At 45.7% G+C, this 288,358-nt stretch overlaps 1 protein-coding gene, 1 long non-coding RNA gene and 6 pseudogenes across 9 annotated transcripts; 3 read left to right on the top strand and 5 right to left on the bottom strand.

Moving 5' to 3' along the window:
- The first annotated feature begins 448 nt into the window (after positions 1–448).
- Positions 449–220,830, top strand: CARD11 (caspase recruitment domain family member 11). 8 transcript variants are annotated; one of them, XM_063934192.1, is made up of 24 exons: positions 449–595; positions 68,494–68,700; positions 83,680–83,817; positions 114,405–114,730; positions 116,336–116,515; positions 133,640–133,792; positions 135,510–135,635; positions 141,501–141,698; positions 143,274–143,438; positions 147,239–147,287; positions 150,087–150,202; positions 151,335–151,438; positions 151,542–151,579; positions 152,233–152,365; positions 158,146–158,347; positions 170,171–170,297; positions 178,377–178,617; positions 183,013–183,106; positions 190,629–190,709; positions 193,431–193,548; positions 196,198–196,377; positions 203,582–203,706; positions 216,145–216,260; positions 218,702–219,239. In XM_063934192.1, exons 2-24 carry the CDS (start codon positions 68,505–68,507, stop codon positions 218,721–218,723), a joined length of 3,228 nt encoding a protein of 1,075 aa, XP_063790262.1. In that variant the 5' UTR covers positions 449–595; positions 68,494–68,504; the 3' UTR covers positions 218,724–219,239. The 8 variants fall into 8 exon arrangements, with proteins under 8 accessions (XP_063790262.1, XP_063790263.1, XP_063790260.1 ...); XM_063934190.1 differs by lacking the exon at positions 218,702–219,239 and adding an exon at positions 220,580–220,830 and having other exon boundaries at positions 454–595; XM_063934191.1 differs by lacking the exon at positions 218,702–219,239 and adding an exon at positions 220,580–220,830 and having other exon boundaries at positions 454–595; positions 114,408–114,730.
- On the bottom strand, positions 26,794–97,109 carry LOC134945118 (uncharacterized). Its single transcript, XR_010182046.1, has 3 exons — positions 96,775–97,109; positions 28,174–28,259; positions 26,794–27,136 (listed from the first exon to the last, which is right to left on the bottom strand). It is a non-coding gene; the product is annotated as an uncharacterized LOC134945118 (long non-coding RNA).
- On the bottom strand, positions 78,323–78,441 carry LOC134945955 (5S ribosomal RNA; annotated as a pseudogene).
- LOC134947031 (5S ribosomal RNA) lies at positions 78,637–78,755 on the bottom strand (annotated as a pseudogene).
- On the top strand, positions 79,445–79,563 carry LOC134947033 (5S ribosomal RNA; annotated as a pseudogene).
- LOC134945956 (5S ribosomal RNA) lies at positions 79,759–79,877 on the top strand (annotated as a pseudogene).
- LOC134947222 (5S ribosomal RNA) lies at positions 194,458–194,576 on the bottom strand (annotated as a pseudogene).
- A 40,447-nt stretch (positions 220,831–261,277) lies between the features above and the next one.
- Positions 261,278–261,396, bottom strand: LOC134946093 (5S ribosomal RNA; annotated as a pseudogene).
- Between the last annotated feature and the right edge of the window lie 26,962 nt (positions 261,397–288,358).

Genomic DNA, 288,358 nt, shown 5'->3' on the forward strand with positions numbered 1-288,358 from the left:
CTTTTCATGTGTCGACCTTTCATATATCGACCATTTTCATGTGTCGACCATGTGTCCATGTCGACCATGTCAATGTCGACCAATAGTGGTCGACCTAATGACTGTCGACCATAACATGGTCGACCATGTGAACGGATACCCATCAGATCAGGGGAGTAGAAGTCCATTTTTTTTAATTGTCTTAAAAACCGTGTTTTAGGGTTATGTACAAAAAATAGCTTTAAAATCCCAAACAATTTTCTAAGCTTTGTTGATTAATCAGTTTACAGTAGTACCATCTGTCTGTCAGATCTGTGAAGGAGAAATTGGAAGGCACAGTACAGTAAGTTACATTGGCATCTTTGTGTCTGGTTTCCTGTAGGTTACGGGTTTATGGTTTCCTGTAAGCTTTTCTCATTTCCCTTTTATTGCTCCTCCCACCTCACTAAAGATCTTCTTTAATAAACCTTTGTGTCATGATTACTCATTACACATCTCTCCATGTACAGGTGAAAGCTGGATGCTCAGCATGAGCTCTTCAATGTCTTTATGCCGTCACTTTGCTTTTTATTATGCTGGTTATTAAGCTTGTTTACCTGCTGACGATCTGCTAAAGGTAAGGTCTGTTTTACTGGATCATTAGATATGTAACATAAATGTCAATATATTTATTGTCTTGTTATTTTAAAATAAGATTGTGCAGAAACTGCATTTTCTACTTACTTTTAAAAATTGTTGCTATGTACTAATAGCCAAATGCAGGAGATTAGCCTAATGCAGGATAGTGCGGGGCCATGGCTGACCCCTATGGAGGCTTACTCGCAGGAGAGGGATCTCATCTTCCGATCACTCTTCCGCAGCCTCCAGCCGGCTCCTGAATCTGTGCTCATTCACAGTGTCAGATTTCCTGGAGGAATTTCTTACAAATAGAAAAAGCCTCTTGGAATATGCCAGAAAGGTAACTGGCACGGACGGCGGTTATCACTACCGGTGTCCCTGCAAGTTAGTTTTAGTACAGTGGGGATATTTTCATTCAAAACGAAGATATCTGTTTTGATACAGATGGTTAATAATCGCAGCAGTGCTTTGATTATTAATACATAAGCCCTATAGTCTTGTATAAATCTTTTCAAATATTTTTTCTCCCTTGTTCGTACTTTTGTTTTGTTATGTTTATAAAATATATTTGACACAGTATTACTAAAAGTGCAGTATCCAGTGACAGGTTGAAGTTGGGCATATAGCCACCAGGTGCAGTGCAGTGCAGTCCAAGTAGACCTTGGGCAAATGATCTCTCTGCACAACATAGTTATAGTGTATTTTTTTCATATCTTAAAAATTGCTAAAATGTATATAACCCCTTATTTAACTGTTTTCCAGATACACTCCTTATCAGATTATTTTAGCACCCTCTTTCCCTACACATTCATTATGCTGGGTGTGTGTAAATATGGGCCCTACAGACTCGGCGATGTGCCGCCGAGCTGCCAAACCGCCGATACGGCAGACAGGCGACCCGGCGGTGGGGGCGGTCAGTGACGGGGGGAGTGAAGTTTCTTCACTCCCCCGTCACCCGGCTCCGTAGACGTGCAGGCAAATATGGACAATCTCATCCATATTGGCCTGCATGCACAGCCGACGGGGCATCAGCGATGAACGAGCGCGGGGCCGCGCATCGTTCATCGCGGGTGCCTCCACACTGACAGATATGAACGTTATCTCGTTAATTAATGAACGAGATCGTTCATATCTTGCAGTGTTATCGCCCAGTGTGTAGGGCGCATTATTAAGTCTGCCTATGTTCTACCGAACCGCCACCTAACATACCTGACGTCACTGTGTTTGCGATTACTGAATACACTTTACTTAATTTCTTTTCATTGTTCTTTTCATATAATTAGTACAACTCCTGTTATGTAATCATGCAGTTCTTAAAGTGTATGTATTACAAATGTATGTACCAAAAATATAGTCAGAGAACCTTTATGCAAATATTATGCAACAACTGCATACAGATGGAGCCTCGCTTATCTAGCATTCTCTGCTGCGCCTAGGTGCACCATGGTTTAGTAGCATTAGCCTTTCATCTATTGTTCTCAGCTACAATACAATACAATACAGAGAGAACAATACAGCAGGGGATTAAGTCCGACAGCACTGGCTCAGTTAATCCTATTAAAGGGATAGATGAGCAGAGCTCCATCTGTATAAGTAAAACATATCAATGTGCCCAAATACTTATCTAGTAGAAAGGAACAATATAGCTATTGAGACATTTTGGGTAACATTCATTCAGTGTCACAATTGCACATATTTTACAACTGTGCATAAAACTCATGTAGCACATGTGAGTATTGTCACACTGTTTATTTTTTATCATTCTGGGGAGGGGGTTTGGGAAAGAAATATGTAGTAATTTTTTCAGTAATTTTTTTACTTAGGAAGCAGGGAGGAACAATAACCGTTTGCTTAAGGGTCTTTCTTGGTAACTAACATTGTCTTAGAGATATTCTAATGAAACCCCATTTTGCACATATACTGCTGTGAAGTTACACTGCATAATATTGTGAGCACTAGGGTAGATGTGACCTTGATCTTCTCTGCACTTTATCAGGACTCACAGCACGTAAGGTCTTGTATGATGACATCACTAGCTTTCCAGTATACCGGCCAAGAGAGTGAGGACTCTCTCCACACTGCCACATTCACCACTGGAATAACAATGTGGTCATATCACATTAATACTTTCAGCAGCCATATAGCAGAAATGGCCACAAGCTGCCACATTGCTTGCAATAAAGCTTGGGTACAGGAGCCAAATCAGTACTTGGACCTCTGGTAGGAAAGTTGTACAATACTTAGTTTAGTCACAATTGAATACAAAAAACAATAGAAATCTGTGCATGCTGTTTGCTGTCAATGTATGTCATTTGTTAAGTCTAGAAACACACAATGTGTAGTGTTGAGCATTAGGTCAGCACTATGTTTATTAATATAAAAAAACAACAATAATGTCCTGCCTGAGTTTCTCACCTTGCTTGTCAGCGGAGGCAGCAGTATTTTCTTACAATATAAAGTTCAGTTACTTTCCTTTTATATTGTTTTTCCAATCTGTGCTGGTTAACATGGGCTAGGTGGGGGAGGGGTGTACTAAGTGCAGACAGACTCCACCTCCCGATAGCGACCAAACTCCGCCTCTCAGCATGCTAAGCTCCACCTACACAGGGCAGATAATGTGTCATGCAGTGATGTATGAATGTCACAATCATACAGATAATCAGTGCAAGCTCCTAGTGGCAGCACAGGTCACGTATACTTAGGGCTTCATTTAAGAACTAGCAATAATACCTTTAGCACTCACAAAAGGGGTTATGACCTCAAGCAGCGGTATGCTTAGCGTACCGCTATTTAGGCTGCATTCACCAGTGATGCTGTTTGCCAGTGGAATATTTCATTTTTAATCTTGGGTACGGGATCCCGGTGGTCGGAAACCCGGCAGTCAGAATAGCTGATACTGGGATCCCAACCGCCAGAATGCCGGCAGGGGGTGAGCGCAATGAAGCCCCTTGCAGGCTCACTGTGCTCGCCACAGGTTCTGTTCCCACTCCATGGGTGTCATGGACATCCAGGAGTGGGAATAGCTGTGATGGCGCTGCCGGCATTCTGGCGGTTGGGATCCTCATCCTGGCGATGGTATTCTGACCGCCAGGATCCCGACCGTCAGCATCCTGACTACATCCCTTTCATTTAGTGTTCTAGTGTTACTAAGAAATATCCTGCAGGCACTTAAGAAAACTTTCCTGTCTGGCAAGGTCCTGCGGCAACCTTGTCAGCAGTATCCTCCACTGAACTGCCGGGAACCTAAAGCTGGGTACACACACTACACGATGTGTGTACCCAGCGACATCGCAGGCAACGGTACCCAGGGGGCTGTCATCACCAAGATGTTGGCAGCGTCGGAGTAACGGTGGGGGCCATGCTATATTCGGCAGCATGACCCTCGATAGAGATGTCTTTAGTCAGCCCTATATGCCCCACTTCTGTCGGCCCATCGGTGCGGAAGCATGTATTGTCAGCGACACGGTGCATCCACACTTGGTAATTTGAATGACGTCATTCTGATGCATCAGAATCGGGCCCGTCGGTCACAATATCGCCTAGTGTGTATCCACCATAAACCTGCCAGTGACAGGCTGCTCAGTACTGTGCATGTGACATGGCTGTTTGTGCATTTGCTCCCACCTGATGGGGGACTCAGCAAAGCCTGGAAAGCGTCAATGAAACTGGATAGGATTTTCTGGATTCCCATTTCTGGCTGTGAGGACGGTACCGCAGATGCCATTCTATACATGGTATAAGCGGTACAGTCACAGAGGTGATTCTGTAGCAGCCCTCTGCTGGCTAAATACTGAAAAGAAATCATAGGGGCTAATTCAGACCTGATTGCTGCTGTGCGTTTTCACACAGTGGGCGATCAGTTCTGAACTGCGCATGCGCGAGAGCTGATGGCCATCTCAGCCCTACGATCGCCTCTGCCTACTTGACAGCAGAGGCGGTCACTGAAGGGGAGGGGTGTTTGGCCGCCGTTTTGGGGGCGCAGTCCGGGCAACACAGGCGTGTCCGGGCTGCGACGAGTAGCTCCCTGCCAGCGCGTAGAAGCTGAACTGGTAGGGAGCTACTCCTCAGGTACAAAAGCATTGACGCCATGCGATGCTTTTGTTCCTGTGTGTGTGGGGGGTGGGGGAGGGGGGGGCAGAGCCAGACATGAGGGGCGGACTAGCCCGGTGCTGGGCGTCCCCCCGCATGTCTGTGAAACTGATCATAGCCGTGCAAAATTTTGCACAGCTACGATCAGGTCTGAATTAGGCCCCATAACCCCTTTTGTGAGTACTAAAGGGATTATAACTCATTCTTAAATGAAGTCCTTGGGGATTGTACCGCTTCCACCCTCAAGGCTTTGCTGAGTCCCTTCTGGATGGAAGCATAATGTGTTTGAGAAGACGGACATTTTGCATGTGCATTGACCTGCAGCTGGGAAGGTATGTCATTTTAAATAATTATAGTATTCGTTGATGCCACTGTAATATATTAAACAAAATATGCTGCTGGCAACAAGTATTGATGTTAAATGCAGCCCTTAGAAAGAAGCAGATCTTGAACTCATACAACTATTACACTGATCAACACTCATTTTATAGTTTATTTTACAGCAATGTTGGTGTAATTTTGTTGTGCTGTTTTGCTAGATTGGCTCTAATTGAAATACACGGATGAGAAACTAGAAAAACACAACAGCAGAGCCGGCCCTAACCAATATGATGCCCTAGGCAAGATTTTGGCTGGTGCCCTCTAGCACCACCGCTGGTTCCGCCTCTGACCTTGTACCCCCTATATTTTAAACAGGAACAGTTCGCACATTTGGCGCACAGCCCAAAAAGGGGTGTGTTTTTGCTGGCAAGGGGCATGGCCACACAATAACCCCAATTCCAATTACGCCACACAGTACTGCAACTTTATTCACATATGATCATGCGATAGTGTCCATAATTCATATTACATCCCACAGTAGTATCACTTTACCTTATAAACGTTACTCCTCACAGTAGAGCCCCTTATTCACATTACATCACACTGAATTGCTCCTTATTCACATTACACCACACCCTACTGCTCTTTATTCACATTAGATGACATAGTGGTGCCCTTTCTATACGCAACGCCACATAGTAGAGAACCTTATACACATAATGCCACACATTAGTAATGCATTTACACACATTCTACACAGTAATGCCCCTTACACATATGAGACACCTTATTAATGTCCTTATAAACATAATGCGCCTTACACATTATGACAACCTTTATTAATGCCCTTTTGCACATAATGTCCCTTACACATTTGCCGCACATTATTAATGCCCTTATACACATAATGACACACATAGTGCCCCCTACACACTTGCTGCACATTATTAGTGCCCCTATACACATAATGACACACATACAGTAGTACCCTGTTACACATATGCCGCACATTATTAATGCCCTTATACACATAATGACACACATAGTGCCCCTTACACACATGTTGCACATTATTAATGCATTTTTACATGACACACATAATGCTCCTTACACATATTCTGAACACTACTGCACAACCAACCCACTCACATGCACACAGCACTCACACTGCCTCTAACACTGTGACCTCTGCCTCTGCTTGGATACAGATGTGTCCTCATAAATATTGCCTCAATGCTAATATCGGGCACACCTTTTTTTATGAAAATGCATCTTATTTGCATTGCTATGTGGCTAGTGTGCACAAGCAGCTTCTGCTGATTAAAATGATATGCAGCATGCCTATATACTGTGTGAGACTGTGGCTGTATCTGCATATGAAATGCTACACACAGAATATAGGCATGCCGCATATCATTTTATTCAGCAGAAGCTGCTGATGCCCCTAGGCATATCAAATGCCCTAGGCAATTGCCTAGTTTGCCTATGCCTATGGCCGGCTCTGCACAACAGACAACGTGAATCACTTTTATATGGAGGGGACATATTCTAGAATGATTGCAGAGTGAACACCTAGAATATTCACGTCTCTAACCTTCTAGATCAGTGTTTTTCAACCACTGTGCCATGGCACTCTAGTGTGCCCTGAGCAGTCTCCAGGTGTGCCCCCATAGATGCAGAGCTAGGCCCATCAGTGTTTAACCGCTACTGAGAACCTGGAATGATCAATACTGGTGGGTTTAGTGGTTGCAGAGCCAGTTCTAATTTTGGGCCCGGGCAGTGGGGGTAATTCCAAGTTGATCGCAGCAGGATTTTTGTTAGCAATTGGGCAAAACCATGTGCACTGCAGGGGAGGCAGATATAACATGTGCAGAGAGAGTTAGATTTGGGTGGGCAGTGGCAAACGCAGGATTTTCATGGGGGGGTTTCCAGAACTGGGTGGAGCCAAGCACGGGGGCGGGGACTGAGGTGACCCAGTACATGCTGGGTCCGTAAAACTAGTGTGTCTGTGTTCATATCTATATATGTACACATATATACCGTATATACACCTATATATATATATATATATATATATATATAATATACACATAGCATATTAAACATGCATATATATATCTATTTCAAGCTTCTCACACTCGCTTACAAAGCCCTCACCCACTCCTCTCCCATCTACATCTCTGACCTTATCTCCCTTTACACTCCCACCCGTCCTCTTCGTTCTGCTAATGCACGCCGATTCTCCTGCCTACTGATTACTTCCTCCCACTCCTACCTCCAAGATTTTTCACGTGCTGCTCCAATTCTCTGGAATTCCCTACCTCTCCCCCTCAGACTCTCCAACTCTCTACAAAACTTCAAACAGGCTCTCAAGACCCACTTCTTCACCAAACCCAGCCAAATCTCATCCTAACCCTCTGTTCTACGCTCTCTATGTACCCCACCTGTCTCACCCCTGTCTGTCTACCCCTCCCCTTTAGAATGTAAGCTCTCACGAGCAGGGCCCTCTTCCCTCATGTGCTTATCCTTTGTCTTACTTTAATAATCTTCAACTGCATCAACTCCAGCAGTATTCTGCCACCTGATACTTATTCCAGTGTCATCTGCTGATGTAACTATGTTTATTTACCCTGTACTTGTCCTATACTGTCATCAACTGTAAGTTGCTGTTTTCCTGTTTGATTATTTATGTACTCTGTAATTGGGCGCTGCGGTACCCTTGTGGCGCCATATAAATAAAGGATAATATATATATATATACATACAGTACAAGTATATATATATATCATGTGTGTGTGTTTATATGTATGTATATACATGTGTATATATGTATGCACAAATTGCACATGGATATATATGTACTATAATTAAAATAAAGTAAACTTTTATGAAGCACTTACAAGTGCCACCAGGAAGAGAGCAGGCTGCAGAGGACGCTAGACAGCCATTAACAATACTCATGCAGCATTAAAAAAAAAAAAAAAAAAAAAAAAAATTAGTTTTTTTTTTGGTGGAGGGGGGTTTCTGGGTACTCGGAAACCCCCCCTGGGTGCGCCACTGGTGGGGTGTGTTCAATCTGCAATCTAATTTGCAGTGTAAAAATAAAGCAGCCAGTATTTACCCTGCACAGAAACAAAATAACCCACCCAAATCTAACTCTTTCTGCACATGTTATATCTGCCTCCCCTGCAGTGCACATGGTTTTGCCCAATTGCTAACAAAAATCCTGCTGCGATCAACTTGGAATTACCCCCAGTGTTGGGCTCTTCTGGCTTTCTCAGATATGGATCAGGTGTTACCTATGGAGATGCAAGAATAATTGTTGGATACACAAAAGAACTGCACAGGAACACTTAGGCAGCTCTATGGAATTAATACACCAAATGGGTGCCTCTCCAGAAACACCCCAATAGTAGCTAAAAGAGACTAAAAGGTATGGTGTATATATACCACTAAGCGCCTATGACTACAATAACGTGATAATGAATAAATACAATACGCCCTTTGTTGCTGTTTTCTCATCAAATGATCTCGCACCAATATGCACAGGTCAGCACATGGGGAAAAAGAGCAAAAAAAATAGATCATGTGTGGAAATATCCATTTAATTACACACAATACACATAGACAGGACAAATATCACCAGTTCTCCTCCCAGGTAGGTGGTCTGGGGACTTCTCACAACGGCAAAAATTCAGCAAGGTCAGTCCATAATCATTGTGGAGATACGATATCAGCCAATGCGTTTCGACCCTATTCCTTGGGTCTTTATCAAGGCAATATATTTGAAAACTTGTTTAGAACTGACTTAGGCCGGTTCACACTACCTCTGGTAATTGTTCTGCACTTCAGCACCTATAGAACATTGGGAGCGTAATATTTTGTTTTATTTTGTCCTGTCTGTGTGTTGTGTGTAATTAAATGGATGTTTCCACACATGATCTGTTTTTTTTGCTCTTTACCCCATGTGCTGACCTGTGCATATTGGTGTGAGATCATTTGAGGAGAAAACAGCAACAAAGGGCGTATTGTATTTATTCATTATCACGTTATTGTGGTGATAGGCGCTTAGTGGTATATATACACCATACCTTTTATTCTCTTTTAGTTACCTATGGAGAAGCTGCGACATGACATCCTAGGATACGCAACTGCACCATGCATCACCATTATATTTGAGTGTGCCTTGATAATATTTAAATCTTGTTCAGTGTGCCGCCAGTAGTAAAAGGTTGAAAATCTCTGTTCTAGATTGTTCCTGTACATTCCCATATGCATGCATTATGGCTAAGTTCCCTATTAATTGTGGGTACCCATTGTCTTAGAACTAGAGCCAATTTGAAAAAAAACTCCTTAAATTCTGGAATTCAGCAACCCCATCCTATATATCAACTTGTAATTTAAGCAGGCACCATCCTTCAATTTAGTCACCCTAAATACAAATCCACATGCATGTTTTTTTTCTTACATGTTGGTCAATTGAAAAAAAAAAAGTGCTAAAATGCCTCTAGTCATATACCCCATACCTCCCAACTGTCCCGCATTCAGCAGGACAGTCCCATTTTCCTGGGACTGTCCCGCTCTCCCACCTGCGGCCAGCAGGGGAGTTGGTGGAAGTGCACACATTGCAGGAGAAGAGGAGAATAGATGCTGTGTGCATGCATTTATTCACAGCTTCGGGGAGGAGCCTGGGGGCAGCCCAGCAACTCGGAGAGTGCTGGGCACGCCCCCACAATGACGCAATCAGGGGGATCTTGTGATGCTCCACCCCTCTTTGCTGATGCTACACCCCTTTCCCCAGGCTCCGCCCACTTCCGGGAGCGCTGGCGCCTTTGGCACCCGATGGGTCCCTAGTGGGACTACTACAAAGCTGGGACATATGCTCTAGGTGCTAACAAAATACTATATATACAGAGATTAACATTTGCAAAAACAACAGGGTTAAAACATACTTATGTCTGCTAACAGAGATGAGATTAATATTTTAAACTCTGAAAATGTCCCAGTAGAAACATCATATTAAAGTAGGTATTATTAGTAAACCAGATGTACAGTAAGTGCTGAGGCTAATTACAAAATATATGTAGTTCTTAAACCATACTTGCCTACCTGTGAAGTCTTCTCTCCGGAGAAGCCTGGAGAGGAGACGCTGCTTGACACTTTTGGGGGGTTGGGCCGGGCTGTCAGTCACTAGGCCCCACCCCCAAAATGATCTGTGGCAAGGAGCTAAAAGACATGAATTTGCATAACTTAGCCAAGGGGCGGATTGGGACCGAAAACCAGCCAGAGAAATTTATGGAAGCAGCCCTAACTCCGTGATTGTGGAGTCGGTACTGTGCTCCTCGATACTGGTATGGTACAGCTCCACAAGCGCGAGGGACAAATGCAGGCTCCAAAAGGTGGTCAGAACCACAGAGAATATCATCGGGCCGACCTTCACTCAGTCCAGGACCTGTCCAGAGCTAAAAAGCGGGCAACGAAGATAGTAAAGGACCAGCTACACCCCGGCCACAGCATGTTTAACCTGCTTCCTTCAGGCAGGTATTAGAGGGCCATCCCCACCAGGTCCACCAGAAGCCTCAAAAGTTTCTTTCCCCAAGCGGTCCGCCTGCTGAACTCCTGAACATTGACCGACTAGACATACATGTAACTCACTTGTGTCCCTACGGTATTCCTATCTGTATGACTTTACTTGCCCCCCTTCCCCCCCCCCCCCCCCCTTCCCACCTGCTTATCTGTTACCTATGTGGCTGTTGTATAGCAAACCGAAGACAAATTCCTAGTATACGCAAGACCGGTTCTAGCCATTGTGGCGCCCCGGGCAAAAATAGGGGCATGGCGTGGTCAGGTATGCCCCATGTAGAGTTGTGCCCCCGTTTTTGCCACCTGTAGACTTGTGCCCTCGTTTGTGCCCCCTGTAAAGTTGTGCCCCCTGTAAAGTTGTGCCCCCATTTGTGCCGCTTACAAAAATGTTTTTATTAATTAATACTCACCATCTCCGCTTCTGATTCCCAACCGCTGCTTACCTCCATCTCCGGCCGCTGGCGCCGCTCCTCTGATCTATGGGAGAGATGTCATGACGTCTCTCCCATAGCACAGCATAGACACTAGAGGTCAATTATGACCCCTAGTGTCTATGTGCCGCTCCCACAATGCCGTGCGGTGCATTGCGCACTGCACAGCTGTGACAGCACAGCACCAGGTGGCACCACCAGTAGCGGATCTTGCTACGGCAGCGGCGCCCTCCGGATGGCGGCGACTCCCTCCAGAAGGCGGCGCCCCGGCCAAAAATCCTGCGTGCCAGTAGCAAGATCCGCTACTGCTCCCATGGTGTGGACTCTTTAAAACAGCGAACTGCGGTGACTTACCTTTGGTGAACCTAATATCCGGAGCAGAGGCGGAACTACCACCAGTGCAAGCTATGCCTTGCGTTGGGGCCCGCCACTGTCAAGGGGCCCAAAGCCAGCGCGCATGTACAGTAATGAGTCAAACTGACTCACTACATGCCGCTGTGTGCTGCGGCCACGGAGGGGGGGGAGAAGGAAGAGGAGGGAGCCGCAGCAGCGCTATGTAATTGGTGTAGGCGCCGCTGCTGCTGTCCCTCTCCTTCACCATAAGCTGTCCTCCGCTGCTGTGAATGCTGGGATGCGCTTCCCTCATCACAGCGGCGGAGGACAGCCTATGGTGAAGAAGACGGACAGCAGCAGCGGCGCCTACACCAATTACAGTGTGCTGCTGCGGCTCCCTCCTCCCCCTCCCTCCTTCCCCTCCCTCCTCCTTCTTCTCCCCTGCCCTCTATCTATCTATCTATCTATCTATCTGTCTGCCTTAATGTGAAAAAAAGGGGGATGCTCTCTGCCGTAATGTGTAAAAAGGGGGACGCTGTCTGCCGTAATGTGTAAAAAAAGGGATGCTGTCTGCCATAATTTGTAAAAAAAGGGACGCTGTCTGCCGTAATGTGTAAAAAGGGGGACGCTGTCTGTCGTAGTGTGTAAAAAGGGGACGCTGTCTGCAGTAATGTGTAAAAAGGGGGCGCTGTCTGCCATAATGTGTGAAAAGGGGACTCTGTCTACCTTAATGTGTAAAAAGGGGGACGCTGTCTGCCGTTATGTGTAAAAAGGGGGACACTGTCTGCCGTAATGTGTAAAAAGGGCTCGCTGTCTGCCGTTATGTGTAAAAAAGGGGAATCTGTTTGCCGTAATGTGTAAAAAGGGGACTCTGTCTGCCGTAATGTGTAAAAAAGGGACGCTGTCTGTCGTAATGTGTAAAAAGGGGACACCGTTTGCCGTAATGTGTAAAAAGGGGACGCTGTCTGCTGTAATGTGTAAAAAGGGGGACGCTCTCTGTTGTAATGTGTAAAAAGGGGGACGCTCTCTGCCGTAATGTGTAAAAAGGGGGACGCTGTCTGCCGTAATGTGTAAAAAGGGGATGCTGTCTGCCGTTATGTGCAAAAAAGGAGACGCTGTCTGCCGTTATGTGTAAAAAGTGGGACGCTGTCTGCCTTAATGTGTAAAAAGGGGACGCTGTCCGCCGTTATGTGTAAAAAAAGGGGACGCTGTCTGCCGTTATGTGTAAAAAGGGGACGCTGTCTGCCGTAATGTGTAAAAAGGGGACACTGTCTGCCGTAATGTGTAAAAAGGGGGACGCTCTCTGCCGTAATGTGTAAAAAGGGGGACGCTCTCTGCCGTAATGTGTAAAATAAGAATTTACTTACCGATAATTCTATTTCTCGGAGTCCGTAGTGGATGCTGGGGTTCCTGAAAGGACCATGGGGAATAGCGGCTCCGCAGGAGACAGGGCACAAAAGTAAAGCTTTTACAGGTCAGGTGGTGTGTACTGGCTCCTCCCCCTATGACCCTCCTCCAGACTCCAGTTAGGTACTGTGCCCGGACGAGCGTACACAATAAGGGAGGATTTTGAATCCCGGGTAAGACTCATACCAGCCACACCAATCACACCGTACAACTTGTGATCTAAACCCAGTTAACAGTATGATAACAGAGGAGCCTCTGAAAGATGGCTTCCTAAACAATAACCCGAATTAGTTAACAATAACTATGTACAAGTATTGCAGATAATCCGCACTTGGGATGGGCGCCCAGCATCCACTACGGACTCCGAGAAATAGAATTATCGGTAAGTAAATTCTTATTTTCTCTATCGTCCTAAGTGGATGCTGGGGTTCCTGAAAGGACCATGGGGATTATACCAAAGCTCCCAAACGGGCGGGAGAGTGCGGATGACTCTGCAGCACCGAATGAGAGAACTCCAGGTCCTCCTTTGCCAGGGTATCAAATTTGTAAAAATTTACAAACGTGTTCTCCCCTGACCACGTAGCTGCTCGGCAGAGTTGTAATGCCGAGACCCCTCGGGCAGCCGCCCAAGATGAGCCCACCTTCCTTGCGGAATGGGCCTTAACAGATTTAGGCTGTGGCAGGCCTGCCACAGAATGTACAAGTTGAATTTTGTTACAAATCCAACGAGCAATCGACTGCTTAGAAGCAGGTGCACCCAACTTGTTGGGTGCATACAGTATAAACAGCGAGTCAGATTTTCTGACTCCAGCCGTCCTTTAAATGTATATTTTTAAGGCTCTGACAACGTCCAACAACTTGGAGTCCTTCAAGTCGTCTGTAGCCGCAGGCACTACAATAGGCTGGTTCAGGTGAAACGCTGATACCACCTTAGGGAGAAAATGCGGACGCGTCCGCAGCTCTGCCCTATGTCGAATGGAAAATTAAATAAGGGCTTTTATAAAACAAAGCCGCCAGTTCAGATACTCTCCCGGCCGAAGCCAGGGCCAGTAACATAGTCACTTTCCATGTGAGATATTTCAAATCCACATTCTTTAGTGGTTCAAACCAATTGGATTTGAGGAAATCTAAAACTACATTTAGATCCCACGGTGCCACCTTAGGCACCACAGGAGGCTGTATATGCAGTACTCCTTTGATAAAAATCTGGACCTCAGGGACTGAGGCCAATTCTTTTTGGAAGAATATTGATAGGGCCGAAATTTGAACCTTAATATATCCCAATTTGAGACCCCTAGACAATCCTGATTGCAGGAAATGTAGGAAAACGACCCAGTTGAAATTCCTCCATCGGAGCACTCCGCTGCTCGCACCACGCAACATATTTTCGCCAAATACGGCGATAATGCTTCGCGGTGACTTCCTTCCTTGCCTTTATCAAGGTAGGAATGACTTCTTCTGGAATGCCTTTTCCTTTTAGGATCTGGCATTCAAACGCCATGCCGTCAAACGCAGCCGCGGTAAGTCTTGAAAAAGACAAGGACCCTGCTGAAGCAGGTCCCTTCTCAGAAGTAGAGGCCACGGATCGTCCGTGACCATCTCTTGAAGTTCCGGGTACCAAGTCCTTCTTGGCCAATCCGGAGCCACTAGTCTTACTCCTCTTTGCCGTATAATCCTCAATACCTTTGGTATGAGAGGCAGAGGAGGAAACACATATACCGACTGGTACACCCAAGGTGTTACCAGCGCGTCCACAGCTATTGCCTGCGGATCTCTTGACCTGGCGCAATACCTGTCCAGTGTATTGTTGAGGCGAGACGCCATCCTGTCCACCATTGGTTTTACCCAACGGTTTAATAGCATGTGGAAAACTTCTGGATGAAGTCCCCACTCTCCCGGGTGAAGGTCGTGTCTGCTGAGGAAGTCTGCTTCCCAGTTGTCCACGCCCGGGATGAATACTGCTGACAGTGCTATCACGTGATTCTCCGCCCAGCGAAGGATCCTGGCAGCTTCTGCCATTGCCCTCCTGCTTCTTGTGCCGCCCTGTCTGTTTACATGGGCGACTGCCGTGATGTTGTCCGACTGGATCAACACCGGTCTTCCTTGAAGCAGAGGTTCCGCCTGGCTTAGAGCATTGTAGATTGCTCTTAGTTCCAGAATGCTTATGTGAAGAGACTTTTTCAGGCTCGACCACACTCCCTGGAAATTTCTTCCCTGTGTGACTGCTCCCCAGCCTCTCAGGCTGGCATCCGTGGTCACCAGGATCCAATCCTGCATGCCGAATCTGCGGCCCTCCAATAGATGAGCCTCCTGCAACCACCACAGAAGGGATACCCTTGTCCTCGGCGACAGGGTTATCCGCAGGTGCATCTGAAGATGCGACCCTGACCATTTGTCCAACAGATCCCTTTGCATGGAATCTGCCGAAAGGGATTGCTTCGTAAGAAGCTACCATTTTTTTTCCCCAGGACTCTTGTGCATTGATGTACAGACACCTTTCCTGGTTTTAGGAGGTTCCTGACCAGGTCAGATAACTCCTTGGCTTTTTCTTCGGGAAGAAAAACCTTTTTCTGAACTGTGTCCAGAATCATCCCCAGGAACAGCAGACGAGTTGTCGGCATTAATTGGGATTTTGGAATATTCAGAATCCATCCGTGCTGCTTTAGCACCTCTTGAGATAGTGCTAAACCCATCTCTAGCTGTTCTCTGGACCTTGCCCTTATTAGGAGATCGTCCAAGTATGGGATAATTAATACGCCTTTTCTTCGAAGAAGAAATATTATCTCGGCCATTACCTTTGTAAAGACCCGAGGTGCCGTGGACAAACCAAACGGCAGCGTCTGAAACTGATATTGACAGTTTTGTACAACGAACCTGAGGTACCCCTGGTGTGAGGGGTAATTGGAACGTGGAGATACGCATCCTTGATGTCCAAGGATACCATAAAGTCCCCTTCTTCCAGGTTCGCTATCACTGCTCTGAGTGACTCCATCTTGAACTTGAACTTCTTTATGTACAGGTTCAAGGACTTCAGATTTAGAATAGGCCTTACCGAGCCATCCGGCTTCGGTACCACAAAAAGAGTGGAATAATACCCCTTCCCTTGTTGTAGAAGAGGTACCTTGACTATCACCTGCTGAGAATACAGCTTGTGAATGGCTTCCAAAACCGTCTCCCTTTCTGAGGGGGACGTTGGTAAAGCAGACTTCAGGAAACGGCGAGGTGGCTCTGTCTCTAATTTCAACCTGTACCCCTGAGATATTATCTGCAGGATCCAGGGATTTACCTGCGAGTGAGCCCACTGCGCGCTGTAATTCTTGAGACGACCGCCTACCGCCCCCGAGTCCGCTTGCGAAGCCCCAGCGTCATGCTGAGGCTTTTGTAGAAGCCGGGGAAGGCTTCTGTTCCTGGGAAGGAGCTGCCTGTTGCTGTCTCTTCCCTCGACCTCTGCCTCGTGGCAGATATGAATAGCCCTTTGCTCTCTTATTTTTAAAGGAACGAAAGGGCTGCGGTTGAAAAGTCGGTGCCTTTTTATGTTGGGGAGTGACTTGAGGTAGAAAGGTGGATTTCCCGGCTGTAGCCGTGGCCACCAAATCTGATAGACCGACTCCAAATAACTCCTCCCCTTTATACGGCAAAACTTCCATATGCCGTTTTGAATCCGCATCGCCTGTCCACTGTCGCGTCCATAAAGCTCTTCTGGCCGAAATGGACATAGCACTTACCCGTGATGCCAGTGTGCAGATATCCCTCTGTGCATCACGCATATAAAGAAATGCATCCTTTATTTGTTCTAACGACAGTAAAATATTGTCCCTGTCCAGGGTATCAATATTTTCGATCAGGAACTCTGACCAAACTACCCCAGCACTGCACATCCAGGCAGTCGCAATAGCTGGTCGTAGTATAACACCTGCATGTGTGTATATACCTTTTTGGATATTTTCCATCCTCCTATCTGATGGATCTTTAAGTGCGGCCGTCTCAGGAGAGGGTAACGCCACTTGTTTTGATAAGCGTGTTAGCGCTTTGTCCACCCTAGGAGGTGTTTCCCAGCGCTCCCTAACCTCTGGCGGGAAAGGGTATAAAGCCAATAACTTCTTTGAAATTAGCAGTTTTTTATCGGGGCACCCCACGCTTCATCACACACGTCATTTAATTCTTCTGATTCGGTAAAAACTACTGGTAGTTTTTTCACACCCCACATAATACCCTGTTTAGTGGTACCTGTAGTATCAGCTAAATGTAACATCTCCTTTATTGCCAAAATCATATAACGTGTGGCCCTACTGGAAAATACGGTTGATTCGTCACCTTCACCACCGGAATCAGTGCCTGTGTCTGGGTCTGTGTCGACCGACTGAGGCAAGGGCGTTTTACAGCCCCTGACGGTGTTTGAGGCGCCTGGACAGGCACTAATTGAGTGTCCGGCCGCCTCATGTCGGCAAACGACTGCTTAAGCGAGTTGACGCTATCCCGTAATTCCACAAATAAAAGGCATCCATTCTGGTGTCGACCCCCTAGGAGGTGACATCCTCATATTTGGCAATTGCTCCGCCTCCACACCAATAACGTCCTCATACATGTCGACACACACGTACCGACACACAGCAGACACACAGGGAATGCTCTATACGAAGACAGGACCCACTAGCCCTTTGGGGAGACAGAGGGAGAGTCTGCCAGCACACACCAAAAAGCGCTATATATGACAGGGATAGCCTTATGATTAAGTGCTCCCTTATAGCTGCTTTTATATTAATATATTGCCATTTATTTTGCCCCCCCTCTCTGTTATACCCTATTTCTGTGGTGCAGTGCAGGGGAGAGACCTGGGAGCCTTCCTGACCAGCGGAGCTGTGACAGAAAATGGCGCCGTGTGCTGAGGAGATAGGCCCCGCCCCTTTTTCGGCGGGCTCGTCTCCCGCTATTTAGTACATTTAGGCAGGGGTAAATATCTCCATATAGCCTCTGGGGCTATATGTGAGGTATTTTTAGCCTTTTTAAAGGTTTTCATTTGCCTCCCAGGGCGCCCCCCCCCCAGCGCCCTGCACCCTCAGTGACTGCCGTGTGAAGTGTGCTGAGAGGAAAATGGCGCACAGCTGCAGTGCTGTGCGCTACCTTAAGAAGACTGCAGGAGTCTTCAGCCGCCGATTCTGGACCTCTTCTTGCTTCAGCATCTGTGAGGGGGCCGGCGGCGTGGCTCCGGTGACCATCCAGGCTGTACCTGTGATCGTCCCTCTGGAGCTTCATGTCCAGTAGCCAAGAAGCCAATCCATCCTGCACGCAGGTGAGTTCACTTCTTCTCCCCTCTGTCCCTCGTTGCAGTGATCCTGTTGCCAGCAGGAATCACTGTAAAATAAAAAACCTAAGCTAAACTCTCTAAGCAGCTCTTTATGAGAGCCACCTAGAATTGCACCCTTCTCGGCCGGGCACAAAAATCTAACTGGAGTCTGGAGGAGGGTCATAGGGGGAGGAGCCAGTACACACCACCTGACCTGTAAAAGCTTTACTTTTGTGCCCTGTCTCCTGCGGAGCCGCTATTCCCCATGGTCCTTTCAGGAACCCCAGCATCCACTTAGGACGATAGAGAAAAAGGGGGACGCTCTCTGCCGTAATGTGTAAAAAGTGGGACGCTGTCTGCCGTAATGTGTAAAAAAGGGACGCTGTCTGCCATAATTTGTAAAAAAGGGACGCTGTCTGCCGTAATGTGTAAACAGGGGGACGCTGTCTACCGTAATGTGTAAAAAGGGGGACGCTGTCTGCCGTAATGTGTAAAAAGGGGGACACTGTCTGCCGTAATGTGTAAAAAGGGGAACGCTGTCTTCCGTAATGTGTAAAAAGGGAACGCTGTCTGCCGTAATGTGTAAAAAAGGGGACGCTGTCTGCCGTAATGTGTAAAAAAGGGGACGCTGTCTGCCGTAATGTGTAAAAAAGGGGACTCTGTCTGCCGTAATGTGTAAAAAGGGGAATCTGTCTGCCATAATGTGTAAAAAGGGGACGCTGTCTACCGTAATGTGTAAATAGGGAAATCTGTCCACCGTAAGGTGTAAAAGGGTCTCTACCTGGTGTAGTGTTACTGTGCGGCGTAATTTGAATAATGGAGACTACTGTGCACCGTTATATGAATTGGTATTATTTTGTGGCCACGCCCCTTCCCCATGAAGCCATGCCCCTATATTTTTTGCGCACTGCCTCTGTTTTACATAGAGGGGGGAGGCTCCGATGCTGTTTCTTGCACACACCGCTAAAATGTCTAGTTACGGCACTGTTGCTAGGTATCCATTTCCCTGGCCCTGAGCAGGTCCCCCTCACCTGATCCTCTCCAGGGGTGAGGGGGTGGACTTGGATGGGATGAGAAGGGGGGGGGGGGGGGCAAAGCATTTTGTCGCACCTGGGCCCATCGCTCTCTAGTTCTGCCACTGATCCGGAGTAACGGTTCCACTTACCCTTTGCCATCTGGGACTTCAGAGGTTTTGAGTCACCAAACTAGCTGCTGTTTCTGCCTTGGAGTATTTGTTATACACCTTTTTATATTGTTCAAATTGTAAGTGCATATCTGTTTCATTAAATTTGTTTTTATAAGAAAATCTGCACTACCTCTTTGTGTCTTTTGTGTCCCCTGAACCCGGCTTGTTACAAGTGTATGGGGGAGGGAAGACACTTCTCTTCATAGATACCTCAAGGAGGTTCTCTATCCGTGTATGAAGGGAAGAAAAAGGAAACTGATCCATTGCTTTTAGGACTTTACTTCCTATGGAACATTTGAATGGTGATTACTTTTCATGTGTAAGTTAATTCACCTAAGTAAACATGTTTTGTAGGTGAGCGCCACATTGACTCTGCACAAAATCTCTTTGCATGTAGAAACTTCATATTGTTAAATATATACCTTGTGCATAGTCCCAAAGGCTAAATGCCTCCCCTGTAGGAGCTGCTGTCCCCAGGGCCAACTGCCCAACCCCCCACCCCACAAACACACACACACACACACACACACACACGCACACACACACACACACACACACACACACACACACACACAGTCGTCCCGGGACACTGCAGCCTGCGGGTGGGACAGCCGGAACAGTCCCAAAAAAATGGGACTGTCCTGCGAAAATCAGGACATTTGGGAGGGATGCTTTCAGTGTGTAGCTCAGATAATGGGGCCTTCGATTTCCTGAAAATTGCCCCCATTGTCGGTATGACCAAAAAAAGGAATTGGACAGTGTGTACCTAAGGAAACACTGGGGTAATCCAGGCTGTCCCAGCACTCAAGCTACATGAAAGGGCCAATCAAGAGAAATCACTTTAATGCTAAGAAAATATCAAATTACATTTATCACAGTGACTTAAATCTCACCTAAACATGTCAGTGGATGTCATCTTTATATGTCACTGCTTTCTATGGATGGTACTCCCTGGGGATTCTGAGCTATTTTGTTATGTATATAAAAACTTCCAATTTAATTTCTAAATAAAGTTACATGGAGTATCTGGCTGATGTTCACCAATAACTATTTTGTAACTAACATGAATATGTTACATGTAGGAACTTACTCAGAGATGGATGCAGATCACTGCATACACTGCCAGATCTGCATTCATCTCCTCACATGCTGGGTGTCGCCCATCACAGGGCAAGGCCGCCCAGCATGTGTGATGCGCCACCTCCCGATGCGTCCACAATTACATTGTGGAAGCATCAAATTATGGTTGACCCTGGGCATGCTGACAGGCGGTATGCTGCCATTTTTTAAATTGGAGTGGCTGCGTGTGACATCATGCAACACCTCCGAAAATACTTCTGGCTTGCCTATGTTTGGCCCATCAAGCCTCCCTCCCCCCCCCCCAACGCTGCATCACCGCCCTGCAAACGCTCACCGCTGGCAATCATCAGGCCAGTGAGAGTCCTATCTGAGTGATCCTGCATTGCCAGACTATGGTGTGTTCTCAATTTATCAAGCAGTGGAAAGCTGAGACAGCTTTACATATACCCACTAATGGTGGATACGCAAAGCATTTTACTGGAGCCGCCCTTCCAAAATGCAGACCAGTGCAAAAGAGGGGGGAAGTGAGGAGAAGGAATTGGTGGTGAGTTGGGACTCAAGTAGGAGAGGAAAAAGAGAGGCTCTGTCAGGAGGCATGTATATATAGTGAAATGGCTGGTGTAGGGATGGCCATCGATAGACACCACACATCAATGGCTATCTACCAATGAACTATGGTTTTTGCATAGATGGCAGAGAACCATTGGATCGATAGCAGAGTGGAACTAAATAGCTTTTTTTCCTCCACCAGTCATGGAGCTTAGCCCCTACCATGGTGGCCCACTAAGCCCCACCCCAATTTTTGATTGGTCCGTGTCCTGGCCAGCACTTGTCAGCAGTGGCCATTGATGGTATATGTGCCATCGATGGCTATCTCCAATGGCAACCATCAATGGACAACCCAACGATGGCTATCCCTAGGCAGGAGCAATTCCTTTGCAACACACATTAGGGCACCTCAGCTCAGTTAGTGCGCCCTGTCTGAGATTGCACCCTAACTGCCCTGCTCACCCACTCGCCTTCAACCAAGGAAAATGTCAGAGCTACAGGGACATCCCCTGCTGGCTCTGTGTGTTCCGAAGTGTAATGGATGGTTCCTCTGCTACATAGATCAGGGCTCCAAGTAACTCAGCACTAGATCACCAGACATTCTAATTATTTTGACATTTCATCAGCGTTGACATTATGAAAGGCGACAAATACCACACTCGCTGCTTTACCAGGTGCATCTAACATACTGCTAAACATGATAATCTTGGTATTTTATATGAAATATATAGTATATATAAATGTTACCACCATGAATTGATGAAAAAGAAATGGCCAGTCTGCCCTCATTATGCAACTTTGTCAGTATCACTTCCCTATAGCACACCGCTATTCATAGAACAGTTGTTTCACTAAAAGAGGAAGAAAAAACAAATCATGCATGTCTCCCAAATTAGAAGCATTGCGTGGAACTCAATCTTTTGCTGATTACAGAGTTGGCGAATTTGCAAAACAAACGTGCAGTATATCCAACTATACAAAACACAATCCTTATCTTATCAATGTAACACTGGAACTACAGTTGTAGTTGCACGTACTTCCCTTTATTCATTTAGAATTGATCAACCAACAACTAAAGAAGAAACCTCTAGTAGATTCTCTGAGTTGGGATAAAATGCTCACAGCACTATGAATGGTATATAGGGGGTCATTCCGAGTTGTTCGCTCGGTAAATTTCTTCGCATCACAGCGTTTTTCCGCTTAGTGCGCATGCGCAATGTTCGCACTGCGACTGCGCTAAGTAAATTTGCTATGCAGTTAGGAATTTTACTCACGGCTTTTTCATCGTTCTGGTGATCGTAATGTGATTGACAGGAAGGGGGTGTTTCTGGGCGGAAACTGACCGTTTTATGGGAGTGTGTGAAAAAACGCTACCGTTTCTGGGAAAAACGCGGGAGTGGCCGGAGAAACGGAGGAGTGTCTGGGCGAACGCTGGGTGTGTTTGTGACATCAAACCAGGAACGACAAGCACTGAACTGATCGCAGATGCCGAGTAAGTCTCGAGTTACTCAGAAACTGCACAGAGATGTCTTATCGCAATATTGCGAATCTTTCGTTCGCAATTTTAAGATGCTAAGATTCACTCCCAGTAGGCGGCGGCTTAGCGTGTGCAAAGCTGCTAAAAGCAGCTTGCGAGCGAACAACTCGGAATTAGGGCCATAATTCACTACTACAGTACACATGACACATCCTAGTGATGACTGAGCAGTGTCTGTCACTGTGTGACATGCGAGCAGAAACCACAGAATATAGTAAACAATTGTGTATATCACTGCAACATATGCATGCACTATTTTTAATGCATTCATGAACACTAAACGTGTGAATTAAAAAGTGCATGTGCATGAACAAATCATAAAATACAGACTATAATGAAACAGCAAAGAGTAGGGACACTGGTAAACTTTCTGGGACACATTTGAAAACATATACAATTGTCATGCAAATTAGGGCATTTATTGGGTACTTATTTAAGAGCCTGACTATCACCACTGTGTATCAGTGTACATAAGTAGAGACAAATACAGAACATAAAGGGCCTAATTCAGACCTGATCGCAGCAGCGACATCTTTCTCTAATGGGGAGGCACACAGATATAACATGTGCAGAGAGAGTTAGATTTGGGTGGGTTATTTTGTTTCTGTGCAGAGTAAATATTGTCTGCTTTCTTTTTACACTGCAATTTAGATTACAGTTTGAACACACCCCACCCAAATCTAACTCTCCCTGCACGGGATGCGGTCAACATCCCGTCGGACAGAATCCCGGCAGTCGAAATACCGACGCTGGAATCCCGACCAGCACAATCCCGATATATTCTCCCTCCGTGGGTGTCCACGACACCCATAGAGGGAGAATAAATTAGTGTGCCGAGCGTGGCGAACGAAGCGAGCCCGCAAGCGGCTGCATTCCGCTCACCACTCCTGTCGGGATTGTGTGGTCGGGATTCCGGTGTCGGTATTTTGACCGCCGGGATACTGTCCAGCGGGATTTAGTACTGATCCCCCCTGCACATGTTACATCTACCCCACCTGCACTGCCCAGATCTGATCGCTGTTGTGCATTTTCACACAACGGGCGATCAGATCCGAACTTCACATGCGTATGCACCATACTGCACCGGAGCATCGCACGGCTACAACGGGGATCGCCGGTCAGCGACGGGTTTGTGTGAAGGATCCATTCGCACGGGCGTTCGCAAGGAGATTGACAGGAAGAAGGCATTTGTGGGTGTCAACTGACCGTTTTCAGGGAGTGTCTGGAAAAACCCAGGCGTGTCCAAGCATTTGAAGGGAGGGTTCCTGACGTCAATTCCGGTCCCGAGCAGGCTGATGTGATCGCAGCAGCTGAGCAAGTACTGGGCTGCGCAGAGACTGCACAAAATCAGTTTGTGCAGCTCTGCTACACATGCATTCGCACACTTGCCCAGCGAAAACCCACTCCCCCTGTAGGCGGCGACTATCTGAACGCAGGGCTGCAAATATCAATGCCTAGCGATCAAATCTGAATTACCCCCATGGTTTTTCCTATTAGAAAAAAATGTTGCTGCTGCGATCAGGTCTGAATTAAGCCCAAAGACCCTTAAAGTTTTTCCATTACAAGCCTCATACAGAAGTTCCTGTTTTGCATGGGGTAAACTAAAGTTATTACACTAAGTTGCAGAATATTCAGTAACCGACATCTCCTTAGACATCTCACTAGATTTTTTTTTGCATTCACAGGAAGAGAACATTGTCGACCTATGAGCTTGTGCTATACAAAACCTCATAGTTCCTCTTTTGCAGAGTGCTTGTTACTTTGTGTGCTTATACAGTAGTTTACAGAATTATTATTTTATATCCCTAGTGATGGGCAGAGTATTGCTATGTTCTGATTACATCAAAAGGAATAAGGAATGGTAAATAGTGGTTTGGACTCAGAGTAAAGGCAGCCCCATTAAGATCTTTCTGTGGGGGAGGCTTTATTCCCACCCCTACACCATCTCACCCAGCAATCCTGACATCTGAACATCACGCTCAACTCCCCTAATTTTGTGGCTCTCTGGGAGCTGCCTTAGTGTGCGTACACACTATGCAATATTGCATACGATCCGGCTGATATCGGCTAGTTCGTTGCGATATTGTACGGTGTGTATGCCCGATAGAGGATAAGATGCGTGCTCCCACAGGTCATATCCGGCATTGCGCGTCAAACCTGCATGTGCCAACTCTTATGATACTTGAGGAACATTGTTCCCGTTTTGATACATACTGTAGTCCCAGCACCTGTAATTAGCATTTGTTTGACATCCACCATACAAACCTTCTTGCTCTCTATGAATGTATGTCGGTTTGCCCATGACCAGATACTGCAGTCAGTTGTTAGTGCTGTTTGACCGGTGTCGGGGAAATTGGAGCGCTGCTATTATAAATTGGGGTTGAATTATTTTCTGCAATATTCTCTTGAGGTTGTAGCTCCCCCCCCCCCCCCCCCCTCTTTTTTTTTTTTTATTGTCTGGGCACATTATCGTCCTTACTCCCACACCTTCCCTGTTCTCATAATGGCTATTTGCTCCAGACTCTGTTAACTGTTTGTTTTATTATTATAACTGTAAGACTTATTACCTATTGATCTGATTACTCTGTTGCATTTTTTAATGACTCCTTCGTTTTGGATCTGTTACCTATGCTCCTTCTACTTTACTTTTTCAAGTTATCTTTAGTGTCTCTCTTTCCTCACACTGAGGGGTGCTAGAGTCAATATATTTTCCTTCCTAAAAGCTCTCCCCCCCCCCCCCCCCCACCCCCAGCAACTGACCGTGTCTCATGCTCAGTTAGGTTCATCTTCTAGTTTTGTTTTTTGTATTCACACACAGATTTTATGTTTTTTCTTCTTCTTCGTCTCCAAGCAATGTTTCAGATAACTTTATCTACACCTCTTTGGATGCCTTTGTCCTACGTTCTGTGTAGACTTTGTGTTTTCCGAAGAATTTGGACCCAGATTTCTCCTCCAGCTTCTTTCCTACCTGGTCTACCTTTCCTACCCTTTACTTCCTCCTATGAAGCAAGCCAGGAGGTCCCATAAACCTCTCCCTCTGGATTTTAATACACCCTGCTGATTGCATGATGCCTCTATGAATGTTAAGGGTCTTAACACTCCACAGAATAGATTGTATTTACCTGGAAAAGCATAAGGAAGTGATAAACCAGTGATAAATGCAAGGTGATAAACACGCCAGCCAATCAGCTCCTGTTAATTTACATATTGGAGCTGATTGGCTGGTGCGTTTATCACCTTGCATTTATCACTGGTTTATCACTTCCTTATGCCTTCTCCAGGTTAATACATCTGCCCCATTGTTACTACAGCACAGTGGGGCAGATGTATTAACCTGGAGAAGGCATAAGGAAGTGATAAACCAGTGATATGTGCAAGGTGATAAAAGCACCAGCCAATCAGATCCTAACTGTTAATATACATATTGGAGCTGATTGGCTGGTGCCTTTATCACCTTGCACATATCACTGGTTTATCACTTCCTTATGCTTTTTCCAGGTTAATACATCTGCCCCAGTATTTCATACCAGCCTTAAGGCTGATGTAGTACTACTACAGGAAACTTATTTCCGCTACTTAATGTCACCTCTTGCTACAATCTAAGTACTTCTCCACTGTATTGTATTCCTCTAGTCAGACTAAACATTACATTGTTGCTATCCTGATAAGTGATGCCTCTTGTTCAATGTTCTGATACTACAGTCTCAGGCGGGCGGTATAGAATTCTGATGACTGGTGTGCTGGGACACCTATATTTTACTATTGCTAATGTTGATTCCCCCAACACAGGCCAGCAGCAATTGTTCAATTCATTTATTGCCACCCTGCATAAGCGGAGTGAGTGTTATTTTCTTCAGTGTGGAGACTTGACTTCAATGCCATTCTTTATCATGATATAGATAAATTTAGTCTTTTGGCCCACACCTGCACCTGTCCAATAACTAGGATCCTCAATAAACATATTAAGCAGTCCAGTCTACAGTATTTGATACCTGTTGTGCATGCAATCCTTCATCTGGAGACTAAACCGTCTTTTCTCCTCCGCAATGTACATACTCTAGAATTTATATATTTCTATGCCACCTCCTAGTTTCTAAACACCTGCTGGAATCCTCTATTGTGTCTAACCCCTGGTCTGATCACTTCATTGTTACTTCAACAATCAGCCTTATTGACACACCTGTTTGTCTCCTGCTTGCAGATTAACCCTTAATATACCAAGCTTACCTTGTCAACGTACTTTACCAAGCTGGGGTCTTTAGAGGACCCCATGGTTTTTTGTCTAAATTCTCAACTGTTTGATCCGGTAAATCACTAAAATTATGTTTGTTGGGTCTCCGAATGGATACATTCTAGTAAGGGTACGACAGTTAGCATAAAATATTTTGTTTATTTATTTCAAGAGTAGTTAGCCAATAAAGCAATATATTCTTCATTACAGTGTGTACATTTTTACATCCGATTGGATACTGTATATTCTTGTAAAAAGGTTATATCATTTTAATACAGTAACAATACAGTCATGTGTTGCCATCGCTACAGTCCTTAGCACATGTCACAGTGGTGACGGCGAGTAACCGGGGGCACGGAACATCTCCACACTCTTCCTGATTTTGCAATTAACTCATCATCTTCATCCGAATCCACATCATATGATGCGCTGGCAATGTCACTTTCTTCAGAATCACGTCAAGATTGTCTTCCGATTCTGATGCATCTCCTTTTACAACCTTCAGAATCTGTAAAGAACAAGGAGAACAACGTTCTGCGTTTGTAACGTGGTATACCAAGCGGGGTCCCTGTGGGACCCCAATTGTATTTTTTATTATTTACGTTTTTTTGAAAGAACATTTTATAAGCCTAATTACACAGTATTTATCTTAATCCGATGCGGGACAGATAGAAAAATCAGGAGTAAAAGAGTTGTTATAGATACGGCAGGATGACAAAAAAATAACATTCTGGGGTCCTCAGAAGACACCCCTTGGTATACTAAGGGTTAAACAAAACTCTTTTGAAAATACTGAAATATCTAGAAATATTCAAGGCAGCTATGGCTGTTTTTCTTGTGTGTCCAAGGCTCCTTGTGTTCTTCCCTCGTGTTGGAAGCCCAAAATCTGTTGTCCGAGGACATATCATCAGCTATTTATCCCATAGGAACAGGGAACAAAAACCCCTCTGATAACATTAGTAGACAACTCATACTAGATAAAAATTACCTTATGGCTTAAATAGTGTTTTTACAAAAGGAGCAATATAGCAGTTACATATGATGCTAGCTAATAGACTGCAGGCCCTTAAGGCTGCATCTGTTATTTCTGTACCTCAGGACAAGACCAGAGCCCTCTAGTGCAGTGGTTCCCAAACTTTTTTGAATCATGGCGCCGTAGAGTATCAGATTTTTTTTCACGGCACCCCTAAGCCAATAGTTTCATATTGAAAAATTTAGAAACAAATATTAAATTAGGTAAATTTCTTTATAGGTCATCCTTATGTGGTAAGGGACAAGATTTGCTTCTGATTGTCAATATATTTTATGATTGTCAGCCATAAACACTGGTTTTGCTTTTTACATTGACCATGCAGAATTTGAATTGGTTCTGGACCACCAACCCGAGGCACCCCTGCAAGTGTCCCGAGGCACCCCAGGGTGCCACGGCACACAGTTTGGGAACCACTGCTCTAGTGTAATCTTGAAAGAATATTACGACCAACTGTATAATAGTCAGTACCAGACCTTAACTGATAGTGATCCAATTCCCCAGCTAAAACATACCTTTCCTCATGTGACCTTCCCTGTGTTGCTCCATCCAGTTCTGTTGCCCTGGTGCTTCCCATTACTGAGGAAGAAGTTGCTGATGCCTTTAAGACACACAAAATTTGAAAGTGACAGGATCAAATAAATCACCTATCTCCTATTATAAAATATTTTAATTGTCCTTAATACCGCATCCCACTGTCACAGTTACTCAGGTTCTTGAGGGTAAACATACACACAGAGCTTAAGTTGTCCTGGAGAAGTGGTGGAACTTATTTCCCCCACCACCTACAAATCTCCCCTCTCCCTTCACATTAGGCAGACCAAGAGCCAGTGCTAGGGTGTTTGGTGCCCTCCTGCAAACTATACATTTTTGCCCTACCTCCCATAATTTATAAAGGAGCAGTGTATGCAAAAAAAAAAAAAGGGATATGGTCTCACAAGGATTGGGCGTGGCCACACAATGGTACCTCTAGTTCAAATTATGCCACACAGTAGCACAATCTTATTCATGTTATGTCACACAGTAATGCCCCTTATTCAAATTATGACACACACAGTAGCACAATCTTATTTATGCTACTGTATGCCACACAGTAGTGCCCCTTATTCACATTACACCACACAGTAGCACAATTGTATATATGTTACACCACACAGTAGTGTCCCTTACTCACGTTACGCCACACATTAGTGCCCCTTATTCACATCACGCCACACAGTAACACAATCTTATTCATGTTATGCCACACAATAGTTCCCCTTATTCACGTTACACAACAAAGTAGTGCTCCTTATTCATATTACACCATACAGTAGTGCCCCTTATTCACAATGCCCACAGTAGTGAGAAGTAGTGGGACTGGAAGAGGCAAGGTGGGCCAAGTCAATTTTCTCTCTGTAGCACTGTCCATCCACCACATGTATTGATATGGGTGGCGTACAGCGGCATAGTCATGTGAGTTTGGAAGCCAGCCTGAGCATCCACTTGGAGTCTGAGTCCTAGCGAAGGCGGGAAGCCACTACCTGCAGTGCTGATGAGTCTTTCCTTAACCAGGCAGCCGCAGCTGCCTGTACTTAGTTGCAGACTGTGGCCGGGCAAGGTGGGCGGGCAGAGGCATAACGGGTTTTGCCTGTAATTACAGCTGACGGAACGCAGCTCCACCCCAGTCTGGACCACTTTAACCCCTGCATACACACCTTGTATGTTTGTAAGTATACATATTAAAATAGCTTTTTTATTCACATCATAAGAACAATAGGTTACTAGGTGATATACGATACATTAGTATACCGCTTATATCAGTGTAAGCACACTCTTTGGATCTTTAGAGTGACTGGTGAAAAATGGAACTACATTGCCACATGCACTGGAGGTGAAGCACTTATTTATTGGATTTGTACACCGAAGTGTTTTATATTTGCTTATTTCACTATGGGGGTAATTCCAAGTTGATCGCAGCAGGAATTTTGTTAGCAGTTGGGCAAAACCATGTACACTGCAGGGGAGGCAGATATAACATGTGCAGAAAGAGTTAGATTTGGGTGGGTTATTTTGTTTCTGTGCAGGGTAAATACTGTCTGCTTTATTTTTACACTGCAAATTAGACTGCAGATTGAACACACCCCACCCAAATCTAACTCTCTCTGCAAATGTTATATCTGCCCCCCCCTGCAGTGCACATGGTTTTGCCCAACTGCTAAAAAATTTCCTGCTGCGATCAACTTGGAATTACCCCCATGGTTTTGTCCAACTGCTAACAAAATTCCTGCTGCGATCAACTTGGAATTACTACCTATCTTCAAAGATTTGTGTTTATGTTTTTTTTTCTGTTTTTTTATATTGTCACAGCATTTGTTAATCAATATTCTATATTTTTACATGATCACATTTTTCTAATGCTTTAGACTGTCACTTTTTTGAATATTGTTTAAGCTGCAGTGGCTTTAGGACCTAATTCAGACCTGATAGCAACAACAGACTTTTTCTCTAATGGGCAAAAGCATGTGCACGGCTGCAGCAGGGCTTGATCAACCAGGCTGTAGCCTGGAGCGCAGGATCCGGGAGGGACGCGGCGGGTGCGGACGTCTCGTGCGTCATGATGTCATGAAGCTCCAGTGCACACGCTGATCTCGTCCCCTCCTTCTATCTCCCAGCAGAGCACGCAGGGTATGTGGGTATTATTAAACGTATAAGTGACGCTGATACTGTTGGCATGTGTATAAGTGGCACAGATATGGTGGACATTATTATGTGTATAAGCGGCACTGATACTGTGGGCATTATTGTGCTTATAAGTGGCACTGATACTGTGGGCATTATTATGTGTGTAAGTGACACAGATACTGTGGTCATGTGTATAAGAGGCACAGATATGGTGGACATTATTATGTGTATAAGCGGCACTGACACTGTGGGCATTATTGTGTGTATAAGCGGCACTGATTCTGTGAGCATTATTGTGTGTATAAGAGGCACAGATATGGTAGACATTATTGTGTGTATAAGCGGCAGTGCCGTTTCTAGCGGCGGGCGAGCCGTGCAACCGCACGGGGCACCCGCCACGGCACTTTGCAGGTCCTTTTCCCCCTCCTCCCCCCTCCCGAGTACTCCTGTTTGGGGGGGGCGGAGTTTCGCGCAATGACGCGATTGCGTCGTGACGTCACGACGCAAACGCGTCATTCCACGAAACTCCGCCCCCGAACAGGAGTACCGATGATAAGAGGAGGGGGAGCCAGCTGGAAGAAGGAGGCAGCCGGCGCGGGCCGAAGAGCGGGAAGAGCCTCTTCATACTGTATGTAAGTATTCTCTCTCTTCCCCCCCCCCCTCTCCCCCCACTTGACACTTGCCTGCCGTACTGTGTAAAATGGGGACACTTGCCTGCAATACTGTGTAAAAATGGGGACACTTGCCTGCAATACTGTGTAAAATGGGGACTATTGCCTGCCGTACTGTGTAAAATGGGGACACGTGCCTGCCGCAATGTGTAAAATGGGGACACGTGCCTGCCGTACTGTGTAAAATGGGGACTCTTGCCTGCCGTACTGTGTAAAATGGGGACACGTGCCTGCCGCAATGTGTAAAATGGGGACACGTGCCTGCCGCAATGTGTAAAATGGGGACACGTGCCTGCCGCAATGTGTAAAATGGGGACACGTGCCTGCCGCAATGTGTAAAATGGAGACTTTTTTTTCCTGTGGTGGCCGTGATGATGAGATCAGATGAGGCCACGCCCATTTTAATGAGGCCACACACCCTTGCTGGGAGCGCGCGCGCCTTCGGCGCGTGCTTGCTTTTTCTATCTATGGGGGGGCGCATATATTTTTTTTTTATGTCAATGGGGGGGAGGGGGCGCATTTTGAAATCTTGCACTGGGAGCCAAATTGGCTAGAAACAGCCCTGATAAGCGGCACTGATACTGTGAGCATTATTGTGGGTATAAGCGGCACTGATACTGTGGGCATTATTGTGCGTATAAGCGGCACTGATACTGTGGGCATTATTGTGCGTATAAGTGGCACTGATACTGTGAGCATTATTGTGCGTATAAGCGGCACTGATACTGTGAGCATTATTGTGTGTATAAGCGGCACTGATACTGTGAGCATTATTGTGTGTATAAGCGGCACTGATACTGTGGGCATTATTGTGCGTATAAGCGGCACTGATACTGTGAGCATTATTGGGTGTATAAGCGCCACTGATACTGTGGGCATTATTGTGTTTATAAGCGGCACTGATACTATGGGCATTATTGGGTGTATAAGCGCCACTGATACTGTGGGCATTATTGTGTTTATAAGCGGCACTGATACTATGGGCATTATTGGGTGTATAAGCGGCACTGATACTGTGAGCATTATTGTGTTTATAAGCGCCACTGATACTGTGGGCATTATTGTGTTTATAAGCGGCACTGATACTATGGGCATTATTGTGCGTATAAGCATCACTGATACTATGGGCATTATTGGGTGTATAAGCGCCACTGATACTGTGGGCATTATTGTGTTTATAAGCGGCACTGATACTATGGGCATTATTGGGTGTATAAGCGCCACTGATACTGTGGGCATTATTGTGTTTATAAGCGCCACTGATACTGTGGGCATTATTGTGTTTATAAGCGGCACTGATACTATGGGCATTATTGTGTTTATAAGCGGCACTGATACTATGGGCATTATTGGGTGTATAAGCGCCACTGATACTGTGGGCATTATTGTGTTTATAAGCGGCACTGATACTATGGGCATTATTGGGTGTATAAGCGCCACTGATACTGTGGGCATTATTGTGTTTATAAGCGGCACTGATACTATGGGCATTATTGGGTGTATAAGCGGCACTGATACTGTGAGCATTATTGTGTTTATAAGCGCCACTGATACTGTGGGCATTATTGTGTTTATAAGCGGCACTGATACTATGGGCATTATTGTGCGTATAAGCATCACTGATACTGTGGGCATTATTGTGTTTATAAGCGGCACTGATACTGTGAGCATTATTGTGCGTATAAGCGGCACTGATACTGTGGGCATTATTGTGCGTATAAGCGGCACTGATACTATGGGCATTATTGTGCGTATAAGCATCACTGATACTATGGGCATTATTGGGTGTATAAGCGCCACTGATACTGTGGGCATTATTGTGTTTATAAGCGGCACTGATACTATGGGCATTATTGGGTGTATAAGCGCCACTGATACTGTGGGCATTATTGTGTTTATAAGCGCCACTGATACTGTGGGCATTATTGTGTTTATAAGCGGCACTGATACTATGGGCATTATTGTGCGTATAAGCATCACTGATACTATGGGCATTATTGGGTGTATAAGCGCCACTGATACTGTGGGCATTATTGTGTTTATAAGCGGCACTGATACTATGGGCATTATTGGGTGTATAAGCGGCACTGATACTATGGGCATTATTGTGTTTATAAGCGCCACTGATACTGTGGGCATTATTGTGTTTATAAGCGGCACTGATACTATGGGCATTATTGTGCGTATAAGCATCACTGATACTGTGGGCATTATTATGTGTGTAAGCTAGAGAGGTGTGGCGGGCCACTTTTGCGTGTTTTGGTTTTTGTTCTGGTTCCATGCTCGTGTTTTGGATCTGGATTGGTTTTGCCAAAACCACCCTTTCGTGTTTTGGTTTTGGTTCTGGATGATTTTCGGGGAAAAAACACAAAAACAGCTAAAATCACAGAATTTGTGGGTAATGTTCATCCTACGGTATTATTAACCTCAATAACATTCATTTCCACACATTTCCAGTCTATTCTGAACACCTCACACCTCATAATATTGTTTTTAGGCCAAAAGGTTGCACCAAGGTAGCTGCATGACTGAGCTAAGTGTGCATGACTAAGCAAGTGTGCGGCACAAACACCTGGCCCATCTAGGAGTGGCACTGCAGTGTCAGAAAGGATGGCAGATTTAAAAAATAGGCCCCAAACAGCACATCATGCAAAGAAGTAAAAGAGGTGCAATGAGGTAGCTAAGCTAAGCGAAACAAGTGTGCAGCACACACAACATGGGACATGCTGCAATTTGCCCAGATGTAATACACGCACAATATTGGTGGCGCAGGAGAGCGTACCCCTAAACCACACACACACACACACACACACACACACACACACACACACACACACACACACACACACACACACGACAAAGCCTGTAAAATTAATTTGGATAATAATAACCCTTTTATTTGGAGCTATTATAATAATATGCAGCACAGGCGAGCATACCCCTACACCACACAGGGCAAACCCTGTAAAAATTATTTTGATAATAATATAAGTAATGTATGTAACCCTTTTATTTGGAGTAAATAAAATTCAGCACAGGATACTACCACTGGACTGATGCAGCACAAGACAGCACCACTGGACTGGACTTATACGGCAGTACCCCTGGACTTATCCGGCAGTACCCCTGGAGTTGTACGGCAGTGTCAGACAGGATGGCACTTTAAAAAACTAGTCCCCAAACAGCACATGATGCAAAGAAGAAAAAGAGGTGCAAGATGGAATTGTCCTTGGGCCCTCCCACCCACCCTTATGTTGTATAAACAGGACATGCACACTTTAACAAACCAATCATTTCAGCAACAGGGTCTGCCACACGAATGTGGCTGAAAGGACTGTTTTTTTGGGCCCCCACCAAAAAAGAAGCAATCAATCTCTCCTTGCACATACTGGCTCTACAGAGGCAAGATGTCCACCTCATCCTCATCCTCCGATTCCTCACCCCTTTCAGTGTGTACATCCTCTTCCTCACAGATAATTAATTCGTCCCCACTGGAATCCACCATCACAGGCCCCTGTGTACTTTTTGGAGGCAATTGCTGGTAAAGGTTTTCCCGGAGGAATTTATAATTCATTTTGATGAACATCATCTTCTCCACATTTTGTGGAAGTAACCTCCTACACCGATCACTGACAAGGTTACCGGCTGCACTAAACACTCACTAGAGGGGGGAGGGGGGGGGGCAACTTAGGTAAAATAAAGCCAGTTTGTGCAAGGGCATCCAAATTACCTCTTTTTCCTGCCAGTATATGTACTTGGATGCTGTCACTCATATAATCGTCCACCATTCTTTCAATGGTGACAGAATCATATGCAGTGACAGTAGACATGTCAGTAATTGTTGGCAGGTCCTTCAGTCCGCACCAGATGTCAGCACTCGCTCCTGACTGCCCTGCATCACCACCAGCGGGTGGGCTTGGAAATCTTATCATTTTCCTCGTAGCCCCTGTTGCGGAAGAAAATGAAGGAGGAGCTGTTGATGGGTCACGTTCCGCTTGAGTTGACAATTTTCTCACCAGCAGGTCTTTGAAACTCTGCAGACTTGTGTCTGCCGGAAAGAGAGATACAAAGTAGGCTTGAAACCTAGGATCGAGCACAGTGGCCAAAATGTAGTACTCTGATTTAAACAGATTGACCACCCTTGAATCCTGGCAAAGCGAATGAAAGGCTCCATCCACAAGTCCCACATACTATGCAGAATCGCTCCGTCTTCGCTCCTCCTTCAATTTCTCCAGCTGCTTCTGCAAAAGCCTGATGAGAGGAATGACCTGACTCAAGCTGGCAGTGTCTGAACTGACTTCACGTGTGGCAAGTTCGAAGGGTTGGAGAACCTCGTACAAGATGGAAATCATTCTCCATTGCACTTGAGTCAGGTGCATTCCCCCCCTCCTTTGCCTATATCGTAGGTGGATGTATAGGCTTGAATGGCCTTTTGCTGCTCCTCCATCCTCTGGAGCATATAGGGTGTTGAATTCCACCTCGGTACCACCTCTCGCTTCAGGTGATGGCAGGGCAGGTTCAAGAGTGGTTGTTGGCGCTCCAGTCTTCGGCACGCGGTGGCTGAATGTCGAAATTGGCCCTCAATTTTTCGGGCCAGCGACAGCATCTCCTGCACGCCCCTGTCATTTTTAAAAAAACTCTGCACCACCAAATGAATTGTATGTGCAAAACATGGGACATGCTGGACTTTGCCCAGATGTAATGCACGCACAATATTGGTGGCATTGTCCGATATCACAAATCCCTAGGAGAGTCTAAGTGGGGTAAGCCATTGTGCGATGATGTTAGTCAGTTTCCGTAAGAGGTTGTCAGTGGTGTGCCTCTTACAGAAAGCGGTGATACATACCGTAGCCTGCCTAGGAACAAGTTGGCTTTTGCGAGATGCTGCTACTGGTGCCACTACTGTTGTTGCTGCGGGAGGCAGTACATCTACCCAGTGGGCTGTCACAGTCATATAGTCCTTAGTCTGCTCTGTTCCACTTGTCCACATGTCCGTGGTTAAGTGGACAGTGGGTACAACTGCATTTTTTAGGACACTGAGGACACTTTTTCTGACGTCTCTGTTCATTCTTGGTATCATCTGCTTAGTGAAGTGGAACCTAGATGGGATTTGGTACTGGGGGACACTACCTCCATCAATTCTCTAAGTCCCACTGAACTAATGGTGGATAGCGGAAGCACGTCCAACACCAACATAGCTGTCAAGGCCTCAGTTATCTGCTTTGCAACAGGATGACTGCTGTCATATTTCATCTTCCTCACAAAGGACTGTTGGACAGTCAATTGCATACTTGAAGTAGTACAAGTGGTCTTCCGACTTCCCCTCTGGGATGACGATCGACTCCCAGCAGCAGCAACAGCAGCAGTAGGCGTACCACTCAAGGATCCTCCGGAGGAATCCCGGTTAGGAGAGGACTCCTCAGTGTTGCCAGTGACATGGCCTGCAGGACTACTGACGTTCCTGACTGAGGAGGAAGTTTACATTGAGGGAGTTGGTGGTGTGGCTTGCAGGAGCTTTGGTACAAGAGGAAGAAGGGATTTAGTCAGTGGACTGTTTAGTCTCTTACCCAAAGTTTCACAACTTGACACTGACTTCTGATGAATGCGCAGCAGGTGACGTATAAGGGAGGATGTTCCTAGGTGGTTAACGTCCTTACCCCTACTTATTACAGATTGACAGAGGCAACACATGGCTTGACACACGTTGTCCAGATTTGTGGAGAAATAATTGGCTTTTTTGGTATTTTGCCCAGGCATCACAATGGGCTTATTCATCCCACGGACAACAGGTGTCTCCCCCGGTGCCTGATTTAAACAAACCACATCACCATCAGAATCCTCATCGTCAACTTCCTCCTCAGCGCCAGCAACACCCATATGCTTATCCTGGTGTAATTCAACAGTGACATCTTCAATTTGAATATCAGAAACTGGACTGTGGGTGTTACTTCCAGCACTTGCAGAGGGTGTGCAAATGGTGGAAGGAGCCACCTCTTCCTAGCCAGTGTTGGGAAGGTCAGGCTTCACAACCGCCGACACACTTGGACTCTCCTTGGGGATTTCTGATACCATCTTAGAACACACAGAGGGTGGATGAGGGCTTCCATCGTCATGTGAAGCTGAACCACTAGTCATGAACATAGGCCAGGACATTAGCCGTTCCTTGCCACTCCATGTCGTAAATGGCATATTGGCAAGTTTACGTTTCTCTTCAGACCATTTACACTTTTTTTTTAGGTCTTTTTACTGAACTTTGGCTTTTTGGACTTTACATGCCCTTTACTATCACATTGGGCATTGGCCTTGGCAGACGACGTTGATGGCATTTCATCGTCTATGTCATCACTAGCGGCAGCAGCTTCAGCACTAGGAGGAAGTGGTTCTTGATCTTTCCCTATTTTATACTCCAAATTTTTGTTCTCCATTATTTTTCTGGAGTTATATAACAATATGCGGTACAGGAGAGTGTACCTCTACACCACACAGGGCAAACCCTGTGAAAATTATTTGGATGAAATATTAATAACCCCTTTATTTGGAGTAAATAATATACAGCACAGGACAGTACCACTGAACTTCTATGGCAGCACCAATGGACTGGACCTATACGGCAGTATCACTGGAATTGATTGCACCTGACTGAGGAGGGGGCAGCGGTGCTGGGGGGAAGGATGGTTAGAAGGTTGGAGGAGATTTTAAACTAGGAGCCTGGGGGGAGGGTTTAGCTAGAAACTACGGGTCATGCAGTGAGAATAGTGGGGATGGCGGTAGTAAACGAAATGGGGGAGAAGTTGGGGGGAGGGTAAGAGCAGGCGGTAAGGTTACTAACATGGGTACTAAAAGAGATTTTACCAAAGCACTAACCAATGACGATTACAGGTCATCATTGCTACATAAGGTGAAAGATGTCCCTAACGCAAGGGAAAATACTTATCTTAGTTGTATGTATGTAAATGCCAGAAGCATTACTGGTAAAAAGGGTGAACTAGAAATACTTGCAGCAAGCAAACAGTATGATATTATAGGCATTACTGAAACTTGGTGGGATGAATCTCATGATTGGACAGTCAATCTAGAGGGCTATACACTGTTTAGGAGAGACAGACTAAATAAAAAGGGTGGAGGGGTGTGTCTTTACGTAAAGCCGTTTTTAAAACCTGATATACGGGAAGATATTCAGGAGGGGACTGTAGACACTGTCGAGACATTATGGGTAGAAATTGCATGCGGGGAAAAAGGAATAAAAAAGTTAGTATTGGGTGTATGCTATAGGCCGCCTGGTATCAACGCATCTGATGAGGAATTGTTACTAAAGCAAATTGAAAGAGCAGCAGGAGTAGGAGACATAGTAGTGATGGGAGATTTTAACTATCCAGAGATAAACTGGAAAAACGATTCATGTGATACTGCTAGGGGCAATATGTTTTTAAACACACTTAATGATAACTACTTAGTCCAACTAATTGAGGAACCAACTAGGTACAATGCAATCTTAGACCTGGTATTAACAAACAATGGGGATTTGGTATCAGGTATTATAGTAGGGGAACCCATAGGAAACAGCGACCACAATATGGTCACATTCAATATCAGTTTCCATAAACAGCCCTATACTGGCTCAACTAGGACTCTAAACTTTAGCAAAGCAAATTTTGAAAAGATGAGGGTATTTTTCAGGGATATTGAATTGGAAGGTTTGTTTTTAGGAAAAAATACTACGGAGAAATGGGAGGTACTAAAATTCCTGCTAGCTAAAAATACACTCAAATTTATTCCTATGAGCAGCAAAAAAAGGAATAAAAATCATAAACCAATGTGGCTTAACAAAAAGATTAAGGAACTTATGGGCAAGAAAAGGCGAGCATTTAAAAAATACAAATCTGACGGGGAAGCAGAGTCATTTCAGCACTATAAGGAATGTAACAAAATTTGCAAAAAGGAAATAAGAGCGGCTAAAGTAGAAACTGAAAAACTAGTAGCAAAGGAAAGCAAAGCGAATCCCAAGAAATTCTTAAAATACATTAATAGCAAGAGATTAAAGAAGGAGAGTATAGGCCCTTTAAAAGACAAGTTGGGAGTCTTAAGCAAAAATGATAATGACATAGCGGACACACTAAATGAGTTTTTTTCAACAGTATTCACTAGAGAGGACCCAATTCAGGGACTGACACACAATCTCAATAATGAGAATATCCCTCTGATAGGTACTTATTTAAGCGAGGAAGTAGTCTGTGACCGATTAAAACATTTAAAGATTAATAAATCACCAGGGCCCGATGGTATTCACCCAAGGGTTCTAATGGAGCTTCACTCTGAACTGGCAAAACCGCTATCTTTGATCTTTAAGGATTCAGTTATATCAGGTATGGTTCCCAAAGACTGGCGTATAGCGGAAGTAGTGCCTATATTCAAAAAGGGAAGTAAAGCTGAACCAGGTAATTATAGACCAGTTAGTCTTACATCTATAGTGGGGAAAGTATTGGAAGCTATTCTAAGAGATAGTATTCAGAAGTTCCTTGAAGTAAATAAGGTCATTAAAAGGAATCAACATGGGTTTATGAAGGACAGATCCTGTCAAACCAACTTACTTGGCTTTTATGAAACAGTAAGCGCAAACCTAGATCAGGGTAAAGACGTGGATATAATCTTTTTAGACTTTGCCAAAGCGTTCGATACTGTACCACACATGAGACTTATCTACAAGCTACAAAAATCAGGGCTAGGAAGCACAATATGCACTTGGGTCAAAAACTGGTTAGATAATAGGGAGCAGCACGTTGTGGTTAATGGATTTTTTTCAACTTGGACTGAAGTGCTAAGTGGTGTGCCGCAAGGCTCAGTATTAGGACCACTATTGTTCAATATTTTCATTAACGACCTAACAGAAGGTCTAGAGAGCATGGTGTCAATTTTTGCAGATGATACCAAATTGTGTAAGGCTATAAATACAGAGGAGGAAGCCGAGTCTCTTCAGAACGACTTAGTTAAATTAGAAGCATGGGCAGCCAAATGGAGAATGCGCTTCAACACAGACAAGTGTAAGGTAATGCACTGTGGTAACAAGAACAAAAATTACACCTACCTACTAAATGGGGTAAAATTAGGGGATTCTGTACTGGAAAAGGACTTAGGTGTCCTCATAGATAGCAAACTAAGCAGTAGTTCCCAAAGTAGGACTGCAGCAAAGAAGGCTAATAAGATATTAGCATGCATAAAACGGGGTATTGATGCTAGGGACGAGAGTATTATACTCCCGTTATATAAATCACTAGTGAGGCCACACCTTGAATACTGTGTACAATTCTGGGCACCGTACTACAAAAAGGATATCCTGGAGCTAGAAAAGGTTCAGAGGAGGGCGACCAAACTAATTAAGGGCATGCAGATGATGGAATACAAGGAAAGGCTTGAAAGACTAGGCATGTTTACATTGGAAAAGCGGAGATTAAGAGGGGATATGATCAACATCTACAAATATATAAGGGGACAATACACAGAGCTTGCGTGGGACCTGTTTTTGGTTAGATCAACACAGAGGACTCGTGGACTCTCGCTCAGGTTAGAGGAGAGGAGATTCCGCACAATACGGCGTAAAGGCTTTTTCACGGTAAGGACAATACGTGTTTGGAATTCCCTGCCTGAGGGAGTTGTAATGGCGGAATCTGTCAACACCTTTAAGAATGGGTTAGATAAATTCCTAATGGATAAGGATATCCAGGGGTATGGTGCATAGTCATGCATTATAGTTACTATAAATAGGGATAAAATGCAACGGCTGACAGCAGCATCAGTCAGAAATTTTATTCAAATCATCATGCATAGGACACCACAAATAGGTTGAACTCGATGGACAATTGTCTTTTTTCAACCTCAGATACTATGTTACTATGTTACAGCAGTACCACTGGACTGGATTTATACGCCAGTACCACTGGAATTATACGGCCGTATCACTGGAATTATATGGCAGACCACTGGACTGGAATTATACGGCAGTATCACTGGAATTATAAGGCAGTATCACTGGAATTATACGGCAGTATCACTGGAATTACACGGCAGTACCACTGGACTTATACGGCAGTTCCACTGGACTGGATTTATACAGCAGGATCACTGGATTATACGCCAGTACCACTGGAATTATACGGCAGTATCATTGGAATTATACGGCAGTATCGCTGGATTTATATGCCAGTACCACTGGATTTATACGGCAGTACCACTGGACATATACGGCAGTATCACTGGATTTATACGGCAGTACCACTGGACATATACGGCAGTATTACTGGAATTATATGGCAGTACCGCTGGACATATACGGCAGTATCACTGGATTTATACGGCAGTATTACTGGAATTATATGGCAGTATCACTGGAATTATATGGCAGTACCGCTGGACATATACGGCAGTATCACTGGATTTATATGGCAGTACCACTGGACATATACGACAGTATTACTGGAATAATATGGCAGTATCACTGGAATTATATTGCAGTATCACTGGATTTATACGGCAGTATCACTGGATTTATACAGCAGTATCACAGGACATATACAGCATTATCACTCACTGGACATATACGGCAGTACCACTGGACATATACAGCAGCACAGGGACACCACCATTGGACTGATGCAGGACAACACAGCACCATGGCAATGGACTGGACTTATACAGCAGCACTGGACATATGGCAGCAGAGAACACCACCACTGGACTGATGCAGGACAACACAGCACCACTGCAATGGACTGGACTTGTACAGCAGCACTGGACATATGGCAGCAGAGGACACCACCACTGTGACTGGACTGATGCAGCACAAGACACTACCACTGTACTGGTGCAGGACAATACAGAACCACTGCAATGGACTGGACCTATACAGCAGCACTGGACATATGGCAGCAGAGGACACCACCACTGAGACACGTCCTCTCGCTACACTCTCCAATGCCGGAGTGAAAATGGCGGCAACATGGCTCCTTATATGGAATACAAACCCTGTGAGAATCCGACAGCGGGATGATGACGCTTTGCCTCATTCTGGTTTCCGAGCCTGACTTGGACCCGGGCTCGGGTAAAGAAGTTCCGGGGGGTTTAATTCTCAGGGAACCGAACCCGCTTATCTCTAGTGTAAGTGACACTGATACAGTGGGCATTATTGTGTGTATAAGCGGCACTGATACTGTGGGCATTATTGTGTTTATAAGCTGCACTGATACTGTGGGCATTATTGTGCTTATAAACTGCACTGATACTGTGGGCATTATTTTGCTTATAAACTGCACTGATACTGTGGGCATTATTGTGCTTATAAACTGCACTGATACTGTGGGCATTATTGTGTGTTTATAAGCTGCACTGATACTTTGGACATTATTGTGCATTTAAGCTGCACTGATACTGTGGGCATTATTGTGCTTGTAAGCGGCACTGATACTGTGGGCATTATTGTGTGTATAAGCGGCACTGCTATCTTGGGAATTGTGTATAATGTGAATATGTGGCTGTACTGAGTGACGTAAAATGAAATAGGAAAACTACGTGTGCTGTAATGATGATAATTTTGTGCTACTGTGTGGTGTAATTTTAATTGGGGGTACTATTGTGTGGCCACATCCCTTCCTTGAGACACCTTTTTTGCAGCGTGCGCCAAAGGTGCGCGCCACAAAAAAAAAGGGGGGGGGGGCACTTCTGTATTAGCCTAGGGCGGATGGAACCCTTAATCAGGCCGTGCACGGCAGGTGGGGCAGATATAACATGTGCAGAGAGAGTTAGATTTGGATGTGGTGTGTTCAAACTGAAATCTAGATTGCAGTGTAAAAATAAAGCAGCCAGTATTTACCCTGCACAGAAACAATATAACCCGCCCAGATCAAACTCTCTCTGCATGTTACATCTGCCCCACCGACAGTGCACATGTTTTTGCCCATTAGAGAAAAATGTTGCTGCTGCGATCAGGTCTGAATTAGGCCCTTTTATTGGAGAGTTGATTTTGATAATTCACTATTTACAATTGTACATTTATGCAATTACATTACTGAAAAAAAATCATCCCTCACATTACTGAGCACTGAAAATCATTTGTAATGACACGATTTGTAGTGAATCACAACCCACCCACTTCAATGGAGAAATGGGTAAGATGCTGGTGGGCTGCTTATTCTCCTGGTTGGATTAGGAGAAAGTAAACAACTAGTCTATATCTACAGTATTGTTCTGCCATTTATCTTTTTTAGTGAATATAATGTAATTATAAATAATGATTTAGCACAGTGGCAAAGGCGGAACTACCGCCAGTGCAACCAGTGCGTTGCACTGGGGCCCGCCTCTGTCCAGGGGCCCAAAGCATGTAATGAGTCAAACTGACTCATTACATGCCGCTGTGTGCTGCGGGCAACCGCTGCCCGCAGCACACAGCCGCCCGGACAGAGAGGAGAGGAGTGCAGCGGTACGTGGGAGAAGTAGAGGAGGGAGGTGGAGGAGGGAGCCGCAGCAGCGCTTTGCTACTGGTTGAGGCGCTGCTGCTGCTGTCCCTCTGCTTCACTATAGGCTGTCTTCCGAGAACAGCCTATAGTGAAGCAGAGGGACAGCAGCAGCAGCGCCTCCACCAATAACACAGCACTGCTGCGGCTCCCTCCTCCACCTCCCTCCTCCTTCTCTCCTGCCTGGGACTCGTGATCAGAAGCTGCACCGAGGAGCCTGAGCCAGCGGAGAGGGTAAGTATAATTCTTTCTTTTTCTTTCTTTTTCTCTTTCTTTCTTTCTTTCTTTCTTTCTTTCTTTCTTTCTTTCTTTCTTTCTTTCTTTCTCTCTTTCTGTCTTTCTTTCTTTCCATGTGCAAAAAGGGGGACTGTCTGCCGCAATGTGTAAAAAGGGGGAATCTGCCTGCCGCAATGTGTAAAAAGGGGGAATCTGCCTGCCGCAATGTGTAAAAAGGGGGAATCTGCCTGCCGCAATGTGTAAAAAGGGGGAATCTGCCTGACGTAATGTGTAAAAAGGGGGAATCTGCCTGCCGCAATGTGTAAAAAGGGGGAATCTTTGCCGCAATGTGTAAAAAGGGGGAATCTGCCTGACGTGATGTGTAAAAAGGGGGAATCTGCCTGCCGTAATGTGTAAAAAGGGGGACGCTGTCTGCCGTAATGTGTAAAAAGGGGACGCTGTCTGCCGTAATGTGTAAAAAGGGGACGCTGTCTGCCGTAATGTGTAAAAAGGGGACGCTGTCTGCCGTAATGTGTAAAAAGGGGACGCTGTCTGCCGTTATGTGTAAAAAGGGCACGCTATCTGCCGTTATGTGTAAAAAGGGCACGCTATCTGCCGTTATGTGTAAAAAGTGTAAGCTGTCTGCCGCTATGTTTAACAAGGGCACGCTGTCTGCCGTTATGTGTAAAAAGGGCACGCTGTCTGCCGTTATGTGTAAAAAGGGGACGCTGTCTGCCGTTATGTGTAAAAAGGGCACGCTATCTGCCGTTATGTGTAAAAAGTGTAAGCTGTCTGCCGCTATGTTTAACAAGGGCACGCTGTCTGCCGTTATGTGTAAAAAGGGCACGCTGTCTGCCGTTATGTGTAAAAAGGGGACGCTGTCTGCCGTTATGTGTAAAAAGAGGAATCTGTCCGCCGTAAGGTGTAAAGGGGTCTCTACCTGGTGTAGTGATGCTACTGTGCGGCGTAATTTGAATAATGGAGACTACTGTGCACCGTTTTATGAATTGGTATTATTTTGTGGCCACACCCCTTCCCCACGAAGCCACGCCCCTATGTATTTTTGCACGCGCCTACGGCGTGCACTGCCCCTGTTCTGCATGCAGGGGTGGGGCTCCGATGCCGTTTCTTGCACACAGTGCTAAAATGTCTAGTTATGGCACTGTTGCAAGGTATCCATTTCTCTGGCCCTGAGCAGGTCCCCCTCACCAGATCTTCTCCAGGGGTGAGGGGGTGGACTTGGATGGGATGGGGGGGCCCCAAAGCATTTTGTCACACCTGAGCCCACCGCTCGCTAGTTCCGCCACTGCACAGTGGTATCTAGCAATTTGCAACTAAGACAAATGTATGTGTGAATCCTGAATCAAAATTGCACCCCAGACGACTTCTTTTTTATGTAAACTGTTTTTATTAATTAAGGCAGCAGACAGATCATTACAACAATACATTTCCAAAGGAGGGGACAAAATCATCGCATATCATATATGTCAGTACAATACCTTTGAAGCACCCAAAGTATGGAAATAAGTTGTCTGCATAGCTTACATCAGAACATATAAAGGGAGAACGTTTTAATAAAACAGCTTAGGATAAAAGGAAAGGAGAGAAAGAGAGGGGAGAAAAAGAAAAAGAAAAAAGGGAAGAAGGGGAAAGTTAAGAAAGGTAGAGTCAGGTGAGAGTGTCTGCGCAGGAAGGACGAGTTCTTTGGAAGATAAGGGGGGAACTTTATCAATTAGGGATCTGAGACATATTAGAAAGACACCGTACACGGAATATGAGGGGGGTTATGTCCTTAAAGTCGTACCAGGGGAACCAGATAGCTGTGAAGTTAACGGTTAACGGTTTTCCCAGATGAGAAGGAGATAAGGTCTTCCATGTCTAAAAAGTATTCGATCTTTGCAAACCATAATTTAATCGAGGGTGGTGAGGTGGATCTCCAAAGAGTTGGAATAACCGCTTTTGCTGCGTTGCTAAGATCTCAATAGGGAGTGTTTATAGGAGTGCGCCCCCGTGGAGGTGTGATTGAGGAGCCAGAAACCCAGGTCTTTCGGGATCACGTCCCCCACTATCAGTTCGGAACACTTGAATACCTCTGCCCAAAATGGAATTATAAGAGGGCAATCCCACCAGATATGCACAAAGCTCCCTGGGGCATTTTTACATCTCCAGCACAGATTCGAGAGGGAGGGAAACATTTTATTAAGAACCTGAGGAGTCCTATACCATCTATATATGAGTTTATAGAGGGTCTCTAATGTCGATAAGCATAAAGAGCTCGCTTGGGCGTTACGAAATACGGAATCCCATTTGATCTGTGTAGGTAGCCCTGGCAGTTCCTTCTCCCAGGAAGCCATGAAGGTAGGAGGTTGCGGAAAAAAGTCTTCCATGATAAGCGCATAAATTTGTGAGATAGTATGCGTGGGAGAGCTAGGAGAAACGCATATTTTTTCGAACCCGGTGAGATCCCTAGTTATATCAGAAAGGTTCTTGGAAGATGTTATGAAATGATGAACCTGCAGGAACTTCCAAAACTCAGCACTATGTAAGTTCCAATGAGACTGAACATCTGAAAATGAGCGCACCCTACCCGAACTCACCAGCTGACCGACCCTGAAAATCCCGGCCTCTGCCCATGGAGCAAAAGCTGTCTCGTGGAGACCCGGAACAAATTCGGAGTTATGGAGAAAGGAGGTTAAAGGGGACCATTTGGAGGATATATGGCTCTGAGATCTCAGTGTGGCCCATAATTTAAGCGTGGGGGAAACCGTGGGGTGGGTAACCCTCGGAAGGATAGGAAGCCAAGGTGCAATTTCGATATAATGTGGAAGGCATCCCTCCTCCAGAAGAACCCATTGTTTGCGATCTTTAGCACGCGACCATTCCAGAATCCTATTCAAATGTACTGCATGGTAGTAGTTAGAAATATGTGGGAGTTGTTGCCCCCCTTGATGTTTTCTCCTAAATAAAATGTCGTGTTTAAAAAACCTGGGTGTATTGCATCCCCAAACAAATGCACGAATAAGATTCTGGACGTCACGCAACCAAAGTAGGGGGATATGTATTGGAAGGGTCTGGAGAAAGAATAATATCCTAGGGAGGGCGTTCATTTTGACAACGTTGATCCTGCCGAACCATGATAATCTTAATTTCTTCCATTTCTGGAAGTCTAGGCGAAGCTTCGCCAACAAGGGGCTAAAATTCAGGGAGAATAATTTAGATAAATCGTTGGACAGCAGCACCCCCAGATATTTTAATTTGTGATCATGCCAAGTAAAAGGGAAGGCATGCTTCAGCCCCTCTAGTACATCAGGAGGAGTAGTTAAATTAATGGCAGTAGATTTGAAATAATTTATTTTGAAGTTAGAGAGGGCTCCAAACTTCTCAAATTCTCCTATCAGGTTTGGTAAAGAGGTGACCGGTTTCGAAATTACAGCGAGTAAATCGTCGGCATATAAAGCCAATTTGTATTCAGTCCCTTTTACCAGCAAACCCGAGATATTCGGATTAGCCCTAATGCTTCGAGCTAATGTTTCCATGCAAAGGACAAAAAGCAATGGGGATAGTGGGCAGCCCTGACGTGTGCCATTGGAAATAGAAAAGGAATCAGAAAGGGAACCGTTAATCCTAATTTTGGCGGACGGGGAAGTATAAAGAGATAGGATTCTATGAAGACAGGTATTACCGAGCCCTAGATGCTTCAGTATGCCAGACAAAAAGTCCCAGTCCACCCTGTCAAACGCTTTTTCAGCATCAGTCGACAGTATGATTGATGGGGACGAAAGCTGGCCAGCATAGTGAATCATGTTGAGCACTTTTGAGGTGTTATCTCTGGCTTCTCGGCCTAAAACAAAGCCAGCCTGATCTCCATGTATCAAACTAGGTAATAATAGTTTAAGGCGGTTTGCAATCAGTTTAGCAAAGAGTTTTATATCTATATTCAGTAGTGAAATTGGCCGATAACTGGAGCAAAGACTGGGGTCTTTACCCTCCTTAGGTAAAACTGCAATATGGGCTTCGAGAGATTGCGGGGAGAAGGGCGAGTGTTCTGATATAGTATTAAAGGCTCTCGTGAGTAGAGGTCCCAATTTCTCCTTGAAAGCTTTATAATAAGCAATGGTGTACCCATCAGGGACAGGACTCTTGCCGTTGGGAGAAGATTCAATAACTTTCCTAACCTCCTCAGTAGAGAAAGGGGCATCTAGATCTTCCACTTCTTTTGTGGATAGCGTGGGAAAGTCTAAGTCACGTAAGTATTCAGCTATGGCTATTTGATGGGGCAACTTATCCGCTCTACCGGTCGGACCGGAAAGGTTATACAGAGTGGAGTAATATGCCCTAAAAGCCCTAGCGATGTGAGGTGTCTCATGTTGGGGCTGACCGTGACTATTTTTATTTGTATGAATAAAAGTAAGAGCACGTTGCTCTCTAAGGGCTTTGGCCAGTAACTTCCCGGGTTTGTTACCCCATTGATAGTATCTGCTACAGCACTTCCGATAAGAAAATTTGACTCTGTCAGAGAGTAGCTTATTTAGATCGGCCCTGGCAGCTTCAAGATCAGCATAATGTTGTGGGGTTTGGAATTTCTTGTGTAAAAGCTCGAGAGATTGTATCTTAGACAATAATTCACCCCGGAGTTTCTCCCTCTGCCTTTTGCGGAAAGATCCTATCTGGACACAAACCCCTCTAATGACACATTTATGTGCCTCCCAGACCGAAACTTTAGAAATGTCGTCTAGGTCATTGGTACAGATATAGGAATCTAAGGCGTTGTCGATTCGGGACCGACAGTCCGCGTCCTGCAAAAAAGTGTCGTTAAAACGCCAGGACCATTGGCGATGTGTACTGGGAGGCAAGCGCAATGTGAGGTTAACTGGGGCATGATCTGACCACACAATTTGTCCTATAGAAGCATCAGAAAGGAGATGTAGGTGTCGGTGACTCAGAAACAGGTAATCGATTCTAGAATATGTCTGATGTGGGTGTAAGAAAAAGGAATAATCTATCTCGGCAGAATTTGTCAGTCTCCATGTGTCAATCAGCTGGTGGTCGAGCAGGGTGCGTCTCACCCCCTATGCTCCCTCTCCGGCCTGCAGGAAACCTTTTTAGAATTGTCCTGGAGGGGATCTAATGTCCAATTTAAGTCGCCTCCCATCACCACCACCCCCTCCAAAAGAGGCTCTGCATTATCCAAAATCGAGGACAAAAAGGAAGGTTGTTTAGCATTGGGAGCATATATGTTCAAAAAAGAAAAGCGTTGGCCGTATATGTCGCATTTCACCAGCAACCCTCTACCTTCAGCTATTCTATGGGAGGTAACATTAAGGATAGGCAGGTGGCGAGCCAATAATACAGCCACGCCTAATGTCTTACCGGCAGAATTATTAGACAGGAAAACATGAGGATAGTAGTGACATTTTAGGGACGGCACATGTCCCATCTTAAAATGCGTTTCCTGAATAAAAGCAACGTCAACTCTCTCATCTCTAAGCCATTTGAGGAGTTTAGACCTTTTCTCAGGAACATTCAGCCCTTTAACATTAAGGGTAGTGACATGTAAATCATTCGCCCCCATCGTTACGGCAGACCTAAGGGCTTCACAATAGTCATCCTTCCGACAGACACTGGAGGGGGGAAAGGAAGAGCAGCAAGGGAAGGAAATAGAAAGAGAGGGAGAGCAGAGAGAGGAAAAAAAGAAGATGCAGCGTGGAAAACCACGCTGCAAAGTACCATAATATTAAGCAGAGATGAGAATACTAGAAAAAGGACAGCTGCAGAAAGGACAGGAGCGGAATCCTGCCGACTCCCAGTCCAAAGAAACAGGGGATGCAGCATAGTGGGGGCCCAGGACAGCGACCATCCACAAAATAGAAGCTAAACAAATATAAAATATTACCGAGGAGTGCACACAGGCACAGGTGAAACATATAGAGAAAAATAAAGTAAAAAATAAATAAAATAAAAATATGTAAGTATATATATATATATATATATATATATATATATATATATATATACGTATAATCTTTAAACCATCTAACCAAGTTTCATGAAAGCTGAGCAATTATGTATATGAGTATCGTCGCGGCAATAATGAATGTAGTTTAAACAAAAACAAAATAACATAACGACGATACCCTATCACTCATCTATGAAACCATTACAACTTTACAACGTTACAAAAATTACAAAAACCGATCCCACGTGTGGGCAACACATAGCACTATTTAAGGAAAGGAACCTAATGTATGACATGAGCAACAGGAGAATTCACGTCCACATGGGACATAACCTCTCCAATCACACACGTGAGCAACGCGCTGAAGCGCGACGGAGAAAAACCTAGTATACACTAGCAATAACGGGAGCAACCTCACAAAGACAAGACCAGACCCCCCCCTCCCAGTCATGGAGGTACAGAGGATTGTGAACTAGCAGGATGAGTCCCCCGCATCCGCGGGGATCGCACTTGATGCCACACATCATTTGGAGGGATCACGGCAGGTATGTCGGGCTGTTGATGAAAAGCCACCCAATCAGGTAAGAGCACTGGTGGTATGCCTAGGGTCGTAAAGAAGGCCGGTAAATCCGCAGGTCTGGAGAGAGTGGCTACTTTGCCGTTGATAGTAACCTGAAGAGAAAAAGGGAAGCCCCATCTGTATTTCAGTTCAAGTTTCCGAAGAGAATCAGTAAGGGGCTTTAAGGCTCGGCGCTGTTGTAGGGTCGACCATGCGAGATCCGGAAACAACTGAATCCTATCTCCTTGAAAATCAATACCATCCAGCTGACGGGCCTTTCTCATTATCTCTTCTTTTTGGACATAATAGTGGAGCCTGCAAATCACATCTCGAGGCTTGTCCGATGGTATGCCACGAGGACGGAGAGCACGGTGGGCCCTATCAAAGACTATGTCTTTGTTTGAATCCAAGTCAATAAGCTCTCCAAATATTGCCGTTAAAGCATTCGTCAGATCAGCCTGTTGAACGCTTTCAGGGAGACCCCTGACCCTGATATTATTCCGCCTTCCGCGATTATCCATATCTTCTATACGTGATTTAAGAAAAGATATATCATTCTGCTGATGAGAAAGCACCTCCCGAAATTTGGGTAAAGTGTCGACGCTAGATGTCTCGTGTCGTTCCAAGATATCCACACGGGCCCCAAGTTGAGACATGTCATGTCTGATCGCAGTCACTTCTTGCTTGATGGTAGATGGCAAGCGAGTCTCTAGAGCCGAAAAGTCTTGTTTCGTGGGAAGCGATCTGACATGAGACAGAATCTCGCTGATCTCTGCGGTCGAAGAAGAGGCTAACGGGGGTTGCGTGTTCCTGGGGGACGACATGTCGCCCCCCGGGGTGTGTAAAGACGGGGAGGCCGGAACGGTTAAAGAAGCGGCTGGGTCTGTGGTCGGTGAAGTTAAGAACTGCCGTAGATCTGATGAATGACGGGCCGCAGGTGTTGGGGCCACGTCTGGCTTGGTCTTGGCCTTTTTTTTCTTTATGCCTCTCACCATGAGATAGGTCTGTAATGAAAGTAGTGCAGTATCACCCTGTCACATGGCTTGGTAATATAAAGATGCGTGGATCATCGCCGTGCAGTAGCCCCCACATGGTCCTAGGTTAACATCAGGGAAGCCGACACATATTTAGCGGTCTTTACATCTGGCCGCAGCAGCGCCGCATCAGAACTTAGCCCGGTTGAAGCATATATATGTATATATGCATATGTGGCCCGTAGCACCAGGTGTCCACTAGTCACAGCACGATCCCCAAGAATCACTCTGCTCAGGGGGGGCCAACTGGCTATGATAGACTGCAGAGGCTGAGATTGATGTGACAGCTCCAGGGGAAGCAGGAAATGGGCAGAAAGTAATGGGTTTACACAGTAGTTGCCAGCAGCGGTCAGGCGGACTTGATGACGTCACCCCCAGCCGAGAGCTCAGCTGCACGGCCCTCACCCGCGAGCAGCACCTCCCAGCGTCCACGAGCCCCGGCGCCCGGCAGGAGAGAGACGGCAGGGAGCCGGAGAGCCTCACCTAAGATGGCCGCCGGGCGTCCTGCGGCTCCGTCCAGCCACCGAAGGTCCCAGCGACTCCCAGCAGCGGAGGCAGGTAAATAGCAGCCAGCGGTCACGTCCCACCGCGGCTCTCGGTAATGCAGGTACCGGCGGTCAAGGGGGAGCTCACGGCCCGATCTCGAGGTCCCTGGAACTTCCTCCGGGATCGGGGAATAAATCGAGGCCCCGGCTCATGGACCTCCTGTAGGCCGCAATCCGCGGGAGCTCTAAACACCGCTCCCCGTCTCCGCGACACAGACAGGGGCACCTCAGAAGGATCCATGGGGGACAGGGAAGCAGGTAGAGGCAGAAAGTGAGCTCAGGAATAGGGTTTTTGAGGGATTATAAGCCCCAGAACACAGGAGCTCTCGTGATGTGTGTCTGCCTCCCTCAGCAGCCAGGCCCCCCCCCCCCCCAGACGACTTCTATTTCTCCTCACTGCTTCCCTCCTCACTAGTACAGTATGTATCCATACATTTTGTTTGCTTCACCCAGCTCAGTCTTACATAAGCAAAAACAGAGACCACACTCAAAAATCATCCTGGCATGTCCTCTGTGTAGTCCTGCTCCATATCAACACTGGTCCCCTTGTAAATCTAATCATATGCTTCCTCTACTCATTCCACACCTAAAACTTTCCATTCACCCTTTTACTTCCAATCCATACTACTTAATTCATGTATAGATGTAGCCACGCTCATCCAGCCTGCGGCATGGCCGCTCAGGCACATGCCACATCTGGGCACGCATGCACTTTAGTACGCCAAGCTGTGCCTTAGTATGCCACTCATGTATTCCTATGGGCGCGTGTACTTAGGCGCATGCACACATCCTAGTTGCAGGCACACTTGCCGCACCTGGCTTGCCGCGAACACGGGAAGCTGCAGGCTGTGTGAGCATGGCTACAACTGTATATCTTCTCCCCTCCCACCCCTTTTCCTATGCACTTTAGAATGTAAAATCTTTTAACCTCCTTGCTACACTCCCATACCAATAACAGGCCATGAGGTAGAATAGGCTTCTACATTTCCTTTATTGCACCTTTCGAGTCAAACTCTGGCCTGTAACTCTCCTTCAATTTATATACCTAAAGTGCACACTGTCCTTCTATTTTCTCCTTTACACCTTTATATTATTATCCCCATGTCCAATTATCCAATTTCTTTGAAAACTTTGTTACCTTACACATATTTCCCTTCCTCTTTAACATTTCCATGGACTACCGCTCTTTGGCCCTCATTCCGAGTTGATCGCTAGCTGCCGTTGTTCGCAGCGCAGCGATCAGGCAAAAAATTGGCATTTCTGCGCATGCGTATGGGGCGTACTGCGCACGCGTGACGTACTTTCACAAAAGCCGATGCAGTTTTACACAAGCTCTAGCGACGCTTTTCAGTCGCACTACTGGCCGCAGAGTGATTGACAGAAAGTGGGTGTTTCTGGGTGGTAACTGACCGTTTTCGGGGAGTGTGTGTAAAGACGCAGGCGTGTCAGATAAAAACGCAGTAGTGGCTGGGGAAACGTTGGCGTGGCTGGCCGAACGCAGGGCGTGTTTGTGACGTCAAAACAGGAACTAAATAGTCTGCAGTGATCGCAAGGTAGGAGTAGGTCTCGAGCTACTCAGAAACTGCACAATCTTTTTTTGTAGCAGCGCTGCGATCATTTCGTTCGCACTTCTGCTAAGCTAAGATACACTCCCAGAGGGCGGCGGCTTAGCGTTTGCATGGCTGCTAAAAGCAGCTAGCGAGCGATCAACTCGGAATGAGGGCCTTTTTTTTATGTTTCAAAACTTATCTCGCATACTCAGTGCTTAAAGTGGTCCTTTAGAGGTGGTGGAACTCACCATCCCATGGGTGTAACACCCTTAGCCCCTCCCACCCAGCATATGCCACGCCCATAGCCCCTCCCTTTTCAGTGTGTACATTGATTATGTATTAATGTAGTGGTGAGTGCTCAGTGACAGGGGAGCTATGCGCCCACGCAGAGCCGGCCCTAATCAATATGATGCCCTAGGCTAGATTTTGGCTGGTGCCCCCTAGCACCACCGCTAGTTCCGCCTCTGACCCTGCACCCCTTTCCCAGCACCATCATCCCCCACCCATAGCAGTCCTTTTTTTTGTTTTCCCACCCCTGTAATTTAAATAAGAACAGTGTGCACATTCGGCGCACAGTCCAAAAAGGTATGTGTTTTTGTTGGCAAAGGGCATGGCCAAAAAATAGTACCCCCAATTCAAATTATGCCTCACAGTAGTGCAACTTTATTTACAATTTATCATGCGATAGTGTCCCTTATTCACATTACATCACACAATAGTACCACTTTACCTTATATATGTTACTCCTCACAGTAGTGCCCCTCATTTATTTATTTTATTTTATTAACAGTTTCTTATATAGCGCAGCAAATTCCGTTGCGCTTCACATAACATCATACTGAATTGCTCCTTATTCACATTACACCACAACATATTACTCTTTTTTTTCATTACACCACACCATATTGCTCATTATTCACATTACACCACAATACCATCATAATACCACACATTGGTAATGCATTTAGACACATAATACCACACAGTAATGCCCCTTACACATATGACACACATTATTAATGTCCTTATAAACATAATGCGCCTTACACATTATGCCAACCCTTATTAATGCCCTTATACACATAATTTCCCTGACACATATGCCGCACATTGTTAATGCCCTTATACATATAATGACACATATAATGTCCCTTACACATATGCCGCACATTATTAGATCCCTTATACACATGACACACATAGTGCCCCTTACACATATATTACACATTATTAATGCCCTTATACACATAATGACACATATAGTTCCTGGCGTGAGTCAACTGGAAGCTCTGCTAATGTCGGGTACCTATTTTTTATGAAAATGCATCTTATTTGCATTGCTATATGGCTAGGATGCACAAGCATCTACTGATGATTAAAATGATATGCGGCATGCCTATATACTGTGTGCGACTGTGGCTGTATCTGCATACGAAATCCTACACACAGAATATAGGCATGCTGCATATCATTTTAATCAGCAGAAGCTGCTTGTGCCCCTAGGCATACCAGATGCCCTAGGCAATTGCCTAGTTTGCCTATGCCTAGGGCCGGCTCTGCGCCCACGTCATTATCGGTGCTTCTGTCTTTTAGAAGCGGCACTGACCACCGCTTCTAAAAGTGGAACTGACTGTTTTGCCACATGTATATGTATATATATATATATATATATATATATATATATATATATATACACATATACAGTGGTCGAAGTGTAAATTTTGAAGTGGGGGTATGGAAAAGTGACGGTTGTAATTCTGCGCTCCGGAAAAGGGGCATGGCCACTAAAAGTGGGGTGTGTCCTTCGGTGTAATTTACCATCCCTTATACACATTTTGCACCACAATAGTAGGACCTCTTATACTGTCTACTGTAGTACTGGTGCCCCTTTCACATTATAGCACACGGTATGAGCCGAAATTCACATTATAGCACACGGTATGAGCCAAAATTCACATTATAGCACATGGTAAGAGCCAAAATTCACATTATAGTATGCAGAATGAGCTGAAATTCACATTATAGCACACAGAATGAGCCGAAATTAACATTATAGCACACGGAATGAGCCATAATTTGCATTATTCCACGTGGAATGAGCCGAAATTCACATTATGCCACATGGAATGAGACAACATTCAAATTGTGCCACATGGAGTGAGACAAAATTCAGAAAGAGTGACAGCAGGGACATAAGGACAGGGAGAGTGACATGGAAAGTGACAGAGAAACAGGAGGCTGAGGGTGACGATGGTGTAATGGAGGAGGAGGCTGTGGTCGGCATCCTTTGGTGTGGCACTGGTTCAGCGGTGACGCGGCGGGGGCATCACTTGGAGATCACATAATCTCCAAGCGCCACCCGTACACACACAATGAACGGGAAACGGGCCGCATCGAGCCAGCTCCCATCACACTGCACAGCAAGCCAGGATGAACACGAGTTCAACCCTGCTCGCTACCGGGTTGAAATACCGGGTCGCTCGACCTGGTATTTTTCCCCTGGCACCTTTCAGGCCGGACATGAATACGGGTTATGCACGCTCATGTGCCAATAACCCGTCTTCATAGCTGGCGGTCTGAAAGGGGTATTATCTATCTTTTTACCACCTGGAGGCTGCGAGGCGGGCTAAATTCTCTCTTGCGCCGCCCACCCACCACCGCACATTGATATAAGCAGCCACAGCACCGGTGGATGGGCGAGAGGGCGAGCCGAGCGGTCCAAGTTGGGTGGGCTGGCAGAGTCGGGCCAGCAACTTCCTGCATTGCCGCTCGCGCTTGGGCACTGTAAGAGACTGACACAACCCGTTGCAGAATAGCTGTTGTGGGCGGGCGGCAGATGCGGGGCAGCAGAAGCCTGACAGCAGTGCTCTCTACTTAATGAGACTGCCTGTGTGTAGTAAAGGTGGGCGGGCGGATGCAATTAGAAGTGCCGGAACGCAATTCCGCCCCGTTCTGGCCCACTTTAACCCCTGCACATACTTCTTCCTTTGGTCACTCACAGTGGGGTTCCTCTCGCACCCATTGTAATGGACATTTCCTTGACCTTGTCTCTTTCCACCATCGTTTTCTGTGTATAATGCTAATCGCTTCTTTAGCACCTTTATCTCATCCTTCTTTCAGATGTATTCATTGAAGACAAACACTGCATGTTCCAAGTAGCCATGTTATCCAAACACTGTTATAACAAAAACCACACCCCCATCATGAGTATCTGGACCTTATAAAAGCTTACATAAATTCCACACAGTTAGGGCCGTAGTGTGAAATGAACCCATGACCTCAGTGGCGCACGCAGGGGGGGTTTCCGAGTACCTGGAAACCCCCCCTGATGACCACAAAACATTGTTTGAGACGGAGACACAGCTGTCTCCGTCTCAGCAAAAGCCGCGACCGCGATTGCGGACGCGGAACTTCAGCAAGAGCAGAGAGCTATGCAGCTCTCTGTTTACAGAATGTCCAGGGTGCCGAGGGAGCTGCTGGCTGCACATGCGCAGCCACAGCAGCTCCCTCCGTCCTCACTCTCCCTCATGCTGCCGCTGCTGCCTCTCTGCTCCCAGCCCTGGTGTAATGCAACGCTGTATACTATATGTAAGTTTTTAATCTTTGTTTATGTGTGTATTTGTATGGAATGTATGTATGTGGGTTTGTGTGTGTGCTTGTGTATGTGCAGTATGTATGTATGTATATGTGTGTGTTTGTTTACATGTGTGTGTTTGTGTATTTATATATAAATGCGTGTTATTTATGTATATATTATGGTGACGGACAGCGCCGGGACCGGAAGTGCGGTGACGGAAGCCGACCCTGGCAGTAAGATGCTCATGGAGATTCGCGGGTGATGGCGCCAATCCACTGGGGGTATTTATGTGGGTTCCTTGTCACATTGTGTACCTATTGTATTTTTTGGTCCTGACCACGCGGCTTTAAGCCCCGAAACATTGACTGTCATATTACACAGACTGTTGGATTCGGGCACCTGAGCAGGCTGTGTGTTTTTGTGAGTGCTGGCTGCTGTTGTACTGAGATATATATATATATATATATATATATATATATATATATATATATATACACATACACACACACACATACCAACATGCCCGACTCTCCCAATATTGATTTAAATGCACCGGGTGCCTCACAGGTAAGTCCATGCAACATCGAGGGTGCGGCATTCCTGGCGACTTGGAGAAAAAAATTGTTAAACCTGATGAAAATGACGGAGTAAAAGTCATTGAAACGTTGCTTCTACACGCTGTTTAACAAGTTTTTTCTCCAAGTCGCCAAGAGTGCCGCACCCTCGATGTTGTGTGTGTGTGTGTGTGTATATATATATATATATATATATATCTGCAAATGATGAATGGCATTCCTTACTAGTACCGCACAACATGCTCCGGTGCCCGTCAGAGTTAGATAATATGTACGGAGGCAGGACGGCACTCAGAGACTGATAAACCATAGAAAATCAGCACAGGACGCTGTAGCTGTTTGTCAACGTTTCAGAGTTAGACTCTTTTAAAGGAGTCTAACTCTGAAACGTTGACAAACAGCTTCAGCGTCCTGTGCTGATTTTCTATGGTTTACCAGTCTCTATGAGTGCCGTCCTGCCTCCGTACATATATATGTACTGTATGTATGTGTGTGTGTGTGTGTGTGTGTGTGTGTGTGTGTGTGTGTGTGTATGTATGTATGTATGTATGTATGTATGTATGTATGTATATATATATATATATATATACACACACATATATATACACACATATATTTATTACACATACATGCGCATATACATACACACCCACCCACGGAAACCCCCCTCACTAAATCCTGCGTTTGCCCCTGGACCTCAGTGCTGTGCGGCAGTTTTGCTAACCATAACACGGTCTGTGCTGCCCCAAACATTACACCAACATCTTCTGTTCATTTGCAGTGGCCTCTAATTGTCTCCCTCTTAAGAAGTTGTTCCTTCCTCTCTTCTGGAGTTTGCTCTTCATCTTAGAAACATGTTTTTTACAATCATCCCCCCCAAAAAAATATTTAACCATCTCTACTGTTCCCTTTTGCATCCAAGCTGGACTGTCTGCACTTGTCCTAGTTGTCATCTAAGCTTTTTTTTTCTTCTCTTCCTAACCACTTACAAACTCGTTTCCCTCTTTCTTTTTCATCCACTAGGGGTCACTGGAGTACTCTTGGGATATGGACGGCTTAGCAGAAACAAAGGCACTGAATATTTAAATTTAGAACTCTCCACCCCTCCATATCCCAGAGTACCTCAGTGTACGACCTCAGTGTTTTTTCCGTGCTCACAGCAATAACAAGGCTTGTGGGGACTTCCCACACTTGGTGGAAGATTTTATTAATTTTTCATTTTTACTTTTTACTATAGCACATCCCTTCCCAGTTTCTGAAAAAACATGGGTCCGGGATAGTGCCGCTGCACGGGCAGCGCATGGCGTGTCGGTCCTCACAGAGAGCACCCTTACAGATAGAAGCCCCGTCGCAGCTATGACCGGAGAGCTCTGAGCTTAGAAGCCCGTCGCAGACCTCCTACAAAAGGTATGCTGGGGAAACGGGGCGGTCAGCGCAGGCTGCCGCCCCGCTGTGTGGGGTCCGTTGGCCACTTAGCCCAGCCGCTCCGTCCAGCGCTCCGTCTGCCGCTCCGTCCTCCCGCCCCAGGCGCTCAGTCCTCCCGGCCCAGGTGCTCCGTCCTCCCGCCAGGCGCTCCGTCAGCGCTGTATGGAAAGTGCAGCGCCCAGAGGGGGAGACCCGCCGCAGCTCGGCTAGCGACAGCTACGCGCCCCGGCCAGCCGCCCTCCGCACGCCTCCCTGCAATGAGCTTCCCGGCTCACCGCTAACACAGCGCTACAGGGAGTACAGAGAGGGGGGGGGGGGGGGGACCTGGCTGATTACAGCGCGGCTGCAAGGGGAAATAGCAGGCTGCCATATCTATAGGAATGTTAATACAAAATGATTAACTGGATTGTGACCTGCCTGTGATTATGCAGGGTATAATAGGCTATTGAGCCTATATTAACACTGAAGGCATGTATTGTAACCTGCATGTGTTTATTACTGTTTACTAGACAGTGATTATCACTGTATAATAGGCTATTGAGCCTATATTAACACTGCAGCAGGTATTGTAACCTGTCCTGTGATTTTCAGTGTAAGCATGGCATGGGGGCCATTTTAATCATGTTTCCTGTTTCTTCCAGTTTGTAATTCCAGAACATTCCTGCCATACAGGTGTTAATTTAACTGGTCTTATCATTTAATGCAGTCTGACAAATTCTATGTCAAACCTCACAGCGATAACTACGAGTGAGAAGGGTACATTAGACCAGCAGTCAGATAGTGCGGGGTTTGGGCAACCATACATTGCTAATGACCAGTGAGTCAATGTCTCAAATTTACAGAGACTAAGGAGACTCTAACATCTAATCCGTCGAATTTAATAAACGACAGATCTTCAATGAGTTTCTTATTTAGAATATCTGACTAAGATTTAAGTCTATTTACCCGTTTCCACATCTAAATGGGAGAATCCGCCATTGGTGAATTCGTCTGTGTCAAACATTATAAAGACCCAAGATACATTTGGGTCACTAGGCGCTCTATGTATGGAAACAATGACGATCACATTAGACTTATCGCTAATAAGAAGCTGCAGAGTATCTCTGTAAAGCTTCTGCTGACGCCTGTTACCTCGATTCTCGCTTTTTATCGTCGCTAGTTTCAGCACGACAAGGCCAGAAGTTGTTTGGTACTAAATTTGATATTCAGGCCAAGGCGGAGGGGGGGGGGGTAAAGTCTAGCCATTGCCTCCTCCGGTATCAAAACGGAAATACTTTGGTCCGGCGTTTAAAGTCTTTAGACTTCACTCTTTTCAAGGTTGTGGTACAAAAACAGTCACAACTTGTAACGCCAGGGCGCTAAGGTCAACAAGCCAGTGGCTTGACGGCCTCTTAGGCCATCTCGAATTTCCAATTGTGGAAGCGCGCCTTTACACGTTACATTTGCCGGGTTTCCAGACATCCACTCATGGATGTATCCGCTATTTACATGGGTGGGATGGGTTAAAAGACAAGACTGCCTCTGTCAGACGAAATTAGGCGTTTTGGCAGGTTGCCATTCAGTCTCTGCTGGTTTCAGCTGGTTTTATTTCCAGGCCTGGTACACCAACAGAGTCAGGGTTACTTATTCCCCTCTGTTTGGGGTACCGAAGCCGGAGGGCTCCGTCGCAGTCTCAATCAGCAAGTCACTTACTACAGTTTGAAAATGGATTTCTGCGGTTAGTATTTGCATATTTGGAGCCACAAGATTGCATGATTGCGCTTGATCTTCAGAATGCGTATTTACCCATTCCGGTTTGGTCACCGCATCACAGGTTCTTGCGTTTTGCAATACGCCACAACCATTAACCATTTCAGGTTCCACCGTTTGGCCTCTTGTCAGCGCCTCGGGTATTCACCAAAGTGATTGGTGATGATAGCTCATCTCAGAGCCCTGGCAGTGACAATCGTTCCATACTTAGACGATCTGCTCATAAGAACTCTGTCTCAACAGAGGTTCCTCTTACTTGCGCTACTAACGTACACCACGGTTGCAGTGTCAAGTTCAAAAACAATCGCATCTAATTCCGTCTGAACGACTTCAATTCCTAGGTATGAGTATAGATACGGTAAATCAAAGAGATTTACCTACTACACCAGGAAGAACAGATTATACCATCTAGTACAATTAGTGCAAAAGCCACGCACACTAGCGGTACATTGTTGTATTCGCCTATTAGGAACAATGACGTGTTTTCGAAGCGCTTTAGTTCGCCGGGTTTCACTCGCGTTTCCCACAGGGGGGCGAGGGTGTCTATACTCTGGGCGAGAGTCTCAGAGGTTGAGGAGTTGTAGTTAAAAAGGTCAGCGACAGGGGTTCTAAAACGGATCACGACAGATTGCTGTCTATAAATGTCCTGGAACTCCGTGCAATTTACAATGCACTACATGCTTCGCTTTCAGTCTGTCCAAGTGCAGTCAGACAACGCAACGGGAGTTGCATACACAACATCCAGGGAGGACCGAGTAGCCGCATGGCAATGCGGGAGGTAGCTCGAATCCTCAATTGCCCAGAATACCACAAGGTGATATTGTCGACGGGGTTCATTCCGGGAGTGGACATCTGTTAGACAGATGATCTTAGCCGTCGGGATTTTCATCCAGAAAACTGGGCATTAAATCCAGAGGTGTTTCACATGTGGGTCCACAGGTGGGGTTACCTTCAGGTGTACATGATGGCATCTCGCCACAATTACAAACGCTCAGTATGTGTACAGAACGACAGATCACAAGGGCAGTGGCGGTGGAGGCTTTCACATTCGCGTGGTCGTACAGCCTCGTGTATCTGGGTCCACCGTTTTCCGCTGCTCTCTCCGTTGCTAAAACGGATCATAAGACAGTTCGTCACAGTCATACTAGTGATATCTCATGGGTTTCGGAGAGCTTGCTTCTCGAATCTCCAAGGAATACTCGCACACGATCCTTGCCCGCTCATACTACGTCCAACCTGTTACAACAGGGTCCGTTCTTTTACCCCTATTTACCTATGTACCGCGGCTGTGGTTGACGGGGTGGTGGTTGAGACCGCCCTCTTAAGAAAAGAGATAGGGCATTACAGTATCGGTTATACCAACCATGTTACGAGCTAGGAAGCCGGTTACGGCAGCTCATTATTACAGAATTTGGTGTGCCTATATAGGTTGGTGTGAAGCTCGGAAGTTTCCGACATCATCTTTCAAGTTACCCGTATTCTGTTATTTTACAGACGGGGTGGGATGGAGAACTGCGTTTATCTACACTGAGGGTGCAGGTATCTGTGTTGTCAATTTATTTTCAAAGACGTTTGACTTTATTGCGTCGGTACACACCTTTCTATAAGGTGTCATCAGAGTGCAGCCTCCATTTATCCCACCTACAGAGCCATGCGACTTGAAGCTGGGTTCAAATTTCTTACAGTTTTCATATTTTGAACCCTTACAACAAATGGGGATTAAGTTTCTCACTTGGAAAACGTTTTTTCTTCTAGCCTTAGCTTCGGCAAGGGTTTTGTTTTCAAATTTGGGTGCCTTGTATTCCAAGCCACCGTATTTGGGTTTCCTCATGACAGAGCGGAACTTCGGACGAATTCCGATTTTCTTATTTTTCACATCAATAAACCAATAGTGTTTCCTGTGTTGACAGCACATTCTAGAATTCTGAATGTGGTACGCGCATTACGCGTTTATATGTCCCGAACGTCTACAGTTCGTAATACGGATACGTTGTTTGTTCTCTATGATGCTGCCAACTGGGGTTAGCCAGTTTCTCAGCAGACATTATCCAGTTGGATAAAACTGACTACACGTCAGGCTTACCTTAAGGCTAAGTTACAGTCGCCTACGTCAGTAATAGCTCATCCCACAGGTTCTGTGGGAATGTCATGACCAGCTGGTCGTGGAGCTTCTACGACGCGGCTACATAGTCTTCAGTGCACACGTTTGTGCGCGTTTACAAGTTTTGAAACGTTTGCGGCATCAGCATCTAGCTTTGGCCGCCTACTGTTACAGGTGTCAAACAGCTCTCCCGCCCACGAGGGAAGCTTTGGTACGTCCCAAGAGTACTCCAGTGACCCCTAGTGGATGAAAAAGAAAATAGGATTTTGGTACTTACCAGGTAAATCCTTTTCTTTGAATCCATAGGGGGCACTGGACGCCCACCCAGAGCAGTTTTACCTGGGTTGTATTAAGCTCAGAGGAGCTTATGGTACCACATTTTCACCGATTGGTTCAAATTATAAAGGTCTATCGGTTATGGTGTCAACTGTTTAGTTGACAGTAACGTTATGTGTCAACTTTGTTGTTGTCCGTTATGTTATAGGAATTCTCCATTGTCAACCTCTCTATAGTTCCTGTTCGCTCAGTAAAAAACACTGAGGTCGTACACTGAGGTACTCTGGGATATGGAGGGGTGGAGAGTTCTAAATTTAAATATTCAGTGCCTTTGTTTCTGCTAAGCCGTCCATATCCCAAGAGTACTCCAGTGCCCCCTATGGATTCAAAGAAAAGGATTTACCTGGTAAGTACCAAAATCCTATTTTGTTTCATACTGAAGCCATGCTAGCAAGCTCTCCATTAGTAATCTAGCTGCCAAAGCTAAAGGTCATTATATTTTCTAATTTACTTTTTTTGTTATCAGCCTGTAATCATTCCTAACCCATTCATCAGGGGTGTATCTACCCATTGGCCAGGATGGCACTCGCCAGGGGCGCCAGCCGAGGAGGGGGCGCCGCCTGGCAGTGCCACCCTTGGCCAATGGGTGGAATCACTTAGTAGTGGCATCGCCTGGGCTGGAGGATCTCACAGTAGGCAGGAACAGGCGCCGGTGTTCGGCACCTCAATGCAATAGTGAAGTACGTGAAAGTAATTTACAGTTCCCAGCAGCCCTTGCTGTCGGGATCTCCTGGCAGTAGGGGTTGCTGGAAGCTGTAGTTTACTTTCACTTTCTTCACAAAGTGTGGTGCAGTGCCGAAGTGTGGTGTTCCTGCCTACTGTGCAATCCTCCAGCCCAGGCGATGCCCAGCTCATCACACTAGGTACTGCAACCCTATTAAGTGAGATGTGCTTTGAGAGGGAATGACTATATGCATGGAGGGGAAAGGACTATATGCAGGGAGGGGGGAGACTGTGCTGGGAGGGGAGAGGACTATATGCAGGGAGGGGGGAGACTATGTACTGGGAGGGGATAGGACTATATGCAGGGGGGACTCTGTGCTGGGAGGGGAAAGGACTATATACAGGGGGAGAGACTCTGTGCTGGGAGGGGAGAGAATTATATGCAGGGGGGGAGACTGCTGGGAAGGAAGAGGACTATATGCAGGGGGTAGACTCTGTGCTGGGAGGGAAGAGGACTATATGTAGGAAGGAGGGGAGACTCTGCTGGGAGGGGAGAGGACTATATGCAGGGTGGAGACTCTGCTGGGAAGGAAGAGGACTATATGCAGGAGGGTGGGACTCTGTGCTGGGAGGGGAGAGGACTATATGCAGGGGGGACTCTGTGCTGGGAGGGGAAAGGACTATATACAGGGGGGGGAGACTGTGCTGGGAGGGGAGAGAATTATATGCAGGGGGGGAGACTCTGCTGGGAAGGAAGAGGACTATATGCAGGGGGTAGACTCTGTGCTGGGAGGGGAGAGGACTATATGCAGGGTGGAGACTCTGCTGGGAAGGAAGAGGACTATATGCAGGAGGGTGGGACTCTGTGCTGGGAGGGAAGAGGACTATATGCAGGGGGGGAGACTCTGCTGGAAGGGGAGAAGACTCTATGCAGGGAGGAGGGGAGACTCTGTGCTGTGAGGGGAGAGGACTATATGCTGGGAGGGGGGAGACCATGGCCATGTGCAGGGAGGGGGGAGACCATGGCCATGTGCAGGGAGGAGGGAGACCATGGCTCTGTGCTGGGAAGGGAGTGGAGATTACGGCTATGTGCTGGGAGGAGGAGGGGGACTACGGCTATGTGCTGGGAGCGGGATGGAGACTACTTCTATGTGCTGGGAGGGGGTGGGGACTACGGCTATGTGCTGGGAGTGGAATGGAGACTACTTCTATGTGCTGGGAGGGGGTGGGGACTACGGCTATGTGCTGGGAGTGGAATGGAGACTACTTCTATGTGCTGGGAGGGGGTGGGGACTACGGCTATGTGCTGGGAGTGGAATGGAGACTACTTCTATGTGCTGGGAGGGGGTGGGGACTACTTCTATGTGCTGGGACAGGAGGTTATCTACCCATTGGCCAGGATGGCACTTGCCAGGTGTATTGGCCGAGGAGGGTCGCTGCCTAGTGGTGACACCCTTGGCCAGGGAGTGGAATCACTTAGTAGTGGCAGTGCTTGGGCTGGTGGGTCACACAGCAGCCAAGAGCTGGCGTCGGTGTTCGACACCACAATGCACCATAGTGAAAAAACTCAAAATAAACTACTAGAATGCTTTTCTTAATATATCACTACATCACCACTACTAGGTAGTGCCAATAATATTTGATTATACCCCCTGACTGCGTATGGCATCGCTGGGCAGTGCCCCTCCATGGCCGCGCCAGGCACTGCTGATTTCTCCACAGTGTGACAAGGATTACTGTGTGGGCATGATGTGTAAGGTGCACTAGTGTGTGACATAATGTGTATAAGGGGTACTACTGTGTAACGTGATTTGAATTGGGAGTACTATTGTGTGGTCATGCCCTTTTCCCACATGCCCCTTTTTTGCACATGCACCTTCCCTATTTCAAATATGTGGGGGGTGGGGGGGTGGGAGCCAGTACCTTACTTTGCCAGGGGCGCCTGGTTTCCTAGATACACCTCTGCCATTCATTAATGTGACCAGACTTTACTATTTTCCCAGAGCTGAGTCTCCTAAGTCTATACTGTAAGTCACATTTCTTATTTTTCCATAATTTAAAGTTATAAAGCAACAAAATGAACAGGACATGGGGCTATGTGGCAAAAGCAGTTTTATGGCTTGCGGAAGCCATACTTTTTTATGGGTGTTTTGATTTTTAATTTATAAATGATGTGAGCTCTGCTTCCCAAGATTATGAAATATTTTGATACTAGGAGCTGCCCTTTATTTGTTCTCCTCCTTTACTAATGTGTAAATGTAATACCCTGGAACTGCAAGGGCCTGCAAGCACAAAGCAACTGTGGCACTACAGGTGCCAGCATAACTGTGTAATAAAAGTAAAAGGGTTGCTGGAGCTGCATAGAACTGAGCCAGCAGCCTACAGCTTGCAGCACAGAAGGGGTTAACAGCGCAGCTCACAGCAAGACAGATCAGCCTGCAAAAAGCAAAGGCAGGGCTCACCAATTTGCAGCTCAGGGTGGGAAATCCCAGATGGAATGTCTCCCCGGGAATAAAAGGTTACAAAAGGCTGTCATGAGGCAGCAGCATGGTCTTTGCAGCCCAGAAGCCTGGAGTGTTAGCTAGGAGAAGCACATGTGTTAGCTAGGAGAGAAGCGTGGTGTGTGAGCTGGAAAGATGTAGCCCCAGTGAGGGCTCCTCATATGTGTATGTGGGGAGAGATGCCAGATGCAGCAAGGCACCTGCAGAGGGAGAGACCGCAGTGTGAGCGCAGCAGTACTCAGAATCCAGTGAAAGGGTGATGCCAGGAGAAGAGTGTGCTACAGGTGTGAGTCTCGGGAGAGGATGTATCTGGGTGAGTGGTCTGAAAGCCATGTGGCATGATTAGAAGCCCCGCATGGACAAGAGTCCTCGCTATGACAGAGAGAGAGACGGTAACCTGGTATGTGTAGCACTACTGGTCAACGAATGCTCTGGTACATAATGCTGTTCGCCATATTCATGCCGCTGCAATTAAGTGATGTGCTGGAGGAGGTGCCCTGATGTGGGATCGAATGTAACCATTAAGCTTTGTGCTGGAGGAGAGTGTTCAGAAGTTATCCCTGCTATATCCCTGCTTTATGTTAAATATACTTTATGCTGTTTTATGAGATGGCCTGGTGCCCAATTCTTTCTGCGCTGCACCAACACCTGTAGTCCACTCCCAAAATGAAACTGTAATTAAACACCTGATTATTTAGGGGACCCTCTGGTATCTGTGCCTGAACCCATGACCAGCCGGGGCAGAGTAAGTGTGATGCACTATACACAGTGACTGCAGTTTTGCATACCTAGTACCAGTGGGGTTTTACATAAAGCATGATGAGTTCCACAACTTTATAGGGAAGCCTGGCATGTTTGACAACTTCTATTTTTCAAATTTTTCCTTTTTCCACCTATTGCTCACACTACACTCTTTGTAATACATCCCTTAGACAGGTACTCTGAGGGGAGGTGGGGGTTGTGTCAGGGACAGACTTGGAGGAGATGTACTAAGCAGTGATAAGAATGGAGAAATGAGCCAGTGGAGAAGTTGCCCATGGCATCCAGTCAGCTGCTTAGTATAATTTTATAGTATGCAAATTATAAATGTTACTTCAATGCTTATTGGTTTTCATGGGCAACTTCTCCACTGGTCAGTTCTCCACTCTTATCACTGCTTAGTACATCTCCCTCTAAGTCTGCCAAGGAGGCATCCACAATTACCCAAGATGGTGTGGGTATTCACAGCAGAGCTAAAACACCTCTTTCATAACAGGGCCTGACCAGTACTGTTCACAATTTAGAATATTGTCTGTTGTTGTAGAAAATAGCATCACCCTGTGTTGTCAGGTTGCCTGTCAGTGCCCTATGCATTCATATGTGGCTTATCCATAGTTCTCAACATTTAGGGAGTCATTCCGAGTTGATCGCTCGCTAGTTACTTTTTGCAGTCGTGCAAACGCATACTCGCCACCTGCTGGGGAGTGCATTTTAGCTTTGCAAGTGTGCAAACGCTTGTGCAGCCGAGCACTACAAAAATAGTTTGTGCAGTTTCTGAGTAGGTCTGAACTTACTCAGCCGCTGCGATCACTTCAGCCTGTCCAGTCCAGGAATTGACGTCAGACACCCTGCTGCAAACGCTTGGACATGCCTGCTTTTTCCCAACCACTCCCTGAAAATGGTTTGTTGACACCCATAAACGCCTTCTTCCTGTCAATCTCCTTGCGATCGGCTGTGCGAATGGATTCTTCGTTAAATCCATCACCCAGCAACGATCCGCTTTGTACCCATACAACGCGCCTGCGCATTGCGCTGCATACGCATGCGCAGTAGTGACCTGATCGCTGCGCTGCGAAAAACGTCAGTGTGCGATCAGGTCGGAATGACCCCCTTTGTTCTACCTTTTGTGTTACTCTATTATATCCTTTTAATTTGTAGGTTTCTGCAAGCCTGGCAACCACAGGTTATGTTGTGTATTGTAATGTATCTTTTAAATCCCATTGTACTGTATATATTGTTTTGTTAAATATAATAATCTTAGTGATATATATACTGCACAGTTGTTCATTATGGTTTCATTATGTTTATTGATTTCATTGATCATTACATTTCCAGGATTTCTAAGGACAGTTTCATGTGCATGGCTATATTGTAACATGATATTCTAATTATTTCAACATTTTTATTCTCCCTGTTGATGATGTTAATAATTTTGTTTATATTGTTGTCTATAGAATAATACAAAATGGAGATTGAAGTTGACATCTTAAAAAATGAAAATGAATTATGGGAAAACATTGAATCCAATCGGAATATGCTTAGCCGGTACATTAATCCTGCAAAGTTGACACCTTACTTGCGACAGTGTAAGGTCATCGATGAGCAGGATGAGGAAGAAGTTCTCAACTCGTTGCTGTTTTTATCTAGAACCACCCGATCAGGTACGCTTTACTAGACAGTGCGCATGAAATACTCAGTAGATCTAAATACAAAAAAATCAGAGTATTTGGTTCAATGTTCACTGTAAGCAGGACTGCCATTAAAAATTATGAGGTCCAGTATAAATGAAATACAGGGAACCCCACCACCAACAATCCGGTGCATGCAGATGTGTAGCATGGAGCCCCAGTTATGTTGATATGCCAACACAGTACTGACATGGGCCAGATGCCCCTTAGACCTCCCCTCATGCCCCCTAGTTTCCCCACATGCCATCAGATAATAACGCCATCTGAAGATTTCCGCCCCCATTTCCCCTACACCTTCTCTGCTCTTCCTGCATGCTGACTGGCAGAGCAAAGCCCGGAGTAGGCTTTGGCTGGGAGGCATTTGATATGACGGCTGTTGGAATCCCGGCGCTCACCATACCGACAGCATACCGACAACCATTTTCCCTCTTGAGGTGTCCACGTCATCTGATATGTGCTGTCAACAGAGATGCAGTGAAAGTCCCGACTGGCATCTCAGTTTACAGCACAGGTCAGATGACTGGCTTCACAGAGAGAGAGCACAGCAGTCAGCTGACCGAATTGATCACAGAACACACCAGATCACTGACTAAACTGGACTGGATTCACAGGGTCTGCAAACTTTGTCCCTACATCATATTTTCAATATGTTCTTGCGATATATTCAAATACTGTATTGTGAATCCAGACTAATATTTCACATCACAACCGCAATTTTTTTTGTAGATTGTGATAAATATTCCTCGATGTACTAAGCAGTGAAAAGAGTAAAGAAGTGAGCCAAGGAAAAGTTGCCCATGGCAACCAATCAGCTGCTCTGTATAATTTTAAAGTATGCAAACTATAAATGTTACTTTAATGCTGATTGGTTGCCATAGGCAACTTCTCCACTGGCTTACTTCTCCACTCTTTTCACTGCTTAGTACATCTCCCCTTAAGTCAAACTTATTTACTTCAATAAAAACAAGATTTTTTTTTCAACTAAACCTGTCATGTACTGATTCTCCAACCTACGCCTTAGATGGGTAAGTGACTAAAAATGTATTATGAATCTTGCACCATTGAAAATAAGTAACAAAAGTGTTATGAATGTTGCATTCTACCTATGAACTCTCTTTCTTTTTCATCCACTAGGGGTCACTGGAGTACTCTTGGGATATGGACGGCTTCCGCAGGAACAAGGCACTGAATATTTAAATTTAGAACTCCCCTCCCCTCCATATCCCAGAGTACCTCAGTGTTTTTTCTGTGCTCATAGTAGCAACAAGGCTTGTGTGGAGCTTATCCACACTTCTTTTGAATATATTTTTATTTTTGCTTTTTCTTTTTTATCAACATTTTCCACATCCCTTCCCCCCTTCCAATAGGCGTGGGTCCGGGATAGTGGAAGCTGCTACAAGCAGCTGTGGCGTGTCGGGCCTCTCTAAAAAGAGCTCCCTCACAGCCAAGTGCAGGACTACCTGCAGGAAAGGCTGGACGGAGCTTACAGAAGAAGCCCCGTCATAGCCCCTCACCACAGGCATCCAGGTATGTTGGGGACGGGGCGGTCAGCTCACACTGCCGCCCCGCTGTGTGGGGACACTTGTGAAGCGCCGAGCCACCCGCCGCCACTACCAGGACACCGCCGCAGGTCACCGCCGCTATGTGAGCGCCCGCCGCCGCTACCAGGTCACCACCACTATGTGCCGTCTCCCGCTGCTCACAGAGCCGCGCCGGCCGCATTTGCCACACATAGCCGCACACGGCTCTATGCAGCGCGCTCCCCGGCTCCCGCTACCCGCTCCCCGCCTCCCTCTACCTCAGCTCCCCGGAATCCATGGATAGACAGCGGTACACGGAGCACGGGGGGGGGAGGGGAGCACACAAGGGGGGAAAAGTGTGCCCATAGCAGCAGCAGTACGAACGCTGCATGGGTTATTAGATAGATAGGCTATTAAGCCTTTTTTAACAGGATTATTCCCAGGGTATATATCTGATTTGCAAGTTATAACCTGCACTATGTTTTAACTGTAAGCATGGCATGGTGGCCATTTTAACCATGCTTCCTGTTTCTTCCTGTTGTGATTCCGGAACGTTCCTGTCCTACATCTCTACTCCACCGGAGGCGCAGGGGTGTTAGTGGGAATTTGGGATCAGATTTCATATAGTACTGGCGTGCACTGCACTTGGCCAGATATATATATATATAGAGACACCTTAGTACTATTTTACTGAGTCGTGCAAGTTGTCTGTCTTTGTATATTGTGTTGTCTGTCTGCATAATGAGTAAGGCACCAGCAAAAACAAAAAAGCAGTTTCCCTGCCATGTCTGTAAGAGTGTGTTACCGGATGGATCTACCACATGTACAGTATGTTTTGTGGATTCAGCTACGAATACAAGTTCGGCACCAGTTTCAAAGCCGGTTTCATCCCCGGACCCTCCATGGGCTATGCTAGCAGATGTCCTGGCTGGATTGCAATCAGAATTGGCCGCCGCTCGACAAGAGTGGGAAGCGGCAAGATCTGAGTCTAGGGTGAGACCGCTAGAACTACCGGATTGGTCTCAGCCTTACCAAAAGTTTGTCACGATCCGGGTATCTGGACGCCATTTCTTACCCATCAGATGCCTCCTAAGGCTGGCTCAGCGCTCCAGGACCGGATCCCATCTGTTATCCTGATGTTTACATTCCTGTATCCTCTCCTGTCACTCTGAGACGCTGTCACAGTAAACGCCATATTACACCTGGCATGGCGTCTCCCGCGGCCTCCGCCGCCGTCCCTGAGCTTCTGCATGCAGAGTGTCTGAGTGGCGATTACGTCAGCCGCGGCCTCCGCTGTGTCCGCGTGGTTGGATGTGCACCTGTCAGCTTGGCGCCTCCTGTCTCCGGTGGCCGGCGCCGCCATTACTGTTTTCATTACCACATGGATTACAAACCAAACTTCCCTCCAAGTGTCTGCATGGGCGCAGCCATCTTGGATTCTGTCAGCTGATCATTTCCACCAATCTGTTCTCAGTATTGATAATCTGCATAATTGCCTAGCCAATCCCTTCCTTGCTGCAGGTATAAATACACTGTGCCTGAGCAAGGAAGGCGTCAGTGCTTTGGTTGTCAAACCTAGTTCCTGTTTGTCTCTCTCCTGTGATTGTCTTCCAGGTTCCAGCTCCTGTCTCAAGACTTCCACCATAGAGACCCGCACCAGCATTCCACCTGCGGTGTAGCCTGACTCTCCGATCCATTGTGGATTCATCTGTTTCCAGCTACAACATTACCTGCTTCCAGCCCAGCTTCCAGCAGAGTACAGCTTCTCTTAAAGGGCCGGTGTCCTTTCTACAGTTTACCACTCTCCACCGGTATTATTATTTCTCCGCTCTCAAACTCTACATTTCATTCATATTGCATCGCTCTCAAGCTTCATTTATTATTTAACTGATTCCAGCCAGTATCCACTCCGTGCCAACATCTGTCTGGTTCCAACCAGAACCCACAGCAGCTATTTTATTTACAGCAGTCCAGCTTTCCCTGGAACACCAGCTGGTACGATCCTGGGCTTTCTTCATTGCTACAGTCAGGCCTGGTAAGGACTTTCCAACTCGCAGATAATAAGAACTGTCTCATACTACCAGAGCTCTGTGGCCCCTGCCACCCTGTAGTACCCAGGAACTGTATTATTTCTCTGCTGATTTTATGTTTCTTTTACTGCTACTGTGATGCATGGAGTTTGTCATAAAAAAACATCATTGACTTTTATTCAAGTTGTCGTGGTCACGCCTTCGGGCGGTTCTTCTTCATGTTACTTACATGTCCAGGGGTCTGATACAACCTCCCAGGTTCCGGTACATCTCAGCCCCTACAACTGAGGCTGCCTCCCGTCAGCTCAGGCCCTCAGTTGTGACAAAGTTCAAGTCCATTTTGGGTAGTAGGGATAAATTTAATTTGTCTTATGATTTACCAGTTTCTGCTATGTTGCATTCTGACGATTCTATGCCAGACCTCATTGCGCAAGATGAGGGTGAGGAGGGCGAAGTAGACCAGCAGTCAGATAGTGATGATTTTGACAGCCCGGGCATTGATAATCTCATCAGAGCGGTGCGTCAGTCTCTGAAGTTTACAGAAACTGAGGAGCCTCTGACAAATGATGAAGTCGTCTTTACTAAACGACAGAGAACTCCAATGTGTTTTCCTGTTTCGGAATCTCTTAATAAGATGTTACTAGAAACACGAAAGAATCCGGATAAACGTTTTTCTATACCTCGCAGATTTAAGTCTAGTTACCCGTTTCCAGATCCTGTGACAGCTACATGGGAGAGTCCGCCATTGGTGGATTCGTCTGTGTCTAAACTTACAAAGAAATTAACCATACCAGTACCAACTGCTACTACGCTTAAAGACCCTTCGGACCGTAAAATAGAAGCTATGCTAAAGTCCATGTATATAGCAGCAGGAGTGTTGCTCAGACCTGGGTTGGTTGGCATTTGGGTAACTAAGGCGCTAATGGTATGGATAACAGAACTCAAGTCTGCCCTACGTGACGATCACCTTATACTTCTCGCTGATCAAATCTGGGAAGCTGCTGATTATCTATGTACAGCTTCTACTGACGTCTGTCAGCTCACTTCTCGCCTTTCATCGTCGCTAGTTACAGCACGACGAGCACTCTGGCTGCGTTCTTGGCAAGCGGAGGTCAAAAGAGATATAGAGGCGTTACCTTACGGTGGCGAGAAGTTGTTTGGTCCTGAATTGGACAAATGGATTTCTGAGGCCACGGGAGGAAAGTCTGTTTTCTTACCATTGCCTCCAACGGTACCTAGACGGAGATACTCTGGACCTGCGTTCAAATCCTTTAGACCTCAGCCCTTTCGCGGGCGTGGCATAGGAACAGCCACGCCTGGTAGATGAGGTCGAGGACGTGGTTTCCAACAAACCAACACCAGTTGTCAGGATGCTAAGGTCACAGACAAGCCAGTGGCATGACGGGCTCCCAGCCCATCTTGTATCTCCAATTGTGGGAGCACGCCTTCAGACGTTCCATTTGGCGTGGTTCCAGACGTCCACAGATGGGTGGATCCGCAATTTAGTGTTAAAAGGTTACAAAATAGAGTTCGACTGTCTCCCGCCACTGCGGTTTTTCAAGACAGGACTGCCTGTGTCGGACGACAAGAGGGCGGTTCTGCAAATTGCCATTCAGTCTCTGCTGGATTCAGTAGTTTTGATTCCGGTCCCTGTACACCAACAAGGTCAGGGTTATTATTCCAGTCTGTTTGTGGTACCAAAGCCGGATGGCTCGGTCAGGCCAATATTGAACTTAAAGGGTCTCAATCAGTACGTCACTGACTACAGATTCAAGATGGAATCTCTGCGGTCAGCAATTGCAGGTTTAGAGCCACAGGAATTCATGATTGCACTGGATCTCAAGGATGCGTACTTACACATTCCGATTTGGCCACCTCATCAGAGGTTCTTGCGGTTTGCAATACGCCAGAACCATTACCAGTTTCAGGCTCTACCGTTTGGCCTCTCGTCAGCGCCTCGGGTATTCACCAAGGTGATGTCTCTGATGATAGCTCATCTCAGATCCCTGGGAGTGTTAATAGTTCCGTACTTGGACGATTTGCTCATCAAAGCTCCGTCTCAACAGATGCTCCTCCAACATGCGTTGCTAACGTACAATGTACTGGTTCAGCACGGTTGGATTGTCAACTTCAAGAAATCACATCTGATCCGTCTCAACGACTTCAATTCCTAGGTATGATTCTCGATACGGTAAATCAAAGAATTTACCTACCAGAACAGAAAGTACAGGTCATTCGTCATCTGGTACAATTAGTGCTCAAGCCACGCACAGTCTCGGTACATTTGTGCATTCGCCTCTTAGGCACAATGGTGGCGGCTTTCGAAGCGCTTCAGTTCGGGAGATTTCACTCACGTCCTTTTCAACTGGATGTGCTCGCATAGTGGTCGGGCTCGCATCTGCAGATTCACCACAGGGTGAGGTATTCGCCACGGGCCAGAGTGTCTCTACTCTGGTGGCTCAAAGTACACAATCTAACCGCAGGGAAACGGTTCGGCACCTGGAATTGGATAATTCTAACGACGGACGCGAGTCTCAGAGGTTGGGGAGCTGTAGTTCAAAATTGTCAGCTCCAGGGTCTCTGGGCGGATCACGAAAGATTGCTGTCTATAAATGTCCTGGAACTCCGGGCAATTTACAATGCACTACGACAAGCAGTGCACATGCTTCGGTCTCAGACTGTCCAGGTGCAGTCAGACAATGCGACGGCGGTCGCATACATCAACAAACAAGGAGGCAGTGCGGGAAGTAGCTCGAATCCTCAATTGGGCCGAGCATCACCAAGTGATATTGTCGGCAGTGTTCATTCTGGGAGTGGACAACTGGGAGGCGGATTATCTCAGACGTCGGGATTTTCATCCAGGAGAATGGGCATTAAATCCAGAAGTGTTTCACATGTTGGTCCAGAGGTGGGGTTACCCTCAAGTGGACCTGATGGCATCTCGTCACAATCACCAAACGCCCCAGTATGTGTCCAGAACGCGAGATCCAAAGGCAGTGGCAATGGATACTCTGACCATCGCGTGGCCATACAGCCTCGTGTACCTGTTTCCACCGTTTCCGCTGCTCCCTCTGTTGCTAAAACGGATCAAAAGAGAGTCCGCCACAGTCATACTAGTGGCGCCTCATTGGCCTCAGAGAGCTTGGTTCTCGGATCTCCGCGGACTACTCGCAGACTATCCTTGGCCGCTCCCACTACGTCCGGACCTGTTACAACAGGGTCCGTTCCTTTACCCCGATTTAGCGCGGCTGCGTTTGACGGGGTGGCTGTTGAGACCGCCCTCTTAAGAAGAGAGGGCATTCCAGAAACGGTTATACCAACCATGTTACGTGCTAGGAAGCCAGTTACGGCGGCTCATTATTACAGAATTTGGCGTGCCTATATAGGTTGGTGTGAAGATCGGAAGTTTCCGACATCATCTTTCAAGTTATCCCGTCTTTTGTTATTTCTACAGACGGGGTTAGATGGAGGACTGCGTTTATCTACACTAAAGGTGCAGGTATCTGCTTTGTCAATTTACTTTCAAAGACGATTGGCTCTATTGCCGTCTGTACACTTCTGCAAGGTGTCCTCAGAGTACAGCCTCCATTCATTCCACCTACAGCGCCATGGGACTTGAATCTGGTTTTAGATTTCTTACAGTCTTTATATTTTGAACCCTTACAACAAGTAGATATTAAGTTTCTCACTTGGAAAACAATTTTTCTACTAGCCTTAGCTTCGGCAAGGAGTGTTTCAGATTTGGGTGCCTTGTCATGCAAGCCACCGCATTGGTGTTTCATGATGACAGAGCGGAACTTCGGACGAATCCCGCTTTCTTACCAAAGGTAGTGTCATCTTTTCACATCAATCAACCAATAGTAGTTCCTGTGTTGACAGGAAATTCTGGAACCTTGGATGTGGTACGCTCAATACGCGTTTATGTATCCCGAACGTCTACAGTTCGTAAGACGGATACGTTGTTTGTTCTCTATGATGCTGCCAAGATGGGTTGGCCAGCTTCTAAGCAGACCTTATCCAGATGGATTAAACTGACCATTCGTCAGGCTTACCTTCATGCTAGGTTACAGCCGCCTACATCAGTAACAGCTCATTCCACACGTTCTGTGGGAACTCCGTGGGCAGCTGGTCGTGGGGCTTCTACGACGCAGCTTTGCCGTGCGGCTACGTGGTCATCAGTGCACACGTTTGTGCGCTTTTACAAGTTTGATACGTTTGCGGCATCAGCATCTAGCTTTGGCCGCCTAGTGTTACAGGTGCCAAACTGCTCTCCCGCCCACGGGGGAAGCTTTGGTACGTCCCAAGAGTACTCCAGTGAACCCTAGTGGATGAAAAAGAAAACAGGATTTTGGTACTTACCAGGTAAATCCTTTTCTTTGAATCCATAGGGGGCACTGGACGCCCACCCAGAGCAGTTTTACCTGGTTTGTGGTAAGTTCAGGGGATCTTATGGTAACACATTCTCACCGACTGGTTCAAAGTTTCAAGTTCTATCGGTTATAGTGCCAACTGTTTAGTTGTCAGTCACGTTATGTGTCAACTTTATTGTTGTCCGTTATGTTATATGTAATTCTCCATTGTCAACCGCTCTATAGCTCCTGTTCGGCTCAGTTAAAAACACTGAGGTACTCTGGGATATGGAGGGGAGGAGAGTTCTAAATTTAAATATTCAGTGCCTTGTTCCTGCGGAAGCCGTCCATATCCCAAGAGTACTCCAGTGCCCCCTATGGATTCAAAGAAAAGGAATTACCTGGTAAGTACCAAAATCCTATTTTCTCTCTCTCTCTCTCTCTCTCTCTCTTTCTCTCTCTCTCTCTCTATATATATATATATATATATATATATATATATATATATGTGGACGAGGGATGAGGTAGTAGCGAGCGACCAATGGTGCTAATAGATTGCTCAAAAGCAGTACGTATAAAATAATATAAATTTATTGTAGTGGAACGTACTATAACAAAATATCGGTTTAAAAAGACATGATTATAAAAACATATTGGTTCATGAACATAGTGTGTATATATGACACATACAAAAGTTCAGTAAAATAGTAAAAAAACGGTATTTTAAAAATTTTTTGGGTAAAAGGAAAAAAGCATGGTGACATAAAAGGTATGTGTAATCTAAAAACCTAAAAGTATCACTCCAAAACAGAAGGTACTAAACAGGTTAAAAAGACACACAGGAATACGTTTTCAAAAACTTTTTTAAAAAATAGAGGAATCAGAAAAATAGCTTAGCTTTGTGGTGAGGTTTAGATCAAGGAATAGCACCCAACGCGTTTCGTCCCTCATGGACTTCATCAAGGGGTGGTGAAAGACTAGAGACAGAGCATATTTATACCTCATGGTTAGGGGAAGTGCTGGTGACATCACTTCCTGTTTGTTAATTGGTGCAATGCTAACGTATATTCAAAATGTCTAAACATACATAAATATCAGAAGGGTATTACAGAGAGGACTGCTATTGGGCTTTATAGTCAAAAAACGAGTCATGCTTGTGCTGATAAACATAATATGCGGGTAGATCCGTTTACTTCCGGTCCGGACTGTATAGGAACATCACATCCGCCCCACGTCCGCCCCGCTTCCGCCCCACTTCCGGCGGCGTCAAGTTCATTCTGCGCATGCGCCGCTTGAGGCACAATGCGGTGGTGATGTCCATTTTTCTGTCAATGTTAAGAACGGCGGCCATTTTGTTGGTTATCCAAAATGTCATATAGTCACAGTCCTGCCGCGGGTGGGCTACGTATGCTGCGGTCTGTGTAGTGATTGGTTCAGGTGCATGCTTGCACTTGTTAGGGATCCGTTCATGGGTATTTGGAGTAACTTGTATACAGGAAAGGCGGCTCCCCGTGGGGTACATGAAAGAAAAATGACCAGTTAGAAATAGTGAGCCAGTTATATAAAAAATTCCATAACTGCAGGTGGATAAAAATATTAGTGAAATACAATGAAATAGTAGTAATGAAATATATTATATAAGTACTAAAATATAATATAACCGGCATAATACACATTAATAGGTTTTACCATCATATGTTTACAACACCCGGTCTTCCAAGTCGGTCTCCCATCCTTGTACTAACCGAGCCCAGCCTTGCTTAGCTTCCAAGATCGGACGGTATTGGGCGTCTCCAGGTTGGTATGATTGTAATAGTAATGTGGAGATATAGGGATAGACCTTTAATGTGAGTATGCGATTGATGACGAAAGGTTTTTAATATTTTTATATTACTTTTAATGGAGATAACTCACTATAAAATATATTAAGGGAGACCTATAATACAAAAATCAAAATATAAGGGTATGGATAGAAAAATTCTGGTTTTTGAGGATTCCTTGTGCAATCATTTCTTACAGCACCTGATCTCCCCTGGTGGTCACCCATCCAGGTACTGGTCAGGCCCAACACTGCTTTGCTTCCAAGATCGGCCGGAATTGGGCGTATCTAGTGTGGTATGGCTGTAACGAGGAAGCAGGAATTTTTCTTTCACTCCCAGGAGTAATATGGGAAGAGTTGGAATGGGGATAGTGCGGAGTATTCCGAAAATCACAAAGCTTGAAAGATTTGGTGGCACCCAGCATGCTAAGAAACCCCGAAAATAAGAATCCGATGCCGAAATGTGTGGGCAGTTTTAAGTGTGGAAAGTGCAACATTTGCAAATATCTTCACCATAACAGGAAAACCTTTAAGAACACCGATACCAAGAAGGAATATCGAATTAAACAGTTCGTCAACTGTAACACATCATCTGTAATCTATCTCCTGGAATGCCCGTGTGGCCTGAAGTACATTGGCAAAACCAAAAGAATCCTGAAACTTCGTATCCAAGAACATGTTAGGAATATAAAGAACAAAGTCCTCACACACGCAGTATCAAGACATTTCCACCAATACCACAACTCGGATCCAGAGACATTAACTTTTAGAGGCATTGAATTGGTATCGTTGGGAGAAAGAGGAGGTGACCTTTCCAACCTCCTCTCCAGGAGAGAAATGTACTGGATCTACGAATTGAATACTCTACATCCAGATGGCCTCAACGAAGGATACGAAATAGCACCTTTCCTGTGATGTAAGCTACCTATTCTCCGCACTATCCCCATTCCAACTCTTCCCATATTACTCCTGGGAGTGAAAGAAAAATTCCTGCTTCCTCGTTACAGCCATACCACACTAGATACGCCCAATTCCGGCCGATCTTGGAAGCAAAGCAGTGTTGGGCCTGACCAGTACCTGGATGGGTGACCACCAGGGGAGATCAGGTGCTGTAAGAAATGATTGCACAAGGAATCCTCAAAAACCAGAATTTTTCTATCCATACCCTTATATTTTGATTTTTGTATAATAGGTCTCCCTTAATATATTTTATAGTGAGTTATCTCCATTAAAAGTAATATAAAAATATTAAAAACCTTTCGTCATCAATCGCATACTCACATTAAAGGTCTATCCCTATATCTCCACATTACTATTACAATCATACCAACCTGGAGACGCCCAATACCGTCCGATCTTGGAAGCTAAGCAAGGCTGGGCTCGGTTAGTACAAGGATGGGAGACCGACTTGGAAGACCGGGTGTTGTAAACATATGATGGTAAAACCTATAAATGACCTATTAATGTGTATTATGCCGGTTATATTATATTTTAGTACTTATATAATATATTTCATTACTACTATTTCATTGTATTTCACTAATATTTTTATCCACCTGCAGTTATGGAATTTTTTATATAACTGGCTCACTATTTCTAACTGGTCATTTTTCTTTCATGTACCCCACGGGGAGCCGCCTTTCCTGTATACAAGTTACTCCAAATACCCATGAACGGATCCCTAACAAGTGCAAGCATGCACCTGAACCAATCACTACACAGACCGCAGCATACGTAGCCCACCCGCGGCAGGACTGACTATATGACATTTTGGATAACCAACAAAATGGCCGCCGTTCTTAACATTGACAGAAAAATGGACATCACCACCGCATTGTGCCTCAAGCGGCGCATGCGCAGAATGAACTTGACGCCGCCGGAAGAGGGGCGGAAGCGGGGCGGACGTGGGGCGGATGTGATGTTCCTATACAGTCCGGACCGGAAGTAAACGGATCTACCCGCATATTATGTTTATCAGCACAAGCATGACTCGTTTTTTGACTATAAAGCCCAATAGCAGTCCTCTCTGTAATACCCTTCTGATATTTATGTATGTTTAGACATTTTGAATATACGTTAGCATTGCACCAATTAACAAACAGGAAGTGATGTCACCAGCACTTCCCCTAACCATGAGGTATAAATATGCTCTGTCTCTAGTCTTTCACCACCCCTTGATGAAGTCCATGAGGGACGAAACGCGTTGGGTGCTATTCCTTGATCTAAACCTCACCACAAAGCTAAGCTATTTTTCTGATTCCTCTATTTTTTAAAAAAGTTTTTGAAAACGTATTCCTGTGTGTCTTTTTAACCTGTTTAGTACCTTCTGTTTTGGAGTGATACTTTTAGGTTTTTAGATTACACATACCTTTTATGTCACCATGCTTTTTTCCTTTTACCCAAAAATTTTTTAAAATACCGTTTTTTTACTATTTTACTGAACTTTTGTATGTGTCATATATACACACTATGTTCATGAACCAATATGTTTTTATAATCATGTCTTTTTAAACCGATATTTTGTTATAGTACGTTCCACTACAATAAATTTATATTATTTTATACGTACTGCTTTTGAGCAATCTATTAGCACCATTGGTCGCTCGCTACTACCTCATCCCTCGTCCACATAACCATTTTCTATAGGTAACGGTACCAATACCTATATTTATTTGAGGTAAATGAGCTGACACCCTGATAAAAATAGGGAGTGCAAATGCAATAAGCGGTTTTTTGTATACTATATGTAGAGTTCCCATTCTAGTTGTTACACGTAAGATACTGCATCTGTGGCGCTGATATCTCCCCAGTACACAATATATATATATATATATATATATATATATATACAGTATGTAGGCAAATACCGCTGACTCATCACATCTCCTGAACCGTAAGGGCTAATAACTGAACATATGGCCAGTAGCTTGCTTTTGTGATGTAGGCACCCACTAAGGAGGGATTTTTCAAAATTCCACCCACAAATTATTGGGAATTTCCCCCTCACAGAGGAGAGGTAAGACAGCCCACCCAGCTGGGGCTATAAAGAATGCATGGGGCCAGCGATACCATGTCGCGGAGGGGGAAGGACACAACGCTCTGTTCCTGGACTTCCTTGCCAGTGACAGTTGCAGAGCAGTCCATTATTCAAATAGGGGAACCACATCAACTGCAACCCCTAAACACTGTCAAACATCGCTGGGTGTGGTTCCCCTATTTGAATAATGGACTGCTCTGCAATTGCCACTGGCAAGGCAGTCCAGCCTTATGGTTCAGGAGATTTTGTGATGAGTCAGTGGTATTTTTGATATATATATATATATATATATATATATATATATATATATATATATATATACACATATATATATATATATATATATATATATATATACACAGGTTGAGTATCCCTTATCCAAAATGCTTGGGACCAGAGGTATTTTGGATATCGGATTTTTCCGTATTTTGGAATAATTGCATACCATAATGAGATATCATGGTGATGGGACCTAAATCTAAGCACAGAATGCATTTATGTTTCATATACACCTTATACACACCGCCTGAAGGTCATTTTAGCCAATATTTTTTTATAACTTTGTGCATTAAACAAAGTGTGTCTACATTCACACAATTCATTTATGTTTCATATACACCTTATACAAACAGCCTAAAGGTCATTTAATACAATATTTTTAATAACTTTGTGTATTAAACAAAATTTGTGTACATTGAGCCATCAAAAAACAAAGGTTTCACTATCTCACTCTCACTCAAAAAAGTCCGTATTTCGGAATATTCCGTATTTTGGAATATTTGGATATGGGATACTCAACCTGTATTTATTTTGTAGGCAGATAAGCGGCACTCACCAGTCTTGTAAATAGGTGTTCAATAAAAGTCCTTTATTATATATATATATATATATATATATATATATATAGGCTTCAGATTTAAGTACTTAACCAACCTATTTCCAGTCAGGAGAGGAAAAGGTCTCAATTATCAGAGGTTAACTTGTCACTTGAACTAAACATTGCTGATCCTCTCAGAGAGCAATAGGAGGAAAGGAGACATAGATATTTTGCCTCTTAAATGCATTAAATCACAGGTTCTCAAACTCGGTCCTCAGGACCCCACACAGTGCATGTTTTGCAGGTATCCTCACAGAATTGCAAGTGAAATAATTAGCTCCACCTGTGGACCTTTTAAAATGTGTCAGTGAGTAATTAATACACCTGTGCACCTGCTGGGTTACCTGCAAAACATGTACTGTGTGGGGTCCTGAGGACCGAGTTTGAGAACCCCAATGATTAAATGAAAGCTTGATAGTCAGCAACTGCTTATCTGTACCGACAGCTCTCCCAGTGACCTTAAGTGTTGTGCAAAAATCTTTTACCTTTTTACCTCAAAGGACAAACCCTATGAAAAGCGTGAAACTAAGCAAGGATACCTAGGGCTCTTTGGAATAGAGTCAACCTATCCCTGCAAACCTTACATATTTCATACAGTGGGCGGTGGTTGGACTATCGTTCCAGCATTCACAGCACTGAGCAGGGCAGCATCAGAGGCGGGATGGGGCAGAGAAGGAGGTGGATTATTTTCCTCAGCGCAAGCCTTATGACAGCATCAATCCAGGGAAGGCCCGCCCGGAGGTGCGGCCTGACCAAGATATATGTAAAAAAAAGTTAAAGCAGTATTACAGTTGTTTAAATACCAGCACTTTTCATCACTTTGTGATTATACTTGAGATTCCATAGCAAAGCATGGGTATTCAGCCAGTGTGTATATATATATATATATATATATATATATATATACACATATATATACACATATATATTGTGGTATTGGAGAATAAGGGTTCAAGCGACCAACGGTGTCATAATTTGACGGGGAATATGTCAATTATGGGCTAGATGCATCATCGCTTGGAAAGTGATAAAATGGAGAGTGAAAAAGTGCCAGCCAATCAGGTCCTAACTGCTATGTCACAGGCTGTGTTTTAAAAATGTCAGTTAGGAGCTGATTGGCTGGTACTTTCTCACTTTCCATTTGCAGTGGGTACGTAGTCTTACTTTGTACTTGGTAAGCATAACATGCTGCTTTGCACTGGGTCCTTTATTTATAAATTACCTTCTGACTTTAGATTTGTCTTACTTTAAAATAAATTCTTATATTTAAGTAAAAGTGATAATATGTGGCACAGGAATTTTATATCTATTTGCCTGCAGGGCGACTCTTGGACATTCTACAAACAAAAGGACAACGGGGTTATATTGTCTTTTTGGAAAGTCTTGAGTTTTACTACCCAGAACTCTACAAGTTGGTAACGGGAAAAGAGCCAACCAGAAGGTTCTCTACCATAGTCGGTGAGTGAGAAATGCTCATACTGTAAATCATTGTAAAGTTCTACATACTCTAAAATATTTTTCTTTATGTGTATTTTAAACACACTAAACTAATTTTGGTATAGTATTGGGACTTGGCCTGGCCCTGTACCATACTTTGGTAGAGTTTGTGAGAACATAGTGACTGCATTACTGGTATTTGGCCTGTAGAGTTCAATTACGAGAGTCCATTTCATATACAAAAAGTCTCATGTCAAGTGAATTTAAAAAAATAATCAGAATTCAGGACAGAAATGGTAAGTGAATCTACAGTATGTGCTATTTTCCAAGTGCTTCATTAGTATTATGTCATTGTGTTTTCTTGTTAGAGTGAGTGAGTGAGTGAGTGAGTCACTTGCTGGCTTGAAATGTAATAATGTGGATGTCTTGAGAAAGGTTCATGGCATGGACCAAAATATTGACTTGACCTGTGATAGTATGGGAAACGTGAATACTGTAAAACTGCTGTTTTTTTCTACAAAAAGCCTTCTACTGTAATATTACAATATATGGAGTAGCCCTGAAGGTCTGTGAACTTGGATCCCTACCTGAAGCCTGCACCCGTCCCCAGCAAGTGTTTTTTTCAGGAAAGTGCCAATGAAAATGTAACTTCACAAACAGCATGAAAAATAAAGTGGAAAATTGTTTATAATAATTTCTTTACATTGAAGAATCCATGGAAGCACTAACTAATAGATTATATCTAGGTTAGTTTAATCAGTCAGGAAAAGTAACATTTGGGTGACTATGGGACAGATGTATTAAGCCTGGAGACAAGCTCGGACTGGGCCACCGGGGAGCCGGTGAACCCACTGGTAGGCCCTGCCGAGCATTAGCCAGCCACGCCCTCTTTTATGTGAGGGCGGGGCTGTGCTTTCCTCCCCGGCTCCCGTCTGAGCCACAGGAGCTGATCGCAGAGTTCGGCTGAGGGGAGGAGAAGCGCGCGCTGCGCTCTCCTCCCTGGGCCCCAGGACCAGTAGCGTGAGCGGCAGGTGATCCCGGGCGGCGGCGGTGATTTAAGATCAAGGTCGGACTGAGGGGAGGAGAGGCTCGTACTGCGCTGTCCTCCCCGGCGCCCAGCCCCAGCAGCGGGAGCAGCAGCAGCAGAGCACATGCGTCGGCGGAGGTGAGCAGCACTGTGGAGGCATCTGGCACTGTGTGGGCAGTACCTGTGCATATGGCACCGCTGGGGGGGGGGGGATGTGTGCCTGGCACTGCACTACTGGGGGCATTACTGGGGACATCTGTGTATCTGGCACTACTGGGGGTATCTGGCACTGCACTACTGGGGGCCCTGCTGGTGGCATATGTGTTCCTGGCACTGCACTACTGGGGGCCCTGCTGGTGGCATATGTGTTCCTGGCACTGCACTACTGGGGGCCCTGCTGGTGGCATATGTGTACCTGGCACTGCACTACTGGGGGCATTACTGGGGACATCTGTATATCTGGCACTACTGGGGGTACCTGGCACTGCACTACTGGGGGCACTGCTGGTGGCATATGTATACCTGGCACTGCACTACTGGGGGCATCTGTGTATCTGGCACTACTGGGGATATCTGGCACTGCACTACTGGGGGCATCTGTGTATCCGGCACTGCACTACTGGAGGCGTATGTGTATCTTGCACTATTGGGGGTGTATGTGTATCTGGCACTGCACTACTGGGGGCATCAGTGTATCTGGCACTACACTACTGGGGGCATATGGGTATCTGGCACTGCACTACTGAAGGCGCAGTGGTGGAACTACCGCCAGTGCAGGCAGTGCCTTGCACTGGGGTCCGCCACTGTCCAGGGGCCCAAAGCATGTAATGAGTCAAACTGACTCATTACATGCCGCTGTGTGCTGCAGGCAACCGCCGCCTGCAGCAGACAGCTGCCCGTCGAGGAGAGGAGCCGCAGCAGCGCTGTGTAATTGGTAGAGGCGCTGCTGCTGCTGTCCCTCTGTTTCACCATAGGCTGCCCTTCACCGCTGTGAATGCTGGGAAGCGCATCAAAGCATTCACAGCGGCGGAGAACAGCCTATGGTGAAGGACAGGGACAGCAGCAGCAGCGCCTCCACCAATTACACAGCGCTGCTGCGGCTCCCTCCTCCACCTCCCTCCTCCTTCTACTCCCCTGCCCGGGATCTCTACAGAAGCTACACCAAGGAGCCTGACTGCCAGCGGAGAGAGTAAGTATAAGTCTTTCTTTCTTTCCTGCCTTAATGTGTAAAAAGGGGGACGCTGTCTGCCGTAATGTGTAAAAAGGGGGACGCTGTCTGCCGTAATGTGTAAAAAGGGGGACGCTATCTGCCTTAATGTGTAAAAAGGGCATGCTGTGTCTGCCTTAATGTGTAAAAAGGGCACGCTGTCTGCCATAATGTGTAAAAAGGTGGACGCTGTCTGCCGTAATGTGTAAAAAGGGGGACGCTGTCTGCCGTAATGTGTGAAAAGGGGGACGCTATCTGCCTTAATGTGTAAAAAGGGCACGCTGTCTGCCTTAATGTGTAAAAAGGGCACGCTGTCTGCCATAATGTGTAAAAAGGTGGACGCTGTCTGCTGTAATGTGTAAAAAGGGGAATCTGTCCGCCATAAGGTGTAAAAGGGGCGCTACCTGGTGTAGTGGTGCTACTGTGCGGCGTAATTTGAATAATGGAGACTACTGTGCACCGTTATATGAATTGGTATTATTTTGTGGCCATACCCCTTCCCCAGGAAGCCACGCCCCTATGTTTTTTGCGCGCGCCTACGGCGCTGATAAAGCCTAATGATATCCTATATTAAACACGCTAAAAGGTTAAGAGACTCAGTACGCTATTGGAGTATGTGGTACCGTAAGGGTACGCACTTAGCGTAGCGGACGCTTAGCCGTGGACGAGACGCACGAGCGGCACGTTCGCTCACGGCTTAATGCGTAGAGGCAAGCACGCTATAGGCTGCCGATTACCGTAACGATACGCTATCAGCGTAGCGGACGCTCGAGACCACGAGGAGATCACAAGCGGCGCTGACGCTCACAGAGTTAAACCTTTATAACTATACCATGAATAATGTACTTATACTGTAAACCTTTGTGCAGTGTTAGGGTGTAAATACAACACAGTGTAACCTTGTTAGTTTAAAAGCTGTATGAGCGTATGTGACGCTCAGAGAACACTTAGCAATATAATAAACACTCAAATACCGGTCTAAGGGTCTAACACCTTTTAAGGGAGAGAATGAACGTTCAATTGCAAAAGAATACACATTACAACTTATACACTACCAAACTAACATAAAATACCTAACCGAATTACTACACGTTAAAATACAACAGCGGCACAATTACATTTAAGGGGAAGGAGAGAGAGTAATGGCTTACAACAAATAGGAGATAAATATGGTTGCAGAGAACTTACGCACAGGGGAAACAATCGCATGCGCCTTTCTGGATATCCAGCTTCCGATTATCAGTGATGAGAACCGTTGAGAAGAGTAGAGTGGGAGCTGGCCCAGGTCGGCTTGTCTTTATATACACTACACAAAGTACAGTACAATGGTCCCTACATTCTTATTGTTCATTGGACACAGGAATCCGTCTCCGCATTATAACAAAAGGTCATAGGTTGGTTCATACAGGTGGGCTGTGACTATTTCAAACTGCTCAAGTGGGAGGGAAACTCAGGTTTCCTGCCGCATGGGTAATAAACTGCGAATATAGCAAATGTCCATAAACTTCTTATGGCCATAACTATACGTACGAGCGATTAATCCATTTCTAACCAACACCGGAATATTGCTAATTTAATACTCTTCCGATGGATACTAAACACCACTGTGTCACCCCTGTCTGACCCTTCGTATCAAACAAAGAGGGATCTCTTTGTCTCTGAACATACTACATCAACTAAACTTTCAGATTCTATCAAAGGGACCATAATCTACAAAATACATGATATGACAGAAATATGTAACGATCGAGTCGCCCGCTAGACGCACACAAACTCTACCGTAAATGCGCATACCGTGCGCCTGCGAGTGCACGCGACTGAGAGTATACGCACGCACGGGAGGGCTCATGCACGTGCAGCGGGCACACGCATGAGGTGCATATATGGCAATGTGCAGCGTGATATTTTTCTGACTTTGACAGCGCGCACTGCCCTTCATTTGCATGGAGGGGTGGGGCTCCGATGCCATTTCTTGTACACACCGCACTGTTGCTAGATATCCATTCCTCTGGCCCTGAGCAGGTCCCCATCACCAGATCCTCTCCAGGGGTGAGGGGGTGGACTTGGATGGGATGAGGGGGGGGGGGGGGGGGGAACCAAAGCATTTTGTCGCACTTGGGCCCACTGCTCGCTAGTTCCACCACTGTGAAGGTGTATGTGTATGTTGCACTATTAGGAGTGTATGTGTATCTGGCACTGCACTACTGGGGGCATCAGTGTATTTGACACTGCACTACTGGAAGCGTATGTGTATTTGGCACTATTGGGGGTGTGTGTGTGTGTGTGTGTATCTGGCACTGCACTACTGGGGTCATTATTTGTATCTGGCAGTATATTGGGGTCTCTATGTGTATATACTGCTCTCTCCCGGTGTAACCAAGGCCTATATACTGATGCTCTCTCCCGGTTTAACCCAGGCACGTATACTACTGCTCTCTCCTGCTATAACCCAGGTGCATATACTACTGCTCTCTCCCGCTGGAACCCAGGTGCATATACTACTGCTCTCTCCCGGAGTAACCCAGGCGCATATACAGTACTACTGCTCTCTCCCGGAGTAACCCAGGCGCATATACTACTGCTATCTCCTGGTGTGACCCAGGCGCATATACTACTGCTCTCTCCTAGTGTGACCCAGGCGCATATACTACTGCTGTCTCCTGGTGTGACCCAGACACATATACTACTGCTCTCTCCCGGTGTAACCCAGACACATATGCTACTGCTCTCTCCTGGTGTAACCCAGGCGCATATACTACTGCTCCCTCCTGGTGTAACCCAGGCGCATATATTACTGTTCTCTCCTGGTGTAACCCAGGCGCATATACTACTGCGCTCTCCTGGTGTGACCCAGGCGCATATACTACTGTTCTCTACCGGTGTAACCCAGGCGCATATACTACTGTTCTCTCCCGGTGTAACCCAGGTGCATATACTACTGCTCTCTCCCAGTGTAACCCAGGCGGATATACTACTGTTATCTCCTGGTGTGACCCAGGCACATACACAACAGCTTGAAGTGGGCAGCGAGGTAGAGCTCTTTTTCTTTATATACTATGCTAGGTGGCGCCTATAATTTCTGGCCACTCCTCTCTGGTCACTAGGCCACACCCCTTCCAGCATATGGCAACGCCCCTTAGTGGGCCCCTGTGATTGCATTTCCCTGGTGGGCCTTTCATGCCCCAGTCCGACACTGCCTGGAGAAGTGATAAAGTGGAAGGTAGCAATGCATCAGCCAATCCGCTCCTAATTGTCAAGTTACAGGCTGGGTTTGAAAAAACAGAGTTAGGAGCTGACTGGCTGGTGCATTATCACCTTCCACTTTATCACTTTTTCAGGCTTAATACATCTGCCGCAATATAACAATCTCTGGGTAACTTCCCAAGCTTCATAAAATAATTCTAATAAGGGTGGTAAGTATAAAGATGCCATGGAGACCTTGAGTGTTATGAACCACAAGCAGTGGTTCATTCCTGTTTTGCTTTCTGTTCATGAATTTTATGTTATATTTCTGTTTGCATGCCAGGATTTCTCTTATACTTGTTTAGAAGACTCTTGTTGGCCGCCGGTGGTGAGTCTGTGTAACTGCAGCCTGTTTTCTATGTGTTAAGCCTCACCTGTCAGATATTTGGTCATTATGTGGAGAGTCTGTGTACTGCAGTTTGGCTCTTGTCTGTGTTGCCTCACCTGTCAGTATTTTTGCCATTACCTTGTGCCTGGCTTCCAGCCATCCTGATTGGGGCGTGCTTCCCTTATTACCCAGCTATCCCTGCAGTCCAGCGCCGGTGATAGAAGTTTGTTGTTGTACCTGTATGTTCCAGTTCTTGGTTAGCTTTCTACAAGCTTGTTCCTGGTCCCTGTCAGCAGCTTCTTGTGGAGCCTGGCTTCCTGCCTCTGGTGTGTTCCTGCATCCAGCTTGTGTACTCCAGTGTCCTGTGTCCAGTTTCCTGAGTCCTGTCTGAGGGATCGTTTACTGCTGTCCTCCGAATTGCCTTCCAGTAAAGTGGTCTGGCATCGTTAGCTTCTGGGTTCCGGTCGTTTCCTGCACACACCTGTCGTAGTGTCATGAGTAGCAGCTCTGCCGCACTTTATGGCTGAAGCCGTATTGTCTCTTTCTATTTTTGGTTGTGTCATTTTTGTGGAGGTTTCCGCATTGCTGTCCTCGCCTTATTACGACAAATTCGTATTTGGCAGTTAGGTTGCATTACTTGATTTTCTGTTGTTCCAGGCCGCCACGCCACACATAAACTACTTTGTTATTTTTTGTATCCTTCTCTGTTTCAGTCATATCAGTCTTAGTTAGTTTTCCCCGTTTTCTTTTCTGTCTCGGTTAATGCCTTGTCACCTATTAAGACCAGGGTGCATCGGAGTCTGGGCGGATCTAAATCGCCCATTCAAACGCGGCTGCCGTGGGCACAAGAAACCATAGTCTTGCAGGCGTTAATCGACCACTGGGAAGAACGGAGTCAGGGATTTTTGTTAGGGGTAGCTGCATATCTCAGTCCAGTTGAAGCTTCACACGTCTGTACTTGGAACTCTCCTGGTGCCACCCAATCTCCTGGGTTCCAAGTACACAGAACTTAACATTGAGGAAAATAAATGGGCAACAATTTGCCACTTACTTCCTTGGACACCCTGGCAACCCTAACCATTTGGGATGTACTGAAGTAGTGTAGGAAGCAGGGCCTAAAATAATTTACCACACATTGTTGTAGTGCTCGAAAACAAAAAAAAATGGTTATTGCTTGAGAACCTACTGTAGTGCATTTTTTCCCCTAAATGGATTTATGAACTTGCCATAACATCCAATATATAATGGTGAACAAAAGTGTGTGGTGTGGACCACACTGCAGGCCTGCAAAGTTCTGTTACTGACACTTGAGCTTTCCTTGATCATAAAGGCACTAGTCGAATGCACCCTTAGAATTTATGGCACCTCATGCTTCTTTAGAAGTCTTCATGTATCCACCTCTCTTTCAAAGAATGTGTCCTTGGTGAGAACACCCTGATATAATAAAGAGCTGATTATTCTTATGGACCTGTTTAATCCTAACCAGATGATCTGAGTATGCTCAGACAACATCCAAAGTGTGTTGCTTCTCTTCTTCCTCATTAGTAGAAAAGGGATAAAAAGACAGCAATTCAGTATGATCTCATGATTTCCGTGAAAAGCAATTAAGGCTTTAGATATTAATTCTGCATTTGTCCTTAGTACAATTATATCTGGCTACAGGTTAGCCGGGAACGCTAATTATGGCAAACGCCCAGTGATTGCCACGATTAGTATGTAAGATGAGTGCTGGCACATCTGTAGTTTGGTAGGAATCAGATGACTTTTCTGGACATTTGCTGTTGGAGAAAAGCCAACACTCTGTATTCTGTATTGCAGCAACTCTTGACTTCACAACCACAAGGATATTTCGATAATTGAGATCTAGTACTGTGCAAATATCCCCTGATGATTTCTGCACCAGAAATAATTTGGAATAAAATCAATTTATTCTTTAATTGACTGCAACCTTGATAATTACCTGCTTGCCTACCAGGGTTTGTAAAATATTCTGCAGTACCTTCAGTTGAAGATGCTTGTAGGTGTTCTGAACGTCATATACCATGAGGCATAGTGACGAGTGGTGTCAGAAACGGGACAGAATCAAGTGGGCAATGCAGTACCGGGAATGTGCAGAATGAGGTCGGAAGAAAGCCAAATTCAGAACCAGAACTAGAAGTAGTACCAAGAGAGCAGGCGAGGAACTCATCAGATCAGAACACAGGTAAGAAAGTATGCTGGAAATTATAGCAGAACAGATACTGGAGATCAGGATGTTAGTCAAATACAGTACTTTGGCCCACAAACTTTCATACATAAGTACGATTCAAATTTTGTGCCAACATGACATCACATTTTTGGCATGCCTGAGTCTCCCTTCCTGTAGCAGAGCTGCCCACAGCAGATGGGATGAGGGAGATGCCAGCAGTGGAGGATCCTACTGAGATGGGTGCTGGGTGGCAGAAGACTGGCACCCATCTGCCAGTGAGCTGCAGCTGCACGAGGAGAGCCAGTGATGCCAGATCCCTTAAGAAGGAGCCTGGATCTGGTGCACTGAGACACGATAACTGTAATGAAATAAAATTGGTGGATTTCTCCTTAGAGATTTTGCTGCAATCTAATGTGCAAACACAACTCTTTTGGTTAGAACATGTGCTGTAAATTCCAAAATGAAGACAGTATGGCCGGGAGACTTCACAATCAGATTTACTCTGATTGCAGACGCTAAACCCTCACTGACATAAAGGTGGTTTTTCACACCTCCTCTCCAGCAGAAATACCATTGTTACATTGCAACAGTACAACATTCTCTATACTGCAGTAATGTAAAGTACCAAAGCAAATGAGAAATGAGTAGTAAATACTAATAGACCCGTTAGAGCGGTACACAGGCGACCACTCTACTCTGCCATACTCCGCTTCTGAAGACTTGTAGAATCCTATAAATTAACATCTGGTGAGACTTTGATGTTCCCCCATGGGTAATGATTCCTGTCTGTCAGGAGTCAGCATTCAGTGATGTCTCACTTACCGCTGCGCTGGTGTTTAGGCCTCCGGAGGTCACGGTCCCAGTCTGCGGCTGTATGAGCATCCTGTCTGCAGAGTGCAGTACCCACTATTGTGGTGAGCCCCTGAAGTCCATTCTGCGGGGACCATCCCGTGTACCGGCCATCTGTACAGCATGGGCGCCGCCATGACACTTGCGGTCAGCTGACCGGAGAGCACCCAATCCTGCGCTGTGATTGCTCACATGATCCAAGTATCCAATGACTGCCGATCAGAGGGTATAAGTCCAGAGCATCGGCTCAGTCTCATCACCTTGGACAACGCGTCGCATTGCTGCTTAGCATCTCCTGGGTCCAGTTTCCAGTTTCCAATCTCCAGTCTTCAATCTGCTGTTTCCAGCGATCTCCTATTTCTGGCATCTCCAAGTGATCTCCCGGTTCCAGTATTCCTGTGGAACTGCAGGTCCCAGCATTTACTTCAGCTCTAGCTTCTGCTACAGTTGGCCTCCACCTTTTGCAGTGGGAGACTTTCTTCAGGTGAAATTCATTATCTTCACCTGTGTGTGGTTGACTTGCATTCAGCATTGTGCTATGGCATCTGGCACTTAATACAACCACTACATATGTGTTTCAAGTTGTCTCCTGCTTGACCTTGCTTAGTTGTGGGCTTTGCATTACAAACTGACTGTGTGGAGTATCGTTGCTGGTTTCCAAACCAACTGTGGGAGTGATCACCATCTGATTGCTATACTAGTTTCCAGACTAGTTCATTGCCTGTATTTCATTGCCTAATTACTGCACTGGTTTCCAGACCAGCTAAATACCTGTGACTGTTTATTCATCATTGTCAGCATTTCATGTACCATCCATCCCATGTTATCATCTGCTTCAATTACTGTATATATTCGTGAGCATATAATAAACATCATTGTGCACATGCGCAGGAATCTCTTACAGCCTCCTCGGTTTCTCCATTGCACCACCACTGACCCACTAGTGCCCAGTGGCGCACCCAGGGGGGGTTTCCGAGCACCCAGAAACCCCCCTCCACTAAAAAAAAAAAACATTTTTTTTTTTTTGCTGCATGAGTATTATTAATGGCTGTCTAGCGTCCTCTGCAGCCTGCTGTCTTCCTGGTGGCACTTGTAAGTGCAATAAAAGTTTACTTTACTTCATACTTGCCTACCTGACCCTCTCCATGAGGGAGAAAATGCTCTGTTCCTGGACTTTCCTGGTAATGTATGATTGCCATCACCTGTAGTGAAACACCTTTCTTATCAATTAACTAGCTCACCACAGGTGGTGGCAATCATACATTACCAGGAAAGTCCAGGAACAGAGCATTTTCTCCCTCATGGAGAGGGTCAGGTAGGCAAGTATGCTTTATTTTAATTATAGTACATATATATCCATGTGCATACATATATACACATGTATGTACATACATACATATAAACACACACACACACACACACACACACACAATAATATATATACATGTGTATATATATGTGTACTGTATGTGTGTGTACATATATATATACATATACATATATATAAATATGTATACATGTTTAATATGCTATGTATATGTATGTGTGTGTGTATATATACACTGCTCAAAAAAATAAAGGGAACACTAAAATAACACCTCCTAGATCTGAATGAATGAAATATTCTTATTAAATACTTTGTTCTTTACATAGTTGAATGTGCTGACAACAAAATCACACAAAAATTATCAATGGAAATCAAATTTATTAACCCATGGAGGTCTGGATTTGGAGTCACCCTCAAAATTAAAGTGGAAAAACACACTACAGGCTGATCCAACTTTGATGTAATGTCCTTAAAACAAGTCAAAATGAGGCTCAGTAGTGTGTGTGGCCTCCTCGTGCCTGTATGACCTCCCTACAATGCCTGGGTATGCTCCTGATGAGGTGGTGGATGGTCTCCTGAGGGATCTCCTCCCAGACCTGGACTAAAGCAGCCGCCAACTCCTGGACAGTCTGTGGTGCAACGTAGCGTTGGTGGATGGAGCGAGACATGATGTCCCAGATGTGCTCAATTGGATTCAGGTCTGGGGAACGGGCGGGCCAGTCCATAGCATCAATGCCTTTGTCTTACAGGAACTGCTGACACATTCCAGCCACATGAGGTCTAGCATTGTCTTGCATTAGGAGGAAGTCAGGGCCAACCGCACCAGCATATGGTCTCACAAGGGGTCTGAGGATCTCATCTCAGTACCTAATGGCAGTCAGGCTACCTCTGGCGAGCACATGGGGGGCTGTGCGACCCCCCAAAGAAATGCCACCCCACACCATTACTGACCCACTGCCAAACCGGTCATGCTGGAGGATGTTGCAGGCAGCAGAACATTCTCCTTGGCATCTCCAGACTCTGTCACGTCTGTCACATGTGCTCAGTGAGAACCTGCTTTCATCTGTGAAGAGCACAGGGCGCCAGTGGCAAATTTGCCAATCTTGGTGTTTTCTGGCAAATGCCAAACGTCCTGCACGGTGTTGGGCTGTAAGCACAACCCCCACCTGTGGGCGTCGGGCCCTCATACCACCCTCATGGAGTCTGTTTCTGATCGTTTGAGTAGACACATGCACATTTGTGGCTTGCTGGAGGTCATTTTGCAGGGCTCTGGCAGTGCTCCTCCTGTTCCTCCTTGCACAAAGGCGGAGGTAGCGGTCCTGCTGCTGGGTTGTTGCCCTCCTACGGCCTCCTCCACGTCTCCTTATGTACTGGCCTGTCTCCTGGTAGCGCCTCCATGCTCTGGACACTACGCTGACAGACACAGCAAACCTTCTTGCCACAGCTCGCATTGATGTGCCATCCTGGATGAGCTGCACTACCTGAGCCACTTGTGTGGGTTGTAGGGAGGTCAAATAAGCACGTGGAGGCCACACACACTACTGAGCCTCATTTTGACTTGTTTTAAGGACATTACATCAAAGTTGGATCAGCCTGTAGTGTGTTTTTCCACTTTAATTTTGAGGGTGACTCCAAATCCAGACCTCCATGGGTTAATACATTTGATTTCCATTGATAATTTTTGTGAGATTTCGTTGTCAGCACATTCAACTATGTAAAGAACAAAGTATTTAATAAGAATATTTCATTCATTCAGATCTAGGATGTGTTATTTTAGTGTTCCCTTTATTTTTTTGAGCAGTGTGTGTAGATATATATGTATGTGTGTGTGTGTGTGTGTGTGTGTGTGTGTATATATATACACACACACACTAGTTTTACGGACCCAGCATATACTGGGTCACCTCAGTCCCCACCCCCGTGATTGGCTCCGCCCAGTTCTGGAAACCCCCCCATGCAAATCCTGCGTTTGCCACTGGTGCCCCCTCCGGGGACTGGCATAACCACAGATCTGACATTGTCCTTGCATACCTTTTTGCTGAATGTTGCGTCTTAGTTGCATACACATTTGCTTACATTGTACTAGATACTTAGGATAACTATTTTTGGTGCAGTGGAATTGGGATATAGTTGCAGATTAAGCATAATGTGCGCAGTGCGAGGAATGGCACGAGTCACTCGCACCAGACCTCTGTCTTTTGACTTTTTACCCAGCAGGGCCGAAACTAGGAGTTTTGGCACCCGGGGCGAGCCATTAACTTAGCGCACCCCCCCCCCCCCCCCCCCTCACATTCAAGAGTGTATAATAAATATATATATATATATATATATATAAAACAGCAAAAATATGCGGTACTGAAGCTGATTCGGGTCAAATGCAGGACCGTGTGTGTCTCTTAATTACGGAGAATCAGCTTCAGTGCCGCACCTTTTGCTTCTGTATCTACTTACACCTGTGAGGACACCAGCAAAGTAATTCATACTGCACTGGGAGTGCCGGACCTTGGATGCACAATCCCGCCCCCTCACAATCCCGACGGTCGGCATGCCGACCAACAAGGACCACTCCCACCCCAGCATGGCGAGCGCAGCGAGCCTGCAAAGGGGCTTGCAGTGCTCGCCACCCCCTCTCCCCCCGACAGCATTCCGCTCCCGGGATACCGGCGTTGGTATGCCCGGTCACGTATACCACACCCATACAGATATATATAGTCACACACCTATTCACATACAAACACAACATGCGCACATTCATACACACATATAGCAGTCACACACATACAGTGCCCCTTCCCTGAGTTATACTCACTGTTTAGGCTGTGCTGCTCCTCTCCTCTCCTCTCTCTCATGCTGTTGCTGGCTGGCATGGTGGCACAGTGCCGTTTAGCCCAGCCCCCTTTTCGGACCTCGGAATTTCTTGCTGCAATGATTAAAGTCAGTGGCAGTGGGCTGAGCAGGGGGGGGGGGGGTTAGTAATTTGCACCCTCTGCCCCCTCTTGATGCGGCTCTGCTGTGCTGATCACAGCACGCTGCAGAGATGAAACTGAAAGTAAAGTACAGCTCCCGGCAGCAAGGGCTGCTGGGAGATGTAGTTTATTTTCAGTTTCATCTCATGATGCAGTGTGTCTGGCTAGGTGGCAGCTAGCAGAGTCTGGCGCTTGAGTTCCGCCGGCTCTAAACTATCGCTGCTGCATAGGGAGGGGGCATTAGGGGGGATTAAAGTGACAGTCTCTGCGCCCTCACCAGTCTGGCGCCCAGGTCACATGCCCCCCTAGCCCCCCCCCCCCCTAGTTTCGGCTCTGTACCCATATTGTGTCATTTTTAGTCTTGGTTGGCTTATAGGGCCTGATTCAGACATGGATGCTTTTCCACAGCAGCTACATCTTTGGACCCTGCGGGGCCCCTCAAACAAGTAATTAGTACCCGCTCTGCCCCCTATCGGCACCTCTGACAATGTGTAATGTATTTGTTATAGACTGGTATAGTCTGGGCATATGGTTGTTCAATTAGGTCTGCAGTACAATCTTGTATATCACAGATTCAATATAGCTAGTACGGTATGTCATAGGAATTACAAGGTTGTAAGTAATGTGCTAGTGTTCATGGCTAATATATTATGTGGGTATAGTTAGAATTAGATGATTTGTGCAAGCATCAACAAGTAGGGAAGATTTTGGGATAAAATTTACTGTGACTAGTACATGCAAATGTCATAACATAACAGAGTATTAATAAACCAGATACTAGAATCACAGCCGTAACTATGTGTGTGCCGATGGTGCCTTGCCCACACAGCAACTGCACTGAAGGCGCACCATCGGCAGCACACCCTCACGTTGGGCGTTGTAGTCAGTGAGGTAGTAGTGTAAAGTTGCTGTGTGTCGGCGCCTGTCTCCCGCCTCTGTAAGGGACGGGGAGCGGTGTGTCAGGCGCCATTTGTTGGTAGAGAGCCTCCGTGCGGTGATGCTGTCTGTCAGACCCGCTTGCGCCTCTACAATGGAGAGGGAATGAGAGCGGGAGTGCAGGCGGCAGGTCCGTTACATGATCTGCCGCTGGTGCGCTGCTTAGACAGTGAGATCAGCCACTGTCAACGGAGAAAGTGGGAGCGCTACTGCAGGCGGTAGCTCGGATCAGCGGTGAGCTGCCGCTAGCGATGGAGAGGGGCAGGGAGCGCCAGTATATGACGGACAGCGCCTGTGAAGCCTCGATGCCGGAGCGACCACACAGGTGACTCTCTCTTTCTCTCTCTCTCTCACGCATGAATCCCAGAGTCCGCGAGAAAAAGCCACAGTCAGGGGTTCATGCGTGGGGAAACCCACTGATTCCACAGTTTATGTGGAATCGGTTTCCACGCGGTAATCACCAATTTTAGGCAGAAAGAAAAGTTATTTAATTAAATAGTCTTTCCCTGTGCTGCACAGTAATTATCTGACAATTAGCCTTGGGCTAATTGAATATGCCCCTTTTTTTGAGCAATTATACAAAACTGAACACCAGGTAGATTATTAACTAATAGCAGAATAAAAACCATTAATGTCTCCTTACTGTATATGCAGCCTCTGCCCACCAGGGATTATTAGAATATCTTATTCCAGGAAAGGAAAAATGCTTCTTACTGCGCATTGATGTAGTCATGTGAATAACTAAGGCATAAAAAGCAAGAGCCGTAACTACGTGTGTGCCAGGTGTGCCTGGCATACAGCGCAGTCGCCCTGAGGGCGCACGGCCAACAACTATGTCAGCGGCTTTTAATGGGTCAAATTGACTCATTACAAGCCGCCTGTGCCGTTTGCGCCGCCGGAGAAGAGGAGCAGCGTCAGCGGAGGACCCGGAGGAGGGAGGGGGACTGGAGCCGCAGCAGCAGTCCCTCTAATTGGTAGCGGCGCCGCTACAGCAGTCCCTCTCCTTCCGCATTGGCTGGCCGGCGCTGCTGTGAATGCTGGGATGCGCTTCCCTCATCCCAGCATTCACAGCGGTGGCGGGCAGCCAATGCAGGAGCAGAGGGACTGCTGCAGCGGCGCCTCTACCAATTACATAGCGCTGCTGCGGCTCCTGTCCCCCTCGCTCCTCCTCCTTCTCCCCTGCCCGGGATCTGCCAGCACCGAGGAACATGACTGCCTGAGCCAGTGGGGAGAGATGGTAAGTCTCTCTTTCTCTCTCTCTTCTGTCTGTCGTAATGTGTAAAAAGGGGGATGCTGTCTGCCGTAATGTGTAAAAAGGGAGACGCTGCCTGCCGTAATGTGTAAAAAGGGGACGCTGTCTGCCGTAATATGTAAAAAGGGGACGCTGTCTGCCGTAATGTGTAAAAATGGGGACGCTGTCTGCCGTAATGTGTAAAAAGGGGGACTGGCTGGCGTAATGTGTAAAAGGGGCTCTACCTGGTGTAGTGGCGCTACTGTGCTGCGAAATTTGAATGGAGACTACTGTGTACCGCAGTACAAATTGGTATTATTTTGTGGCCACACCCTTTCCCCATGAAGCCACGCCCCTAAATTTTTGACGTGCGCCTACGACGCGCACTGCCCAGATTTTACATAAGTGGGGGGCACCAATGCTGTTTCTTGCACACAGCGCTAAAATGCCTAGTTACGGCACTGACTAGAATAGAGGGGATGAAGACAGGATACTGATGCACACCATTCCCGATATCACAACCCCGGGTCCAGAATCCTGTTAGTCAAAATTCTGACAGATCCCTGCGGCGAGTATTAGGATTAGGCACTTGGGGTAGGGTTAAGGTTAGGCTGTGGGAGTGGATGGTTAGGCTTCCGAAGGGGATAGTTAGGGTTAGGCTGCCAAAGGGGACGGTAATGGTTATGCTGCAGGAGGGGTGGGTTAGGAGTTAGAATACTCACCAAAATCCATTGAGATTATGACCATTTGGATTGCGACCGTTGGGATGGTGAGCGCCAGGATATTGTACCCAACCTGAATAGAGTATACACTATTACACTAATCAGAGAGACTACACAGTGATAACTTATAAATGGTGCTCCAGACAATCAGCTCCTAACTGTCATGTGTTCAGCTCCTAACTGTCCTGTGTTTGAAAAATGAAAGTTGGGAGCTGATTGTCTGGCGCACCATTTCTCATACATGAGTTTTATCATTCACAATGAGTTTTATTACTCATTGATAAATGGGTCCCTCAGTGTGGCACTCAGGAGGGGGCATAGTATGGTGCTTCACCAATTAATGCAGGTCATAGCAGGTCTGTTTCTTTGAGGATTGTTGAAAGGATAGAGCAGAAGAGCACATGAGCTTTGTGTGGTAATGCATATGCTCCTCTATGGGTTTAGGTGCTTATCCATGTGTGTCCCTCTATGTGTGTCTGCATGCTTGTATTTGTGTCTGCGTTCTGTATGTGTGTAAGTATCATTCTTTCCGACTCTCCTCTAGTCTTCACGAGACTCCTGATTCTTGGGCAATCTCCCAAAAGCAGGCAATTCACCCAGAGGTGTTTTGATGATGTGATTCACCCTGAATTGCATCATCGTGGCTTCTCTGCTTAAAAATGCTGGTAATTTCAGCATTGTATGTCAGGGGAGATGGGGGGGCATGATGACATGGTTGAGAGATCAAGTCATCTGCACCACCCACTTAGCTGTACCACATCCCCAATTGCACATCTCCCATTGCACTATTCCAACCCCCCTCCCCGTATGTTTGTGCATCTGTGAGTTAGTGAATGTTTGTCTTACAGGAAGAAGAGTAATTACTTATCAGAGTGGAAGTTACTTCCTTTTAGAGCAACTCTTGTACAGGGTCGTAGGACTGCTCTTCTACACCCTGTGCTTACCACCATCACCCCTAGAACATGTGACATCATGATGTCATACAGAGGGGGCAAGAGCAGCTAGGGAGCTGGGCACCAGATACCTCTTAAGTATACAGTGCTATTCTAGGCACCCCACGACTTGGAGATGGTTGCCTTTCACCCTGGATGGTGCACTAGTCGCATATCCCTTCTTATACCCCTTATATTGTAATCCAGTTGTACACTATAGTTCACTGCCTAGTATTTATGTCTCAATATTTGTTTGCCTATAGTACTTAAAGAATTCAAGGGCCAAATAGGCCTGAAGAATAAATAAGCGTCCTGGTTTTTTAAGGAAGGAAGCCTGGGGCTGGGATTGGGAGAAGGGGGGAGGGAAGGGGAGTGTAGTGCAGAGAGATACCTAAGCACATCCTGTAGGGAAAGGGGGAGGAGAGTTACCTGTGAGGTACAAAAGGTCAGGAGGGGCAGGCAGGCTTCCTCTTTCACGCTGGACAAGGATCCAAGAAGGCAGAAGAAGGCACCTAAGAAGGCAGGAATACAAAGGAAGGTTAAGTAGTCTTTTTCTGACTATACCATTAGCGTCCCCCCCCCCCTTCCATCATAGGCCGCAGCATAACTACATGTCACAGGTTAACTGCGGGCGCCCATTAGCCCACAGGTCAACCTTTCCTTCCCCAGCCCCTCATATTCCCCCCGCCCTCGCCAGCACTCCAGCGCCGGGCCCCACAAGCGCCTGCAAGCACCGCGTGCCACTCGGCCTTATCCATGCCCAGGCCAAAGCAGCACGCAGAGCCTCCCCGGCACCTGATACAGGCCGCCCCGGTTACCCCCGTCCGCTCGACAGCCATGCGGCAGGGGGGTCCGAGAGGTGTTCCCCCTTGTATTCCTGGCACACGCGCGGCGGGATGGACCTGGCACACAAGAATCCGCTCCCCCCCCCCCCCGCAGCATCACGTCCCCTCTGTCCGGCACCGAGTGACCGCGTCACGCACGGAGCCAGGCAGCGCAGCAGGGTGACGCCGCAGCTACCGGCTCCGGCGGGAGGGGGCCCCCCGCCGGGTCTCGGGCAACCGTCCCTCACTGCGCCGCAGGGCCCGGGTCAAGCCATCAGCGCTGTGCTCGGCCAGACCCCCCCTCCCCACCGCAGCCTCCAGGCTTAGGCCAGCCCCCCGGCCCAATTACGGGGACCGGGCAACCCCTCTTCACCTGCTAGCACGCCGGGCAGCCCAGCAGGGGGATGCCCAAGCCTCCGGCTCCAGCGGGAATAGCCCCCCCGCCGGGTCCCGGACACCCGCCCTACCCCTGCAAGCACGCCGGGCAACCCAGCAGTGGGACGCCCCGGCATCCGGCTCAGGCGGGAATAGTCCCCCCCCCCCGCCGGGGCCCAGTCAACCCCCCCCTTCCCCACACCACCCTGCACGAGGCAAATATATAGCGCCGAGCCTAGCCAGCCCTTCTCCCCCGCAGCTAGCGAACAGAGCCCAGTCCCCCAACGCACACATGGCGCAGGCCCCCGACAGTTCCTGCTTCCCACATTAACCCAGACCCAGTCGTACTCCCCCCCCCCCCCCCCCCAGCCCATTACCCACAGGGGGCGAACCCTTTCTAATTATTTATTAATTTAATTTCTTTTATTGGGTTTTTAATTCATTATTTATTTCTTTAATTTTTCCCTATTACATTTTTTTCCTGTCATGTTACTTTATAATATGGTACTTTTCCCCTTCACTTACTGTACTTACTTACAGATGAACAGACTACATGTCACGTTTCTCCTTCCGGCTTAGCTTTGGGGGGGGCCCACGTGAAACTTTGCAAACTAATGATTCCTTAGGAAGTGCACAGAGGGACCTCCCAGATAAGTATCATGCAGAGGCGGAACTACCGGCAGGGCAAGCAGTGCGTTGCACTGGGGCCCGCCTCTGTCCAGGGGCCCAAGCATGTAATGAGTCAAACTGACTCATTACATGCCGCTGTGCGCTGCGGGGAACCGCTGCCCGCAGCGCACAGCCGCCCACAGAGGAGAAGAGCAGCGGCACGGACGGGGGAAGGAGGAGGACGGAGGTGAAGGAGGGAGCCGCAGCAGCGCTTTGTTACTGGTGGAGGCGCTGCTGCTGCTGCCCCTCTGCTTCACTATAGGCTGTCTTCCGAGAACAGCCTATAGTGAAGCAGGGGGGCAGCAGCGCCTCCACCAATAACACAGCGCTGCTGCGGCTCCCTCCTCCACCTCGTCTACTGTCCGGGAATCGTCAAGCTGCACGAGGAGCCTGAGCCAGCGGAGAGGGTAAGTATGATTCTACTTTCTTTCTTTCTTTCTTTCTTTCTTTCTTTCTTTCTTTATTTGTTGGGACTGCCTGCCGCTATGTGTAAAAATGGGGGACTGCCTACCGCAATGTGTAAAAAGGGTGGACTGCCTGCCGCTATGTGTAAAAATGGGGGACTGCCTGCCGCAATGTGTAAAAAGGGGGGACTGCCTGCCGCAATGTGTAAAAAGGGGGAATCTGCCTGCCGCAATGTGTAAAAATGGGGAATCTGCCTGCCGCTATGTGTAAAAAGGGAGAATCTGCCTGCCGTAATGTGTAAAAAGGGGGAATCTGCCTGCCGCTATGTGTAAGAAGGGAGAATCTGCCTGCCGTAATGTGTAAAAATGGGGAATCTGCCTGCCGCAATGTGTAAAAACGGGGGACTGCCTGCCGCAACGTGTAAAAAGGGGGAATCTGCCTGCCGTAATGTGTAACAAGGGCACGCTGTCTGCCGTAATGTGTAACAAGGGCACGCTGTCTGCCGTAATGTGTAACAAGGGCACGCTGTCTGCCGTAATGTGTAACAAGGGCACGCTGTCTGCCGTAATGTGTAACAAGGGCACGCTGTCTGCCGTAATGTGTAACAAGGGCACGCTGTCTGCCGTAATGTGTAACAAGGGCACGCTGTCTGCCGCTATGTGTAAAAAGTGTACGCTGTCTGCCGTTATGTGTAAAAAGGGGACGCTGTCTGCCGCTATGTGTAACAAGGGCACGCTGTCTGCCGTTATGTGTAAAAAGGGGATGCTGTCTGCCGTAATGTATAAAAAGGGAGACGCTGTCTGCCGTAATGTGTAAAAAGGGGACGCTGTCTGCCGTAATGTGTAAAAAGAGGAATCTGTTCGCTGTAAGGTGTAAAAGGGTCTCTACCTGGTGTAGTGGTGCTACTGTGCGGCGTAATTTGAAGAATGGAGACTACTGTGCACCGTTTTAGGAATTGGTATTATTTTGTGGCCACACCCCTTCCCCGCGTAGCCACGCCACTATGTGTTTTTGCGCGCGCCTACGGCGCGCACTGCCCCTGTTTTGCATGCAGGGGTGGGGCTCCGATGTCGTTTCTTGCACACAGTGCTAAAATGTCTAGTTACGGCACTGTTGCTAGGTATCCATTTCTCTGGCCCTGAGCAGGTCCCCCTCACCAGATCCTCTCAAGGGGTGAGGGGGTGGACTTGGATGGGGGGGGGGGCAAAGCATTTTGTTGCACCTGGGCCCACCGCTTGCTTGTTCCGCCACTGGTATCATGTATCTACAGGCTATGGGTATTGCTTCTGCGCTTTGGCTTAGTTGGTTAAAGCGCCTGTCTAGTAAACAGGCCTCAATGCTTTCTTATAATGAGCATAATGAGTGAAAAGTCCAGCACTGTCCACTGGTATAGTCGTGACGTTATTGCAAGAACTTTGCTATACGCTCTCCAGTAACCTGTGAATAAAAAAAATGTGGAAGCTTAAGATAATCACTCCAGCCTGGGAGTTTGTTTTAGACAAACACATGGCACATGTACACAGCCCTCCCCTTCCCTGAGGCTTCCTTCATAAAATCTTTGCTCTCACAGTAACGCACTAACTTCCCCCCTTCTTAATTACGGATAGCATGGCCAGCAGACGCTGCCTGGCTGGGGGTTATCTCCCCTCCTCCAACAATGTTGGTGGTTCTCTTTCAACTTCTCCCTCACGCATAATGATATCCAGTGGCCTCGCCTGACAGTGTGGCCAGGGTACCGTATACGGGGGATGGGGTATAGATAAATAAAAAAATAAAAAAACAGGAGGGGTTTATTGCAGCACATAGTAGGTAATAGGGTCATAGGGGACAATGTAATACAGGTCAGTGGTTACATTGCTGAGTCAGTATACACTACAGCGTATAAGGTATAATAGGGTATAGTATGCGTTAGCCGCAGATCAAGGATCACAGTTAATACAGATAGGTTACATTGCCGGAAGTGGATAAAGCGCAGCATAACAAGCAGAATACTGTACAATAAACGGAAAATATAGAGCATAGATTGCATTGATTGGTCGCCATGTCGACCAGTGAATTCCCTACGGCACGTGTTCATAACAGGGTAGGAGATGTGATAGAATACAGTGCATAAAGTACAATATAGTACAAATCAGTAGTGTCACTGATGTCGGTGCCGCAGGAGGGTATTACACGCAGGCTAACAGGTATGAGGCATGATAGTGAGATACAAGATAACGCCATAAACGTATATGGCAGTGTGTAGGTCAAATTAGTGATATCCAGTGGGTGTAGAAGAGATGTACCAAATCAGTAATGTCATTGCCGCGTGTGTATAATGCAGTATATAGGACGTACTAGGGATATAATATACAGCATAACGATTAGTGGGGGCATTGCTGCGTGAGCATATTTTCTCTAACGTCCTAGTGGATGCTGGGAACTCCGTAAGGACCATGGGGAATAGCGGGCTCCGAAGGAGGCTGGGCACTCTAGAAAGATCTTAGACTACCTGGTGTGCACTGGCTCCTCCCACTATGACCCTCCTCCAAGCCTCAGTTAGATTTCGTGCCCGGCCGAGGTTGGATGCACACTAGGGGCTCTCCTGAGCTCTTAGAAAGTTATAGTCTTAGAATTTTTTTTTTTTCAGTGAGACCTGCTGGCAACAGGCTCACTGCAGCGAGGGACTAAGGGGAGAAGAAGCGAACTCGCCTGCTTGCAGCCGGATTGGGCTTCTTAGGCTACTGGACACCATTAGCTCCAGAGGGATCGACCGCAGGCCCAGCCTTGATGTTCGGTCCCGGAGCCGCGCCGCCGTCCCCCTTACAGAGCCAGAAGCAGGAAGATGGTCCGGAAAATCGGCGGCATGAAGACATCCTGTCTTCACCAAGGTAGCGCACAGCACTGCAGCTGTGCGCCATTGCTCCTCATACACACTTCACACTCCGGTCACTGAGGGTGCAGAGCGCTGGGGGGGGGCGCTCTGAGGCAGCAATAAAAACACCTTGGCTGGCTAAAATACCTCAATATATAGCCCCTGGGGCTATATATGAGGTAAATACCCCTGCCAGAATCCCAAAATAAGCGGGAGAATAGGCCGCGAAAAAGGGGCGGAGCCTATCTCCTCAGCACACTGGCGCCATTTTTCCCTCACAGCTCGGCTGGAAGGAAGCTCCCTGGCTCTTCCCTGCATTTCTACAATACAGTAAGAGGGAAAAAGAGAGGGGGGGCACTAAATTGGCACTGTATACAGTATAAGCAGCTATTAGGGACATAACTCAGTTAGTCCCTGTATATATATAGCGCTCTGGTGTGTGCTGGCATACTCTTACTCTGTCCCCCCAAAGGGCTTTTGTGGGTCCTGTCCTCTATTTGAGCATTCCCTGTGTGTGTGGAGTGTGTCGGTACGGCTGTGTCGACATGTTTGAGGAGGATAATGATGTGGAGGGGGAGCAGATGCCTTTAGCAGAGATGTCACCCCCTGCGGGGCAGACACCTGAGTGGATGGTATTATGGCAAGAAATGAGTGCACGTATAGACTCCTTACATAAAAAATTTGACGACATGCCGACTGTGGGACAGCCGAGTCTTCAGCTCGTGCCGGTCCAAGGGTCTCAAAAGTCATCAGGGGCTCTAAAACGCCCGTTATCTCAGGTGGCACAAGTAGATGTCGACACGGATACTGACGCCAGTGTCGACGCCGATGAGTCAAATTTAATGCCCGTTAAGGCCATTCGCTGCATGATTGAGGCAATGAAAGAGGTGTTAAATATTTCTGATTTACATCCAGGTACCACAAAAAAGGGTATTATGTTTGGGGAGAAAAAACTACCTGTAGTTTTTCCCCCGTCAGATGAATTAAATGAAGTGTGTGAAGAAGCGTGGGCTTCCCCTGATAAGAAATTGGTGATTCCTAAGAAATTACTAATGGCGTTCCCTTTCCCGCCAGAGGATAGGTTACGTTGGGAAACACCCCCGAGGGTGGATAAAGCGCTCACACGTTTGTCAAAAAAGGTGGCACTACCGTCCCAGGATACGGCCGCCCTTAAGGAACCTGCTGATAGAAGGCAGGAGGCGATCCTGAAGTCTGTATATACACACTCAGGCATTATACTCAGACCAGCAATTGCGTCAGCTTGGATGTACAGTGCTGCCGCTGCATGGTCAGATAACCTGTCAGAAAATATTGACACACTAGACAGAGACACGATCCTGTTAACAATTGACCATATCAAAGACTCAGTCTTATACATGAGAGATGCACAGAGGGAAATCTGCCGGCTGGCATCTAAAGTAAGTGCACTATCTATCTCTGCTAGGAGATGCTTATGGACTCGCCAGTGGACTGGAGATGCAGATTCCAAAAGGCACATGGAAGTTTTGCCTTATAAAGGGGAGGAATTATTTGGGGATGGTCTCTCCGACCTAGTTTCCACAGCAACGTCTGGGAAGTCAGCATTTTTACCCCATGTCCCCTCACAGCCTAAGAAGGCGCCATTTTATCAGGTTCAGTCCTTTCGATCCCAGAAAAATAAGCGGGGAAAAGGAGGGTCCTTTCTGTCTAGAGGCAGAGGCAGGGGAAAAAGGCTGCAGCAAACAGCAGGTTCCCAGGAACAAAAGTCCTCCCCCGCTTCCTCTTCCAAGTCCGCCGCATGACGGTGGGGCTTCACAAGCGGAGCCAGGTACGGTGGGGGCCCGCCTCAGGAATTTCAGCGATCAGTGGGTTCGCTCACAGGTAGATCCCTGGATCCTTCAAATAGTATCTCAGGGATACAGGCTGGAATTCGAGGCGATTCCACCCCGCCGTTTCCTAAAATCCGCCTTGCCGATTGCTCCCTCAGACAGGGAGGCAGTGCTAGCGGCAATTCACAAGCTGTATTCCCAGCAGGTGATAATCAAGGTACCCCTACTTCAACAAGGCCGGGGTTACTATTCCACACTATTTGTGGTACCGAAACCGGACGGTTCGGTGAGACCCATTCTAAATTTGAAGTCCTTGAACACATACATAAAAAAATTCAAGTTCAAGATGGAATCGCTCAGGGCGGTTATTGCAAGCCTGGACGAGGGGGATTACATGGTATCCCTGGACATCAAGGATGCTTACCTGCATGTCCCCATTTACAATTCTCACCAGGAGTACCTCAGATTTGTGGTACAGGATTGCCATTGCCAATTCCAGACGCTGCCGTTTGGACTCTCCACGGCACCGAGGGTATTTACCAAGGTTATGGCGGAAATGATGATACTCCTTCGAAAAAAGGGAGTTTTAATTATCCCATACTTGGACGATCTCCTAATAAAGGCACGATCCAAGGAACAGTTGTTAGTGGGAGTAGCACTATCTCAGGAAGTGCTGAGCCAGCACGGTTGGATTCTGAATATCCCAAAGTCACAGCTGGTCCCCACGACACGTCTAATGTTCCTGGGAATGATTCTGGACACGGCCCAGAAAAAAGTGTTTCTCCCGGAGGAGAAAGCCAGGGAGTTGTCTTCTCTAGTCAGAGACCTCCTAAAACCAAAACAGGTATCGGTGCATCACTGCACGCGGGTCCTGGGAAAGATGGTAGCTTCTTACGAAGCAATTCCATTCGGCAGGTTCCATGCCAGAATCTTTCAGTGGAACCTGTTGGACAAGTGGTCCGGATCGCATCTTCAGATGCATCGTTTAATAACCCTGTCTCCACGAACCAGGGTGTCTCTTCTGTGGTGGCTGAACAGTGCTCATCTTCTGGAGGGCCGCAGATTCGGCATACAGGACTGGGTCCTGGTGACCACGGATGCCAGCCTACGGGGCTGGGGGGCAGTCACAAAGGGAAGAAATTTCCAGGGACTATGGTCAAGTCAGGAGACTGCCCTTCACATAAATATTCTGGAACTAAGGGCCATTTACAATGCCCTAAGTCAAGCAAAATCCCTGCTTCTACACCAGCCGGTGCTGATCCAGTCAGACAACATCACGGCAGTCGCCCATGTGAATCGACAAGGCGGCACAAGAAGCAGGACAGCGATGGCAGAAGCCACAAAAATTCTCCGATGGGCGGAGAATCATGTACTAGCACTGTCAGCAGTGTTCATCCCGGGAGTGGACAACTGGGAAGCAGACTTTCTCAGCAGGCACGACCTCCACCCGGGAGAGTGGGGACTTCATCCAGAAGTCTTCAAAATGATTGTAAATCAATGGGGTCGTCCACAGGTGGACATGATGGCGTCCCGCATAAACAAAAAACTAGAGAAGTATTGCGCCAGGTCAAGAGACCCTCAGGCGATAGCGGTGGACGCCCTAGTGACACCGTGGGTGTACCGGTCAGTATATGTGTTCCCTCCTCTACCTCTCATACCAAAGGTACTGAGAATAATAAGAAAGCGAGGAGTAAACACAATTCTCGTGGTTCCGGATTGGCCAAGAAGAGCGTGGTACCCGGAACTTCAAGAGATGATCTCAGAGGACCCTTGGTCCCTGCCGCTCAGACAGGACCTGCTACAGCAGGGCCCCTGCCTGTTCCAAGACTTACCGCGGCTGCGTTTGACGGCATGGCGGTTGAACGCCGGATCCTGAAGGAAAAGGGCATTCCGGAGGAAGTCATTCCTACGCTTATTAAAGCCAGGAAAGATGTTACGGCAAAACATTATCACCGCATATGGCGGAAATATGTTGCATGGTGCGAGGCCAAAAAGGCCCCAACAGAGGAATTTCAACTGGGTCGATTTCTACATTTCCTGCAAGCAGGAGTGAATATGGGCCTAAAACTAGGCTCCATTAAAGTACAGATCTCGGCTCTGTCGATTTTCTTTCAAAAGGAACTAGCTTCAGTACCTGAAGTTCAGACATTTGTGAAAGGAGTGCTGCATATTCAGCCCCCATTTGTGCCTCCTGTGGCACCGTGGGATCTCAACGTGATGTTGAATTTCTTGAAATCACATTGGTTTGAGCCACTAAAAACCGTGGATCTGAAATATCTCACGTGGAAAGTGGTCATGTTATTGGCCTTGACATCAGCCAGGCGAGTGTCAGAATTGGCGGCTTTATCATGTAAAAGCCCTTATCTGATTTTTCATATGGATAGGGCAGAATTGAGGACTCGTCCCCAGTTTCTCCCTAAGGTGGTGTCAGCGTTTCACCTGAACCAGCCTATTGTGGTGCCTGCGGCTACTAAGGATTTGGAGGACTCCAAGTTGCTAGACGTTGTCAGGGCCCTGCAAATATATGTTTCCAGGACGGCTGGAGTCAGAAAATCTGACTCGCTGTTTATCCTATATGCACCCAACAAGCTGGGTGCTCCTGCTTCTAAGCAGACTATTGCTCGTTGGATTTGTAGTACAATTCAGCTTGCACATACTGTGGCAGGCCTGCCACAGCCTAAATCTGTCAATGCCCATTCCACAAGGAAGGTGGGCTCATCTTGGGCGGCTGCCCGAGGGGTCTCGGCTTTACAACTTTGCCGAGCAGCTACTTGGTCAGGGGCAAACACGTTTGCAAAATTCTATAAATTTGATACCCTGGCTGAGGAGGACCTGGAGTTCTCTCATTCGGTGCTGCAGAGTCATCCGCACTCTCCCGCCCGTTTGGGAGCTTTGGTATAATCCCCATGGTCCTTACGGAGTTCCCAGCATCCACTAGGACGTTAGAGAAAATAAGAATTTACTCACCGGTAATTCTGTTTCTCGTAGTCCGTAGTGGATGCTGGGCGCCCATCCCAAGTGCGGTCTATCTGCAATACTTGTACATAGTTATTGTTAACTAAATCGGGTTATTGTTGAGCCGTCTGTTGAGAGGCTCTATCGTTTCATACTGTTAACTGGGTTTCATATCACGAGTTGTTCGGTGTGATTGGTGTGGCTGGTATGAGTCTTACCCGGGATTCAAAATCCTTCCTTATTGTGTACGCTCGTCCGGGCACAGTACCTAACTGAGGCTTGGAGGAGGGTCATAGTGGGAGGAGCCAGTGCACACCAGGTAGTCTAAGATCTTTCTAGAGTGCCCAGCCTCCTTCGGAGCCCGCTATTCCCCATGGTCCTTACGGAGTGCCCAGCATCCACTACGGACTACGAGAAACAGAATTACCGGTGAGTAAATTCTTATTTTAGCATTCTAGGTATACTAGCGGGTTGATATAATAACAGAACGATTGGCCGGGGGTATATAGCAGACTATAGAGGGGAATAGCGAATAATGATACAATATAAGGCTAAACAGTCATCACATTGCCGTGACCATGTATTATTGTATTGCGGGAGGTATATAACGGGCAGTATAATGCAGATCAGGTTTGCAGTGCTGGCCGAAAATAGGCGGCAGTCTAGGAGGTATAATAGCAGTATGTATGAATAAGGGAGCATGGTGACACACCATAACTTTCATATTACCCGATTTTTCTGTATTACCTGTGGCCTTAGCATGATTATTATTAGTATTACATTTATTGGGAAGGCGCCACAGGCGATTTGGAATGCCTTGCATAGGGCATACATTACAGCAATGCTGGATACACAGAACATAGCGATGCAGTAACAAAAGCAAAAAGAAAAAAAAAAAGAGAATACAGGTCAGGGTAAGGGAGGTCCCCTGAATGTTTTAACAATAAGCACTACGACTCTCATAGCGCAGTACAGCCCAGCACTACACAGTGCAACTTCCACTATTCTAAACGCATGGTTTAATCCCCTGGTATTGCATGGTTCGGTATATAATGATAACCGCTTAGTGCAAATAAGTTCGTTCTATAACCGGATTGTCTTACGAAATGCAAGGCAAAGCAAGTAGCGGTAGCGATCACAGTAAAAAACCATCAAAGCTACTTTAGTGAACGTGCAATATGATGGTCACTTGGGTATCATACTAAGGTAGACAGGGCGCAAAGCGAGGTATTTAAAGGCTGAATAGTACCTTGTCTCTGCATAAAGTAGTGGTCAATTCTGCATGTGCCTTAGCGGTATACGGGATAACCACGTAGGACAACTATAGTCTGGCGCAAGGCGTGAATAACAATTCAGCGTAAACGCACCAGTTATGGGGCAATGGTTAGCATTACGGCCTCACAGCACTGAGGTCATGGGTTCAATTCCAGTTAAGAGCATTTCTTTGTGGAGTTTGTATGTTCTCTCGGGTGTCTTAATTCATACGACAGTCGCCAGGTATAGATCATCGTGTGCTATATGATGAGTATACTTAACCGGATTAAACCATACCATAAATACATAGTGTAACATCTCTTTACCGATATGCCGTGAGAACCGATTTCGGATAAGGGGGGATCAGCCCATTGGGGAATAGGGAAGGATACTTCAGTTGGAGACTCAACAGGGTATTAGCAAGCCAACCTTGTATACATTTAACATGAGTTTTAAAGGAAGACAACTTCTCGGGTTCGCAAGGTCGCAGGTAACTCAAAGTTGCAGTGGTCGACAGCAGGCCAGAAATATGCCAGGAATGCCCGCGTTTGTCCAGGCAATCGACAGGTGCCTGGGAAGTAACAATTTTATGAGTTTTGTAAAAAGTCCAAGCATGTTCTGGTAGGCGCTGAGCAATATATATATATATATATATATATATATATATATATATATATATATGGGGAATGCTATATGTGAGGGTGGGCAAGTGCAAGTAAATTAATCTTCACGAATGAAAACCGGTCAGAGCAGCAGCCCAGTCGTGGGATGAGAGGGTAAGGCTGCGGAGGGGGCTCACAGTAAGGGTATGTGCATGGCCACAGTGAATCGTAGGTAGCTGCGGCCAGGCAGTAATTCCGGGGATACTTAAAAAGTGTTCGTATAAGCATCTACACAGTACAAACTAACAGAGATTACCCTGTGAAGTAAAAAAATCAATATCAGCAGATTTCCACTAGACAGCCACAAGATCCTCATAGAGCTAAAGAGTTTGTCAGGATTGCCCGAGGAGGAGCCGGGAAAGCATTTCGGCAACAGGCTGGGAGTTTTTAAGTCCCAGGGATAAAAGACATTTAAACAGTCCCACTGGGGCGGAATTACAGGGGAGATTATGTGCAGGGAGCCTACATTCACCCGAGTCCGATTGCGACACCTTTCCTGGTGAAATAAGCTCCCTGAGTGTCTTTTGGGAAACCCAAGGCATTATGCTGCCCGCCGCTTTGGGGGAATGAAGGACTTTCCAATTTTGCCCTCAAAGAGGGTTTGTGGTTTTCACTTTCATATGGGTCACTTAAAAGCACTGTTCATGCTAGGCCATGCGGCAGGTTGTCAGGTCATTCCGATAGCTAGCGGGCAGCAGGCATAGGGCAGCTGGACAACGTCTAGGCAGGCATGGGAGGCAGAAGCAGTGGCCCCTAGGGGCCCTCAGTTTATCAAGCAGTGCTCTTCAGTGCAAAAGTTGGTTAACTGGAATTTTTCGGTGGAGGCACCAGCAGGCCATTTTGGAGTTTAATTCGGCAAGCAGTGCTCCTCGGCAGTCTGTAGTAGCGCAACATCAGTTGGCTGGCACTTCCCCCAGATACTCGGCGAGTTTGTCGTCATCTTAAGGGTGGACCGGTGCTACACCAATGGTGGGGAAGTGGTACCGCTCAGCTAAATTGCGCAAGGGCGGGACTTCGGTTCCGCCCCATTGTTTAATTTAGGAGAAACTTAATAATGAGGCTGTAGCCAGGGGCACGCACTACTTTCCAGTGGCCCCTAAGGGCCTTCAGTCTAAAATCTGGGGGGCAAAAGGCCCCATTTGTCTTAGTCTGGTGAAGACGGACAGCAGTGTTCATAGATGGTCGCAGCGGGTGGCAGGCCTTGGTTCTAGGAACCAGGCTTTGGCGTCAAGCAGTGCTCCTCGGCGGTCTGTAGTAGCGCAACATCGGTTGGCCGGCACTTCCCCCAGATACTCGGCGAGTTTGTCGTGGCCTCAAGGGCCGACGCGGTCGTCAACTTAAGGGTGGACCGGTGCTATGCCAATGGTGGGAAGTGGTACCGCTCAGCTAATTTGCGCAAGGACGGGACTTCGGTTCCGCCCCATTGTTTAATTTAGGAGAAACTTAATATTGAGACTGTAGCCGGGGGCACGCACTGCTTTCTCGCCACTCACTTATAGAGTACCAATTCTAATTCAATCAATAAATTTGTCTGTGACCTTTTAAATCGCAATTCAGTTGTCCGAGTGATTATTGGGGGAAAAGGTGGTAGGTGGTGAGGGGCAAGTGTATTAATAAAACCAATGGACGGCTTAAGGAAGTGCCATACTTGTCTGTAGAAAACGTAATGAAATTCCGAGAGAGGAGGCATGATCAAGCACTTTAGCATCTATGAAAATTTTAATCATCCACTGGGATATACAGTAATTTGGGGCAATTGTGGCTACAGGAGGTAAAGTAAAGATGATATATAGAACTCTGAAACTAGAGTCCATGCTGATGCTCATGCTATTGTTCCTTTTTGTAGTAGAAGAGGGGCATGAAGCTCTCACACAGTTCCTGATGAATGAAGTCATCAAACTGCAGCAGCAGCTAAAGACAAAAGAAGTGCAGAAATGTGAGCTTGTGGCTAACTCAAGACAACTGGAAGATGAGAGGAAGCAATTAAAGCTTGTTAACTTAGAGCTTGTAACATTTCAGGATCGTTACAACAAAATGAAGGAAGAGAGAAACAACTGTAATGATGAGTTAATCAAAGTAAAGGATGATAACTATAACTTAGCCATGAGATTTGCTCAACTCAGTGAGGAGAAAAACATGGCTGTTATGAGGAGTCGAGATTTGCAACTTGAGGTTTGTATTCACTTTAAATGTGTTTTTAATTATGAATCATATCAGTTCCTCAGTGTGAAGTAATGGAAGCAAATACTGTGCACCATCAGATAACAAGAAAGTAAAGATAAATGATCTATTGAGAGAACACACAGTCCTGTGTGATCTACAGTAGCCAATAGGAGTCTGGGGGGTGGGTAGATACATGAGGGAGGCAGCTGATTGCCCTGTGCCAGCAGATGCGGCTGTTGCCGGTGAGCTTACAGACTCTGGAGAAAAGTTGTTTGTAGATACAGCTAATGTTTTTCTGTTTCTCCTCCCCTCTGTTAATTTGGTGCAGTAAACTGCCACTGCTTATGTATATATGTATGGATTATTTGAAGCAGAACTTTCATGTGTATGTTTGGAACACAAATGCATTCTACTCTTAATAAGACCCCAGGAAAGATGAAAAACTGCAATTTTCCTACATTTTCCGGATTACTGGAGGATCCTCCTTAAATATCTTCTGGATCTGCAACAGATATCCCAGATATCTGCTGCATTCGTTCAGCACTGCAGTCCCTGTAGGTTACAATGCTGCTAAGATCTGACCACATGTATCAAGCTCTAGAAAGTATGGCTCCCCAGAGGTTGGCCCTGATCGCTAACTCCATTTTGAGATGGTGTTAGCTATTGTAGTCTATTGACTACAATAATGCAAAGTGGCCAAGAGAGGTCTTTAAGGATAGTGGCCACTAGCTCATGCGTAGCCAGATGACTATGCATGCACATTACATCAGGTCAGAAATCCCAGAAGTGAAGATACAGACGGGACAGCTGGGTATCATGGAGCTGCAGAGTCAAATGGCTGATTCTGGTGAACCCTAAACAGGGCTGGATTGCCCATCTGGCACTTCTGGTATATGCCAGTAGAGCCGATGGGCTGGTGTGCCGGTCTTGTCACACAAAGAGCCGGTAAGACCGCACGCAGTGCAGCCTTCGGCTCTCTAGTCTGGCTGCTACCCCATCCCCCATCCATCTCCATGGAAATTAAGGCATGTTGTGGGTACACGCCCCCGCCCTGACTAGCGAAACGCCCACGTGTGTCATGACACGTGCCCTGCCCGTCTCCATGGAAATGGGGGGGTGCCATGAGTACACGCCCCCTGACCCATGCCACGCCCCCTTTCATGTGCAGCCACAGTCCATCCCTGCCCCTAAGGCTGGTAAGTAAGGGATGATGGATATAAATGATCCAAATAGTAAACGCAATCATTAAACATCTCACACTCAGTGTTCTGATTTGGAGGCCATCATAAATATACTGTAAATAAATGTAAAATATATAATTACTACAGGTAAAATTAGCTCAAAATTACATCACTTTAAGCTACAGTGTTTTGTTTATGTGTGACATTTTGATCAAATGTACATGTTTGTTGGAGAAATCCAAAACATTAGCCTGGTTTTTGCTATGTATTTTCGGTCATGGAGCTGCATGGGATAATACAATTTTCTGGTTAGTAGAAATATAATTTTATTTTTTTAATTAAACATTATTAACATATATCAGATTCATGCTATTAAAAATTAAAACTATCTTCAGTAATTAATATGTTATACTCTGTTGTTAACTGAATGTAGACTGATCGCCTACAGCATCATTTGAACAAAGTAGAAGAGGAATGTAAACTGGAAAGAAACCAATCCCTTAAACTAAAAAATGACATTGAGAATCGTCCAAAGAGGGAGCAGATGATGGAACTTGAGCGTGAAAATGAAATGCTGAAGACGAAAATACAAGAGTTTCAATCTATACTTCAGGTACTTATTCAGTTACCTCACATACCGTACTTTATGTAAAGGACCACTTATTGTGAACACGGGTTCCATTGTTTGACAATTTGCTGCTATCCATCAAAATATGTTTAATCAGGTTTTGAAACATCATCAGTATTGAAGAAAGGTGTCTTCCTAACTGTAACTATTCAATGACATTAAATGATCCTTTTATGAGCTGTAAATTGTATACAGGGATCAGATAAATGTACAGAGGTACACTGCCAAAATATTAGCTCTTGTCATGACAATTAAACATATAAGGCTGGAGTCCAACGGGTTTCAGTATCTATGCTTGTTACCTCCCAATAGCTAATTTCAGCTACAGCAATGAGCTGATGAATGCACAACATGAGCTGCTGACGGGCCATAGTGATTCCGCAGTTCACTGGGGTTAAATAAAATATGTTAAAAAAAAAAGAAAAGAAAAAGTTGTTACTAACTTTAAACTGAAATATAAAAACTTCCTAATCTACATGTAATCATTTTTGTACCTTATCGTAGTGTAAGATCTTTTCCATTGTGTTATCAGCTGCGGTTGTAGTCTATTTTCCTATGCCTATCTGACTGTACAGCTGTCTGTATGTGTTTAACCGTCCAACTTTTTCCTTCCACAGACAGGACATGAATGTGGCATTTTATGCTTGACTGTTAGGAATATACTCAATTTTAAATGGCCAAAATAGTGCATTTCTGCAGCAGGATACATTGGTTTACACAGGAAAACATTTAGGCTGTCCCAGGATGCATTGGGCCCTCCCCTATAAACCACGCCTCCAGGCACTGAGAGCTCAGTTTTGAGTTGGTGCCTGCAGCAGCAGGTCATCTAACAAGGAGAGCTGCACTGGGCAGCCCTGAAAAAGCTTTCTAAGAAGAATTCTTCTCTGGGCTGTCAGCGCTGTATGTCAGGGTGACACTTTAGTGCTGCAGCTCCATCACCTTCCAAGCGGCATCGCAGACTCCCGCGGCTCAGTTCCCGGGTACTTGTGGCGGAGACGCTCCGGCTTAGGAACACCGTCACAGACGCTCTTCTGGTTTGCGTGGCTGCTACGGGGAGGAGGAAAGAGGGTTCCCTAGGCGGGATCCGCCATTACAATCGCGTTCCATCTGTGACCTAGGGAGACGGGTCGTGGCGCTGGCGTGGACACAGTGTTCCGTGCAGGGATCCCACTAGACACCCCATTTTATAAGACTCACAGTACCCGGGGTGGAAGTCCAGCACAGGGGAGGTGGCACTTGACCTGTAGCTATTTGTGTAATGTGGTGCTATTTTTGTAATGCGGTGCTATACGTATAATGCAGTGCGATACGTGTTATGTGGTGCTATTCGTATTATGTGGCGTTATATGTGTTATGCGGTGCTATTCGTATTCTGCAGTGCTATTTGTGTAATATGGTGCTATTCATGTAATAATGTGGTGACTATTTTTATCATGCGGTGCTATTTGTGTCATGCGGTGCTATTTGTGTCATGCCGTGCTATTTGTGTAATGTAGTGCTATTCGTGTAATATGGTGCTATTCATGTAATAATGTGGTGGCTATTCGTGATATGCGGTGCTATTCATGTAATAATGTGATGGCTATGTATGTAGGTGGTCATTCCGAGTTGTTCGCTCGCTAGCTGCTTTAAGCAGCCATGCAAAAGCTAAGCCGCCGCCCTCTGGGAGTGTATTTTAGCTTAGCAAGAGTGCGAATGAAAGGATCGCAGAGCGGCTACAAAATAATTTTGTGCAGTTTCAGAGTAGCTCCAGACCTACTCAGCGCTTGCGATCACTTCAGACTATTCAGTTCCTGTTCTGACGTCACAAACACTCCCTGCGTTCGGCTAGCCACGCCTACGTTTTCCCAGCCACGCCTGCGTTTTTATCTGGCATGCCTGCGTTTTTCCGCTCACTCCCTGAAAACGGTCAGTTGACACCCAGAAACGCCCTCTTCCTGTCAATCACTCTGCGGCCAGCAGTGCAATTGAAAAGCTTCGCTAAACCTTGTGTGAAACTACATCGTTCGTTGTAATAGTATGACACGCGTGCGCATTGCGCTTCATACGCATGCGCAGAAGTGCCTTTTTTTGCCTGATCGCTGCGCTGCGACCGAAATCTGCTAGCGAACAACTCAGAATGACCCCCGTAATGCGGTGCTATTCTTGTTATGTGGTGCTAATTGCGTAATGCGGTGCTATTCGTGTTACGTGGTGCTATTCGTATAATGTGGTGGCTGTTCGTGTTATGTGGTGCTATTCGTATAATGTGGTGCTATTCATGTTATGCGGTGCTATTCATGTAATAATGTGAGGACTATGTATGTAATGTGGTGCTAATTGTGTAATGCGGTGCTATTTGTGATAATGCGGTGCTATTCATGTTACGTGGTGCTATTCGTATAATGTGGTGGCTGTTCGTGTTATGTGGTGCTATTCGTATAATGTGGTGCTATTCGTGTTATGTGGTGCTATTCATGTAATAATGTGATGACTATGTATGTAATGTGGTTCTAATTGTGTAATGCGGTGCTATTTGTGGTCATTATACTCGTGTCTGCAAATCATTATCCTATAAAGGGCTGATACGAGATTTTTCCTTGTGAATAAAATAGTGTATAGAAACAGTCCGTGCCATCAAAGAACTACCTAATACGAGCACATAGGAGCCTCAATTACACATATAATAAATAATAATACTTTAACATAAAATCATTACTAAAAAATATATAAATAAATATATTAACCTCATTTTCTCCCCTCTGGAAGACATGTCATCTTAGCATAAGAGAAAGGGGATAAACACCCTTTAATGTGTTTTATATCCCTAATTGAACCTATAAGCACAACTAATATATATAATCAGAAAGTTTCAGGTGACATTGGTATACAAGACAACTAGATGTATATATAATATGACATGACAACCAAACATATATACATGCAGATTATATATACATACAAACAATTCTAATACAGGGAGAGGCACACTCTCCAGAAGGATCTCAGATGTGGCAAACTAAAACCACCATAAACCTACAAAGATAGCTAACATATACACACCATGGGAGAACATGGTGATTTAGATGTTATTTGATCTGTAGTATCGGAGAGTAGCAGGAGAGGAAATATCTATACAAAGGAGGAGGAGATCACCTTCATATAACCTAAAACAAGAAAGCCATAAGAAACAGCCCTATATAGCCAGCACATTATCATATGTTGTTTAACTCAATGGTGTCATTGAGTCCATTAGGCACCATTGAATCCAGCTTAAATATCCAGAACGCTTCTCGTCTGCACAAGCGTCCAAACCTATCGCCCCCTCTATGTGTAGTCTTAATGTGTTCAATTGCCAAAACTGAGACATTCTTCATATAACGATTTTGGCAAGATGCAATATGGTTGGACAGAGGATGTGTCATGATACCGTTCTGTATATTTCTCTTGTGTTCCATATATCTTACATGGAGGGTGCGGGTTGTTCGTCCTATGTATTGTTTGCCGCACTTGCAGCTCAATATATAAATCACATATGAAGACTGGCAATTCAGAAATACATTAATTTCAAATCTCTCCCCGGAGGTAAAGGAGAAGAATTCAGTCACCTTGCGTGGAGAATTATTGCATATAAAACACCTACTGTTCCCGCATCTATGATAGCCTGCAGGTTTTTTGGGGAGCCAGGTTAAGTCGTTATCACTGATTGGTTCTTTTACCATTTTAAAATGACTATTTTTATCTTTGTGCATAGACCCACTATTGCTGCCTCCTGGGCTGCAAAAGGTATTGAAGCATGGGTTCAGGTATTAGAGGAAGGCTGACTTCTACAGTTCGCACAGGTCTGGTTAAAGACCACTTCAGATGCGTGGGTGCTGGAAGTTGTCTCTCACGGGTACGCTGTCTCTTTCATGAGACATCCCCATCGCCAGTTTTGCACCACGGTTCTACCTTTGGATCCATTAAAGGCGCAAGCTTTGCAAATGAGTGTCAGTTCTCTCCTGAGTACAGGAGTGGTTGTGCCGGTACCTCAGTACCAGAGAGGCAGAGGTTATTACTCGACCCTGTTATTTGTCCCGAAACCAAATGGGTCATTCCGGCCTATACTCACCTCAAATCCCTGAACAAGTTTGTGAGAGTGTCCAGGTTTTGTATGGAAACACTGCGCTCAATTGTACTGGCTATGGAACCCAGAGACTCTATACAGGATGCATACCTGCATATACCTATTGCCATGTCACACCAGCAGTTTCTGTGGTTTACTATTGGCAACCTACACTTTCAATTCCAGGGTCTACCATTTGGACTGGCTACGGCTCCTCTGATCTTCACCAAGGTATTGGCCGTGATGAAGGCACATCTCCGTCCCCAGGGGATCAGGTCCTGCCATATCTGGATGACCTGCTCATTCTTGCAAATTCCCACGATGTCCTCCTCAGTCATCTGCAACTGAACTTAAACTTCCTACAAGCCCACAGGTGGCTTATCAATTGGAAGAAGTCCTCGCTGGTCCCAGCTCAGAGCATGGTGCACCTGGGGGCACTTCTGGACACACACAATGTTCCTAAACTGGGAAGCAGACTTCCTCAGTCACCAGGACGTGAACGCCAGAGAGTGGAGTCTTCATCCGGAAGTCTTTCAACTCCTAGTGGACAGATGGGGCCTCCTGGACATAGACCTAATGGCGTCTCGACAGAATCACAGAGTTCCGGTCTGGATCCTCAACCAGCATTCGTGGACGCACTGGCGGTTCCATGGAACTTTCATCTGCCCTATGTGTTCCCAGTGTCACTCCTGCCCAGGCAACTATGGACGTTCAAACAAGAAGAAGGAATACTACTTCTAGTCGCTCCAGCATGGCCTCGAAGGCAATGGTTCTCAGACCTGCAGGGTCTGTCGACAGAGAATCCCCTTCAGCACCCGGACCTCTTTGTACAGGGTCCTTGTGTCCAGACTGGCTTTGACAGTGTGGCTCTTGAAGCATCACTCCTGAGGGCCAAAGGTTTCTCTGAGGCGGTTATCCAGACTATGTTGAAAGCCTGTAAACCGGCCTCTGCCCGGATTTATTACAGGGTTTGGAATTCTTACTTCACATGGTGTGCTGATAAAAATGATGATGTCTCTGCATTCAGAATTTCCAGAATTCTGGCTTTTCTGCAACGAGGTCTTGATTTAGGTCTCTGTCTGGCCTCCCTCAAGGTGCACATATCTGCCTTCTCGGTATGGTTTGCCTTTTTGGTATGGTTTCAGAGAAAAATTGCGTCTATACAGTACCGAACGTTCATACTTTCACTCAGGGTGTACTTAGGATTCAGCCTTCCTATGTCCCTCCTGTGGCTCCATGGTATTTAACCGTTGTAATAAAAGCTCTGCAAGAGTCTCCATTTGAACCTCTTAAGTCGGCAGACCTTAAATGGCATGGTTTTTGCTGGCTATTGCCTCTGCAAGACGGGTGTCAGACTTAGGCACTTTGTACTGTCGTCCACCCTACTTGATTTTTCACCGTGCCGGGCAGTTCTACGAACTCGACCGGGTTATTTGCCTAAGGTGGTGTCATCTTTTCACCTGAACCAAGAGATTGTGGTTCCGGCCTTTATCTCTTCAGACTTGTTTCTAAAGAGCGTTCTTTGGATGTGGTAAGGACTCTCCGTATTTATGTGGAGAGGACTGCCTCTATCAGCAGATCATATTCCCTTTTTGTAATGTTTGGTTTCCACAAACGTGGCTGGACTGCGTATAAGCAAACCTTGGCCGGATGGATTAGAATGGTGATTGCACAAGCTTATGCGCAGGCTGGACTCCCAGCTCCTGCTGCTATTAAAGCCCGTTCTGCTCGGTCTGCTGGACCTTCTTGGGCAGCCCGCCGTGGCGCGTCCGCAGAACAATTGTGCAAGGTGGCTACGTAGTCCTCAGTGAACATGTTTATTAGGTTTTTTGCCTTTGATACTTTCACCTCCCAAGATGCTTCCTATGGACGCCGGGTTCCCATACCCGCTTAGACGCATTCCCTCCCTTGAGGAACTGCTTTAGGACATCCCCAATGTTTTCCTGTGGAAACCAATGTATCCTGCAGCAGAAAAGGAGTGTTATGGTAGTCTTACCATGGTTAACACTCTTTCTGCGAGGTACATTGGTTCCACAGGGCGCCCACCCTAACGCACCTAGCTTCTTTTGGTTTGTATGGCATTAGCCGCTGGTACCATCTCCTTTCATGAGAATGTGGTTCTATGTGACTAACATCTGCCTTTACTCTAGCCTGCTCCTGCATTGGACTGGTTAACAAAACTGAGCTCTCATAGCCTGGAGACTGGGTTTATAGTGGAGGCCCCAATGCATCCTGGGACAGCCTGAAGCTTAAGCCTGTTGGTGCCTCTGGATCAAGATCCACTCTACACCCCAATGTTTTCCTGTGGAACCAATGTACCTCACAGAAAGAGTGTTAACCATGGTAAGTCTACCATAACACTCCTTTTTTTTTTAATTAGAATATGTATTAAATAGCTTTATTTTAAGTATTATTTCTATGCATCTCTCCAAAAGAAGAAGTGACATCTGTAGAATGCCATTCACAACTCTGTCATGTACAGTGAATGGCATTTTCCAGTCCTCCTTTTCAACTATTTTGAATATTGCAACCAGTGAGCATGGCCTGTTATCATGGGGTGTAGTCCCAATTCCATCAGTCGGGATCCCGGCGGTCAGCATACCGATGCCGGGATCCCGGCTACCAGAATGCTGGCAGGGGGCTGAGGGCTATTCCCACTCGTGCATAGCCAGATTAAGAGGGGGATACAGGGCATACTGTACCCCGGGCCACCCTTTGTCGGGGGGCCCCCGACCAGAGGACACTGACATCACTAACTTTCGCTTTAAAGTAACAGCAGAACCAGCAGCCAGAATGTGAGCAGGACAGTTCCATGCAGAGACACAGGTATACCATGTTTCATGAGCTACCGACAGAGCTTTTTGATCAGAGGAGAGATAGGAGTGTGGAGAGAGCTTTAAGTGACACAGCTTCTCTCCTCCCCGCCTGGGTGTCAGAGTCTTGTATAAACTGTTATGCAACTAAACAATTTGGGTCTAGAGATAGAGACACCCACAGAGAGTCCCCCTGAGTCCTGTCCCAGTGTGTAAGTAGTAGAGGCTGCTGCTATTCTTTCGTGTGACAAGATAAATTATTTTATTTTTCTTTGTGTATTTTAAGGTTAAATTGTCTTTGTTGCACTACAAGAAAAGTTTATAAAATAGTTGTCTTTCAATTAGGTAGAGCTATAAACAGTACCCAGGCATTATTAAACTATTCGTTAAAAGTAATATACACCATTGGTTTAAATTTAATATACACAATCTATACCTCCCACCATGACCTATTCCAGGTGGAACAAAATGTTCTCTACCTGGACTTTCTTCTTAATTTATGATTGCAATCACCGGTGTTGAAGTACCTTTCTTATCAATTAAATAGTTCAACCCAGGTGACGCCAATCATTTATTATTAGTGGAAGGTCCCTCCTGGAATGGGACTTGTTGGGAGATATGCACAATTTAATATACATCCCCACCTTTCATTGGGGCCCCCCAGTCTTAAGTGCCCCAGGCACCCCCAAGGCTTAATCCTGCCCTGCACTCCCGAACCCAACCTGTTATCACTACCCGTTATTCTGTTAAGGCTATTGTATTCACTGAAATAAAACAGTAATATTTGCCTAGCAGTACAAGGCACAAACATCAGCCTTATTTTTACTATGAGGTCTACACAGCATGTGGGTGGTAGAGTGGCTTTAGTGCGTCAATATTACAGATTCTTCTGTTTCTTTTTTCTCTCCAAACCTCAATGAATGCATACTGTAGTTGACAGCACCCCCTGTAAATATAGGATATTATCCACTATTTGGAAAAGAAGGGTTTTCTCTCAATGGATGTGTGGTGATGAATCTCACACATCTATAAAATCTTGATATTGTATTGAGTGTGCAGATACCAAATCTGTGTGCCTTTATTTAACTATCCTGATCAGGGAATGTCTTTAGCCATTTAATAATTGACATGCATAAATGATATACAATCATATCGCTCCACTGTATTTAGTCCAGGTTACTGTTTGTAGTTAGCAGCCTTCTGTATCTTACATGCAGTATTTAAATGTATTATGTTTTAGCTTGCAGAGCTGTACCAGCAGTTGCTGATCTTTCTATTTAACGTGAATCACTTATCTAAGTCTTTCTATTTTTCACTAAATCACCTCCAAAACAACTTAGCTTATTTTTACAATTAGTTTTTCATGTTAATGTACAGCATGGCCCTATCCTTAGATCTCCTTTTTCCATATTGATTGATGTAATTCTACAATAAGGGCTGGGAGGAATATGATGGTAAAATTACTTATAGGGGAGCTACTAGGTACTGTATGCCATTACTGGTGCCTCTATGGGGCATATATATCAATTATCAAGGTTTAGACTTGTAATTTCTTACCACCGCTATGCGCCACAATAAGAAATTGAGTTTTGGCACTCGCAGGGCTGCTCTTTATCTCCATTGATATTTGTTCTTTGTATGGAGGCCCTGGCGAGGGCCATTCATCAAAATGTGAATATAAAGGGGATGAAGGTAGGCCATAGGGAACATAAGATTGCATCGTTCGCTGATGACCTCCTACTTGTGGTTTCTAATCGCTTAACTTCAATTCCTAACCTTCTTTTGGAAATTTTGGAGCCCTTTCTAACTTTAAAGTCAACGTTTCCAAGTCTAGCTCTAAATCTCACCTTGGATCAGACAAGTTTACAGGTGCTCCAATCTATATTTCCTTTTTCATGGCATCCCACGCACCTTAAATACCTTGGGGTTACTTTGAATAGGGATATTTCCCAAATCTTTTTCTCTAATTTTCCCCCTTTATTGACTAAGCTTCACTCAGACCTCTCTACGTGGGGTGATGAAATAGTTTCTTGGGTTTGGCGGGTTGGAGTTATTAAAATGAACATCTTACCCAGGGTACTTTACCTCCTCCAGACCTTGCCTATTGCTATTCCACGTGTCTGGTTTATTGCTCTCCAACGAAAAATCAAGGATTGGGCTGGTAGCAAACCTAGGTTTAAGTATTAGACATTATACAGAAGGAAACATGAAGGAGGTCTTCAATTACCACATTTTCTCTCCTATTACATGCAGTGTGTCACGATCCGGGTATCTGGACGCCATTTCTTACCTATCAGATGCCTCCTAAGGCTGGCTCAGCGCTCCAGGACCGGATCCCATCTGTCATCCTGATGTGCACATTCCCGCATCCTCTCCTGTCTCTCTGGACGCAGTCACAGTAACACCTTATACATCTGGCATGGCGTCTCCCGCGGCCTCCGCCGCCGTCCCTGAGCTTCTGCATTCAGAGTGGCGATTACGCCAGCTGCGGCCTCCGCTGTGTCCGCGTGGTCGGATGTGCATCTGTCAGCCTGGCGTCTCCTGTCTCTGGTGGCCGGCGCCGCCATTGCTGTTTTCCAGACCACATGGATTGCAATCCAAACTTCCCTCCAAGTGTCTGCATGGGCGCAGCCATCTTGGATTCTGTCAGCTGATCATTCCTACCAATCCGTTGTCAGTATTGATAATCTGCATAATTGCCTAGCCAATCCCTTCCTTGCTGCAGGTATAAATACACTGTGCTTGAGCAAGGAAGGCGTCAGTGCTTTGGTTGTCAAACCTAGTTCCAGTTTGTCTCTCTCCTGTGATTGTCTTCCAGGTTCCAGCTCCTGTCTCCAGACTTCTGCTATAGAGACCCGCACCAGCATTCCATCTGCAGTGTAGCCTGACTCTCCGATCCATTCTGGACTCACCTGTTTCCAGCTTCAACAATCACCTGCTTCCAGCCCAGCTTCCAGCAGTGTACAGCTTCTCTTAAAGGGCCGGTGTACCAGCATTCCATCTGCGGTGTAGCCTGACTCTCCGATCCATTCTGGACTCACCTGTTTCCAGCTACAACAATCACCTGCTTCCAGCCCAGCTTCCAGCAGTGTACAGCTTCTCTTAAAGGGCCGGTGTCCTTTCTGCAGTATACCTCTCTCCACCGGTATTATTATTTCTCCGTTCTCAAATTCTACATTTCATCCATATTGCATCGCTCTCAAGCCTCATTTATTATTTAACTGGTTCCAGCCGGTATCCACTCTGTGCCAACACCTGTCTGGTTCTAACCAGTACCCACAGCAGCATTTTATCTTCAGCAGTCCAGCTTTCCCTGGAACACCAGCTGGTACGACCCTGGGCTTTCTGCATTGCTACAGTTGAGCCTGGTAAGGACTTTCCAACTTGCAGATAATAAGAACTGTCTCATACCACCAGTGCTCTGTGGCCCCTGCCACCCTGTAGTACCCAGGAACTGTATTATTATTTCTCTGCTGATTTTTATGTTTCTTTACTGCTACTGTGATGCATGGAGTTTGTCATAAATAAACATCATTGACTTTTATTCCTGGTTGTCGTGGTCACGCCTTCGGGCAATTCTTCTATATGTCTAGGGGTCTGATACAAACTGCCAGGTTCCATTACACCTCAGCCCCTACAACTGAGGCTGCCTCCCGTCAGCTCAGGCCCTCAGTTGTGACAGTAAGCACTGACCTAATGAATCCAGCCGGAGACCAGGATCAAGCGGCTAGGCCAATGCAAGAACTGGCAGCCCGACTTGAACATCAGGAGGCTGCACAGGGCCACATCATCCGCTGTCTCCAGGATCTCTCTACTCGGCTGGATGGGATTCAGACAACCCTCCGTGGATCAGACGCGTCCGGTGCGTCAACCACAGTGACTCCAACTATAACCCCACCCACCTTACCCGTTTCTGCTCCACGTCTTCATCTTCCAACGCCAGCAAAATTTGACGGATCTCCAAGATTCTGCAGGGGATTTCTCAACCAGTGTGAGATTCAGTTTGAGCTACAACCTGGCAATTTTCCCAGTGACCGTACAAAAATTGCCTACATCATCTCTCTTCTCAGTGGCTCAGCCCTTGACTGGGTATCACCGTTATGGGAGAGGTCCGACACCCTGCTATCTTCTTACACTGCATTCGTGTCAACATTCAGGCGCATCTTCGACGAGCCAGGCCGGGTAACTTCAGCTTCGTCTGAGATTCTCCGTTTACGCCAGGGATCACGTACTGTAGGACAATATCTTATACAGTTCCAGATCCTGGCATCCGAACTGGCATGGAACGACGAGGCCCTGTATGCTGCATTCTGGCATGGTTTTTCCGAGCGTATTAAAGATGAGTTAGCTACCAGAGACTTACCCTCCAAGTTAGATGAGCTAATCTCACTTTGTACGAAAGTTGACTTACGGTTCAGAGAGAGAGCAACTGAGCGTGGAAGATCATCTGCTCCAAAATCTTCTGCTCCTCCTCCTCGCCAACTGTCACCATCTAAAGATGAGCTCATGCAAATTGGTCGTTCCCGTTTAACTCCTGCTGAGCGCCGAAGACGTCTCTCCGAGTCTCTCTGTCTTTATTGTGCAGCTCCGTCTCACACCATTAATGCCTGTCCCAAACGTCCGGGACTCCAGACCCTAGCTCGCCAAGGAGAGGGCCGGCTAGGAGTAATGATCTCCTCTCCATCTCCTCAAGATTGTAATCTCCCAGTCTCGCTTCAAGTTGCTCAACGTTATCAGAACGTCATTGCCCTCCTGGATTCCGGAGCAGCTGGGAACTTTATTACCGAAGCCTATGTTAAACGGTGGTCCCTACCCACCGAGAGACTTCCTTCCTCCTTTTCCTTAACTGCCGTGGATGGCAGTAAAATTTTTGATACAGTTATTGCTCTAAGGACTCTACCAGTTCGTCTGAGAGTGGGAGTTCTTCATTCCGAACTTATTTCACTTTTAGTGATTCCAAGAGCCACACATCCTGTGGTCCTGGGCCTTCCATGGCTCAGTCTTCACAATCCTACAATTGATTGGACGACTACGCAAATCCTGGCATGGGGTTCCTCCTGTGCTGAGACATGTTTGTTTAAAGTGTTGCCTGTCTGTTCTTCCTCCCCCAGGTCGTCTGATGTTCCACCTCCTCCATATCAAGATTTCACGGATGTGTTCAGTAAAGCTTCTGCTGATATCCTTCCTCCTCATAGAGAATGGGACTGCCCGATTGATCTCGTTCCAGGGAAGGTTCCACCTCGAGGCCGAACTTATCCGTTGTCTCTGCCCGAGACGCATTCTATGGAGGAATACATTAAAGAGAACCTAGCAAAGGGGTTCATTCGACCTTCTTCTTCTCCAGCCGGCGCAGGCTTCTTTTTTGTAAAAAAGAAGGATGGTGGTCTGCGGCCGTGCATCGACTACAGAGGTTTGAACGACATTACCATCAAGAACCGCTATCCTTTACCCCTGATTACTGAGCTCTTTGACAGAGTTAGCGGAGCTACCATCTTTACAAAGCTGGACTTGAGAGGTGCATACAATCTCATCCGGATCTGTGAGGGTGACGAGTGGAAGACCGCATTTAACACCCGTGACGGACATTATGAGTACCTCGTCATGCCCTTCGGATTGAGCAATGCTCCAGCTGTCTTCCAGCATTTCGTCAATGAGATCTTCAGAGACATTCTATACCGTCATGTCGTGGTCTATCTGGATGATATCCTCATTTTTGCCAACAATTTAGAGGAACATCGTTTTTGGGTAAAGGAGGTTCTGTCCCGTCTCCGTGTCAATCATCTCTATTGCAAATTAGAGAAATGCGTCTTTGCAGTCAAGTCCATTCCGTTTCTAGGGTACATTGTGTCCGGTTCCGGACTAGAGATGGATCCTGAGAAACTACAAGCAATCCAGAATTGGCCGGTACCCTTAACCCTCAAAGGGGTCCAGAGGTTCTTAGGGTTCGCCAATTATTACCGAAAGTTTATACGAGACTTTTCCACCATTGTGGCGCCTATTACTGCTTTCACCAAGAAGGGTGCTAACCCGTCCAAGTGGTCTGAAGAAGCCATGCAAGCTTTTCATCTTTTAAAACAGAGGTTCATCTCTGCGCCTGTCCTGAAACAGCCTGACATCGACTCTCCTTTCATCTTAGAGGTGGATGCCTCCTCCGTTGGAGTAGGAGCGGTGTTATCTCAGAGGGCTAAAGATGGCCATTTACATCCTTGCAGTTTCTTCTCACGGAAGTTCTCCCCAGCGGAGCGCAACTATGCCATTGGCGACCAGGAGTTGCTAGCCATCAAGCTCGCTCTAGAGGAGTGGAGATATCTGTTGGAGGGAGCTTCTCATTCAATCACCTTCCTTACAGACCACAAGAACCTTCTATATCTGAAAGGCGCACAATGTCTCAACCCTCGTCAGGCCAGATGGGCACTTTTCTTTTCCAGGTTCGACTTTAAACTCCAGTTCTGTCCGGGCTCTCAGAATCGCAAGGCCGATGCCCTTTCCCGCTCATGGGAGCAAGAAAATGAGTCAGAGTCTTCAGACAAGCATCCTATTATAAATCTGTTGGCATTCTCCACGGTAGGGATGGACTCTACGCCCCCATCAGGGAAAAGTTTTGTGAAGCCGACACTAAGGAAGAAGCTCATGCATTGGGCCCATGCTTCCCGCTTTGCCGGACATACAGGTATCCAAAAAACCCTGGAGTTTATCTCTAGGTCCTATTGGTGGCCAACTCTGAAAAAGGACGTTTTGGAGTTTATTGCATCTTGCCCAAAGTGTGCTCAACATAAAGTATCCCGCCAGTCGCCTGCGGGGCAACTGGTTCCACTATCTGTTCCCCGTCGACCATGGACCCATTTGTCGATGGATTTTATTACAGATTTGCCCATGTGCAACAAGTTTAATACCATCTGGGTGGTAGTTGACCGGTTCACCAAGATGGCACACTTCATTCCTCTCACCGGTCTTCCGTCAGCTTCCAAGTTGGCTCAAGTGTTCATACAAGAGATCTTTCGACTCCACGGTCTTCCAGAAGAAATTATCTCAGATCGAGGAGTTCAATTCACAGCCAAATTCTGGCGAAGTTTATGTCAAGTCCTCCAAGTCAAGCTAAAGTTTTCCACGGCTTACCATCCTCAGACCAATGGTCAAACTGAGAGGGTGAATCAGGACTTGGAGTCCTTCCTCCGCATCTATGTGTCCTCCTCTCAAGATGACTGGGTTCAATTACTTCCCTGGGCCGAGTTCTGTCATAACAACCAGTATCATTCTTCATCTTCTTCAACACCATTCTTCACCAACTTTGGATTCCACCCTAAAGTCCCTGAGTTCCAACCGCTTCCAGCAACTTCTGTTCCCGCAGTGGATATCACCTTGCATCAGTTTGCCAATATCTGGAAGAGCGTACGATCAGCTCTGCTCAAGCCATCGTTCAGGTACAAGAAGTTTGCGGATAAGAAGCGTCGAGCAGTTCCTGCTCTCAAGGTGGGTGATCGGGTATGGTTATCCACGAAGAATTTGAGGTTAAGAGTTCCCAGTATGAAGTTTGCACCTCGCTACATCGGTCCTTTTAAAATTGATCAAGTCATCAATCCTGTTGCTTACAGACTCCAGTTGCCTCCCTTCTTAAAGATACCCAGGACATTCCATGTTTCCCTGTTGAAACCGCTAATCTTGAATCGGTTTCATTCCTCACTTCCTCCAACTCCGAAAGTCCAAACTCAACGAGGCGTTGAGTATGAAGTAGCTAAGATCCTGGACTCACGTCACCGTTACGGTCAACTTCAGTATCTTATTGACTGGAAGGGTTATGGCCCTGAGGAACGTTCATGGACCAATGCTTCGGATGTCCATGCTCCTGCCTTGGTCCGGAGATTCCATTCCAAGTTTCCTCAAAAGCCAAAGAAGTGTCCTGGGGCCACTCCTAAAGGGGGGGGTGCTGTCACGATCCGGGTATCTGGACGCCATTTCTTACCTATCAGATGCCTCCTAAGGCTGGCTCAGCGCTCCAGGACCGGATCCCATCTGTCATCCTGATGTGCACATTCCCGCATCCTCTCCTGTCTCTCTGGACGCAGTCACAGTAACGCCTTATACATCTGGCATGGCGTCTCCCGCGGCCTCCGCCGCCGTCCCTGAGCTTCTGCATTCAGAGTGGCGATTACGCCAGCCGCGGCCTCCGCTGTGTCCGCGTGGTCGGATGTGCATCTGTCAGCCTGGCGTCTCCTGTCTCTGGTGGCCGGCGCCGCCATTGCTGTTTTCCAGACCACATGGATTGCAATCCAAACTTCCCTCCAAGTGTCTGCATGGGCGCAGCCATCTTGGATTCTGTCAGCTGATCATTCCTACCAATCCGTTGTCAGTATTGATAATCTGCATAATTGCCTAGCCAATCCCTTCCTTGCTGCAGGTATAAATACACTGTGCTTGAGCAAGGAAGGCGTCAGTGCTTTGGTTGTCAAACCTAGTTCCAGTTTGTCTCTCTCCTGTGATTGTCTTCCAGGTTCCAGCTCCTGTCTCCAGACTTCTGCTATAGAGACCCGCACCAGCATTCCATCTGCGGTGTAGCCTGACTCTCCGATCCATTCTGGACTCACCTGTTTCCAGCTTCAACAATCACCTGCTTCCAGCCCAGCTTCCAGCAGTGTACAGCTTCTCTTAAAGGGCCGGTGTACCAGCATTCCATCTGCGGTGTAGCCTGACTCTCCGATCCATTCTGGACTCACCTGTTTCCAGCTACAACAATCACCTGCTTCCAGCCCAGCTTCCAGCAGTGTACAGCTTCTCTTAAAGGGCCGGTGTCCTTTCTGCAGTTTACCTCTCTCCACCGGTATTATTTCTCCGTTCTCAAATTCTACATTTCATCCATATTGCATCGCTCTCAAGCCTCATTTATTATTTAACTGGTTCCAGCCGGTATCCACTCTGTGCCAACACCTGTCTGGTTCTAACCAGTACCCACAGCAGCATTTTATCTTCAGCAGTCCAGCTTTCCCTGGAACACCAGCTGGTACGACCCTGGGCTTTCTGCATTGCTACAGTTGAGCCTGGTAAGGACTTTCCAACTTGCAGATAATAAGAACTGTCTCATACCACCAGAGCTCTGTGGCCCCTGCCACCCTGTAGTACCCAGGAACTGTATTATTATTTCTCTGCTGATTTTTATGTTTCTTTACTGCTACTGTGATGCATGGAGTTTGTCATAAATAAACATCATTGACTTTTATTCCTGGTTGTCGTGGTCACGCCTTCGGGCAATTCTTCTATATGTCTAGGGGTCTGATACAACCTGCCAGGTTCCATTACACCTCAGCCCCTACAACTGAGGCTGCCTCCCGTCAGCTCAGGCCCTCAGTTGTGACACAGTGCTTCTCACTAGAGTAATGGAATGGGGACAAAAGTTGGATAGAAAACAATGGGTAGACATTGAATTAACCTCTATTCCATTGTTACACCCAGACCTGCCCTGGCTCTAAATTTTTCCCCATACTCCTCACCCTCTTGTGGGGCCGATGTTTACGTGTTGGCAATCCCTTCTCTCACCCTCCCCTTCCCCACTCATGCCATTGTTTAGAAAACCAGCATTCCCTCCAGTAATTTCAGATTTGTCATTTAGGTTGTTGCACCTCAGAGGTGTATAGAGGGTTGACCAGTTACTGGATTTGTCTGGTATACTGAGTTTTCCGATAGTTAAGGCTAATTGGGTTTTACCAAATAAGGGGATATGGAAATATCTGCAAATTAAGCATTTCCTAATGGGTTTACGTTCACCTGTAGATTGTAGGCGAACAACTACTCTATTTGAGAACTTGCGCCTCTCCCAATCCTACCCACGTCATTCTCTTTCTGCCATTTATAAACTAATAATTAACCAGGCCTCTCCCTCCAGGCCTAAGTTTACTAGAGACTGGGAAACTGATCTAAATGGCTTGATAGGCGAAGAAATATACAGCTTGATAGGTGAGGACGATTGGCCAGAAATATACAGCAATACGTTTTCTTCCTCTGTAAGTGTGGGGCTGATGGAAACACACTACAAGGTACTCACGCATTGGTATCATTGCCCTAGCCTGCTGGCTAAAATGTACCCAGGTGTCCCAAATACCTGTTGGAGATGCATGGTGGGTGTCGGAATATAAATACAATTATCATTTAATAAATAACATTAGAAATTTTTCTCTGCATATTTTTACACTACTGTGGTTCTATTTTTTTTCATCTCTGCAGGGTGGAGGTCGCAGCTTACCTGATTCAGACAAAGCCATAGTTGATATACTTGAACATGATCGTAAGGAAGCCCTGGAAGACCGCCATGAGTTGGTAAATAGAATATTTAATCTTCAAGAAGAGATACGCCAAGCTGAAGATTTGAGGGACAAGGTAAGTGACAAAGCACTAGCCCAAACACAAACTACTAGCCAAATGACAGACCACTAGCTCATCGGTTCTGTACCATTGTATTACCAACCCACTTATGTCTGTTAATACTTGTAAGATAGATTTGATTATCTCCAGCGCTGGACTAGGGATCTGTTAACACTGAATGAGTATCCTTTATATCTGTAAATGTTTACTTCTAAGACACTAGCCCAAATACAAACTACTAGCCAAAGGCAAACCACTAGCCCATCGGCTCTGTACCATTGTATTACCATCACAGTTTTGTCTGTTAATGTCTATAAATGTTTACTTCTAAGCCTTTTTGTCTTATTTATTATATATTTACATACTAATCAAGATTCTACAGTCATAAAGCATACTCTCAATCCACCCCATCACGCCATTGCCTGCAGCCTCCAAACAGCCCTGTAACAGAGAGCTGCTGCGCCTTGAACTGCATCCGCCCCCTGAGCAGGGCTTAAGTGGTCATAACTGTATGGATGGGTGGCTTCTACGGCCCACTAGCTTGCTGCTTTTTCCAGTCCACTAGCCTGCGGCTTTCTCCAGTCCACTAGCCTGCTGCTAGGAACATCCTAGAGATGCTCCGATCAGTAGAACAGATCCCACTGCCTGTGGCACAAGACATAATGTCTCTTCCCACACAGGGCCTGATTCATATGTGGTCGGATTAGCTATCACTGCTGCATACATGGAGGCAGCAGTGAACGCACTAATATGGTAATGCAGCAGGATGCATCATGTCTCATGCTGTATTACTGATCCGAGCTGCATCCTAGGAAGCAGTATCGGAACATCTGACACTACCGGCCATACGCATGACCCATGGGTCTGCGCAGGCTGGATAGCGCAGGTCCTACCAAGAGGCCAGGAAATCTCCATCCTCTGACAAAGATCCTGGCCTTGTCCCTCCCCTGCATTGGCGACGACATGCCTCCATTCTGAGAAACAGTGGCCGTCGCCACCCCCAAACAGCATCAGATTGTCAGTCACTGAGTGTCAGTGACCCGTGCTGCACCTGTGCATTAAGTGTCTGGTGCATGTGCAAAGTACTGAATATCAGTACTTTCCTGCATGCGCTGCTAGTATGTCGGGACCTGAATCAGGCCCACAGTGCCGTAGCCGTGAGCCGGAACAAGATGACTAAACCACCATGCCCGCCTTACAGCCCTACCTCCAAATAGCTAGCTTGTGGCCTTCTTCAGAAAAATTATTCTACCAGTCAATGTACTAGTATTGCTACTTACACTATATAAAAGAACAGGAGGACGGAGGCACAGTACAATTAATATATTTGATTACTCGCTTGACACCACATGTTTTTTGGGACAGGGCTGGCACAGAGCCCCAGGAGCCCTGCTCCGGCGCTGAGCTTTATAAATAATTAAAAAAAATTATTTCAACATCTGGTAACGCTATACCCTACTGGAAACTCAATTACACAAACTGTGTTGCTAAAAAACTTACAATTGCAGGGGGTTCTTGCTGTACTGCCAATAAGCATGCACAGGTGACAGAGACTGAACTACTATAGGTGTACTTGATCCTAGTGCACTTTAAAGTTAGATTCAGAAAGGATTGCACCTACACCAACAACGAGGCAAGAAGGGGGCTAAATTACAGATAATTATATTTAATTTGAGGACTTTTTCTAATATCGTTAAATTCTTGTTATTCTGGACCTTTTTTTGTTTTATAGTACTTGGAGGAGAAAGAAGACCTGGAGTTAAAGTGTTGTACTCTGGCAAAGGACTGTGAGATGTACAAACACCGCATGAATACAGTTATGGTACAGTTAGAGGAAGTAGAAAAGGAACGAGATCAGGTAGTTTATCAACTTTATACAAAAAAGTTAATCAATTTAAACCTGTAAAATTTGCTACACTTTCACACTGTGTATGATACAACAGGGTATAAAATGAGAAGTTACAGATGCTAACAGCGGGTTTATTCAGGTTGCATCGCTTACACAATAATCCCGGTCATGGTGGCAATGTGCACGCGCAGGTCCTATCAGATTGCATTGGCTGCAAACGCCTCTGCATGACTGACAGGCGGAGGCATTTGCAGGGCAGTCGGGTGGTGGCAATGGAGTATTGTGGTTGGATAATTGGCTTCCAACAAAAAAAATGAGCCCTAGTGTGAATGTGTGTGTGTGTGTGTGTGTGTACATGTGGTAGGAAATATAGATTGTTACCTCCACTGGGGCAGGGACTGATGTGAATGGCCAAATATTCTCTCTGTAAAGCGCTGCGGAATATGTGTGCGCTATATAAATAACTGATAATAAATAAATGAATCAAAACATCATTTAATATCGAGCTTACAGTAGTTCAGCATATGAATGATGAATCAAATGCTCTGCTGTGGATTGGTAAATGAGAAATCTCTCTATGGGCTGTATGTCAGTATGCAGCTTCTATATCAAAAGGGTAAAACATACTGTTTAAAAAAAATTCAGTCCCTTTAAAAAAGTGCTCTTGTAAAGAGTTATTTGTCAAATCACTTAATTATAAGCCCAGAATAAAATATAATTGAACCAAGAAAATAATCACCAATTGCTTGTATAGCAGTACTTAATGAGAAACATACCATCCAGTTAATTATATGGCTATAAACCAGCACAATAGCTCAGATCTGACAATATTTTAATACTCTAATAAATGCTTAAATCTACTGTATTTACTACGTCAACCTTTATGTTAAGCCTGCTTTATGTGACTGCTAAATTCAGTACTGTCAACTGTTAAACCTCATACCACAGTTGTACTGTATGTCAGTGTGTAATTGTCTCATATGAGGGTTAGCCACATATAGAGTTAGCCTGACTGAACTACTTGTGATAAAGCCAAAAATGTTTTTCCTAACTTCAAACGGGTACCTTCTATCATGTGATAGTGATAACTCTTACAGATGTATGAGCAATGTGACCTGGTATAAAAATTTTGCTAATTCAGTGGGATTGAAATTAAACAGTAATTCATTTAAAAGATGTAAGAAAACAAGTTATGGAACAAATAACACTATAAACAATCTTTTGTAATCTTAAAATCACATCTGTAAGACTAAACACTTACTTTAACAACAGACTTGCTGATCTATTCTGGTGGTATGCATGTACATTTATCAATTGGCCGCATTATACGGTGTGACTGGCCAGACATCACAATTTAAATATGCCCGCCAAGTTTTGAGGTCATTGTCAGCAGTTCTGCAGGAGGCAAATGAGATGGTCAGCCGGTTATCCATACACACTGGCAGATGTAAAGATATACGAGGGGTGTGCAATATGTTTCCGGGTGCACAAATATAATGATATTTACAAACAAAGTAAACATAAATTTTTTTCTAAGTATTTGCCAGAGGAGTCTTTGCAAAGTTGCATGTGCTCAAACCACTTGGTGAAGTTATTGAACCAGTCCAAAGCAGGTATGTCTTCTACATGCTGGATGAAGGTCTCCATTGTAGCTTTCGGTGACTCAAAATGAATCCCACGCATCTTGTGGGGTGAGGTCTTGGGCCTGATAACCCACCACTTTGCTGGACTTGTGGGCAGGATGCATTGTTGTGAACGAGAAGAGCACCACGAGTGTGAGTTATTGAACAGTGCCTAGAAAATGACTTCCAGTACTTGCGGCAGGCATTGGCTGGCGTACCAGTCGACAGTGACGGTGCACTGCTGCACGAGTGGTACGGTAGCTACTTGGCCACAGAAACAGCCACCATCTGCTTGGCCATGCTGCGCTCAAGTCATAACTTCTGTGTTTACGCACCTCCAACTGGGGTCCACTGGGTTGACTGCTGTTTGGTCTCAGGGTCAAAACTGTAGATCCAGGATTCATCACCACTTATGACCTCCCAGACAGAGTTTGAGTGACCATCATCAAACCTGCCCAGCATGTTGTGGCACCAAGTCACCTGAGCTTTTTTCTGCTCTTGAGGCAGCTGATGGGGCACCCAGCATGCAGAAACCTTGCTAACGCCAAGCTTTTTGTGGAGTATCAAGCGGATGGATCCAGATGAGATGCATATCTCCTTCTCTAACTGGGCTATGGTCATCCTTGCGTCCACCTCAACCATGGCCTGAACAGCAGTGTGAGGGAAGTGAACATGCTGACCTATTCGGTGTGCAGTCCTGCTTATATAGAGTTCTGTGCCTTAGTCAGAACATAAGTTAGAGAATGTTAGTCAGATTGATATCTACTCCCTAGTTACTGACCAGTTTTCCCGCCATCGGTCATACCAATAAATGGCCCAGACAGCCTTTTATACCTTAGAGGAATCCTCCCCCTCCTAGACTACCAGGCAACTGACAAACCCACCCTGCCTTCATAAGAAAGTGTCTTTTAGGTGCTCTGTTTTGATTAGTCACATGCCGTCTGCTGTGCCAGGATGCAAGGTGAACACACTGAAATCAACAAGCTGATAAGACACACACTTTTGTATACTCCAAATGCATGCTGTTCCCACATATCCTCCCTTTAGCATTGACAAGTCAAGCGACGAGGATCTCATGGGAAGCGCAAATTTCCAGGCAGGGCATCTGCATTTTCTACATTTTCGTGCAGGATCCTAGGCCTATCCTCCACTATAAGCTGAAAAGGTTGTAGCACCAGGGACCACCTGGTAACCTTGGCATTCACCTCTCAGTTTCTCTGCATCCATTGCAATGGAGCATGGTCCGTGATTAAGGAGAATTCTTTCCCCAGCAAATAGTACCGAAGTGCCTCTTTGGCCCGCTTTAAGGCCAGGCACTCCTTCTTTACCATCGCATATTTATGTTCCCTCTTTAACAACTTCCTGTTCAAGTACAATAAGGGGTGTTCTACCTCCTTGCTTTTCTGGGACAGGACTGCACCTAAGTCAGAGGCGTCTGTCTGGAGGAAGAATGTGCAGGCAAAATCGGGTGCCTGTAGTAGTACTGAAGAGGTACAAAGGGCCAGGTGAAGATTTGCCCATGCTGTTTCAGCAAGACTGGTCCACTCCAGCCAATTGGGACAGCGGTTTTTTTTAAGCATGTCTGTTAACAGAGCCACACTAGTTGCAAAGTGACTGATAAATTGCTTATAGTAACCTACCAAGCTCATGAAGGTTATCAACTGCGGCTTGGTCTTATGCTTCGACCAATTTTTGGCTGCCTCAACCTTTCCTATCTGAGGTTTCACCTTACCCTGTCCAACTATGTAGCCCAAATACTTAACTTCTCTTTAGGGCCACTGCATATTTCTCACCATAAGCAGTGAGAAATGCAAATCTCAATGAGGCCAGTACTGCCTCAACCTCAGGAAGATGTGATTCCCAGTCTTGTGAGTGTATGATTATGTCATCTAGATAGACAGCAGCATAGGCAGTATGGGGTTTTAGTACATTGTTCATCACCCTTTGGAAAGTGGCCGGCACTCCATGCAAAACAAAAGGTAGGACCTTGTACTGAAAAAGGCCTTCAGGGGTTGAAAAAGCTGTTTTTTCTTTGGCTGTGGGAGTAAGAGGAATCTGCCAGTATCCTTTTGTGAGATCAAGGGTGGTTAAATATTTGCTGCCAGATAAACTTTCCACCAGTTCGTCCATCAGCGGCATCAGATAGACATTGAACTGAAAGCTGCGCTCGCCAGAGGTTCTATTCCCACTCTATGGGTGTCGTGGACAACCACGAGTGGGAATAGTCCCTGTTAGTCGGCACACCGACTGTCTAGATTTTGATGGAACGGAATTCAGGCATCGGTATTGTGACTGTCAGTCTCCTGACCGCCGGTCACATAACTACATCCTGTTGGACCATGCTCCACACCCCATATTTTTGACGCACGCATTAAGTGCACACATGTTTTTGTACTTAAATATATCAATTTTATTATTCCCTGTGCAATCACCACAGGACTGCCTTGCCTGCCTGCTACAATCGGGGGTAGGGCATGTGTGTTTGTGTGTGTGGGTGGTGGGGCACAGTGACTGGTGGCCCTCTCCAAAAAATGAACACTATTGCTCCATACAGGGCGTGCAAGCTGAAATGCGCAAGAAGTGACCCGTTTCAACACACAAACGCCACTTTTCGCGAAAACCAGAAATAATTGAAAATCACTCCTGCGATCTCTCATCACTTTAGACAGGAGATCGGGCGTGATAATCAATTGAATATTGCCCATAGTGTTATTGATTGTTTGAAGAAAGGAGGCCTTGAATCGGTGTCTTGGTTAGGGCCCCATAAGGTCTAAATCCGCCTCTGCTGCCGCTAGAAGAAAATTATGCTACTGCAATATCCTGATCTTCTGTCCTGGGAATAAGGTCTTGGTTCTAGTGCCAACCTAAGAGAGTAAGCTCTTTGCTCATTGGCATGGGCCCTATCAGGTGGTAGAGGCAGTTGGACCTGTGAACTATAAGGTCTGGCAGGCCAGTAGGAGGAAGGAAGAGCAGATATATCATGTAAATTTATTAAAACCATGGGATGATAAGGATTCAGTGCCAGGGTTGTAAGACAGTAGAAAAGTCCCTGATTACCATAGGACCTGCCTTGTTCACGGAGCACAAGCGGCAGGTGTAGGAGATGGTACAATGAAACAAGGACGTGTTCTCTTCCCTACTAGGATGCACGGCATTGATTGAACATGATATACCAGCTCCCTGTGGTTAGATGAAGTGCGGTTAGAATGGAGGTGGGGAGCATGGTCCAACTGGGGGTAATTGAGAAGACTACCAGTGAGTGGTGTAGCCTGATTGTGCTGGTTACAAAACCCATTGGCAGCTTACGGTTCTGCAATTACTTTAGAAAGTTAAATAGTGTGTTCCACTTCAATGTCTATCTGATGCCGCTGATGGATAAACTGGTGGAAAGTTTGGCTGGCAGCAAATATGTAACCATCCTTGATCCCACAAAGTGCTACTGGTAGATTCCATTATGCCCACAGCCAAAGAAAAAACAGCTTTTTCAACCCCTGAAGACCTTTTTCAGTACAATGTCCTACCTTTTGGTTTGCATGGAGAACCGGACACTTTCCAAAGGGTGATGAACAAGGTACTAAAACCCCATACTGCCTATGCTTCTGCCTACCTAGATGACATAATCATACACTCACAAAACTGGGAATCACATCTTCCTAAGGTTGAGGCAGTACTGGCCTCATTGAGATTTGCATTTATCACGGCTTATGGTGAGATATATGCAGTGGCCCTAAAGAGAAGTTAAGTATTTGGGTTACATAGTTGGACACAGGGTCAGGTGAAACCTCAGATAGGAAAGGTTGAGGTACTCAAAAATTGGTCAAAGCATAAGACCAAGTCGCAGTTGATAACCTTCATGGGCTTGGTAGATTACTATAGGCAGTTTGGCAGTAGCAATGTACTGGGGCCTGACAGATCACCTGCTGGACCTTAATCTGATGGGGTAGAAACTCAACGGTAGTAGTGTTTTGGTCATTGTTTTTGTGTCTTCATGCACAGAAGACTCAGAGGTTACACTTTAATAAAATATATAATCAGCAGTTTTGCAGCACTAAGGATCAGTTACACTTATATAATATAATTTACAAAACATTCACGGCACTACCTGCCTGAGGCTTCTCTGATCAGTTAACATCTTGGTCAACTACCTACCACAATTGCCATTGGTGTCTGAGTTCTTGATTATCCTGAGATCCCGGGAGACCATTTGTGTAACAATATGTTACAGTATGTTGCTTTTTTGTCTTTATAACAGGCATATCGTGCCCGTGATGAAGCTCAGACACACTGCTCTCAATGTCTGATAGACAAAGACAAGTACAGAAAGCAGATTCGAGAGCTGGAGGAAAAAAATGATGAACTCAGAATTGAGATGGTGAGAAAAGAGGCAAGGGTTGTGAATCTGGAGTGCAAACTGAGAAGAATGTCAAAGGATGGTGTATTTTTGGACCAGGTGAATTTTTATTTTTTTTATTTTTTTAGGCATATAAGCTACAGACAGACTTTGTAAATTCCATAAACAATCTATTTATTTGTATGCAGTTTAAAAGACCAAAACAATATAGGAGCCTAAAAAATAGAGGACTGTTCAGACATCCTCAATAAGAACTTACGCAAGGATGTAACTGTACATGCTCTTGCGCAGGTCTTACCACACATACAAGTTCCAAATCAGATTTTAAGAATGGTTCTAGCCTTTTGGCTAAATGAGCTTTTTAACAAATTAAGCAATCACAAACAAACAAATTCTCCAAATTGTATTTATTATATACTATTTATGTAGCGAACACCTTCAACATACCTATTTCAACTGATTTACTTTCTGTAAGCTTTCCATTATAAATAGAATCCTATTTTTAAGATTTTAAAAGTAGCAGAGTGTAGTAGTTAGCCTCTCTATCTCACATTTCCATGGTCACCAATTTGATCCCCGACTAGTGCCCCATTTGTGTGAAGTTTATATATTCCACCTGTGCTTGTGTGGATTTCACCGTGACTTCCAATTTTCTCCCACACTCCAAAAAACATACCTGTAGCTTAAATGTCTGCTGACTAAAATGTACTCTAGTGTGTGCTTGTGTGTTAGGGAAATAAACAGCGTTCCAATAGTTTTGGTACTGATGAATAACAAATATGTTTTGTAAAAATTAACCATTCTGGACGTTATTTAGAGATTAATATAAATTCATTTGTGCTCCGAAAAAATGAGACTCCACTAAGATTTGTCACACTACTCTCTACAAAACTTAAACGGGCTCTCAAGACCCACTTTTTCACCAAAATCTGCCAAATCTTATCCTAACCCTCTGTCCCACGCTCACTGTCTACCCCATCTGTGTCACCCCTGCATGTATGCCCCTCCCCTGTAGAATGTAAGTTCTCACGAGCAGTTCCCTCTTCCCCCATGTGCTTATCCTTTTTCTAACTTTAACCATCTTCGACTGCACCAAATGATACTGTTTTCTGCCACCCTGATACTTATGTCAGTGCCATCTGCTGTAGTTATATTTATGTACCCTGTACTTGTCCTATATTGTCTTCAGCTGTAAGTCACTGTTTTCCTGTTTTGATTATTCATTTATGTTCTCTGTAAATGGTGCTGCGGATTCCTTGTGGCGCCATATAAAAAAAGGATAATCATAATATACTCACATTCACGTGCACTCAGAGAGGCAGCTTATCAGCTTTCATGTGTAAGCTCAGTACAGTAGTGAGATGAAGACAACGTCAACCTCACCTATTATTTTGACTTGCATATATCTTCAAGATACAGAGGTCTGTGCACGTCCCAAAGGCTTGGCGTAAGTTTCTAAGATGCTGATAATGATAACTGCAGTATCTTTGCTCTAGACGTATGTACACACTAGATTTCGAGTTGCATTTATGTTAAAATGCATGTCATTTAATATACAGTTATATAAACTTAAGTGTACAAGTGCAGTTTTCTATTCAACACGAAATAAGGATTATTATATGTGTGTTCAGTGTAATTCATATTTTCCTTTTCTTGTAAACTTCCCACTTATAGACTTTACCAAGAAATCTACACATTATAATGTCACCTGGCTCAAAGACTAGTGGTCCAGATGCTGAGGACTCGTCAGATTCCGTGGGATCTCCAGATGACAAATACTTTTTCGAAAATGGCGACTCAAATAAAAAGAGGAGGATGAACCTAAAGGGCATTCCACAAGTGTGTTTATTCGACCTCCATAGAGTCTTGTAGAACTGAGAATGGCTAGGGAAAGTCAGATAATTTGCAAGATAATTTGCTCATGCCACAGTAACAGATCATATACAGAAAATAGGTGGAGATCTTTACCCAGGAAGAATTAATGTAATAAAACAATTTATTGAAACACCAACTGCAAAACTTAACTAACCAGACGTTGAAAACTAATTAAAAACAGCATCAGCAATTATAATATAGAAATTGTGCACACAGACAGTCCTATATAACAGTTGCAGCAGCCGTGAGTAACATTTTCTAGAAACTGATCAGAGCCTAATTCACATTTTTTTAGCAAGTAATGCAGGTTATTTACAGAATGCATGTATACCATAGTTTTGTTATTGTATACTGTATATCCTATTCATAGACTGTGGTAACGAAACGATAAATAACCTGGAACAAATTGATAAACCCGAAACAATAATCTTCTAAGATTACAATCTGATCTGAATCAGCAAGTAATTGTTGGCCATATGGTCAGAAAATGGCTGCTACCAACTTGTGTGTACAATAGTCTCCTGATTGTATTAACAGGTTCTACTGATAACCAAATGGACGTACAGTATCTCATCGAGTTTGACCAGATAGGTCATTGATACTCTACTAGAAACTGTGCAGCTGGATTCCCACTGAAGTCAGAATTTAGATTAATCACCTAAATGATATTTTCAAGCAATATCCACCCCCACCACCCAATGCACTACTATAATCCATGATAGAAACCAAAACATTTATTTTCAGTGCGTAAATTGTATGATGTAGCTTTAGTAGTTTCATCATGATATATAGTACATACCTCCCAACTCTCCAGATTTTCACGGGACAGTCCCGTTTTCTGGGACTGTCCCGCTGTCCCACACGCGGTGGGGGGGGGGGAGTTGGGGGGCTCCTGCACTCGCTGCCCTGCTTAGCAGAGCAGTGGTGAATAAATGCTGTGCGCAAGTGCCCAGCGTCTATTCAGTGATGTCAGAGGGACTGGCGGCATGCCAGCGGCTCACAAAGCACTGGTAATTCCCCCGTTAGTGACGGTAAAAGGGTGTGTGACTCGCAATGGCGGCACTACCGTGAGAACATGCCCCTTTCATTTAGACCACGCACCTTTTCAGGTGCGCGTGCTTCGTGTGCGCAGGAGTCCCGCTTCTCAATTCTAAACTGTTGGGAGGTATGCAGTATATTATATGTTTACTTAAATCTGTGTACAATATGCACTTTTGTAGCATCTTTGTAATTTCCCACCCTAGCTCATTTCAAACCCATGTGGAAAGCATTTGTGGCATCAATGATAATAGGGGTCATTGATTCCTAAGGAAAAGTGTGTGTGTGTGTGTGTGTGTGTGTATATATATATATATATATATATATATATATACACACACACACAGGAATCCACAGCACTCACCATTCCCAGGAGAGGGGTGCACTCACGTACTCCCCACACCTAGGTTGGGGTGCAGTGTGCTGTGACCGCCTGCTCAAATATACATACAGTATACTGGGAATCCTGCACTCTCCTTAGTAATTCCATTCTCCTTAATACTTTAATACATAACTGGATAAATAATGGGGGTTTAGTTCATGAATTGTACAATGCATTTAAGCTTGCAGTCCACATCAAGGGACCCAACTTCACTGCAAGCCCTACTCTATCACATACATTTTCACATAGATATTTTGGAAACCTGGCAACTGCTATCTCATGGGAGAAAATGTGCTTACCTGGCTTTAAGCTCACCTGCCAAACTTATGGCTTTAAAGGTAAGACAGTCACCAACACAGCTCAACAAATGTGCTTACCTGGTTTAAAGCTCACCTACCCATTAGTGATCAATCTGCCCATTTGTGATTATAGCTATTACATAATATGAGTATTTGTAATCCGGCACTCACACCTTGTATCCACTGATGTGCTAGGGTGCCTTTAAAGCGACCACTTTATGTGGTAACCCGATAATCATAGAAGATAGTTTACTACACGTAGTAAAAGAAAGGCACTCTCTAGACTTTTGATGTCAAACATGTTCATTGAAGTTTATTAGCATGCACATAGAGGTAGCCAACGTTTCCGTCCCATTATGGAACCTTTGTCAAGGCTCCGTGATTTGTACAGAACAACTGAGGAAATCACACCATGTGTGTCAGTGCATGCCAGCACTTCAATGAACAAGTTTGACATCAAAAGTCAGGAAGTCTGGAGAGTGCCTTTCTTTTACTACTTATAGTAAACTGTCTTTTATATATATATATATATATATATACATAGTTAGAAAATGTGTGAAGGGGCATCATAGCATGGGCTTTCTCTGGGGTAAATCTTGTCATGCCCCCACGAGGCATGCACTTTGTGTGTACCTTTTGGAAAAGTGGGGGGTACCAATTCTCTCTGTAGCACAGGGCACCAAAAAGTCTAGTTACGGCTCTGCCCTGGAGTGACGAGGTGTCTGGGTGATCAGCATGCAATACTGCAGCAAGTTCTTTGTGAAGCTGCTGCTGTGTCCAGTCTCTTACACTGGCAGCCAGGCGGGCGCTCTTAGAAGCTGTCAGTGCGCCCCGATCTCTATGCCTTGGTCAGACAGGTGTTCCTGCTTGATTCCATGGGGTAAATTTACTAAGGTGGGAGATTTTTAGAACTGGTGATGTCGCCCATAGCAACCAATCAGATTATATCTATTATCTGCTAGAAGCAGCTAGATAAATGGTAAGTAGAATCTGATTGGTTGCCATGGGCAACATCACCAGTTCTAAAAGTCTCCCACCTTAGTAAATTTACCCCCATGTGCCTAGTCCAGCTGTGACTCTGATTGTGCTCGGCGGGATCCTTACAGCTGACCTGCTGTAATAGTGCAGTCTCCTGCTCCAGTGTAGTATGCAGTCCAGTCCGTGCAGTTCAGTGTGGGTGGAGGAAGCTGGCATGGTGGCTGGTGTAAAGAACTGGCAGTTGGCAGATCAAAGGGAATCGTGGATGGATGTGGCCGGTTGCGCCCACAAGGCAAATCCGATGTGTGTCGTGTACTGTCCGAACCTCCCTAGTTATGCCCTGTATGGAAATGACCATGACACTCTCTTACAATGATTTAGATGGTTAGAAGATCTCTTTCTAAGTATAAGGAAAATGAGTGTCATAGGACAGATGCAGGCAACATTTAACCTAAGATGCTTTTGTAAGTCAGGAACAGAGTAGAGCAGGGGTTCTCAACATCCACCCTCAAATTTTCCTAACAGATCATGTTTTGAGGATTTCTGTCTGTGGAAGCAGGTGGGATAATTACTGACCCATCAAAATTGATTAACTCACTCTGCATGATGAAAGAATTCCACAAAATATGATGGGGTTGGCTACTGGATCCCGGCAGTCGGGATCCTGGCGGTCAGAATACCTATGCTGGGATCCTGACCACCAGAATGCCGGCAGGGGGGCAAGCGCACTGAAGCCCCTTGCAGGCTTGCTGCGCTCGCCTCGCTGCAGGCTTGGTGGCTTGCTGCGCTCGCCACAGGTTCTATTCCCACTCCATGGGTGTCGTGGACACCCAGGTGTGGGAATAGCTGGCTACATCCCATATGATGATGTGTTATTGGTTTTGAGGTCTGGAGCTGAGACCCACTAGGGTAGATGTTCTAATTGCCATTAGTAAACCTTTGCAATGGGTGACAGAACGTGACTGCATTTATACTGTGCTTTACAGGTTGATGAAAATACAAAGCCAACTGTATACTTTCATAGCAAACATGTGACCTCTTGATATCTATCTGTCTTTGTTTTACAGATCTTAAGAACAAAGTCTCCAATTTTCAATAAGCAAACTGAATTTCAAGGTTAGAAATGTAAAATGTTTATACTTCTGTATAACCATGTGAGAATTTTACAAAGACACGTATACTTATTTCACTTGTTTTATTAACATACACAGGGTTTTCTATGCTGTTATTTAAATGGGGATGGTATCAATATCCTGATATTTTAACCCTTACCCACCCCTCTCACATCTTAACCCACCCCACCTGCAGCCTAACCCTACTCTCACCGATGGCAGACTGGGCATTACTGGGTAGCATTGTAAGAGAAGCATCCCGTGTGCATGTAGCCAAAGTTGTAACCTATTCTGTGTTGTGTATATGGATTGTGCACTCCTTTTTCAGTGTCATCTTCACTATGTATGGGGTATGTGTAAGCGAGGCTGAGCGGTGGTGTGATCACATACAGTACATGTGTACAACTCAGAATACCAGTGGATAGATGCATAGGACTTACACCATGATTGCTTTGGGCATCGAGAATTGTAACCACATTACGTTAATTCAGAATCAGACCCATTGAGAGTTAAGTTCTTTATTTAAAATTGCAATAATAGAGCAGAAGAACCTAGAACTTGTGTAGTGGGACCCTTACTGATCTTTATAAACTATGGGCAGCTGATTCTAAATTTCATTGCACTCTTCGTAAATCACCACACCTTGTTTCACAGTAAATACAGACGTGTCCTCCCTTAGCTCTCCTTTCTAGCCTGGTATTCAATTTTCCCCTATACATTTTTGCATTAAAAAAGGGGTATTATTGTGATTTTTTTGCCTGATGTTTCTCTTCAGACTATTCAATTATACCCCTTTTGTCATGCGGTTTCTTGTGAAAACACATCCGATGTGTTTTCGCGTAAAAAAAATAGGGCTGATAGGGCTGGTTATCACGGATTTTGCTTTGCCTGCCTCAGGGAGGTGAAACAAAATCCCTTATACAGGCTGCTGGCATTAGGGACAATCTACAGTGGTTAATTGAATACTGGCCTTAGAATGGAATCCAGTGACACAAGTGATAAGGTGTCAAAAGCTATTATTCTATAGAACTCTATCACAAAAAAGCCATGTGTAGGACTGGCCAGAGGGATAGTTAAGTGAGGACACATCTCTATGTACAAATAAATGAACATATAAGCAAAATTTGGCCTTACACAGGCTAAATAGTAAGCAATGTTGTCTAATTTGTTAGTACAGTAAAAATATTCTTCCCCAGGAAAGCAAAATCACTGAATAATAGAATACTCATTTTTTAATCTAAGCAATAAACTTTATTCAATCAGCATTATCTGTTCTATAATCTTCTACTATGTCAGTCTAGGACAGGCGTGCCACTCTCACTGGCTGCCTGACACACACAGCTTCTCTTCTCACCAGCATTGTACAAATGTAAGAATTGTTCTCTACTGTCATGCCCGCACCACCAACATCTGCGTCCCCCCAAAGCTCTTCATCACAGGTCCATACCAGCCATACCCTCACCTTCATGTACAAAACAGCACAGCCTCCCAGCATTCCATGGGGCAGATGGGACAGAGATGAGAGAGGGAGGACAGAGATGAGAGAGAGACAGACTGTTTTTTCTAGTCAGTGCCCAGAACCACTGTTTCCCCACACCGGCAGCTTCCCCAAACAAGCACACCTGGCCCTCCCACCTCCAGCCCCCCCAGCATTCCAACATCTTCTCCATGAGCCCCGCTCCCACCTCTCCTGTGACCCCCTCCACTGCAACCAAAGCAGAGTAGGGACGGCAATGAGAGAGACAGGGGGGTAGGTACAGACAGAGATGTGAAAGAAAAACATACCGGGAGGCAGACAGAGTTAAGAAAGAGAGTTGGGGAGGAGGGATGACAAAAATGAAAGAGACAGACAGATGGGAGATATAGGACAAAAGTGAGAGAGAGATTGAGGAGTAGAAAGACATAGGGGTATATTTAATTGAAGTCGAAAACTGCCGTCTGTCGAAAAGACAGCTGTTTTCGACTTTTTTTAGGTCGGAAGGGGTTCCAACCTATTCAATATTTTCGAATTTCGACAAGTTGAAAAATTTGACTTGTCGAAAAGGACGTGGATCGGCGGTATAGCTGCCGATCCACATGCTTGTGTCGAAAACAGGGCAAAAACCGACAGGTTTTGGCCCCCTTTTCGACCATCTCAGTCCGACATTAAAAGATGTCGGACTGAGATGCGGACCCAGAGGAGGAGGGGGGGGGGGAGCCGCAGGGAGACGGGGGACTGACGCGGGCAGCCAGAGGAGATCAGCGCTACAGTAGCGCTGCAGCAGCAGGATGTCACACAGCCGCGCCGCTCACGGCAGCGTCCACCCGGCTCCAGCAAGCTTGTTGGAGCCGGGTGGACACTGCCGTGAGGTCGGGTGGCTGAGTGACATCCTTCTGCAGCTCTACTGTAGCGCTGATCTCCTCTGGCTGCCCGCGGCAGTCCCCTGCTGGTCTCCCCACGGTCCCCCCCTCCCCCTCTCCTCCTCTGGGTTCCTCACCTCAATTCGACTTGAAAAAGTAAAATTGAGATGGGATAGAATAGGGGTTGTCGGATCCATTCCGACAAATGCATGTCGGAATGGATCCGACGCCAATTGAATATACCCCATAGAAATGGAAAGATGGGTGACGATAAAACAAACAAAGCGGCAACACCAGACTTGATAGCTAGTGACCCTGCAAATGACGGGTCCCAAATTACTGATAGAGAAGACCTTTGTGGAGGCAGGTATAATGATTTATCTTATGTGTATAAGCCAAAACCTAGAGACCAATAAGTTTGCTGGCTTTTTGATTGTTTTCTTTGTGTTTTGTTACTATATAGCTGCTGAAGATCATGATAATAAAGCAGAGTACAACAGTGGTCAAACGGAAGCAGTGTTTCATAGGTCTGGTTCTTTCAACAACATTGCCATCAACAGCTCTGATGTTTCCAAGGCAGTATGTAGAGGACTTAATTACATCACTTGATATATGTTTTAGTTTGTTTTAAGTTCCTTCTTGCTGTGCTATTTAAATGTAAATGTATTAAAAAAACCTGAAATTTATATTCTGGAAAATAATATTTAACTGTCTTACCTCCTTTTAACATTTTTTACTTCTGACACATTTTGAAGGTGTCAAATACTTAAGTACAAAGGAATGAATGTCAGGCAAAATTAAGGTGTAATCCAAGTAACATAACAGATAAATTACTTTAAAAGAGAATAGCACAAAAAATAGTTTTTGTGTGTGTGTCAGATTCTACTAACTAAATTCAAAATAGCTGCCTTAGTGGACCTGAGCTGTCAGTGGTAGGAACATCAGTGATAGAAACATGAACCAGTGTACTTTATTCACTGTGTGCTCTATATTCAAAATACTTCATATAATCCATCAGTCATTGTGTGGAACTCATATTCTCACCCTCATACAACAACTCATGAATCTCACATAGAACAATGATCACCTCCAAACTACCTTGGTCCTCTCATTGTCGCCGCTCAGCACGACTCTTGAGTTAATCACTAATGCTTATCAATCTGGGGTGCTGCAGTTACTCCCACTCCAGAGGTTCCTGTTGGCATCTCTTTCGAGTGTCCTGCACTGTCGCCTGGCAGACTTTACTGGAGTGCTACATAGTCCGTTTACCGCCAGTCCCGGACACAGGGCATTGCCATGTTTTTTTCACATCAGGTGATCACTGCACCAACAATACGGATTGAGGTCTGGGACACCTGACATCAGTAACCAATCTGCAACCAGCAACCCCTATAAGAATACTTCCTGAATGTCATGGTGGTTGCAAGTGAAATATCTCTCAGAGCCTGATCTGCGAGCAGACTTTCTGTGTTCCGCAGTGCTCATTCTCAGAGTCTATCTCTAAGAACGTTAGCTCTTGTCCTGTATGCGGCAGCAATTCTGTTTCCAGCCTGATCCAGTGCAATTCTAGTTCCAGCATGTTTCCAAGCAATTCCAGTTCCAGCCCAGTTCACATTAGACCTATACAAAACACTGCAAAAATGCATGAAATATATAAATATTCTGTCATGTAAAATAGAAATAATGTTTCATACAAGATATTTTTTTCTAGTACCCATTGAAAAATCGCAGTCATAGTATTATGTCCACAACCCCAGAACCCCCCGGGAATGACTCCATCATGCGAAGGAGCAAGGAAGATGTGCCTGTGTACAGGTCAGATTACAAAGCCAATGTTTCATTTACATAGTCAACAATTCTTTAAATACTCTAAAAACACTTTAAAAACGTTACTCTATTTCTTTAATTATTTTAACAGTCCTGCTGATGAAGACTATGACAGCATAGAACTTGATGGTAAGCTGTGCAACAGATTCCCTAATATATGCTTTCATTCTCAGAATATAAATCTATATTGTCACAATAGCCGTGGTGGAATTATAATGGGGAATCACAAAAGTTGTGTTAACAGAAATATATCTTAGAAAACATATGACTATATTGTGTGGAAAGACAGGCTAGCCCTTTCCTAGACTCTTACACACTTTTTTCTCTAAATGCCTGTCGTCCTAATAATGATTATTTTAATTATGGTTAGAATATATACAAATGAGATGTGTTACAGCGTAATGCTATGGAGCAATGGTGGTGGTAAGTGGGCATAAAAAGCCCATACAGCTAATTAACAGGGGCAATTTAATTAAGCACGAGGTTCCAGCTGCTCATATTGCATGTAATCACCTCTTTGATATGTAAGCAAAAAGTAACAAGGTTTTCCTCAAAGATCCTCACAGTTAAATGAATCTTTTCCATAGATAATTACAGTAAGAGTAGAAGACAATGGTTCCAGAAACAATAGAGTAAAGCAAGAACACTGATTTTATGCTGAGACAGTTTCACTTAAATGTTACACCACATTCAATAATGTGTTTTGTTGCAGCAAAATCAAACCTCTTTCAGGCAATATGTATTGTGCCTAATGAGGTACTGATATTTGTATATCTTTGCAGATGAGTTTCATGATAAATATTATTTTGGACCCCCATCTATCCATTCCTCTTCTTCTTCACACCAGTCAGAAAGTCTGGATAGCTATGACCTCGAACAAGTTAATTCAATTTTTAGAAAGTTGTCTCTGGAAAGGTAACAAAATCATTGAGTGATGTTAATGTTATGTCATTACAAGCTGTACACTCCTGCTTTTAGGGTAAAGCTGGGTACACACTGAGCGATATGTCGTCCGATCCGACATATCAGACCGACATATAGCTCACATTGGCGCATGTCGGCCAGTGAAGGATGGAACGTGATTGCTTCGTCCTTCATTAATATCGTTCCAGTGTGTACGCGCAATCTGAGCTGATGGGCATTGATTTCGATGTTGTAACAAATGCCAATTGTATGTACCCAGCTTTAGGAAAAGTAAATCTCCTGCCTTCATGAGTTGGCTAACAGAACCCTTCCAGGAAAAAAATGGTAGTAAATAAATGTAACCACTTCTCTTCAGATAATGAGTGGGACCAGGGATCTCTTGTGAATGGAATCAAACTTCCCAGTTATGTGGACATGAACTGTCTTATACTCTGTATTAAAAACAGTGAACACTATTGAAGTGACTTTTTGCACAAGACCATATGCCCAGTTTTGGTTTCCTTATAGATAATGATTGGAGATGTTGTAGTAATTCTTGAAATACCTATATGTCATTTGTGTGTTTACAATATATTCTAATTAGCACATTCCTTTTACTTGCATTTTCTATCTACTGAATGGTCACCAGACTGCCGGGATGCTGACCACATCCCATCACTACAAGTCATCAAAAAATACTGTTACTCTCATAGATGCAATAGCAATCTATGGTGCTCTTTATGGCTTTTTTTTCAGACAAGTGCACGTTTAAGAAAAAAAATAACCATGTCCTAATGAATAGAAGAGAAATAGAAATTGTATTAAACAATTTCAATTGAAAAGTGAACTTACTTCTAAGCAGCTGTTGGATGAGGTAGATACACCTACAAAAGAAACGGGATCCGGATTGAAAGTCGACAGTAACTAGGTCGACAATGTCTAGGTCGACCACTATTGGTCGTGATAAAGCTAAATATTTATCTTACTTAAAACCCTTTAAGAGGTCAAAGAACACAGTACGCTATTGGCGTACGGAATACCGTAAGGGTACGCACGTTGCGTAACAATCGCTTAGCCGTAGTCGAGACGCTCAAGCGTCACGTTCGCTCACGGCCAAGAGATCACAGGCAGGCACGCTATTGGCTGCCGACTAACGTAATGATACGCTATTCGCGTAGCGGACGCTCGGGACCACGAGGAGATCACAAGCGGCGCTGACGCTCACAGTGTAAAACCTTTATATCTATACCATAAAACAATGTATTATGCAGTAAACCTTGGTGTAGTGATAGGGTGTAGAGGTAACACAGTATAACCTTATTAACTTAAAAGCTGTTCGAGCGTCTCCGACGCTCTGAGAATACTTAGAAATATAAGAAATACACAGATACCGATCTCAGGTTCTAACACCTTCTATGAACGTTCTATTTGCAAAAGAATAATACAATACAAGTCATACACTACCAATATAACATAGACTAACTAACCAGATAACTACACATGAAATACAATACAATACAATTACGTTTAAGGGAAAATGAGAGAGAAAGAGGAGAGGAGAGAGAGAGAGAGATATGGCTCACAATAACAATAAAGACAATATGATTGCGGAGAAAACTTACGCACAAAGGAAACAATCGCATGCGCCTCTGGATATCCAGCTCCCGATTATCAGTGGTGAGAACCGTTGAAGAGAATGAGCTGGATCAGATCGGCTTGTCTATTTATGCCCCACACACAATGCAATACAATGGTCCCTACAATCTCATTGTTCATTGGACACAGGAATTCGTCTTCGCATTATAACAAAAGGTCATAGGTTGATTCATACAGGTGGGCTGTGACTATTTCCAACTGCTCAGGTGGGTGGGAAACTAGGTTTCCCGCCGCATGGATAAGTGAGTGCAAATAATAGTAAAAGTACATAAACTTCTTATGTCCATAACTATTCGCACGAGCGATTAATCCGCTTCAAACCAACACCGGAATATTGCTAATTAAATACTCTTCCGATGGATACTAAACACCACGGTATAACGCTTGTCTGACCCTTCGTATCAAACAAAGAGGGATCTCTTTGTTTATGAACATGCTACATTAACTAAACTTTCAGATTCTATCAAAGGGACCATAATCCACAAAATACATTATATGATTAAAATATGTAACGATTGAGTCGCACGCTAGGCACACATAAACTCTACCGTAAATGCGCATACCGTGCGCCTGCGGGTGCACGTAACAGCGGGTATGCGTACGCACGGGAGAGCGCACGCATGCGCAGCGCGGACCTATATGAGGTGCAAATATGGCAGTGTGCATCATGATATTTTTCTGACTGACAGTCGACAGTAACTAGGTCGACAGGGTCTTTATGTTGACATGTTCTAGGTCGACAGATCAAAGGGTCGACATGAGTTTTTCACAATTTTTTTCTTTTTTTGAACCTTTTCATACTTAACGATCCACGTGGACTACGATTGGAACGGTAATCTGTGCCGAGCAAAGCGGTAGCGGACTCGCGAGGGGACGCGGTGCACTAATTGGGGTTCCCGGTCACTCTACGAAGAAAACAACACCAAAATGACATTAAAAACTCATGTCGACCTTTTGACCTGTCGACCTAGTTACTGTCGACCAATAGTGGTCGACCTAGTTACTGTCGACTTTCAATACCACACCCAAAAGAAACATCAGATTTTTTTACAGTAAATATCACTCAACAATAAGTTCTATGCATGTATGAATTAAAATAAAAAAAGGAAACTATAACATATTTAAAAACAGTCACATATAATAAAACAAAATGAAAAGGGTCTTTCAATAATAAAATTGTGCTATTTTTAACTAGTTTATTAATTTGTTTATTAAAATATCAGTAATGATGTGATTGTGATTATATTTATTATTTTACTGTATGCAACAGTTTAATATTGCAGAAAATATTACTTTTTCTTGTTTTTAAACACCAGGGGGTATATTTACTAAAATTCGTATTTTTCTGAATGAGATTAAAGTTCAAACACGAATGACATCGAATGTGTGAATTTGCAACTTTTTGAATTTTGTACGCCTCATTTACTATGCTGTCGTATTATGCATTTTCGAGTTTTCTGATGTTGATGTAATTCGTATTTTCGGCCAGTGTTTTACGGGAGTGAATAGTAAAACACTGCCGACATTCACACAATGAATCTCGGCTGGATCTGTGAGATCCGTGCAGGGCTTCATTGTGCACCTTTAAAAAAAAATAATAAAGTGTAAAAAATCAAGAACAAATTTGCGTGGGCTCCCCCCTCCTAAGCAAAACCAGCCTCGGGCTCTTTGAGTCGGTCCTGGTTGTAAAAATATGGGGAAAAAATTGACTGGGGATCCCTCATATTTGAACAACCAGCACCGGGATCTGCGCCTGGTCCTGGTGCCAAAAATACGGGGGACAAAGAGCGTAGGGGTCCCCCGTATTTTTAACACCAGCACCGGGCTCCACTAGTCAGAGAGATAATGCCACAGCCGGGGGACACTTTTATATAGGTCCCTGCGGCCCTGCCATTAAATCACTAACTAGACACCCCTGGCCGGGGTACCCTGGAGGAGTGGGGACCCCTTAAATCAAGGGGTCCCCCCTCCAGCCACCCAAGGGCCAGGGGTGAAGCCCGAGGCTGTCCCCCCCATCCAAGGGCGGCGGATGGGGGGCTGATAGCCAAGTGTAAAAATAAAGAATATTGTTTTTTGTAGTAGAACTACAAGTCCCAGCAAGCCTCCCCCGCAAGCTGGTACTTGGAGAACCACAAGTACCAGCATGCAGGAGAAGAAACGGGCCCGCTGGTACCTGTAGTTCTACTGCAAAAAAAATACCCCCAAAAAACAGTACACACACACCGTGATAGTAAAACTTTATTACATACATGCATACCGACACACACATACTTACCTATGTTGACACGAAGCAGTCGGTCCACTTCTCCATGTAGAATCCACGGGGTACCTGTGAATAAAATTATACTCACACAATCCAGTGTAGCTTGTGTCCTCTTTGTAAACCACGTACTTGGCAAAAAAACAAACCGGAAAACCCGAACCACGCACTGAAAGGGGTCCCATGTTTACACATGGGACCCCGTTCCCCGACTGCCGGGACCCCCCGTGACTCCTGTCAAAGAGGGTCCCTTCAGCCAATCAGGGAGCGCCACGTCTTGGCACTCTCCTGATTGGCTGTGCGCTCCTGAGCTGTCAGTCAGGCAGCGCACGGCAGAGATACAATGTAGCGCATAAGCGCTCCATTGTATCCAAAGTTGGGAACTTTTCGGTCAGCGGTTGAGGTTACTCGCGGTCAACTGCTGACCGCAAAGTTCCCACCATTGGATACAATGGAGCGCCTATGCGCTACATTGTATCTCTGCCGTGCGCTGCCTGACTGACAGCTCAGGAGCGCACAGCCAATCAGGAGAGTGCCAAGATGTGGCGCTCCCTGATTGGCTGAAGGGACCCTCTTTGACAGGAGTCACGGGGGGGGGGGGTCCCGGCAGTCGGGGAAAGGGGTCCCATGTGTAAACATGGGACCCCTTTCAGTGCGTGGTTCGGGTTTTCCGGTTTGTTTTTTTGCCAAGTACGTGGATTACAAAGAGGACACAAGCTACACTGGATTGTGTGAGTATAATTTTATTCACAGGTACCCCGTGGATTCTACATGGAGAAGTGGACCGACTGCTTCGTGTCAACATAGGTAAGTATGTGTGTGTCGGTATGCATGTATGTAATAAAGTTTTACTATCACGGTGTGTGTGTACTGTTTTTTTTGGGTATTTTTTTTGCAGTAGAACTACAGGTACCAGCGGGCCCGTTTCTTCCACCGCATGCTGGTACTTGTGGTTCTCCAAGTACCAGCATGCGGGGAGGCTTGCTAGGACTTGTAGTTCTACTACAAAAAACAATATTCTTCATTTTTACACTTGGCTATCAGCCCCCCATCCGCCGCCCTTGGATGGGGGGGGGACAGCCTCGGGCTTCACCCCTGGCCCTTGGGTGGCTGGAGGGGGGGGGACCCCTTGATTAAAGGGTCCCCACTCCTCCAGGGTACCCCGGCCAGGGGCGTCTAGTTAGTGATTTAATGCCAGGGCCGCAGGGACCTATATAAAAGTGTCCCCCGGCTGTGGCATTATCTCTCTGACTAGTGGAGCCCGGTGCTGGTGTTAAAAATACAGGGGACCCCTACGCTATTTGTCCCCCGTATTTTTGGCACCAAGACCAGGTGCAGAGCCCGGTGCTGGCTGTTCAAATATGGGGGCTCCCCAGTCAATTTTTTCCCCATATTTTTACAACCAGGACCGGCTCAAAGAGCCCGAGGCTGGTTATGCTTAGATGGGGGGACCCCACGCAATTTTTTTTCTGATTTTTAACCCTTTCACACCCCTTCCCACTGATAAACATGCACGGATCTCATGGATCCGTGCATGCCTTTCAGAACACGGGGAAAAAAAGCAGGTCTATTTTAAAACTGCTTTTTTTTACGATTTGTATTTTTTCACGGCAGTGTTTGGCTATTGCCGGCAGTGTTTGTGACTTACAATTTTTAGTAAATTACCGAGTTGTATAAAATAACAGGCGCATTTGACCGATGGTGTATTCATTCGTATTTTATTTCTTTGACTACCAAATAAATACGAATGCCCTCATCACTGCCGAGATTTTAGTTTAGTAAATTCCCTAGATGACACTTTGACGAAAAAACACCAAATCGGTCAAAATTGGGAGCTTAGTAAATATACCCCCAGGAATTATTTTTGTTGTTACAGACCCTTCCGTCCATCTGTAACATGTACTGGAGGAATCAGGAGCACCAATCATCTTGTACAACATGCTACAGTAGATGGCGATAACCTCATGATGGAAATCTCACTAAGTGGTGGCAATGAAAGGGGCATTTTTATCAGCTATGTTAAGCCGGGTTCAGGAGCAGAGAAAGCTTGCCTGAAAGAAGGACACCAGCTTCTATTGGTGAGATTATTTAGTTACATTGGACTTTAAATAGGTGTATATATATACTATACACGTACATCATTTAGTATTCACCCTGCATGCATGTTTGCATTTAGACCATTTGCAATGCAACATGGTTTACCCAGCTGTAGATTTTGTATTCAGTGAAAGACAGAGCTCAGGAGCCATGTCAGTAAGGTTTTCTTCAGTAATGAATAATTGCGGTATATTCTAACATACAGTGCATCCGGAAAGTATTAACGCTTTACTTTGTCCACATTTTGTTATGTTACAGCCTTATTCCAAAATTGAACAAATTAATTTTTGTCCTCAAAATTCTATACACAATACCCCATAATGACAAAGTGAAAAAGTGAATCGCTGTGAATACTTTCCAGATGCACTGTATGGGCAGAGCCGATGCAAGGTTTCAATGCGCCCTAGGCAAAGATACATCATACCACCCCTGCTCCTCCCAATACCTTCACATACACATCCTTACTCTGTACATTTTCCTGCATCTGCATGCCTCCTTACGGCTCCCTAGTCATACACAGTCCCATGTCAGATGCGCATGCACACTAACAAAAAAATTGCAGGTAGTAGCTGGAAAAAAACACAAATTTTGTGGGGTAAAGTATATGAACCAGTAAGCAGTGGTGCAAGAAGAAAAAATGTCTTACAGGTACTGAATGGGCGTGACCAAATGCGACATGGGGCGTAGCCAATGAAAATGGGGGCGTGATACACATATGGGAGGAGGGGCAGATACACATATGACCCCAATAGTGCCAGATACACATTGCCCCACAGTGCCAAATACACATTGCCTCACTGTGCCAGATACACAAATGCCCCACAGTACCAGATACACAAATGCCCCCAGAGTGCCAGATATACATTGCCTCACAGTGACAGATACAGAAATGCCCCCAGTGTGTCAGATATACATTACCTTCCAGTGCCAGATACAGAAAAGCCCCCACAGTGCCAGAAATGCCCCCCCCCCAGTGCCAGATACACATGTCCCCCCAGTGCCAGATATGCCCCCAGTGCCAGATACAGAAATGCCCCCACAGTGCCAGATATGCCCCTAGTGCCAAATACACATGTCCCCCCAGTGCCAGATATGCCCTCAGTGCCAGATACAGAAATGCCCCCACAGTGCCAGATATGTTCCGAGTGCCAGATATGCCCCCAGTGCCAGATACACATGTCCCGCAGTGCCAGATATGCCCCCATTGCCAGATACAGATGTCCCCCCAGTGCCAGATATGCCCCCAGTGCCAGGTACACATGCCCCCACCCCCCTTCCCCTGCTGCTCACCGCTGCTGCTGTCCTGTGTGTGAGGGGAGGAGAGCGCAGCCTGCGCCTCTCCTGCCCCTCAGTCTCTGGCGGCGGTGCGGGTGTCTACCTTCAATTCAGCATTGATCTGGGCCGGTGCTGAATTGAAGGTAGACACTGAGGGGCAGGAGAGGCGCATGCTGTGCTATCCTCCCCTCGCAGCAGCGGCAGCAGCGGAGAGAGGGAGGGAGAGGCGGCCCATCGGCGGTGGGTACGGCGTACCCACAACTAAATTCTTAAGGGTACGCCATACCCACCCGTACCCGCCCACTTGCACCGCTACCAGTAAGTCAACAAAACCCTAATCTGACAGAGAACTAATCTGATGAGCAGTAACTTGAGAAGTAGCAGCATTAATGTTATAGAGAATGGTGTCACTTTTAAATATAATGGGGGATATTCAATTGTTTGAAAAGTCAGTTGGGTGTCTGTTTTTTCCTATCTAATAGACAGGAAAAAACAGACGCCCAACCAGCTTTTCAAACATTTGAATTCCCCCCAGTATGTGGTAAATTTAGAATTTATAGTTCATATTGGATAAAAAGTGTTCTAATACATATTGGCCCTCATTCCGAGTTGTTCGCTCGCAAGCTGCTTTTAGCAGCTTTGCACACGCTAAGCCGCCGCCTACTGGGAGTGAATCTTAGCTTTTCAAAATTGCGAACGAAAGATTAGCAAAATTGCGAATAGACACTTCTTAGCAGTTTCTGAGTAGCTCCACACTTACTCGGCAACTGCGATCAGTTCAGTCAGTTTCGTTCCTGGTTTGACGTCACAAACACTCCCAGCGTTCGGCCAGACACTCCTCCGTTTCTCCAGCCACTCCCGCGTTTTTCCCAGAAACGGTAGCGTTTTTTCGCACACACCCAAAAAACAGGAATCCGATTTATTTTTGTCTATTGAAACAAATTGTGGTGATCACCATCTGCGACTATTACATGACCTTTGGCACCATTGTATGTGTGCGCACACCAGCTGCTCCCTAAAGTTTGGATCCTATCTAAGGACAGCAATTATTCATAAATTACCCACTGCTGTGTGTACTACTATTAGGACTTATCTTTGATGTGAAGTCCACACATTTACAAAGAGCCCTCCCTTGATCCCTAAACTATTCCTCGCTGCATTGACGATACAAGTGCACACAATCCAGCCATTCTTAGATATATATTTGGTGTATGCCTCTTAGGGGCCTATGCAGTGGCGTAAGTTCATCCTAGTCGCCCGGTGGCGAGTTGGAGTGTGGTGCAGGGACGTGCAGTCAGGGGAGGCAGTGCCTCCCCTGTCATTAATGATTAAAATAATACAAAGAATATACTAATGACACATATTCTGACTAGTGATGTGCACCGGAAATTTTTCGGGTTTTGTGTTTTGGTTTTGGATTCGGACGCGTTTTGGCAAAACCTCCCTGAATTTTTTTTGGCGGATTCGGGTGTGTTTTGGATTCGGGTGTTTTTTTTACAAAAAACCCTCAAAAACAGCTTAAATTATAGAATTTGGGGGTCATTTTGATCCCATAGTATTATTAACCGCAATAACCATAATTTACACTCATTTTCAGTCTATTCTGAACACCTCACAATATTATTTTTAGTCCTAAAATTTGCACCGAGGTTGCTGGATGGCTAAGCTAAGCGACACAAGTGGCCGACACAAACACCTGGCCCATCTAGGAGTGGGGAAAAAAAACTGTGTTCCCTAATGCACACCGAGTGAATAATATTACTATATAATAATAATCAGATAATACGGAGATCTTAGTTGCGTATATCTGCAGATATAGGGTTAAGCCCCCAGGCCGATCGACAAGGCTTCTCCGTCACTGGGGGTCCCTAATACTAGGTATGGGCCTGGGGTGCAGGACCCCACAATGTCGGCACAGGTCGGCCACCCCAGGTCAGCACACAGGTGAAAATTAATAGGGGTTAATAAGAAGCACAGAAGTGCTATGTAAGTGGTGTGATTAAAATGATATATACAAAGTGATAGGAAAAATAATAAGTGTTAATAAAGTGTTAGGGTGTGCCGACCTGCAGCAGCCCAGCCATACCGACACAGGGGCCACTGCACCCCACACCCACCCCATAAATAACTACATATATATATCTGGGTTAAATTCCCAGTGTAAGGCCACATGGTAATGGCACCTACAGCATCTGAGAGCCAGCTTACCTGGGGATACCCCTGGCTTCCCCTATGGCACTACTAGAGTCAGCAATCCCTCCTAATGCTAACCCATTTGTGCCTCTCTATATACAATACACAAGGTGGAAAGCTGCTCAATCAGATTGTAATGTCACTCAGGTGCTAAAAGGGGAGGGGTAATTCTGTGTAGGAAAAAAAAACAACTGTGTTCCCTAATGCACACCGAGTGAATAATATTACTATATAATAATAATCAGATAATACGGAGATCTTTGTTGCGTATATCTGCAGATATAGGGTTAAGCCCCCAGGCCGATCGACAAGGCTTCTCCGTCACTGGGGGTCCCTAATACTAGGTATGGGCCTGGGGTGCAGGACCCCACAATGTCGGCACAGGTCGGCCACCCCAGGTCAGCACACAGGTGAAAATTAATAGGGGTTAATAAGAAGCACAGAAGTGCTATGTAAGTGGTGTGATTAAAATGATATATACAAAGTGATAGGAAAAATAATAAGTGTTAATAAAGTGTTAGGGTGTGCCGACCTGCAGCAGCCCAGCCATACCGACACAGGGGCCACTGCACCCCACACCCACCCCATAAATAATTACATATATATATCTGGGTTAAATTCCCAGTGTAAGGCCACATGGTAATGGCACCTACAGCATCTGAGAGCCAGCTTACCTGGGGATACCCCTGGCTTCCCCTATGGCACTACTAGAGTCAGCAATCCCTCCTAATGCTGACCCATTTGTGCCTCTCTATATACTCTAGGAGTGGCACTGCAGTGTCAGGCAGGATGGCACTTCAAAAAAATTGTCCCCAAACAGCACATGATGCAAAGAAAAAAAGAGGCGCACCAAGGTCGCTGTGTGACTAAGCTAAGCGACACAAGTGGCCGACACAAACACCTGGCCCATCTAGGAGTGGCACTACAGTGTCAGGCAGGATGGCACTTCAAAAAAATAGTCCCCAAACAGCACATGATGCAAAGAAAAAAAGAGGCGCATCAAGGTCGCTGTGTGACTAAGCTAAGCGACACAAGTGGCCGACACAAACACCTGGCCCATCTAGGAGTGGCACTGCAGTTTTCTAGCGAGAGGATGAGTGCTTCCATCCTCATGTGAATCTGAACCACTAGCCATGAACATAGGCCAGGGCCTCAGCCGTTCCTTGCCACTCCGTGTCGTAAATGGATTATTGGCAAGTTTACCCTTCTCATCAGACGCTTTCAATTTTGATTTTTGGGTCATTTTACTGAACTTTTGTTTTTTGGATTTTACATGCTCTCTAGTATGACATTGGGCATCGGCCTTGGCAGACGACGTTGATGGCATTTCATCGTCTCGGCCATGACTAGTGGCAGCAGCTTCAGCACGAGGTGGAAGTGGATCTTTCCCTATTTTAACCTCCACATTTTTGTTCTCCATTTTTTAATGTGTGGAATTATATGCCAGTATCAATAGCAATGGCCTACTACTATATATACTGCGCACAACTGAAATGCAGCACAGATATGGATGGATAGTATACTTGACGACACAGAGGTAGGTAGAGCAGTGGCCTTCCGTACCGTATTGCTATATATACTGGTGGTCACTGTCAGCAAACTGCAAAACTAAAATGCACCACAGGTATAGAATCTAGATGGATAGTATACTTGACGACACAGGGGTAGGTAGAGCAGTGGCCTTCCGTACCGTACTGCTATATATACTGGTGGTCACTGTCAGAGAACTGCAAAACTAAAATGCACCACAGGTATAGAATCTAGATGGATAGTATACTTGACGACACAGGGGTAGGTAGAGCAGTGGCCTTCCGTACCGTACTGCTATATATACTGGTGGTCACTGTCAGAGAACTGCAAAACTAAAATGCACCACAGGTATAGAATCTAGATGGATAGTATACTTGACGACACAGAGGTAGGTAGAGCAGTGGCCTTCCGTACAGTACTGCTATATATACTGGTGGTCACTGTCAGCAAACTGCAAAACTAAAATGCACCACAGGTATAGAATCTAGATGGATAGTATACTTGACGACACAGAGGTAGGTAGAGCAGTGGCCTTCCGTACCGTACTGCTATATATACTTGTGGTCACTGTCAGCAAAACTCTGCACTGTACTCCTCCTATATAATATACTGCTGGTCCCCAGTCCCCACAAAAAAGCAGTGTGAGCACAGATATATGCAGCACACTGAGCACAGATATGGAGTGTTTTTCAGGCAGACAACGTATACTGGTGGTCACTGTCAGCAAAACTCTGCACTGTACTCCTCCTATATAATATACTGGTGGTCCCCAGTCCCCACAATAAAGCAGTGTGAGCAGAGATATATGCAGCATACTGAGCACAGATATGGAGTGTTTTTCAGGCAGACAACGTATACTGGTGGTCACTGTCAGCAAAACTCTGCACTGTACTCCTCCTATATAATACAGCTGCTACCCAGTCCCCACAATTAAGCAATAAGCACAAATATTTGCATCAACATTAATAAGCGGAGAGGACGCCAGCCACGTCCTCTCCCTAACATTTCCAATGCACGAGTGAAAATGGCGGCGACGCGCGGCTGCTTATATAGAATCCGAATCTCGCGAGAATCCGACAGCGGGATGATGACGTTCGGGCGCGCTCGGGTTAACCGATCCATACGGGAGAATCCGAGTATGCCTCGGACCCGTGTAAAATGGGTGAAGTTCGGGGTGGTTCGGTTTCCGAGGATCCGAACCCGCTCATCACCAATTCTGACACATATAACGGTTACTTTATTTTAATCATTTTTCTGATGATTAAACCTATTTAAATATGTTTCTGTGTCACCGAGAGCGGTGCCTCCTGCGGCCAATGATAAATGGCCGGAAGTGGGGTGGGGTCCTAGCAGAGGGCTGTAACAGTTCATTAAAAAAAAGCAGCAGACACGTCACTAGAATAAGTGCCTCAGGTACAGAGACATGCTTTCAGCTCATATGAAAGCACGCCCCTGTCACTGAAGCCAATGTGATTGGGCATTAGGTTCAGCACTGACAGGGACTGTATCCAACTGTCACTGTTAGTGCTGTAGAAGGCAGGGAGAGAGTGACAGTTTTATGGTGTGTACACACGGTGAGATATTTTCTTACGACTTTGACTATATAGTCAAAATCGTAAGAAAAGTTAGTGTAGATCGCAAGGTGAAAGTCACCTTGCGATCCCGATGCGATGCCGATGCGTGGTCCCACGCGGTCGGCATCGCAAGACTAGATAGACTGTGCAGGCAAGTCAATTTTGACTATCTCGTAGAAAAGATAGTCAAAATTGACACTCATTATGTGCTTGCAATGCCGACCTAACCCGTCGCATAGTGAGAATCGGGCATAGCCCGAATCTCACCGTGTGTATGGGCCATTAGTGTCAGCCAGGCAGAGGAGTAGCGTGTAGCCATGGCACCCGAAGCAAGCTCATGTCATGGCACCCGCCTCCCCCCCCCATATATACTCAAACACATACCCATATATATATTACACTAGGTAACCCCATATACACATTGCGGCAGGTAGCCCCATATACACATTGCGGCAGGTAGCCCTTATACACATTGCATCAGGTAGCCCCATATACACATTGTGGCAGGTAGCCCCATATACACATTGCGTCAAGTAGACCCATATACACATTGCGGCAGGCAGACCCATATACACATTGCGGCAAGTAGACCCATATACACATTGCGGCAGGCAGACCCATATACACATTGCGGCAGGTAGCCCCATATACACATTGCGACAGGTCCATCACAAGTTTGATGAGTAGGCATCGCGGGCGGCAGCTACTGGCAACTATAGTGGCGGCGGATCACAGACGGTAGCGGGCAGTGGTAGTAAGCATTGCGGTCAGCAGGAAGTCGGTACTCGGCGGACATTAATGGCTGCAGGCCTGGCTCCTGGACCCTGGATTCAGTGTTTGTCAGCCATTAATGCAGTTTGCGGGGAATCACCAATTTCAAAAATGGCGCCGCATAGCCATTTTTTAAATCCAATATGGCCGACACGAGCTAATCACGGATTGCCACGTCATTGACCCTCCCCCCTCAACTGGTTTATATAAGCCAGCAGCGAGGCATCGGCTGTCAGTCCGCCGGTGAGGAGGGAGCAGGCAAGAGGGGGGGGGGGGGGGCGGTGGCCATGAAAGAGAGCTTAAAGGCCGCCGACCTTAGGTGACGATGCAGCATAATTAACTATTCAAACAGCAGGTGTTGTATTTTTATTTTCATATTTTCTTTACCGGTGGACTACGGGTGTCAGTGCGCCTTTAGTGTCCGGGCATGCTGGCACTTGTGGTTCTCCAAGTGTCGGCATGCTGGGTCAGGCTTGCTGGGACCTGTAGGCCGCCTGTAAAGAAAAATATTGGCCTACTATGAAGCCCACACCCAGGGCCGGTGCTAGGGTGTTCGGCGCCCCCTGCAAACTAATGTGTGCCCTCCTATACTTTACAAAAGGACATTTCACATTGAAAAAGGGATGTGGTCTCACAAGAAAGGGGCATGGCCACACAATAGTACCCCATTTAAAACGCCCCCAGAAGTGGCACTGCTTACACATAACGCCCCAGTTGTAGCACAGCTTACACAAAATGCCCCAGTGGTAGTGCTGTTTACACATAATGACCCCAGTAGTAGCACCGCTTACAAATAATTAACTCAGTAGTAGCGCAGCTTACACATAACAACCCCAGTAGTAGTGCAGCTTACATGGAACGCCCCCAGTAGTATCGCAGCTTACACGTAACGCCCCCAGTAGTAACACAGCTTACACATAATGCCCCCAGTAGTAGCGCAGCTTACATGGAACGCCCCTAGTAGTAGCGCAGCTTACATGTAACACCCTGAGTCAGACTAACAAGAATCAGGACCAGATACTTCATCGCTTGGAAATTTATGAAATGGAGAGTGAAAAAGTGCAAACCAATCAGCTCCTAACTGCAATTTTTTCAAACAGGGCCTGTGACATGGCAGTTAGGATCTGATTGGCTGGCACTTTTTCTTTCCCAATTTTATTACTCTCCAAGCGATGATGCATCTAGCCCTCAGTTGTCTGCAGCATGCAGAATCAACTTTCACCAGCTGATCCCATCTCACAGTCCAGCAGCAGTGGGTGCACCATTGCTTGCTGCAGCGCAGGCTGAGCTGACCAGACGGGAGCCATCCTGTCTTCTATTGCAGGTGATAGCAGGGATCCTGGGACAGAGCTGATTAACTCTGCAGCAGCAGCCGGTGCGCCGCAGAGCTCTGTTGGAAGAGCACCAGTCACACTTGGATCCTGCTGTGAACCACACAGGTGCTGCTGTACATGCAGGTGCTCATTCAGGGCTTGGAGCCCGGAGGCAGGCGTCTCCATTTCCTCTGGGAGTTACGCCCATGGGCCTATGTATTAACATTCATGGCAAGACTTTTCTTTTTTAAACAAAAATGTAATTTGCAGGGATAGCAGTAGCAATAATCTCTGTCCCTGCGTGATACATCTTCGGCATATAGGAGGAGATTTGTGAAAGACTCTTCCAGAAAATTTGACACTGCTCACATGTGTGTCCGATTCTAAAGCTGGACAGTGACTGCGGGAGAGGGATAGTAAGTTGCCTTTCTTGCAAGATTGCCTCCATAGGCTAAAAGCTGTTCACGCCACCCAGGGCTATTTCTAGACAATTTGGCTCCCAGGGCAAACAGTAAATAATGCACACCCACCCAATAGACAATCTAAAATGTGCCCCCATCCTCCCCATAATAGATTAAAAAAAACGGCATATTGAGGGAGTGTGCACCTGCTAAAATGGGTGTGGCCTCACAGGAAAAGACTACCTTACACCCCAGATTTTGACCCTGCACCAACAGACCTCGGCCACCACAGAAAATAAAAAAATTCCACCATATTAAGCCCCACACAGTAATGCCCCCTGCACCATATTATGCCCCCTGCACTGTATTATGCCACAAACTGCAATATCTGTGATACATTATGCCCTACAATAAGGCTTCTTATTACTTTTAAGTTACCTTCTCGTTACTAGGGGTTTCATGCTCTAGTTTCCATGCTCATTTGCCAGGAGTTCCATGCTCATTTGCCAGGGGTTTCATGCTCTGGCTCTGGGTGTCATGCTCGTTCCCAGAGGTGTGTAATGCTTGATGCCCGGGGTAGCATGCTCTGGCTCAGGGTGTCATGTTCGTTCCCAGGGGATGTGTAATGCTCATTGCCAGGGGTATTGCTCGTGGAATCGGTAAGAAATCCCGACTGTTGGGATCCCGGTGGTCAAAATACCAACTCCCGAATCCCAAACGCAGCATGTTCCCTTGCGTGCACACTGCACTCGCCATGCTTCGGGCTCGGTGGCTGCGCTCACCACACTATCATATTCCCTCTCAGCTGGTGGAGTGGACCACCCCACAAGTGAGAAAACCGGGCGGTGGTCAGGATTTCGACCACCGGCATTTTCCCTGCTGTCGTTATTCCAGCTTTGGTATTTTGAGTGCTGGGGTAATATTTTGTTTCTAACAATTTTAAAAGATACATACTTGTATAAAAAAAAAAAAAATGTTTTCAATATATTCTGCAGCAGAGACCTGCTGTACTGTCTGTCAGTACTTTACGCACAATATACACCTGTCAGTCATTATTTTCAGCCCCAGCTGGCACGCAGTTTGCACCTTCAAATGAAGGGGAGGAGAGAGACAGGAGGTTGGCACCAGGGTCGGACTGGCCCATATGGGAACAGAGGAAACCCCCTGGTGGGCCCCACTGCCTGTGGGCCCTCCTCCTCCTCTATGGATCAGATCCAGACTTATCCTAGTGCACTTGAATTTTACATTATACAAATGTTACATTATACTGCACAGGACTATGGTGTATTTTCTACAGTGCATTACTGCTATTAAAGTGGTACATTTTCAGGCATGCACTAGCAGTATTTACTACAGACCATGCACTCTCTAATGATTTGCCAAACGTCTGTGGTTGCTGACCACACCCCCTCTGGAGCCTGGCTACACCTTTGAGTATGGGCCCCTACAACTGCTTTCCCTTGGTGGGCCCTTCATGCCCCAGTCCGACACTGGTTGGCAAAAATCATCAGTGCTGCACTGACAGCTTGTCTTCTATTTACTCATACCAACTCATACCCCCAGAACCATCCCTTACATTCTCTACATTTGAAGTCCATGCTATACGCCTTTTCCAACCAATCCATCTTAGAGTAGCTGTCATTTATCGACTCCCCTGGCATTGCCTCCAAATTCCTCGATAACATTGCTTCCTGGCTTCCTCACTTCCTCTCTTCTGATATTCCCTCCATTATTCTAGGCGATTTCAACATCCCTATCGCAATATCCCCACATAATCCCCTGCCTCTAAACTCCTTAACCTCACCTCTTCACTTGTTCTCTGCCAGTGGACCTCCTCATCCTCCCATGTGAATGGGAGCTCACTGGATCTGGTCTTCACTCACCATTGTGATATTTCTGATTTTTCCAACTCCCCATTTCCCCTCACTGACCACACCTGCTCTCCTTTAACCTACCTCTCTCTGCTTCCCTATCTCTACCACCAAAGGCTACCATCACTAATTGTAACATTGAGGCTATTGACACCACATTCCTATCCTCTCTGTTTGACTCAATTCTCTCCCCTATTCTCTCTCTCATGCCCTGAACAAGCCACTTCCCTATATAATGCATCCCTTACTTCTACTCTTGACTCTGTCACTCCACCAACCACTATTTACCCTCGCAAATTAACACCTCAACCCTGGTACACCAATTGCATCAGATATCTGCAAAAATGCTCACATACTGCTGAGTGACACTGGAGGAAACTACGCGCTAAGGCAGACTTCCTCCATTTCAAACTAATGTTCTCATCCTTCAGTGCTGCCCTTTCCCTCGCTAAACAGTCATACTTCAAGAACATCATCTCCTCCCAGTCTACCAACCCCCGGCACCTCTTTGCCACTCTCAACTCAGTCCTCTACCCACCTCCACCTCATCTCCCCTTCTCACTCTCTGCTCTTGATTTTGCTACTTACTTCACATCCAAAATTGATTCCATATGTCAGGACATCACATCACAGCAGACCATCAGCAACCAGCTTTCTCCCATCCCTCAGCACCCCTCCCCATCCCTCTCACCAACTCTGACATCTTTCTCCCATGCATCTGGAGAGGAAGTCATTGCCCTCATCCGTAACCAGGCAGGCAAACAAACAAACAAACCAATGAATTTTATATATAAGATATATATATGTATATATATAGTATATATATATATATATATATATATATATGTGTGTAATTTCATATCCTTATTCTTGCAGTTAGATGGCTGTATCAAAGGAAAAAAACAATGCATTCCCTTGGACACATGTACTAAGGAGGAGGCTCACTGGACAATACAAAGATGTAAAGGACAAGTTACTGTGCATTATAAATCAAATGAAGAAGGTATTTAAAATTATATAACAATTGTTATATTAAAATTATTATATAGTTAAAAAATAGTTTACAGGTTAATGAAAATATCCCTATGTTGTCGCAAAAGGAAACATTTTAGGTAATATTGTTAAGGAAAAGAAGGTACAGTATGCTCCATTTTATTTTTTCTACTGTAGATGTCTTAGAGGATCAGTCACGCAGTCTATCTCCTTTTTTCTTTAGCTAGTTTGTTTAAATAAAATGTGTAAATACTGACAATTATGTATACTAATACCACTTTCAGACATACGACCCAGAAATTTCCCTGCTCAGATCCGGGTTTTTCACTTCAGCAAAATCCCAGGTTTTTCGCTGTTGACCTCCTTTCACACTACACCTGAGACCAAGGAAATTCCCAGTTCGTACCCTTTTAGAAATAAGCCGGGTCTGCCCTGGTAGTCTACAAGTCAGGGCTGCCAGGCTGCATACATGTCATACACACACGTCACAATCATACATACACATACATGTCATATACACACACTTCACACTTATACATACACATCACACTCATACACACTAAAGCAATCACACACACATGGACCACAGCCCCCGCCCTGCATCACGGACCCTGCCCCCTCCCTGTATCATGGACCCTGCCCCATCCCTGCATCATGGACCCTGCCACTTCATTGCATCACGGACCCTTACCCCTCCAGGCATCATGGACCCTGCCTCTTCCAGGCAGCCTGCACAGCCTATCAGAGGCTTCTAAGTGTGAACTGGAAGTAAAACCCCGGGTCGCACCATTCACACTTAACCTGGGTTTTCTACCCTTGGCAAAAGTCCTAAAAAAACCCGGGTTAATAGCAGGGGTTAAACAAAAAATGTCTCGGCGCTAGTTGCTAGGTAGAATGGGTGCACATAAATTAAAATCACCATAAAAGAACATACTAATCAATAGCAGCTGTTAAAAAGGGAGAGTACTCTACCCTTAGAAAACACAAACTAAATACACAAATAGCAACGCTTATTAAAAAGATATGTACCTTTATTAATACAATTTAGAGAATTCAATAATTGTTAATAACAAATCTCATCATACGTGCCGGTCAGTCCTGCAAAGCATTAAACGAAGTGCAATTTAGTTCCAAGCCTTATTGGTAATAGTTAGTACGCAAGCTTTTCAAGTTCAGCTGATTATTTAGTCTCTTGACTCTTTATAGTTAGAGATAATTTACAGAGCAATAATTAGTGCCACTGATAGTGGCTGATTAGTTGCAACAGCCGTCAGAGATAATGTTAGTGGTTAGTACAGCATGCTGTTTCTTATATTATTTTAGCTTTAAGACAATGACAGTGGTCCTCACTGATAGGTGAGTGAAAAATCTGCTTAATCCTTTGGTCCCATGTAATGGTGTCTCCCGGCTCCTGGTGCTTTGATTATCCCATTGTAGGTGCCATATCTGGAGTATCCAAACAGTGGTAAAGGTGCCTGCAGGTAGATGGAGAGTCGGACCGGTACCGGACAAGTAATGAAGACCTCTTACGCGTTTCTCCGCCTTTCATGAATTCAGCGGCTTCCTCAGAGAAGTATATGACTTCTCTGAGGAAGCCGCTGAATTCATTAAAGGCGGAGAAACGCGTAAGAGGTCTTCATTACTTGTCCGGTACTGGTCCGACTCTCCATCTACCTTCAGGCACCTTTACCACTGTTTGGATACTCCAGATATTTCACCTACAATGGGATAATCAAAGCACCAGGAGCCGGGAGACACCATTACATGGGACCAAAGGATTAAGCAGATTTTTCACTCACCTATCAGTGAGGACCACTGTCATTGTCTTAAAGCTAAAATAATATAAGAAACAGCATGCTGTACTAACCACTAACATTATCTCTGACGGCTGTTGCAACTAATCAGCCACTATCAGTGGCACTAATTATTGCTCTGCAGATTATCTCTAACTATAAAGAGTCAAGAGACTAAATAATCAGATGAACTTGAAAAGCTTGCGTACTAACTATTACCAATAAGGCTTGGAACTAAATTGCACTTCGTTTAATGCTTCGCAGGACTGACCGGCACGTATGATGAGATTTGTTATTAACAATTATTGAATTCTCTAAATTGTATTAATAAAGGTACATATCTTTTTAATAAGCGCTGCTATTTGTGTATTTAATAGCAAGGGTGTTGACCCGGGTTGGTTCCTTTCAGGCATACAAAATCCCGGGTTGATGCGCGTTCACGCGCAAAACCCCAGGATTTTAGAGTATGTCTGAAAGGGAAATAAGGGGGTCTCCAATTAGCAGAGAAGAAGCATCAGGTGTGAAAAGTGTGTTTTTCCCAATGTTTTACTTGTATTTTTTTTACAGGCTATTCAATTTGGTCACCTGTAAAAAAAAAAAAATACATTCTCTCCCAAAAACACACAGGTTCAGTCAGAGCCATAACTAGACATTTTGGTGCACTGTGCCAGACAGAGAATTGGTGCCCCTTCCCCATATCATATTTAAAATCAGGTCAGTGCATGCCAAAGGTGCGCACAAAAAATATAGGGGCACGGCTTAATGAGGGAGGGGCAAGGTCATAAAATACTACCAATTCATATTACATCGCACAGTAGTCTCCATTATTCAAATTACTCCACACAGTAGTGCCACTTATACACATTACTCCAGACAGAGCTCCATATACACAATACTCCAGACAGAGCCACCTTTTTACACATTACGCCAGACAGAGCCCCCTTTTTACACATTACACCAGGCAGAGCCCCCTTTTACACATTACGGCAGCAGAGTCCCCCTTTTTACACATTACGGCAGCAGAGTCCCCATTTTTACATATTACGGCAGCAGAGTCCACATGAGAGAGAGAGAGAGAGAGAGAGAGAGAGAGAGAGAGAGTGTGAGTGTATGGAAGTGTGTGTGTTATACTTACCTTTGACCAGCCAGCAGTCCTCTTGTCATTCCCGCCCTACGTTGCGGCTCTTCACAGTGCAGGGCACTGTGGGTGGGCTGGGGGCGGACTGGGAGAGTCGTCATCTGTCCCAGAACACGGGGTGGAGAGGAGGGGGAGCCGGGAGGCAAGGCGAATGAGCTGCAGCACTGCCCGGGTACCTATGTGAGAAGAGGTAGCTGGGCAGTGCGCTGGGCAGTGACAGTGGCAGACCCCACATTGCGGCGCGGACAGGCAGGTGTCTTGTTAAGATCAAAGAGGCAGAACTGCTTTACCCCTCAGACACAAGGGGCCTAATTCAGAGTTAATCGCAGCAGCAAATTTGTTAGCGGTTGAGCAAAACCATGTGCACTGCAGGGGGGGGGGGGGGCAGATATAACATGTGCAGAGAGAGTTAGATTTGGATGGGGTGTGTTCAAACTTTAATCTAAATTGCAGTGTAAAAATAAAGCAGCCAGTATTTACTCTGCACAGAAACAATATAACCCACCCAAATCGAACTCTCTCTGCACATGTTATATCTGCTTCCCCTGCAATGCACATGGTTTTGCCCATTAGCTAACAAATTTGCTGCTGCGATCAGGTCTGAATTATGCCCATGGTCTGGGATTTCACAGCATAATCACCCTTGGCTCGCGGACCTGCGCCAGATCTGATATACAGGCCACCGCAGGAGGACTTGGAGACCGGACTGAGGGCAGGAGATGCGTGTGCTGCGCTCTCCTTCAGCAGCAGCAGCATACAGTGCCGGCCCCATTCAGCAGCAATGGTGAGTTGCACAGCTGAGCATATCTGGCACTGTGGGGGCATGTGTATCTGGCAAAGTGGGGTCATATCTGGCACTCTGGGGGCATATCTGGCACTCTGGGAGCATATCTGGCACTGTGGTGGCATATCAGGCACTGTGGTGGTATATCTGGCACTGTGGGGGCATATGTGTATCTGGCACTGTGGGGGCATATCTAGCACTGTGGGGCATGTGTATCTGGCACTGTGAGGGCATATCTGGCACTGTAGGGGCATTTGTATCTGGCAAACTGAGGGCATGTGTATCTGGCAACATGGGGGCATATCTGGCACTGTTTGGGCATATATGACACTCTGGGGCATGTGTATCTGGCACTGTTTGTGCATATCTGGCACTGTGGGGGCATATCTGACACTGTGGGGGCATATCTGGCACTCTGAGGGCTTATGTGTATCTGGCATTGTGGGGGCATATCTAGCACTGTGGGGACATGTGTATCTGGCACTCTGGGGGCATATCTGGCACTCTGGGGCATGTGTATCTGGAAAAGTGGAGGCATATCTGGCACTATTTGGGTATATCTGGCACTGTTTGGGCATATCTGGCACTCTGGGGGTATATGTGTATCTGGCACTGTAAGGAAAAAGTGTATTTGGCACTGTGGGGGCATATCTAGCACTGTGGGGGCAGTACGGATGGTGCAATGGTTAGCATTACTGCCTCACAGCACTGAGGTCAAGGGTTCGATTTCCACCTTGGCCTTAACTGTGCGGAGTTTGTATAGTCTCCCCGTACTTGCGTGGGTTTCCTCCGGGCACTCCGGTTTCCTCCCACAATCCAAAAATATACTAGTAGGTTAATTGGCTCCCAACAAAAGTAACCCTAGCATGAATGTGTCTGTGTGTACTTGTGATAGGGAATATAGATTGTAAGCTCCACTGGGGCAGGGACTGATGTGAATGGGCAAATATTCTCTGTAAAAGCGCTGTGGAATATGTATGCACTATATAAATAACTGGTAATAAATAATAATAATAATAATAAATAAATGTGTATCTGGCACTGTGGGGGCATATCTTGCACTCTGGGGGCATGTGATTCTGGCATCGTGGGGGCATATCTAGCACCATGGGGCAAATCTGGCACTATGGGAGCATATGTTATCTGGCACTGTGGGGGCATATCTGGCACTGTGGGAGCATATGTGTATCTGGCACTGTGGGGGCATATCTAGCACTGTGGGGGCATGTGTATCTGACAAAGTGGAGGCATATCTGGCAAAGTGGAGGCATATCTGGCACTGTGGGGGCATGTGTATCTGGCAACGTGGGGGAATATGTGTATCTGGCACTCTGGGGGCACGTGTATCTGGCACTTGGGTAGAATTACCATATTATCCCTTTTACCTGGGACGATCATGGATTACATAGGTTCTGTGGCTGGCTGGCTGACTTCAAGCCTACATTTCAGCTGGTTTTAATCAGCCACAGAACCTGTGTAATCCATGAGCGTCCCAGGTAAAAGGGATAATATGGTCACTCTACACGTGGGGGCATATCTTGCATTGTGGGGGCATATCTGGCATATGTGTATCTGGCACTGTGAGGGCATATGTGTATCTGGTACTATTGGGGGCATATGTGTATCTGGCACTATAGGGGGCATATGTGTATCTGGCACTATTTGGGGGCATATGTGTATCCTGCACTAATGGGGGCATATGTGTATCATGCCCCCATTTTAATTGACCATGCCCCATGTGGCCACACCCATTTTTTGGGGTGCAGTACCACTAAGATTTTTTTTATACTTGCACCACTGAGCAGAAGAAGAGAACAGTACTGCAGAAGGTCATTCATTATGGACTAATTAAGCTAATTGGAAACTTCCAATTGCTTAATTAGTCATTCGGGGGCTGTCAAAGGGGTTGTAGAGCAAGTCCCTACAATTTTTCCATAAAATAACAATTTAAGGAAAAATTTGACTTGCTGTGGGGCTGGAAGAAAAAAAGTAGTGATTTCTATAGAAATCACAGCGGTTAATTTTTTCTTCTTCAATTGAATAGGAAAACCCTGCACTGCAGGGTTTTACTATATTTCGCCCCAAACTGACTATGCTCCATAGTCTTTATAGCACTTCTATGCCTTCCTGGACACAGTATCTGCTTGTACAAGTTGAGTCAGTTGACAATACATATGTATTTATCTAGTGTCTAACTTCTAATTAGACACACTATACCTCATGGACCCTGTGCAACACCTGTACTAAATGAAGAATAGAGTTAATGCTAAGTGCAAATCACATTTTAAAAGCATTTGCGGATGTTCTTACTGGCGTATCTATAATGGGTGCAGTGTGTGCGGTGCACACGGGGCCTTGGGTCCAGAGGGGGGCCACACCACACACACTGCACCCATTTCTTCTATACTTACCTTTCCGGCATCCATCGGTGACTGTGTGTGGGCCCCCTCCTCTCCCGTAGCCGTCACCGCCGCTGCTAGTGCACTGAGCGCTAGAGACTCTGGTACAGTGCCAGAATCTACAGCACATGCACAGGACTCCGAAAAAATGGCGTGGCACTGTGCCAGAGCGCTAACAGCGGCGGTGATGGCTACAGGAGAGGAGGGGTCCACACACAGAGTCTGCACATGGGTCCCCTCCTCTCTAGAAACGCTGCTGGATGTTCTGTTATGTAGAATCAGGAATCCATAGCAACTAATTAGTTAGTAGTAGATTTCACAATATTTGCTTCACAGAAAAATGTATATTTTGTATGTATTTAAATGGTAGTACCTATCAGCACTCTCACTGCCTGTGTCCTCCTTGGGCCTCATTGTGGAAGCTTAGTGCAGTCTGAACTACAATTGCTTGTGCGCAGATGATTGCAGTTTGGTTGAAGTCCTGTAACAAAGGGGCTGGGGGTAATTCAGACCTGATCACTGTTGTGCAAATTTGCAAGGCGGACGATCGACTGTGCACAGTGGCGTAAGTTTGTCCCAGTTGCCCGGAGGCAAGAAAAATATTGGTGCCCCCCCCCTATATATCTTCCGTAAGCCAATAAGATGCCGTTTTGAGATCCAAGTAAAACCGAACCCGCTCATCTCTAATTCTAACTATATGAAGCTACTACAAAACCTTTGCAACTAGGCAGATCTATGCAGGGGTCCAACCACACACTACATAGATCTGCTCAGTCCCTCACAATGCTGATTATTTCTCTGACAATTAATTTGCAAGTGTCATATCCAGGATTAGAACCCACAACCTATTACACTGGAAGCATGCACCTTACTGATGGAGATATTTGCTCCTGTACAGGAAGTATGAGAATTTTAACTATATGAAGTTACTTGTAATTGTCAGAGAAATAACTTCATATAGTTAGAATTCTCATGTTTCCTTTATAGGAGCAAACAGCTTCAGCAGTAAGGTGTCTGCTTCCAGTGTGTCTATAATAAAGAGGGTGTGATTTGTAAGGTGTAGTGACTAGTGGGGACGTCGGCTACGGAAGAGATACCGGCTGCTGTCAATTAACTTAATTGATTAATGTTGCTGAACACACGGAACAGGAGGAGAGGTGCCCCCTTTCAAAGCAGGAGCCCAGCGGCAGGTGACTCCGTTGCCTCCCAGAGTTCTGCCTCTGACTGTGCATGCGTTATGGATCATAGTGCGCATGCGCAAGGCCAAACTGAGAAAAAATCCTGCGTCTTTTTTGATCGCTAGGCATGCGCAAGTTGATTGACAGGAAGCGGGTATAGGGGGGGTGGTAACTTGCTATTTTCTGGGAGTGTCAGTAAAAACGGAGGCGTTCCCAAGTGTTTTCAGGGAGGGTGTGTGACGTCCGCTCCGGCCCTGATCAACCTGTTTCTATCGCACTTTAGAAGTAGGTCCTGGGCTACGTACAGACTGTACAGACTGTACAGACTGGAAAAAACATTCGATGGTGAATGAGTTGCGAACAGATTTGCAGCTGACTGGCATTCAGAAAGTTTTTTGCATAGCATAAGCAGACTTGCACGGGGCGGGTATTCACTCTGTCTGGGTGGCGACTATCTGATTGCAAACCTCCGCAAATTCACAGAGGAGCGATCAGGTCTGAATTAGGCCCAGTATTACTTGAATCTACGGCAAGGGTAACCAAGTTGAATACTATAATTTTGTTATCTATCAATGTAAAGTGCATAGTTCATTTTTATGTAGAAATCTTTTACATATAACTGCACTACTGATATAGAAGTAGTAGCCTGTTTTAAAGATGAAAATATAAATGCTGTTATGAAAACTAAAATTGTGTAAATTCTTTTCTGTCATTTGCCTTCAATATTTTATTCTCACTCAGTTATGTACTGTGTACCATATTCCTGCTTCATGAGTCTTTTACACTATGTGTTGCAGCTTACACTAAACTAAAGAAAGATCTTGAAGAAGGAAAAATTCGGTCAGGAGATTCTTTTTTTATCCGCTTGAACCTGAACATTTCAAACCAGGTGGACAGCTGCACACTGTCTGTACAGTGTGACGAAATTGTACATGTTCTTGATACCATGCATCAGGGAAGGTATGAGTGGCTGTGTGCCAGAGTTGACCCTTTTACTGACAGAAACATGGAAATTGGAACCATACCCAGCTACAGCAGGTGTGTAGAATTACTGTTACATCTGTGAAGTTCTCCTATATGACTCAGGTGTGAGCCCCTTTAATATAGGGGAAACCGGTTTCCCCACAATGTTCATCATTCACACTATCACCATTGCATTGGATATAGAATGAAGTGTACAAAGTGGTTTATTGTTTTATGGCTACATAAATGGTGTCCACAGAAGATACTTATTATGACATATATTCTGTGTCATAAGTATCTGCTTTGTACTATACTAACCATATATACATTAAAATTAGGTTTGGGAGACACCAATAGCTGTGCCTCCTGTTGACAATAGGAAAGGTGCAGGAGCGGGGGACGGGTGGGGGTGGGACATTAAAAGCCCATTGAAAATAACATTAAAAGCGGCAGTAGTATGTGCCTCGGTGACAGGAACGTGCTTTCACTGCACGCCCCTGTCAGTCAGGCAAATGTGATTGGACAGCAGATCTGTCACTGGATCCAGCTGTCTAGTAATGGATCCACTGTCATCACTGGTCGGGCAGCGGGATGAGCGGCCGTTAGCGGCGGTGGTACCTGGCGGGGATAGCTGGCATGATGGCAGGCCTGTATCCAAGAGGATCCTGTCATTTTGCAGAGTTTGATAGTGGAGCAGAGCGGTTCCAATTTAGAAAATGATAGCGTAATTTTTTTAATCGTAGATTGCCGCCGTGAGCCAATCATGGCTCGCCGCGTCATCTCCCCGCCCCATGGGGCTAGCTTATAGAAGCCAGTGTGAGGCAGCGGCTGTCAGTCCACGGCGGGAGGGAGCGTGCAAGAGCTCCCGAAGACAGAAGACGCCGGGCAGCCCAGGGGAGGCGGCGGCCATGGAAAAGAGCTGCCCAAAGGCCACCGCCCCCCCAGGGAAAGACGCGGAAGCCATGGAGAAGCGGCAGTCTCCCAGGTGAAGACAGGAGAATCCAGAAGTCCTGGGGATGTTGCAGCTATGGAAAAGAGCTGCCCAAAGGCCGCAGTTCCCCCAGGTGAAGACCCTGTATAATAAACTTTTTTTTTTTTAAATGTGTCCTGTAATTATTTTAATACTTTATTCGAAGGAGGACTAAAGGGGCCAGCGGGCCCTGAATGTCCGGGCATGCAGGCACTTGTGGTTCTCCAAGTGCCGGCATGCTGGGGCAGGCTTTCTGGAACCTGTAGGCTGCCTGTAAAGAACAATATTAGTATGTCATGAACCGCACACCCACCGCCACTAGGGGTGTGGGGCATAACACTGTGCTGGTTGTTGCTCGGGTGGAGGGACTCCATTTATTTTTTCTGGGGTCCCCACTTTCCGAGGAATTCCAGCCCTGGGCTGACTGGTTAGGGGGGGACTTAATGTGATGGCAGGAGGACTCTCCTGGCTGGTTCAGCCTAGTGCTGGTTTTGGTTAAGTATGGGGAACTCAATTTTTTATTTTTTTATTCCCCCCAGCCACTGACCAGCCACCCCAGCCACTGACCTCACCACACGTCACTGCTAGGGATAGTATAACACTAGTACACTCACACTAGAAATCAGTGAACAATGGTCCTGATTCAGAGATGTACATAAACCTGATGTTATTGTATAACTCCAATGTTTGTGGGTCTGCGTATGTGCAGGACCCATACAGTTGCAAGTGCAAAACGAGTCCTACATAATCGCTCTCATTTCCCCCTTAAAAGCAGCGCATTTGAAGGGTGGAGCTGGTGATCATTCTACAAAACGGGTGTGTCGCCCCATTTTGGTAGGAGTGCCGAGGCCAGACTCTGTGTGTTTGAATGCAGATTTCCAGGCCCCAGCAGAGGACTCTGGTGACTAGTCTCAGTGCTGCAACTATTGTGACTGATGGTTGTAATGGTGATCTGATACTGCGTCTTTGATCACAGTACTTGGATCAGCGCTGCATGCGGGTGGGGTCTTTTTCCTATAGACGCCTCTTGCTGTACTGCAATATTTGAGCATTGCTGCTGCATCCAAAGATGCAACAGCGATGCTCACTGTGTCCATCTCTAAATCAAGCCCAATAGCACACTAACATTTGGTATAGCACTTTTACCCTATGGATAGCACAGCAATAACATTTTAACCCTAAGGATACCAGAACATTAGCACATTGACACTGGAGATTACTGAGCAATAACATTTTGACCTTAGGGATAGAGAATAGAAGATTAACACTTTGAATCACAGAACAATAGCACTCTAACCAGTTGCTATGGAGTAAGGAGTTTTAGGGGAATAGGGGGTCTGTCTCCTCTGCACCCAGCTAACATTGGCATCAGTCCTGCACAGTGCAGTATAAACAGGTGACACTGTATCAGGGATGTAAGTAGGTGTGTGCAAAGGGGGCACCGCACATAGGGCTGCACAGTAGGGGGCCCTTTTGGCGGCACTTGTCAATTATCTGTTTTAATTACCTTCACTTGCAGCTTCCCCCCTTTTTGAAGCCCAGCATCTCCTGACCACCCCTGTCTCCTACCCCCACCCCTTCTGTCGATAATCCCTATACAATATTCGTGAACTCAACTTGAGGTTTCTTCGTTATTAAGTCACGATGTCCTTTATTACAGTTCAAGATGCTGACATACCCGGGATTCAAACCCATTGTCTGTGGCATTGCAGTCAGACAATCTATTCATTGAGCGATCTGCGCTTGCATAGAAAGGTAGATAATTTTAAGCTAGAGAATTCTATATGAAGCTTACCTTGTACTTTGTGAAGAAAATGATCAGCATTGCGGCTGAGCAGATCTATGTAGTGTGTGGCTGCAAGAGATTAGATGTGTGGCTGCACACTACATAGATCTGCTCAATTACAATGCTGATTAATTTTTTTTAAAAGTACCTGTAGCTTCATATAGGGTTCATAGTTTTTATGCAGGATCAAATAGCTCAATGAGTAGGGTGTTTGATTAGAATTAGACAGGTTATATGTTTGAATCCTGGGTATGGCAGTGTATGGAAATGTGTTATTTAATAAAGTGTATTTAAAGTGCCTTAAAGTGTGTCCAAATCCATACTCTTGCAGTGGTCTATAAATGTGTGTGTGTAGTATATATAAAGATTTTCTATGACCATGAAGTGCAAAAAACCAGCATAAGTAGCTATGAGGCAATTGATATAATGACATATACTCATCATGTTGAAAAAGATGAACCAGCCCCATCTCACGCTGCTAAATCAGTCTGGGTCAACAGCTGTTTCGGTGCTATCAATGCACCTTAATCATGGATAGATAGATAGATATATATATATATATATATATATATATATATAGAGAGAGAGAGAGAGAGAGAGAGAGAGAGAGAGAGTAGGAAATAGAGGAATAGGGCGCCCAAGGATTATGTCAACCCCAAAATTTAAAGAACCTCAGAAAATTACACGGTATGATTAGATCTGGCATTAAAATATAAAAATATACTGTTCATTTAATCATTTATTAAAAAAATACAGAAGCATACATGGTGTCCATCATATTACATAGTTAACAAGATGCAAATCTCCTATGTTTTGTGGAAGGGTGCAGATAAACTTTTGCCTGTGTCCTTAATCTTCCTTATTGAGTATTCGGAGATAACATCAGAAAACAAAGTAATAGACCAACGCGTTTCATCTAATATCAAGACTTCATCAGGGGTGTGTCTCTGACCTTTGATAAATAATGACAAAAGAGAACTATTTTGATGAACCCAGACAATCAATCAAGGATATTCATAAGGAAAAATCGATAACCACCATTGTGGTAATATCACTCTAACCTCTAGAGTCGACTACCCAAATTCTAACCATCAATTAAGGAGGTTCAGAAGGTGAATGGAGTCGGCTAAATCCAACCAAAAAGAACCTTCCAACAGCAAGTTAGTGAATGTCCAGTCCTCCATGCAATGATTGCATTTCTATGTTTAGTTCCCCCTGACAGGGAACTTAGTGGAATTAGGCAGCCAGTTGTACTAGTATCGTTTGGATACTGTTTCTCACATCCCTTATATTATAATAGAATAGCGCAGGAGGGGAGTATTGTTTTTGTGTATTCATTTTTTTTGTATATATATATATATATATATATATATATATATATATATATAATGCGGGAAGGGACATCATAGCATGGGCTTTCTCTGGGATCAATCTTGTCATGCCCCTCCCCCACAAGGCATGCGCCTTATGTCACCATTGAAAAAAATATGGGGGGTTACCAATTCGATCTTTGGCACAGGGCACCAAAAAGTCTAGTTACAGCTCTACACTGTATTGAGTACAAAAAGTAACAGTATACAAACTACTCAACACAATACTAGTGTATTCAATATAGGCTTTTAAGAATTGTTTTCAGTTTTATAATGTACCTAATGCATAACTGACTCTGATTGTGTCATATTGTTTGAATAAACTTATTTCTTCCATTCACTAGGGCCCAGCAATTATTTTTGGTGAAGCTTCAGAGATTAATACATAAAAGCAAGGATGAAACTGAAAGTTCCAGTAACACATTACGAGCTATGAGGGTAAATACTGTACATATTCTGATGTACCTTTTTCTGCCATTATTAAACTGTAATCTATCGCTTCCTATCTCTTCTCTGCAATTATGCCATCATCATTAGTCTAGGTTCATGATCGTTTGTAACTACGATTGCTTACTGGCAAACTGCTTTTTATGTTCTTGCTTGATTTTGATTCCTTTTTGGGTCAAAATTGTCATAAAAAATGCCCTACAGAAAATTATGGATCTTTGCATATATGAGAATAAAGGAAGAGAGTAGTGAAGGGGAAATTAAGCTTTAATACTCACTAATTAAGAAACCTATGAAGTAAGTAAATAATAAGATTTTACTTACCGGTAAATCTATTTCTCGTAGTCCGTAGTGGATGCTGGGGACTCCGTAAGGACCATGGGGAATAGACGGGCTCCGCAGGAGACAGGGCACTTTAAGAAAGAATTTGGATTCTGGTGTGCTCTGGCTCCTCCCTCTATGTCCCTCCTCCAGACCTCAGTTCGAGAAACTGTGCCTGGAAGAGCTGACAGTACAAGGAAAGGATTTTGGAATCCAAGGCAAGACTCATACCAGTCACACCAATCACACCGTATAACTTGTGATAAACTTACCCAGTTAACAGTATGAACAACAACGGAGCATCAGATCAACCCTGATGCAACCATAACATAACCCTTATTTAAGCAAAAACTATATACAAGTATTGCAGAAGAAGTCCGCACTTGGGACGGGCGCCCAGCATCCACTACGGACTACGAGAAATAGATTTACCGGTAAGTAAAATCTTATTTTCTCTAACGTCCTAGTGGATGCTGGGGACTCCGTAAGGACCATGGGGATTATACCAAAGCTCCCAAACGGGCGGGAGAGTGCGGATGACTCTGCAGCACCGAATGAGCAAACACAAGGTCCTCCTCAGCCAGGGTATCAAACTTGTAGAACTTTGCAAAAGTGTTCGAACCTGACCAAGTAGCTGCTCGGCAAAGCTGTAATGCCGAGACCCCTCGGGCAGCCGCCCAAGAAGAGCCCACCTTCCTTGTGGAGTGGGCTTTTACTGATTTTGGCAGCGGCAATCCAGCCGCAGAATGAGCCTGCTGAATCGTGTTACAGATCCAGTGAGCAATAGTTTGCTTTGAAGCAGGAGCACCCAGCTTGTTGGATGCATACAGGATAAACAGCGACTCAGTTTCCCTGACTCTAGCTGTTCTGGCTACATAAACCTTCAAAGCCCTGACCACATCTAGTAACTCGGAATCCTCCAAGTCACGAGTAGCCACAGGCACCACAATAGGTTGGTTCATATGAAAAGATGACACCACTTTTGGCAGAAATTGTGGTCGGGTCCGCAATTCTGCCCTGTCCATATGGAAAACCAGATAGGGGCTTTTATGTGACAAAGCCGCTAATTCTGACACACGCCTAGCTGAAGCCAAGGCTAACAGCATGACCACCTTCCACGTGAGAAATTTTAACTCCACGGTTTTAAGTGGCTCAAACCAGTGTGACTTCAGGAAACTCAACACCACGTTAAGATCCCAAGGTGCCACTGGAGGCACAAAAGGGGGCTGAATATGCAGCACTCCCTTTACAAACGTCTGAACTTCAGGCAGAGAAGCCAGTTCTTTTTGTAAGAAAATAGACAGGGCCGAAATCTGGACCTTAATGGAACCCAATTTTAGGCCCAAAGTCACTCCCGCCTGTAGGAAGTGAAGGAAACGGCCCAGCTGGAATTCCTCCGTGGGGGCATTCCTGGCCTCACACCAAGCAACATATTTTCGCCATATACGGTGATAATGTTTAGCCGTCACGTCCTTCCTAGCCTTTATCAGCGTAGGAATAACCTCATCCGGAATACCTTTTTCTGCTAGGATCCGGCGTTCAACCGCCATGCCGTCAAACGCAGCCGCAGTAAGTCTTGGAACAGACAGGGCCCCTGTTGCAACAAGTCCTGTCTTAGAGGCAGAGGCCATGGGTCCTCTGTGAGCATTTCTTGCAGATCTGGATACCAAGTCCTTCTTGGCCAATCCGGAACAATGAGTATTGTTCTCACTCCTCTTTTTCTTATGATTCTCAGCACCTTGGGTATGAGAGGAAGAGGAGGAAATACATAAACCGACTGGAACACCCACGGTGTCACTAGTGCGTCTACAGCTATCGCCTGAGGGTCTCTTGACCTGGCGCAATACCTCTGTAGCTTTTTGTTGAGGCGGAATGCCATCATGTCTACCTGTGGCAGTTCCCACCGACTTGCAATCTGCGTGAAGACTTCTTTATGAAGTCCCCACTCTCCCGGGTGGAGGTCGTGCCTGCTGAGGAAGTCTGCTTCCCAGTTGTCCACTCCCGGAATGAACACTGCTGACAGTGCGCTTACGTGATTCTCCGCCCAGCGAAGAATTCTGGTGGCTTCCGCCATCGCCACCCTGCTCCTTGTGCCGCCTTGGCAGTTTACATGAGCCACTGCGGTGATGTTGTCTGACTGAATCAGAACCGATTGGTCGCGAAGCAGGGTCTCCGCTTGACGTAGGGCGTTGTATATGGCCCTTAGTTCCAGGATATTGATGTGAAGGCAAGTCTCCTGACTTGACCACAGACCTTGGAAATTTCTTCCCTGTGTGACTGCCCCCCACCCTCGGAGGCTTGAATCCGTGGTCACCAGGACCCAGTCCTGAATGCTGAATCTGCGGCCCTTGAGAAGGTGAGCACTCTGCAGCCACCACAGGAGAGACACCCTGGCCCTGGGGGATAGGGTGATCAGCCGATGCATCTGAAGATGTGATCCGGACCACTTGTCCAACAGATCCCATTGAAAGGTCCTCGCATGGAACCTGCCGAAGGGAATGGCCTCGTATGATGCCACCATCTTTCCCAGGACTCGCGTGCAGTGATGCACCGACACCTGTTTTGGTTTTAATAGGTCTCTGACCAGTGTCATGAGGTCCTGAGCCTTCTCCATCGGGAGATAAACCCTCTTCTGGTCTGTGTCCAGAATCATGCCCAGGAAGGGCAGACGAGTCGTAGGAATCAACTGCGACTTTGGAATATTTAGAATCCAGCAGTGCTGTTGTAACACTTCCCGAGAGCGTGCTACGCTGATCAGCAACTGCTCTCTGGACCTCGCCTTTATGAGGAGATCGTCCAAGTAGGGGATAATTGTGACCCCTTGCTTTCGCAGGAGCACCATCATTTCCGCCATTACCTTGGTAAATATTCTCGGTGCCGTGGAGAGACCAAACGGCAACGTCTGGAATTGGTAATGACAATCCTGTACCACAAATCTGAGGTACGCCTGATGAGGTGGATAAATGGGGACATGAAGGTATGCATCCTTTATGTCCAGAGACACCAAAAAATCCCCACCTTCCAGGCTTGCGATGACCGCTCTGAGCGATTCCATCTTGAACTTGAACCTTTTCAGGTATATGTTCAGGGATTTTAAATTCAATATGGGTCTGACCGAACCGTCCGGTTTCGGTAACACAAACATGGTCGAATAATAACCCTTTCCTTGTTGAAGGAAGGGAACCTTGACCACCACCTACTGAAGATACAATTTGTGAATTGCAGCTAACACTATTTCCCTCTCTAAGGGGGAAGCTGGCAGGGCCGATTTGAGGTATCGGTGAGGGGGCATCTCCTCGAATTCCAGCTTGTATCCCTGAGACACAATCTCTATTGCCCAGGGATCCACCTGGGAGTGAACTCACTTGTGGCTGAAATTTCAGAGACGCGCCCCCACCGGGCCTAGCTCCGCCTGTGGAGCCCCAGCGTCATGCGGTGGATTTAGTGGAAGCCGGGGAGGACTTCTGCTCCTGGGAACTAGCTGTGTTGTGCAGCTTCTTTCCTCTGGCAAGAAAGGATGCACCTCGGACTTTCTTGCCTTTTTGTGAACGAAAGGACTGCATTTGGTAATACAGTGCTTTCTTAGGTTGTGAGGGAACATATGGTAAAAAATTTGACTTTCCAGCAGTAGCTGTGGAGACCAGGTCCGAGAGACCCTCCCCAAACAATTCCTCACCCTTGTAAGGTAAAACCTCCATGTGCCTTTTTGAATCGACATCGCCTGTCCATTGCCGAGTCCACAAGACCCTTCTGGCAGAAATCGACAGTGCATTTATTCTAGAGCCCAGTAGGCTAATGTCTCTTTGAGCATCTCTCATATATAGTACAGCGTCTTTTATATGCCCCAGGGTCATCAATATAGTATCCTTGTCCAAGGTATCAAGTTCCTCAGATAAGGTATCCGTCCATGCTGCTACAGCACTACATACCCAGGCCGACGCAATTGCCGGCCTTAGTAAGGTACCTGAATGTGTATAAATGGACTTGCTTTCTATCCGCAGCATCTTTTAGGGTGGCCGTATCCTGTGATGGCAGGGCTACCCTCTTGGATAAGCGTGTTAGAGCTTTGTCCACCCTAGGGGAGGATTCCCAGCGTAACCTGTCCGTTGGCGGGAAAGGATACGCCATAAGCATCCGTTTGGAAATCTGCAGTTTTTTATCTGGAGATTCCCAAGCCTTTTCCCATAACTCATTTAGCTCATGTGAAGGGGGAAAGGTCACCACCTGCCTTTTTTCCCCATACATATGAACCCTCTTGTCAGGGACTGGGGTTTCCTCTGTGATGTGCAACACCTCCTTCATTGCTATAATCATATAACGGATGGCTTTAGCCAATTTAGGCTGTAACTTTGCATCATCGTAATCGACACTGGAGTCAGAATCCGTGTCGGTATCTGTGTCAACAATTTGGGATAGTGGGCGCTTCTGAGACCCTGACGGCCTCTGCGACATAGGATCAGGCATGGGCTGAGACCCCGACTGTCCTAAGGTTCCAGCTTTATCCAACCTTTTATGCAAGGAATTAACATTATCATTTAAAATCTTCCACATATCCATCCAATCAGGTGTCGTCGCCGTCGGCGGAGACACCACATTAATTTGCTCCCGCTCTGCTTCCACATAGCCTTCCTCGTCAAACATGTCGACACAAGCGTACCGACACACCACACACACAGGGGATGCTCTTTTTGAAGACAGTTCCCCCACAAGGCCCTTTGGAGAGACAGAGAGAGAGTATGCCAGCACACACCCCAGCGCTATATGTCCCAGGAATCACACAGTAACTTAGTGTTAACCCAGTAGCTGCTGTATATTATGTTTTTGCGCCTAATTTATGTGCCCCCCCTCTCTTTTTACCCTCTTCTACCGTGAATATGCAGAGGAGAGCCTGGGGAGCTTCCTCTCAGCGGAGCTGTGAAGAAAAAATGGCGCTGGTGAGTGCTGAGGAAGAAGCCCCGCCCACTCAGCGGCGGGCTTCTGTCCCGCGTTTCTGTACCATATATTGCATATATTGGCGGGGGCTCATGCATATATACAGTGCCCAACTGTATACATGCCCAACTTTTGCCAAGAGGTCCTAATTGCTGCCCAGGGCGCCGCCCCCCCCCCCCCCCCCCCCTGCGCCCTGCACCCTACAGTGACCGGAGTATGTGGGTGTAGTGTGGGAGCAATGGCGCACAGCTGCAGTGCTGTGCGCTACCTCAGTTTGAAGACTGGAGTCTTCTGCCGCCGATTTTGAAGTCTTCTTGCTTCTTTCACCCGGCTTGTCTTCCGGCTCTTCGAGGGGGGCGGCGGCGCGGCTCCGGGATCGGACGACAAATGGTGAGATCCTGTGTACGATCCCTCTGAAGCTAATGGTGTCCAGTAGCCTAAGAAGCAGGACCTTTCTTCAGAGAGTAGGGCTGCTTCTCTCCCCTCTGTCCCACGATGCAGGGAGTCTGTTGCCAGCAGATCTCCCTGAAAATAAAAAAACCTAACAAAATACTTTCTTATAGCAAGCTCAGGAGAGCTCACTGAACGCAGCACCCAGCTCGTCCGGGCACAGATTCAAACTGAGGTCTGGAGGAGGGACATAGAGGGAGGAGCCAGAGCACACCAGAATCCAAATTCTTTCTTAAAGTGACCTGTCTCCTGCGGAGCCCGTCTATTCCCCATGGTCCTTACGGAGTCCCCAGCATCCACTAGGACGTTAGAGAAAAATAAATGAACAAACAAGAAGAAAATAAACAGGAAATATATCATTTAAATTGCAAGCACTAGTTATTTGTATAGGTGAAAAGTGTATCTGTACAAGGTGATACAGAGGATAGAACAGGATAACCGGGACTGCATCTGAGTTGTACAAAAACACATTTTCAGCTTTATCCTTCTTTAGTGCATCTTTTAACAATTCACAACTTTTTTCCAGGTGAGTTGCCCTTATGGCCCGCTACGAAAAGGGGACTGGAACAGGGGGTTGGAGGGGGGTGTATAGACATATAATTTGCCTAAAATAATTGGTGAAAAAGTGCAATTGTGCCAATTGTAGGACTGTGGCATGAAGGGCCCACCGGGGGAATGCTGCTATAGGGGCCCATGCTTAAAGGTGTAGCCAGGTTCCAGTGGGGGCATGGTCAGCAACCACAGAGGTTTGACTAACCATTACATGTTCTGTGCACCTTGGTAAATATATAATAAACCAAATTATTGTTTAGTATAATGTAACATATGTATAATGCATAAATCCAGTGCACCGGGATAGTCTGGAACTTGAACCCTAGAGGAGGAGGAGGGCCCACAGGCAGTAGGGCCCACTGGTGGTTTCCCCTGTTCCCCTGTGGGCCAGTCCGACCCTGATTGTGCCTATTTGTAAGGATATGACTTGTGGGTACTGAAACCCTTGTTGAAGTTGAGAGCTGATTATGATGATACTTATATTGGTTTACCTTTTCTAATGTAAAGATAGTTATTGATGGCAGAATTATCAGTGATATTAGATCATCAGGGAAAACCATGGTTGAAGCATTGATAGCAGTAGGCTGAGCTTGTGTAGATCGTGGTCACCATCGGATGCCAGCGAGCTAATGTTTATCATTGATGAACAGACATCAATGTTAAAACTATTTGCCTTTAGTGTCAGTCCACGGAGGGTTGCTAACCATCGAAGGACAATGGTTATCTCTACTCTAGTGATTACCTAAGTTACATGTGTGTATGGCACTACTTTATACATTCTATATCAGGGGTGGGGAGCCTCTGGCCCGCGGGCCGTATAAGGCCCGCAAAGCCACTTGATCTGGCCAGGCTCACCTAACCGAGGGAGATGCCGGGCTCCCGCTGAGATTTTGTTAAAAGCGGGTGCCCGGCTCCTTCCCCTCAGCAGCAGCCGGAGGCAGTTGCTCACTCCTGAGCTCCGGCTTCCGGCTAAGGCAGTGTGTGGCTGTGCACTATGGGAGAGACGTCATGAGGGGTGGGCATGACTACTGACCTGGGGCATAACTACTGGGGGCAGGCTAATTTTTAAGTTGATAATTTTTGTATAAAAATATACAAAACTTTCACTTACAGGCATACCTGTATAATTATATAATATAGAGGTCATGAATTTACATGTAGAAATTAGATGAACATTTCTACTTATAAATAAGTGAATGTTTATTAGTTATGTACTACATTGAGCGTTGTTACTTATATATTTTAAAATGTACTACAGCCAGAAGATTATACACAGGCTGATTCTAAGACCAGTCCTCGACTTTCAAGAGCAAGCTTTCTTTTCGGACAAATCTTTCAGGTAATATCATTTTATGCACTTTAGCACTATCATGGTTATACATGTTATTTTTAGGTTATATAAAGGGTTTTATATACAAAAATTTTGCAATGTACTTTTAAATCAAGAATAATTATGTTGTGTTAGAAACTTACAATCAATAAACTTAATGTAAAAGATGTATATGAAGCACAAGACAGTAATCATGGGTCACCACAGTCTCAAGTTGTGAACCACTGAGTGTCAGCAAATCCTGGTACTGGGTAGAGTGACCACTTGTGGAGGGCTATGTCCAGTCAGGAGCTCTGTGAAGATGCTGCTGCACAAAGTAGTGGTGCATATAGAGGGTAGCTTTGCCACACCATCTTGATGGCATAGTTATGCCTCTTTTACAGTCTCTGGACTCCAAAGTAGTTTAGGTCTGATTCAGAATTATACACAATGCTGAAATTTACGTAGCTGAGTGACCATCAGCGGACTGCACGTGTGTGGGCACATGCCAAGATAACTTAGCGATGCCGCTCACAGTGAAATTTGTCCGCAAAGCGATTAGCAGTCAGGAACCATTTGTGGGAGGTAACAGGGAGTGGCAGCAATCCTGGCCTGCAACTGCGATCCTGTATGCAGAAAATATGGCGCTAGTGTTTCAGTGCCCGTGGTTATTCTGCGTAATCATAGGGAAATTTAGGGAGTTGACTACACTGCTGCGTATTTGTATGCACTTGCTCGGATCTGTGAAGCTGCCGGTGGGTGTCTCCATACATTTCCAGGCTACAGCATTAGCATATTTTGCACATTAGCTGCATACAAATATTTAGCTGCATTAGTGTACAGCTCTGAAGCAGTCCCTTCGTACCTGGACACCCTCGTTGGTACCTCTGAGGGTCACTCTTTATTAAATAAAACTACAAAGACCTATTTTCTGTCACCAGTGATAGAAAGAAAATATTTTTAAGGGCTATTTATCAAAAGTAAATAGCGGGGGACAGATGAACAATGCTCAGCTCCTGATAGCATCACCACCAGGTTAATGTCCCACTGCACATGTATGAGCCGGCATTGCCAGGTCACACATTCGCACTGCACCATGGGGCTAATTTAGATGTGGTTGGAGGTGTTATCGCTGCTGCTGCTTCCATAGAAGCAGCAGCAGTACAGTAGCTCTAATATGGTAATGCACCAGAAGACAACATGCCTCCTGCTTCATTACTAATCCGAACTGCACCCTAGCACACAGTATCGGATCTTCCCCAGCGCCATCAACTGGCTGTATGACCTATAGAGTCAGTTGCATGGCCAAGAGGCCAGGAAATCTCCGTCCTGTGATGGAGATCCTGGCCTCTTCCCTCCTCCTAAACAGCAGTGACACTCTTCTGTTTGGAGAAATGGAGGACATCACCACCCCCAAATGGCCTCAGACGGTCAATCACTGACAGACTAATGTCGGATTGCTTCTGATGTTACAGGGGGATGCAGTCAGTTTACCTCCAATCAAAATCCCGACGTTCAAAATCCCGACACCAATTGACCGATGGTCAAAATCCCGACAAGGTCAAAATCCCGACATGGACAAAATACCGACAAGGTCAAAATACCGACATGTAAAATGCCAACAGGTCAAAATACCGACATGAGTTTTTCATGATTTTTTTCATTGAAACCGACTTGTTCATACTTTACCATCCCAGTGGACCTGGAGGGGGAATATAATAGTGTGCCGAGCGCAGCGAGCCATGCGAGGGGACGCGGTACACTTTATATGGTGTCCATGTTGACTTATGTCGACATACACACAAAAAAACCAACAAAAACTGCATGTCGGTATTTTGACCTGTCGGCATTTTACATGTCGGTATTTTGACCTTGTCGGTATTTTAAATGTCGGTATTTTGTCCATGTCGGGATTTTGACCTTGTCGGGATTTTGACCATCGGTCAATTGGTGTTGGGATTTTGAACGTCGGGATTTTGATTGGAGGTATTTCATACCGATCCCGTTACAGGACCCATTCACTCATGCACAGAACAGGTCATGCACATGAGTAAAGTTATCGTTTTGCAGCACACAAAACAACTCCAACCACATCTGAATTACCCTCCGTGTGTCCAGTCTCATGTTTCCAGGTACAGCTTCAGTAGAAAAACACAAAAAATAAACAAAAAATACAAAATCTCAATTAAAAATAAAATGGTTACAAAAATGGGGGAAAATTATTTTACATTCTTTAAACAAGAAAAAAACTTGTTGTTTTTTTACTTCATCACATCTGCTATCACCGTCTAGAGATGGACAGTAGCTTAGGAGTTACAGTCATTGTCCGTTTAAAAAAATAATAATGCAGTGAACAAAGCTTGGGGAAACTATGGACAGAGAGCCCCTATGGCCATCGCAGGCTGCAGGCATTACTAAGCTTAGGGTAAATGGTATGCGCTAACTCAATAGGAACTAATAGGGCTAAGGCTCAAATGCATAAGGAGGTAGTAAATGGCATGTTTCCATTTCCACAGTACATTTGTACTGTGTTACATTGTCTTAATATATTTGGCTCTGTTCTGCAATTGTCTTGTATGTTCTCTTGAATATTTAATAATGGGGCATCCACATTTTTACTGTTTTAAAACAGCTGAATATTTGACAAAGTATGCAGCTTACTAAATGTAAACATTGAAATGTGTGGAGGATAAGGTGATTGGCTATTGGGCTAATGTATCAGTTATTTAAAAAATAAATTTTTCTTTGCAGTTTGTCAATCGGTCTGAGAATAAATACAAAAGAATGAACAGCAATGAACGTCTGCGTGTGGTCTCCTATAACTCACCTTCTATTGAGACTATTAAACATTTATTAGAGAAGCAAGATGGTATGATTTAGTTTTTTTTATATTGTTTGTTATTAACATTATTGTTGCTTTAATAGAAGTTTTCCATTGGAAAGTTAGAACATATCTCATACAAATATTTGTTAATTGAAATACATGGCCTAATTCTGAGTCGGATGCAAGGTCAATTTCAGAGTTCAGTATTTTGTTTTCTATTGCACAGACACGTTAAGTTGTACTGTGCACAGAGCCAGTTGTGACACCCAGTATGGGTCTGCCTGAAAAGAGGGTGTGGCCTAATGGGAAGAGGTGGGCCCCGCAAGAAGGTCATATTTACGTCAATATGGGGGAGTGGCCTCACGTGAAGCCCATCCCATGCTGGGCTGCCCCCGCAGATTCTCCCTGGTTCCGTTGCAAATGAGATGCACAGTCTCAGAAATGTTTTGAATTGTGAGCATTTCTGGACAGTGTCAAGAAGGTAGTTATGAGGACGCACATAAATGGTCTGTCTTATGGGCATGTTATGGCAGTGTCACAGGTGTGTAACTGAAATCTTTGCAAACTCAGATGCATAATTGCTCACTTTGGAGTCCATACTCTGACAAACAATCTGCACCTAGCATGAGGGCTGGTGCAAGATTCTGTGATGAGACCGATGGTTGCATCTAAATACTCACTGTCACAGAATGAGAAAGTCTGTAATCCATTTCGGGACCCTTGGACTCTGCTGGCCTGATATGAGGAGGATGTTGTATAAACATGCTCTTGGAGTGTTAGTGTAAGGCTAGGATGATTAGAGGTTGTCTGGATGGGGCAGGATGATAACTTCAGAATCCAAATACCCACCAGGATACCTGACCCAGTACCTGTTCCCCTAACACACTAGCAGTAAGCGAAGGAAAGGAGATAGATACTCAAGGTAAGAAGGCTCAACTTTCAGGGCAACAGCAATACCTATAGTATTTGGTATTCCCAGGTGGTCTCCCATCCAAGTACTAACCAAGCCCAACACTGTATAGCTTCCAAGATCGAATGAGATTGGGCTTATTCAATGTAGTAAGACTGTAGGAAGAGGCTGGGCAGCTCTGAGAGAAGGAAACTCACCTTGGACACCAACCTGTGGTAAAAACCAAAGTCAGCATAGCATACACTATAACCATAACAAAAGACACACTATTAGCAATCCTATGTAGATGACATACAGAGGCAGCAGAATAGTGGCAAACAATGTAGAAGCAAATGAATGGTTAAACAATCACAGAGGGCAAATGCTGGCTTTGATGTCAGATGGCTGATGTATAGGACTGACACTGGCATAGCATGGAGATAGCAGGATATCCAGATATGACAGGAATGCTTGACAGTGCACGATATGAAGGATCACTGAAGATGTTAGAAGCTACAGAATATACAGATTAACCAGATTAACTGAGGACACTTTCAGTAGGGAAGCAATATCCAGTAGATAATAGTAGATTCAGGATATGCTATACTGACAACAGTGTTGAACAATACACCCAGTTATGCAGAGGATGCAGTGCAGGACAGAATACCAAGAAACAGAGATGATCGCACTGGACAGGACCCCAGTGTGTACTGAGAATAGCACTGTGTAGGATTCCAGGATACACTGTTGGTAGCGCTGGACAGGATTCCAGGATATAGTGATGACTGCACTTGACTGAATTTCAGAATAGGCTGATGACAGTACTTGGCCAGGATTCCAGGGTAAGATGTTACCAGCACATGCAGGACACCCAGGTAGCTGTAGCCAGCACTGAGCAGAATATCATTAGCTGAAGGCATCGCTAAGCAGTACACCAGGATAAGGTGCAGACCAGGACACATGGAGAGCTGGAAGTAGGAACACGTGGACACTGGAGAGGTACAGCAATATGACACAGGAAACATTCAGGTAACAGGGACCTGTGGTCAGAAGCTATCCCAGAGGGAAGGCATTGCTCTGACATGGTTTACTGGGAGTTCTAGGTTTAAATAGGATGTGGTAAATGCTCATTGGTGACTGCTACAGCACTGTAATTGACTTAGAGAACCACATGAAGCAATCCAAGATGGCCACGCCCATAATGCCAGATGGTTTGTTACAAACATGTCAAACTACTGTATAGTGAGGGTTGGGCCAGCCTTAGATACCTGCAGAGCATGCTGATATGACTGCACCGAGTTCGGTAAGTATTGCTAAGACTCCAAATCATGACTCTCACCAAGCAGTCTTTGAGACACTCAAAGTGGGGCATCTCAGTCCTTGCACATTCAGAAGGGCGACGTACACCAGGAAAGGGCTTGTAGCGGTAGTGTTAGAGTGTGTGTGGGGGGATGGGGGGATTAGGGTTAGGGATCGAGTAGGAAGAGTTAGCATTATTTATATTAATATAAATAATGTAATTGTTAATGACAAATCTGCATACTAAGACAAAAAATAAACAATGACCTGGAAAAGAGAAGCAATGAATTCCAGTTATCTAAAATAGGGATATGGTTACATTTATCAATACTATATTGAATCGTATATTATTGTAACTTGTTTACCAATATTGGCAGAGTTCACCTTTATCTTCTTCTCTACTGTGCTGCATTGGTAACATACAGTGTATTAGTGGGCAAACAAATGAACACATCAATTTAATTTCTGTGATCTATTTTCTAATGAATCTGTTATGTGTCTTGTAGATGTGGACTCTGATGATGACATCAGAAAAAGACTTAACCTGGTGCCATACAGCTTGGTACACCCCATCCACAGTGAGAAAAGGAAACCCGTTCTCTTTGCACCTAGCATACTGGCTAAAACTGTCATTCAAAAATTGCTAAACTCTTCTGGTGCTTTGGAATTTAATATTTGTAAGCCAGGTATGTAAGTTAAGAATTAAATGGTTGCAGTAGAACAATATGTTTAATATTTGTAGTCTACAGATGTATTCTCATACCCCTATCGTTTATGCCCCATATGGTGCAAGACGCTTGGTATGATTTCTGGCCTGTGCATCTTCTCCTAAATTTTCAGCTTTTTCCTCCATTTTGCATCTTTGTTCGCATATACAGATTTGTCCCCATACATCTAGCCTCAATATGCCATGTAGCATGAGATGCTTGGCGTGAGTGAGCTGCAAGGTTCCATGCAACTCTGCTAAAATGCGTTTTATTTGCAACGCAATGCGGCTAGGTCGCACAAGTGACTGAGTCTGTATATGGAGCAGAACAGAACTTGTATAGGAAAAAAGCTGCGGCTGCTACATACAGTAGCACTTCATGTACAGATTTAGAGACTCCGTCATACACATACAGTATACAAGTGTCATATATACAATTAATCAGTACAGTCTCCTTGTGTGCTATAGTAAATTCAGTCACTTTGTGTGCACTCTAAAGCAATTATTACACAATATGTAAATACAATGCTAATGGGTAAATTTTGATGAAAAATACTGTAGGTTGACCAGTGTCTCCGTTACATGTTGGTGTACGCAGACATTACATTTGGAGGTGCATTCATTCATGCAAAGCAGTGTACACCCGATTTGTTTGGTCCAGCAACTGCGTTTGTGGGCAAATTGCACACTGAGGACCTCACTTAGAGGTGGACACTGTAATACTGCCTGGGGCATCGCCACCATCAGTGGCACCATGGAAATTTGCACCAGCCCTATGGCAGATGCAGATTCTCTGTATGAGTATGAATGATTGAGCACCTGTATACGCAAACACTTCAGTTACTTCCATAAAGTGCAAATAAGATGGATCTTCTCTGTGCGTCTGTGTAACCATCTCCAAGGAATGCCCACCACTTTTCCAAGACATCTCTGATACTGTGTGTCTCAATCACAACAGTATCTTTGTGCATACACACTGGGTAACATAAGAGTTTTCAGGCATTTTCACACACCCGCAGTAACAAAGAACACGAACACGGGCACTGTGTGTGGCTGTGGATCAGGCCCTAATTTACAGTACTGTCTCATGGCCAGATGAAAAGGTGTGGATGCCATTATATCATTTGTGTGAGGGGGTCATTCCGACCTTATTGCTCGCTGCAGTTTCTCGCAGCGCAGTGTTCGGGTCGGAACTGCGCATGCGCCAGCACCGCAGTGCGCCGGTGCATGCCAGCCGTCGTTGCCTAGTGATCGCCTCTGAGGCAGAGGCAGTCGGTGGGCGGGAGGGGGCTGGACGGCAGCGCGGTCTGGCCAACGCAGGCGTGGCCAGACCATTGGGGGGCCGCGGCGGCTGCGTGACATCACACGCAGCTGCTGCGGTCCGGGGAGCGACAAGTAGCTCCCAGCCAGCACGCTAAAGCTGCGCTGGTCGGGAGCTACTCTTGAAGTGCAAAGGCATCGCCGCTGTGCGATGCCTTTGCACTTCTGCAGGGGGGGGCGGCACTGACATGCGGGGCGGACTAGCCCTGTGCTGGGCGTCCCCCCGCATGTCGGTGTGAATGATCGTAGCTGTGCTAAATTTAGCACAGCTACGATCAACTTGGAATGACCCCCTACATATTGTAGGTCTGTGGAAGGTATTACACCTGAACTTTTAACTTGAACAAGTGAAACCTTACACTCTCAGCCTAGATAACACTGGTTTCATCTCAAACTAACTATGTTCCACAAATTGATTTTCTGCATTGCTCTTCATGGAGTATTCATAAAGACCATTGCATCATTCAGTCTCCCAGCAACTCAGCCCTCTGTACATGTTGCTCCCTCAATTCTACACTCCCCTCTTATTAGCACTCATGAGCTTTTTACTTCCCTATACTCATTGACAATAACATCTACAACCTCTCACCATAAAAAACTTTCACAAACCTCTGACACCCACATTTATCTCTCTCTTCTGCTTTTGATAGCTGGTGACATTTCACCAAATCCAGGACCCAGCCACTTGCATCGCTCACATTCACCTGATTCACAGCAACATAGAAATCCAGCTAACCTCATAAACATCACATGTCTTCCATCACCCTCCAGATCACTAAAATGTGCCTTATGGAATGCACGCTCTGTTTGTAACAAATTAACATCCATCCATGACCTCTTTATATCCAACAACATCAATCTGCTGGCTATAACAGAAACCTGGCTCACACAATCTGACACAGCCTCCCCTGCAGCACTGGCACATGGTGGTCTCCACTTTACACACACCTCCAGACCCGATAACCATAAAGGAGGAGGAGTTGGACTTTTACTTTCCCAATCTTTTGCATACACTGTTCTACCACAGGTTCCATCACTCACATTTACATCATTTGAAGTACATTCCATTAGGGTTTACTCTCCTTTTTCTCTGCGTGTTGCAGCTATCTACCGCCCACCTGGGCATCCAAAACAATTTTTGGAAGATTTTTCTGCCTGGCTCCCTCACTTCCTATCCTCTGACATCTCCACCATTATCACGGGTGATTTCAATATTGCTATTGATTGTCCAAAATCTGCTGCGCACGCCTCCAAACTACTCTCTCTCTAACCTCCTCTCTTGGCTTCTCCCAATGGACTGACTCCTCTACTCATCAGGTGGGCCACTGCCTTGATCTAGTATTCACCAGACTATGCTCCATCTCTGAACTCACTAACACTTCTTTCCCCCTCTCAGATCACAACCTTATCACCTGCATGCTCTCCTCTGTTAATTCAAACCCTGTGTTGCTGAAGTCCTCCAATCTTCCTCAAACCCGCAGAAATATTAACACAATTAATCTTCAAGAACTTTCCACTTCACTCCAACAACTGCTTTCACCTATTTCTGCATTCATCTCTCCTGAGATGGCTGTATCACACCTTAATGAGACTCTAGAACTAGCCCTTGATGAAGTGGCTCCAGCTACCCATCACACTCCACGTAGGCCTAGATGTCAACCACGGCCCTCCAAATTAACAAGACAACTACAAAAACTCACACAAAAACTTGAACGTCAGTGGCGTAAAACTCGTATTTCAAGTGACTTCCTCACATATAAGACTGTCTACCATTCTTATAAAAATGCCCTGGACACTTCCAAACAAACATATTTCCAAACTCTTATCTCTGCTCAAGCCTCTAACCCCAAACGACTCTTTAATACATTTAAATCACTTCTGAATCCTCCCGCACCTACCCCACCCGCCACTATCAAGGCACAGGATCTTGCTTCCTACTTCAAGGAGAAGATTGCTAAGATCCGAGATGAAATGGTATGCTCTTCGGCAGCCAGTAACCTGCTCTGTTCTTTACCTGAACCCTCTGGGACTCTTTCTTCATTTGATCCCACAAATGAAGATGAAGTATCATCACTCTTCTCATCCTGCTTCTCTACTACCTCTCCTCTTGATCCTTTACCCTCACAAATAAGTAAAGCTCTGTCTTTGGTGCTCATCCCTACCTTAATCTCTCTCTCTCTACTGGTATTTTTCCTTCACTCTCCAAGCATGCAGTGATTACTCCCATTTAAAAAAAAAACTCTGACCCTAATGCTCTCTCAAACTACCGCCCTATCTCTCAGCTTCCTTGTCTCTCTAAGCTACTTGAGAGACTTGCCTACACTCGACTCACACACTTTCTTAACTCATACACTTTGTTGGACCCACTTCAGTCAGGCTTCTGTTCCCAACATTCCACAGAGACAGCACTGACTAAAGTGGTTAATGATTATGGGGTATATGCAATTGCGGTCGAATTCCCGAAATTGTCAAATTTCGGGTAATTTTCGCCCCAAAAAAAAATTCGCCTATGCAATTCAGTGCTTTCCGACCAAAAAACGGACTTTCAAAATTCGACTTTTTGAAATTCGAATTTTTGCAAATTCGACTTTTCTGCAATGATACAAGTGCTGCAATTCGACCAAAGCATATTCAATTCAAGTTTGGAAATTCGACAGCAGTGCTTTTAGACAGCAAATTCGTCATTTTCAATCCGCCACACTTTGGAGGGTGAAAACAATAAAAAAAAATTTAAACATGTTTTTTTTGGTGTTTTTTTTTTTAGGAATAGCATATCTATTTATATTAGAAGGGATTAGGTACTTTTTTTTTTTTTTTTTGGAGGCACAAATATTATTTATATATTTTTTAAAATATTATTTTTTTTTTATTTTTTTTTTTATTGCTGGAACGGTCCTTTAAAAAAATGGCGTGGGGTCCCCCCTCCAAAGCATAACCAGCCTCGGGCTCTTCGAGCTGGTCCTGGTTCTAAAAATGCGGGGGAAAAATTGACAGGGGATCCCCCGTATTTTTAAAACCAGCACCGGGCTCTGCGCCTGGTGCTGGTGCAAAAAATACGGGGGACAAAACGAGCAGGGGTCCCCCGTATTTTTCACACCAGCATCGGGCTCCACTAGCTTGACAGATAATGCCACAGCCGGGGGTCACTTTTATGCCGTGCCCTGCGGCCGTGGCATTAAATATCCAACTAGTCACCCCTGGCCGGGGTACCCTGGGGGAGTGGGGACCCCTTCAATCAAGGGGTCCCCCCCCCCAGCCACCCAAAGGCCAGGGGTGAAGCCCGAGGCTGTCACCCCCCATCCAATGGGCTGCGGATGGGGGGGCTGATAGCCTTTTGTGATAATGAAAAGAATATTGTTTTTTCCAGCAGTACTACAAGTCCCAGCAAGCCTCCCCCGCAAGCTGGTACTTGGAGAACCACAAGTACCAGCATGCGGGAGAAAAACGGGCCCGCTGGTACCTGTAGTACTACTGGGGAAAAAATACCCAAATAAAAACAGGACACACACACCGTGACAGTAAAACTTTATTTCATACGTCGACACACACATACTTACCTATGTTCACACGCCGACATCTGGTCCTCTTCTCCATGTAGAATCCACGGATACCTGAAAATAAAAGATCAATATACTCACCTCAGCCATGGTCCAGAGATACATCCACGTACTTGGCAAAAAAAGAAAACGAACACACGGGCCACCGGACTGAAAGGGGTCCCATGCTGACACATGAGACCCCTTTCCACGAATGAGACCTGTCAGTGACAGCTGTCACACAAAGGTCTCTAAAGCCAATCAGGAAGCGCAACTTCGTTGCGCTCACCTGATTGGCTGTGCGCTGTCTGAACTCAGACAGCGCATCGCACAGCCCCGTCCATTTTATTCAATGGTGGGAACTTAGCGGCTAGCGGTGAGGTCACCCGCCGGTCAGCGGCTGACCGCGGGTAACCCCACCGCTAGCCGCTAAGTTCCCACCATTGAAACTAATGGAGCGGCTTTGCGATGCGCAGTCACAGTACAGACAGCGCACAGCCAATCAGGTGAGCGCCACGGAAGTAGCGCTTCCTGATTGGCTAAAGGGACTTCAGTGACAGGAGTCACGTGATGTCCCGGCATTCGGGAGAAAGGGGTCTGATGTGAAAGCATGGGACCCCTTTTAGTCCGGTATGGAGCGGGTGTTCGGTTTGTTTTTTTAACAAGTACGTGGATTTATATCTGGACGTGGATGTACCTCTGGACGCTGGAAGGTGAGTATAATTTTTTCACAGGTACCCTCGGATCGTCGTAGACCGTGGCAGTCGGCGTGTCAACATAGGTAAGTATGTGTGTGTCGGTAGTGTGTAATAAAGTTTTACTATCAAGGTGTCTGTGTACTGTTTTTATTTGGGTATTTTTTTTCCAGTAGTACTACAGGTACCAGCGGGCCCGTTTTTCTCCCACATGCTGGTACTTGTGGTTCTCCAAGTACCAGCTTGCGGGGGAGGCTTAAAAGTGACCCCCGGCTGTGGCATTATCTGTCCAGCTAGTGGAGCCCGAGGCTGTCAACTATCTACCCTACCCCACAAGCTCGCTGCCTAGGTGTCATCCTTGACTCTGATCTGTCCTTTGTTCCCCATATTCAATCTGTCTCAAGATCATGTTACATGCATCTAAAAAACATATCCAAAATACGACTATACCTTACACAAGACACTGCTAAAACTCTAATCCACGCTCTCATTATCTCCCGCATTGATTATTGCAATAGTCTCCTAACTGGTCTTCCCAAAACGAGACTCTCACCACTACAATCCATTCTGAATGCAGCGGCGAGGCTTATCTTCCTCGCTAGACGTTCATCGTCTGCAGATCCACTCTGTCAGTCCCTCCATTGGTTACCTGTACTCTACCGCATTCAATATAAAATACTTTTACTCACACACAAGGCCATTAACCAAATTACACCAACGTACATCACTTCGCTTATCACAAAATATCTCCCAACCCGACCTCTTCGCTCTTCACAAGACCTGCGTCTCTCATCCACACTCATTACTCGCTCCCACTCACGACTGCAGGACTTTCATCGGAATGCACCCACTCTGTGGAATGCCCTACCACGCACAATAAGACTCTCCTCTAGTCTCCAAACCTTCAAGCGTTCCCTGAAAACTCACCTCTTTAGGCAAGCGTATCAAATTCCAGAAACGCCCACATAACTTTCATAAACCTTCCTATCAAATTGCATCCACTCTGTACAGTCCACACATATCCTCACATGTCTTCTCATTCTATGCAATAGATAGGCATATGTACACAAGGAAAGGTGCTATTTCCCTATAGATTGTAAGCTTGCGAGCAGGGCCTTCCTACCTATATGACTGTTATCACCCAGTTTGTTATTGTTATTTCAAATTGTAAAGCGCAACGGAATTTGCTGCGCTATATAAGAAACTGTTAATAAATAAATAAATAAATAAATAATGTAATCAGAGAGGTTAGGGGTCTCACAGATCCTCTTTTACCAGGATGATCTTCTTTTGTGCCACTGAAAATCTGTAACTTGGAGCAATTATAGTACTAGAGGTCATGTTAGCAAAGTAGGATGATTTAGAAAAGAACAGGATCCTATGCCCATTTTACAGCAAGTCACACCCACAAAAGAATTACAGTGTGGTTTGTATGAACTGAGCATGTTATTATTGTCCAAGTTTTCCCTTAGGTGGCGTGTTCTGGCAATGGTAGCTTGAACTAAAGTTCATGCCGTGGAAAATACTTATATCATTTATATTTAGAAATATTATTACTTATAAATACAATTTAGAATTAAAGTCATTTTGTTTCTTTAATAATGCAACACATGTATAAATACTTTTATTCTAGACATTGCAACAAAGGAAACATTTAAAAAGAAACAGAAATCAGAGACAATTATCTATTCAAGAGAAAGAAATCCAAACTCATACGAGTGCATTACCCCTGCTAATATTGAGTCTGTTGTTTCCAAGGTACAGCAAAGTGCATTCTCATACTGTATATCCTAATGAGCTTTTTATTAGTCACGTGCTTCAATATTCATCTATTGTAGACTTTTGTAATGTAACTTACTTGTATATGCTGTATCTGTGATAGAATGGTCTTTTCCTGCTATACTGGCCTTGGGTTGGCATTCACAGATTTTACTTGGGGTCCCCCTATAAGTAGTAATCTGCCTTTGTCAACCATTTCTGCTCACTTTGGGTCAGGACTCCTGGGTAGAATACAGAAAGAAACAGAATGGATGAGAGTTTTAGCATGTGTCTCTATGTCACAGTAATACAACAGGTACAGCTGTGTCCTCATACATCTAGCCTCAATATGCCATCCAGTACAAGACACCTTGCACAAGTGAGCCGCTAGGTCCTGTGTGACCTGATAGCACTGGACGTCATTTCATCTGAAACTACGTCTTTGTAACAATTTGATATGCGACACTTGTATATCTGTGTGCAACCGAGTCTGTATACAAAGCACAATACTCGGTATAGAAAAAAAACTGTGATAGCTGCATCATAGCACTGTATACATAGATTAAAACTCAGTCGTACACAGAAATACAAGTCTTGCATATCAAATTAATCAACAATCCATCATCAACATTGCCAGCCCTTTGCTCCTCTGACAGGGGGAATTGAAGGTTCACGCCATCTGTCTAAGTCAGGGCCCAATACATTATTGAAATCATCAGGCGAGAGTGCTACAAATTTGGGCAACCGGCTTCAAAATCTCAAATGAAAATGGAGGAGGAATATAAACTGCAATGAGAAACCTATAAATCAAATAAATAGTGCAATCTAGAAAAACATTGTGTCCCCCTAGATCTATTATTTATAACAGCATCGCACACAATAGGCACTGTGTTGTTTTTTTAATGAGGACAGATACCCTTCGGTGACACAGGCTATTCTCCCTCTGTGGGCGCTTTTAAATATCTTTATTGGTATCATTGCAAATGGTATTGAAGGGAAAGTATGCCTTTTTGTAGATGGCACAAAGGTATGCAACAGGGTAGACACACCAGAAGGGGTAAAAAAAAATTATTGTCGATCTAGATAGACTAGAAGAATGGTCAAAAGAGTGGCAATTACAGTTTAATGCCAAAAAATGCAAAATCATGCACATGGGTCTCAAAAAATCCAAAGACTAAATATAATATTAATGGCAATATATTGGAAACTTCTGAGGAGGAAAGGGATCTAGGAGTCACTGTTTAAGGTAACTTTAAGGCAGGTAAACAGTGTAATGGGATGCGGTCAGTTTACCTACAATCAAAATCCAGATGGTCAAAATACTGACAGCCATTGACCGATGGTCAAAATAACGACCAGGTCAAAATCCCAACATGGTCAAAATACGACATTTAAAATACCGACAATGTCAAAATACCGACATTTTGTCGACAAGTCAAAAAGTCGGCATGAGTTTTTATGATTTTTTTAATTGAAACCGACTTGTTCATACTTTACCATCCCAGTGGACCTAGAGGGGGAATATAATAGTGTGCTGAGCGCAGCGATGCACCATGCCCAAAGCATGCAAGGAGACACGGTACAATATACGGTGTCCATGTCAACCTATGTCGACATACACACAAAAGCACAATGAAAAAATTGTGTCGACTTTTTGGCCTTTCAACATTTTAAATGTCGGTATTTTGACCTTGTTGGTATTTTTTTTAATTCTGTTTTTATTGAAGATAATACAGATCCAAATCAGTACAAAGTCGAGAAAAAAGACAATCGAAACATAAAAAATAACAGTACACAACAGTGTACAACAGTGCATATGGGGTCAAATTGATGTGTCCAATATCGCATAATTCTGTATTAACATATTTCAAAACAGAGAGAAAGAGAAAAGAAAGAGAGAAAGGGAATATGGAATATGACCAAGAGCATAAAAAGATCCAAATAGATATATCAGTAACATATTGTCAACCTCATCATTTTAAAGTAGAGATATAGGGGGTAATTCTGACCCGATCACTCACTGCAGTTTGTCGCAGCGCAGCGGTCAGGTCAGAACTGCGCATGCACCGGCGCCGCAGTGCACCGGTGCATGGAAGCCGTCGTTGCCTAGCGATCGCCTCTGAGGCAGAGGCGGTCGCTGGGCGTTAAGCCGCCATTTAGGGGGTGCGGTCCGGCCAAAGCAGGCGTGGCCGGACCGTTGGGGGGGGGGGCGGGCCGCGGCGGCTGCGTGACGTCACACGCAGCCGCTGCGGGCCGGGGAGTGACAAGTAGCTCCTGGCCAGCACGCTAAAGCTGCGCTGGTCGGGAGCTACTCTTGAAGTGCAAAGGCATCGCATCTGTGCGATGCCTTTGCACTTCTGCGGGGGGGGGGGGGGGGGGGAGGCGGCACTGACATGCGGGGCGAACTAGCCCTGTGCTGGGCGTCCCCCCGCATGTCAGTGTGATTGATCGTAGATGTGCTAAATATAGCACAGCTACGATCAACTCGGAATGACCCGCTACATAATCTTTATAGGTCTCAGTTGGTTGTAAACTCGGTCAGTCTATCCCTGGAACTCAGTAGAATATCCTCCATATTCATATAGTAATCTAGTCTGGAAAACCAGGTGTTCCGAGTAAGAGAACTAGTGGATTTCCACAAGGTAGGGATCACTGCGCAGGCAGCATTACTGAGCTGTCGCAGTAGTGAAGTCTTTTAAGTGGACAAAGACATAGATGAGTGATTCAATAACCAAAAAGCTGGATCAGAGGAGACAGGGGCATGGAGGATATCTCGTGAGATGGATATTACGTCATCCCAAAAAGCTTTGATGAGGGGGTAGGTCCACCAAATAAATAATAATAAACCTAAATCTTTATGGCAGCAAGCGGGGGAAATAGATGGTTAAATAGCATGTAGAAGAGAGGGGTGTCTGTACCATCTCATCAATATTTTATATTGCGTTTCTCTTACTTGCACACAGATGGAACTCCCATGTGTCTTGAGAAATATAGATTCCCACTCCCTATCTGAAAGTGATTGGTTCAGATCCCTTTCCCGTTTTTGAGTAAAGAGAGGGGGGATTAGGGAGTCAGACAGTTGCAATAATTTATATAGGGTAGATATCGTATGTCTAGAGTGCATAGGTGCAACACAAATCCTTTTGAATGGAGTCATTTCCTTAGATGCTTGTCGATAAGTATTGCTCGTATATAGGAAGTGCCGCACTTGTAAATACTTCCAGAAGTCAGCCTGTGGAATATCCCATTTTGCCTGTATATCTGAAAATTGTTTAACCCCAGATGATTGTGCTAACTGACCCACTCTTTAAAGTCTTTCCAGGGCCCAGTTTTAATAATAAGAGAGGGCAAGGCCGGGAGTAAAAGCAGGGTTACCCAAAAAGTGTTAAGGGGGCCGAAGTCTGAAGAAACACATGGTCACCGTCGCATCCATTTCCAAAAGGAGAGTGTGAGGGAGATTGTCAGGTGAGGGTGTGGGAGTTTGGGTAAGGTAGGGAGCCAAGGGAAAATTTCAGGGAATTGCTGAACATATAAGCGCTCCAAGACCACCCATTGCTTGACCTCACTGTTTCCGGTCCAGTCCAAGATCCCGTTTAACAGGATTGCATGATAATAATTTTTTATGTCTGGGAGTTGGAATCTGCCCTTTCGAGGCAAGCGCGCCAAGATGGATCTGCTAATTCTGGGCCTTTTTCGAAACCATATGAATTGTTGGATCAAGGATCGTAGGACCGAAACCAGTGGGTCTGGGATTCAGATTGGTAATGTTGGAGGAGATAAAGCAGTTTGGGCAAGGTGTTCATCTTCACAATGTTAATTCTGCCTAACCAGGATAGACTGTTGTGTTGCCATCTACAGTAATAATTTTTAATTGATTGGAGTAAAGGGTAAAAGTTTAGGGACAGTAAACACAATAAATTGCTGGGGAGCTGGACCCAGAGGCGTAACTAGGGGTTTTGGAGCCCAGGGCAAGAATGGCGCCCCCCCCCATCCCAAATAAATAAATAAATAAATAATAATAAATAATATACAAAAGGAAAGTATGTGCGCACGCTAATGGCGATGTGCCAACATGACACGCCAGCTGTTTCAGGTCATACTGGGAACATTCTTTTCAATTCCACATGCACCTTAACATCATCATCTCCTACATAAATAGGTGTCACTGTGTATAAAGATGTCAGGGTGTGTATGTATAGATGTAGGTGCAGTGGTCGAAGTTTAATTTTTGAAGGGGGATATGAAAACGCGGAGGAAAAGGGGGCGTGGCCACTCAGAAGGGGGCGTGGCCGTCAGTGTAGTAGGACCCATTATACTATCTAGTACTGATGCCCCTTTCATATTATAACACACGGTAGGAGCCGAAATTCACATTATAGAGTGAGGGGATTCAACCCCCTTAATTAACAAGGCCTGTGGGGCACTGTGGTGAGGGGAGCCTACCCCCTTAATCGACTAATTACAGAGTTTAGCAGTGGAAGGGTTGCAGCGGTTTCTCACCCCAAGCTGCGGCGCTTCTGCCACCTCCGACACTCCACATCTTCGGCGCCGCCCGGGATGCAGAGCACCGCCCCGGGGATGCACCCTTTTCAGTGTGGTTTGCTGCGCTCCGAAGGGGAATCTTCTCTCCTGCTGCAGGATCCCGATCTGCGCCATCCTCCCCGCTGTTCCGTGCCGTCTTCTTTAAGCCAGCCAGGGTCTTCTGCCGGTGCTCCCATTGCTGGTCAGTCTCCTCCCTTGCTGCAGTGTCCCGGTCCACCGAAGGTTGGATGTCCTTCCCCGGTCCTGCGTCTGGCTGGACTCCTCTTCTGCGGCATCTTCTCCACTCAGTGGTGACAGGTGCAGGCGTGAATCCTCCAGGGCCTCCTTCCTACGTGCTGCTGCTGTCTGCTAATTAAAAAATAAGTAAGTTACGCCTCTGGTCGTCTCTCACTCAGCACACCATCACCTCCCCCTGCGTTGTCACTCAGCACACCATCACCTCCCCCTGCGTCGTCACTCAGCACACCATCACCTCCCCTGCGTCGTCACTCAGCACACCATAACCTACCTCTGCGTCGTCACTCACCACACCATCACCTCCCCCTGCATCGTCACTCAGCACACCATCACCTCCCCTGCGTCGTCACTCACTCAGCACACCATCACCTCAACCTGCGTCGTCACTCAGCACACCATCAGTTGGGAAATCCTAGGGTTAGTAACTGACTTTTGGAAATTCTTGTTATAGTTCGAAGACCGGCTATGACAAAATGGATGATACTTCTCAGGTCTCATCCACTGTCAGTCTTCCATTAGTTCTAAATGACTAACTTCCTGTGTGTGTGTGTGTGTGTGTGTGTGTGTGTGTGTGTGTGTGTGTGTGTGTGTGGGACAGTGGGAGTGTAAGTGAATATTGTAGTCCTGTGTGTATGAGGGGGGAGGCGAAAGTATGAGAATGTGTGTGTAGTCTGAGTGGGTGTGTGTGGAGTTTGGGGGTGGCCAGTCTGTGTGTGTGTGTGTAATCTACAGATTACACACACACACAGACTGGCCACTCCCCAAACCCCACACACACCCACTCAGACTACACACACATTCTCATACTTTCGCCTCCCCCCTCATACACACAGGACTACAATATTCACTTACACTCCCACTGTCCCACACACACACACACTTAACCCACACACACACTGTACTGCACCCCCCCTCCCCTCCCGACAATAAACTACTGCTGCCGCAGCCTGCCTGCTCACCTGCCGCCTCCGAAGACCCGCGCGCGTGCACCACCGAGGTCGCGCGCCTCCTCGATTAGACACTGCTTGGGGGGGGGGGGGGGGGAGTAGGGGGAGGCTCCGTGCTAGCTGCTGCCGCCTGTGTGACAGGCACAGCAGCCGGGTCTGGGGAGCCAGGGAGAGCCCGCCAGCGGAAACCATGTTGCATGGGGCGAGCGGAGCGGGCCGTGCAGGTGGCGGTGGCGCCCCCCTCTGCTGGGGCTGCCACTGCGCCCAGGGGCACGTGCCCTGCTTGCCCCATGCTAGTTACGTCTCTGGTGGGGGAGGGGAAAGTATGAGAATGTGTGTGTAGTCTTGAGTGGGTGTGTGTGGAGTTTGGGGGTGGCCAGTCTGTGTGTGTGTATAATCTACAGATTACACACACACCGACTGGCCACCCCCCAAACCTCACACACACCCACTCAGACTACACACACATTCTCATACTTTCGCCTCCCTCCCCCCCACACACACACAGGACTACAAATATTCACTTACACTCACACTGTCCCACACACACACACTTAACCCACGCACACACTGTACCGCACCCCCCCCTCCCGACAATAAACTACTACTACTGCTGCCGCCGCCTGCCTGCTCACCTGCCGCCTCCGAAGCCCCGCGCGCGCACACCTCAACAATTAGACACTGCTTGGGGGGGGGGGAGTAGGGGGAGGCTCCGTCCTAGCTGCTGCTGCCTGTACAGTGTGACAGGCACAGCAGCCGGGGCTGGGGAGACCGACGGCGGAAACCATGTCGCATGGGGCGAGCGGAGCGGGCCGTGCAGGTGGCGGTGGCGCCCCCCTCTGCTGGGGCTGCCACGGCGCCCAGGGCACGTGCCCTGCTCGCCCCATGCTAGTTACGCCTCTGGCTGGACCCCTAGATATGTTATATGGAAGTCCTTCCATATGAATGGGAAAGTAGTTTTTAAGATAGCTAATGTTGAAGGAGAGGTTGAAATATTAAGGGCATATGATTTGGACGTATTGACCTTAAAGGTAGAAAGTGAACTGAAAATATCCAATTCACACATGAGGTGTGGAAGCGAGTGAGTGAGTTGTGTGATGACTGTCAGTCATCTGCGAATAAGGCTAGTTTATAGTTTGTATCACCCACTTGCAGCTCTTTGATGTGATCGTTCGACCTAATAGCCCTAGCCAAAGCTTCAATATAAAGGACAAATATCAGGGGGGACAGGGGGCAACCTTGTCTCGTTCCATTGCTTGTAGGAAAATTGTCGGATTGGACCCTGTTAACCCGAACTCGAACTGATGGTCGTGTGTAAAGAGACAACACTCTATGAAAAGCCTGTGGACCCAATCCAATGTACTTTAGTACAGCTCTCATGAAATCCCAATTGACCCTATCAAAGGCCTTTTTGGCGTCTGTTGATAATAATATGGTAGGGGTCTAACTTTTAGATGCTAAGTGTATGAGGCTGAGGATCTTCATGGTATTATCTTTCGTCTCATGGTCTAGGAGAAAACCCACTTGAACATTGTGGATAAGGGATGGGAGAAATTCATTCAGCTTAAGAGCCATCAACTTTGTGAAAAGCTTAAGGTCCACATTAAGCAAAGATATGGGTCTATAACTGGAGCACACTGAGGGGTCCTTCCCTTGTTTAGGAATCACAGTGATTTGGGCTTCCAGGGATTGGTTGGAGAAGTGATTATCAGCCGAGATGGCATTAAAGGCTTGTAATAGCATGGGGGCAAGGGCATCTTTAAATATTTTGTAGTAAACAGCTGTAAAGCCATCTGGGCCCGGACTTTTACCAAAGGATGTAGAGGATATAACTTGCTCAACCTCCTGTAAAGTAAAAGTTTTTTCCAGGGAGTCTCTATCAGAAGGGGGCCAATTTAGGGTACGCCACTTTTTCCAGATACATCTTGGATTTCAGTATATTAGAAAGCGGATCGTGAACAGGAGAGGGGTCACCCAGGTTATATAAGGTAGAATGGTAATGTTTAAAACAAGCTGCTATCGCAGCTGTTTTAAAACAAAGGGAGCCTGCACTGTTTTTCATAGTGGGAATAAAGGAGGCCGCTGTCTGAGATCTAAGTGCCTGTTCCAACAAACAGCCTGGTTAATTAACCCATTGATAATATTTATTGCTGCATTTACGCACTGAGTTGGGTTTTGTTGTTGAGAATTTTCTTCAGTTGTGCGCGGGCCTCCGTTAATTCTACTAAATCAGATGGGGACAGGGAGGATTTGTGAAGAGTCGCCAAACAATTAATTTTATGCAACAGTGCGGTGGTAAGGGCCATTCTGTCCTTTTTGATAGAAGAGCCTAATTGGATCAGTTTGCCCTGTATAACGCATTTATGTGCTTCCTAAATAGTTATTTTCGAGATCTCCTCTGTGTCCTTAATGGAAAAATAATCAGATAGCGTCTTATCTAGTTCACCCTTGCAGTACTTGTCATGAAGGACGGATTTGTTAAGACGCCAGGGAAACGAGATGGGACCAAGAGAGACATAAACACCGGGGCATGGTCCGACCAAGTAATGGAGCCAATGGAGGCATCTACTAGCAAGGGGAGGTGCCTGTGACTTAAAAACAAGTAATCTAAGCGGGAGTAAACCTGGTGTGGGTGAGAGTAGAATGAAAAATCCGGGTCAGAAGGGTGTGTGACCGTCCAGGAATCAGCAAGTTGAAGTTCGTGAAATACCCTCTTAACCTGTATGTGTTTTTGTTTAGAAAATTTAGGGGCGGTAGGGGAAGTGTCAATGCATGGGTCCATAGTCCAGTTTAAGTCACCTCCCAAAACAACAATACTTGTAAAAAGGGATTCAAGACGGTGAAAATAGGAGCGAAAAAAAGGACGGTTGGTCCCGATTAGGGGCGTAGAGCGCTATGAGTGTGTATGTTTGTGAAAATATAGTGCAATTGACCACTAATAATCTACCAGGAACCAATTTATGAACAGAGATGTCAGCAACCTGCAGGAATTTAGAAAAAAAGTATAGTGACCCTCTTGGATTTACGTTCATGGTTATTGGAGTAAAATGCAAGGGGAAATCTATGGTTAGTAAGGGCAGGGCGGTGGGCAGAGATTTTAAAGTTTGTCTCCTGTACTAAAGCATTATCTACTCTGTCTGACCACAGTGTCCTAAATAGATGGGACCTCTTTTCAGGGATATTAAGACCTTTAGCATTTATTGAGCCAATTTTGAGCCTACCAGGAACAGACATTAAATCGCATAACGGTACAATGCAGTTGGGATCTCGGATAGGTCAATGAAGAGAAAGAAGATCCTTTCAGAAAGCTGTGAGATATCATGTTTAATAGATGCCAGCTCTCTACGCATGGTATCCTGGATGTCCTGCTTGGTGGGTAGTTTTCATGAATGTTAAAATGTCCTGGAGAGCTGTGTCTCCCTGAGTATGTGCAAGTGACTGATCCATAAGTAGGGGGGAGTTAGGAGAAGTGGATTGATGGGAAGAGGGTATATAAAGAGAGAGATCTCTGTTGGATTTAGCAGGAGTAGGTTGTAGAAAGGATCTCTGTCTGGGACGCGGTCTCTTTAGGTTGCAATGTATTTCCTTTCTTTTTCCCGGATCTGACCATGCTGAGATTAGAACAGATGGATAGGTGAGGTCATGAGGCAGAGAGCCTAGCTTCAAGTAAACTGGTGACTCACGGTGGAATGGCATTAGCATGCCTTTAGGTAATTCTTAGCTGCAAGGACAGTGAGAACACATCGGTTATGAGTTTCCCCTCTCCCCGTGAAGGAGGAGATGTGTACGGGGCAGTTACTATATCACCAGTGCACAGCAAATGTCCCGAAATGTCCCGAAGTGGCTCATAAATTCTTCCAATATATATGAATATACAGTAGCGGATCTTGCCACGGCAAGCAGGACTTTTTCCCGGGGCGCCGCCTTTCGAAGGGCGCGGCACCATGGCAAGATCCGCTACTGCCCCCAGCTGCCCGCTGTGTCCTGCTGCCGCTGCCCGCTGCCCCCCGCTGTGAAGGGAACTAGACGCGTAGCGTCTAGTTTCCCTTCGTGGAGAGGACCTCTACTGTGCGGTGCGCGATGACGTCATCGCGCACAGCATAGCATATTAGCGGCGCTACTCTACTGTACAGGAGGCGTAACTGACCATGCCCCCTGTATGAAGCCACGCACCTATTTCGCGCCCGGGACGCAAAAAGGGCTGGAACCGGCCCTGTGTATATACAAATGGGAGTGATGGAGCTATAAAAGTGAATCTATGTATTCAAAAGAGTCACTAGGGGGAGCTCCAACCCAATAAATGCACTTCACAAGTAGAGTCCATTGCAGCACATTAAATAACTATCATGAAAGAGCAACTAAATTTTTGCAGGTAGAGTAAGAATGTGAGCCAGGATAAGGGATTCTGTGGGAGATCACAGTGGTATGGCATGTCCCTTGTCACATTAGAGACAAGTGGCCTTTCAACCGGATCAGGTGTATAAGGGCCAGCAGCAATAGGGGCAAAGAAGACATCTCACTGGTCTGTGTGTAGCTTCAGGCTGTGGCAGTGTTCCCCAGCTCCAGGAAAAGATGGCTGCCAACTGTATGTTTAGGAGAAGGGGGTCGCAGCAAGTGGGCGCCACTGCACTCCAGTTGTGTAAAGGCTGATGTCAGGAGGCAGGGAGGGCGCCAGGTCCGAGCACTGGGACCAGAGGAGCCGCGTCAGTGGCGGGCGCCGCAGGTGTTGTCCGGCCCTGCGTCCGTGGGCGGCTGTGCAAGCTCAATGAGGGAAAGCTGGTGGGCGTCAGGCCCGGTCTAGGGGCTGGGTGAGCAGCTGCCACAGCAGACCAGAAGGCGGAGGTAGGCAGCAGGCTGACCCGGGGCGTAGGAGGTGCTAGGCCACGCAGCGGCCACAGACGGTATCCACTCCAGGATGAAGGGGGAAATTTAGTCCCCGGCTCGAGCAGAGGAGACAGGCTGCAACCCACAGAGAGGTAAGAGACCCCTCCCTGCTCCGTGAAACCTGACTCCTGCGGTAGGTAAGGTGCCCAGGCTCCGGGGGAGTAAGTGGGGAGGAGGGACGAGAGGGTTAAGCTCTGAGTAAAAGCTTTTTAGGGCTTCTATAGCTTGAGCCCTCATGAAACACGTCCTGTCTCAATGGCTGCAAAGCCACACCCCCTTGTCGGTATTTTAAATGTCGGGATTTTGACCGTTGGTCAATTGTCAGTATTTTGACTGTCGGCATTTTGATTGTAGGTATTTCATACTAAACCCTGGTGCAACGAGCAATGAGGAAGGCATAACAGATGCTTGGTTGCACAGGGAAAGCAATCCGCAGCAGAAAGAAGTAATAATGCCACTTGTATAAGTCATTGGTACAGCCACATCTAGAATACTATCTTCAGAAGGATATTAATACATTACAGACTGTACAAAGAAGGCCATCACTAAACTTACTTGGAATGACTAAAATATCTTAACATGTATAGTTTGGAGCAGAGAAGGGAAAGGGGGGACATAATAGAAACTTTCAAATATATCAATGGTTTTAACAAAGTCCAGGAGGGAAACATCGTTCAAAGGAAGAGAAGTGATAGAACACAAGGACAGCACGCTGAAATTGGAGGGAAGTAGGTTCAGGGGAAAACCCAAGGCGAGGTGGTAGAGGCTAAAGATATGTACACACGGTAAGATTCTTGCTATGCCAGATTTTGACTATGCAATTTCCTTTGAACTCCCCCTGAGCCCAGATAGCACAGATTTTAACTATTTGTACTTTCCATTTTGACTAAGTGCCAATTTTGACTATACTTTGTACTAGATAGTACACTAGATAGTCAAGATTAACTTGCCTGCACAGTCTATCTAGCCTTGCGATACCAGCCCCGCGGGAGTGCACATCTGTATCGCAAGCTGCCTAACACCTTAAGATGTGCACTAAAGGGGGGTACTCACGGAGCGATATTCTAAGCAATCTGACTAGATTGCTTAGAATATCGGCAGGATCGCTCCGTGTGTAGCCCCCTCGGCGATAGCGATGCGCGGCCCCGCACATCGCTATCGCCGCTGCTAGATTGGCCTGCATGCAGGCCAATCTAGCGGGTCGCTCACCTCACCCGCTGGGTGAAGTGAGCGGCCCCCCCCGTCTCCCCCCGCACGCTCAGCACAGATCGCGCTGTGCTGAGCGGCAGGAGAGATGTGTGCTGAGCGGTTCGCTCAGCACGCATCTCTCCTTGATCGGCCCGTGAGTACTGGGCTTAACTTTCCCTAAGATTTTGACTATATAGTCAAATTCTTACAGATTTATCTTACTGTGTGTACACACCTTAAGACAGTAGAGCAATTTAAAACATACAGATGGGATAGACATAAGGATATCCTTACAAAGAAATAAGGATCAAATAGGGTTTGAGGTTAAAAAAAAAATTGTTAAAAAGGGGCAGACCATATAGGCTAATAGTTTCTTATCTGCCATCAAATTCAGTTTCTATGTATATGAGTGCGAGTCAGACAACTATTTGTGTATTGACCTATGTATAAGTGCAACTAGATCTATTTTTCTATTGTAGAAATTAAAGTGATTGTTTATTACCCCTGCCTAAAAATATAATTACTACCTCTGCCATAGCATACATTTATGGGTTAGTGGTAAATGCCTGTATATGGTGCTAAAAGCTAAATATAGGGCATTGTGGATGTGTATTGTATTCATAGATTTGTTTCTTTGTAGAATAAACACTGTTTGCTGGAAGTTGGACTGGAATGTACAAAGGACTTAATAAAAGCCAAAATCTATCCAATTATTCTTTTCATCAAGATATCTGAGAAAAATATGAAGAGATTTAGGTAATACAGTGGCTATTTATATTACTCTCCAGATGCAAATGTTAAACGAAGCAGTGAATCAAATAATGCTAAATTCATGAACAGGGCTTTGGTCTGACAGGCATTTTTATGGTGCTGGAAAATCTATGCACCCATAGACATCTTTATATATTAAGAGAAAAGATTCAGTGTTTTTAAATGATGTATTTTATTCAGGTTTAGACTAGGTACTAAGAGACTCCAGCAAAATGTAGGTTTGTCTTAAACCGTAGAATTTAACCAACAGAAACTAACCAACAGAAACTAACTCCTAAAGTGGTTCACAGACTATGGAGATAACATTTTATATAATTTATATACTGTTTAATTTTCATTTTCAAATTCTGACTTAGAATAATTTGATTTCTTGCTGCATTGTAGAAAATTGATGATAAAATAATAACATGTGCCATCCACATTGAGTGTCAGAATCTGAAGTCAACCGAAGGCTGCATAGGAGGGATCAGAGGGTCCCTCTCCTGGGAGTAAGCATACATAGGCATTAAACAGTTTATGCCATCTGAAGGGGCCAAACTCCAAAAAGCTTAGTTTTTCGGCATTTGGTACATACTGTAGGGGTCAAATCGCTGTCCCCATTAACAATAATAGGCACTGCAACCTACACCAATGGTTAGCCATTTGCATGACATCAGGCACAGAGTAACAATTCATAAAATTGAGCAGAAACTGCAATTTCTATTTAATTTTATGGACCCCCCCCCCCCCCCTCCCCCACACACACTTAAATAGGCCCCTTAATGTGGCACTTACAGTATACCCAACTATAACACTCACCACAATTCTATACACACACACACACACACACACACACACACACACACACACACACACACACACACACACACATATATATTTATACAAACATTCGCCATTATCCTTATACAGTACCTTCACCTCACCCGACCACCAACTAGAAATCATTGTACAAAAATACAAGTACTAAGTCAATGAGAATACAAATGTGTTTGACAGTGCAGTGGTTAATCAAAATTGTACTCGCATTCACAAAGTCAGTGGCTTTCTCAATGCTGTCACCAGCAGTAAACGCTTGCTGCTTTTAGGAAAACTATAGATGTGAATGGGATTCAGACTATAGGTCGATTTTCATTAGGTCAACTCCATATTTGGTTAACAGGATCAAGATTAACATGGACAAAAGGTCGACATGGAAGGTCGACACTGGAAAAGGTTGACAGGTTCAAAAGGTCGATGTGCATATGGTCGAAATGACAAGGATCGACACGCATATGGTCGACACATGTTTTTGTTTTTTTCACATGTTTTTGTGCTTTTTCCTTCCTTGACTATCCATGTCACAAATCATAACCTTTAGAAACTTTGTGGTGAGTGAAGTTTGGCAAGCCCTTGAGGGGACACATTTCTACAGATAGAAAATGGTTGACCTTTTGTACCTATCAACTTTTTTCAGTGTCGACCTTTCATATGTCAACATTTTGTTCATGTTGACCTTGTGCCTGTTGACAATATGGGGTTGACCTAATGACTGTAGATCTAATGAATGTAGATCTTTTATACCACACCCGACAAGAACAAGCAAATATGGGGTCATTGAAAAAAAATTGTTTCCAATTTAAATCTTATTTGTGTTGTACAAAATGGACTGCTTTTTACCTGGTGGCCGACGTCAGCAAAATGAATGATCATTTCACACAATTTAATTTGGCCTGGCAGAACACCAGTAATGTTGGTGAGCTGGATAAAGGCGAAGAGGATTTAGTGTGTCCTATTCTTGAGGCGGTTGTGCAAGGGGTTACTGCTGAATGCACAGTCATTGGAAATCTGGACACTCTCAATGAGAGATTTCTAACTTCCCTGAGCTCCATGTAGGACACCTCTGTTATGGTTTGACAGATGTACATATCCATGTATGTGAATAGCTAAAGCTACACAAAGAATTATGACCGTGCACCTAAACAAAAAATAGAGATGCTTTCCTATAAACACTTTCAGCTATATTTTCTACTGGTACAACACTTTTATTTGCTTCTTCTCTGGTAGACAGACCATGGCGGATTAAAACAAGATTTTGTTTTGTATAGTGGAAAATTCAAATTGACTTGGTAAAAACTGCACATATATAAAGACATTCTGATTTTGACTAGTGCTGCAGAGCTATTAAGCCAAGAAAGAGTTGTAGATTATCTCAAGTGCAGCAATTTAAAGGAACCCAAACAGCATGGATTCACAGGGGGAGATCATGTCAAAGAAACCTTATTGACTTTTTTGACTGTGTGACTAGAGTGATGGATAAAGGTGGAGCCGTGGATATAGCTTATCTAGACTTTAGTAAGGCTTTTGACACTGTTCCACATCGCAGACTGCTAAATAAACTCAAAAGATTGGATACTAATATTGTTGAATGGATAAAATCTTGGTTGCAGGATAGAAAACAGAGTGTTGTAATAAATGGAGTCCATTCACAGGATGGTCAAAAGAGTGGCAATTACAGTTTAATGCCAAAAAAATGCAAATCATGCACTTGGGTCTCAAAAATCCAAAGGATAAATATAGTATTAATGATACTATACTGGAAACCACTGAGGAGGAAAGGGATCTAGGAGTCACTATTTCAGGTGACTTAAAGGCAGGTAAGCAATGTAACAAAGCAATGAGGGAAGCTAGTCAGATGCTTGGCTGCATTGGGAGAGGAATCAGCAGCAGTAAGAAAGACGTAATAATGCCACTGTATAGGTCATTCATACGGCCTTATCTAGAATACTGTGTTCAATTCTGGAGGCCATATCTTCAGAAGGATATTAATACATTAATGACTGTACAAAGAAGGGCAACTAAAATGGTGCATGGCCTACATCACAAAACATACCCAGAAAGACTAAAAAAGCTCAATATGTATAGTTTGTAGCAGAGAAGGAAAAGGGGGACATGATAGAAACTTTCAAATGGGTCTGGGATTGAGGGTCGACAGCACAAAGGTCGACACACCTTAGGTTGACGCCAATTGGTCGACACACCTTAGGTCGACATGGACAAAAGGTCGACATGGACAAAAGGTCGACAGGAACAAGGTCGACATGGAAAAAGGTCGACATGAGTTTTTTATGTTTTTTTGGTGTCGTTTTCTTCGTAGAGTGACCGGGAACCCCAATTAGTGCACCGCTTCGCTCGCCATGCTTCGGGCATGGTGCCTTCGCTCCGCTACCGCTTCGCTCGGCACACTTTACCGTTCCAATCGTAGTCCACGTGGATCGTTAAGTATGAAAAGGTTCAAAAAAAGAAAAAAATCGTGAAAAACTCATGTCGACCTTTTTCCATGTCGACCTTGTTCCTGTCGACCTTTTGTCCATGTCGACCCTTTGTCCATGTCGACCTAAGGTGTGTCGACCTTTGTGCTGTCGACCTGGAGTCCGGATACCCTTTCAAATATATCAAGGGTTTTAACAAAGTCCAGGTGGAAAACATTCTTCAAATGAAGAGCAGCAATAGGACACAAGGACATGCACTGAGACTGAAGGGAGGTAGGTTCAGGGGAAAGCTGAGGGAAAATTACTTTACAGAAAGGGTAGTGGACAAGTGGAGTAGCCTCCCATCAGATGTGGTAGAGGCTAAGACACTAGAGCAATTTAAACTTGCATGGGATAGACATAAGGATATCCTTACAAAGAAATAAGGATCAAAGAAGTTTTGAGATAAAAATATGGTAAAAAAAAAAAGGGGCAGACTAGATTGGCCAAGTGGTTCTGATCTGCCGTCAAATTCTATGTAACATAATCAAAAATATATACCAATATACATATGCAATTGTTTTTGCAAGTAATGCATAAATTTATGTTTAAGTAATCACATTTTTTTATGTATTTATTTTTTAAATTTGGTTGCCAAGATATCCACTTAGCGTCAGGATTTTATGAATGAAGGTCAAAGGAACAATTTTTGTTTTGAGAGAAAAACAGAAGTGTAACTAAATGATGAGGCTGCGCCAAATGCAATATTGGAATGTTTTCATTTCTGCAAGACATGTAGTGGAGTTACATCTTTGAAATCAAAATATGTTTGAATGTCGCATGTATGGATGAGCATTATAGGTCTTATTATACTGTACATATGGCCACTCCTATATTGGGCATGATGGTCAGTATAAATATGGGCATATGTGTAAGCAGACCTTTAAAACATGGTACAATTTCACATAGATGCACAGTACTGTTTAAGGAAGCATGTAAAGCTATAAAACTGAAATGCATTACCACTGTTGTTAGTAAGCAGTAAAAGCTTAATCTCATTGGAATCTCTTATTGCAGAAGGCTGCTGTCAAGGCAGGAAAACGAAGAAGAGTTTTTACGTACATGTCGCCAGAAGGAGAAGGAACTAGAAGCACTCCCTTGTCTCTATGCAACAGTAGAAACAGATGCGTGGAACACCATTGATGACTTCATTCGAGTTATCAAGGAAAAAATTGCAGAGGAACAAAGGAAAACAATCTGGATAGAGGATTGTCTTTTGTAAAACAATCTATATTTGTTATATTTAATATAAAAAAATAATATTCTGAGTCTCAACCTGTTTTTTCATCTGAAACGTAAGATGAAATGGCTTATAAGGTACAGATGTGTCCTCATATACAAGCCTCAATGCACCATGCGGTGCAAGATGCCTAGCGTGAGTAAGCAGCATTGAGCATCTTTCTGCGTCTTATGGGCTCTACACATTAGGCAATAACACTGAAAGATATGAACGATCTCGTTCATTAATGAACGAGATATCGTTCATATCTTTCAGTGTGTAGGAACCAGCGATGAACGATGTGCGGCCCAGCACTCGTTCATCATTGGTGCCAAGTCGCTTATACATGCAGGCCAATATGGACAACCTCGTCCATATTAGCATGCACTGCTACGGACCCGGGTGACAGCGGGGGAGTGAAGAAACCTTACTCCCACCCCCCCACCCCCACCGCTGGGTCTGCCGTATCGGCCAGCGGCAGATCAGCGGCATATCGCCGAATGTGTAGTGCCCATAAGTTGCAATGTGATGGAACAAAACAGCTACACTAGACTGCACTATTAAAATTATATGTGCCACTTGTATATCTGTGTGTGAGTCTGAATCTGTATACGAAGCACAGTGGAATTTGGCGTGAAAAAAAGCAATGGCTGCGCATCATAGCACTTTGTATAGAGATTCAGACTCAGCCTGGGATAGTTCTACTGCAAGAGTATGAACAGCGTCACCAACCTATGATGGGTTCAAGCTATGATGGGTTCAGTGTTGGACTGGGGCATAAAGGGTGCAATGGTAGTGACACACTGAAAGGAGGCGGTGCAAAGCTGCAGAGGTATTGCCAGCCAATTGAGGGGGTGTTGCAGAGAGTGCTGCAATGCCCCCCATATTATACAGAGAGTGGCGTAGTGACTGCCATAAAATGTAAAGAGTGTCACAGTGACGGCTATATAATACAGGGAGCGTCGCAGTGACAGCTATATAATTCAGAATGTTACAGTGACTTCCATATAATGCAGAAAGTATTGTAGTGACAGCCACCTAATACAGGGAGCATTGCAGTGACTGATATGAACATTGCAGTGACCACCTTATAATGGAGAGAGCATCACATTGACCGCCATATAATGGATAGACCAAAATTGACCCATATATAACACATAATATGAATATACCACCCTCTAGGTAGCATTAAAATATATTCACACCTTCACTGGCACTTACCAGGGAGGATCTGTGCAGCTCCAGAGTGTCCTGCATCTGCAATACTCCTGTGTGCCAAGAAAGGAATATACAGAGACAGGCTACAAAAGAGGAAGGAACAGGGACTCGGGATGATGGCGTGGGGTCTTTGGCAAGGGACCTAATTCAGACCTGATCACAGCAGCAAAATTTTTCTCTAATCAGACAAACCATGTGCACTGCAGGTCGGCCAGATATAACTTTTGCAGAGAGAGTTAGATTTGGGTGGGGTGTGTTGAAACTGAAATCTAAATTACAGTGTAAAAATAAAGCAGCCAGTATTTACCCTGCACAGAAACAAAATAACCCACCCATATCTAACTCTCTCTGCACATGTAATATCTTGTCCCCCTGCAGTGCACATGGTTTTGCCCAATAGAGAACAATTGTGCTGCTGCAATCAGGTCTGAATCAGGCCCAAGAACAGAAGCGTAACCATAGACAACATAGAGGAGAGGACAATTACTTTGGGTGAGGAGGCAGGATCTCAGGGAGGGTACTTGGGCATCTGGAGCTCAGGCCATAGCAGCTGATTCTTCAAAGTAGGCTCTACTAGTTCACAACAGTCCCAACTCCTTCTACCTGCGCCCCTGAGTTCTGACACACCCACAACAGACCGGGTTATGTCAGAGCTGTAACTGGGCATTTTGGTGCCATGAGCGAGGAAGAAGATTGGTGTCTCCCATCTTGGTGGCACACTGAGGGAAAGGTGTATCCATCATATTGCAATACCAGCTGAGGAAACCTGACATGGACAAGATCCATTGCACTACATCGGGAACTGTATGCAAAATACCACATAAAAAGAATGAGTGTTTATCTGCCATTCCACACAGCCAAAGGTATCATCTTGTACTATGGCTACAACTTAGGGGGGAATTTAATTTTTTCCACAACGATAATAAGTGGGCACCCGGCGGAGCAATTAAATTTTTGCTATGTTAGGGAATGAATGCTACAGGTAGATACATTTCTGCTCACAGTCTCTCAAGATGGCAAACAAAATATGATTTTTGGTCACTTAATGTTGAATAAGTAAAGCAGGCTATGGGACACTGGATCATTGGATTGCAGGATGAGCTGGGGCTTGGCACTTAAACTACTGTAATTTTAATTCTAAGCTCCTACCCCCTGCAACCCCATCCTGACAGTACTTCTTTTAAAAGAGTTCGGTAGGATGTAGCAGTAACCCAGTAAAACTACTAGAATAATTCAACAAATCCGCAGAAAAAGATGGCCAGGAACCAAAACCTTGCACGACTGAGAATGAGGGAGGGAATGCAGTGTGACAGCTGCTTCAGAGAAAAGGATTCAACAGTAAGTGTCCAAAAATCCTATTTTCTCTGTCAGCAAGGCTGGTGGGACGCTGGACCATGGGATGTTCAACAAGTGCACCTAGGGAAAGGAAAGCTCAGGATGCCTGACCGGAGAACTGTATGCTCACAGTGGGCATTGACAGAAGCAACAAAATGAAAATGGTTAAAACAAGTAAATGTGTGGACAGATGACCAGACCTGTTCCACCGAAGCCCCGTGTCGCATTGCCCAGGAGGCTGCCACTGCCCTAGTGGAATGCGCTGACACCCATTCTGGTACTGGTCAACCTGCACTAGTATAGGCTTTGGTTATGACCAAGTGGATCCAGTGTATTATGGTCTGCATTATAGCCGGCCAACTGTGTTTATGTGCGTCATAAAGAACAAGCAGAGAATCTGTGTGGCGGACAAATGTCTTGTCCAAGTAAATCCGCAGAGCTGGTTTAAGCAGCAACCGAAACACTTTGGGCTGGAACATAAGAGAATTGCTCTATCATCATGGAAAACGAGAAAAGGCGGCTTGCAAGACAAAGTCCCTAACTCAGAAACACGCCGATCTGAGTCAATAGCCATGTATGGGGTGATATTTTTAACTACTTTTTGAACGTAATTTTGTCCATGTGTAACTCCATTTTGTATATGTATGAACGTATTGCTTTATACAGGTTGAGTATCCCATATCCAAATATTCCGAAATACGGAATTTTTTGAGCGAGAGTGGGATAGTGAAACTTTTGTTTTCTGATGTTTCAATGTAAACAAAATTTGTTTAATACACAAAATTATTAAAAATATTGTATTAAATTACCTTCAGGCTGTGTGTATAAGGTGTAAATGAAACAAATAAATTGTGTGAAATTACACACACATTGTTTAATGCACAAAGTTATTAAAACTGTTGGCTAAAATTACCTTCAGGCTGTGTGTATAAGGTGTATATGAAACATAAATGCATTCTGTGCTTACGCTTAGGTCCCATCGCCATGACATCTCATTATGGTATGCAATTATTCCAAAATACAGAAAAATCCAATATCCAAAATACTTCTGGTCCCAAGCATTTTGGATAAGGGATACTCAACCTGTATATGTTTTTTTTTTTTTTTAGAATTAGTGCTTTGCAGACATATAGACACCAGTTAGAAATATAGTCTCACGTTAAGTTACAAGTTGTCTTTCTCCTTTGACTTGGTGTGAAAGACATACTTAGTAGGGAGCGTACACAGCTTTTAGGCTGGCTGATAATAATAAATATATGTTCCTATTATCAGTATCTCAGATAGAAAAGTAATGGAGGACTCGGTCATTGCTTTTAAGAATGGGCTAGATAAATTCCTAATGGATAAGGATATACTGTACAGGGTTATGATGGGTAAATAATGCACTATAGTAATAAAAAAAAAGATTAAAAAAAAGGAATAGACATAACGGCTAAAATTCACCACAGTTAAAATTAGTCTTAAAAATATAATATAACAGTTTAGGAGATCACTAACAGGTTGAACTTAATGGACAAACTGACTTTTTTCAACCACAGAAACTATATAACTATGTTAGAAATTGTCAAATAAGATGTTTGTGGTATTGTGTTTATAAGTGGGTGAAAGGGGACACTTGTCAAGTATAACATAAATTATGTTATACTGAACGACTACTGGACCCAGGTTCACAGATCCTGAATGTAATATCTGTTAAGACAATGTTAGCGTATCCTTGCAGGGCTATAAAGCCTAGAAACTTACACTTAGCAGATGGAGTTCCAATTGAAGCTAGGTCTGGTTGCAGCGGATCTAGTCTTCTACAAATCCTCTCCAGCTTTTAACTTGCGACAAAGTTATTAGGCGGGTCCCCGGCGATTGACTGAACAACATTACTTAAACTACTTAATCGATGACCATCATCTGGGATAAGAGCTAAGTATTCTAAGTTGGTCTTGCTATTATTGTAACTGAGTATAACCTGTTACTTGCATGTTTTCATTGTTGTAACTTACATAAATGTTTATCCTTTTTAATTTGTCCTGTTTCAGGCTACATATTTAACACATTGTATCCCAGAACCTGGTCGCTTGAGTTTCATTTTTCAACTGACAACAATCCATAAGGAAGACCAGTTTCCAAGTAAGGAATTGAAGATCCACTGAATGTAAAGGCTCAAATGGAGCCTGCTTGAGAGTCGGTAGGACTTAAGATCCCGCAGTGCTACCAGTGGACAATACGGTGGTTGAATACACACCACACCCTGTTAGTGTCAGAACTCTGGTATTTTGATAACCCACGTTTGAATCTATGTGTGGTCCTGTAGTAGGCACATGGTGCAGGAAACTTAATGGACGTAGGTACGTCTCATGCATGAGGAACAATGAGAGATGATAATATCTTTAGGAATATGATGATTTGCATGAAAGACATACGGCAATTGAATTAACCTTGGAACAGTCTAGGTTTGAACAAAGTCTGTACTTAGTAAATAATTGGAACTGACGACAGTAAAAGAAGTATTTACAAAAATCGTACTGGAACCGGTGAGGCAACTGGAATCGGAGTTTGCTTGGAAGTTATTTAACTTGAACCGAAATGGAGAGACAAATGGAACTGGAGTCAGATCTTGGAAGCTGATATACTTGAACCAGACTGGAGAGACAACTGTAACTGGAGTCAGAACTTGGAAGCTTATATACTTGTACCAGACTGGAACTGGTGAGACAGCTGGAACTGGAGTTAGCCTGGAAGCTGATAAACTTAACCGGACTGGAACCTGAGAGACAGCTGGAACTGAAGTCAGCCTGGAATCTGATAAACTTAACCGGACTGGAACCAGAGAGACAACTGGAACTGGAGTCAGTCTGGAAGCTGATAAACTTAACTGGACTGGAGCTGGTTAGATAGCTGGAACTGCAGTATACACAAGTAGACACTGGATAGATTGCTGTGGGACTGGAATAGCAACACACTTTAGAATACACCGGAGAGGTAATGCAGCTCCTGGAATCACAGTACATGTGCAAGTACTTGATGCGGGAAACACTGAGCTTGCAGTGCTGCTGGAATCAAAATACAGGTGCAAAAACTTAATGCTGGAAACACAGTGCTGGCAATGCTGCTGGAGTCTTGGTATAGGCGAAATACTTGGAGCTGAATCACAGTGCTGATAATGCTGTTGGAGTCTCAGTATAGGCAAAATACTTGGAGCTGAATCACAGTGCTGATAATGCTGTTGGAGTCTCAGTATAGGCAAAATACTTGGAGCTGAATCACAGTGCTGATAATGCTGCTGGAGTCTCAGTATAGGCAAAATACTTGGAGCTGAATCACAGTGCTGATAATGCTGCTGGAGTCTCAGTATAGGCAAAATACTTGGAGCTGAATCACAGTGCTGATAATGCTGTTGGAGTCTCAGTATAGGCAAAATACTTGGAGCTGAATCACAGTACTGGTAATACTGCTGGAACTTGGGATTGCTGGTAATGAACAGGACAACGGGAACATGACATGAACACTGGAGTCTGAGCCTGAACACAGCTGAGATAGTAATGATGTTCTGGGCAATTTGCTAGGGCTCTGTCTAACCCTTTTATCCCCCTTGCTGGTTATCCATTGGACAGCAGAGTCATGTGACTAACCAATGCTTGTGGTTGGAGGATCAGCAATCGGCTGATCCATAGCAACATGCTGGCACCCGTACTCCGAAGATGGTGGGAATATATTGGGGTACACAATGTATCGCAAGCAGGGTACATACTGGAGAGAGTCTCTGCACATTGCAGGCAATCATGGAACATACTGCTAGGTTGAGGATGTGACCTCAGGATATCAGAGCACCGGTAAGTGACGTGATGCAAAATGCAGATTCCTGACAATTAAAAGGTTTGGACCTCTGGTTAAAGCACCAAATGTCGTTGGAAATAAATTGACAGGGCCAGAATCTGTACTTTCAAATAACGTTTTACCCCAGTTCCCAAACCCCCCCGAAGGAAAGCTTAAAAAACAGAGACACAAAACTTGGATGTATGAACCCTTCTCTGTTCTCACCACAAGCTGTAGCGTTTTCATACCCTGTGATAATTGGGTGACGAAACCGGTTTCCAGGCTTGCAGAATAGTATGGACTACCAAGGGAGAAAGCCTTTAGCTTTCAAAAGCTTGGTTTCATAAACCAGGCATTTAAAGTCAACTGAGGAAGGTCCTCATGTAGAAACAGACCTTGGGGGTCATTCTGACCTGATCGCAAGCTATTTTTTGCAGCACTGTGATCAGATAGTCGCCGCCTATGGGGGAGTGTATTTTCTCTTTGCAAGTGTGCGAACGCGTGTGCAGCCGAGCGGTACATAAAAGTTTTGTGCAGTTTCTGAGTAGGTCTGAATTTACTCAGCCGCTGCGATCACTTCAGCCTGTCTGGTCCCGGAATTGACATCAGGCACCCGCCCTACAAACGCTTGGCACTCCTGCATTTTTCCAACCACTCCCTGAAAACGGTCAGTTGACACCCATAACCGCCGTCTTCCTGTCAATCTTCTTGCGATCGGCTGTGCGAATGGATTCTTTGTTAAATCCATCGACCAGCACCGCTTTGTACCCATACAATGCGCCTGCGCATTGCGGTACATACGCATGCGCAGTTTTGCCGAGTTCTCACCTGATCACAGCGCTGCAAAAAAAAGCTAGCGTGCAATCAGGTCAGAATGACCCCCCTTGTTTTAGCAGGTCTGGATGAAGTGGAAGACTCCACCTGGGAACTGCTGACATTGAGAATGTCGGTGTACCATGACCTGCGAGGCCAATCCAGAGCCACTAGGATTACCTTCACCCACTGATCCTCAATGCGCTTGAGTACCCGAGGAATCATTGGAGTTGGAAGAGACAGATGCGCTAGATGAACGTCTCACAGAACTGTCATGGCATCCATAGTGAAAGTCAGCAGGTCCCTGATCTCTCAGAAAACTGTGGAATTTTGAAAGTGTGTTGAAAGGCCATGAAATCTACCTGAAGGCCCCACTTCTGAATTAACTGTTGGAAGACCTCTGGATTGAGAGACCACTCCCATGGGTGAAACGTTGTTTATTCTGAGGATGTCTATTTCCCAATTTTACACTCCTGGGTTGAACACCGATGATAACACTGGACCAAATGTCACCGCCCAGGAAAATATTATGGCAGCCTCTGCAATCACTACTGCACTCTTTGTGCCTCCCTGATGATTTACATATGCCACCGCTGTTGCGTTGTCCGACTGAATACGAACTGGCTGGCCAGGATGGACTGAGCTTTTAAGGGAGCCAGATAGATTTTTTGGAGCTCGAGCACATTAATTGGCAGAGTCATCTCGAATGGTGACCAAAGGCCATGGAGCTGCAGATGTAATGTAACTGAACCCCATTCTAGGAGAGTCATGTCCATGGTCACAATGACCCGATCTAGAATGACCAAGGATCGTCCTTGGAGGGTATGATCTGAAACGAGCCACCAATGTAAAGATTGATGAGTGCTGTCGGACAAAACTAAAAACTGAGATGAGAGGGATTCTGAGCATCGCGTCCAATTTTGGAGAATCTCCCACTGGAAATCCCGCGAATGGAAGCTGGCATACTGAATGGTCTCGAAAATGGTGACCATCACGCACAACAGCTTCATGCGCAACAAGAGTGACATACGAGGTACTGACATGACCAAGTTCTGCAGTGTCCTTGCTTTGAAGTCCAGCAACAGATGTTGACAAGGAATTAGGTGTGATTTTTCGAAATTCAGGATCCATTCATGATCCCGATGTACTTGAACCGTGCGATGTAGGTGCTGTTATAACTGAATCGGCTTTCAGGAGCATATTGTTCAAATAAGGTATGATCCTTCTTTGCGCAGTAAGCTCGCCATCACCAACATGATCTTGGTGAAAACTTGCTTAACTGTTGCTATACAGAATGGGATGCAGTTAAAATGCAGGCTGTCGGGATCCCAGCGTTCAGGACACCAATGACGAAGTCCCACCAGCTGACAATGCCACCAGCCGCAATCCCGGCGCACCAGGGCTATTCCCACTCGTGGGTGTCCACGAAACCCATAGAGTGGGAATAGATCCTGTGGCGAGCGTAGCGAACCACCAAGCCCGCAAGGGGACTCTTATCGCTCGCCCCGCTGCTAGCATTCTGGCAGATGGGATGCTGCTTTTGGGATATTGACAGCCGGCATCCTGTCTGCGTATACTACGTATGTAATCCAGTCAGAATGGTAGGGCCTGGAATTGGTAGTGATTGGAACTGACTGAAAAAATGAAGGTGAGAATGATGACCTGCCCAAATCGGAATGTAAAGATATGCATCCTTAACGTCCAGTGAGGCCAAATATGCTGTGGATCACTGATCAAAGAGATTCCATCTGAAAATGATCTGAACCTGGTGTTTAAGATGCAGAGATTTAAGATCAGCCTAAAGGAGCTGAAGGAACAGGTTGGAGAAAAACTCAATTTTTCATTCCAGCAGTGGAGCCTAGTCCAATGCCACCCTCTTCACCACATCCCGGAGAAGAGCGGAATGTGATGAAATGCTGCGGTGGAAGACCCATGAGGTTGATGACATAACCTCTGGAAATGATGCCCCACACCCAGGCATCTGAAGATGACTCCATGCAATGGTCTTTGAACTGGAGCAACTGCCCTCCAACTGGTGACCATACTGGGTGAAGAAGGACCCCATCAGGCGCTAGACTTCTCCAGAGCACTGGCTCCTGTGTGTCAGTTGGTACCAGAAAATCTGCCCTGAGATGCCGAACCCCTGCTGGGTAAGAAGCGGGCCCTGGACGACTGACCATTAGTGGATGCTCCACCGTGAAAGGAGAAGTGAAAAGCTCAGCAACATGGACCCCACTGTTCAGGGGCAACCACCATTAGAAAAGTTATTTTCCCCCGGTAGTCTGTGCAATAATGGTATCAAGATCTGGTCAAAAAAGAATGCCCCCACATAGCAGAAGAGCTTCCAAGGAACATTATGATCTTGCAGTCCAAGCATGGAGCCAAAGAGTCCTCAAGGCTAAAACTTTAGAAGCCACCTGAGAGCCGTCTTTCATGGCTTTACACACATACTCAGCTGCACTGCAAAGCTGTTCTGCCAATTCCAGAAGGGAATTCCTGGATAAATCACTGTGAAGGGCCTTGATGAGTTTGTCAGCTCAAGTCTCCATGGCTCGAGCCTCCCAAGCCAAAGCTAATAAAGGTTGTATAATGACTCCAGAGCCTATAAATATGAACTTGAGACAAACGTCCAACTTTTTATTGAGCAGATCGTTAATGAATACGGAGCCCTGAACTGGAAGAGCTATGTGTTTAGGCAAATGGTGCTGCAGCCAGGAAGGTCGCAGGGTGATTGATGGAGGCGGTTTGCAGGGCATGAGGAGAATCTGTGTACAGAATTGTGAGAGTGGGAGCTGGATTCCAAGGAGGATACGATGCAGAAACAGAGCCTGTAGAGCTACTGTAGATTCAAGTTGCAGAGTGGCAATGGTGGAATGCTTGACATTGGCGGCCAGGGAGTGAGGTCTCAAGCGGCAATTGACGTAGGTGGTCATTCCGAGTTGTTCGCTCGCTGCTATTTTTAGCAAAATTGCTAACAGGCTAAAATCCGTCAGTTCTGCGCATGCACAGCAGGGTGCACGTGCTAAGCAATTTTACACAAAACTATGCTATTTTACTCACGGGCGAACAAGCTTTTCAATCGCTCTGTTGATCGTAGTGTGATTGACAGGAAGTGGGTGTTTCTGGACGGAAACTGGCCGTTTTCAGGGAGTGCTAAAAAAACGCAGGCGTGCCAGTTAAAAACACAGGAGTGGCTGGAGAAATGGAGGAGTGGCTGGTCGGACGCTGGGCGTGTTTGTGACGTCAAACCAGGAACTAAACGGTCTGAGGTGATCGCAATCTAGAAATAGGTCTGGAGCTACTCATAAACTGCAAGGAAATACTTAATAGCAGAATTGCTAATCTTTCGCTAGCAATTCTGCTATGCTAAGATACACTCCCAGAGGGCGGCGGCTTTGCGTTTGCATTTCTGCTAAAAGTAGCTAGCGAGCAAACAACTCGGAATGAGGGCCGTAGAGAGATGCTGCAGGCATTAGGGAGATGTGGTTGGCCGGGAGACCGTACTGGTAAAGATTGGCTGGGGAGATGATGCCGGCTTCGATTGGCTGCAGTGAACATAGGTCAGTGAGTCACAGTGTAATTTGTTTTTTTTAAAACCAAGTCTCACTACCTGTAGAGCATTAAATATTGTCACAACTGAGGGCCTGAGCTGACGGGAGGCAGCCTCAGTTGTAGGGGCTGAGATGTACCGGAACCTGGGAGGTTGTATCAGACCCCTGGACATGTAAGTAACATGAATAATAACTGCCCGAAGGCGTGACCACGACAACTTGGATAAAAGTCAATGATGTTTATTATGACAACTCCGCAACACAGCAGCAGTAAAAGAAAACGTAAAAGTCAGCAAATAATAAATACAGTTCCTGGGTACTACAGGATGGCAGGAGCCACAGGGCACTGGTAGTGTGAGATAGTTCTTATGATCTTCTAGATGGAAAGTCCTTACCAGGCCCGACTGTAGCAATGGAGATAACCCAGGATTGTGCCAGCTGGTGTTCCAGGAAAAGCTGGGTTGCTGAAGGTAAAACAGCTGCTGTGGATACTGGCTGGAACCAGACTGTTGTTAGCACGGAGTGGATACTGGCTGGAACCAGTTAAATAATAAATGAACTTGGGAGCGATGAAATATGAACTGAAATGTAGAACTTGAGAGCGGAGAAATAATAATACCGGTGGAGAGTGGTAAAGTGTAGAAAGGACACCGGCCCTTTAAGGAAAGCTGTACTCTGCTGGAAGCTGAGCTGGAAGCAGGTAATGTTGTAGCTGGAAACAGATGAATCCACAATGGATTGGAGAGTCAGGCTACACCGCAGGTGGAATGCTGGTGCGGGTCTCTATGGTGGAAGTCTTGAGACAGGAGCTGGAACCTGGAAGACAATCACAGGAGAGAGACAAACAGGAACTAGGTTTGACAACCAAAGCACTGACGCCTTCCTTGCTCAGGCACAGTGTATTTATACCTGCAGCAAGGAAGGGATTGGCTAGGCAATTATGCAGATTAACAATACTGACAACAGATTGGAGGAAATGATCAGCTGACAGAATCCAAGATGGCTGCGCCCATGCAGACACTTGGAGGGAAGTTTGGTTTGTAATCCATGTGGTAATGAAAACAGTAATGGCGGCGCCGGCCACTGGAGACAGGAGACGCCAGGCTGACAATTGCACATCCAACCACGCGGACACAGCGGAGGCCGCGGCTGACGTAATCGCCACTCTGACACTCTGCATGCAGAAGCTCAGGGACGGCGGCGGAGGCCGCGGGAGACGCCATGCCAGATGTAATAAGGCGTTACTGTGACAGCGTCTCAGAGAGACAGGAGAGGATGCAGGAATGTGAACATTAGGATAACAGATGGGATCCGGTCCTGGAGCGCTGAGCCAGCCTTAGGAGGCATCTGATGGGTAAGAAATGGCGTCCAGATACCCGGATCGTGACAGCACCCCCCCCTTTAGGAGTGGCCCCAGGACACTTCTTTGGCTTTTGAGGAAACTTGGAATGGAATCTCCGGACCAAGGCAGGAGCATGGACATCAGAAGCATTGGTCCATGAACGTTCCTCAGGGCCGTAACCCTTCCAGTCAATAAGATACTGTAGTTGACCGTAACGGTGACGTGAGTCCAGGATCTTGGCCACTTCATACTCAACGCCTCGTTGAGTTTGGACTTTCGGAGTTGGAGGAAGTGAGGAATGAAACCGATTCAAGATCAGCGGTTTCAACAGGGAAACATGGAATGTCCTGGGTATTTTTAAGAAGGGAGGCAACTGGAGTCTGTAAGCAACAGGATTGATGACTTGTTCAATTTTGAAAGGACCGATATAGCGAGGTGCAAACTTCATACTGGGAACTCTTAACCTCAAATTCTTCGTGGATAACCATACCCGATCACCCACCTTGAGAGCAGGAACTGCTCGACGCTTCTTATCCGCAAACTCCTTGTACCTGAACGATGCCTTGAGCAGAGCTGATCGTACGCTCTTCCAGATATTGGCAAACTGATGCAAGGTGATATCCACTGTGGGAACAGAAGTTGCTGGAAGCGGTTGGAACTCAGGGACTTTAGGGTGGAATCCAAAGTTAGTGAAGAATGGTGTTGAAGCAGATGAAGAATGATACTGGTTGTTATGACAGAACTCGGCCCAGGGAAGTAATTGAACCCAGTCATCTTGAGAGGAGGACACATAGATGCGGAGGAAGGCCTCCAAGTCCTGATTCACCCTCTCGGTTTGACCATTGGTCTGAGGATGGTAAGCCGTGGAAAACTTTAGCTTGACTTGGAGGACTTGACATAAACTTCGCCAGAATTTGGCTGTGAATTGAACTCCTCGATCTGAGATAATTTCTTCAGGAAGACCGTGGAGTCGGAAGATCTCTTGTATGAATACTTGAGCCAACTTGGAAGCTGACGGAAGACCGGTGAGAGGAATGAAGTGTGCCATCTTGGTGAACCGGTCAACTACCACCCAGATGGTATTGAACTTGTTGCACATGGGTAAGTCTGTAATGAAATCCATCGACAAGTGGGTCCATGGTCGACGGGGAACGGATAGTGGAACCAGTTGCCCCGCAGGCGACTGGCGGGATACTTTATGTTGGGCACACTTTGGGCAAGATGCAATAAACTCCAAGACGTCCTTTTTCAGAGTTGGCCACCAATAGGACCTAGAGATAAACTCCAGGGTTTTTTGGATACCTGTATGTCCGGCAAAACGGGAAGCATGGGCCCAATGCATGAGCTTCTTCCTTAGCATCGGCTTCACAAAACTTTTCCCTGATGGGGGCATAGAGTCCATCCCTACCGTGGAGAATGCCAACGGATTTATAATAGGATGCTTGTCTGAAGACTCTGACTCATTTTCTTGCTCCCATGAGCGGGAAAGGGCATCGGCCTTGCGATTCTGAGAGCCCGGACAGAACTGGAGTTTAAAGTCGAACCTGGAAAAGAAAAGTGCCCATCTGGCCTGACGAGGGTTGAGACATTGTGCGCCCTTCAGGTATAAAAGGTTCTTGTGGTCTGTAAGTATGGTGATTGAATGAGAAGCTCCCTCCAACAGATACCTCCACTCTTCTAGAGCGAGCTTGATGGCTAGCAACTCCTGGTCGCCAATGGCATAGTTGCGCTCAGCTGGGGAGAACTTCCGGGAGAAGAAACTGCAAGGGTGTAAATGGCCATCTTTAGCCCTCTGAGATAACACCGCTCCTACTCCAACGGAGGAGGCATCCACCTCTAAGATGAAAGGAGAGTCGATGTCAGGCTGTTTCAGAACAGGCACAGAGATGAACCTTTGTTTTAAAAGATGAAATGCTTGCATGGCTTCTTCAGACCACTTGGACGGGTTAGCACCCTTCTTAGTGAAAGCAGTAATAGGCGCCACAATGGTGGAAAAGTCTCGTATAAACTTTCGGTAATAGTTGGCGAACCCTAAGAACCTCTGGACCCCTTTGAGGGTTAAGGGTACCGGCCAATTTTGGATTGCTTGTAGTTTCTCAGGATCCATCTCTAGTCCGGAACCGGACACAATGTACCCTAGAAACGGAATGGACTTGACTTCAAAGACGCATTTTTCTAATTTGCAATAGAGATGATTGACACGGAGACGGGACAGAACCTCTTTAACCCAAAAACGATGTTCCTCTAAATCGTTGGCAAAAATGAGGATATCGTCTAGATAGACCACGACATGACGGTATAGAATGTCTCTGAAGATCTCATTGACAAAATGCTGGAAGACAGCTGGAGCATTGCTCAATCCGAAGGGCATGACGAGGTACTCATAATGTCCGTCACGGGTGTTAAAGGCGGTCTTCCACTCGTCACCCTCACGGATCCGGATGAGATTGTATGCACCTCGCAAGTCCAGCTTTGTAAAGATGGTAGCTCCGCTAACTCTGTCAAAGAGCTCAGTAATCAGGGGTAAAGGATAACGGTTCTTGATGGTAATGTCGTTCAAACCTCTGTAGTCGATGCACGGCCGCAGACCACCATCTTTCTTTTTTACAAAAAAGAAGCCTGCGCCGGCTGGGGAAGAAGAAGGTCGAATGAACCCCTTTGCTAGGTTCTCTTTAATGTATTCCTCCATAGAATGCGTCTCAGGCAGAGACAACGGATAAGTTCGGCCTCGAGGTGGAACCTTCCCTGGAACGAGATCAATCGGGCAGTCCCATTCTCTATGAGGAGGAAGGATATCAGCAGAAGCTTTACTGAACACATCCGTGAAATCTTGATATGGAGGAGGTGGAACATCAGACGACCTGGGGGAGGAAGAACAGACAGGCAATACTTTAAACAAACATGTCTCTGCACAGGAGGAACCCCATGCCAGGATTTGCGTAGTCGTCCAATCAATTGTAGGATTGTGAAGACGGAGCCATGGAAGGCCCAGGACCACAGGATGTGTGGCTCTTGGAATCACTAAAAGTGAAATAAGTTCGGAATGAAGAACTCCCACTCTCAGACGAACTGGTAGAGTCCTTAGAGCAATAACAGTATCAAAAATTTTACTGCCATCCACGGCAGTTAAGGAAAAGGAGGAAGGAAGTCTCTCGGTGGGTAGGGACCACCGTTTAACATAGGCTTCAGTAATAAAGTTCCCAGCTGCTCCGGAATCAAGGAGGGCAATGACGTTCCGATAACGTTGAGCAACTTGAAGCGAGACTGGGAGATTACAATCATGAGGAGATGGAGAGGAGATCATTACTCCTAGCCGGCCCTCTCCTGGGCGAGCCAGGGTTTGGAGTTTTCCCGGACGTTCGGGACAGGCATTGATGGTGTGAGACGGAGCTGCACAGTAAAGACAAAGAGACTCAGAGAGACGTCTTCGGCGCTCAGCAGGAGTTAAACGGGAACGGCCAATTTGCATGGGCTCATCTTTAGATGGTGACAGTTGACGAGGAGGAGGAGCAGAAGATTTTGGAGCAGATGATCTTCCACGCTCAGTTGCTCTCTCTCTGAAACGTAAATCAACTTTCGTGCAGAGTGAGATTAGCTCATCTAACTTAGAAGGTAAGTCTCTGGTAGCTAACTCATCTTTAATAAGCTCAGATAAGCCATGCCAGAATGCAGCATACAGGGCCTCGTCGTTCCATGCCAGTTCGGATGCCAGGATCTGGAACTGTATCAGATATTGTCCTACAGTACGTGACCCCTGGCGTAAACGGAGAATCTCGGATGAAGCTGAGGTTACCCGGCCTGGCTCGTCGAAGATGCGCCTGAATGTTGACACGAATGCAGTGTAAGAAGATAGCAGGGTGTCGGACCTCTCCCATAACGGTGATGCCCAGTCAAGGGCGGAGCCACTGAGAAGAGAGATGATGTAGGCAATTTTTGTACGGTCACTGGGAAAATTGCCAGGTTGTAGCTCAAACTGAATCTCACACTGGTTGAGAAATCCCCTGCAGAATCTTGGAGATCCGTCAAATTTTGCTGGCGTTGGAAGATGAAGACGTGGAGCAGAAATGGGTAAGGTGGGTGGGGTTATAGCTGGAGTCACTGTGGTTGACGCACCAGATGCGCCTGATCCACGGAGAGTTGTCTGAATCCCATCCAGCCGAGTAGAGAGATCCTGGAGACAGCGGATGATGTGGCCCTGTGCAGCCTCCTGATGTTCTAGTCGGGCTGCCAGTTCTTGCATCGGCCTGGCCGCTTGATCCTGGTCTCCGGCTGGATTCATTAGGTCAGTGCTTACTGTCACAACTGAGGGCCTGAGCTGACGGGAGGCAGCCTCAGTTGTAGGGGCTGAGATGTACCGGAACCTGGGAGGTTGTATCAGACCCCTGGACATGTAAGTAACATGAATAATAACTGCCCGAAGGCGTGACCACGACAACTTGGATAAAAGTCAATGATGTTTATTATGACAACTCCGCAACACAGCAGCAGTAAAAGAAAACGTAAAAGTCAGCAAATAATAAATACAGTTCCTGGGTACTACAGGATGGCAGGAGCCACAGGGCACTGGTAGTGTGAGATAGTTCTTATGATCTTCTAGATGGAAAGTCCTTACCAGGCCCGACTGTAGCAATGGAGATAACCCAGGATTGTGCCAGCTGGTGTTCCAGGAAAAGCTGGGTTGCTGAAGGTAAAACAGCTGCTGTGGATACTGGCTGGAACCAGACTGTTGTTAGCACGGAGTGGATACTGGCTGGAACCAGTTAAATAATAAATGAACTTGGGAGCGATGAAATATGAACTGAAATGTAGAACTTGAGAGCGGAGAAATAATAATACCGGTGGAGAGTGGTAAAGTGTAGAAAGGACACCGGCCCTTTAAGGAAAGCTGTACTCTGCTGGAAGCTGAGCTGGAAGCAGGTAATGTTGTAGCTGGAAACAGATGAATCCACAATGGATTGGAGAGTCAGGCTACACCGCAGGTGGAATGCTGGTGCGGGTCTCTATGGTGGAAGTCTTGAGACAGGAGCTGGAACCTGGAAGACAATCACAGGAGAGAGACAAACAGGAACTAGGTTTGACAACCAAAGCACTGACGCCTTCCTTGCTCAGGCACAGTGTATTTATACCTGCAGCAAGGAAGGGATTGGCTAGGCAATTATGCAGATTAACAATACTGACAACAGATTGGAGGAAATGATCAGCTGACAGAATCCAAGATGGCTGCGCCCATGCAGACACTCGGAGGGAAGTTTGGTTTGTAATCCATGTGGTAATGAAAACAGTAATGGCGGCGCCGGCCACTGGAGACAGGAGATGCCAGGCTGACAAGTGCACATCCAACCACGCGGACACAGCGGAGGCCGCGGCTGACGTAATCGCCACTCTGACACTCTGCATGCAGAAGCTCAGGGGCGGCGGCGGAGGCCGCGGGAGACGCCATGCCAGATGTAATAAGGCGTTACTGTGACAGCGTCTCAGAGAGACAGGAGAGGATGCAGGAATGTGAACATTAGGATAACGGATGGGATCCGGTCCTGGAGCGCTGAGCCAGCCTTAGGAGGCATCTGATGGGTAAGAAATGGCGTCCAGATACCCGGATCGTGACAAATATGGTCTATAGTGCATATTTGCTATCACTGTATATAGAATATACAGACAAGGAGAGTCACTATAACACTAGATATTGTACACACTACAGCGAACTGTCGGCCTACCCTCCATTGAACCAACAGAACGGCTGATTCAGGTAAGCATGCATACTTATTGTTCGGCTTCTCAATAAGTCAGTTCTTATATCACAGCTGGGTGGGCATTTGAAATTGCCCACCCAGCTGTACGGCGGACCACTCGTACACACAGCCAGGCACATCAATTTATCCAGTAGCGGCTCTTTCTTATGTTTAGTAGGAGGGCTTCTGCTACTCCCCTGCTAAGGAGAGAGCCAGGCACCAGCCATGGGTCCTGCCACCTGCACAATGGATCTGGTTGGACACTATAGGGAATATACAGACAAGGAGGGGTTCACTATAGGGAATGTATAGACAAGTAGGGTCACTATAGGAAAAATACAAACTAGGGTGGCCACTATAAGGAAAATACAAACAAAGGGGGTCACGATAGAGAAAGTACAGACAAGAGGGGTCTCAATATAAGGGTATTACAGACAAGTGGGGCCACTATGGGGAATATACAGACAAGGGGTCTCTCACTAAAGGGGAAATACCAACAAGGTGGGTCTCTATAGGAAATATACAGACTAGACAAGGATTCAGAAAATACTTTTTTTTAATCAGGCTGTTGACACTGGACTATGGGATGCTGGTGGGGCCAGGTAGCTGGAACATACATTTTTAAAAAATAGGATTTTAATACCTACCGGTAAATCCTTTTCTCTTAGCCCGTAGAGGATGCTGGGGACACTTCAAGAACCATGGGGTATAGACGGGATCCGCAGGAGACATGGGCACTTTAAGACTTTGAAAGGGTGTGAACTGGCTCCTCCCTCTATGCCCTTACTCCAGACTCCAGTTATAGGAACTGTGCCCAGGGAGACGGACATTTCGAGGAAAAGGATTTATTGTTAAACTAAGGTGAGATACATACCAGCTCACACCTCAAACACGCCGTACAACATGGCATTTAACAGAACTCCAGTCAACGGCATGAACAATGTCAGCAACAGGCTGACTATAACATAACACAACCTGTGTGTAAACATAACTAATAACTGCAGACAGAGTCCGCACTAGGACGGGCGCCCAGCATCCTCTACGGACTAAGAGAAAAGGATTTACCGGTAGGTATTAAAATCCTATTTTCTCATACTTCCTAGAGGATGCTGGGGTCATCATAGAAACATGGGGCTATACCAAAGCTCTAGAATGGGCGGGAGAGTGCGGACGACTCTGAAGCACCGATTGACCAAACTTAAGGTCTTCATCGGCCAAGGTGTCAAATTTGTAGAACTTTGCAAATGTGTTTGACCCCGACCAAGTAGCTGCTCGGCAAAGTTGCAATGCCAAGACCCCCCGGGCAACCGCCCAGGATGAGCGCACCTTTCTAGTAGAATGGGCTTTCACCAATTCCGGTAACGGCAATCCAGCCATGGAATGAGCGTGCTGAATCGTGTTACAGATCCAGCGTGCAATGATCTGCTTGGAAGCAGGACACCGAACCTTGTTGGGAGCATACAGGACAAACAGAGCCTCTGTTTTCCTAATCTGAGCCGTTCTGCGACATAAATCTTCAAAGCTCTGACCACATCCAGAGATTTTGACTCAGCGAAGGCGTCAGTAGCCACAGGCACCACAATAGGTTGGTTCATGTGGAAAGAGGAAACCACCTTCAGTAGAAATTGTTGACCGGTCCTCAATTCAGCTCTATCTTCATGGAAGATCAAATAAGGGCTCTTGTGAGACAAGGCCGCTAACTCAGACACCCGCCTTGCAGATGCCAAGGCCAACAGGATGACCACTTTCCAAGTGAGGAATTTCAACTCCACCTTCCGTAAAGGTTCAAACCAATGTGATTGAAGGAACTGCAACACCACATTAAGATCCCATGGTGCCACTGGAGGCACAAATGGAGATTGGATGTGCAACACGCCTTTCACGAAAGTCTGAACTTCTGGAAGGAAGGCCAATTGTTTCTGAAAGAAAACTGATAAGGCCGAAATTTGAGCCCAATTTTAGGCCCACATCCGCACCTGCTCGTAGAAAATGGAGAAAACATCCTAGCCGAAACTCTTCCATAGGAGCCCCCTTGGATTCACACCAAGAAACATATTTTCTCCAAATACGGTGGTAATGTTTAGACGTTACCCCTTTTTTGGCCTGAATAAGTGTGGGAATGACTTCATTGGGAATACCCTTACAGGCTAAGATTTTGCGCTCAACAGCCATGCCGTCAAATGTAGTCGCGGTAAGTCCTGATACACGCATGGCCCCTGTTGTAACAGATCCTCGTGCAGAGGAAGAGACCAGGGATCTCCTATGAGTAATTCCTGTAGATCTGGATACCAAGCCCTCCTTGGCCAGTCTGGGACAATGAGGATCGCCTGGATCTTTGTTCTACTTATGATCTTTAGAACCTTTGGAATGAGAGGAAGTGGAGGGAATACATACACTGACTGAAGCACCCACGGTGTCACCAATGCATCCACTGCAATTGCTTGAGGGTCTCTTGACCTGGAACAATATCTCTGAAGCTTCTTGTTGAGACGAGATGCCATCATGTCTACTTGAGGAACTCCCCAACGACTTGTCACCTCTGCGAAGACTACTTGGTGGAGGCCCCACTCTCCTGGATGGAGATCGTGTCTGCTGAGGAAGTCTGCTTCCCAGTTGTCCACTCCTGGAATGAAGATCGCTGACAGAGCGCTTGTATGCTTTTCCACCCAGCGGAAAATCCTTGTGGCTTCTGCCATTGTCGCTCTGATTTTCGTTCCGCCCTGACGGTTTATGTACGCTACTGCTGTTACATTGTCCGACTGGATCAGTACAGGCAGAGCTCGAAGAAGATGTTCCGCTTGCATGGCCCTTAACATTTATGTGGAGCCAAGTTTCCTGACTTGACCATCTTCCTTGGAAGTTTTCTCCCATTGTGACTGCCCCCCAGCCTCGGAGACTTGCATCTGTGGTCACCAGGATCCAATCCTGTATCCCGGACCTGCGCCCCTCTAGGAGGTGAGTGCTGTGCAGCCACCACAGGAGTGATACCCTGGTCTTGGAAGACAGGATTATCCTCCGGTGCATGTGTAGGTGGGAACCGGACCACTTGTCCAACAGGTCCCACTGGAACACTCTGGCATGGAACCTGCCAAACTGAATGGCCTCGTAGGCCGCAACCATCTTCCCCAGCAACCGAATGCATTGATGGATTGACACTCTTGCTGGTTTCAGAATTTGTTTGACCAGACTCTGAAGTTCCAGAACCTTGTCCACTGGAAGAAAGACTCTCTGTAGTTCTGTGTCCAATAATCATTCCCAAAAACAACAACCACGTCATCGGAATCAACTGTGATTTTGGCAAATTTAGGAGCCAACCATGTTGCTGAAGAACTGTCAGGGAGAGTGCAACGTTTGAAATTGATAATGACAATCCTGAATTGCAAACCTCAGGTAAGCCTGATGCGGAGGATAAATGGGGACATGTAAGTAGGCATCTTTTATGTCCACCGACACCATAAAATCCCCTTCCTCCAGACTGGAGATCACTGCTCGGAGAGACTCCATCTTGAATTTGAATTTTTTTAGGTAGAAATTTAGGGATTTCAGGTTAAGGATTGGTCTGACCGAGCCATCCAGCTATGGGACCACAAACAGGCTCGAATAAAAGCCTTCTCCCTGTTGTGACTGGGGAACCCTGACGATAACTTGATTTTGACACAACTTTTGTATTGCGTTGCAAACTACCTCCCTGTCCGGAAGAGAAGCTGGTAAGGCCGATTTCAATAAACTTCGAGGGGGAACGTCTGGAAACTCCAGCTTGTACCCTTGGGATACTATTTGTAAAACCCATGGGTCTAGGTCCGAACGAACCCAAAACTGACCTAAGAGTTTTAGACGTGCCCCCACTGGTGCGGACTCCCGCATAGGAGCCCCAACGTCATGCGGTGGAATTGGCAGAAGCTTGGGAGGACTTCTGCTCCTGGGAGCCTGACCAGGCTGGTGATCGTTTACCTCTTCCCCTTCTTCTAGTAGCAAGGAAGGAAGAACCTCGGCCCTTTCTGTATTTATTGGGCCGAAAGGACTGCATCTGATAGTGATGCATTTTCTTTTGTTGTGGAGGAACATAAGGTAAAAAGGATGACTTACCTGCGGTAGCTGTAGACACCAAATCATCAAGGCCGTCACCAAATAAGGCCTTACCTTTATATGGTAGAGATTCCATACTTTTCTTGGAATCAGCATCAGCATTCCATTGGTGTATCCACAACGCTAGTCTAGCTGAGACTGCCATGGCATTGGTCTTAGATCCCAAAAGACCAATATCTCTTGCAGCTTCCTTAAGGTATGCTGCAGCATCCTTGATATAACCCAGCGTCAAGAGGACGCTATCCCTATCTAGGGTATCTATTTCAGAAGACAAGTTGTCCACCCACTTTTCGATAGCACTACTACTTACCCACGCAGACGCAATGACAGGTCTGAGTAGCATACCTGTGGTCGCATAAATGGACTTTAACGTAGTTTCCTGTTTACGATCCGCAGGATCTTTAAGGGCCGCCGTGTCAGGTGACGGGAGAGCCACCTTTTTAGACAAACGTGACAGGGCCTTGTCCACGGTGGGGGGTGACTCCCACTTTTCCCTATCCGCCGAGGGAAACGGATAAGCTACCGTAATTCTTTTGGGAATCTGAAACTTTTTGTCAGGAGCTTCCCAGAGTTTTTCAAATAGCGTGTTCAGTTCATGGGGGTAATTCCAAGCTGATCGCAGCAGGAATTTTTTTAGCAGTTGGGCAAAACCATGTGCACTGCAGGGGAGGCAGATATAACATTTGTAGAGAGAGTTAGATTTGGGTGGGTTATTTTGTTTCTGTGCAGGGTAAATACTGGCTGCTTTATTTTTACACTGCAATTTAGATTGCAGATTGAACTCACCACACCCAAATTTAACTCTCTCTGCACATGTTATATCTGCCCCCCCTGCAGTGCACATGGTTTTGCCCAACTGCTAAAAAATTTCCTGCTGCGATCAACTTGGAATTACCCCCCATGAAAGGGAGGAAACGTTACCTCAGGTTTCCTTTCTTTATACATACAGACAATTTTATCAGGGACAGCCGGGTCCTCAGTGATATGTAGTACCTCTTTAACCGCCACAATCATGTACTGAATGCTTTTTGCCAATTTTGGATCTAATCTGGATCCCTATAGTCGACACTGGAATCAGAATCCGTGTCGGTATCAGTGTCTGCCAATTGGGCCAGCGTACGTTTCTGTGACCCTGAGGGGACCTGACTTTGCAATAACATATCTTCTACAGATTTCGTCCATGCCTGGGTCTGAGACTTAGACTTATCTAGCCTCTTACTAATAAGAGCCACATTAGCATTCAAGGCGTTCAACACATTTACCCAATCCGGTGTCGGCGGTGCCAACAGGGTCACCCCTGCAGCCGTTTGTGTCCCTAATACAGCTTCCTCCTGGGAAGAGCCTTCAGCCTCAGACATGTCGACACACGTGCACCAAACACCCACAGACACACCGAGCATATAGGGGACAGACCCACAGTAAAGCCTGTCAGAGAGACCCAGAGGGGATTTGCCAGCTCACACCCCAGTGCCCAATCAGCGGTTCTGAAGCACCCAATAAACGCCCCAGACTTATAGCGCTTTTTATATAAAGTATATTGCACCAAATTTAGCCAGTGCGCCCCCTCCTCCGTTTTGCACCCCGATACTTGTCAGTGTGAAGGAAGGACCAGAGTCTCTGCAGCCTGATGGAGAGAAAATGGTGCAGAGTGAGCTGTGAGGACAAAGCTCCGCCCCCTTAATGGCGCGCTTCCGTCCCGCTTCTTGTACGATTATACTGGTGGGGGTTTTGGGCGCGCAGCAGTACCTCAGATAAATGCCATCACTGAAGTCTTCTTTTCTTCATCTACTCACCTGTCTTCTGACTTCTGGATCTGTAAGGGGGTGACGGCAGGCTGCGGGAGTGAGCATCTAGGCGTACCCAGTGATCAGCACCCTCAGGAGCTAATGCTGTCCTGTAGCCAGAAGCAGAGCCCTTGAACTCACTGGAAGTGGGTCATACTCCTCTCCCCTAAGTCCCACGAAGCAGGGAGACTGTTGCCAGCAGCCTCCCTGAACATAAAAAACCTAACAAAAGTCTTTTTTCAGAGAAACTCAGTAGAGCTCCCTGCAGTGCGTCCAGTCTCACTGGGCACAATTCTAAAACTGGAGTCTGGAGGAGGGGCATAGAGGGAGGAGCCAGTTCACACCCTTTCAAAGTCTTAAAGTGCCCATGTCTCCTGCGGATCCCGTCTATACCCCATGGTTCTATGATGACCCCAGCATCCTCTAGGACGTATGAGAAATAGGATTTTTAGCAACTTACTTTTAAATCCTTTTATGCAGGCTGGGCAACACTGGACCATGGGATTGCAGGTTGGGCTGGAATTTAGCACTTAAGCTACTGTAGCTTTGAATTTTGAGCTCCTTCCACCTGAAAATCCATAATGCCAGTACTTCTTTAAAAGAGTCCGGTAAGGATTAGCAGTAACAGAGTGAAACTGTTAGAACAATCAAATAAACTAGTAGGGAGATATGGTCAGGAACCCAAACCTCACACAACTGAGCACGAGTGAGGGAACGCAGTTTCGCCCAGCCTGCTTAAGAGAAATGTATTCAATGGTAAGTGACAAAAAATCCTATTTTCTTTTGCAGCAAGGTTGGGTGACACTGGACCATGGCATGTTCAACAGCCACCCCCAGGTGAGGGAATGCTCATTCTGTCTGATTGAACTGTGCATCCAATGTGGGCATCGCCGGAGGCAAAAACATGAAAACTGTAAAAAGTTTGGACAGAGGACCAGGTAGCTTCACGACAGACCTATTTCGACCGAAACAACATGTCACACTGCCCGGGAGTTTGCCACTGCCCTGGTGGAATGCGCTGACACCCATTCTGGTGCCAGTCACCCTGCACTAGGATAGGCTCAAGTGATGACCGAGAGGATCCAACCTGCAATGGTCTGCTTTGTAGCTGGCCAACCACTTTTATAAGCGTCATAAAGAACAAGCAGAGAAACCATGCAGTGGACAGAATAAGTATTGTCCAAGTAAATCTGCAGAGCTTGAACTATGTCTAGAAGAGCTAGATCATCTCGGTCCTGGGAATTGGTTGAAGAAGGAAAAACTGGAAAGACAATATCCTGGTTTAAGTGAAAAACTGATACAACTTTCGGCTGCAATGTAGGAACTGTACGGAGAACCGCTCTATGTCATTGGAAGACGAGAAAAGGCCGCCTGCAAGACAAAGCCCCTAACTTGAAAATGCACTGATGCACCAGACACAAGGAAAAACAATTTCTAAATAACAAATTAAAGATCTGTTGAATATAAAACTCAAATTGTGCCTGTTTGAGAGCAAATAGAGATTTAAATAACAGATTAAAATCCTATGGTGCTAACACATACCTCCCAACATGACCCTCTCCAGGAGGGACAAAATGCTCTGCTTTTGAACTTTTTCTTAATTTATGATTGCCGGCACCTGAACCTTGGACAGGTTAATGGATAAGAAAGGTGTTTCAGCACAGGTGATGGCAATCATAATTTAAGAGGGAAGTCCAGGAGTAGAGCATTCTTTACTCCCTGGAGAGGGTCATGTTAGGAGGTATGTTACCGATTAATGAGACAGTGGTTGAATACACACCACACCCTGTTACAGGTGGGTTAAGTTCGAGGAAACCCATATGGGTGGATTCCCAGAAAAGTACTTCAACAAATAACTTGAATATATAAATATGAATTTATTATAAACTTAGCTAAGTTTATTGATCAATTCAGCAATCACATCAGCATACTCAGGAGCCTCACCCTCTCTGTCTGGAGGCTGAGTTATATTCAGATCATCCCCGCACTTCTGCAGTCCGTGTTTTATCCAGGTTGTCTAGGCTACTTTAACATTGAAAATGTCTTTCTTATATAGGCTGAAGAACTCCTGAGTAAGCATATTTCATATGTACAAAGTTCATATTACGACATATACATAAATGCTAAGAAACAGTAACGGGCACTGTTGCCTCAATTTTGAGTGTTAGAAATAACAAAAATACCAATGTGTAATATGGATTATATAGATTAACACACAAGGTGAAAACGCCATTGTCTCCAAATGAAGATGCAAACATTCCAATGTTGACATAGGTCCAACTCCAAACACTTGTCGTGTTTTGGACTCATATAACCAGACAATGGACATTGCCCTTGCTTGTGAAATATACCCCTGTCAGGAATACTGACACACACAGAACATATCAGTTTGTAATTAATATATATATATATATATATATATATATATATATATATATATATATATTTCCCTTGTATTAAATATATATATTGTCCCCCCTTCTTGTCCTATTAAAAACACCATTTTATATTCATAACAAACACCATCCACCTTACTAAAGATATAACATAAAGCACTCATATAATTCTTTGTATTTGGTGCTAAAAACACATGAGAGCATGACATTGATAATAGTGAAACTTATATTTTTGTATCACTCTTTACACACCCTGCAAAAAGATTCGGACCTCTAAAAGAAGGGCCAAATGCCGGCAAAAATAAAGTAACACGGCCACAATCTGCACTTTCAAAGGATACAATTTTAATACAGCTTCCAACCCCCTTTATGGAAGGCCAAAACCCAAGAGCAGCAAAACTTGGACATATCATCTCGTCTTTGTTCACACCACAAGATGTAGCTTTTCCACACTTACTGGTAATTCTATGATGAAACCATATTCCAGACTCGTAGCATAGTGCGGGAGAAAAACTTTAGCTTTCAAAAGCTCGGTCTAAAAGGCCAGGCCATTAAAGCCAACTAAGGAAGGTCCTTGTGTAGAAACAGACCTTGCTGTAGCAGGTCTGGATAAAGTGGAAGACTCCACCCAGGATCTGATGACATTTTGAGAATGCCGGTGTACCACAACCTGTGTGGCCAGTCTGGAACCACTAGGATCACCATCACCTGTCGCTCTTTGATGCCCTTGAATACCCGAAGCAACATTGGGGTCATCAGAGGAAACCAAAACGTTAGATGAAAATCCCACTAAACCATCTAGCATCCACTGTGAAATCTAGCGAGTCCCTGGATCTCGCACAGAACTGTGGAACCATGTAGTTGTGTCAAGAGACCATGAGGTCCATTTGCAGAAGGCCCCACTTCCACACTAACAGCTGAAAGACCTTTGGATTGAGAGACCACTCTCCCGGTAAAAACATTGGTCTGCTTAGGAAGTCTGCTTCCCAATTTTCTATTTTCGGTATGTACACTGCTGAGAGTGTCGGAACAAAGGTCTCTGCCCAGGAGAGGATTTGGCTGTCTCCACCATCATTGCGGTGCTCTTTGTACCTCCCTGATGATTTACATATGCCACTGCCATGGCACTGTCCGACTGAATATGAACTGGCCAGCCATGCTGGTAGATAAAATAAGAAACAGACAACAGGGATGCTGAACATTCCGTCCAATTCTGGAGAATTTCCCACTGGAATTGCTGCGAGTGGAACCTAACATAGTGATTGGTCTCAAAGGTTAAGACCATTGAACCCAACAGCTTCATGCTTCTGACCAGGTGGACAAAATGCAGTCTGAGAACAGAGTCTGGAACTATTGTGCTGTGGGATCCTGTTTCTATAATAGTAACAATGAGGTCAATGCCCTACTTCTGCCAACCACCACAGCTGCTGTGACTTACCTATTTCCAGCGTGTGTCCTCCGCTTCTGTAAACACAGACCATTCTGCTTCCCTGGACAACATATTACTCTCTGCCTTCCTGACTGGTACAACTTCGATAGCTGATGTCCTCACAGATCACCTAGTACTTTAGATTAACTACTCCTGGAACCTTGGCAGCTAGGGACCTTTCATGTTTGATCACGGCAGCTTCTGTGGATTGTCTTTGCAGTCCCTTGCTGAAACCATTACCCACTCTGCATCTCGACTCGCTGTCTTCATTACTGGATCTCCAGCTGAATTTCTGATTAGGAGTTATTTCTGTGGGGATTTACGCAGAAGCCTTTGGATTTTTTCTCTTTGCAGATTGGAGCGGGTTCCTAGTTTTACAGGATAACGCCTTCCTAGACAGCTGACTAGCTGGACTACCCTTCATATGTTTTTTTTTCCCTCTATATACCTTCTGCACAAGCTGCCACTGGGTATGTGGATGAAAAATATCGACATAATCAAAATGTTTACAGGTACAAAATTTTGACAATCAAAATGTAAACAGTTAAATATTAAGTTAGTATTTGCCACTAATATCTTATCGTTTAATTACTATAAAATAGAATGGAAACTTACGAATTAATTTCATATAAATAAAGTTTTTGAAATGTATTTATTCTATAAATGATAAACTGCCTCTGCCTCTGTGTAGGGGCTAATGGGTTTGTTCAGGTTGAATTACAGATTCTGCTAAAAAGCAGAATCTGCAATCCTTTCTTTAGCATGCTGGGGGTCGCCCACTGCAGGGCATGCCAGGGAGCCATCCTCCAAACGACGCTGACCCGCCCCCATTTTTACCACACTGGTGAGAGTGAAGGAAGCAAAAACTTCAGGGACATACATGAGCATCACATTGAGCTGAAATATTATGAGCATTGTGAAGAACAGGGGGATAACCTGCAATAGGTAAGTTGTAATAGCATAAACCTTATCATATGTTCAGATGCTTTCCATAAATTAATTGATCATGGTAGGCCTTCAGTGTATCAATGATAGTTTTCAAAAATAATAACAATAATAATTTTATTAATATGGCTCTCTTTCTCCAACAGGTCTCAAGACGCCTTACAGGTGTAAAAAACAATGCAAAACAACATTTTCCTCTAATGGGCAAAACCATGTGCACTGCAGGTGGGGCAGATATAAGATGTGCAGAGAAAGTTAAATTTGGGTGGGTTATTTTGTTTCTGTGCAGGGTAAATACTGGCTACTTTGCTTGGTTTGTTGGTCTGCTTTGCTCAGACATGCACTGCCAAGTGTGGGACCTTATATAGACAGGTGTGTGCCTTTCCAAATCATATCCAATCAACTGAATTTACCACAGGTGGACTCCAATTAAGCTGTAGGAACATCTCAAGGATGATCAGTGGAAACAGGATGCACCGGAGCTCAATTTTGAGCTTCATGGCAAAGGCTGTGAATACTTATGTACAGGTGATTTCTTAGTTTTTTTTTATTTTTAATATATTTGCAAAGACCTCAAAAACACTTTTGTCATGTTGTCATTATGGGGTATTGTGTGTAGAATTTTGAGGGAAAAAATTAATTTATTCCATTTTGGAATAAGGCTGTAACATAACAAAATGTGGAAAAAGTGAAGTGCTGTGAATGCTTTCTGGATGCACTGTACTGTATATCTCTGAATACTATGCAATCTGTTTACTCTAATCTGCACTTCTGCAATGATCTTTATGCTAAATGTATGGTCTCATATCCAGTGGTGCAAGTAAGGGGGTACGGGGCGGAACGGCGTTCCGTTAAGAAATTAGTAGCCGGTACTCCATACCCCCATACCACTGGCAGGACTGTTTGTTCCGTTTTCATGTCTGACATGACAATGGAACAAACTGCAGGGCACAAGAACAAGAAGAGAGAGAGGAGGTAGAGCCCAGACAGCCACACAATAAAGTATTTGTTGTCTAAACAAAACACACGTGACATCATGACACTGCGCTGTACTGGACACTGCAAAGGAGCTAACCGAGCAGCCCCGAAAGACAGAGCAGCATCCTCATGCAGCATTAGGTAAGTCATGTAAGTAGACTGGGCTAGGGAGACACTTGTCAGGGTGGGAGGGCTGGAGACCGAATGATGTGGCCAGGCTGAGATACGTGTGTGTGTGTGTGTGTGTGTGTGTGTGTGTGTGTGTGTGTGTGTGTGTGTGTGTGTGTGTGTGAAGGGGGGAGTCTGGGGCACAGTGATACAGAAAATAAAGGAGATGAGGGGAAGGCTGTGAGAAATAAAAGGGGAAGCCTGTGAGAGACGGAGTAGGGGGCTGATAGGTCACAGCAGGGGAGGCTGATGAGGCAGAGATATATACGTTATGGTAAGAATTCACTGTTGATAACGGTATTTCTCTAATGTCCACAGGTTTCCACAGGATAACAATGGGATATGATGGAGCGACAGCGGATTGGCACCAAATGATCACAAGCTTTCAGTCCTCCCAGGATGCAATGGGCTTGTCCATATATCCCCGCCCACTGGCTCAAGCAAATCAGTTGTATTCCAAAGCACTTAGGCAGGAACATTATGTAGAACCCTATGCAGGCGAGAAGAACACACATACATACCCTTCCATGCAAGAGGGAAGAGTTTAGTGATAAAGATTCTCAAATCAGGTGTGTCAGGGTGGGATCCCTGTGGAAACCTGTGGACATAGGAGAAATACCATTATCAACGGTAAGTTCTTACCACAACGTATATTTCTCCGGCTGGGTCCACAGGTTATCCACAGGATAACAATGGGATTTCCCAAAGCAATTTTTAGTAGTGGGGATGCTCCTGATTAGATAGGAGAACCTTACGCCTGAATTCAGCATCATGAGATGCAAAAGAATCCAGAGCATAATGTCTATAGAATATGTTAATGGAAGACCATGTGGCTGCCTTACATATCTGTTCTGCTGAAGCCCCATGAAGTGAGCAGAGACATTAGCCAGGACAGGGAGATCAGCTTGAGAATATGCTTCCGAAATCGTCATTCGAAAGCCATCTTGCTAGCGTCTGTTTAGTAGCAGGCCATCCCCTCTTGTGAAATCCGTAGAGGATGAAGAGAAATCTGTATTTCTGATGGCACTGGTATGATCCACATAGATCCTTAATGGCCGGACTACGTCCAGTGACGCATCTCCCACAGAAAATCCAGATTCCTAAAAAACCCGGGACTACAATTTCTTCATTAAGGTGGAATCTAGACCCCGCCTTAGGAAGATACTAAGATCTAGTTCTGAGAACTATTTTATCTGGATAAACATCAGCCAAGGAGATTAACATGACAGTGCTCCTAAATCTGACACTCATCTAGCTGATGCAATATTCAGCAGAAAGAGAACTTTAGCTGTCAACCATTTAAAATCCACTTTATTCAATGGTTCAAACAAAGCAACTTGAAGGGCTTTGAGGACTAGACTTAAATCCCCAGGCACTGTAGTAGGAACAAAGGGAGGTTGAATGCGTAGCATTCCCTGGAAAAAATTGCACACATCCTGCAATTTGGAAATTTTTTCTTTCGGAACCCTCCAGTCAATGCTGACATTTGCCTTCTCAAGGAAGCCACGCTTAAACCTTTATCCATTTCTGCCTGAAGAAATGCTAGAACCATGGAAACTCTGAAAGATTTCAGGTCCATGCCTCTTCTATTGCACCAATGAATATAGGCTTGCTATATTTGGTGATAAATACAAGCCAAGGAAGTTTGCCTTGCTCTGAGCATCTGTGAGAATCCTCTGGATTTTAGGATATAGACTTCAAGAGCCACGCCATCAAGACAGGCGATCCCGATATCTGTGATAACAAGGGCCCTGCATTAGTAGATCTGAGCTTAGAGGAAACAGAAATGGCATTCAACATTTTCTGCAGATCTGTGTGCCAATGCCTTCTAAGCCGGAGCTATTAGAATCCCGGTCTCCTTGTTGTATTTTCCTCACTATCCAGGGTAGCAGGATGATTTGAGAAAACACATAAGTGAAATGAAATTCCCATTAAAAAAGACGTTCACAAAGATCACTCCCTGATCCTTTGTTCCTGACCCGATTATGGGTTCTTTGATGTTCAGATGGGCTCCATGAGATCTATCTCTGGCCAACCCCACTTTTCTACCTGAGACTGAAACGACTTTAGGGTGAAAAGCCCATTCGCTTACGTGAATGGCGTGTCAACTGAGAAATATGCTCTTCAGTTTAGGACTCCCGGAACAAACACTGTGGACAAGGCTGGAAGATGGAGTTCTGCACACTTTAGTGTATGACTTACCTCCTTCCTTGCTGTTTAGCTGCGTGTTCCTCTCTGAAGGTTGAGGTACACTACTGCCATTTCCTTGTCCTTGCGGATCTGGAATGGTTTTCCTTTAGGAATGTCCTGTGCCTGAATCAGGACCCAGTATATGGCCCGAGGTGCTAACAGGTTTATTAGCAGGCAACTTTCTTCTGTGGCCCATAATCCCCGGAATCATATTCTTCCGGACAATGGCCCCCACAGCCCTGAAGACTGGCATAATTTGTCAGGATCTCCCAACCTGATATCCAAAAGGGGTGTCCTCTGGCCTAGATGGAATGTCTGTAGCCCCCTGACTACTGACTTTCTTACCCTTTCTGCCAGTACCACGTACTTGTTTGTGTTCTACGGACAGCACCTGGTGTACCCAGGTGGTCTCCCATTAAAGTACCTACCAGGCCCCACACTACTTAGCCTGCAAGATCATGTGAGATTGGGCATTGTCACAACTGAGGGCCTGAGCTGACGGGAGGCAGCCTCAGTTGTAGGGGCTGAGATGTAACGGAACCTGGGAGGTTGTATCAGACCCCTAGACATGTAAGTAACATGTAGAATAACTGCCCGAAGGCGTGACCACGACAACCAGGATAAAAGTCAATGATGTTTATTATGACAAACTCCGTAACACAGCAGCAGTAAAAGGAAACATAAAAGTCAACAGAGGATAAATACAATTCCTGGGTACTACAGGGTGGCAAGGGCCACAGGCACTGGTAGTGTGAGACAGTTCTTATAATCTTCTAGTTGGAAAGTCCTTACCAGGCCTGACTGTAGCAATGGAGAGAACCCAGGATCGTACCAGCTGATGTTCCAGGAAAGGCTGGGCTGCTGTGGATACTGGCTGGAACCAGACTGTTGTTGGTACGGAGTGGATACTGGCTGGAACCAGTTAAATAATAAACGAACTTGAGAGCGATGAAATAATAATTAAGTTTGGAGTTTGAGAGCGGTGAAATAATAATACCGGTGGAGAGTGGTAAACTGCAGAAAAGGACACCGGCCCTTTAAGAGAAGCTGTACACTGCTGGAAGCTGGGCTGGAAGCAGGTGATTGTTTGAGAGCGGTGAAATAATAATACCGGTGGAGAGTGGTAAACTGCAGAAAGGACACTGGCCCTTTAAGAGAAGCTGTACACTGCTGGAAGCTGGGCTGGAAGCAGGTGATTGTTGTAGCTGGAAACAGGTGAGTCCAGAATGGATCGGAGAGTCAGGCTACACCGCAGATGGAATGCTGGTGCGGGTCTCTATAGCAGAAGTCTGGAGACAGGAGCTGGAACCTGGAAGACAACCACAGGAGAGAGACAAACTGGAACTAGGTTAGACAACCAAAGCACTGACGCCTTCCTTGCTCAGGCACAGCATACTTATACCTGCAGCAAGGAAGGGGTTGGCTAGGCAATTATGCAAATCAACAATACAGACAGCAGATTGGTGGAAATAATCAGATGACAAAATCCAAGATGGCTGCGCCCATGCAGACACTTGGAGGGAAGTTTGGTTTGTAATCCATGTGAGAATTGAAACAGTAATGGCGACGCCGGCCACAGGAGACAGGAGACGCCAGACTGACAAGCGCACATTTAACCACGCGGGCACAGCGGAGGCCGCGGCTGATGAAATCACCACTCTGACATTCTGCATGTGGAAACTCAGGAACAGCGGGATCCGGTCCTGGAACGCTGAGCCAGCCTTAGGAGGCATCTGAAGGGTAAGTAATGGCGTCCAGATACCCGGATCGTGACAGCACCCCCCCCTTTAGGAGTGGCCCCAGGACACTTCTTAGGCTTTAAAGGAAACTTTGCGTGGAAATTTCGGACCAAGGCAGGAGCATGGACGTCTGAGGCATTGGTCCAAGAGCGTTCTTCAGGACCATAGCCCTTCCAGTCAATGAGGTATTGTAACTGACCGTAACGGAAACGTGAGTCCAAAATCTTGGCCACCTCGTACTCGACTCCCCGTTGAGTCTGAACTTTGGGAGCTGGAGGAAGTGCGGAATGAAACCGATTCAGGATCAGCGGTTTCAACAAAGAAACATGAAATGTCCTGGGTATTTTCAAGAAAGATGGTAACTGTAACCTGTAGGCAACAGGATTGATGACTTGTTCAATCTTGAAGGGTCCGATGTAGCGAGGTGCAAATTTCATGCTGGGAACTCTCAACCTCAAATTCTTCGTGGACAGCCACACACGATCACCCACCTTGAGAGCAGGAACCGCTCTACGCTTCCTATCGGCAAACTTCTTATACCTGAATGAGGCTTTAAGCAGGGCTGCGCGGACGTTCCTCCAGTTATTTGAAAACTGACGCAAGGTGACATCCACTGCTGGAACAGAAGTTGCGGGAAGCGGTTGGAATTCTGGGACTTTAGGGTGGAATCCATAATTAATGAAGAATGGTGTAGAAGAAGATGAGGAATGGTATTGATTGTTGTGGCTGAACTCGGCCCAAGGAAGGAGTTGAACCCAGTCATCTTGAGAGGAAGACACATATATACGGAGGAAGGCCTCCAAGTCCTGATTCACCCTCTCGGTTTGACCATTGGTCTGAGGATGGTAAGCCGTGGAAAACTTTAACTTGACTTGGAGGGCTTGACACAAACTTCGCCAAAATTTGGCTACAAATTGTACTCCACGATCCGAGATGATCTCTTCAGGAAGACCGTGAAGTCGGAAGATCTCTTGTATAAACACTTGAGCCAACTTGGAAGCTGACGGAAGACCGGTGAGAGGGATGAAATGTGCCATCTTGGTGAACCGGTCAACTACCACCCAGATGGTATTAAACATGTTGCAGATAGGTAGATCGGAAACAAAGTCCATCGACAAATGGGTCCAAGGTCGACGGGGAACAGATAATGGAACCAGTTGCCCCGCAGGCGACTGGCGGGAGACTTTGTGTTGGGCACACTTTGGGCAGGAGGCAATAAATTCCATAACGTCCTTCTTCAGAGTTGGCCACCAGTAGGACCTAGAAATAAATTCAAGGGTTTTCTGAATGCCTGTATGTCCAGCAAAACGGGAAGCATGGGCCCAATGCATGAGCTTCTTCCTTAGAACTGGCTTAACAAAACTTTTCCCTGGTGGAGGCGTAGAGTCCATCCCTACTGTGGAGAATGCCAACGGATTAATAATAGGATGCTTGTCTGCAGACTCGGACTCATTTTCTTGCTCCCATGAGCGGGAAAGGGCATCGGCCTTACGATTCTGAGAACCCGGACAGAACTGGAGTTTAAAGTCAAACCTAGAGAAGAAAAGTGCCCATCTGGCCTGACGAGGATTCAGACATTGTGCGCCTTTGAGATATAAAAGATTTTTGTGGTCGGTAAGTATGGTGATTGAGTGGGAAGCTCCCTCCAACAGGTATCTCCACTCCTCCAGAGCGAGCTTGATGGCTAGCAACTCCTGATCGCCAATGGCATAGTTGCGCTCAGCTGGGGAGAACTTCCGGGAGAAGAAACTGCAAGGATGTAGATGTCCATCTTTGGCCCTCTGGGATAACACTGCTCCTACTCCAACGGAGGAGGCATCTACCTCTAAGATAAAAGGAGAGTCGGTGTCGGGCTGTTTCAGAACTGGTGCAGAGATGAACCGTTGCTTCAGAAGGTGAAAGGCCTGTGTAGCTTCCTCGGACCACTTGGACGGATTAGCACCTTTCTTGGTTAATGCAGTGATAGGCGCCACAATGGTGGAAAAGTCTCGTATAAATTTTCTATAATAATTGGCGAACCCTAAGAACCTCTGGACCCCTTTGAGGCTTAAGGGTATAGGCCAATTCTGGATTGCTTGGAGTTTCTCAGGATCCATCTCTAGTCCGGAACCGGACACAATGTAACCTAGAAACGGAATGGTTTTAACTTCAAACACACACTTCTCCAATTTACAATAGAGGTGATTGACACGGAGACGGGAAAGAACCTCTTTTACCCAGAAACGATGATCTTCGAGATTATTAGCAAAGATGAGGATGTCGTCTAGATAAACCACGACATGGCGGTACAAGATGTCCCTGAAAATCTCATTCACGAAGTGCTGGAAGACTGCTGGAGCGTTGCTCAATCCGAAGGGCATGACGAGGTACTCATAATGTCCGTCACGGGTGTTAAAGGCGGTCTTCCACTCGTCACCCTCACGGATTCGGATGAGATTGTAGGCACCCCTCAAGTCCAGCTTTGTGAAAATAGTTGCACCACTAACTATCAAAGAGCTCGGTAATCAGGGGTAAAGGGTATCGGTTCTTGACGGTAATGTCGTTCAGACCTCTGTAGTCGATGCACGGACGCAGACCACCGTCTTTCTTCTTAACGAAGAAGAAGCCTGCGCCGGCTGGAGAAGAAGATGGTCGGATGAAACCCTTCGCCAGGTTCTCTTTGATGTACTCTTCCATGGAGTGTGTCTCAGGCAGAGACAACGGATAAGTTCGGCCTCGCGGTGGAACCTTCCCTGGAATGAGGTCGATTGGGCAGTCCCATTCTCTATGAGGAGGAAGGATATCAGCAGAGGCTTTACTGAACACGTCCGTGAAGTCTTGATATGGAGGAGGCGGAACATCAGATGACCTGGGGAAGGAAGAACAAACAGGAAGAACTTTGGCTAAACAAGTCTCGGCACAGGAGGGACCCCATGCCAGTATTTGCGTAGTCGTCCAGTCAATTGATGGGTTGTGGAAACGGAGCCATGGAAGGCCTAAAACCACTGGATGTGTGGCTCTTGGAATCACTAAAAAAGAAATATACTCAGAATGAAGAACTCCCACTCTCAGACGAACTGGAAGAGTCCTTAAGGAAATGACTGCGTCAAAAATCTTGCTGCCATCCACGGCAGTCAAAGAGATGGACGAGGACAGTCTCTCGGTGGGTAGGGACCACCGTTTAACATAAGCTTCGGTTATGAAATTCCCAGCTGCTCCGGAATCAAGGAGGGCAATGACGTTCCTGTAACGTTGAGCAATTTGGAGCGACACTGGGAGGTTACAGTCATGAGGAGATGGAGAGGAGATCATTACTCCTAGCCGGCCCTCTCCTTGGCGAGCTAGGATCTGGAGTTTCCCGGACGTTTGGGACAGGCATTGGTAGTGTGCGACGGAGCTGCACAGTAGAGACAGAGAGACTCAGAGAGACGTCTTCGGCGCTCAGCGGGAGATAGACGGGAACGACTAATTTGCATAGGCTCATCCTTGGATGGAGATGGTTGACGAGGAGGAGGAGCAGAAGATTTAGGAGTAGATGGTCTTCCTCGCTCGGTTGCTCTCTCTCCGAAACGTAGATCAACCTTCGTGCAAAGAGAAATTAGCTCATCCAACTTAGAGGGCAAGTCTCTGGTAGCTAACTCATCCTTGATGCGTTCTGATAAGCCATGCCAGAATGCAGCATACAGGGCCTCGTCGTTCCATGCCAGTTCGGATGCCAGGATTTTAAACTGTATAAGATACTGTCCCACAGTACGTGTTCCCTGGCGTAAACGGAGAATCTCAGATGAAGCAGATGTTATCCGGCCTGGCTCGTCGAAGATGCGCCTGAATGTAGCTACAAAGTCAGTATAGGAGGATAGCAGGGGATCAGACTTCTCCCATAAAGGTGATGCCCAGTCAAGGGCTGAGCCACTGAGAAGGGAGATGATATAGGCAATTTTGGTACGGTCACTGAAGAAATTGCCAGGTAGAAGCTCAAAGTGGATTTCACATTGATTGAGAAATCCCCTGCAGAACCTTGGAGATCCATCAAATTTTGCTGGCGTTGGAAGATGAAGATGTGGACTGGAAATGGGTAAGGTGGGTGGGGTTACAGCTGGTGTCACTGTAGTGGACGCACCGGACGTGCCAGGTCCACGGAGGGTCGTTTGAATCCCATCCAGCCGTGTAGAGAGATCCTGGAGACAGCGGATGATGTGGCCCTGTGCAGCCTCCTGATGTTCAAGTCGGGCTGCCAGTTCTTGCATCGGCCTGGCCGCTTGATCCTGGTCTCCGGCTGGATTCATTAGGTCAGTGCTTACTGTCACAACTGAGGGCCTGAGCTGACGGGAGGCAGCCTCAGTTGTAAGGGCTGAGATGTAACGGAACCTGGGAGGTTGTATCAGACCCCTAGACATGTAAGTAACATGTAGAATAACTGCCCGAAGGCGTGACCACGACAACCAGGATAAAAGTCAATGATGTTTATTATGACAAACTCCGTAACACAGCAGCAGTAAAAGGAAACATAAAAGTCAACAGAGGATAAATACAATTCCTGGGTACTACAGGGTGGCAAGGGCCACAGGCACTGGTAGTGTGAGACAGTTCTTATAATCTTCTAGTTGGAAAGTCCTTACCAGGCCTGACTGTAGCAATGGAGAGAACCCAGGATCGTACCAGCTGATGTTCCAGGAAAGGCTGGGCTGCTGTGGATACTGGCTGGAACCAGACTGTTGTTGGTACGGAGTGGATACTGGCTGGAACCAGTTAAATAATAAACGAACTTGAGAGCGATGAAATAATAATGAAGTTTGGAGTTTGAGAGCGGTGAAATAATAATAGCGGTGGAGAGTGGTAAACTGCAGAAAAGGACACCGGCCCTTTAAGAGAAGCTGTACACTGCTGGAAGCTGGGCTGGAAGCAGGTGATTGTTTGAGAGCGGTGAAATAATAATACCGGTGGAGAGTGGTAAACTGCAGAAAGGACACCGGCCCTTTAAGAGAAGCTGTACACTGCTGGAAGCTGGGCTGGAAGCAGGTGATTGTTGTAGCTGGAAACAGGTGAGTCCAGAATGGATCGGAGAGTCAGGCTACACCGCAGATGGAATGCTGGTGCGGGTCTCTATAGCAGAAGTCTGGAGACAGGAGCTGGAACCTGGAAGACAACCACAGGAGAGAGACAAACTGGAACTAGGTTAGACAACCAAAGCACTGACGCCTTCCTTGCTCAGGCACAGCATACTTATACCTGCAGCAAGGAAGGGGTTGGCTAGGCAATTATGCAAATCAACAATACAGACAGCAGATTGGTGGAAATAATCAGATGACAAAATCCAAGATGGCTGCGCCCATGCAGACACTTGGAGGGAAGTTTGGTTTGTAATCCATGTGAGAATTGAAACAGTAATGGCGACGCCGGCCACAGGAGACAGGAGACGCCAGACTGACAAGCGCACATTTAACCACGCGGGCACAGCGGAGGCCGCGGCTGATGAAATCACCACTCTGACATTCTGCATGTGGAAACTCAGGAACAGCGGGATCCGGTCCTGGAACGCTGAGCCAGCCTTAGGAGGCATCTGAAGGGTAAGTAATGGCGTCCAGATACCCGGATCGTGACAGGCATATCCAGTGTGGTATGGCTGTAGATGGTTATTGTCCATCTGGCCCACCTACACCCCCTGGTATTCACAGGTGGTCTATTATCAGAGATTTAACCAAGCACAACACTGCTTAACTTCCAACATCAATGAGATCGGTCATATCCAGTGATGCGGCTGTAGATGGAAACAGATGCAGGAGAGGTCTTGAGTGGAATTGTGCCACTCCACCATGTCTATACACCATCAACCCCATCATTCGCATTGCTGCGTGAATTGATATTGACTGTGTAACAACTCCTGAGTCCTTAACTGCACCTTGGATATCTTGTTTCAAGGTAGCTATTTTCTGCAGACTTGATTCAGTACAGCCCCATTGTGAGCTATCCGTAGTTACGGAACCAGAGATGATTTTGCCAATTTATGAACCACCCGTGCTTCTGCAGATAAGTTATTGTTGCAGATGGCACAGAAACCTTTCCTGTATTTGTGCCAGGATGAAACAGTGGTCAAGGTATGGCAATTTTCTTATCCCCTGCTAGCGGAGATAAACTGCCATAATCATTTTGGTAAATACTCTGGGGCTGTGGCTAACACAAAGGGTAGGGCCTAAAAAACTGAAAAGTTGCTGAAGGATAGTAATCCTGAGATAACACTGATGGACAGTGCTATAGGAGCCTGAAGGTAAGATTCCCGACTTTCCAGGCATACTGTGTATTCTACTGGCTCCCCACCAACTATGGAGTGCCATGTGTCCATGTGAACCGTGGTACACAATTTTATCTGACTTTTTTTGATTTTTGAATGGGGCGAAAGACGCAGGTTGGAGTAAACCTCCCCCCCCCCCCCCCCCTCCCATTGTGCATGGGTAACCGGAATGACCGTTCCTAACCAAAGCAATTTCTGAACTGCTTCATGCAAAATCCCTCACCTACGCCTCTACCCGAGACGGGCTGAGACGGAAACCTTCGAGGAGGATGCTTCTAGAAGGGAAAGCATAGCCTAGAGATACCACTTCTTGCACCCAGGCATCTGTTTGTAGACTACTACCAGATCTGTGCAAACTGAAGAGGTCGGTCCCCTTCTGGTTTAACTGGCCCTCTTGGGGCTGTTACGTTCCTTTATGACCGACAAGGCCGAAACCGGACACCTAAGTTTGGGGTTATATGTGGAAGGAAACGTGACCTTCTTGGATTCTGCTTCTGACTCCAGAATACCTTCCCCAACATAAACTTCCAGCCAAGGCAAAATTTCCAGAACCTTCTTAGATTCTGAATCAGCTTTCCATGTATGTGAGGCAAAAACTGCTCTGTGAACAGCTATTGTTATTGCTGATGCCCTAGAACATTAGTGTCCATATGGGCTATGTGGGATTCTTGCTCACTTGCAGGCACTGAAAACCTGTCTTCCAGTACCTCACCCAATGTACCTACAGCACCTGGTATTTCAAGGTGGTTTTCCCTCCAAGAACTAACTAGGCCCAACACTGCTTAGCTTCCAAGATCTAATGAGATTGGGCCTATTCAGTGTGGTGTAGCCGTAGATTGCAAGGTGAAGTCATGGCTGATCTTATGACTGCCCCAGAATATGGTCTTTTGAAAACCATTCCTCTTTTGATGGCAGAGGCCATATAGATTTTTGCACTATCAATGACATGCATATCTATATTGGGAGGCACTTCCTTATTTTAAACCGTCCACAGCTGGAAAAAGTTATTGGAATCCCATTTACTGGGTTTCCATTTTATTGGGTGTAAGCCAAAAAATACCTTTCTCCTTAATTCTGCCTTTGTGAAGAGGCCCTTTAGAACGTTTAAACACAGGTGCCTTATTTTTACCCCAGGCTATGCTGCCTTTACTGACAGACTAGCCTTTTTTGCTCTCATTTATTCAGCTTATTCATTTAGCTGATACCTATTACCTGTTCTTCATATGCTAAAGTAGAGGCCCTCATTCCGAGTTGATCGGTCGCAAGGCGAATTTAGCAGAGTTACACACGCTAAGCCGCCGCCTACTGGGAGTGAATCTTAGCTTCTTAAAATTGCGACCGATGTATTCGCAATATTGCGATTACTAACTACTTAGCAGTTTCAGAGTAGCTCCAGACTTACTCTGCCTGTGCGATCAGTTCAGTGCTTGTCGTTCCTGGTTGACGTCACAAACACACCCAGCGTTCGCCCAGGCACTCCCACCGTTTCTCCGGCCACTCCTGCGTTTTTTCCGGAAACGGTAGCGTTTTCAGCCACACGCCCCTGAAACGCCGTGTTTCCGCCCAGTAACACCCATTTCCTGTCAATCACATTACGATCGCCGGAGCGAATAAAAAGCCGTGAGTAAAAATACTTTCTTCATAGTAAAGTTACTTGGCGCAGTCGCAGTGCGAACATTGCGCATGCGTACTAAGCGGATTTTCACTGCGATGCGATGAAAAATACCGAGCGAACAACTCGGAATGAGGGCCAGAGTATATAGAGCTTTCATCGTCTGATGATTATCATGTGTAGTCTGTGAAGTCGATGATTTTATTTACCTTCGGTTCATTAGCTTGTCTTATTGGAGAAGCTGTTGGGGATATACCGCTGTGTCTGTATTCCCCTTCTAAGCGGAACCGATGCCTTACCTTCTCCCCGTGCTCCAGCCACAGCCTGGTAACGTCTGCTGGACCTGCTAGTATATCCGACACAGACACCCATCGAGACAGCACTTGTACCGTGGGTAAGCGTTGTTGCGACCCGGCGGAGAGTTGTTGGAGCGACTCTTTCCAATATGCGTGTGATAAGACTATAAAAATAAAATAAAAAAGCTTAGGGCTGCCAAACACAGCAGCCCTGTGACCATGGTCCGACTTCCTGCCGGACCAAACAAACAACTGATTTGCCTGCGCCAGTGGGCGGGGATATATGGACAAGCCCGTTGCATTCTGGGAGGACTGAAAGCTTGTGATCGTTTGGTGCCAATCCGCTGTCGCTCCATCACATCTGTTATCCTGTGGATAACCTGTGGACCTAGTCGGAGAAATAATGAGGAGGTCAACCTGAGAGACACTGAGCATATGGGGGGGAGGAAGCTGAGAGATACAGAGTTAAAGGGGGCAGGCTAAGAGACACAGTGAAGGGGGGATCAAGCTGAGAGACACATATTAAAGGGGGCAGGCTGAGAGTAGCAGGGGGAGAGGACGTGTGGCTGAGAGATGCAGGGGGGGAGGTGTAAGTGTGGCTGAGAGTAGCAGGGGGGAGATAACGGTGTGGCTGAGAGTAGCGGGGGGAGAGGACTGTGTTGGCTGAAAGACAGGTGGGAGATGCCGTGTGGCTGAGAGAAGCAGAGGGAAATGGCGGTGTGGCTGAGAGACGTAAGGGGGAGATGGTGTGGCTGGGAGATGCAGGGGAGAAGAGGATGGTATGGCTGAAAGATGCGGGGTGGGGGGAGATTATGGTGTGGCTGAGAGATGCAGGGAGGAAGATGATTGTGTGACTAGGAGATGCAGGGAGTAAAAGGTGACACAGGTGGCATGAGTCTGGTTGAACCTCTGTTGTTTGACGATAGAGCAGGGGACTAAACAGTAGGCCAAACAGTGGATTTAAGTCTCTACTATAACTCAGCCACACAGTGCCTGGTTACTACTGTAGCTCACAAAAGCAAAGCATGTGTTAACAGAATAGTATTTCCTATGTATCTTCAAACACCATACTGTACCATCAACAGTACTGGAGATATCCGCTACCACAGCAGCACCTGGACATTTAGTTTTTCTTCCAACATATTAAGCATCCTGCTGCAAAATCTAAAATATAAGCTACTGTATATTAGAGATGAGCGGGTTCGGTTTCTTTGAATCCGAACCCGCACGAACTTCACTTTTTTTTCCACGGGTCCGAGCGACTCGGATCTTCCCGCCTTGCTCGGTTAACCCGAGCGCGCCCGAACGTCATCATGACGCTGTCGGATTCTCGCGAGGCTCGGATTCTATCGCGAGACTCGGATTCTATATAAGGAGCCGCGCGTCGCCGCCATTTTCACTCGTGCATTGAGATTGATAGGGAGAGGACGTGTCTGGCGTCCTCTCCATTAGAATAGAGATAGATAGATTAGATAGAGAGAGATTGTGCAGAGTCGCAGACAGAGTTAGTTTACCACAGTCAGTGACCAGTGCAGTTGCTAGTTAACTTTTATTTAATATAATATATCCGTTCACTTCTCTCTGCTATATCCGTTCTCTGCCTGAAAAAAAAAACGATACACAGCACAGTCAGTCACACAGTGTGACTCAGTCTGTGTGCACTCAGCTCAGCCCAGTGTGCTGCACAGTCATCAATGTATAAATTAAAAGCTTATAATTAATTGTGGGGGAGACTGGGGAGCACTGCAGGTTGTTAGCAGGAGCCAGGAGTACAATTATATTAATTAACAGTGCACACTTTTGCTGCAGGAGTGGTGACCAGTGCCTGACCACCAGTATAGTATTGTTGTATACTACTAATATCTCTTTAAATATCAACCAGTCTATATTAGCAGCAGACACAGTACAGTGCGGTAGTTCACGGCTGTGGCTGCCTCTGTGTCGGCACACGGCAGGCAGTCCGTCCGACCAGAATTGTATTATTTATTATTATATACCTACCACCTAACCGTGGTTTTTTTTTCATTCTTTATACCGTCATAGTGTCATCCTAATTGTTACGAGTATACTACTATCTCTTTATCAACCAGTGTACAGTGCGGTAGTTCACGGCTGTGGCTACCTCTGTGTCGGCACACGGCAGGCAGTCCGTCCGACCAGAATTGTATTATTTATTATTATATACCTACCACCTAACCGTGGTTTTTTTTTCATTCTTTATACCGTCATAGTGTCATCCTAATTGTTACGAGTATACTACTATCTCTTTATCAACCAGTGTACAGTGCGGTAGTTCACGGCTGTGGCTACCTCTGTGTCGGCACACGGCAGGCAGTCCGTCCGACCAGAATTGTATTATTTATTATTATATACCTACCACCTAACCGTGGTTTTTTTTTCATTCTTTATACCGTCATAGTGTCATCCTAATTGTTACGAGTATACTACTATCTCTTTATCAACCAGTGTACAGTGCGGTAGTTCACGGCTGTGGCTACCTCTGTGTCGGCACACGGCAGGCAGTCCGTCCGACCAGAATTGTATTATTTATTATTATATACCTACCACCTAACCGTGGTTTTTTTTTCATTCTTTATACCGTCATAGTGTCATCCTAATTGTTACGAGTATACTACTATCTCTTTATCAACCAGTGTACAGTGCGGTAGTTCACGGCTGTGGCTACCTCTGTGTCGGCACACGGCAGGCAGTCCGTCCGACCAGAATTGTATTATTTATTATTATATACCTACCACCTAACCGTGGTTTTTTTTTCATTCTTTATACCGTCATAGTGTCATCCTAATTGTTACGAGTATACTACTATCTCTTTATCAACCAGTGTACAGTGCGGTAGTTCACGGCTGTGGCTACCTCTGTGTCGGCAGTCGGCAGGCAGTCCGTCCATCCATAATTGTATTATTATTATAATATATACCACCTAACCGTGGTTTTTTTTTCATTCTTTATACCGTCATAGTGTCATACTAGTTGTTACGAGTATACTACTATCTCTTTATCAACCAGTGTACAGTGCGGTAGTTCACGGCTGTGGCTACCTCTGTGTCGGCAGTCGGCAGGCAGTCCGTCCATCCATAATTGTATTATTATTATAATATATACCACCTAACCGTGGTTTTTTTTTCATTCTTTATACCGTCGTCATAGTGTCATACTAGTTGTTACGAGTATACTACTATCTCTTTATCAACCAGTGTACAGTGCGGTAGTTCACGGCTGTGGCTACCTCTGTGTCGGCAGTCGGCAGGCAGTCCGTCCATCCATAATTGTATTATTATTATAATATATACCACCTAACCGTGGTATTTTTTTTTCTTTCTTTATACCGTCATAGTGTCATACTAGTTGTTACGAGTATACTACTATCTCTTTATCAACCAGTGTACAGTGCGGTAGTTCACGGCTGTGGCTACCTCTGTGTCGGAACTCGGCAGGCAGTCCGTCCATCCATAATTGTATTATTATTATAATATATACCACCTAACCGTGGTTTTTTTATTGCGCCTCATTGCACCTCTTTTTTTCTTTGCGTCATGTGCTGTTTGGGGAGGGTTTTTTGGAAGGGCCATCCTGCGTGACACTGCAGTGCCACTCCTAGATGGGCCCGGTGTTTGTGTCGGCCACTAGGGTCGCTAATCTTACTCACACAGCTACCTCATTGCGCCTCTTTTTTTCTTTGCGTCATGTGCTGTTTGGGGAGGGTTTTTTGGAAGGGACATCCTGCGTGACACTGCAGTGCCACTCCTAGATGGGCCCGGTGTTTGTGTCGGCCACTAGGGTCGCTTATCTTACTCACACAGCGACCTCGGTGCAAATTTTAGGACTAAAAATAATATTGTGAGGTGTGATGTGTTCAGAATAGGCTGAAAATGAGTGTAAATTATGTTTTTTGAGGTTAATAATACTTTGGGATCAAAATTACCCCCAAATTCTATGATTTAAGCTGTTTTTTAGGGTTTTTTGAAAAAAACACCCGAATCCAAAACACACCCGAATCCGACAAAAAAAATTCGGTGAGGTTTTGCCAAAACGCGTTCGAACCCAAAACACGGCCGCGGAACCGAACCCAAAACCAAAACACAAAACCCGAAAAATTTCAGGCGCTCATCTCTACTGTATATAGGGGATTTGCACCGGGACCTAGACTATCTCTGCTTACAGATATCCTGGCTATTAGCCAACTGAGCCAATCATTCTTTATGTAAGTAGGTAACATTTTCTCCAGGTTTCAGCCATTTTGCTGTAACATCTAAAGTTAAAATGATGCCAGATAGATATTTTGGACCAAGGACTCTACTATAACTGCTGATTAGTACACTGAGCCAACTCATGTCTTGAACAAGTGGAGCATTTTTTCTTCAGGTCTTCCATCCGCTTGCTGTAACATCAAAAGTGAAATAAAAAAAACACAAGACAGGACAGCAGTATAGCTGCGTATGGAGCATCCCGCTATTGGGCCTAATTCAGAGTAGATCGCAGCAGCAAATTTGTTAGCAGTGTGGCAAAACCATGTGCACTGCAGGGGGGGGGGGGGGAGATATAACGTGCAGAGAGAGTTAGGTTTAGGTGGGGAGTGTTCAAACTGAAATCTAAATTGCAGTGTAAAAAATAAGATTTTACTTACCGGTAAATCTATTTCTCGTAGTCCGTAGTGGATGCTGGGGACTCCGTAAGGACCATGGGGAATAGACGGGCTCCGCAGGAGACAGGGCACTTTAAGAAAGAATTTGGATACTGGTGTGCTCTGGCTCCTCCCTCCATGTCCCTCCTCCAGAGCTCAGTTAGAGAAACTGTGCCCGGAAGAGCTGACAGTACAAGGAAAGGATTTTGGAATCCAGGGCAAGACTCGTACCAGTCACACCAATCACACCGTATAACTTGTGATAAACTTACCCAGTTAACAGTATGAACAATCACAGAGCATCAGATAAACCCTGATGCAACTATAACATAACCCATATTTAAGCAATAACTATATACAAGCATTGCAGAAGAAGTCCGCACGTGTGACAGGCGCCCAGCATCCACTACGGACTACGAGAAATAGATTTACCGGTAAGTAAAATCTTATTTTCTCTAACGTCCTAGTGGATACTGGGGACTCCGTAAGGACCATGGGGTATATACCAAAGCTCCCAAACGGGCGGGAGAGTGCGGATGACTCTGCAGCACCGAATTAGCAAACACAAGGTCCTCCTCAGCCAGGGTATCAAACTTGTAAAACTTTGCAAAAGTGTTCGAACCTGACCAAGTAGCTGCTCGGCAAAGCTGTAATGCCGGGACCCCTCGGGCAGCCGCCCAAGAAGAGCCCACCTTCCTTGTGGAGTGGGCTTTTACTGATTTTGGTAGCGGCAATCCAGCCGCAGAATGAGCCTGCTGAATCATGTTACAGATCCAGCGAGCAATAGTTTGCTTTGAAGCAGGAGCACCCAGCTTGTTGGAAGCATACAGGATAAACAGCGACTCAGTTTTCCTGACTCTAAACCTTCAAAGCCCTGACCACATCTAGTAACTCGGAATACTCCAAGTCACGAGTAGCCCCAGGCACCACAATAGGTTGGTTCATATGAAAAGATGACACCACTTTTGGCAGAAATTGTGGACGCGTCCGCAATTCTGCCCTGTCCATATGGAAAACCAGATAGGGGCTTTTATGTGACAAAGCCGCTAATTCTGACACACGCCTAGCTGAAGCCAAGGCTAATAGCATGACCACCTTCCACGTGAGAAATTTTAACTCCACGGTTTTAAGTGGCTCAAACCAGTGTGACTTCTGGAAACTCAACACTACGTTAAGATCCCAAGGTGCCACTGGAGGCACAAAAGGGGGCTGAATATGCAGCACTCCCTTTACAAACGTCTGAACTTCAGGTAGAGAAGCCATTTCTTTTTGAAAGAAAATGGATAGGGCCGAAATCTGGACCTTAATGGAACCCAATTTCAGGCCCAAAGTCACTCCCGACTGTAGGAAGTGAAGGAAACGGCCCAGCTGGAATTCCTCCGTAGGGGCATTCCTGGCCTCACACCAAGCAACATATTTTCGCCGTATACGGTGATAATGTTTAGCCGTCACGTCCTTCCTAGCCTTTATCAGCGTAGGTATAACCTCATCCGGAATGCCTTTTTCTGCTAGGATCCGGCGTTCAACCGCCATGCCGTCAAACGCAGCCGCGGTAAGTCTTGGAACAGACAGGGCCCCTGTTGCAACAAGTCCTGTCTTAGAGGCAGAGGCCATGGAACCTCTGTGAGCATTTCTTGCAGATCTGGATACCAAGTCCTTCTTGGCCAATCCGGAACAATGAGTATTGTTCTCACTCCTCTTTTTCTTATGATTCTCAGCACCTTGGGTATGAGAGGAAGAGGAGGAAATACATAAACCGACTGGAACACCCACGGTGTCACTAGTGCATCTACAGCTATCGCCTGAGGGTCTCTTGACCTGGCGCAATATCTCTGTAGCTTTTTGTTGATGCGGGATGCCATCATGTCCACCTGTGGCAGTTCCCACCGACTTGCAATCTGCATGAAGACTTCTTGATGAAGTCCCCACTCTCCCGGGTGGAGGTCGTGCCTGCTGAAGAAGTCTGCTTCCCAGTTGTCCACTCCCGGAATGAACGCTGCTGACAGTGCTCTTACGTGATTCTCCGCCCAGCGAAGAATTCTGGTGGCTTCCGCCATCGCCACCCTGCTCCTTGTGCCGCCTTGGCGGTTTACATGAGCCACTGCGGTGATGTTGTCTGACTGAATCAGCACCGATTGGTCGCGAAGCAGGGTCTCCGCTTGACTTAGGGCGTTGTATATGGCCCTTAGTTCCAGGATATTGATGTGAAGGGAAGTCTCCTGACTTGACCACAGACCTTGGAAATTTCTTCCCTGTGTGACTGCCCCCCACCCTCGGAGGCTTGCATCCGTGGTCACCAGGACCCAGTCCTGAATGCCGAATCTGCGGCCCTCGAGAAGGTGAGCACTCTGCAGCCACCACAGGGGAGAGACCCTGGCCCTGGGGGATAGGGTGATCAGCCGATGCATCTGTAGATGTGATCCGGACCACTTGTCCAACAGATCCCATTGAAAGGTCCTTGCATGGAACCTGCCGAAGGGAATGGCCTCGTATGATGCCACCATCTTTCCCAGGACTCGCGTGCAGTGATGCACCGACACCTGTTTTGGTTTTAATAGGTCTCTGACCAGTGTCATGAGCTCCTGAGCCTTCTCCATCGGGAGATAAACCCTCTTCTGGTCTGTGTCCAGAATCATGCCCAGGAAGGGCAGACGAGTCGTAGGAATCAACTGCGACTTTGGAATATTTAGAACCCAGCCGTGCTGTTGTAACACTTCCCGAGAGCGTGCTACGCTGATCAGCAACTGCTCTCTGGACCTCGCCTTTACGAGGAGATCGTCCAAGTATGGGATAATTGTGACCCCTTGCTTTCGCAGGAGCACCATCATTTCCGCCATTACCTTGGTAAATATTCTCGGTGCCGTCGAGAGACCAAACGGCAACGTCTGGAATTGGTAATGACAATCCTGTACCACAAATCTGAGGTACGCCTGATGAGGTGGATAAATGGGGACATGAAGGTATGCATCCTTTATGTCCAGAGACACCATAAAATCCCACCCTTCCAAGCTTGCGATGACCGCTCTGAGCGATTCCATCTTGAACTTGAACCTTTTCAGGTATATGTTCAGGGATTTTAAATTCAATATGGGTCTGACCGAACCGTCCGGTTTCGGTACCACAAACATGGTCGAATAATAACCCTTTCCTTGTTGAAGGAGGGGAACCTTGACCACCACCTGCTGAAGATACAATTTGTGAATTGCAGCTAACACTATTTCCCTCTCTAAGGGGGAAGCTGGCAGGGCCGATTTGAGGTATCGGTGAGGGGGAATCTCTTCGACTTCCAGCTTGTACCCCTGAGACACAATCTCTATTGCCCAGGGATCCACCTGGGAGTGAACCCACTTGTGGCTGAAATTTCGGAGACGCGCCCCCACCGGGCCTAGCTCCGCCTGTGGAGCCCCAGCGTCATGCTGTGGATTTAGTGGAAGCCGGGGAGGACTTCTGTTCCTGGGAACTAGCTGTGTTGTGCAGCTTCTTTCCTCTGCCCCTGCCTCTGGCAAGAAAGGACGCACCTCAGACTTTCTTGCCTTTTTGTGATCGAAAGGACTGCATTTGGTAATACGGTGCTTTCTTAGGTTGTGAGGGAACATGTGGCAATAAATTTGACTTTCCAGCAGTAGCTGTGGAGACCAGGTCCGAGAGACCCTCCCCAAACAACTCCTCACCCTTGTAAGGTAAAACCTCCATGTGCCTTTTTGAGTCGGCATCGCCTGTCCATTGCCGAGTCCACAGGACCCTTCTGGCAGAAATCGACATTGCATTTATTCTAGAGCCCAGAAGGCTAATATCTCTTTGAGCATCTCTCATATATAGGACAGCGTCTTTTATATGCCCCAGGGTCATTAATATAGTATCCTTGTCCAAGGTATCAAGTTCCTCAGATAAGGTATCCGTCCATGCTGCTACAGCACTACACACCCAGGCCGACGCAATTGCCGGCCTTAGTAAGGTACCTGAATGTGTATAAATGGACTTCAGGGTACCTTCCTGCTTTCTATCCGCAGCATCTTTTAGGGTGGCCGTATCCTGTGACGGCAGGGCTACCCTCTTGGATAAGCGTGTTAGAGCTTTGTCCACCCTAGGGGAGGATTCCCAGCGTAACCTGTCCGTTGGCGGGAAAGGATACGCCATAAGCATCCGTTTGGAAATCTGCAGTTTTTTATCTGGAGATTCCCAAGCCTTTTCCCATAACTCATTTAGCTCATGTGAAGGGGGAAAGGTCACCACCTGCCTTTTTTCCCCATACATATGAACCCTCTTTTCAGGGACTGGGGTTTCCTCTGTGATGTGCAACACATCCTTTATTGCTATAATCATATAACGGATGGCTTTAGCCAATTTAGGCTGTAACTTTGCATCATCGCAATTGACACTGGAGTCAGAATCCGTGTCGATATCTGTGTCAACAATTTGGGATAGTGGGCGCTTCTGAGACCCTGACGGCCTCTGCAACATAGGATCAGGCATGGGCTGAGACCCCGACTGTCCTAAGGTTTCAGCTTTATCCAACCTTTTATGCAAGAAATTAACATTATCATTTAAAACCTTCCACATATCCATCCAATCAGGTGCCGGCACTGTCGGCGGCGACCCCACATTCATTTGCTCCCGCTCTGCTTCCACATAGCCTTCTCGTCAAACATGTCGACACAAACGTACCGACATACCACACACCCAGGGGATGCTCTTTATGAAGACAGTTCCCCCACAAGGCCTTTTGGAGAGACAGAGAGAGAGTATGCCAGCACACACCCCAGCGCTATATGTCCCAGGAATCACACAGTAACTTAGTGTTAACCCATTAGCTGCTGTATATAATCTTTTTACCCTCTTCTACCGTGAATCTGCAGGGGAGAGCCTGGGGCGGAGCTGTGGAGAGAAAATGGCGCTGGTGAGTGCTGAGGAAGAAGCCCCGCCCCCTCAGCGGCGGGCTTCTGTCCTGCGTTTCTGTGTAAAATTATGGCGGGGGCTCATGCATATATACAGTGCCCAACTGTATATATGCCCAACTTTTGCCAAGAGGTCCTAATTGCTGCCCAGGGCGCCCCCCCCCCTGCGCCCTACAGTGACCGGAGTATGTGGGTTTAGTGTGGGAGCAATGGCGCACAGCTGCAGTCTTCTGCCGGCAATTTTGAAGTCTTCTTGCTTCTTTCACCCGGCTTCTGTCTTCCGGCTCTGCAAGGGGGACGGCGGCGCGGCTCCGGGATCAGACGACAAAGGGTGAGATCCTGTGTACGATCCCTCTGGAGCTAATGGTGTCCAGTAGCCTAAGAAGCAGGACCTATCTTCAGTGAGTAGGGCTGCTTCTCTCCCCTCAGTCCCACGCTGCAGAGAGTCTGTTGCCAGCCGATCTCTCTGAAAATAAAAAAAAACCTAACAAAATACTTTCTTATAGCAAGCTCAGGAGAGCTCACTAAGTAGCACCCAGCTCGTCCGGGCACAGATTCAAACTGAGGTCTGGAGGAGGGACATAGAGGGAGGAGCCAGAGTACACCAGTATCCAAATTCTTTCTTAAAGTGCCCTGTCTCCTGCGGAGCCCGTCTATTCCCCATGGTCCTTACGGAGTCCCCAGCATCCACTAGGACGTTAGAGAAATAAAGCAGCCAGTATTTACCCTGCACAGAAACAAAATAACCCACCCAAATGTAACTCTCTCTGCACGTTATATCTGCCGCACCAGCACTGCACATGGGCCCTCATTCCGAGTTGATCGGTCGCAAGGCGAATTTAGCAGAGTTACACACGCTAAGCCGCCGCCTACTGGGAGTGAATCTTAGCTTCTTAAAATTGCGACCGATGTATTCGCAATATTGCGATTACTAACTACTTAGCAGTTTCAGAGTAGCTCCAGACTTACTCTGCCTGTGCGATCATTTCAGTGCTTGTCGTTCCTGGTTGACGTCACAAACACACCCAGCGTTCGCCCAGGCACTCCCACCGTTTCTCCGGCCACTCCTGCGTTTTTTCCGGAAACGGTAGCGTTTTCAGCCACACGCCCCTGAAACGCCGTGTTTCCGCCCAGTAACACCCATTTCCTGTCAATCACATTACGATCGCCGGAGCGAAGAAAAAGCCGTGAGTAAAAATACTTTCTTCATAGTAAAGTTACTTGGCGCAGTCGCAGTGCGAACATTGCGCATGCGTACTAAGCGGATTTTCACTGCGATGCGATGAAAAATAACGAGCGAACAACTCGGAATGAGGGCCATGGTTTTGCCCAACTGCTAACGAATTTGCTTTTGCGATCAACTCTGAATTACCCCCATTGACCCTGACTAAAGCGCGAGTAGTCTTAGTTCTACTTCACTAAATGGCCAGTTGGGAGAAGAGTTTTAGCTTAATAAATTCATTACTATACAAAGTGAATTTGTCAAAGCAGGAACCCATATTTCATATGAATGGGCTTTGGGCTATAAGTGTGAGAATAAGAACCCTATTCAGTAAGGATTGCAAATTCTGCTTTTTAGCAGAATTTGCAATCCTTTGCCTCGCATGCTGGGGGCTGCCCATTGGAGGGCAAGGCAGAGGCGTTCGCAAATACTGCAAGGCGCCCGCAGTAAATGCAGGTGCATGTACAGGATGGGCCCTGCACATGCGCCCACATAGTCATTGTACTTATTGCGGTTGGAATGCAATTTGCGATCCAAGCTGATTGAGATCCTAAGTGTGAAATAGCGCTGTAAAGGGTTGCACAATATGTTTGTGCTATATAAATAACTGGTAGTAATAATAAAAAAGATAAACTGTATGTTTTCAACCACAGTAACTTAAACTTTTTTTTTGATAGATTCTTTATTTTCAGTTTTTCAATAGACAAAAGGGAAAATGAACAAACAAAAGCACAGAAAGTTTAACCATCTCAGATATAAAACAGTAAGCAATGCGATTAGCTGTCCCATAGCTAACAAAATATGTAACAAATACATTTCTGTGTAATTTACAAAAACAGAAAATAACAACAATACAAAAACAAAAAGTAAGAGGTGGGAGGGAAGGATGGGTAAGACGAGGGTTGGGGTACAGGCAAGTCGGTTCAGTATCTGGAGCATGTATCCAGGTGTGTGTGATAATTAGGGGGGACGTCATTAAGCATGGCTTTTTGGGGTCAGCGCGGTATAGTCTTGCATTGTTTTAAATTCAAGCCACGGGTGTATGTGGAAAGTTTTTCAAGAGCAGCGTAGTAGATGTCCTCCATATACATGTAGAAGTCCACTCTTTGACACCATTCCAAAATCGTAGGTGCAGTTGTTGAACACCAGTGTACTGAAACTACCGCACTCGCTGCGCTACTTAAATGGTGTAGTAGTGAATTTTTATATTTGGACAGAGGAATATCGAAGTGTGAAAGCAGCCAGAAATCAGGGCCGTTTGGTACATCACTCCCCACAATTTTGGATGTTATTCTTATAATATCGTGCCAGAACGGGGTTATGAGGTCCCACCAGATATGTATTAATGTGCCTCTATCTCTTCCACATCTCCAGCACAAAGGTGACACAGATGGGTAACATTTATGGAGTAAAGTGGGGCATCTACACCACCTAGTTAATAGCTTATACTGGGTTTCGCTCACTTCCAGGCTAGTGGAACAGTGCGTTATCATAGTACATTGAGGGTCATTCCGAGTTGTTCGCTCGCAAGCTGCTTTTAGCAGCTTTGCACACGCTAAGCCGCCGCCTACTGGGAGTGAATCTTAGCTTATCAAAATTGCGAACGAAAGATTAGCAGAATTGCGAATAGACACTTCTTAGCAGTTTCTGAGTAGCTCCAGACTTACTCGGCAACTGCGATCAGTTCAGTCAGTGTCGTTCCTGGTTTGACGTCACAAACACACCCAGCGTTCGCCCAGACACTCCTCCATTTCTCCAGCCACTCCCGCGTTTTTCCCAGAAACTATAGCGTTTTTTCACACACTCCCATAAAACGGCCTGTTTCCGCCCAGAAACAGCCACTTCCTGTCAATCACACTCCGATCACCAGAACGAAGAAAAAACCTCGTAATGCCGTGAGTAAAATACCTAACTGCATAGCAAATTTACTTGGCGCAGTCGCACTGCGGACATTGCGCATGCGCATTAGCGACTAATCGCTCCGTTGCGAGAAAAAAATAACGAGCGAACAACTCGGAATGACCCCCATTGTTTCTTCCAGTTTATATGTATCCCCTATGGATAAGATCAGAATCCCAAGCCATACAGAAAGTGGGGGTATCAGGAAATGCGCCACCCAGAACAATTTGATAGACTTTAGAGATCACGTGTGTAGGGGCTGAGGCTTGCATACATAGTTTCTCAAAAGGGGTAAGTTCCCTGTGAATATTCAGGTCTTTTCCCAGTGATTGGACAAAATGGCGGAGCTGCAGCTAGAACCAGAAGTAATACCTATATATACACCTGGCGCTGTCACTACAGAGTGAGAGCAGCTAAACTTAGGGAACTGATCCCAATTTCCCCAGAAATGTAAAAAAACAAAAAGCAGAATAAGACAGCGCTTCTCACTTTGTATGAATTAGATTCCTTTTACTTTTAAGTATACACAATTAATACAGTAAAATACCGGCCAGTATTAATATACACATTCAATTTAAAAAATACACAATAAAAACAATTGAAAAAGACTAAGAAAATTTATCTAGAGCGCATTGGTGTTATTCAAACAAGATCCACATATATTATATGGCATAATCCAATTGACGCTTTAAATAAACAATCAGTTTAATTAAATAGTCAGAATTATTTTTATCTCTACACACTCTGATTATTAAGACCACGTCTAATTAATACTAGATGTTAATAAAGCAAGCAGCTGGTGGTTAGTGATAAAAGTCCGCATATGCAGAAGATAAAGAGTTAGACAGGTGAGTAGTTAATCCAGCAAGCAGCAGATGGTTAATTGTATAGTCCGCATATGCCAGTGGTTAAGCAAACGAGTAATTTGTGAGCAGAGATGATTGCTTAGAATCCATCCATACTATAGGCAGTTTTTTAGTATGTTTTGTAAGTTGTTAGTATATTGGTAATCTCAGTTTAGATGATCACAAAACAATTGCATAAATGGCAGGTTGAACACTATAGTCCCAAATCCACCTTAGAGTACAGTTAGCTATGTACCCAAATTTATACCTCTCCTAAATATAGTGTGGGCGTTGCAGCCTCATCCCAGGAGTATAGTGGATAGTGGAGACTCTTATGCAGCGTGTTCTTTTCAGATGTCTCTCCTCCGTATTACCAGCAATTGCCTCTCCTCCGTATTACCAGCAGTAAGACCTTCAATACTGCAGCGGGTAATATATGGTTTTTAGCCAGATATGAGTTTCCAAACGCGTTTCTCCGCCTACCCTCCGGTCTCAGCGGCTTCCTTAGTGTATGAATATAACTCCTCCATCAGCTGGGCTTTAAATACCGGGATTATCGGTTCGCGCATGCGCAATAGCGCTCGCGATTCAAGCCTCGTTTATATCCGAACTCACTTCCTGAGTATAGATGTCGTCATGGATACCGGAATCACTTGTTCGCACATGCGCTGTAGTGCTCGCCATTTAAACCACGTTCTCATCCGGACTCCGATCTCACTTGCTGAGTATATATGTGGTCATGGATACTGGAGTCACCAGTTCACACATGCGCTATGGCGCTTGCCGTTTAGACCACGTTCTCATCCAGACTCACTTTACTAAACATAAATCTCATCATTCTCTATTCCAGACCTCCTTTTTGGGTTTATATTAACCACGGCTGTTTATAATATACTTATTCCAATTTTCACTTTGATTTTATTTTACTATAAATCACAACATGTTTTATTTCCGATATTCATCAACTAATTAACATCATATGGCACAACTGACCTATATATATATATACAGACAATAAGTCAGATAACACAAATAAACATGAAATATATGTATATAAGAGATATACAAACAGAAGTTATTTACCCCTCAAATTATTATAGGGATATGTCAATAATGTATATTTGGGGGGGCACTTTAGACCAGTTATTGAATTTCACTGAAAGTTTGAATAGAAATAGTTATGGGCTAAAGTTTACCTGTACATATAGTAACACAGAACTTAATTTTCTCGATATAGCACTTACGGTAGAGGAAGGAAAATTAACAACTAAAACTTACATTAAACAAGTTGATCAAAATAATTATCTTCAGTATAGTAGCTCACATAAAAAAGAATGGAAAGATAATATCCCCAGGGGTCAATTTATCCGGATACGGAGAAATTGTTCATCTGTATCAATGTATAGGATACAAGCCAATACACTCATGACATCCTTTATGGAACAGGGTTATCCACCTTCATTATTAGAAGGAGCTCTAAGGGAAGTGGAACAGCTCGATAGAGCTGTATTGTTAGAACCTAAAAAAAGAATAACTGAAAATAATCCGATGACTGATTACGAAATAAAAAATAATAAAAAAAGAAATATGATGTTTGTCACACAATACAATAGTTGTGCGCATAAGATTCAACAAACAGTTAAAAGGAATATGTCCCTTTTAATGATGGACGAGGTATTGAAACCACAGTTGGACCATAGGAGGGGGATGATCTTTCGTAAGGCTGAAAATTTACGGTCCATTTTGGTACCCAGTCACTTTGAGAGAGCAAAAAAGAAGCCTTCACTGGAGGGGATGTGGTTACCTACGAAACCACTGGGATTCCACAAATGTGGGAAACCAAGATGTTTGTCCTGCAAAAATGGGTTGAGAAAAAGTACAATTTATACTTCATCTAGTACTGGTGAGGTGTTTCAGATTAAAGACTTTCTCAATTGTGGATCAATGCATATCATTTATTTAATCACCTGCAAATGTGGAGCACAATACATAGGGAGGACTACACGTACTATGCATGTGAGATATATGGAACATAGTGGATGTTTTGCTCCTTTCAGAACATTCCTTCTATCTAGTCATGTTATACAGTGTCAACAGTCTAACTTTGACAATTGCACCATGATTGCGATAGAACATATTAAAAGTACTATAAGGGGAGGTGATCGGTTTAACCGATTATGCAGGAGAGAGGCATATTGGATACATAAAATGGAGACCTTAATGCCCTCTGGGCTAAATGATACAGTAGAACTCAATGGGATCTAGTGAAACATACATTATTGATATATCCTTATAATAATTGGAGGGTTAAAGAATAATTTTCCATTATATATCAGGATTAGAACTAAGTGGGATTTAGTGAAATATACATTATTGACATATCCCTATAATAATTTGAGGGGTAAATAACTTCTGTTTGTATATCTCTTATATACATATATTTCATGTTTATTTGTGTTATCTGACTTATTGTCTGTATATATATAGGTCAGTTGTGCCATATGATGTTAATTAGTTGATGAATATCGGAAATAAAACATGTTGTGATTTATAGTAAAATAAAATCAAAGTGAAAATTGGAATAAGTATATTATAAACAGCCGTGGTTAATATAAACCCAAAAAGGAGGTCTGGAATAGAGAATGATGAGATTTATGTTTAGTAAAGTGAGTCTGGATGAGAACGTGGTCTAAACGGCAAGCGCCATAGCGCATGTGTGAACTGGTGACTCCAGTATCCATGACCACATATATATTCAGCAAGTGAGATCGGAGTCCGGATGAGAACGTGGTTTAAATGGCGAGCACTACAGCGCATGTGCGAACAAGTGATTCCGGTATCCATGACGACATCTATACTCAGGAAGTGAGTTCGGATATAAACGAGGCTTGAATCGCGAGCGCTATTGCGCATGCGCGAACCGATAATCCCGGTATTTAAAGCCCAGCTGATGGAGGAGTTATATTCATACACTGAGGAAGCCGCTGAGACCGGAGGGTAGGCGGAGAAACGCGTTTGAAAACTCATATCTGGCTAAAAACCATATATTACCCGCTGCAGTATTGAAGGTCTTACTGCTGGTAATACGGAGGAGAGGCAATTGCTGGTAATACGGAGGAGAGACATCTGAAAAGAACACGCTGCATAAGAGTCTCCACTATCCACTATACTCCTGGGATGAGGCTGCAACGCCCACACTATATTTAGGAGAGGTATAAATTTGGGTACATAGCTAACTGTACTCTAAGGTGGATTTGGGACTATAGTGTTCAACCTGCCATTTATGCAATTGTTTTGTGATCATCTAAACTGAGATTACCAATATACTAACAACTTACAAAACATACTAAAAAACTGCCTATAGTATGGATGGATTCTAAGCAATCATCTCTGCTCACAAATTACTTGTTTGCTTAAACACTGGCATATGCGGACTATACAATTAACCATCTGCTGCTTGCTGGATTAACTACTCACCTGTCTAACTCTTTATCTTCTGCATATGCGGACTTTTATCACTAACCACCAGCTGCTTGCTTTATTAACATCTAGTATTAATTAGACGTGGTCTTAATAATCAGAGTGTGTAGAGATAAAAATAATTCTGACTATTTCATTAAACTGATTGTTTATTTAAAGCGTCAATTGGATTATGCCATATAATATATGTGGATCTTGTTTGAATAACACCAATGCGCTCTAGATAAATTTTCTTAGTCTTTTTCAATTGTTTTTATTGTGTATTTTTTAAATTGAATGTGTATATTAATACTGGCCGGTATTTTACTGTATTAATTGTGTATACTTAAAAGTAAAAGGAATCTAATTCATACAAAGTGAGAAGCGCTGTCTTATTCTGCTGTTTAGAACCAGAAGTCTCTGGGGGGCACACCTTCCGATGCGCATATATCTGAAAAGAATCTAATTGTGCCTCGATCATACATCTGATGTATCCTTTCGAGTCCAAGACGTTTCCATCTGGCAGCTATCTCCCCCGACAGCCCCGGTGAAAACGCATGATTACCTAGGATGGGCATGAGAGGGGACCTATTGGTCGTAAGGGCATATTTAAATCTAATTGACTTCCAGACATCTAAAGTAGTGCCAACCGTGGGAAGAATGATTTTCTCCAATTTGGGGAGCCATGGGATGTAACTGAGGTTCTTTTGAGTCGAGCTATGTTCGAGTGTTACCCACTGTTTCCTACTTGATTCCGGGCGTGCCCAGTTTAGAATTCTAGTAAGTATGGAGGCCTGATAGTAGGCTGAAATCAAGGGTAATTGTTGGCACCCTATGACTTATTTCTACAGAGGTAATTTGTTTGAATCTGGGCCTCTTCCCCCCCCCCCCCCCCCAGACAAAGTGACTGATTGCCTTGTGAGTGTCCAGTAAGAAATGATGAGGAAGTTTGAGGGGAATTGTCTGCAAGATATATAAGAGTCTAGGTAATACGTTCATTTTAATTATATTCATACGGCCAAGCCATGAAAATCTCTGCGCGAGCCACTGTGACATCTCGTGTTTAATCTTTCTTAACAAGGTATCGTGGTTGATGATGGTTGTTTGCTGGAGGGAAGAGGGGATTAGCACTCCCAGCTATTTGACATGTGAAGGGTGCCACTCAAGGGGGAAAGAAGTTTTAAGGGCCAATGTAACCTCCGTAGAGAGGGAGATATTTAGGGCCGTGGACTTGGTAAGATTAATTCTGAAATTGGATAGCTTGCTAAATTGATCAAATTCTGTCATAAGATTTGGGAAGGAGGTCTTCAGGTTTGTCAGGCTTGCGAGCAGATCATCCGCAAATAAGGCTAAGCGGTGGTCTATATGTCCGATCTGCATGCCCAAAATGGTAGAGTTGTCTCATTGACCTCGCCAGGGCTTCCATACCCAAGACAAACAGTAGAGGTGAGAGCGGACAACCTTGCCTGGTTCCGTTGGATATTTTTATGGGATCGGACAGGGTCCCATTGACCCTAACCTGTGCTGTTGGAGCCCGATAGAGTGCAAGCAGTTTTTGAAGAAACGTGGCTCCAAGGCCCAGTTTACGTAATATAGCCTCCATAAAGGCCCAGTCCACACGATCAAATGCCTTTTCGGCGTCAGTAGAAAGAAGCATCATTGGGGAGTTAGTAGCTTGAGCATGTGCTATTAAGTCAAACACCCTAATGGTGTTGTCTCTTGATTCTCTACCTGGAACAAATCCCACTTGATCAGGGTGAACAATCTCCGGCAGGAGTGGGGCCAGACGGTTGGCCAGAAGTTTGGCGTAGAGCTTGACGTCTACGTTTAATAATGAGATGGGTCTGTAACTAGAAGATAGTGAGGGATCTTTACCCTCCTTTGGTATCACCGTAATGTGGGCACCGAGAGATTGGCTGGAGAAGGGATTACCCTCCGAGACTGCATTGCAGGCCCTCAAAAGAAGTGGAACAAGTTTCTCCTTGAATGCCTTATAATATGTTATTGGAAAACCGTCTGGTCCTGGGCTCCTGTGAGAGGGGGAGGTCCCCATGGCTGTAAGCAGCTCCGTTTCTGTAAAAGGGGTCTCTAACACCTGGGTCATCTTCAAAGGAAGAGTAGGGAAAGAGACTTTATATAAAAATCTCTCTAGCTCTATTTTATGAGTTGTGAGATCTGCAGGTGAACGCTGGGCAGTCAGGTTGTACAAGTCTGTATAATATTTGTGAAATATGGCAGCTATGTCTTTATTCTTGACATGGAGGTTCCCCTTAGAGTCCTTCAATTTCGTGATAAAGGTAAGAGACCTCTGTACTCTGAGTGCTCGGGCCAGTAACTTCCCTGGCTTATTACCCCACCTGTAATATTTATGACGGCACCATCGAAATGCTCGACGAGTACCATCATCAAGTAATTTGTTCAATGAGGTGCGTGCCTTTTGAAGTTCCACTAGTGTATCGTGTGTGAGAGAAGTTTTATGCATTTGTTCCAATGTTTGTATTTTGAACAGCAGAGCCAAACGGCACTCCGACTTTTTCTTTTTAATGTACGAACCCATCTGAATGCATTTACCCCTTAAAACACATTTATGGGCTTCCCAAATGGTTACCGGTGAGCAGTCATCTGTTGTATTCAGCAAAATATATTCATCAATGGCTGTCTCTAGTTGGATGCGACATTCGGGGTCTCGGAGTAGCTGCTCATTAAACCGCCACTGTGTCGATTACAAACTTCTTAAAGATAGCGTAAGGGTAATAGGGGAATGGTCAGAGACCACGATTTGGCCAATGGAAGCATCCAACAACATATCTAAGTGTCTGCGGCTCACGCAGAGATAGTCAATACGAGAATATGAGTTGTGGGGGTTCGAATAGAAAGTGTAATCTCTATCAGCTGGGTGATGGAGACGCCACAAATCAACTAATTGGAAACCATGTAAGATCGACCTAAAATTCCTAGCTAGTCTCAGCGAAGTCCTAGAGGCAGTGCCGTAACTAGACATTTAGCGCTGTCTGCAAGAAACGGCATCGGTGCCCCCCCCCCCCAAATATACATGTGTCAAAAATATAGGGGCGTGACTTCATGGGTAAGGGGCATGCCACAGAGCTCCCTTTTACACATTACGTTAGGCAGAGGTCCCTTTTACACAGTACGGCAGGTACAGATGGAGCGTCGGTCATCTCACCTTACCAAGGCGCAGGCGTGCACTCCCAGCATGACTAGGCAATCTGTCCACCTAGAAAGGGATGGAAGCTGCGCTCACAGGGAAGGGGTACCAGAAAGTGCTGCTGAACCTGAAGGCGTCCTACCTCCTTTAGTGGAATGATGATTGGAAAGGTTAGCGCACTGATTGGTGGTTATAAGGGTAAATAGAATAGGTGTTGATAGTCTGGGTGAGATTTGTAAAATACCATACATATGTGTGTGAATAATGATCAATCTGAGAGGATAAGTACCATATGCTTTATTCGTGTGTGCGGTGTCCAAGGCAGTATATAAGCTGTCCTTATATCAGCAACCTCTTAATAGTATTAGTAGTTCCTTAAAGTTGTTTGTACACCACTGTCAGGTGTGTCCTGCAGACTACCCTTTACCAGTATACCTTCCTATTGGTATACACGATAGACCCCAGCTCAGGTGAATGTCAGGTGTACCCTGCGGGTCACCTTTACCATAGGAGTGGTGAGTGCCTATGTTCCCTCTGAGGCAGGGTGTCAGATGGTACTTGGCAGTGTATGATCAGTGCGGCGTCCCGCCTGTCATCAAACCTCTGTGTGTAGCGCTGAGGTGTGGGGTAGTGGGCTGTGTATCCTTACACTTACCGCCGGGGGCAGGTGTTGTGCCTGCCGCCGGTGAGCCGCGTCTCTGCTTTCCCCACCTCAGGCTGTCCGTCCTCGGTGTCCTCTGTCTCCTTCGCTACGTGCGCTGCCCAGCGGCCGCCGGTCTCCTCCGTCTCCTCCTTGTCTGTGTCCCGTCCTGCTGTTTCCGGGTTCGCGCGTCACGTTCAGTGTCACGTGAGCGCTCTGTTTGTGCACAGTTGAAAGTGCCGTATTCCCTTCTCCGGCCGGAGAGGGGAATCTGTGAATCTATGGGTGAGTGTGGTATCAATGAATCCCAATGCGTTTCAGCACGGATGCCTTTGTCTAGGGTTGCATGCACATGTTCCTACAGCCATTATATAGTACAATCGCTGTAGTGATAGGTCAATTTTGATTGTACTTGATTGCCACCCTCCAATGTGATTGGAGGTGGTTCAGTCTCCACTTGTCAATCACTTTCATCATGTCATCTGTGTATTTTGTGTTTCCTCTTATTACTACTACAGATCTCAGTTCTGAAAATGATTCCAATATCAGTGTTCATTATTTTTATTAGTGATGTATAATGTGCCCAGCTATATGTGTCTTTAAGCAGCAGTCTGTGAGTGACTGCTTTTATTAGAGATGATGATGAATTGTGATATGGGGATGAACCTATGATATAGTGGATTCCAAAATACGGTGGGCGGTAGATGTGGGTGAGGCTGTCCTGTCAGTAGGGGGGGGGGGGGGATAGGGTGAATTTGGTTGGGCCCATGGGAGCCTGATCCAACATGATCGGGGAGGAGGGGGGTGGGAGTAGGGGGGGGGGAAAGTATGTGGGTAAGTCTTTTCAGGTGATTCCATTGTTCCTATACAGATTATTTGTTAAAGAGCTGCGACAATGTTGTAGTCTATGTTAAGTCCCCTCGTGTAAGGGTCTTCAAATTGTAGATCCATCTGAGTTCCTCCCTATTGATTTTTTTCAGGTAGTCTCCCCCTCGCCAGTTATTGGTTATCTGTTTTATAGCCAAAAATTGTAATTTGGACGGGTCCTGCATGTGAGTCTCCTTAAAATGCTGTGAAACACTATGTTTCTCATATCCCTTTTTTATATTCTGTATATGCTCAGAGATCCTTATCTTTAGTGTTCTGATAGTGCGTCCCACATACTGGAGTCCACATGGGCATGTAATGAGGTATATCACCCCTTTTGTGTGACACGTGAGTTCTTCTCTAATCTCATATTTTTGACCAGTAGTGTTCGAGCAAAACTCTGTGGTGTTCTGTGTTGTTCTGGAATTTGTTGTTCTGCACCCTAAACACGACCCACAGTGATGGAATCCTCGCCTTCTCTTGGTACCATCTAATGTAGTCTGTAGTGTTCTTGATGGTGGGATGTGATTGTGTACTAATTTCTCCCTTAGATCTGGGGCCTTCCTGTACACTACTTTTGGCTGTGGAGGTAGTATTTTCGCTAACGTCTCATCTTGCATTAAAATGGCCCAGTGTTTCATTATGCTCTGTCTCATCCTGCCTGCTCCGGTGTTGTATTGTGTTACAAAGTAGATGTCATCGTTATGTTGTTTCTCTTTTCTCTCCTTGTATTTCAATAAATCTTGTCTGTCTTTGTCCTCCAGTTTCTTGTATGCTTTGTGTACAACTTCCTTGTTATATCTCCTGTCTATGAATCTCTGTTTCAAATCTTGTCCTTGTTTGTGGTAGTCTTCTATCTGTGTGCAATTTCTTCTAAGTCGTGTGAATTGTCCTGTCGGAATGCTTTGAAGCCAGTTGGGGTGATGGCCACTTGTAGATAGGATATAACTGTTAACGTCCAACTGTTTGTGATGTGTACGTGTTTGAATCTTATTGTTCACAATGTGGATCTCTAGATCAAGGAATACTACTTGTTCTTTGCTGTATTGTGTTGTGAAACGTAAATTCCTGTCATTCTCACTGATGTATAGTAAAAATGTCTGTAATTCGTTCTCGGTCCCCTTCCATATGAATATGATATCATCTATGTATCTGTGCCAGAGGACCAGGTTCGCTCCAAAGTCGTGCCCCTTCCAGATGTAGTCCTCCTCCCACTTACTCATAAACAGGTTAGCATAACTCGGGGCGAACCTGGTCCCCATAGCTGTCCCTGTCCGCTGTTTGTAGTAATCGTTGTCAAACCAGGTGTAATTGTGTTCTAATATGAATGTGATGGCCTTTGTTATAAAATCTGTCTGTAGAGGTTGTAGTGTGTTGTCTTGTGAGAGAAAGTGTTTTACAAGTCTTTGTGTATCTTCGGGAGGTAATAGAATACTGGTATCAAATCCTGTGATACCAGTATTCTATTACCTCCCGAAGATACACAAAGACTTGGAACACCCACCAGGGAGACCCATAATTTCAGGGATCAATTCACTTACATCCAATCTTTCCAGATATATAGACTCTTTCCTCCAACAACATGTAGTCAAACAGAAATCTCACCTAAGAGACACCACTCACATACTTCAAATACTACAGGACATAGCATGGACAGAGGACATGATTTTAGTGACAAGTGACGTAACATCCCTGTACACAATCATAGACCATAAACAAGGGACTGATAGCGCAAAACACTTTCTCTCACAAGACAACACACTACAACCTCTACAGACAGATTTTATAACAAAGGCCATCACATTCATATTAGAACACAATTACACCTGGTTTGACAACGATTACTACAAACAGCGGACAGGGACAGCTATGGGGACCAGGTTCGCCCCGAGTTATGCTAACCTGTTTATGAGTAAGTGGGAGGAGGACTACATCTGGAAGGGGCACGACTTTGGAGCGAACCTGGTCCTCTGGCACAGATACATAGATGATATCATATTCATATGGAAGGGGACCGAGAACGAATTACAGACATTTTTACTATACATCAGTGACAATGACAGGAATTTACGTTTCACAACACAATACAGCAAAGAACAAGTAGTATTCCTTTATCTAGAGATCCACATTGTGAACAATAAGATTCAAACACGTACACATCACAAACAGTTGGACGTTAACAGTTATATCCTATCTACAAGTGGCCATCACCCCAACTGGCTTCAAAGCATTCCGACAGGACAATTCACACGACTTAGAAGAAATTGCACACAGATAGAAGACTACCACAAACAAGGACAAGATTTGAAACAGAGATTCATAGACAGGAGATATAACAAGGAAGTTGTACACAAAGCATACAAGAAACTGGAGGACACAGACAGACAAGATTTATTGAAATACAAGGAGAGAAAAGAGAAACAACATAACGATGACATCTACTTTGTAACACAATACAACACCGGAGCAGGCAGGATGAGACAGAGCATAATGAAACACTGGGCCATTTTAATGCAAGATGAGACGTTAGCGAAAATACTACCTCCACAGCCAAAAGTAGTGTACAGGAAGGCCCCAGATCTAAGGGAGAAATTAGTACACAATCACATCCCACCATCAAGAACACTACAGACTACATTAGATGGTACCAAGAGAAGGCGAGGATTCCATCACTGTGGGTCGTGTTTAGGGTGCAGAACAACAAATTCCAGAACAACACAGAACACCACAGAGTTTTGCTCGAACACTACTGGTCAAAAATATGAGATTAGAGAAGAACTCACGTGTCACACAAAAGGGGTGATATACCTCATTACATGCCCATGTGGACTCCAGTATGTGGGACGCACTATCAGAACACTAAAGATAAGGATCTCTGAGCATATACAGAATATAAAAAAGGGATATGAGAAACATAGTGTTTCACAGCATTTTAAGGAGACTCACATGCAGGACCCGTCCAAATTACAATTTTTGGCTATAAAACAGATAACCAATAACTGGCGAGGGGGAGACTACCTGAAAAAAATCAATAGGGAGGAACTCAGATGGATCTACAATTTGAAGACCCTTACACCGAGGGGACTTAACATAGACTACAACATTGTCGCAGCTCTTTAACAAATAATCTGTATAGGAACAATGGAATCACCTGAAAAGACTTACCCACATACTTCCCCCCCTACTCCCACCCCCCCTCCTCCCCGATCATGTTGGATCAGGCTCCCATGGGCCCAACCAAATTCACCCTATCCCCCCCCCCCCCCTACTGACAGGACAGCCTCACCCACATCTACCGCCCACCGTATTTTGGAATCCACTATATCATAGGTTCATCCCCATATCACAATTCATCATCATCTCTAATAAAAGCAGTCACTCACAGACTGCTGCTTAAAGACACATATAGCTGGGCACATTATACATCACTAATAAAAATAATGAACACTGATATTGGAATCATTTTCAGAACTGAGATCTGTAGTAGTAATAAGAGGAAACACAACATACACAGATGACATGATGGAAGTGATTGACAAGTGGAGACTGAACCACCTCCAATCACATTGGAGGGTGGCAATCAAGTACAATCAAAATTGACCTATCACTACAGCGATTGTACTATATAATGGCTGTAGGAACATGTGCATGCAACCCTAGACAAAGGCATCCGTGCTGAAACGCGTTGGGATTCATTGATACCACACTCACCCATAGATTCACAGATTCCCCTCTCCGGCCGGAGAAGGGAATACGGCACTTTCAACTGTGCACAAACAGAGCGCTCACGTGACACTGAACGTGACGCGCGAACCCGGAAACAGCAGGACGGGACACAGACAAGGAGGAGACGGAGGAGACCGGCGGCCGCTGGGCAGCGCACGTAGCGAAGGAGACAGAGGACACCGAGGACGGACAGCCTGAGGTGGGGAAAGCAGAGACGCGGCTCACCGGCGGCAGGCACAACACCTGCCCCCGGCGGTAAGTGTAAGGATACACAGCCCACTACCCCACACCTCAGCGCTACACACAGAGGTTTGATGACAGGCGGGACGCCGCACTGATCATACACTGCCAAGTACCATCTGACACCCTGCCTCAGAGGGAACATAGGCACTCACCACTCCTATGGTAAAGGTGACCCGCAGGGTACACCTGACATTCACCTGAGCTGGGGTCTATCGTGTATACCAATAGGAAGGTATACTGGTAAAGGGTAGTCTGCAGGACACACCTGACAGTGGTGTACAAACAAC

The sequence above is a fragment of the Pseudophryne corroboree genome, chromosome 7 (genome assembly GCF_028390025.1).
Source record: "Pseudophryne corroboree isolate aPseCor3 chromosome 7, aPseCor3.hap2, whole genome shotgun sequence".
NCBI classification, from domain to species: domain Eukaryota; kingdom Metazoa; phylum Chordata; class Amphibia; order Anura; family Myobatrachidae; genus Pseudophryne; species Pseudophryne corroboree.

Coding starts and splice junctions, on each gene's coding strand:
- CARD11 (XM_063934190.1), top strand. CDS start 68,505: ATGGAGATTGAAGTTGACATCTTAAAAAATGAAAATGAATTATGGGAA. Junction 147,288..150,086: donor TAAGCAAACTGAATTTCAAG/GTTAGAAATGTA, acceptor GTTACTATATAG/CTGCTGAAGATCATGATAAT. Junction 151,580..152,232: donor TGACAGCATAGAACTTGATG/GTAAGCTGTGCA, acceptor ATATCTTTGCAG/ATGAGTTTCATGATAAATAT.